Genomic DNA, 288358 nt, shown 5'->3' with positions numbered 1-288358 from the left:
GAGCTCACCCAACAGTTTAGTTAACCTGGATCGTGAGCACATACATGTAAACCCAGCTCCAAGCTCAACGGCAAGCCAGCCTTGCCTATACGGTGAGCTTCAGGCTACCGAGAGTTACTATTTCTAAAGGAAAGATGGGTGGCACCAGAGGAATAATGCCCAAAGTTGTCCCCTGGCCTCCGCGTGTACACTTGTACACACACAAACACGAACACACAATAAAACAGAAAGCCTACCTGGGAGGGGGAAAAACGCACAACTAATGTCACGCACGATACTGCTTTTTACCCATCCACCTGGTTAAATCACATGGTGGGACTGGCTGGGGTGCAGATAATCAGGCCTCCAATGAGGGTAAACCGAGGCTCACGCCGGAAGTGAAAACACGTGAGTCTTCTGGCCATGGATTTGGCCTCTGTGAGGAACATGGCGCTGCCCACCGGAATACAGGGCTCTCTCTGGAGAACTGCTGGTGGGCAGTGGACTGCCCAGCCACCCTGCCACACACAAAACGGTATGCAGCCATCAAAGCAGAGCCAGGGCGTTTCCTGGGCAGAAACATCATTTCTGAGAAAGGTGTGAACAGGCCGGAAAAGCAACAGGATAATACCATCTGCATTATTCAGTTCCTTCTATAAAACACCTGGGAGGACAAGCAAGGGATGACGTCATCGGTGCTTACAGGAAGCAGAGGAGGGCAAGGGGGAGGGGGAGATGGGGGGGGGCGACCGACACGCGGGACTGACCTTGGCCACTTTCTCATTCTCCTTAGCCACGGCCAGAATCACACCCAAAAAGTAAACCCTCTTTGGGGTGAAACAATGTCCTCAGCCAACCTGTCTCTGCAGGCCCCACTCCCAGGCCAGCTCTCCCACCTCTGTTAAAATAACATGACCACAGGCCTTTGTCCTGTGGACTGCATCTCAGGTCCCTCCTGTTTGTAGAGTGATTAAGGCCTCTAATTACAGGCTGAGGGGAGAGCCTATCTGTGGTGCCTGCATCGCACAGTCAACCAACCATGGACTAAAAACAAAACAAAACAAAAACCAAACCAGCACACGGAGTATGTGCGCTTTACTATTCCTGAGCCAATACAGTAGAATAACTATTTACCGAGTGTTACGTTCTTTTAGCATTTTTTTCTTTTGGATTTTTTTTTTTTAGGTTTATTTTCATTTACATGTATATATTCGAAGCAGTATATTTACCCCCAAAAGCCACAAAAAGGCCACTGGATCCAGGAGGCTGGACTTACAGATACTTGTGAGTCACCTAGTGCAGTTTCTGGGACCCGAACCTTGATCCTCTGCAAACAGGTGCGCCCCCTTAACCGCCGAGTCACCTCTCCAAACCCCTTCTTTGGGACTTTTCAGTCTTAAAGTTGGTCCTTTTGCCTCAATCTCCCAAGTGCTGGGATTATGGGCAAGGGTCACCACTCCTGGCTTTGACTGGGGTTCCAGAAGTAATTATTAGAGTGCTTTCTGAAACGATGGCCAGTACGTGGGGGGATCTGCAGTTCAACACAAATATCACGCCATTTTTTTGTAAGAGGCCAGAGCACCCATGAATTTTGATGTACACAGAGTCCGGTGGTTAAAGGGCGGTTTTACCATTTGGCAAGAGGACTCTGATTGTATCAGTCTCTCACTCTGCAGTCTCTTTGTGGTATTTTGTGCTATGGCTCATTCTCATTCAGGGACTTTGGGAGGTCAAGGGTGAGCCAGGCAGGGGAAGCTGGGTGCCCTTCCAGGCTGGCCTAAGGAGTGAGTCTGCAGGGAGGCAAAAAGTTAACCAGCAGGAGGTGGGAACCAAGGCCAGCCTCTTAGAGTGAGTGCAAGTTTGGGGGACAGGGAATAGGAAAGGCAGGGTGGAGACCAGCCCAGAGGCTGCACACGGTGTCCTGGGTGGACGGGTGAGGAGGAATGGAACACGCAAAAGGGGGCAGTCCAGTTTCTAGAGCCTTCACAGTGGGCAGGCAGCACCTGGCTAGACCTCTGGAGGACTAGGCAGAGTTCTGCAAAGCACTTAACCCTTAGCAAGAAGGGAGCTCAGATCCTCAAAATAAGCCTCCATCACCAGAATGTCAGGAGCCGCCCACTGCAGGGCCCGCCCACTTCAGGAACCGCCCACTCCAGGAGCCGCCCACTGCAAGAGGCGCCCAGTAACTCACTATAACACAAACACACATTACCAGAAGCCAAGGGCACCACTGACAAATGAAGAGTGCTAGGCTCCAGAACTTTCTACTGCTGTTTCAGCCTCACCCTCAATCTCTTTAAACATTTCTATGAAACTGTATCTTTTTTTTTTTTTTTTAAGATGTACTTAATTTTGTTTTATGTGTGGGTGTTTCGCCTGTATGCATGTATGTGCACCAAGTGCGAGCCTGGTGCCTACAGAGGCCAGAAGAGGGTACCGGGTCCCCTAGAACTGGAGTTACAGATGGTTGTAAGCCTCTGTGTGGGTACTGGGAATCAAGCGGCCAGTGCTCTTAACTTCTGAGCTGTCTCTCCAGCTCCGAAACAGTACCTTAACTTTTCTTCTAAAACTGACCCCCATATTTTTCTGTTTTCTGTACATCTGAGAAAGGATGGGAAGTGAAGAGCTGGGGAGAAAGGAGAGAGAGGGTCTGTCTGAATTTTTTTGGTTCTAATTCATCCCTTGTTACTCCAGGGATGTGACAGAGCCCGTCATCTTCTGCAGGATGCTGCTATGAAGTTTCTGAGGACTTGGGTCCCTGCAGAACCAAGCATGTAGAAATATAAATAAGTAAGAGAGAGAGAGAGAGAGAGAGAGAGAGAGAGAGAGAGAGAGAGAGAAAGAGAGAGAGAGAGAGAGAGTGTGTGTGTGTGTGTGTTTGTGTGTGTGTGTGTGTGTGTGTGTTGTGACTCAAAACAATGCCGCCTCAGGGCTGGGAAGGGTAGGGTGACTGCCTAGCATGCAAGAAACCCTGGTTCAGTTCCCAGAAACCCAGCAGGTCTGTAACTCCAATATTCAGTAGACAGAAGCAGCAGAGTCAAAACTTGAAGGTTACTCTCAGTTACATAGCTGGTTTGCGGCCAGCCCTGGACTATATGAGACCCTGTTTCAAGAGGAAAGAAAAAAAAAAAGCTTCAGGGCTGAAGAGAAAGATGAGCTGTTAAGACACCACTACTCTTGTGAGGGACCCCTGAATGCTGTCCCCAGCACACATGTGGCAGCTCACAACTCCCTACAGTTCCAGGGTTTTCCGTGTCCTCTGTGGACCTCTCAGCACTGTGCGTGCCTCTGACTTCTCCAAGGACGCAGCCACAGGGGGGCTGTTCTGAAGGTCCTCCTCACCAGGAAGGCTCCAAACAGCTTTGGAGTGATGACCAAAAGTCAATACAATGAGTGGATGGACTTTGTCACAGCCTGTTCCCTGTCCTCCCAGTAGGCACATCTGTAGACCATGACTAGGTTCCTGGATGTGGCCTGCTCTTTCCTGTGACACGCCTCCCGACACGTTATCTGTTAACACTCTTGCAGGGGAAAAGCTGTAGCGCTTCCTGGGAGTGACAGAAGCCAGACTGGCTATCTGCTCTTGTCACTGGGACCTTTAGTCTCCTAGGGTTATAAGATCTCCCTTAAAATTACTCTGCTGAGAACCCAATATCATGGCACACACGTGTAATCCTAGCAGGTCTGCGGCCAGCCTGAGCTACACACTGACTTAAGGCTGAGGCACGTATGTGCTTACATACATACACAAATACAAGATAAATACGCATTTTAAAAACGAAGCAGAACCCAGACAAGACATAGTGCAGTACATAACATGAGCAAAACGTCTCAGGGCATATCTGCACCGGTACAAACTGACCGTGGCCAAGGAGACCACGCCCACTTCTGCAGGCTTTGCGTGATTTCCTTTTTTCCTCCCCTTAATATTTTTGTATTTTGAAACGGACTTGCTATGTAAACCAGGCTGGCCTTGAACTTTAAGTGATTGATCCTCCTGCCTAGGATTACAGGTGTGCACCACCACACCCAGCTTGTTCTGAAATCTCTAGAACAAACAGCTTTCTAATATATTTTTTTTATTATTGTGGGGGTGGGGCAAGGAGTTGGTGTGAAGGTCTGAGGACCACTTTCTGGAATCAGGTCTCTACTCTGCTATATGTGGGTTTCAGAGACTGAACTCAGGCCACCAGGCTTGCACAGCAAGTGCCATTACCTGAGGAGCCACCTGGGCTGCCCGTGACCAGCAGCTTTTCCTGAGGCACTGTCCCGTCCAGGTGACTGGGAGGCCCGTTTGGAGTGTCTTGTAAGTGCTTAGTTATCAGCACCTCTTGGCTAGCCTGGTGGCGAACACCTTTAATCTCAGAACTCAGGAGGTCTGCCTGGAATTCACTAGATGCTCTTGAAAGAAAGAAGGGGGGAGGGGAAGAGCACCAGTCATTCAGAATTCTGGTCCCGGCTCTAGGTCTTTATCTAGTAATGGCCTTCCAGAGCCAGAGCTAGGGCTCAGTAGTGAGGGTCCAGCCACAATGTCCCTGAAGCCTGTGTCTAACAGCCCCCTAATATGTGAGAGGCTGGGGGAGCCTCCCATCTACCTCAATGGCCACAGGGAGCCAGCTGAGATGGCTTTGAGGATGGCAGACGCCTTTAGTTAAGACTTGGGATCTCTTATGCAGCATTCTCTTCAGGCCCGGTCCCACTTTCCAGGGCTGGCCCCCACCAAACCACCTCTGAGGACGCATGACTACCTCCTGGGCCCTAGTTGCGTCACAGGTTCTGTTTCTGCAACTGGACAGCACTATGCTCCTCTGTGGCAAGGCCCAGCTAGACTGGATTCCCAGCAGCAACATGGCAGCTCCCAATAGTCTGTATCTCTATTACCAGAGGATCTGATAGCATCTTCTGGCTTATGTGGGGACCAGGCATTCAAGTAGTATACAGACAAATACACAGGCAAAATAGCCACACACACAAAATAAAATTAAGTGATTTTTTTAAATTTAATTTTAATTTTTATGTGCCTTAGTATGAGAGTGTGGAGTTACAGACAGTTGTGAACTGCCATGTGGGTGCTGGGGATTGAACCTGGGTCTATTTGGAAGAGCAGACAGTGCTCTTAACCACTGAGCCATCTCTCCAGCCCCAATTAAGTGATTTTTAAAGCCATTTTCTTTAGGGCAAGCAGGATGGCCAACACCTACAATCACAGCCCTTGGGAGACTGAGGTAGGAGGATAATGAATTTAAATCTGACCTGGGATATTCAGGGATAACGTATCTCAACCAAATAGACGTAATTTGTAAAGACTTATTTGTTTATGTGTTTTTGTGTATGAGTGCTCTGTCTTCATACACACCAGAAGAAGCAATCAGATCCCATTGAAGATGGTTGTGAGCCACCAGGTCGTTGCTGGGAATCGAACTCAGGACCTCTAGAAGAGCAGTCAAGTGCTCTTAACCACTGAGCCATCTCTCCAGTCCCAGATGCAATTTTTAAAATTTGTTTACTTTAGCTGAGTGTAGTGGCACAAGCATTAATCGTAGCACTCTGGAGGCAGAGGGAGGTGGATCTCTGTGAGTTTGAGGCCAGCCTTGTCTACATAACAAGTTCTAAGCTACATAAAAGCTACATGAGATCCTGTTTTAAAAAATAATAATTTTTTAAAGAAAAAGAAAAGAGGAAGAAGGGTTGAGGAGATGTCTCAGTGGATAGAGACTTGCCATGTAAATGTCAGGCTCAGAGTTCAGATCCTGGACCCCATGTAAAAAGGCAGGCAGGCAAGGGCAAGTGCCTGTAATCCCAGCATTCCCAGTCAGAGTGGGGGCTGGGGAGTGGGGCAGCTGGCTAGCCAGACTAGCCAATGGGGAGCTCTAGGGTCAGCACAAGCCCCAGCCTCAACTGAGGAAGAAATCTGACATCAACATTGGATGTATACACTCACCCACATACATGTGCCGGTGTGCGCGCGCACACGTGCGCGCGCGCGCACACACACACACACACACACAGAGCAGGAATATACACATGCACACGCAGCACACATACATATACACTTGAAAAAAGAAAAGTAGCTAGGTTTAGTGATCTAGTCCTGTAATTCCAGCACTTAGGAGGCAGGGCCAGAGAGACCGGGAGTTCAAACTTAGCCAGACTTGGGGCTTTAGAGCAACCTGGGCTACGTGAGGCCAGCCATAGCAAAAACGGAAGGGGGAAAAAGTTTAAAATAACCTTTTTGTTGTTGTTTTTCAAGACAGGGTTTCCCTGAGTAGCTCTGGCTGTCCTAGACTGGCTTTGTAGACCAGGCTGGCCTCAAACTCACAACGATACGCCTGCTTCTGCCTCTCGAGTGCTGGGATTACAGGGGTGCCCTACCACGTCCGGCACTAAAATAAACTTTAAAGAGATGAGGCCCCAGGATTTCAGCCAAATAATGGTTTTCAAAGTCACCTCCAAACTGAACGCAGTCCCCAGCCCCTCCCTCCTTTTCAGCCACATATGGGTGGAACAAGCTGTGGGAAATACAGGCTCCAGACAGGCTGCCCTGGATAGAGAACCGGCTTTCTAGATTTAGGTATCAGATCAGCACACAAAAGGGCAAGGTCCTCAGAGAGATAAAGCGGCTTTTTAACCACCAACGTAATCCTCTAAAAAAATCAATTCTTCCAGAAAGAAAAAGAATCCTTCATTTCCACTGCTGTGCTCACTGCCCCACTGCCCTAGCCCTAGAAAGGAAACAGAAGGCTGAGGGCATGAATATGGAGATCAGAGAACAGTCCAGGAAGGAGCTGGTGTGCAAGCCTTAGAAAGTGGCTTGGATTGTAAACAAGAAGGAAAACCAGCTGAGAAGGCCGCCGGGGTCTGGTCTTTGAGGTCTTGGAAGAAGAAGCGAAAGCTCCCTTAGGAAAGCGTGTGCATGAAGGAGCAGGCCTGCCTAAACCCAGGAACGGTATGTCCAGGAGACCAAACACTGCTTAAAAACTCTTCAATTCAGAGCACCAGCCGCAGTCTGTACATACAATACAAAACCTGCATCACCTCCACTACTGTAAAGAAAATTAACCTGGAGAGGACACTGGCGGCCATACAAGGAGAATGAAAAGGGGCGTCTCCAACGCTTCAGAAAGAGGAAGAAGAGCAGACTAGACAAAAGGACAACCTCAGACCTCAGGCTATAGGCCTCTTTGAGGAAAGAAGAAATGGCATTTGCTGGGCGGGTGGGTGTCTGGCTGCCCCGACAAACTTCACCATACACCTTGAGGGGAAACCCAGAAGCTCTGGGTCAAATATCTCACAGAAATGTTTTCAAATTCCATCTTCTGAGTTTCAGTGGTTTCTGCAGGGTCATGTGTCCCACAAGGCAAAGATAAAGTTACCACAGGGTTCAAATACAGCACAACTACAAATTACACTGATTTGTGGAATGGAAAAACGATTCCACAGCGAGCCGGAGTGTGCCCTACAATCAGCGTGGACCACTTCCCTGGGGATCCCGGGCAGACAGCATTCCAGGCGCCCCCATGAATGACAGCTTTTCATAACAGCAGCGAAGGCAGCAATAAGCCTGACCAGGTATCAGATCCTGTGTGTCCTGATTACAGTGACCAAGGAAAAACAGGCTCAATGAAAAAGACAGGGCCACCCAACAAAGAAAGCGGGTACTCGCCTCACACCCTTCCTCAAACTATGTCTGATTTCGGCTCCCACATTTCCTGAAATCCTGCTGGGTTTTACTGTTTATTTGTAAATTACATTTATCTAGTTTGTGTGTAAGTGGACATGTGGAAATGTATGCTAGGGTGCAAGCAGGAGGTCAGAGGACACCTTAGGTATGGAAGTCATACATAAGTCTCTTCTTCCATTACATGGATCTTGGGGACTGAACTCAAATCGTAGGATTTAGCAGCAAGTGTCTTTACCCGCTGAGCCATTTCCACAGTCCTCAGGCTAGTTCTTAATATAAACATTTTAAACCAGGCAGTGGTGGTGCACACCTTTAATCCCAGCAGTGGCAAGTGGATCTCTGAGTTCAAGGCTAGCCTGGGCTACACAGGGCTACACAAGACAAATCCTGTCTCAAAAAAAAAAAAAAAAAAAAAAAATCCCCAAATATCAGCACATGGGGCTGGAGAGACTGGTTGCTCTTCCAGAGGTCCCAAGTTCAATTCCCAGCAACCACATTGTGGCTTACAACCATCTATAATATGATCTAATGCCCTCTTCTGGCCTGCAGGTGTGCACGCAGATAAAGAATTCATACATTTTTTTTTAATGAATAAATCTTTTTTTAAAAGATCAAATATCAGCACATGGTCCATAAATTTCATTGGAACCAAGGTAAATAAGACAAAGCTAAGTTTCCTGTTACTGTTGTTTTAGGTTTTGTTTTTATTTTTGCTAGTTGGGTTTCCCGAGGCAAGAGTCTCACTATGCAGCAGCCTAAACTGGCCACAAAACAATCCTCTGGCCCCAGCCTCCTAGGGGCTGGAACGAGGTGTGTGGCATCATGTCCAGGCCACACTGAACTCTTAGGTCGCTCAGAAGCTCCATGGGTCACAAATGGCTTAAGCACTCGGTCACTGTCTTCCTGAAGTCACCTAGGTATATGCCCTCTTTGCCCCAGAGGCAAGATGCACCCCGGGGGCGGGGGGGGGGGGGGGAACGACGACGAGACACAATACAACTCTTTGTAACTTGGGCACAGGGTTCTCCAGTGTGAACTCTGTAGATGGTATCAGTGATGATGTCAGAAGGCTGGACACACCTGCCAGGCCTGGACCCTGGGGAGTTAAGGCTCTGGGGTGGAGAGCTATTACCCATTATTAGCCTACTGAGACAGAGACAATGAAACTGCCAAGAATGCAGTGGGCATATTGGTGACTCTGAACAGGAAAGGACACTGCTGGTGCCTCAGAGGCACTGTCTCCCTCTGACTTGGTCCTGCCTGCCCTCCCCATTGGCAGGTGTCATAACAGGAGCAGTTACTCTAACCCTGCGGGTGGCACCTGGCTACACTGCTGCTGTGCTAGCCTGAGCACCTGAGCACTTCTCAAGTACAGAAAAAGCCAGCATGATGTCATACGCTTGTACTCCCAGCACTGGGGAGACTGGCTTCTCTATCTCCAGTACTCACTAGTTGGCCAGTGAGCCTGGCTAGTCTAAGTAGTTAGCTCCTGGCCCATGAGATCCTGTTTAATATGTATGAGGTGCTATGAGTCCAGATGTGGGTGGGTGGATATGAGTGCAGTGCCCACAGAGGCCAGAAGAGGGCATGAGATTCCCCCTCAGAGCTATAATGTCAGGCAGTTGTGACCTGCCTGACATGGATGGTGGAAATGAGCTTAGGTCCTTCTCTCTCCAGTCCCCATATACATACATTAGAAATAAGAGGAAAGAGCGCTTCTCTTGACTGTCATAGTTGTTAAAACCTTGGAGTACTGCTCCATCTCTAGGAGAAAGAAATTCACACAGAGGACCAGAAAGACTGAGCAGATTTGCTCCAGCCCCACCATGGGTCACCCTTGTAGAAATAAACATCCGTCTCAGGGTCTTCGGTCTTCGTATTTGAAGGCTCTTGGACCTGTTATACTTTCCTGTAGTTAATTTGTCTTTTGCCGAAGGCATTTTGGATGTGACTCTTAGGATGCTGAGACAGAGCCATACCTTTGTCTACAAACCTAAAATATGGCACACAATTCTCCAAAGGTCTGTAGCCAAGTAACAACTTCAATGGGCCTAGGGCTGTCACCACTGTCCAGACTGTTGATGAATGCTCAACAATAAAATGAAGTTATGAGGACCCCCGGAAAGCAGCACTTGACCTCAAACAGCAATTCCACAGCAGGTAAACACTATCAAGAAGTTCAGAGTCAGCCATGGTTGGCCAAACGGGTTGCAGAGACAGAAACGCAGAACAGTCTATTTACCTGTGGATATAGGCCACCTGGCTCCCTGGGCTATTTTCATGGCAGCAGAAAGCCAAAACAAACAGAATACAGATGGCTGGTGCCAAGACTCCAGGGCTTCCTCTTACAGGCCGCCCCCCCCCCCCATAGGAGCTTTGGGGGAAATTCGAAGGAGAATTTGCAGTTGAGGTAGAGGAGGGGTCCTGCCCATTCCCACAGTGGTGTGAGGCCATGCCCACATCAGCAGGGATGGCTGGATTAAATTAAGGCAGGAAAGCAGGAACTGCTTATCTTCTGAAAAATTAGCTTAGGCTGGAAATGCCGGACAGCCCCTGACTCCCAGTAGGTTCCCCATTCACTGTCTTTGATAGTGGATTTGTCTGCGCCTCTCCTGAGGCTTTGCTCAGATCTTCTGCTTAGGTGTACTGTGCTCAGGCCTCAGCCTCTTCTGTCTGGGTACACCCCTCCCCAACTGCCTTAGCTGGGATTCCAAACTAAGCCCTGAACTTTTCAACGGCATGCCTGCTTTTCACCCATAGAGTAAGCCACTCAGGGCCAGGAGCCATTCTTTCATCATTCACAGGATAAGGGGTAGTCCTTTCCCCTCCCAGGGCCAGACCATAAAGGTGACTGAAGGACAAAGGAAATGTATCTGCCAAAGACAGGGGACTAATTCTACCCAGTAGCTCAAGACACTGATGATAGATCTTAGAGCAATCACTGGGTCACTTAATTCAGTAAAACATCACAACGATATTTTTTTCAGGCAGGAATAAAACCATTCAGGAGTAATGCCTCTAGTATTAACAGGAAAACGGACAACGATCCTCTCACACAGTAGGTCTACAGTGCTTCTTAGCTGGCCTGGTACACATTCAGAAGGCAGAGGAAAGACTGGCTGAGAGCCAGGTGCAGTATGGGTGCTATTCTAGGCCAGGTAGAGCAAGTGACACACCCTCTGGATTCTGATGCAACCGATAACGCCAAACACTGGAGGAATTCCTGATACCACCCAGCACCCTCCTCTACCGCCTTTCTCTCTACATTAGTTCTATTTTAAAAGAGCCAATCTGAGAAGGCTGGAGCAGAGGGCAGAAGGACAGGCAAGCATCTACTGGTGAAAATGATTTGTCTTCAAAGGACTCCAATATGGAGTCCAGGAGTCCCTGAGCCAGCTCACCATGCCCGGGGGAGGACGATTTGATTTTTAAAAGGCTGGAGGAGCGGGCTCGGTGGCACAACCCTGTAGTCTCAACACTGTGGAAGCAGAAAGGCCAGGAGTTCAAGACCAGCCTCAGCTACATACAGAGTTGGGATGCCAGCCTAGACAACATAAGGCCCTGTCTCAAACAGCAAAAAGCTCACGGGATCTTAGAGCACCCTATGACTTTCACCAACTGTATTTCCCAATGACTACCGCTGAGTCCAACAGAAAATGACATCAGCTCCACTATCCGGAAGCACAAAACCCAACAAAATATTAGGGAATGTCCAAACGACATGATCAACGGAGCTCTGCCTTTCTAGAACACACCCATGCTCCCTTCACCTCTTCCTGAACGGGAAGCTGTGAGCACAACGCCGAAAGAAGATCAAGCGCACCGTCTGCACGCACACTGACCTAAACGCAAGAATTGGGCTGGGTAGGCAGGCAGGGCCACGTCCACCTTCGCCTGGGCTCCGAGCTCCGCGATCCTACAGGTCCTCTGCGCTCGGATACGCCCGCACCAGACTGGGAACCCGCGTGAAAACAACAAGGATAAGGACCAAAAAGCGGACGCATGGGCCGGGGGCAGCCAAAGAGCATCCGGAAACTTATCCTACTTTTTCATCTATTCACTTTTGGTTTCAGAGTCCACGAGCGATCATTCTCCAAATCTCAACTTAGAAACTAGCCGGGAGGTCTGAGCTGGCCGCGCGCACGGGCCGGGAAGGCTCCGGGGAGGCAGGGCAAGGCAGAGGGAGGCAGAGAAAACCGCCCCTTTTCCTATAAGCCCCAGGGGCATCGTCCGAGGATGTTCAAACGGGAGCCGGTAGCCCGGGCCTGCGGACCAAACATTACCGGAGCACGGCTGGAACCCCTGGCCCTCAATCCTGCCTGCCCAGAGCGCGCCACCCCAGGTCCCTCGACGTCACCATCTGCCGCCCGCGGAGAGCGCGGTGCCCCGGGGCTCTAGGCAGGTGCCAGAGCACATCCCCCGCCACCGATGCCCCCCCTCCAGTGCCCAGCGCCCCGCGTCTGGCGCTCCCCACGCAGCACCCAGCCGCGCGCACTCACCGTCGCCCGCGCCGCCAGTCTAGCCGGGAGGTCTGAGCTGGCCGCGCGCGCGGGCCGGGAAGGCTCCGGGGAGGCAGGGCAAGCCGGGGCGGGGATGTTTCGGGGGCGTGGCTTGGGAAAAGGGCCTGATGGGGCGGGGCCTTGAAGGGATGGAGCAACAACCTAGAGGCACGCCGGGTGCGGAGGAATCTGCGACCGGAGAGGGCTCCCGAGAGGCAGGGAGCGTGGAGGCGGTGCCGAGGGGGGTCGGGCGGGAGGCGGACTCTTCAAGCCGCGAGGCCTGGGAGAAGGCGGGGCGAGATTACTCTTTGTTTCTAAGAGCCCCGACCACACACTCCCAAAAGTCGTAGAGAGAACCCACAGAATATTTGAATGTCATGTGGCTGATGAAGGCCTAGTATTCAAATTCTATTAAAGAACTGTACAAGAGATAGAGGCATAAATATTCGAGGCCAGCCTGATCTACCACAGTGAGTTCAGGCAAGCTAAGACTTCATCGGAGACCTGTCTCAAGAAACCAAAAAGCAGCGTGGCTGCAGCTCAGCTGCTAGAGGGCTGGCAAAGCACGCAATGAGAACCTGAGTTTGTCCCGGGCCTCATACATGAATATAGTGTCATAGGCCTGCAACCCCAATGCTTTGGAAGTCTGAAACAGTTTCTCAAAAAAAGTTGAAACTAATCTGGGAGACACTGGAAGCTTGAAGGCACCTAGGATACACAGGGAGACCCAGTCTCAACAACCCATCCACCCCACCCCCACCCCTACCCCACCCCACCCCCGACACCTACACACACACACACACACACACACACACATACACACACACAAACACACACACAAACTCTTAAAACATATAGTCTCAGTGTTACGATTCTGCTTCCGGCCAGACTTGGTGGCGCAAGCCTTTCATCCCAGCACTCGGGAGGCAGAGGCTGGCGAATCGCTGTGAGTTCGAGGCCAGCCTGGTCTACAAAGCGAGTCCAGGAGAGCCAAGGCTACACAAAGAAACGCTGTCTCGAAAAAAAACAAAACAAAACAAAACAAAAATTAAAAATTAAAAAAAATCTGCTTCAGTCGGCCTACTTGTGATGCCACTGCTTACCTGCCACGGGGGCGTGGCCCAGGGCCCTATAAAAGGACAGACCGCCCTCTCTCTACCCTCTCCTTCTACCCCCTTTCTACCCTCTCTCTTCTTCTCACTTTTTCTGTCTCAGTCTCTGTCTCTCTGGGGTACCCTTTCCCCCTTTCTTTCTCCCCTCCCCGCCCCCATGCTCATTTAATAAACTCCTCTACAACATAGTATCTGCTGGCTGATACCTTATTATCTTACTGTCTTTATTAATCATAACACTGGATACATAGGGAGACCCTGCCTCAACACCTCCCCACACACACACACAAACTCTTACAACATATAATCTGTGTGTGTGTGTGTGAGAGAGAGAGAAAGAGAGAGAGAGAGAGAGAGAGAGAGAGAGAGAGAGAGAGAGAGAGAGAGACAGACAGACAGACAGACAGACAGACAGACAGACTCACTGTGTAGCCCAGCTGGCCTGGGACTCACAGAGATCCACCTGTTTCTCTCTGCTTAGCGCTGGGCTAACGTGTGTGTTGTGTGTTGCCACGCATGCCTGGCTTATATGTGTTAGCCTTGCTTCACTCTGAGGGAGGAAAGGATTTCTTTTGGGTCACATTTTCAGAGGGCTCCGATCCATCACCGTGGGAAAGATCGGCCAGGCTGTGGCTGACAAGCGATGCAGAGGCTCTTCACATGACAGTAGGCCAGGGCGGAGAGCGAGTGGTCAGAACCCAGGACAGGAATAACCTTGAGTGGACCACACCCAACGACAGGCTGACTTTTACCAGCTAGCCCTGCCTCCTATAAAGTCTGTAATCGCAGAGCTGGCATGGGAGAGGCAGAAGGATCCGTGGGGCTCACTGGCAGACAGCCTACAGAACCGGAGACTCGCCGGGCGTGGTGGCGCACGCCTTTAATCCCAGCACTCAGGAGGCAGAGGCAGGTGGATCCCTGTGAGTTCGAGGCCAGCCTGGTCTACAAAGCGAGTCCAGGACAGCCAAGGATACACACAGAGAAACCCTGTCTCAAAACACACACACACACACACACACACACACAAACCAGAACCGGAGACTCTATACCAAAAGTGGAGTGGAGTGCCTGGCAGAGGAGATTCCATAGTGTGGTCATGTAGGTGCTTTTTCCAAAAAACTGAAAACAAGTGTTCCAACTTGTAAGTCTGTACAAGATTGTTGAGGGCAGCACTATTCACTAAAGCCAAAGGGAGTGAAAACACAGATGGTCAACAGATCACTGGGTAGACAAAAACATGGCATATGCAGGCCAGAGAGAACTACACGGGTCTAGCAAAGGGAGTGCACGGACCTTGGAGACGTTATGAACAAAGGCTGACACAAACGACTATGGTCTCATTTGCATAAAGTGTGCCCAGAACAGGTAAATCCATGAACCAGGCAGGTCAGCGGTTGCTTGGGGCTGGAAAGCTCAGGGTGGGCAGGAAGAAACCACTGACACACCCTGACAGTGATGAGAATAAAATTCTTCTGGGAGTAGATAGAGGCAACAGGTGCACAACACTGAATACCTAGGTGCCACCAGTGTGCAGTTCAAACACGGTTAAAGTGTTGCATTTCATGAGATTTGAACTAACTTCCTATCTCTCTTTTTCCTTCTTCTCCAGGCAGGGTACTGGTACGCAGGCCAGGCTGACGTCTAACTCACAGCAATCCTACTGCTGTAGCCTCCCCAGAGCTGGGATCAGAGACATCTGCTACCACACCCGACTACATCTCAGTGTGTGTTGGTGAAGTGCACACATGTGTACTTGTTTGTATGTATGGGTGTGCGTGAAAGCAGGTGCACCTATATGTGTGTGTGCATGTAGAAGCCAGAGGTTGACTTAAGGTAGAGAACACTTGAGGAAGACACCTAATCTTTTGAGGCAGGGTCTCTCACTAGACCTGAAGCTCAGTGGCCAGTGAGTTGCAGGGACCCACCCGCCCCTGCCTCCCCCAGAACTGGGTTATCTAACACTGCATTTGGCTTTTGTGTAGGGCTGGGCATCCACACACAGGTTCTCGTGCTCAAAGAGCAGACACTTTACCCACTAGGCCATGTCTCAAAGCTCCAATTCTTTAAAAATCTAAATCAGGCAGGGTGTGGTGGCGCACATCTTTAATGCCAGCACTCGGGAGGCAGAGGCAGGGGGATCGCTGCGAGTACAAGGCCAGCCTGGTCTACAAAGTGAGTCTAGGGCAGCCAAGGCTACACAGAGAAACCATGACTTGAAAAACTAAAAACAAAAACAAAAATAAAACAAAACAAAAAACCTAAATCAGGTGTGTTGTATAGGCCTCACCGGGGTTTAGAAAAGCAGAGACCAAGGCAGTGGTAGGTTGGTGTGGGAAAGAGCTGACACCCCCACCCCTTTTAGAAATGAGCTGTATTAAGAGACGGGAACTCAAAATCCTGACAGCCGTGCTCAGGCCTTGATGCAGGAAAGCACTAGAAAGAAAGAGGCACTACATCTGTCAGTGATGACAACTGTAAAAGGAAGACAGCTTTCCTTTAGGACGACAAGACACTCAGGTCAGGCAGGAGGGGCAGTTTGACTTAGAATAGGCCCTGTAAACTGGGAACAGCAGTGCATGCCCTTAATCTCAGCACTTGGGAAGGCAGAGGCAAGCGGAGCGCTGTGAGTTCAAGGCCAGCCCGGTCTATAAAGTGAGTTTAAAACCACCAAGGCTACACAGAGAAATCTTATCTCAAAAAAACCAAACCAAGGGGCTGGAGATATGGCTCAGTGGACTAGAGCATTGTCTGTTCTTCCAGAGGTTATGAGTTCAAGTCCCAGCAACCACATAGTGGCTCACAACCATCTATACCAGGATCTGATGCCCTCTTCTGGCCTGCAGGTGTACATGCAGATAGAGCACTCACATACATAAAATAAATAAGTATTTTTTTAAAGGCCCACATAGGTTCATATACTTGAATGCTTAGTTACTTAGGGAATGGTATTATTTGAAAGGATTAAAAGGATTAGGAGGGCCTTCTTAAAGAAACTGTGTCACTGGGGGTGGGCTTTGAAGTTTCAAAAGCCCATACCAAGCCTAGAGTCAGTTTGTCTGTGTCTGTCTATCTATCTGTCTGTCTTTCTCTTCTCTCTCTCTCTCTCTCTCTCTCTCTCTCTCTCTCTCTCTCTCTCTCTCTCAATATGTAGCTCTCAGCTACTGCTCCAGCACCTGCCAGCTTGCCACCATGCTCCCTCCATGATGACAATGAAGTAAACCTCTGAAACTGTAAGCCAGCCCCAATTAAGGGCTTTCTTTCACAAGAGCCACCTTGGCCATGGTGTCTCTTCATAGTAATAAAACAATAGCTAAGACATCCCCTAAGCAAAACAAATATCCGACATATACTTCTTCTCAGGGGGTGGTGGGAAGATCCACACCACAAGATTTATTTCAACAGAACATAGGCCTTGTGATAAGAAGCATTGGAAACCAGATGCCAGGTAAAGCCATGAACAAGCATGTCTACACAGCACGTCTTTGTCAGGCCTGTGGAGTTCAGGGACATGGACTGGTTTCCTCAGACTATTTGACCTGGCTGCTCACAGTGACCAGTCTCTTAACAGAGCAGGCCCATGATCCAACATTGCACAGCAGGAGAGGCCAAAACACAGCATATACCAGCACCTCAGTCACATGGATGAGAAAGGAAAACATCTCTGGAACTGTAGGCTGGGGAGAGAAACTGGTGCTGGATAGGACGCAGAACAGTCACGGCTCTCCCTTTTTCTTTTAAATAAAAATTACATATATGCACATCTGGGAGGGTGATGTACACAGACACATCTGGAAAAAAGTTCTCAAACTTCCTCAAGGATGAAGGAGATTATAAATAGTCGTGTCTGTATAATATAATCAGAGAAATTTGTCTGTATTTTCTGATATGTTATGAGCAAATATAAATTGTCTTTCTAAAAATAGCAAAACCAGGGCTGAAGAGAAGGCTCAGTTGGCACTTGCTGCCAAGCCTGATGCTGTGAAGTCTGTCCCAGCACTCAGGTGGCAGGAGGATGTCTGTGACTGAGGTCTGTCCCAGCACTCAGGGGGCAGGAGGATGTCTGTGACTGAGGTCTGTCCCAGCACTCAGGGGGCAGAAGGATGTCTGTGACTGAGGTCTGTCCTAGCACTCAGGTGGCAGGAGGATGTCTGTGACTGAGGTCTGTCCTAGCACTCAGGGGCCAGGAGGATGTCTGTGACTGAGGTCAGTCCCAGCACTCAGGGGGCAGGAGGATGTCTGTGACTGAGGTCAGTCCCAGCACTCAGGGGGCAGGAGGATGTCTGTGACTGAGGTCAGTCCCAGCACTCAGGGGGCAGGAGGATGTCTGTGACTGAGGTCAGTCCCAGCACTCAGGGGGCAGGAGGATGTCTGTGACTGAGGTCTGTCCTAGCACTCAGGTGGCAGGAGGATGTCTGTGACTGAGGTCAGTCCCAGCACTCAGGGGGCAGGAGGATGTCTGTGACTGAGGTCTGTCCTAGCACTCAGGGGGCAGGAGGATGTCTGTGACTGAGGTCAGTCCCAGCACTCAGGGGCCAGGAGGATGTCTGTGACTGAGGTCAGTCCCAGCACTCAGGGGGCAGGAGGATGTCTGTGACTGAGGTCTGTCCTAGCACTCAGGGGCCAGGAGGATGTCTGTGACTGAGGTCAGTCCCAGCACTCAGGGGGCAGGAGGATGTCTGTGACTGAGGTCTGTCCTAGCACTCAGGGGCCAGGAGGATGTCTGTGACTGAGGTCAGTCCCAGCACTCAGGGGGCAGGAGGATGTCTGTGACTGAGGTCTGTCCCAGCACTCAGGGGGCAGGAGGATGTCTGTGACTGAGGTCAGCCTGGTCTATATAGTATTCCTCAGACTAGCTAAGTTGACACAGTAAGACTCTGTTTCAAAAAACAACAACAACAACAACTGCCACAAACAGGCCACACAGTGGATGTGTTCCACCCATGGGCACCGAAGCCTGGGAACTAATGTTTCCATAGCACCCTTCCTTCTTCAAACACCAGCCTCAAAAAAGGCAGAAAAAAACAAAACAAAACAAAAACAGAGAAAGGGATACAGCCTTACCCCAAGCCTGACAACCTGAGTTCATTTCCCACGACCCACACAGTTAAAGAAGAGAACCAGGTCCTGAAAGTGGCCCTCGACTTCCGTGTGTGTGTGTGTGTGTGTGTGTGTGTGTGTGTGTGTGTGTGTGTGTGTATGTGTCTGCAGGTGTGTGTGAGTGTGTGTGCATGAGTGTGTGTGTGTGTGCACATGTGGGTGTGAGTATGTGAGAGTGTGTGTCTGTGTGTGTGTAGCACATGCACAGGTATAAACTAGAGAGGAAAGAGAAAGAGAATGAGAACAAATAAAAATGATTTATAATATCCTGGGGGGCTGGAGAGGTGGCTCCCTTGTCAAAAGCACTCGTTGCTCTTCCAGAGAATCCAAGTTCAGTTCCCAGCACCCATGTCAGGCAGCTCCAGGGGATCCATTCCCTCTTCTGGCCTCCACAGGTTCCCACATGCATGTGGGCACACAAACATCTTCATAAATAAAAATAATAAATAATAAAAATTAAATAAAAAAAAACCCTGGCAAGGTGGTGCACACTTGTAACCCCAGCACCCGGAGACAGAAGGAAGAGAGGAAGACGTTCAGTTTCCACTACAAAGAACTGTGAGGCTATCCTGGGCTACATGAGTGCCTGCTCAAACCAAACAAAACAACAATAGGGCCACTGTGGTCAGAGAGCCTTAGTGCTTTCTTAATGTGGAAAAGACAACAAGATAGTCGTCCTGGAGACCTGGGAAGAGAAGGACACTTCAGGGACCCCCCTCAAGTAAAAAAAAAAATCTCTGATTTTTGTTAGTGTTCAGGGGTTGGTGGGAAACCTGCCTGACAAGAAGCCAGGCTCTGGATGGGACATTCAAGGGAGAGGGGCTGAGGGACCACAGCCCAGCATGGTGGGAGCAGACACTTCAGGGACACATGGCCCGATTTCTAGGAGAAAGCTTGCAGGTCGGCTATGAGCTAACATGTTGAAGCCCACTCTGTGCCGCTCTGAGGTGACAGATGTGTTTACTCTTATTCCTCCACCATAAATGGTGTTCGTCATAGGCAAAGAGGGCTGAGCTGGTTGGGGGAAAAAAAAAACAAAAACCAGAAGAGTCCCCAGGCTTTCAGGCCCAGACTCACACAGCATCAGCCAGACATTAGATCATTACCTTTTCTCTCCCTCCTTCCATCCCTCCCATCCTCCTTCCTTCTGTCTCTCCTCTCTCCCTCTCTGCCTCCTTCTGACCAATAGGTCAGACCAAGCCCCTGCAGCTACCCCCCCTCTCTCTGAGACACAGAGTTGATTTGATTAAAAAACAGAAACCCTGGACGCTGTGGCACTATAGCCATAAGTTTACGGTCCTACCTGCTGTCTCCCTCCCTGCCCCTTGGCAAGCAGACAAGGCTAGATCACACGGTATGGGCTTGCCAACTCCTCTGTAACAATGTGAGAGTCAGAACCCCTCTTCGTTCCCTGGACTGGAGGTGGGTGCCATCTCTCCTGGGGCTCCCCACTGAGGCTGTCTATTCGGGATGCTCTTCTTTAGACCTGGAACCCCCGCTCCTTCCAGGCTTCACACCCTAAATGCCTTCTGAAGGGTGGTCATGACAGTGACTTCCCGGAAACTGCGACTTTCTTCTAAGCAGAGGGGATCTGAGCATTCAGGGAAGCTAGGGAAGAGGAAGTGAGAGCTGAAGGTGACAGCCACAAGCCTTTGTCACTGGAAAGAGTCTCAACACCTGAAGCAGAGTGTCAAAGCCCAGAGCAACCTTCCTCCGGTTTCAGGGCTCTAGGTGTAGAACTGTACGCCCCAGGCTGGAGGCCCAGTGCCTCTACTAAGGAGCACGAGGAATTCCTGCGTTCAATGACCCATCTGGAGTTCTCGGGCCCTGGAGCAAGGCATAGGCTTCAAGCCTCTGGAGAGGTTGAGGAAGCCATCTATGGTTTCGTCAGAGAGCAGAAGGACCCTGTCTGCCCAGAGGCTGTGACCCCGCGCATCCAGCCCCTGCTCCTGTTGCAGACGGGGCTGAAACCAGGTGAGCTTGGGGCCAGAGGGAGGCAGTGACACCCATGGGTCCTGGCCTGGCCACAGAGGTTCTGGGTGTGTGCCCCTGTTTTTAATTTTTAAAAACAAACAAAGGAGAAGGAGAAGAAAAAGCCACATACCCAAATCATGGCACAGGACACAGTATGAGCCCCTAAACACAACAGGAAGAGAGCTGGGGGAGGGAGGGCAGGAAGGGAAGGAGATATAAGCACCTCTCCTTGCGACACCTTCATACAAATGATGACAGAAAAGAGGCCCAGAGCACACAGCAAGGAGGCCACTGGAGATCAGGCTTGAGCCAGGTGGGGTGGGCTGGTTCTTCGAGTTCCATCTCCATCTCTGTCTCTTCCTAGCTCTCCTCTGCTCCCCTCCTGCGTTATGTGTCTTGGGCCCTGGGCTCCATGTCAGAGGCTAGGGTGAGGGGAACCACAGATATCATTGTCCTAGTAGGCTTTCAACAGCTGTCATAAACACCATGACCAAAAGCAACTTGGGAGGAAAGGGTTTGTTACAGCTTACAGTCTGCCGTGAAGAGAAGCCAGGCCCGGAACTTCAGGCAGGAACCTGGAGGCAGGAACGGAAACAACAGCCCTGGAGCACCACTGCTTACCCTAGCTGGCTTTCCAGGCTTGCTCAAGCCCGCTCTCACATACAAGCCAGGACCACCTGCCCTGCAGGGAGAGCACTGCCTTCAGTGGGCTGGGCCCCCCAACATCAAACATCAATCAAGAAAATGCCCTCCCCACCCCCCCAGTCTTGCTCATAGGGCCAATCTGATGGAGGCATTTTCGACACTCTCTTTCCAGATGGCTCTCTCTTGTGTCAGGTTGACTGAAAACCAACATGATGTCCTATTGATCTAGAGAGTTTATATTCTGGTTTGAATTAGGGGGAGAAAGATCCCAAATCAACACCCAAGGCTGGCTGGGGTGAGGCTCAGCAGGGAAGCTTGTTTTTCACGTGTGAGGCTTGCACCCCTAGCAGAGCAAAACATAAACAAATGTGTACTGTGGGATTTGGGGGTCAGTAGCAGGCTCTTCCTGTTGCTTCCAGGAACCCTGGTGCAGCTGAATTTCAGTCTGCCCCCCCCCTCCCCGGGGAGCAAGCTTGAGAGGGGGTGGGGGCGGGGAAGCATGACTCACCGGAACCCTGTTTATTTCACAGTCACATGGTCTACCACGCACTGTTGTCTCAACAACCCTACAAGGGAAATAATTCTCCTTTACAGATTCAGCAGTTGGCTGGGTACAGTAGCACGCATGTAATCCCAGAGGCAGGCAGAGCGCTGTGATTTTGAGGCCAGCCTGGTCTACAAAAGCAAGTCCAGGGCAGCAAAGGGTACATAGAGAAACCCTGTCTCAAAATCAATCAACCAATCAAAACAAAACAAAAACAGATTAAGCAGTTGAAGCCCAAAGAAGTCAAGGGCCACACAACCACTACCTGCTAGCAGTGAGATTTAAACCCAGGCTGTCTGGCTCCACATCTGTACTTAGCCACCAGCTTGTGGAAGGAAGGCTTGTCTATCTGAGCTTTCTGGGTAGTCCAGACCTGAGGCTGCTGGGACATGTGACCTTAGGACCTTTCCCTGCAGTGTTATCTCACACATAGTTCCAAGCTACAGAATAGAACTAGCTAGCCCAGCTCCATTGCTTTATAGCTGGGGCCCAGAAAGGGGTTGGGGTGCTGTGCCCCATGGCCAGTGCACGAGTTGAGACCACACCTCAGCACACGTGGGTCTTCATGGGCCCACAGTCTCTCCAGGGTCTAGGACTGTTTTATTGGGGACACTCCCAAGTCAGGCTTACAGAGGGACATTCATTCCTGAGCTGTCTCTGGGGTGTACCTGGCTGGGCCAAGTCACCACTATGCCTCTTGGAATTTGATCCTAAATGTCAGTGTTTGTCCATTAACTCTGAGGCACCTGCAACAGGAGGCTCAAGGCCAGTTCCTCTTTCAGAGGCCAGGAGAAGCACAGATAGGGACAGGCAAGGGAAAGCTTGGGGTTGCCTCACCTCCTGGGGCAGGGCCAGGCTCCTGTGGCTTTAGGAAGTGTTCCTAAAAGTAACAGTAGGGGGCCAGGGAAGATGGCCTCCAACTGTCACTCAAGCCAGTCTCCCTGTAGGCCAGTTTCTCAGCTGTCCTGGAATCTCTCCAGAGCTATCAACTAGTGAGGAGACAGAGAGCCTTGGCAGCCCAGTGCCTGGCACTCCAAGGTCTCAGCCTTCTGTGGCTTTATCCTTGAAAACACCCACAGCAAAAGCCTGAGAGTACAAACATGTGCCACCACATCCAACTTGGGCTTACCGATGGACCTCGAGGCTTCACACAGATTTAGGCACTCAATCTACCAGCCAAGTACATCCTTGGCCCCAGAAACATCTTTTCTTATTAAATGTCTTTTATAATCTGGCCTCAAAAAGGAAAATGACCTCAGGCAAGGAAACCACCCACCTCCCCACTTCATGATTCAGTTTCTTCACTGTGGGAGAGCTACAGACCAGCAAGCATCCTGTTTCCTCTCAGCCCTCATCCCCCTAGACATAGTCACTGAACTCTAGCCACAGAGGCTCCTTGGACAAGGGCTGCTTACCACAGGACCTTTGCATCTCCTCCCTTCCTGCTTCTCGGCCTGCTGGCCCTGACACCTAGGCTGCTGGTTTGGGGAAGTTGTTTGGGCATCGCCTTCTCACCCAGACCCTACCGGAGAACCTTCCCCGAAGTTACAGACAAATTCTTGGCCTCCTGAGACCTCCGCCTTTTCTGTTGCTCTAACCCCCTAGTCATTGGCCACATTATAGTTCTTGTTCCGGTCTGCAGCTAACTGTAATCTGGAGGGACAGCCCTGGCTGCCTGGGGTCGCTGGTGTGTCCCAGTGACTGGCAACTGCCTGGCACATGCATGAGTGGGTGGAGAGCAGCCTGGGCAGGAATGTGAGGGGGGTTGGGGAAGTCTTACTTCTTCTTCAACTACTCTCGTTGTTTTCCTTCCCTCCTTCCTTCATTCGAGGCAAGGCCTTAGGTAGGCTAAGCTAGCCCAAAGCTCACTGTTGTTGTAAAGAAATAAAAACCCCAATCATTGATTTTACCACTAAAGACTCAGGAGCCAGAGCTGGGTGCGGCGGCGCACGCCTTTAATCCCATCACTCGGGAGGCAGAGGCAGGCGGCGCACGCCTTTAATCCCATCACTCGGGAGGCAGAGGCAGGCGGATCGCTGTGAGTTCGAGGCCAGCCTGGTTCTACAAAGGGAGTCCCAGCTAGCCAAGACTAACACAGAGAGACCCTGTCTCGGAAAAAAAAAAATAGGACTCAGGAGCCAGACGCTGGATGAAAACCTGCCAGCTCAGAGAGGCAGAGAAAGCACCCAGCTTTCTATTCAGCTCACGTCCCAAAGGAAAAGGCCCAAAAGGCTCACTAGCTCAGCCAGCAGCCCAGGAAGAAAAGGAAAAAAAAAAAAGATAAAAAACCCAAGGCTAAAGGCTTGCTAGTTCAAAGCTCAAAAAAGCCCAGAAAGCCCCTTCTTATCCACACTATCTTAACTACCCCTCAACTCAAAGCTACTCTCCAATCCCTGTCAACTGGTTTCTTGCTTGCCTCTTGACCTAGGGTTAACTTTATTAAATCCTGTGCACAGAAAGCTCTTGTATTAAAGGCGTGTGCTAGGGTTGGCTGAACCACACCATAATCACCTTTTACTATAAACAGACCGTTTCTTGTATTAAAGGTGTGTGCTAGGGCTGAACCATACCAAACAAGAAACAGGGTTTTATAGTTAACAATCTTGGGGCTCACAATGGGATCAAATATCCTGCAACCGCTCACTGTACAGCAGAGGGTGACTATGAGCCTCTGATTTTCTGCTTTCACCTCTCACAGCTAGGATTACAGGCATGTGCCATCACACTTGCCTTGTGTAATGCTGGGCACCAAAGCCAGGTTTTGTGCACACGGGATACACGTCTACACACTAAGTGATTTCTCTAACCCCCTTGCTTTTTACTGTTGCTTGTTTTTTTTTTTTTTTTTTTGGTTTTTCAGAAAGGTTTCTCTGTGTAGCCCTTGAGTGTCCTGGAACTCACTTTGTAGAGCAGGCTGTCCTCAGAGATCTGCCTGTCACTGCATCGCAAGCGCTGGAATTAAAGGCCTGCCATGGTTTGTGCTACCCTCACAGATCATGTTGATATCCACGATCCACGCCACAGTGAGGGACACGCTGGTGTCTACGGTCTCTTCCTGTGGTCCCTGTGGTCCTGCCTCAGGCTGTGGTGATGCCCGAGATCTGTGTGGATGGCTGTTGTCTGTGCTGCCACCTGAAGCCATGTTGATGTGTGTGGCCTATGCTGTAGCAGGAAACCATGTGGAAGTCTACGATCCATGCTGCCACTCTGTAAAGGACAAGGAAGCTTCCTTTGCAGTGGTGTTGATGACTGCAGAGTCACACTTGAGAAGGAAAGACGTAGAAGGCTGCTATGACAGTCCCTCACCACTACCACACACCCCCAGAAAAGAAACAGTCTAGACAGGAAGCCGCTGAAGAGAATTCTTTGAGACAGGGTTTCTCAATTACACTGAGCCTTGGCTGTCCTGGACTCTCTTTATAGAGCAGGCAAGCCTCAAACTCACAAATACACCTGCCTCTGTCTCCCGAGTGCTGGGATAACAGGCGTGCACCACCACACTCGGCTGAAGATAATTCTTTTTTTTTTCTTTTCCAGACAGGGTTTCTCTGTGTAGCCTTGGCTGTCCTAGATTCACTTTGTAGACCAGGCTGGCCTCGAACTCACAGTGATCTGCCTACCTCTGCCTCCCGAGTGCTGGGATTAAAGGCGTGTGCCACCACACCCAGCTGAAGAGAACTCTTAAAAATTGTGGTAGGTTGCCAGGCATGGTGGTGTACATCTGTAATGCCGTCACTCTGGGAGGCAGAGACAGCAGGATCTCTGTTTGAGGCCAGCCAGCTCTACAAAGAGGGTCCAGGACAGCCAGGGCTATACAGAGAGACCCTGTCTCAAAAAAAGAAGGAAAAAGTTGAGATAGGAATGCTGAAGGGTGGCTCTTCACAGTGGCCAGCTTGAGGAGGCGGGGCCAGGAGAGGACTCGGGTTTTATAAAGGAGCTGCCCACTGGAAGTTTGACCATGCTCCAGTGAGTGTATGGGCAACACATTTGGACTTGGTTTCTTCCTCCTCTTCCTTCTTCTCCTTCTTTTTTCGATTTGGTGGAGGTCACAAGGGTGGAGGAAGGACCTGAGAGGATTGGGAGGCAAATGTGATCGGGATGCATTATGTGAAATTTCCAAATAATTCAGATAATAGGGATGCATAGTGCTCCAAGCCATTTTGTTTAATGTGCTAGAGAAAAGGCCCAGAAGTTAAGAGCACTTGCTGATCTTGCAGAGGACCCAGGTTTGGTTCCCAGCACTCACGTGGTGGCTCACAACCAACTAACTCCAGTTCCAAAGGATGTGACGATGCCCTCCTCTGGCCTGCGTGAGCACTTGTGGTGCACAGACATACACACAAGCAAAGAGCCTAATAGCTACCAGGCAACGGTGGCACACGCCTTTACTCCCAGCACTCCGGGAGGCAGAGGCAGGCAGATTGCTGTGAGTTCGAGGCCAGCCTGGTCTACAAAGTGAGTCTAGGACAGCCAAGGCTACACAGAGAAACCCTGTCTCAAAAACAAAAAAACAAAACAACAACAACAACAATAATAATAATAGCTGCAAACACACAGCCAAGGGTTGGCCTTACATTAGCTTAGTCCTCACAGGAAAGTGTGAGGCAGGAGCCATCATTACTCCCTGTTTGAGGCCATCAACACTCAGTAAAGTGAGGCACTTGCTCACTGTTGCACAGTTAGTACAAAGTCAAGGCTAGAGCCCAGATAAGCTTTTCCCTGACCAGGTAAAAATATTGCTTATTGTGAGGAACAGGCTTTGAAGGCAAGAGGGTCCTAGGCAAAGTCGCCACTCATTTCCTCAGCCTCTGGACCCCTGCCAGTCCCGGTGAGGTGGTGAGCATTAGAGGCCACTTCTGCTCCCTGGTCGAAAGCCTCTGCCACCAAGGGTCACTTCCCCAATGCTGTCAAGTGACAAAAGAGGAAACAAGGAGAAGAAAAGAGAAATGAGCTAAGCCTGTGTCAGTCCAAAACTAGAGTAGGCGGTTCCCAGCACCACAGCAGAGTCCCGAGGCTGGCCTGGGAGTCAAGAGCTGAGGAAACCCAGCCGACTGGAGATGGGCCAGATCTTGACCTTCTGGTACTCATGTACGTGTGTGTGTGTGTGTGTGTGTGTGTGTGTGTGTGTGTGTGTGTGTATGTGTGTGTGTATGTGTGTGTGTGTATGTGTGTGTATGTGTGTGTATGTGTGTGTTTGTGTGTGTGTGTTGAAGACTTGAACTTCTGTACATAACTGAGGATGACTTTGAACTTCTGGCTCTATCTTCGTGCTTCCTTCTTCGGAATGCTGGGATAACGGGAATGTGCTACCATGCCTGATTTAAGTACTGGGGATTGAACCCAGGGCCTCACACATGCTAGGCAACCACTCTACCAACTGAGACACATCCCTAGTCCTGTGTGAGGTAGTGTTGCTATTTGTGAGTATGTGTGTGTGTGTTACAGTGCAAATATGGGGAAGTGTGTGGACAATTTGGGGAAAGAGAAGAAACAGAGATGAAGAATGGAGGGTACCCCCCTTGCCCCCCCCCCACACATCATGAGAAGCAATACTGGCTTGGAAGGAGGAAAGAGATTGCCCAGGCCATCATGGAAATTCTAGGGAAGCTGGCTGCCTGCCGAATCCCACATGCAAAAAAGGGAACAGCAAGAGCTGGGTGTGGTGGTGCACACCTTTAATCCCAACACTTGGGAGGCAGAGACACAGAGATGGCCATGAGTTCAAGGCCAGCCTGGTCTACAAAGTGAGTCTAGGACAGTCAAGGCAAACACAGAGAAACCTTGTCTCAAAAAACCAGAGGGGGAGGGGGGACAGTGAGCCATCCCTGAGAGTCAGCACCTAGGAGCTATCTCTGCAGGTCACACAGTGATGAGGCATGACATCACCAAGCCCTGGTGCAAAGCAGTGCCCTTCTTTGTAAACAGAAAGAAACAACAGTATTGGAGATGCCCAGATGAGCACTGGTGTCCTGAGTATCAACACTGCCTAAAATTGCTGCTTTAGTTACATGCAAACTGTGTGTATTGGGTTACAATGTAATATCTGCTTTAGTTACATGCAAAGCTGTGTGTACTGGGTTACAATGGAAAATCTGTTCTTCAGTGCATGGCTTGCAGCTTAAACAAACAAATTTAGTTTAGAAAAACTAAATAGAGAAAACACAAATAGCCCAGAGATGGCTCCCTGGGATGAAGGGGATACAGAGAATGCTGGATGGTTTTGTTGTAAAACAATGAGCATGTGTTCCCTTTGCAGAGAAGGAAAGCCTGTTTTTTAAGTAATTTCAGGACAAATGAACATCTTGGCCTCCATTGCTGGAAAGGACTGTGTTTTGACTGTGAGAAAGCACCCCAAGCCAGCACTTTTCTTCCACATCCTCTACAGGAAGTGCTCTGGGCAAATCCTTCATTTTCAAGAACAGACCAGGTTCTCCTGTAAATGCCACCAGAGTCCCAGCTGGCCTTCCCCACCATCTGGGATAATGAGGCAGAAGCATGGAAGGTTAGAAAAATCCACAGACCTCCCAGGACCAGGGCAACTGTTATCCACACAGCATTGCCCACAGATGTCACCAGTCGGTCACCTGTGGGCTGTTGACTTTGTTTTCTTTGCTTATTTTGCTTTTGGTTTGTTGTTTTTGTTTTTGAGACATGGTCTCATTTAGCCCAGGCTACCCTCACATTCCAAATGCAGCTGAGGATAACGTAGAACTCCTGATTCTCTGGCCTCCACGCCTGAGTGTGGGTATAACATACCACACCACACCTGGTTTATAATGTGACAGTAGGGATTCGACTGGGCTTTGTGCCTACCAGCTGAGCCCCAGTCCCAGTCCTACTTTTTGATGTTGTTGTTTGTTTGTTTGTTTTTCTAGACAGGGTTTCTCTGTGTAGTCTTGATTGTCCTGGACTCTCTTTGTAGACCAGGCTGGCCTCTAACTCACAATGATCTGCCTGCCTCTGCCTCCCAAGTGCTGAGATTAAAAGTGTGCGCCACCACACCTGGCTCCCAGTCCTACTTTTTTTTTAAGCTTTTTTTTTTTTTTAAGGGTCTCATTATGTTGCCCAAGCTGGCCTTGAACCTGAGATGATCCTGCCTCAACTTCCCAACTGCTGGGTTCACAAATGTGTACTAACACACACACTTTTCTTTCCTCCCTCCCTCTCTTCTTTCCTTTGTATATTTGGGGTGTTTTGATTTTTGTTTTGTTCAGGCAGGGCCTCCCTCTGCAACTCGGGCTGGTCTAACATTCCAATTGTAGCCTAGACTGGCCTGGAGCTCCTATCAATTCTCTGCCCAAGCTCCCAGGTCCCAGGACTTCAGTGTACACCATGCCTGACTTCCTGTTCTGCTTTTGGGACCCTTTCCTTAGGCAAATTCCCAGAAGTGTAATTGCTAAGAGGCCTTTGTTGTTTCCAGGGCCTGAAGTGCTCAGCCAGACTGCTGGGAAAGGGGCTGGGCCTTCGCCTTTCCAAGGGACTGCCACGCCCAGCAGCTGCCACATCTCTGTCATGGGATCCAGGACATCTGTTCTCTGTGTCAGGAGCCAGATTGGAGCAGGAAACTGGGACTTTCCCTTCCTCTCCAAGAACAGGCCTCAGGACATGAAGGGCTGCAGGGGGAGCCTCAGCAGGAGCTGGCCAAAGGCCCCTAGTGCAAGGAGGACCGTGTTCTCCTTCCCCTTGGATCCCGATCTCAGCCCTCCCCACCCAATGTGTGGGAAGATGAGTGTTTCCTCCTGTACTGACAGATCCGCAACTTCTGAGGAATGCCCATCAGTGTCACTGGCCACCCTGGTTTCCCTAATGACATGACCACAGCATGTGGTATGTGCCCTACAGTTGGGTGGAACTGGTCTGGTGTCTCTCTGCTCACAAAGATCTTAAAGACACCCTCCTCCTCCCAACCCCAGGCCAGAACTGCTTCCTGCTCCTAGGCAAGACCACCACTCATTTCCTGGAAGGCTGGGCAAGAGTGGACAGCCTTCAACTTCCTGTGTCCCAGCCTTAAGAGTATATAGACTTCTCTCCTGCCCCTGGGTCCTTACAGCTCAGTGGGCCAAGAAGGTGATGCAAAGGGTTAAAGGAGAAAGAGAGCTGAGAAAGGGAGGGAAGATGCAGCAGCCAGACAGGGAAGAGGAACCAAGGAGGCTCAGGACATGACAGAGAGGGGACTACAAGAGAGGACAGCCAAGCTCAGGCATCACTGAGCACCCCGTGGCAGGAAAGGAACAGTGACTTCACACACATCTCCCAGCCCACTGAGGGAGCTGTCCTTGTCCCCCAGGAAGCCACCAGCCGCTGACTCCCCCCTTAAGGATAAAGTACAAACAGCCGTAGACACTGTGTTCTCACTCTTTCCCTGGGCACCAGCTTTCCTGTGCATTGATCATGTGGGGTCTCCCTAGTTGGTAAGCTTGTGTTTTCTTGCTGTGGGTGTCACAGACACACATGGAGAGGGACAGTGCACGTGTGCTCTGCTCATTGTCCACCTCCCATACGTGTCTCCTCATGGCTTAGCCCATGTGGTTACAAACCCCAAGGACCTCTCTGCCACTGACAGATCCTGGTTTTGTTTATTTTTGAGACATGGTCTCACCATTAGCCCTCACTAGCCTGGAACTTTCTATGTAGACTAGGCAGGCTTTCTTTCTTTCTTTCTTTCTTTCTTTCTTTTTTTTTTTTTTTTTTTTTTTTTTTTTTCCTGGACAGTGTTTCTCTGTGAAACAGCCCTAGACTCACTTTGTAGACCAGGCTGGCCTCAAACTCACAGAGATCCACCTGCCTCTGCTCTATGAGTGCTGGGATTAAAGGCGTGAGCCATCAGGATTGGCTCCTTTATTAGTTTTTAACCACAATTTCCTCATTGCCCATTGGTTTTGCTGGTATCATTGTAAATTACCTCAAATTCCTGTCATGACAGGAAGCAGCCCGAGTAGAAATACACAAGCCATGCATGAGTTCCCTAACCTGGGCCTGGTTCACAGTCTGGGTGAGGTTCTTCCTTATTGTCAGGTGGCCTGTTGGTTACGGAATGTTCGTCCCTGGCCTTTAGCTGATAGTTGCCATGAATACACACCACGTGCTGCTTTGGTGACCCAAGATATTTCTGGGTGATGCCAAGGATCCTTTAGAAGCAAAAGCCTGGGCTTCTTATTGCAGCACCGGTGGGCCCTGAGCAGGGGACCTCCAGCTGAAGCCACGGCCAGTGTCACTACACAGTGGCCTCTCCAGGTTTCTCAGCCAAGAGCTCTTGCTGTCCTGCCTCTCACTGTAACCCCAGGGGCACAGAGCTAGGTCCTCGCTTCTTAACTGTCCTTCAGTCGAGTTGAGAGAGGCCAAGCAGAGAACACAAAAGAAGGAATAAAAAGTTGATTCAGGGGCCAGTAATCCCTAAATCTGTGTGGATGTGAGTGTGTGTGTGGATGTGGGTGGGGTGTATGTGTGTGCATGTGTGTGACAAGGTCTTACGTAGTCCAGGCTGGCCTTGAACTCCTAATCTTCCTGCCTCAATCTTCCAAGTGCTAGGAAGGCAAGCATGTGCTCACACCCAGTGAGAGTCAGGTTCACCTAGAGCATCCTAAGGCATTACTCACAGTAGCCTGATCAGCAAGCACCCAGGCATTCATCACCACAGAGAAACACCGCTGGTCCCTCTGCACCTGAGGTGAAGCACCGGTGGCTCTCATGTGGCATCTGAAACCCTAAAACATCACATACCCCGAAGAAAGAACAGACCCCGAAGGCTCAGAGCAGTGTGCCCACAAGCGACCACAGGGATCAAAGGGGCCAGCTAAAAGGATGGGGGGGGGGCTGTCTTTTGTGAAATGGAATGTTCTGGAAATGGACTGTGGGACTAGCTGTGCAATCCTCAGAATATGAAAAACCAGTGGGGGGGGGGTGGGCTGGAGGGATGACTCAGAGGTTAAGAGCACTGGCTGCTCTCTTCCAAAGGTCCTGAGTTCAATTCCCAGCAACCACACGGTGGCTCACAACCATCTATAATGAGATCTGGTGCCCTCATCTGATGTACATGCAGGCAAAAACACTGTGTATATATGATAAATAAATAAATCTTTAAAAAAAAAGAAAGAAAGAAAGAAAAACCACTGGCTGCCTACTTATTTTTGCAAAAGAAGCAGGACAGTTTTATTTGGAGCTAAGCAATAATACAGATTAAAGAAAGACCGACACCAGACTGTGTGAGTGATGGTACGAAGGGCTGGCTGACATTTTAAGTGAGTGGATTGAATCTCAGTAAATTTATAGATTTCTCTCTTTAAAAAAAAAAAAAAAAAAGACAGGGAGGCAGAAGATTCATTCCCTGGCTGAAGGACCACAGAGGAGTTGTTTCAGTTGAGCCTTGACTTCTCTGTCTGTAAATGGGCACAGAGTGGTTCTGAGATCTAAAAGACAGGGGTGAAGGTGGGGGGGTTCCTGCCAGAGCCAGCCTGAGGCTGGGGCTGGGATCTAGCTTTTGGGCGTGTCCTTTCTACCACACCCTTCTTTGCCAGAATTCTTCCAAGGCCGATTCTGTCCTGGAAAGGACACCTACAGCCCTCCCTGTGTGCAAGTCCCCAACCTGCCTGCCCTAAACCCGAGCGTGGCTTGCCAGTTCTGGCATTAAGACAACAAAATGTCCAGGCATTGTCAGGTGATGCCTGTAACTCCAACACCTAGAAGCCTGGCATAGAAGGATTGCTGTGAGTTTGAGGGCAGCCTGGGCTACAGAGTGAGCTCTAGGCCAGCCAGGGCTTCCCAGCAAGACCTTGTCTCTAACAAACTACCTAGCTGGCTAGACAAATAGACGAATGAATGCATGGATGAATGAATGATGGCGAGTGGCCCTGTGGCCATCAACATCTGGGTCCCTAACTGTATTCCCACTGCTACTGTTGGAATACCACTAACAACGGTCACTAATCCTGCACAGTAATCTGGGCTGGCAGGGCAGTGTGGTAGAGACCCACAAAGAGGCGAGTGTGCAAGAAGCTGTCCTCATACAATGGCCCTTCAGAAGCCAGTCCCTGGGGAAGACAGAGGATCTCAATCAACAAGGCTAAAGAAAGAAATGTCTGTCTCCTTTTGGGACCCACCCCCACAGGCACAGGGCCAAGAATGCAGCCAACATCTATTAAGTTTCTAAAATTATGCCTGGGCTGGGGGCGGGCACGGGTGAGGGTTAGAAAAGGATGTAGTGGCCGGGTGGGCAGGCAGGAAATTTGCAACCTGGCCTCTGCAGCGTCAGCCGAGTGCTGGCTATCGAGCAGGGAGCACCGCCTGCAGATGTCGTGTCAGCACGGAGAATCAAAAGCCCTTCTGTGCATGGCCACTGGGCGCTGAACTCTGTTCAGGCGTTGCCACTGTGCCTACTCAGGTCACTGGAGTTTTCCATAGAACGGCGGAGGGATGGAATAGTGTCCTTTGGCTGCTCCTTTTAAGGAATAGTTGAGAGAGAAAACTTAGTGCTAAAACCAGCGAGTGGAAGCAGGGGCACTGTCCTAGGTTGTATAGTGCACAGCAGCAGGGGGACACTTTTCTGAAACAGAGTCCCACTGTGTAAAACCTGCAAACCTGCTCCCAATGACCATAATGCCCCAGGTACCAGGTGCCCTATGTGGCCAAGTCCTCACTCTTTCACGGGTCGGTGAGAGTGTTCCTCAGTGGCCAACAGGCATGGGGAAGACAGAATAAAGCCCTCTGTTCCTCACTAAATCTAAGGTGGTGGCAGGAATTTCAGAGGAGTCCTCAGAATTCAGGACAGTCCAGTTCAGTTTGTCTGCAGGTGTCTGTGTGGGGGTGTGTGGGGGTGTGGGTGTGTGCACATGCATAGTGTGCATACAGAGCAAGGTGTTGCGCCATCAGGGCCATCTGAGCGTCATCACACTTGTTCTCATCTGTTCTGTCCCCTCCCTCACTGCCTATTTCACCTGTCCTCTCCATCCGAGTGCCTTTCTTCTCCCGTGAAATGCCCTGTCTACCCTCCAGCCACATGAGTCCCATCACCCTGCCTCCCCTTCCCTGAGAATCCTCCTCCTCTTTCTTCTTTCCCACTTCCCAGCCAGCAGGCACACGTGTGTAAATAGAGAGATACATGCACATATATAGATAGGCATATGTGCATACACACAGTAAACATTATACACACATTACATACAGATATCATGCACACCCATATATAGGTGGGCATACATACACACATATGGATAGGCATACATATATACATATATTTAGATATAGATATGTGCAAATATAGACAAAGACATACATGCACACACACATATAGACATATGTGCACCCATATAGATAGGCATATGTGCACCCATATAGATAGGCATATGTGCACCCATATAGATAGGCATATGTGCACCCATGTAGATAGGCATATGTGCACCCATATAGATAGGCATATGTGCACCCATGTAGATAGGCATATGTGCACCCATGTAGATAGGCATATGTGCACCCATATAGATAGGCATATGTGCACCCATATAGATAGGCATATGTGCACCCATATAGATAGACATATGTGCACCCATATAGATAGGCATGTGTGCACCATATAGATAGGCATATGTGCACCCATATAGATAGGCATATGTGCACCATATATAGGCATAGTGCACCCATAGTAGATAGGCATATGTGCACCCATGTAGATAGGCATATGTGCACCCATGTAGATAGGCATGTGTGCACCCATATAGATAGGCATATGTGCACCCATATAGATAGGCATATGTGCACCCATATAGATAGGCATATGTGCACCCATATAGATAGGCATATGTGCACCCATATAGATAGGCATATGTGCATCCATATAGATAGGCATGTGTGCACCCATATAGATAGGCATATGTGCACCCATATAGATAGGCATATGTGCACCCATATAGATAGGCATATGTGCACCCATATAGATAGGCATATGTGCACCCATATAGATAGGCATGTGTGCACCCATATAGATAGGCATATGTGCACCCATATAGATAGGCATGTGTGCACCCATATAGATAGGCATATGTGCACCATATAGATAGGCATATGTGCACCCATATAGATAGGCATATGTGCACTCATATAGATAGGCATATGTGCACCCATATAGATAGGCATATGTGCACCATATAGATAGGCATATGTGCACCCATATAGATAGGCATATGTGCACCCATATAGATAGGCATATGTGCACCCATGTAGATAGGCATATGTGCACCCATGTAGATAGGCATATGTGCACCCATATAGATAGGCATATGTGCACCCATGTAGATAGGCATATGTGCACCCATGTAGATAGGCATATGTGCACCCATGTAGATAGGCATATGTGCACCCATATAGATAGATAGGCATATGTGCACCCATATAGATAGGCATATGTGCACCCATATAGATAGGCATATGTGCACCCATATAGATAGGCATATGTGCACCCATATAGATAGGCATATGTGCACCCATATAGATAGGCATATGTGCACCCATATAGATAGGCATATGTGCACCCATATAGATAGGCATATGTGCACCATGTAGATAGGCATGTGTGCACCCATATAGATAGGCATATGTGCACCCATATAGATAGGCATATGTGCACCCATATAGATAGGCATATGTGCACCCATATAGATAGGCATGTGTGCACCCATATAGATAGGCATATGTGCACCCATATAGATAGGCATGTGTGCACCCATATAGATAGGCATATGTGCACCCATATAGATAGGCATGTGTGCACCCATATAGATAGGCATGTGTGCACCCATGTAGATAGGCATATGTGCACCCATATAGATAGGCATATGTGCACCCATGTAGATAGGCATATGTGCACCCATGTAGATAGGCATATGTGCACCCATATAGATAGGCATATGTGCACCCATATAGATAGGCATATGTGCACCCATATAGATAGGCATATGTGCACCCATATAGATAGGCATATGTGCACCCATATAGATAGGCATATGTGCACCTATATGTAGATAGATATATACTTGCATACATATATAGATACATACAAGCACACATACACAAATAGATATACTTGCACATATACATAACGTGCACATATAGACATATATGCACTTATAGATAAAGACATAGATGTACATATATAAACATACGTGCACACATATACAAATAGAGGCACACATATATACTTTTATGTTTGCGGCATTTGGCTGAGTCTGGCTTATTTCACTTAACATGATTTCCAACTCCGTCCATCCACTTGCACATACCATGATTTCATTTCTTTTCAAAGATGAATGAAATTGCCCTGTATGCATGTACCACATATACTTTGTCGATTCCTGTGTTGATGGGCATCTTGGCTGCTTATATTTCCTGTCAATAGTGGATAGAGTAGCCATAAACATTGATAAGAAAGCATCTTTGTAGTACAGTCATTCCAACCAGGAGTGGTACAGCAGACCATGAGGTTGTGTTTCCATCCCTCTGTGAGTGTGTGTGTGTGTGTGTGTGTGTGTGTGTGCACTTGCACACACTTGTGTGTTATGACAAGGTCTTGTTAGAGTAGCAATAAAGACCCATAACTGCAGCCAGGCACAGTATCACATACTTGTAATCCCAGCACTGTGAGTTCAAGGCCAGCCTGATCTACAAAGTGAGTCCAGGATAACCTAGGCTACACTGCTTCTGGTCAAGAGAATAGAATTTCTGGCTTGAGTGGAGAATTTCCAATAAGGCCATGCTAGTCACTGGGCTAAGGGACCACCCCTCAGCCAGGTGGGCTCACTCCTCACCTTAGCCATGATAAAAAGATAAGAGCTGGTTCTTCTTTGGGAAACCACCAAATGGCAGACAACACTGATGCAGTGGAAGAGTCTGGGGGACCTGGGGACCCAGACTTCCATAGAGGATTCAGCAGCTGTTTGTATGTGGCCACGGGGTTTGTGGAGGTAAAGCCAAAGGCAAGGAGTGGATCCCTGTCACCAAGCTGGGCCACCTGGTTAGGGACATGGAAATCAAATCCTTGGAGGAGATCTATCTGTCTTCCCTGCCCATTAAGAACTCCAAGACTATTGACTTTTTCCTGGGTGCATTCCTAAAGGATGAGGTTCTAAAGATCATGCCAGTGCAGAAGCAGACACAGCTGGCCAGCGGACCAGGTTCAAGGCTTTTGTCACAATTGGGAACACAGTGGTCACATTGGTCTTGGTGTTAAGTGCTCCAAGGAAGTGGACACTGCTATCCAAGGGGCCATCATCTTGGCCATGCTTTCCATTGTCCCTGTACAGAGAGGCTACTGGGGGAACAAGATTGGCAAGCCACACGCTGTTCCATGCAAAGTGACAGGCCTCTGTGGCTCTGTGTTGGTGCACCTCATCCTTGCCCTGAGAGGCACTTGTATCATCTCTGCTCCTGTGCTGCTGCTGGCCAGGATTGATGACTGCTACACATCAGCCAGGGGCTGCACTGTCACCCTGGGCAACTTTGCCAAGGCCACTTTTGATGCCATATCCAAGACCTACAGTTATTTGACCCCTGAAAAGAGACTGTTTACCAAGTCATCATCTTCTTCTTCTTCTCCTCCTTCTTTCTTTCTCTCTCTCTTTTAGGGGGGTGTTGAGGGTATTGAGACAGGGTTTTTCTGTGTAGCCTTGGTTGTCCTGGACTCACTTTGTAGACCAGGCTGGCCTCAAAGTCACAGAGATCTGCCTGCCTCTGCCTCTCAAGTGCTAGGATCAAAGGTGTGCGCCACCACGCCCGGCCTCACCAAGTCTCCTTATCAGGAATTCACTGACCATCTTGTAAAGCCCACATCAGGGTCTCCATTCAGAGAACTCAGGCTCCAGCCGTGGCTACCACATAAGGGTTTTTCTACAAGAAAAATTAAGTGAATTAAGTCTGAAAAAAAAAATAGATGGGTGCAATATCTATTACCTCATCTTTGAGATGAGGTAATTTCCTTTCCCAGAATCCCTGCCTCCTAGTAGCCTCGTACGCAGCTTAGCCACGCAGCTGTGTGAGTCAGCACGCTTTTCTAAGTTACTCAAGAAAGATTAACTTTCTGTCTCTCTGTCTTATCTCTAAGCATTCCTACACTTTGGGCTTCCTCCCTGTGACAGTTTTGTCAGTTTGACACAAGTTAGGGTCATCTGGGAAGAGGAACCTCAACTAAGCAAATGCCTCCATTAGATTGGATGTGGGTGGCACAGGTGGGCCTGGGTGCTGTAAGAAAGCAGACTGAGCAAGCCGTGGGGAGCAAGCCAGTGTTCCCCTGTAGTCTCTGCTCCTGCCCTGGTGCCCTGGGCTCCCTGTGACGGGGTGTGACCTGACCTGAGGGCTGCAAGAGGAAATAAACCTACTCCTTCCTTAAGTGGCTTTAGTCAGCTTCAATCGCAGCAGTAAAAAGCAAACTGGGAACATATAGTCTTTCTCGAAAGCTTCCCGCGCCCACCTGTCCCCCCACATACTTGTGTGCCGTGTGACTGCCCTCTGCCCTCTGTGTCAGTTTGACTCAAACAGGAAGGTTTTCCTGTCTCTCCCTGTTCTCCACCTTCCAGCAGCTGCTAAGGTTTGCAGCTTGCTTGCCGTGGAGGTTTTTCTCTGTACTCTCCAGCTTCCACTTGAGTCCACTCTTAAAGTCTCTTATTACTGACACTAAGAATCCCAAAGCCCCACTCCCCACCCCAGACTCTCTCAGCATCAGTCTTACTTATGTAGCCCAGGTTGGCCTGGAACCCACTATGTAGCCAAGCCTGGCTTTGAACTCATGGTCATTTTCTGTGTTGACCGGGCACCACATATGATACTCAGCTTGATCTGAATGTCAGGTAAACAATGATTAATTTCTAATGCCACATTTGCCTCAGTGTGACATACAATACACTTAGAAAGCCATTTTTTGCCCATCAGACATTTGGGCATAACTAGGGATGTTGAAATATACACACACACACACACATATACATATATATAATGAAATAGAGCTGGTATGAAGAGATATATTTGGGGGAAGGAAAGAGGAGAAAAGTTAGGGGTTCAGTAGGCCACGAAGGCAGAAAGAGAGACAGAGCGAGAGCAACCGAGAGAGCGAGCCAGGAGAGAGTGGGAGAGTGGGAGAAAGAGCCCAGTGACAGACGGAGTCCTTCATATCTGGTGTGCAGCTGAAGTTCTGTCTGGCACACACTTGGTGGTGGCAGGTGATGACATCAGAGGTTGCTATGCAATCTAGAAGCAGGCTAGTGGGAGTGCATAACATTACCAGGGGCTTGTGGTTTTGTTTGGTTGGTTAGTTGGTGTTTTTTTTGTTGTTGTTTTTTTTTCGGTTTTTCGAGACTGGGTTTCTCTGTGTAGCCTTGGCTGACGTAGACTTACTTTATAGGTCAGGCTGTCCTCGGACTCACATCGATCCACCTGCCTCTGCTGGGATTAAAGGTATGTGCCACCACAGTTGGCTTAGGGTCCTGTGTTTCTGTTAATTCCAGCACACACACCCCAGGGCCAGGCCGTTGAGAAGCCCATCATTGCCAGGAAAATGCCTGTAAAACTACAGCCAATTCAGAGCAAAGCCACTTCCCCACCTTTTGAGATGGCAACTCAAACATGCACAGACACACACAACTCACGCACACACATGCATGCACATGTACACACATTTGCACATGACTCATCTCAGGGGCTCTTTCATTTCCCTGGTAGGTGAGAAGTCACTGCCTGGCCTATCACAAAGGTTTTTGATGCCCAACACCGATAAGTTCACAGGAAGGCCAAGATAAGGATTGGGGCCTAAGGACACCACTGTTTTCCGAAGCCAATCTTTTGTAAGTCCAACGTAGGTCAGGCTTCCACCTTGGGGCTGCTTCTGAAAGTCAGGTCAAGTTTACATCCAAGATGGTGACACAGGCATTCTGGGGCTTCTGTGGGGATCCACTGGAGAGGGCAGGCTCCTCCCTATCTCTGGGACAGAGGAGGAAGGAAAGTTCTCAGGTAACACCAAGGCTGTTTCCATGGCAACAACTGCTGACTTAGGTAGTGACATCTGTGGTCATAAGACACTGCATACTTAAGGTGGCCAGTGAGCCCAGCCCAACACCCACAAGCTAGGGAAACTGGATGGGAATGACCCCCGCCCTGGCGCCCACGCCTCTGCAGAGCATCCACCTGCCCCAGCCCCTGCCCTGGCGCCCACGCCTCTACAGAGCATCCACCTGCCCCAGCCCCTGCCCTGGCGCCCACGCATCTGCAGAGCATCCACCTGCCCCAGCCCCTGCCCGGGCACCCAGGTCTCTGCAGAGCGTCCACCTGCCCCAGCCCCTGCCCTGCCGCCCAAGCCTCTACAGAGCATCCACCTGCCCCAGCCCCTGCCCTGGCGCCCACGCCTCTGCAGAGCGTCCACCTGCCCCAGCCTCTGCCCGGGTGCCCATGTTTCTGCAGAGCATCCACCTGCCCCAGCCCCTGCACAGGCTGGCTTTACTAGCAGCACTCCTCTGAGATCCCACATCTCGTAAGCTTGACCCTGGGAGGACAGAGGGACAGAAGGATATGTTTAGGGTGTGAGTCAGCTGCTCCAGGATTCCACTGGAGGCCAGGCTGGACCCAAGCCTTGCTGCTGCCTCTGACCTCCTAGTGGTTTCTGAGGCCTCTTGAGAAGCCTATCACCCCAGACTCCTGCTCTTTGGAGACACACTGGGGCACTTATTTTTTTTTAAAGATTTGTTTATGTATTATGTATACAGTGTTATGCCTGCATGTACGCCAGAGAGGGTATCAGATCTCATAGATGGTGGTGAGCCACCATGTGGTTGCTGGGAACTTTGGAAGAGCAGCTGGTGCTCCTAACCTCTGAGCCATCTCGCCAGCTACAGAAGCTGTCCCGTGTTGGGCAGTGGCAAAGCCTAGCGTACCCTCCTCACAGGAGATACCGTGACATGCCCACAGGAGCCAAGCCAGACACTGGCGCCCCTCCCTTTGGCTGTCAAACTATTAAAACAATGGTGCCCGCAAGAAACTGGAATTCCCCAGGAGGAAGGAAGGGCTGACATGGGTGCATCAGAGGAACTTGTCTCCCAGGAAGAGATTTTATATAGTTGTGACCATGCAGGGCCACCTTGAGGAGGGACAGTGGCCCAGACAATGGAAATGGGCGGGGCCATACCCTGGTGGAGGCTGCTCAGCCATGGATTTAAACCTAACGCTCAGGTCAGGATCCTGAAGGAACCCAAGGGTGAGAGGGGAGATGGGGGGAGGAGAGCGTGTTCTCACAGGATCTCTTTGTGCCTCTTGGAGGCCCAGGCTAGCATGTTAGGGCTGTCCAGGCCCAGGCTCTGACGTTGGGGACTCCAGTGTCTATACCAAGCCATCAAGTTCTTAAGCTGTTTGGGGTTTTTCAGTGCTAGGAATGGAACCCAGGGCCAGGCCAGGCAACAGCTCTGCTGGTGAGCAACAGCTGAGAAAGGAACAATCTAGCTGGACACTGGGTCATGAGCACCCTCTCCTAATGGTGGAGCTCCAGAAGCCCCTGGGGAACAGGTGGTCAGGGAAGGCTTCCTGGAGGGGGCCGCTCTTGAAGTCTCAACCTTAGTGAGGAGCAGAGGAGCAGCAAGGCTGTCGGCGTGGGAGAAAATGGTCTCTGAGGTAGACCCAGGTCACAGTCCCGGCAGTGCAGGCTATGAGACCCATGGCAGAATGGTGGCCCAAGAGCAGAAAGGGCTCGCTCCCCAGAAGCCAAGACCTGTGCACAGAGAGCTGGCCCTGCCCTGCCCATGTTGTCCCCTTCAGGCAAGCTCCTCACTGTCACCACACCGCTCAAAAGTGGATGGAAGGGATCCAATTGGACAGACTGATGACGAAGGCAAAGGTTCAAAAACCAGCCCAGAAGCTGGGGAGACATCTTAGAAGGTAGAGGCAACAGCCTCACCACCCATCAAGGACACAGCAGCTGCTTCCTGTACCGTCTGTGGGACGAGGCCGGCTGAACTCCCAGGCTCTCGTGGGCTGTGCACTGGTGTCATGCAGGTGAGGTGGGACACTCGGTCATCCCAGCACATGGAGGGCTGTGAGCTGTAGTCCTGCCTAGGCGGCAGAGTAAGACCCTGTCTCAAAAAACAAAGGCCAGGGCTGAGGGCGTGGCTTAGCAGTTGAATGCTCACGGCATAACCATGAAGCTTAGGTCTCAGTAACCACGGAACTGGGATTGGCCTCCTGCTCACGTGCAATCCAGGGCTGTGAGGGCAGGGATGACCACTGGGGTTTGCTGGTTACCAGCCTAGCTGGGGAGAAACAAAAGGTGAACTCCAGATTCGAGAATCAGGCAGAGACCCCGCCTCAAAGAAACAGGGTAGGGAAAGTGGTACACTCTCTGGCCTGCACACAGGCGCAGGCACATGCACCTGCACACACATGTGCATGCACCACACACATATACTACACAGACACACACCAAAAACAATAATTAAAAAAAAAAAAAGGTAGATGTGGTAGCACGTCCCTGTAATCCCAGTGCATTAGAGGAAGAGGCAAAAGGATCAAGAGTTCAAGGCCAGCCTGGGCTATGAGAAGCTCTTTCTCAAAACAAAACAAGTATAAGGAACAGAGGAAGTCCCAAGGACATGTGTGCTGCTGATGTCAGCATAGAATCATGGGAAAATGGCAAGGCCTTTTTTTGGGCCAAGTACAAATGTTAACGGTGTGTGCAGAAAATGGCCACCACAGCAGCACCCTACAGTGCTCCCCCGACAGCAAGTGCTCCTTCCATGTTTAGCTGTCTCCTTGATTCCACAGCGTCAGGCCTGCCTCCTTCCTCCATCCCCTGCTTTCCTTTGTGTTCGCCACTGCCGGTGTTTCTTTGTTATTCCTTTATGTCCTTGTGTCCCTGCAGCAGCACATGATGCTCTTCCAGAGGACTGTGCTGGGTGGCTCACAGCCACCTTGTAACTTCAGGTCCAGAGGACCTGGTGCCTCTAGCCCCAGCGAGCACCTGTACTCACGTGCACAGATACATGTGCATATATATGACTTAAGGTGATGAAAACAAATCTTTCAAACCGGGTGTGATGGTACAGGCCTGGGTTCCTGGCACTCAGGAGGCAGAGGCAGGTAGATTTCTGATCCTCCTGTCTACACCTGTTGAGTGCTAGGATTACAGGTGTGCACCACCACACCTGGCTCAGCTCCTGCCTTCCCATCACTCACTGGGGTTTCTTGGGACCCTAAACTTATGAATCAAATGTCCCAGATTCTGACAAGCCTTCTCAGGCTTTCCTGGGTGCCGGGGGTGGGGATGGGGGGTGGGACGGGCGGGGAACTGAAGAGCCAGTGGCTGTTCAGATGTAACCTATTTATTCTGGGTAGGAAGGTCAGTAAGCCCCTCTGATTTTTGTTTGTTTGGTTTTGGTTTTTCAAGACAGGGTCTCTCTGTGTAGCCTTGGCTGTCCTAGATTCACTTTGTAGGCCAGGCTGGCCTCAAACTCACAGTGATCCACCTGCCTCTGCCTCCCAAGTGCTGAGACTAAAGGCATGCACCACCACACCCCACTTTTTTGTTTTTTGAGACAGGGTTTCTCTGTGTAGCCTTGGCTGTTCTGGACTCACTTTTTAGACCAGGCTGGCCTCAAACTCACAGAGATTCACCTGCTTCTGCCTCTGCAGGTGTTGGGATTTTTTGGGTTTTGTTTTGTTTTAAGGTATGAACCAACTTAGAACACCAGTTTGTGAGGATACGGTTTTTTATTTTTTGTTTGTTTTGTTTGGTTTTTCGAGACAGGGTCTCTCTGTGTTAACCTTGGCTGTCCTGGACTCGCTTTGTCGACCAGGTTGGCCTCGAATTCACAGCGACCCATCTGTCTCTGCCTCCCGAATGCTGGGATTAATGGCATGCACCACCACACCCGGCCATAAAAATTGTTTTGAGCATTAGTTACACCCATGTTCTGTGGGACCCAGAGGACGGTATTCAAAAGGCTAAAATAGCCCACTATAATTTCACTTTGGACCAGCAACATTCTAACTCCCCACACTTGGTGCTATCCGCCTTAGAAGCTGTAACAAGGGAGGGACAGCTTGCTCCTCCGTTATGTCCAGCGCAGACATATTGTCTTTTTCCAAAGCTTCACTGTAGCCCATGCTCCCTATGACTAAGAGTTTATCCTTAAATCTGAAAGGGCTGAGCTCTCAGGAAGGCAGATCTGCTGCAGAGAGAAGCAGTTACCTACAGCCACGGAGGAAGACATTTCTGAACTATAGTATCTATTACCCACATTGTAAAGTGGATTCAAGCGACTGTAAGACTGTAGTGACTCGTGGTCTGATCCCTGTAAGCTCAAACTGAACCCTCCCCTCCTTTCCCCTCCCCACCTCTCCCCCCCTCCCCTCCTTCCTCTTCTCTCCCAAGGACAACAAGATAGGAGCATCTTTCAGGACTGGTTTGAAACCATCACTTTCCTGTGAGCTTTTCAGACCACCTAATCCAAATACAAGAAGCTGAGCCCAGGGGGGAGGGAGGAATGGGAGGATACAAGGGATACAAGGGATAAACATTGAGATGTAACAAGAATAAATTAATTAAAAAAATAAAAAATAAAAAATAAAAAATAAAAAAAAAAGAAGCTGAGCCCTGTACGTTGCCACACCCAGCACTCCTGTGCTCTGCACCTCCTCTCTGCTCTCTGCAGCGACAACCTCAGCCTCGGGCAGGCCATCCCCAGCAGCCCCAGGCAATCCACGGAGAGAACTTTTATTTCCCAGCCTCTCTAGCAAAAGGCTTACTAGTCCTCTGTGGGTCACGTGCCCCTATCCCTGCCCCAGTCTCTATGATGACAGGGACCAAATTCCTGATCACTTGCTAGCTTTGAGTTTGAAAGGGTCAGCCCCACTATAATACAAAGGGACACAGGTGGCCACCGGACCAGAAGGGACGCTGGACATTCCAAACTCATGGATGGCTAGCGCAGTGTGGTGTTGGAGAGTGGGTGAAGCCGCCCTAGCAGAAGGGCTTGGGGGGACGGCTGGACAGTACACACACCCAGGCCTTTCCATCACGTTCACACCAGTACACTTTTATCTACTTCCCACAGCTGCCCCCACATTCTTAAGGAAGGAAAGTGTGACAGATTGAGACACATGACCACAGTATTTGGCAACCCTTCCCATCAAGGCCAGTGTTGATTTCCTCACTCCTCACCTGGGCTAGTCTAGTGACCCACATGCAAACTCTACCGGAGAGAACCCATGCTTGTGGCAATGCGGATGAGGCTGAAGTAATCCTTGGCAACACACCCATCATCTGAGCACTCTGGAGGCTGAGGCAGGAGGAGTGATGTGATTTCAAAGCCAGTTTAAGCAGCAGGGTGAGACTGCCTCAGAAAACCAAAAGAGGGCTGGCTGTGGCTCCGTAGATAGAGAGCCTGTCAGGTGTGAGTACCACCATGGCACACTTGGCCGGGCATTACAATGGTGTGTCACAGCCTAACGTCATCCCAGATCTGCTGCTGGGGAACTGAGTCTGTAACAGAAGGCCCAAGCTCCCCCATGTGGGAGCTGAAGGGACTTCTCAGTGGTTGGGAGACAACACCAGCCTTCCCTTATCATTTACCCACCTGCCCATCCATCCATCTACCTATCCACCCACCCACCACTAATCAACCCACCCATCCCCCCACCTACCACCCATCCACCCACCCATCCACCCATCCATCCATCCATCCATCCATGTATCTACCCATCCATCCATTTATCCCTCCATCCATCCACTCATCCATCCATGCATCCACTCTTTCACACATTCATTCAAATAGCAGCTCCTGCTGCTGGCCAGGACAGAGAGCCCAGAACTGAGAGTCAGCCAAGCTGGATCTGACCTCAGCCACAACATACACACACACAGGTCGCCCAGACTCCAGGAGCCTCACTGAATGCCTGCGGTGGTCACAGGAGGCAGGAAATTGCAAGATCCACATTTGTTTTTTTCAGATAAAAGAACACAGGCACAGGGAGGTTGAGAAACAAACCCACCGTCTCACAGATTAACAAGGCATGGGTGGGGTTTGAACTCAAAAGCTGCCTGCAGCTGCCACGTTCCTAATCAAGTCCCCAGTGGTGTCCAAGACAAGGACAGTGGAGGAGAGTCCCAGAGTGTAGAGCTTGTCCCCACAAATGCTGTGAGCTGGTTCCTTGGTACATAGCAAAGAGGTGGATTTTCCGGTCTGACGAAATTAAGGTTTGAGCCCTTCTAGGCCTTGGCCACTTAGAAGCCACCCCCCCAATACCTCCCACTACCTCTTGCAGCCCACCTCTGTCCTCCTGGAAATGTGGGTGTCAGTGAGTCACTGACCTTAGCTGTGGGGTGTTCCTCCTTCCTGGCCCCACCCCACGTTCCCCAGGCACACTCAGCATGCAGCCACGGCTCGTCAATGGTGGCATGGCTTTCTGGATCCCCTAATCCAAGGGCCCAAGATCCAAATCCAGCTAGTGAGCCTGTATCCTGAGAGTCACCGGAACTCTCTGAGCAAGGGCAATCCTCTCCTAGGCCAGAGAGGGAAGCTGGGAGCACAGAGCACCCACTCGCCGAGCAGGTGAAGGCAGGCCTGTGGAGGAAGTACAGATCTTTCCACTGATGCCAGGGCCCCAGGATCTAGCCATGCCTGAAGCTAGCCCATCACCAACTCCCCATGACATTCTGTTCACAGATAAAATAATTTAATTCTGACTCTTCTTTGCAACATTTTGTTACTAGTCCTGAATAGCATACTCCAGTACACACACCCGCACACACACACACACACACACACACACACACACACACACACACACACACACACACACATGCACACAGGCATGCCGGTTCTTCACTGGACTGAAGCAAGCACAGCTGCTGAGAAGAGACCTAAAGGGAGGGGAAGAGGCTTCCCATTCTTCTGGGATGAATCATCAGATACGAATGGAGGCCTAGTTTCCCCAACCAGCATCCTGCCTGACAACCCTGACTCACATCAGCACCAGGCAGGCTGGGAGGGACTGTCCCAGGGCTCCACGCTCTGCCATACTCTGCCACACTCTGCCACGCTCTGCCACACTCTGCCACGCTCTGCCACACTCTGCCACACTCTGCCACGCTCTGCCATACTCTGCCACGCTCTGCCACGCTCTGCCACGCTCTGCCACACTCTCTCCCGGACTCAGCACCCAGCCTCTCTGGGTTATTTTTTCAGCTTCTCTGTTTGGTTTTACTTTGAGCCTCATGTAGTCAGGAGTGACCTTGAACTTCTCTGATCCTCCCGTCTCCACTTCTAATCACTGGAGTTGCGTGCATGCCCTGATGCCTGGTTTCTGTGGCACCGGGATGGAACCTGCTCCGAGGACTTTGTGTTTGCCGAGCACTTGCTCTACTGAGAACTACGTCTCCCACACAGCAGCGGATTCAAAGCTTCCAGAAAACACCTTGCATGTGGTTTTAGTTAAGTTTCCATTGCTCTAATGAAACACCAACGTGACCTAAAGCAAACTGGGAAGGAAACAGATTATCTGGGTTCCCCATCAGTGACTACTCCAGGACCACCAGCCCAGGGATGTGCTGCCCCAGTGGGCGAGGTCAATGGAGATCAACGATCAATGGAGAAGCTGCCCACAGCCTTGCCCACGGGCCCGCACGGTGGAGCCACAGCCTTGCCCACGGGCCAACACGGTGGAGGCGTGATCTCTGCTGAGGTTTCCTCTTTTCAGATGACTGCAGCTTGTATCAGGCTGACAAAATAGGAAACACAAACCTAGCCAACACACACACATGTCCAGGCTACATAGAGCCTAGAGGATGCCCATACCATACTGCATTACAAAGAAAGATGGACAGGGTTTCTACCAGAAGTTCTGGTACCAAAGAGAAGCAGGTGTTGGCTTTGCCCTTCCTACCAAGCACTGGACTCCCATCAAGACGCCAGCAACACCGGAATCAGCAGGAGTCGGATAAGAAGGGACAGTTTCCAGAGGCCTCCTCCAAAGACTTTTGAGAGACACAGGCTGGGCATATCAGATATGATGTCATTTTAGGCTGGGTCCCAGAGGCAGATTCTGAGTCAGGCACTGGGTACACAAGTGGCTTTTTGGAAGGTGAGGGAGCATGAGGGTGGGGACACAGTGACCTTCCCCTTCCCTCTGCCTGTTCACCTACTTCCAGACAGAACACTTGAAATTTGCTGGTCAAGAAGAGCCAAAGGGGGCTGGAGAGCTGGCTGAGAGGTTAAGAGCACTGAATGCTCTTCCAGAGGTCCTGAGTTCAATTCCCAGAAACCACATGGTGGCTCCCAACCATGTATAATGAGATCTGTTGCCCTCTTCTGGAGTACAGGCCTACATGCAGACAGATCACTGTGTACATAATAAATAAATAAATCTTTAGAAGAAGAAGAAGAAGAAGAAGAAGAAGAAGAAGAAGAAGAAGAAGAAGAAGAAGAAGAGCCACAGGCCAGGCATTGCGGCCCACACCAGTAATCCCAGCACTCACAGAGGCAGAGGCAGGTGGATCTCTGTGAGTTTGAGGCCAGTCTGGTCTACAGTATGAGTCCAGGACAGGCAGGGCTACACAGAGGAAACCTTGTCTCAGAAAAAAGAAAAAAAGGCCAGGTGTGGTGGTGGTGCACGCCTTTAATCCCAGCACTTAGGAGGCAGAGGCAGGTAGTTCACTGTGAGTTCAAGGTCAGCCTGGTCTACAAAGTGAGTCCAGAACAGACAAGGCTACACAGAGAAACCCTGTCTCAAAGAAACAAAAAAAGAAAAGAAAAAAAAAAAAGAAAGAAAGAAAGAAAAGAAAAAGAAAATGAGCCAAAGGAGGATGAGAAATTGGTGTCTATGCCAAGACTTTGGTGGACACAGAGGCAGGTTCTAACCCTGTCTTTTCTGGAGCTGAGGGCCAGGGAGTGGCTGGCTCAGGGTGAGGAACATGAGACAGATGCTTTTTAGCCCAGAGCCCAGGCAGGAAACACCATACATTTCAGATTTGACTGTCTGCAGGTGTCACAGGCCTGGGCCCTGGAAGAAATTCTAGCATCAACTAGTAGTTTGGGAGTGGGTGGGTAAGGTGCCTTCTTGGTCCATTCTGACATCCATAGAGCCTGACAGGCTTCCATCTAAGCTGAATCTTGGCTTTGCTTTGTGGGGCTATGAGACTCTAGAAGCAGAGGAGGTTGGCAACAGGCAGCTGTCATCCAGCCTCCATTTCTCTTCCTACCCACAACACAATGGGTGGCAAATACCCCAAGTGGCATAACGAGTCTGCAGGTCCAGGATGCAAAGGAGGGCACTGTCTAATGAGAAACTCACTAATTGGAGTGCTACTATGAGTTTGCTTCAAGCCACCCAGAGGCAGTGGGGCCTGATGGTGTACATTTGTAATCCCAGCACTTACAAAGTGAAGGTCATAGGGAACATCGGAGTCAACTCAAGACACCCCAGGACCAAGTTCTCAGCACAAAGGAGATTCATTTATCCCAGAGGGACAGAGAGTACGTATAAAGGCAAAGACAGGAGACAGAGGATGAGGGAGAAGGGGAAGGGAACGGGGGAGAGGGGAGAAAAGAGGCAAGGAAGAGAGGGAAGGACTATTTGTCCCAGAGAGATGGGAAACCCCATGTTAGGATGAGGTGTTGAATTTTAGTTGGGCACGTTAATTAAATGAGGTAAATGGGGCTTTTGATTGTTGGACTTTAGTACTTTGGTAGCTGGTCCTTGGTAGTCAGCCCCAGGAAGAGGAAGTGGCCAAAAAAGGGAATAGACCTTGGAGCTAGCTTCAGGAATGTAATCTGTAACAGTTTTTAGCAAGGCAGAGGGGATGAGGAAGAAGGACAAGGCCTGCCAGAGCCATGTTCACCATGCTCGGTCTGGCTAGAGTCCCTTCAAACATAGAAGGATCAGGAGTTCAAGGTTATCCCCAGCTACACTGGGAGTTCGGTGACAGCCTGGGCTACATGACAGTCTGTCTCAAAACAGTAACAACACCAACAGCACCAAAAGCACCAACAACACCAAAAGCACCAACAGCACCAACACACCAACAGCATCAACACACTAACAAACACCAACAACACAAAAACCACCAACACCAACAACACCAAAACTACCAACAGCACCAACACACCACCAGCATCAACACACTAACAACACCAACAGCACCCCTCCCCCAGTGATGCCCTAAGACCCAAGGCCATATTCTAGAGCAAGGAACTCCCTGCTCTTTAGGAAGATTTCTTGGTCCTCAACACAAACCATCTCGTACCCTGGCTTGTCAAATGTATCCCATTCTCCTGTACTCTGGGCCTTTGCACCTAGGTTCTCATAGCCTAGAATGCCTTCCCCTGCCTTCTCCTGTCTTCTCTTTTGGCCTCAGGCCTCCTCTGACCTGAGAAAGCCTTCCTGGGCCCCAGCATCTCTAGGTGGCCTCTTCCTACATGCCTTCTCCTCAGTGCATTCCTTTGTTTGTTTATCTGACCCCACCATACAACCTCACTGAAATACCATGCTCTTCCAGGAAGCCCGTGGACTGACTTGATGTGCTCAGATCTGGCACCTGCTAGATCTATTCCAGACCAAAGGAGCAACAGCTGGGCTCCTGGAGGCCGTTTATCTCTGAGCCCTGTTTGACAACATGCATACATGCTGGTTAGGTTTGGGTTTTGTTTTTGTTTTTGTTTTTGTTTTGTTTTGTTTTGTTTTTGTCAGCCTGACACAAGCTAGAGTCATTTGAGAAGAGGAAACCTCAGCAGAGAGCATGCCTCCACCCGGCTGGCCTGTAGGCAAGGCTGTGTGGGCATCTTCTCGATTGATCATTGATGTGGACATACCTAGGCCACTGGTGACAGTGCATGTGGGTGGGCCTATGCCACAGAGCAGGGATGGCGGTAGCCCTGGGTAAGTGGTCCTGAGTTGTATAAGAAAGCAAGCCATGCCCGGCGTGGTGGCGCATGTCTTTAATCCGCACACTCAGGAGGCAGAGGCTGGCGGATCGCTGTGAGTTCGAGGCCAGCCTGGTCTATAAAGTGAGTTCAGTACAGCCAAGGCTACACAGAGAAACCCTGTCTCAAAAAACCAAAAGAGAAAATAAGCCACGAAGAGCAAGACAATAAACAATGCAAATCTAAGGCCTCTGCTTCCGTTCTCACCTCCTGGTTCCTGCCTTGAATTCCTGCCCTGAATTCCTCAGTGATGGACTGTAATTTAGAAGTGTAAGATGAAATAAATCCTTTGCTCCCCAAGTTGCTTTAAGTCAGGCTGTTTATCACAGCAATAGAAACCCTAACTAAGACACTGTCCCTGTTTTACATTTGTGGAAACTGGGCTTTACCATGGTCAGGGCTCTAGCCCAGAGCACATGGGGGAATTAGAACTTGAACTGAGGGCTACGGAAAACAAATAGCCTGGCTGATGATTATAACTACCGTTAGGCAGCTCAGGCCAGCCAGGGAGGGCTACACAGTGAGGCCCTGTGTCATAAAGGAGGAGGGGGATGGGCAGCCACAGTGCTGCTGCAGTCATAAGGCTGCTGTGATAAATGACCAAATGTGGAATGGCTTAGAGTAACCAAAGTGTAGCAGGGTGTGGTATGCCAGCAATCCTAGCCCTCAGGATGCAGAGGCCGGGGGCTTACGGGTTCGAAGCCAGTGTGGGCTGCATAGTGAGACGTGTCTAAAAGGGGGCCCAATCCCTGGCTTGGTTACATCTGCAAAGCCTGTTTTCCCATTTTATTTTGTTCTGTTTCAACACCATCTCCTGCAGCTCAGATTTGGTGGTGAACTTCTGATGTCCTGCCACCACCTCCAAAGTACGCATCCATGTGCTGTCAGGGATCAAACCAAGTACTTAACACGTGCTAGGCACGCATTCAACCCACCAGACAAGACCCTGTTCAAACACAGTCTCATCTCCAGGGGCAGTGTAGGAGGGGAGTACACAGCAGGGCCAATGCACAGCAGGGTTGGGCAGTCAACGGGCTCTCCAGGTGGACTCCTTCACCAGGGAGACTGAGAGGCTGGAGAGAGCAGAGGCAGGATGCCCCACCTCAGCTACCACTGAAGGCAGACAGCTGTGCCTGACACCAAGCCCCAGTACCACTTGATGTGTGCCCTGCTGGCCTGGCAGCCCTGGGTGTGGGACCCTTGACTTGGTCTGAAGGAAACCCCACTAAGCCAGGCTCCAGGCCCAAGCTATGCAGGTCCATTGGGAGATCCTATGTTCATGACTACACAGGGCCCTAAGATTGAGCCAGAGCGTGGAGTTTTCCATGGGTCTCCTCCCCCTAGAAAGGACAAATGCCTGGAATTCCACAGGCCTGCCCACTCTAGGTCCCTAGTGACGAAAACAAAAGCCACCCTAAGGGCTGTTAGGAGGGCTGGGCTGCCAGGAACTACCCGGGTGGCCATTACACCATCCTTCTGCAGCCCCCAGACACACACACACACAAACACACACACACACACACACACACACACACACACACACACACACACACAGGAGCCATACTCAAGCCCCAACATTCCTGATCATACACATAGGCATGTAAACTCCTGGCCAATGCACACGTCACACAGGGATGTAAGTTGTGTCAGGTTCTCAGAGGCCTCAGGACACAGGGAACCCAGGGCCTCTGCACAGGAAGGCATCAGGTCAGTTCACATCCACACTCTGCAGCCTTAGGCTAGTTACTCAACCTCTCTGTGCCTCAGGTTCTTCATTCTGCAAGGCTTGGAAGGGGGCAGCAGGCCAGTGATACAAATACATGATCAAAAAGACCCCAAAAGGTGACTGTTATCATTACAAATAAGTAGAGTGAAACAACAGATCTGACATAGATTGATTTAGCGGAAAGGAAGAGGAAAGGAGTTAGGCCATGAGTGAGCCATGAGGGCAGACAGAGACAGAGACAGAGACAGAGACAGGGAGACAGTGAGAGAGAAAGAAGGGAAAGAGGGCACCCCTTAGAAAGAACGCAAGAGAGAGAGAGAGAGAGAGAGAGGTAAAAAAGAGTAAGAGAGAGACAGGGTGGCAGGCTGGCCTTTTTATATCTAGTGAACATCTGGCCACTGCAAGTGATGATATCAGAAGTTGTTAAGCAACCTAGAGGCAGGTTTGCAGGGCTGCCAGATGCTAACAGTGGAGGTAAAGAGTTTATTAAATACACTTTGGTGCTGCAGCAGCCATCAGTGGCCCCAGTAGAAGTCACCTGGCTGATACACAAGAAGGGCTGGGGTAGAGAGAAGGCTCAGAGGTTTAGAACACTGGCTGTTCTTCCAAAGGTCCTGAGTTCAAGTCCCAACAACCACATGATGGCTCATTAACATCTATAATGAGATTTGGTATCCTTTTCTGGCTTGCTGGCTCACGTGTAGGTAGAATACTGTATAATAAATAAATAAATAACTCTTTTAAAAAAAAATAACTCTTAAAAAAAAAAAACAAAAACAAAGTGCTGACATGAAGCATCCAGGCTTGTATGGGGCTGCTAGCAAAGCATCAGAGTTCAAGATCATCCTAGGCAGTTTCAGGGCCAGCATGAGCTATATGAGACCCCGTCTCAAAAAATAAACAAGACGGGCTTAGCCAAATGCTTGCCACACAGCACGAGGACCTGAGTTTAATCTCTAGAACTCATGTGAAAATCTGCAGTGGGGCAGCTTACACTTACTGGGCTGGGCAGACAGAGACAGGAGGGTCTCTGGGGCTTTTTGTCTAGGTAGTGGACTAAGCAAGCTCCAGGCCAGTGGCTATTTGTCTAAAACGTCTAAGGAGATGGCACCTGAAGAATGACCCCTCCCCCGAGGTTCTCCTCTGACTGCACACACACACACACACACACACACACACACACACACACACACACAGAGCACATATAAACAGATATATAGATACATACATGAAAATATATACATACACACTGGTACACAAATAGCTGGGCTCCACAGGTATAGCTTTAAGTCCTAACCGGTACTAGGCAAGCAGGTGGCTTCACCTCCCTCCAAGACATGTAGCAGGCAGGTCACCCAGACCACCTGACTCCACTGCCTGTCTATGAGCTGAGTTGGATTTCACTGGAGGCATCCCAATGAACAGGCAGAGAATGCATCCCACGCCCCCCACGCCCGTTTCCCCATCCCTTAACTCCCATCCCCTTACCCCTCGACAGCCGCCCCCCCCCCAGGTCTGTAGTTGCCTGCAAGCATCCTGCGGCCTTCCTGGGTTCATCCTACCCTTGCCTTGACCCCGGCAGGTCTCAGAGGCAGAGCAGTGGGCTTCCAACCTGATGGGTTGGCACCTTAGCCAGAATCTCTTTGTGTCTCATTGAGCAGAAGGCATGGGCAAATACACATCTGCCAGGGTAAAGTCTGGGCTAGTGCACCTTCAGGATACACCAGGGGCAACGTTGGTGGTGCCAGGCGGGAAACTGAGGCCCAAAGAGGCTACACAGGGAACAGGGCAGAACTGAGCTAGGTATTGAGCCAGCCACTGGCGTCCTTTTTCTTACTAAACAAGATTATTAAGATAAAATGCACAGTGTACCTTGCAAGGTAACCACTCCCAGGGTCGGTTTTGGACATTGTATCATCCCTCCTAAAACCCCAACGCTCACAAAAGCTGGTGTCTCCGTCCCTTCATTTTCCCCCAATCTCCCAATTCCTAGCAGCTTTGAAGCTGGCTGCTGCCTCTACGGATCCAACTTTCCTAAAGGTTTGCTCTTATTCCATTGATTGATTGATTGGCGTCCTTATTTAGTGTGTATGTGAGTGTGTGAGAGTGTGTGTGTGTGTATGTGTGTGTGCGTGAGTGAGTGTGTGTATGAGTGTGTGCGTGAGTGTGAGTGTGTGTACATGTGCGTGTGTATGAATGTAGAGCTCAGAGGACAACTTGTGGGGGTTGGTTCTCTCCTACCCTATGGTACCTGGGACTCAAACTCAGGTTGTCAGGCTTGGTAGCAGGCTCCTTACTCAGAGCCTGATGGATCCCAGGGAGTCCTTACAAGAGGAGTAAGAGGCTATGTACTGTCTCATTCTCAGCCGTCCTCCTCTTGGAGCAACGCAGTAGCCTGTGACAAGACTTCCTCTTTTTTTTTTTTTTTTTTGTTTGTTTGTTTGTTTTTGTTTTGTTTTGTTTTTCAAGACAGCGTTTCTCTATGTACCCTTGGCTGTCCTGTCCTGGACTCACTTTGTAGACCAGGCTGGCCTTGAACTCACAGCGATCTACCTGTCTCTGCCTCCCGAGTGCTAGAATTAAAGGCGTGTGCCACCACCACCCGGCTCTTTTCTTCTTTTTAAAAACACCTTTTTTACTGATTCTTTGTGAGTTTCACACCATGCGCCCCAATCCCACTCATCTCCCTGCCCTCTGCCCTTGCCACTCCCCCTTCCCCAAAAATAAAACAAGATAGAACCACAACAACAAAAAACTCTTGTTAAGGAAGCTGTAGTGCGTCACAGTGTGCCCCACAGTACATCCTTCTGTCTACACAGCTTTACTTGCAAACGTGCATTGCAATGAGTCACTGATCTGGCTCGAGGCCTCTGGCTTCTGCTACACTGTTAGTATTAGGTCCTCACTGGGACTCCTCTCAGATAGTCTGCTGTTGCCCTGTGTCATGGAGATCCTGCAGCTTTGGATCTGCAGGACCAGCCTCTTCACTCCCTCCAGCAGTTCATAGATGGGGGTAGATGTTGGGATGGGCCAACTCGAAGCCCTGGATGTGGGCTCGGGTGGTAGCTGAGTTGGTCAACCAGCCAGGAGTCCTGCACCCACACCACCAGGGTGAGCTCTCCAGCCCTGCCTGGGCTAGTGCACCGGAAGCCGCATCTGACAAAGGGCAAGCCCAGCTGATCTCACGCCCTCACCCTTGCCACTGAGGGTCAGGGCCAGCTCTCTGCGGCTCTTGAAGACCAACATAGTCCCAGGCAGCAGTCCAAACAAACAAACAAACAAAGTCCACATGGTCTTTGGTAGTAATATGGGCAGTGGACATCAACACAGACTTGTGGTACAGCATAGCCACAGACCCAGCGATGGCCCTCAGGGGCAACACAGACTGGGACTTCACCACGGCCTCAGGTGACAGTGCAAGCTACTCACATCAGGCTGTTCCTCACCACCCTCCTGTCTCCAGTTCCGCCTCTCTTCCCGGTGCCCAAAGGGTTCCACTTCTCTTTCTTTCCTGTCTCTCCACCACATACTTGCACATCACAGTGGCAGGCCACAAGCTGGGTGGGGCCTATGGGTGTCTTCAAATGTTTCTCCATCCCAAAGATTCCAAAGAATATAAAGCTCTGGCCAAAGCTAAACACAGCACAGTAAAACTGTGATTCAGCGTATGTGGGTCCTATGGGCAGCAGGGGATGAAGCTGGCTGAGGCTTGTCCTGTGAAAGGGTCAAGCAGAGAAGAGAGGGGATGTTGTGGCTTCTACTGGTGGGAAGGCTAAGCTGAGCTTTCTTCAGCCTTCGGGATGCCAGCTGAGGAAGACTTTGTCCCAAGGACCAATCACGCAGAAGGCCTCCTTTGCAGGGAAGACACTTTCTGGTCCGATCCTCCACCTTGAGGGAGCAGAGCCAGCACTTAGCTAAGATAAGGCACTGGGAATCTGCATCTCTTCCGGCTGGGAAAGGGGGCCTCGGACTTAAGAAAAAGCCAGATAACCAAGAGCGCTTAGTCAAAATAAAAACAGCAGAATTAAAGAGCTCAGTTTTAATGTTCTAATCAACAAAGACAGGGAGCTGGGGTGAAGGAGGGATGGAAGAGTGCACCCCCACCCCAAGATCCAAGGGTTTTAGGGCAAAGGTATGTAAACTGAGAGGTGTACCCAGAACACCTCCCAGAGCCTGCCTCCAGGGCAGCTTTGATATGTGTTTCTGCAAAGAGCCGGCTTTTGACACCTTTTGGCTTAAAGTCTTTGCTTTGAAATGTGTCTCTGAAAGGAACTAGCCTTTTGACATTTATTGATCTAGGGTCTTGTGGACTGTCACCAGCAAGGGGGAGGGGGTGACACACCTGCCTATATCCGGGCTCAGGGCTTATAGGACCTGGCTGTCTCACACGAATCTGCAAATGAAGGCCCACAAACAGAGTCATCCAGTCTCATGGTTGAACTGCCACCACAACCAACTAGAGGGATTAGTAGACATCAGGACATGTCACTTGTGGGTATTCCTTCTGCAGGACCTGCTCTTCTTCCTGGGCTAGGATGCAGCTCTGGGAGTGAGAGCAGCTCACACAACAGAGGAGGGCCTGGGCCCACTGGCACTTGCATTTGTTACTGACTCTGCTGGTGGGCAGTCTAACTCCCCATTTCTAAAGGAGCAGGAACAGAGGCTGCCTCCACGCCTCCAGTTCCTCCTCAACAGTGTACAAACCGCTTGGCCTCTCTCCACGGCAATTTCTCCATCACCTGTTTGCTCACTTCTTTCTCTCCATCACTCTCCCATCAACTTACTCACTTCCTGTCACACCTGGGGCCCTGCGGGGGTGGGGGAGGAACAACTTGGGCGAGTTCACAAAAAGTTCAGGGAGCCTCCTGTCTCTGCCTTCCCAGCGTTAGGATCACATATGTATGCTACTGCGCACGGCTTCTCCCACATGTAACCAGAAAGCTAAGCAGCACCCAGCTGCTTAGTTATCTTCTCCAGATCTGGGAAGTTTCGAAACTGAAAATCAGACCAGGGGAAACTGGTCACCCTCTTGCCTGTGAAGCAAAGCCCCCATACCTGCTGTTCTGTTCCACCTCCCCCAACATCTGGCACTCCAGATCTCTCTCTCTCTCTTTTTTTTTTTTTTTAAGATTTATTTATTATGTATACAATGCTCTATCTGCATGTACACCTGCAGGCCAGAAGAGGGCATCAGAGCACATTATAGATGGTTGTGAGCCACCACGTGGTTGCTGGGAATTGAACTCAGGACCTCTGGAAGAGCAGACAGTGCCCTTAACCACTGAGCCATCTCTCCAGGCCCACCCCAGATCTCTTAAGGACAGCTCCAGCCTCTGCCAGTCATCTAGAGGGCTGGGCGCCATCTTTAACCATTCCTCCCTCTGCCCACATTCTCCATGGCTAATGGTCCCCAGACACCAGCTCCAGCATCTCTGGCTTTCTCCATTAGTCAGCCGTGTGCACCTCCTGAGGATACGCCCCGCTTCCTATCTTTTCTTCCCAGAGAGGCGGCTGCAATTCCCAACAGCTCTTTACTGGGCCTTGAGGAGGTAGCTTGCTGAGACGTACTCTTCACAAGTTGGCCAGCCCATGTCTCAGTGCTTTAAGGGAACTTTCTTTTCCTTTTTCTTTATCTTTCTTTTTTGTTTGCTTGTTTGTTTTTATTTTTTGTTTTTTCGAGATACGGTTTCTCTGTGTAGCCTTGGCTGTCCTGGACTCCCTTTGTAGACCAGGCTGGCCTCAAACTCACAATGATCCAGCTGCCTCTGCCTCTGGCCTCTGCTGGGATTAAAGGCGTGCGCCAGCATGCCTGGCTGGGAACTCTCTTTATAGTCTTAGGTTCATAGTCCAGTTGGGACCATAGCAGAATTAGAACACGGCAGTGTCCCTGATTAGCACAGTCTTCCACAAACATTCACAACGCTGGGATATAGAAACTGTATCTCAAACAGTGCTGGCCCTGCTGGGGCCTCAGCTGGGGATGCTGGCTGGCCTTAGCAGCAGTGTCCCCCTCCCAGACCCTCTCCCTCCTTCTTCTCTTCCTCCACAATACAGATAGAAGTGTTCAAACTCCTCCCTTAGGTGCTGTGGTGGAATCTCTTTAACCCTGCAGCAGCCAGGTATGAGGAACTCTTCCATCTTCCTTGTCTGATATGACCCTTACTCCTCAGGGGTCCTGCACCACCTCCCGGAGGAAGGAATCCACGTGGAGAGGCCGGAAACATCTGAGCAGACAGGCTTGCTGCGTCCCTCAGGCAGGCTTTGGGCCTCTCATGCTTCTACCCTCTGCCATGCTTTGTGGAGTCCACACTTTGCTTAAGGTAGCCTGTCTTTGTGTGTGTGTGTGTGTTTGTGTCTGTGTGTTTGTGTTTGAGCGTGTGTGTGTGTGTGTGTGTGTGTGTGTGTGTGTGTGTGTGTGTCTGGGTGTATGTGTGTGTGGACCTGTGCATGCATGTGCATGTGCATGCGTGCATGTGTATACACCTCTGCAGTTACTTTCACCTGTGTGTGCAGAGGTTAACTTCAATGTCCTCTTCTCTATCTCCACCTTGTTGACTGAGGCAGTCTGTCTTCCTGAGACTGGGGGCTGAGCCCCTAAGATCAACCAGTCTCCCCTCCCAGCATAGAAACTACAGACATGTGCCACCTGCCAGGTTTTGTTTTTGTTTTTGTTTTTCGAGACAGGGTCTCTCTGTGTAGCCTTGGCTGTCCTGGACTCACTTTGTAGACCAGGCTGGCCTCGAACTCACAGCGATCCGCCTGCCTCTGCCTCCCAAGTGCTGGGATTAAAGGCGTGTACCACCACCACCTGGCACCTGCCAGGTTTTTATGCAATTGCCAGGCCTAACCCTTGATTAAACCCTAATCAAGGTCCACACTTGATTCAGAATGCCTCAGTCTTCACATAATCACATTTCTTGAATGAATTTTATGTTTTAAGTGTTTCTTTTTAATGTATTTATTTTGTGCAGGTGTATGTGTGAATACAGGTGCATGTATGCTACTATGCATATGTGGAGGTCAGAGGAAAACAACTTTTGGGAATTGCTTCCACATTGATGCTTATAAAGATTTATTTTCTTTTTTCTTTTCTGTTTTCTGTTTCTGTTTTTTGTTGTTGTTTCGGTTTGATTTTTTTTCTCAAGAAAGGGTTTCTCTGTGTAGCCTTGACTGGCCTGGACTCACTTTGTAGACCAGGCTGGCCTCGAACTCACAACAATCCACCTGCCTCTGCCTCCCGAGTGCTGGGATTAAAGGCATGTGCCTTATTTTCTTTTTAGTTTTGTGTGTGTGTGTGAGAGAGAGAGAGAGACAGACAGACAGACAGACACAGAGACACAGAGACACAGAGACACAGACAGAGAGAGTCTTTGCACATGTAAGTGCTGGTGCCTGCAGATTCCAGCCTTCCCTGTTTGCAGATGAGGCTTGGAGAGCCCAAGAGCTGAGCCCCTGGTCACGTGGCACTCCCTCCTCCCTGCTCAGCTGCTGAACCTACCAGGGCAGCAGGATGGTGGGTGTGCCCGTGTACCATCATTGTAGCCCTCAGACTCCAGAGACCTCCCGATTGTTGCTGCTCAGAGACGTCACTTAAAGAAACAAAGGGTGGGGGCTGGAGAGATGGTACTGTATGTTCTTCCAAAGGTACTGAGTTCAGTTCCCAGCAACTACATGGTGGCTCGTAGCCATCTGTGATGAGATCTGGTGCCCTCTTCTGGCGGGCAGGCACACATGCAGGCAGAACATTGTATACATAACAAAGAAATAAATTTATTATTATTATTATTATTATTATTATTATTATTATTATTATTATTATTATTATTATTATTATTATTATTATTTTGGTTTTTCAAGACAAGGTTTCTCTATATAGCCTTGGCTGTCCTGGACTCACTTTGTAGACCAGGCTGGCCTCGAATTTACAGCGATTCTCCTGCCTCTGCCTCCCGAGTGCTGGGATTAAAGGCGTGGGTTAGCATGCCCGGCCAAATAAATAAATCTTAAAAAAAGAAAAGAAAAGAAAGAAGGGTGGGGCTGCACCAACTGCTGTTTGGTAACGTGCTTACTGTTTCTAGTTAGGAGCTGAATTCAGTTCCCAGCACATCGTAAAAAGAGGGGTGATGTGGAGGTGGAGACAGGGCCACCCCTGGGGCTCTCCAGACAACCAGACGCTGTATCAGAAAACAAAGTGGAGAGAGACTGAAGATATCTACACATACACACATGCATGTACACACACAAACACAGAGGCGGGGGTGGGGGGGTGGGGGGAAACCTAAATTGCCAAAGGTCCAAGGTGGGCTTCAGGATGTCTTCGTCTGAGCTGGGTGTGGTGGCACACGCCGTTAATCATGGCATTTGGAGCCCAAGGCAGGTGGATCTTCGTGAACTTGAGGACAGCCTGGTCTACATAGTGAGTTCCAGGACAGCTAGAGCTACAACAGTGATAACCCTGTCTCAAAACAAACAAACAAACACGCAAATCTCAGCCTGGAAGGAAACCGATTTCCCCAGCAGGAGTGCCGATGGGAGAGGGAGGTCAAAGACGCTGAGACCCCTAGGGCGGCTCTTTCTCCTCTTCTGCTCTCTAGGACCACTGCTCCTCTTCTGTAAAATGGGGACGGGCTGATTTCAGCTGGTCTCCAGGCTCAGCTCCTGGCCAAGGCACCCAGGCCTTTCTTATTGCCTAAGACTGGGCGCCCCCTGCTGGCTAGGCTCTGCCTGGTGCTTTCTGGCTCCCCTGCAGGCCGTTTTGGGAAGGGCACCTTGGCTGGCTTGGGATTTAGAGGTGGGCTCTGGGCTGCTGCCAACTTGGGTTCCAATCTCAGTCCCTTCACTTATTAAGAAGGGGCCCCTAAAGCGCTGGGGAGCTGCCCAAAATCCAGCCCAATGCTTGTTATCTGTTATATGCATAACCTGTGGTTTAAAAAAAATGAATTCCTTTTTGTGTGCATGTGCTTACGTATATATGTGCTCTGTGCGTTCCTCATGTCTGAGCGGCTCAGGAGAAGGTGCCAGATCCCTGCACCTGGACTCACAGAGGGTTCTGAGCTTCCTTGTAGGCGTTGGGAACCGAACTCGGGTCCTCAAGAGCAGTAAGTACTCTTAACTGTTGAGTCATCTCTCCAGCCCCTTGTTTGTTGTTCATTCGTTTTGTTTTCTGAGACAAGGTCTCACTTTGTAGTCCTGGCTGCCCTGGAACTCAATATGTACACTAGGTTGGCCTTGAACTCACAGATTCTCTTTCTTCTGACTCCTGAGCGTTGGGAGTAAGGCATGTGTCACCAAACCTAGCTTTTGCCTGCCCCCTCCTCCGAGATAGGGTTTCTCTGTGTAGCCTTGGCTGTCTGGGAATTCACTCTGTAGACCAGGCTGGCCTAGAACTCACAGAGAACCTGCCTCCCAGAGTGCTGGGATTAAAGGTGTGTGCTACTTCCACCAGATTATTCTTCTTCTTCTTCTTCTTCTTCTTCTTCTTCTTCTTCTTCTTCTTCTTCTTCTTCTTCTTCTTCTTCTTCTTCTTCTCCTTCTCCTCCTCCTCCTCCTCCTCCTCCTCCTCCTCCTCCTCCTTCTTCTTCTTCTTCTTCTCCTCCTCCTTCTTCTTCTTTTTTAACGTGAGACAGCGTCTTTGTAGTCCAGGCTAGCTGTGAACTCTCAGCTATTATCTTCTCCTGGATTCCTGAGGGTTGGGATTACAGGCATGAGCCACCATGCCCAGCAAGCTGTTGTGTGCCCTGTGTCACCCCCACCTCCACTCCTGTCATGGGTATGCACATGTGCACGGCACTGCAAGTGTGGAGATCAGAGGACTACAGACAGCGTGGTTCTTTGCTCTAGTATGTGGGTCCCAGGGATCAAACTCAGGCCCTCAGCCTTGGCTGCAGGCGTCCTTACCTGCCGAGCCGTCTTGGGGTCCCCACCCCACCCTTTCTCTCTCTCTCTCTCTCTCTCTCTCTCTCTCTCTCTCTCTCTCTCTCGGATAGAGGTTAAAACCTCCAACGGGGCAGGTCTCCATCTCAAGTGCCCAACTCAGAGAACCTTCTCAAAAAAATCCCCTGTGATTCCCCAGTGCAGGGACAGAGAACCCCTCAGTCCTCACTCATGACAGGTCCCCCACCCTCCTCCCAGTACAGCCAGGGTTTCCAGATCCTAGCATTCTTGTTGTTGGTTGTTTGGGTTTTTTGAGACAGGGTTTCTTTGTGTAGCCTTGGCTGTTCTAGAACTCACTCGGTAGGTCAGGCTGGCTTTGAACTCACAGAGATCCACCTGCCTCTGCCTCTTGAGTGCTAGGATTAAAGGTGTGCGCCACAGCTGCCACCACCACCACGCAGCAATCCTAGCATTCTTTGCTTTCTGCTCCCAGAGGTCACTGAAGACGGTCCACAGAGAGTCTCCTCTTGGACAGAATGAGGCACATCACTGATCCCAGCAGGGAGCTGAGGCAGGAGGATTGTTAGTTGCAGGTTCTTGGCTCCTGATGGCATTACCTCAGTCTCTGCCTCTGTCTCCCTGGGCTTTTTGTTGACACCTCTATCCCTTCCGGTGTCTCTTTCCTCTTCTTTGGAGGTCACAGACACTGGTGGGAGCTTGATCCAGTATCTTCCATTTTTATTTGATCATGCCGGCAAGGCTCAAGTTCCAAATAAGGTCTTATCCTGGGTTGTTGAAGGTCCCTCCCTCAGTACTTCCTGACACTCACAGGATCCCTCCTAGGGAACACCTTCCAGAATGAGAAGAAAGAAGAGCTTCTCTGCCAGTCCAGAGTCCTCCTCCAGAGGGCGTTCAGCCACCCTGGATGTGCCCAGCTCCATGCCAGGCACAGCCTTGCCTGCACCTCCGCCCCCTACCCCCCCCCCCCCCCCCCCCCCCGGGAAACTGAGCACTCGGGTCGGCCTGCTCCCCAGTGATGGGATGGAGACTGCCAGGCTCACAGGGCTCTAGGTCCAATCTGTAGCTCACAGAGGAATAAACGAAGATTCAAAGAGGGACGGAGACTTCCTGAGGTCACATGGGTGACTTAGGACCTGCACTGGATCTCTTGAGCCGTTCAGTCAGTGTGCCCAGAGTTCTAAAGCCTTATCCAACCCTCTAACCTTGTGTACATTGTGCTCTTTACACAGACAGACAGACAGACAGACAGACAGACAGACACACACACACACACACACACACACACACACAGCCATTCACATTCAGATCCACACCCTAGCTACAGCACCACATCACTTAATCAACCTCCCTACCACTTAAGACTACCACTTAGGCTCAGGAGGAAAAGCAGGCAATCGCTCCGCTCTCCCACTGTGTTAATTTCCTGAAGCTGCCCTAAGGGATGGGATCGAATGCGGTTTGTACCATTCATAAACCCTTTTATAGCCCTAGAGACTTAGAATCCACAATGAATTTCTTGTAGCTGAAAGCCTCTGGGAGGCCTGTCCAGCTTCCTGAGGCTGCTGCCTCCCTTGGTTCATGGCCCCTTCAGTGGGCCTCATCTGTAACTCCTGCTACTGTCCTGGACTCACTTTGTAGACCAGGCTGGCCTCGAACTCACAGCGATCGGCCTGCCTCTGCCTCCGGAGCGCTGGCATTAAAGGCGTGTCACCACCTTTTTGACACACAGCGAACACTGGCAGGTAGGAGGATTCAGGCCACGGATGTTCTCAGGGGCCATTATTCATGTCCGATTTGATGCATTTTTTGATTTAAAAATTTAAAACAAGTTACTTATTGTTTTTGTGTGGACACATTAGTGAGTAACCCTGAGTGACCAATACTGTATTCATATCAAATAAGGAAAGACATAAAAGCCCCTCCCCTGGGGTCATTCAACCCAGAGTAAGTTCAGATAGCATTCTTTACTACATGGTCCCTGTGTCTTCCGTCCTCTCGTCTGTCTGTTGTAGGGTCTGAATTCCTGAAGGCTGCCATGCGAATGTGTCCTTGTGTGTCTGTGTGTCTGTCTGTCTGTTCCTAACAAAGGCCTTTGCTCTGTTCTTATGGCACAGCACAGAAAGCATCACTTGGGGACGGAGTGAGGGACATTTACAGAAATCTTAGCTTTACAGAAATTTTAGCAGGTTTACAAGGGATTAGCTCACTGGCTGCTGCCGACCCAGACAACAAATAGTATTACAAACATCGTTGCTTATCAGGCAATATCTGAATATTATGTCCAATGTTTATCTTGGGTATTCATTTTATAAGGTTACTTATAAGGTTACTTTCAACCTCTATTTTAACTCCTCATTATTTTTATGATCTTATTATTATAATTATTATTCTAATTATCTTATTCTTGGAACATGCACGCATTACTCTGGGTCCAGGCCTTGGAAGAACACATAATGTAAGATTACACTTTCATGTCTGGTGGTGGTGGTGCACGCCTTTAATCCCAGCACTTGGGAGGCAGAGGCAGGCAGGCGGATCACTGTGAGTTCCAGGACAACCTGGTCTACAAAGTAAGTCCAGGATGGCCAAGGCTACACAGAGAGAATCCCCTCCACCCCCAAAATATTACAGCTTCACATTAGTTTAGGTTATAAATGTTAGTTACATGGGAAATCCAAGGCAAACAATATTGGTTGTTACATTTTTCTCTTGAAGGCACGTTAAGCAAACAGTCTGAGCACACAGTAGCAGTCTTAAGTCTTAAGTGGCCTCACGGTGTATTAAAAACTCTGGCTGTGAGGTCCAGCAAAAGTCCCCATGACTTAAAATGTAAGAGATATTTTCATAATACTGTACTACCATAATATTTTTGCTCTTGTTTTTTGTTTGTTTGTTTTACTTTATTTTGAAACAGTCTCAAAATGTAGCTCTGTCTGTCCTGAAACTGACTATGTAGACCAGGATGGCCTCAAACTCACAGAGATCTGTCTGCCCCTGCCTCAAGAGCGCTGAGATTAAAAGCGTGTGCCACTACACCCAGCTTAACACCACTGCAAATTTTATTTTTGTGTATGAATGTTTTGCCTGTTATGTATGCCTGTGCACCATGTACTTGCAGTGCCTAAAGTGGCCAGAAGAGGGCATCAGAGCCTTTGGAACTGGCATTCCAATTGTTAGTCACCAGGCAGGGACTGGGATCTGGACCCACGTTTTCTACAAGAGACAAGTGCTCATAACAATTGAGCCTCTCTCCAGGCCCTTACTCATGTTTTACAGTACCAGGATGAAGTCCTGGACTTATGCATTCTAGGCAAGTGTTCTGTCATTGAGCTACCCCCCAGCCCTCGGAGAGCACGCGTCTCCTCCCACACATCCGTCACTTCCCTCTCTCATAGTAACTCTGCTCATCTATGCACCAGGACCTGATGACCACTGCTGCTCAGAAGGAAAGGGAAGGAAGGGAAGTCAAGCCAGTTCAGGGGAGCGCACTTTCCCCATGGCACCTCATAACCTGCCAAGCTCTGGCCTTCTTCACGGTAACACAATTAACAGGTCAATCTGTCTGGTCCTTAAATCAGGAGGTAGAGGCAGGAAATTCAAGGTCATCCTCAGTTATGAGTTTAATGCCAGCCTGGGATACCTGAGGTCCTGGCTCAAGAGAAAAAAAAAAAGGCCGTTTTTGGCTTTAAGGATATCCAAGGCCCCATGGGTTCTGGACCTCATGGCTGCAGTTGGGCCACCATCTACAGGTCCTGTTGGACCCAACTCGGGAAGGGGGTCGCTGTGAGAGATCACTCAAGGCACAACGCACTGGTGCAAAAGCAAAGGTTTACTGTTGACGCGCCAGGGTCCCTCAGCACTCGAGAGGCCAAGGACCCCCAGTGACTGTTACAGGCTAGTTTTAAAGGCTAAAACCACAAAGCAGGTGGGGTTGCTTATCAAGTTAGACCATATGGACATTAGGACACCTGGCGTTGGGAGACCTCTTGCGGGGACTTGGGTGTGGGTCCCTAGGGTGGTTACTGGAAACCGTATGGGACCTCTGATATTTGGGAACTCGCATGTAGCTATTCTGGGAACTAGAGTGGAACTCCTGAGGCTAGCAGTAATGAGAACTGGGAGAAAGCCTCTGGGTAGGCAGGGCACACAAGCGTCTTACATTTTATAATTTTACAGTTTCTCAGTTCCCAGAGCTGTGGTGATGGACAGGGCTCAGCTGGTCGAGGGAGGCTGTTTGGGGACAGATGGCTACGGGTGGTATGGGTGGCCTGGAACAGTAGCATTGCCAGGCACAGTGAGTATTGAGGCAAGCAGGAGGGACGTGAAGGCTGTCACTCATCAGGAGTGGCCAACAGAACCCACGTCAGAAGGTACAAAGTGGAGCTGGAAAGAAATCAAAGAAAGGTGACAAGAAGAGAGAACTACAAGGACTAAAGGAGCCGTTCACATCTGTATTGGATGCACAGCACATCAGTAAAGGAGCCATTCACATCTGTATTGGATGCACAGCACATCAGTAAAGGAGCCGTTCACATCTGTATTGGATGCACAGCACATCAGTAAAGGGGCAAACCCCGAATCTGTCAGGTGAGCGCTCTTCAAACGAGGACAGTGCACTAAAGGGGCTGAGTGCGAGGAGTTCGCTCAGGACCTCATTTTGGAAAGAAAATGTGAAAAACAAAGTGTTTACATTGGTGCAAGAGATGATGGACTTGAAGACGACACTGCGGATAACTGGGATGAGAGACAGCCTGAAGAGGTGGAAAAGGAAAGGCACCGTAAGGCAGAAAAGAAAACAAACAAACAAAAAAACCAAGAACTCAAACAGCGAGCAAACCATTCCTTGAAGCTATTAAAAATAGCGTAGTATGGCTGGTTTGGGTGTGTCCTGGAGGTGGGGACAATTGCATGTATTGTCATGAACTCCCTTCTGGATTTGTGCTGAAAAAAGGCAAAAAGGAAGAAGAGAAAGAAGATGAGATTTCATTAGCTCTAATTGAAGAGAGTAGCGTCCAATGTTACCAACATCACTCTAGAATCTTTTCTTGAGTGGAACACAAGGAAAGGAAAAGAAAAGACTCACAAACCTGAACAGGTTATGGAGCGGCAGAAAGCAGTTAGAAAGAGTTCTAATCAGGAACAGCACCCGGTGATCGGCATCACGAGGTCCTTGAATTGCGCCCTGAGCTGGTTGGTGGTGAGGAGGAAGCTGATGCTACCTGTTACATCCAGGGCACAGCAGTAATGAGGCTGATGATTGTATGCATGTAAATGACATAGATTTAAGCTTGTGCATCCCCAGAGATGACCAGGAGACAGGTATCACACAGCCAAGCAGTCTTGAAAGATTCAGCACGTGGCTTCAGATAAAGATGAAAACAGATGAAGTGATTCTGGAGGCTGGAAACAGCAAACGAAGTGATTTGGACAAGGGTAACGAAGTGGAGGGGCAGGAAAATAGACAAAAAAAAAAAACCAGGGCCAATGAATGCTGCTCCTGTGGATGAAGATCTGTTCACTAGGAGAAGATATCGATGAACTAAAAGATTTAAGCAAAGGGCTGGAGAGATGCTCAGAGGTGAAGAGCACTGGCTGCTCTTCCAGAGGTCCTGAGTTCAGTTCCTAGCAACCACATGGTGGCTCACAACCATCTACAATGAGATCTGGTGCCCTCTTCTATCATGTAAGCAGAACAGTGTGTGTGTGTGTGTGTGTGTGTGTGTGTGTGTGTGTGTGTGTCTATTATATAAATACTTCTTTAAAAGACTTAGGCATACTTAATTTAGGAGAATGACACCAAACAAGTCAAGTATGATCAACATGAGTTGAAACTGGCCACCTTCAGGCTGGGCATGGTGGCGCACGCCTGTAGTCCCAGCACTCGGGAGGCAGAGGCAGGCAGATCGCTGTGAGTTCAAGGCCAGCCTAGTCTACAGTTGGCTACGTTCTTTGTTTTCCCACCTAGAATCAATAGGATGTTTATTTCCCATGACAGCTCTGGAGCAATACTGTCCTCCACAGAACGAATACTCTCCCTACATCCTGTCCTGTCTCCTGACGTTGACTACATCTTACGTGGAAGTGTAACACCTTTTCCAGGTTTTGTGTTTCACTGGAGATGTGTGTATTTCCAGGAACTACTTAAAATATGTTTCGTTTGGTGCCATTTTGGGCTTTTTGTTAATTTGGTTGGTTGGTTTTTCAAGACAGGCTTTCTCTGTGTGGCCCTGGCTGTCCTGGAACTCACTCTGTAGACCCTGGGTGAGACTTCCTTCCCTCCCGGCATGGTTTTCTTTCCCTCTTTCTTGCATGCCAAAAATCCTGTACCAGGTGAAATTGTGCCGCTGGGCATCTGCCCTGGGCACTGGTAAACCATGTGATGACACCTTTGACCAGCTTGTGCCAACTCATTTCTAGTTCCCCTAGCCCTCTAGGACACCATTGAATTGGGCTTGTGACTGATGTATTTCTCTCTTTACCCACCTAGGGGAACACAGTGCCCAACTCAGACCTCCAAGCTTTTTGGAGACACGCGGCTTCTAAATTGTCTCATTAAACCACACAAGCGATCAGAGGAACATACAAAACTTTCCCACCTACTCCTGCCTATCTCAGAGGGTGGGATTCCTCCCCCTTTCCCTGGCTTGGGACTCCCCCCTCGGTAAGTACCCAACACCAGTTGATTGGTGATTCTTTCCTTCCGGTTGACATAAATGCTTCTTGCTGTTCTTGCCAACCTATATCAAACCCTTCATCTAGGACCTTCTCCCCTGGGTGAGCTCCTCTCTCTGCTAACACAGTTTCTCTTCCTCCCCTCTCACTCATCCTCGAAATCCTAGCACTAAGCAATCATGTCTGCTCGGGCCAGGCTTTGGTCTCTGGCCAGTGCTGCCGAGCTCCAGGAACAGACTGCACCGATTTCGTTGAGTTACACCTTTCTCTGGGGGACTCTCCAACGGGTCACTGACTCTATCTTCCCTTCAGGTCCCTTCTGGGATGCCTTCCAGAGAATTTCAAATCTCTATGCCCAAATTAAGGGCTTCCAAGCTTATGCACCTCTGCAACCAAACTTGGCCTTACTATCCACTAAATGACAGATCCAAAGATGCAAAAGAGAACTTTTAGTTAGCACCGGGACTATTGCTCCAAAGGTCCTGAGTTCAATTCCAGCAACCATAAGGTGGCTCACAACCATCTATAATGAGATCTGATGCCCTCTTCTGGCCTGCAGGTGTACTTCAGGCAGAGTACTGTATACATAATAAATAAATAAATAAATAGATAAATAAATAAATCTTTAGTTAGCACTGGGGATCAGGTAAATGGAATGGGGCTCCCTGTGGTCAAGCCTGTTCTCTCTTCGCTCTCCCAACAGTTTCAAATCTATACTTAAAGGGAATTCGCTATTTAACTCTGTCTTCCTACCATATGTATGTTCCAGTATCCTAGCAGACTTCCTCCTACACTCAAGATAGCACCAAAGCAGCTATGCACAGGTGCTCCAGTCCAGCCTCACAGACGGTGCCAGCTGGACCTGCATTGTCCCTCCTAGCCACAGATGTTCTCAGACACTGGGCAGCAAGTACAACAGCCTGCTCTTCCTGGCCTTGGTCAACATTTCAGCCTTTTGACCCCCTGTTGGCACATGTCAGCAGGAAGCAGCTAAAGGCTATTGATTTCTTCCTCCCTTATCCATTTATTATCAACAAAGGCTGGACTGGTGTGCTTCAGACCCGGGCCGAACAGCTCCAGATTTTCCCAGCATTTCTCGGTCCCTGTCTGCTGCAGGACATGGCTGGCATACCCCGCCCTCTACCTTGAATTTTCCAGGACGATGACTTTTCCTTCCCCTTTACCATATAATCCAGACATTTTGCTGCCCTTGCTCTTTTTTTTTTTTTTTCCTTTCTCTTTTTCACTCTCTTGCCCTGCTCCCTTACATGACAGCCAAGAGCTGCTTCCAGTGAACCTACATTATACTTTAACTTACCTTGCATGCAAACTAGTCCAATGGTTTTTTGTTTTTGTTTTTTTTAATTATAGAAAAAGGGAGGAATGCTAGCTCACAGGTTGATCTGCTAGCCTGCCAGCCTCTAAGCTGCCTAGCAACATCTGACATTATCACCTGACACTGGATGTGTGCCAGACTATAAAAGGACCAACCCACCACTGTGCTCTCTCTCTTGCACTCTCCCTAAGGGGCCCTCTTTCCTTTCCCTTTCTCTCTCTCTCTCCAACTGCCTCTCTATCCTCATGGCCCACTCATGCATTAATTCCTCTCCCCAAGCTTCTATAATAGATCTCTCCGTATCAGATCTGTTGAGCCTTATTCTATTTATTTTTTAATCCTAACAGTATGTCTTAGGAGAGGCGAGGAACCCAGAGCAGGGAGCTCCTGACTGCTTTATTGAGCACAGTTCTGAGCCTTGGAAAGGGTTAACTCGGTCTAGGAAAATGACTTAAGCCCTTTTGGTCTGTCTCCCTCACAAGTGTATGAAGAGGGCATATGTGTACACTGGTTTTATTGGTGAAAAATCTGAGTCACTGTATAACAACTAAGAAAATTGCCCAGAGTCCTGCAGCTGGTGGGTGGCTGAGCTGGGATCTTAATCTGGGCAGTGTGCCTATGGAGACGTCTAAGCTCCTTCTTCATTAGTGCAGAGCCTTCAGCAACAAGAGAGAAATGGAAAACCCAGGAAACCCAAGACTCACAGCCGGCCAGTGAGAGTGGGTTCAGAAATACAAATGGTGCCCCACCCTAGTTGACTACTGTCTGCACCAGGGAGTTCAAGCCAGCATTAGTGAGAACCCAGGCGCTTGGGATATGGCTCCTTATCTTGTGTAACTGCAGACAGAGACCCCACTCTATCCAGACTCCCTCCCAGTCCCACCTCGAGGCTCTGTTCTTCAAAGCAACCCCTCAAACAGCCATTGGAATGGCGCAGAGGTGGCCACCAAGCCTGATAACCTGTTGGAGCCCAGGGACCCACATGGTGAAAGGAGGGAACTAATTCCTGAAAGTTGTCCTCTGACCCCGACACACATACACGGACACTCACAAGTTGCTACTCCACTCACCCGGATAAAATTTTTAAAAATTAAAGACCATCTTTTGACAGTAGGGATTTTGACTTAGTTGCTGGCGACAGGCAGAGAGGCATGGGTGCCACTACTCAGAGAGGAATACTGAGGTTGCTAAGACTCCAAGCTGTTGGAGCTCATGCCTTTGACCTTGCCTGCTATCTGTGTCCTTGAGGCATTTTGCCTGCTTCTGCCTGGTGGCTCAGCCTCCTAGGGAGGGTGAGAGTGCTGGGGGTCCACACCGATGAGTCACCCACCTTTTGTGTGTGTCATCTTCAGCTGCAGCTGGGAAGAGCAGGGGCAGGATGAACTAGAAATAATAATAGTGTTTTTCCCAGTCAGAGAAGGGCGTCGGCTCTCTAGCACCGTGGTGCCTCCGCCTCTGCCTCCACCCTCACCCTCCAGAGCCTCTGATCTCTTCTACCTCCAGGACATTTCATCCCTGGAGCCTGCTCACCCCCACCCCCCACCCCCGTGCCAGGCCTTCGTGGGTGGGCACAATTCCATCCCTATTTCCTGTACCATCTCCCTTAGTCCACTTTCTACAAGAAATGCGGGTAGAGCCCAGACATGCCTTGAGCAAACAAGGCTTTTGACAAAATGGAGAGATGACTAATTTAGCTGGGGGTGAGACTATACAAGTCTACTTTCTGCCCAGGTGTAGCTTTCTTGCTGTCTTTGAAAGTAACCGATACAATGCCCGTCCCACACTCAAGATCAAAGCTGGGGAAACCTTGCTGGCTTCAGCTGGAGACCATTTAGGGGCAGTGAATCAATGACTATGCAAGAAGGCTGTGCACTCTCCGTGGGGACCAAAAGCAAAGAACTGAAGAGGTGGGACTCATTCTAGATGAAAAGGAATGCGAGAAACATACCATCCAAACACAAAATGGATTCTGTCTCTACACTTGAACTGGGCTTATTAAGGCAGATATGTCGTACATCCAGTAACTGCAGTACCCAGGAGGCTGAGGCAGGAGGATTGTGAGTTCTGGCCACACTGATAATTCAAGACCGGCTACACACAGTGAGGCCTTGTACCCCTGGCCCCTGAAAAAATTGTTTCACATTATCACAGTGAATAGACAGGGTCTAGAATTTGAACCAGTAGTGGCTTGCTGATGCCAGTGAAGCATGTGATAGGGGCTGGTGACAGGGCGGCTCAGTGGTAAACACACCTGCCAACAAGCCTGCCACACTGAGTCTGATCCCTGGAGCCCACATCGTAGAAGGAAAGAACTGGTTCCTGAAAAGTGTCCTCTGATCTCCTCAGGCAAGCTGTGCCACTCACATCCATCTCCATGCAGACACCCTCCCCCAAATAAGTTTAACTTTAAAAATAATGGAGTCAGGCATGGTAGCACATGCCTTTAATTCCAGCACTCCAGAGGCAGAGGCAGAGGCAGAGGCAGGTCTGTTTCTGTGAATTCAAGGCCAGCCTGGTCTACAGAGTGAGTCCAGGACAGCCAGAGCTATATACAGAGAAACTCTGCCTCTAAAAACAAACAACAACAAAAACCCAACAACAAACAAACAAAAACAAAAAACAACCCTAAAACCAAAACCAAAAACAAAACAAAAAACATGATGCACAGCTAGGCAGTGGTTACACACACCCTTAATCCCAGCACTCAGGAGGCAGAGGCAGGCAGATCTCTGAGTTCAAGGCCAGCCTGGTCTACAGACCAAGTTCCAGGACAGCCAGGGCTACACTGAGAAACCCTGTCTTGAAAAACAAAACAACAAAACCATGATGTGCCCTGCCTCTCACCCATCAAAACACTGTACATCCTGTTGACTTTTTTTGTCTGACTGTGTTGGGTTTGGGGTAGAAGCTGAGGAAAACTCACTTCAAAGAGGAGCGGGCAAGCTTTAAGTCTTGTGTGCCTTAGTTTAGGTAATCCATTATTGGCTAACAGACAAATAGGAAACATTTGAAGAAGCTGGAGAGGAGGCTAGCTCTGAAGCCTTGTCCCTGTCAGTAAAATAGAGGTTGTTCTCCTAACAACGGGGAGAAGAGGTTTCCGTGCTAACCCTGCTGGTTCAAGCCCTGCCTGGGACATTTCCTTGCCTGTGACGCCACTGCATGCCTCAGACTCCTCGCCTAGCAGATGAAGTCACAGTGTTGGTGTATGGTGAAGGAATCGACACAGAACATGGCCCAGCATGTTCCAGGCGTGCAGGGAGCTGCGGCTTGGCTTACTGCTGCTGAGGTAGTTATTTTTGAAGGTTGGGAGGAAGGATGTTGCATGGTTTGTTTCAACTTTCTGTTTATCTGAGCAGATCTGGATTGTAGTGTTTTGGGAGACAGGTGTAAGGATCTCTGGGCTGTTCCTGTATTGTTTTGCTATAAGGCCCTGAAAAATATAAACTTCAAATAACTTTTTTGGGAGTATGGGGATGGGTCATGTCTATGTAGCACAAGACTTGAACTCTAAGTCCCCTGCTTTAGCCTTCCGAGTGCCAGCATGCCTGTTTTGTTGCTGTTTGTGATAAAAAGCCTTACTATACAATAGGTGTCAACCCGACACAGCCTAGATCGTCGGAGACAAAAACCTGAAGACCGGCCTGCATGTGACTGGGCTGCATGCCTGTCTGCGCTGACTGATGTAGGAGGTCCAGCCCACTGTGGGCAGCCCCATTCCTAGGCTCTATAAGGAACCAAGTTGAGCAGGAGCCAAAGAGCCTTTTCTCAGTGGTTTCTTCTCAAGTTCCTCAGTGATGGACTGTGGCCTGCCAGTGTAGGCTGAAAGAAACGCTCCCCTCCCCTCAGTTGCTTGAGTGTTTCATCAGAGCAACAGAAAGGAAGTGAGGACACCATTGCAGGCTCACCCAACACTAATGACACTCAGCTCCTCATCCCACACGCTGGAATCACGGTTGTCTCACTGCACTCTACGCAGGGCATTTAATGGGCTTACTTAGACATGGGTCACATCCCTCACACTTCACCATTTGAAGTGTACAGCTGGGTGGGTTTTTTGTTTTTGTTTTTTTAACTACATCCATGGAATTGGTGACTGTAACTACAATGGAGTTTGGGACCATTATCCACACTCAGGACACGGTTAGAGAGGCCGCAGGGGGACATTCTGAACCTGCTTATGGCTTTGCTATGACAAAAATATCTGCCACGGGGGTTGTTGCCTTTCCACCGGTGTGGAGTGTGGGGTGTGGGGTGACAGGCAGCCTAGAGGTGTCACCAGCACCATAAGGCACCAGCTGGTCCAGCTTCTAGTCACTGGGTTTACTGCAGTCATGTGAAGTGTATCTTTAGACAGTGTCGCCCACAAGCCTCACTGTGGCTCTCTCAGATCAACGATAACCTGTCAGTTTACTGTCCTCCTTCCTCCTCCAGAGGGTGGTGAAGGCTGTTACCAGGTTCCTGAAGGGACACTTAGGGACAGCCCATGGAACGAAAGGCAGCAAAGGAAAAGACATGCGACTAGTTTTAGGATGTCAGGCAGAGCCACAAGGAGCTGAGCTGAAGCAGGCAGGAAAGGGACTCATGAGTTGCTACCCGTCTCCCCCACCCCCACCCCCACCCGCCATCCCCTCCAGTGCCCAGTCTTGTGAGCTATAACAAGTTCTGGCAGATTTTCAGGGTGCAATGACCTGGGCCCACTCTGCCTCCTAAGTCTGTGGTTTCAACTGACATGCTCTGGGCCCGATCCCTTGGTCTGTATAGCATGCTTGTAGAGCCTGGTGGGCTCTGAGAGTCTGATGACATACACCCCCACCTCCACGGAGCGGGTACCCAGTAGGTAGCAAGCTCGCTCATGGACCCTTTGGATTGCAAGTCCTCTGGGCTGTCCCCCATAGGGAAACTCCAGCTAAGAGAGCACCTGACCCTGAAAGGAAAGGCCCTTGGAGGGGGAAAGGTTGAGGCAAGGCAGTATGGGTCAGGGGATTCCTAGCTGTAGGGAGAAGAACACAGCTCCAAATCTGGAAAGCCTAGATGCCTCGCAGGCAGCATTCTCCAGGGCCCTTCTTACCCATGGGCCTGGCCTGCTGTGATTCCCCTCCCCCCAAGCACGTATCCCCTAAGCTTGACTTCCAAATTACTCCAACCCTTTGCACTGCTCAAAGCTGCCTTCTTGGCATCTGTCAGACCCGAGCTGTGTGAGCCTGGAGGCTCCCTCCCTGATCTTTCTATTGCAGTCTCCAGGCCTCTTTCTTCCTCTCAGAGATGACATCGTGTCTTTCCCCTTTTGGGATGGCGGCCATGATGGCTGGTATCTCTTCCTAGGACTCGGCATATGCCTTCTAGATGGCTAGGTGGAGATTTATTTGGGGCCAGGCTGTGTCTTGGCTAGTCTTATTTGGAGGGGGTCTCGCAAGGGCCCTGGGGGCTCTTGATGGTCCCTCAGGCACTGCAAGGCAGGACAGGTCACTGTCCAGGACAGAGCTTGATGTTTGCTGTGATGTATTCTTGTGTCCACACTCTGCTGTCTCCAGCTCTGGGTAAGCTGGTTCCCGCTTGGCACCTCTCGAGGTAGGAGACGTAGGATGGGTGAGTTCTCTGACAGCAGGAGGCTGGAGGTGAGAGTGCATAGCAGATAGCCAAGGGCCTACAGAAGGTGAGGGCTCACGCCCTGTCTCAGAAGCCTGGCTGCCCCAGTGCCTTCCGGAAGAACTCCCCAAAGGCCCGATAGTCCAGTCACATGAAGAAAGGGGCTACGTCTCCCCACACTTGGGCCTTCATGGGTGTGGTCAGGCCAGGCTGTTAAATCAGCAACTACTAAACACCAACGTGGACTTCACCGAAGCAAGTAAATAGAATCTCATCCTTCTGAGACTTCCATTTAATGGGGTCGTGTTTGTTCATTCCCCTGGTCTGGCTGCTGGCCCATAAGCACTCATATGCTTGGGATAAACATTTACAGAGAATCGACCACCCCTGGTTACCCAGACGGAACTCATGGGCTCTGGTTCCTCAGAGGCTCCAGAGTCTGGTGGAGAGCAAAGGGTAAAGTGAGGTCATGTTAGGGTTGGGAGACTGGAGAAGACAGGGTTAAGAGGAGAGCTGGCTGCGCTGGAGGGATAGGATTAGGACATCGGGACATCGGGGCATATAGCACTGTGGAGGCCAAACTCGGGGGGCTACAGTAGTTTGAGGAAGAACTGGAGATGGAGGGCTGAAACCGACTGGAACCGCTCACTCTGTTCCCTCAGGAGTCAGGCGAACGCCCAGGGCAGCCCTGGCAACTCTGAAATGAGCTCCAGGAGTTCCACTCTGCCCAGGTTTCAGCCCTGTCTTATTTTCCTGTGTGGTGTATGAACACGGTCATGTGTGTGCACACGCATGTGGAGGCCTGAAGGCTATCACTCTTGGTTTTTGAGACGGGATCTCTCACAGAGGCAGAACCTCAGGAGTTCAGCAAGACTAGCAGGCCAATGAGCCCCAGGGATCCTCCTGTCTCTGGCCCCATTTTTGGATGTTTACACAAGTGACACTTTACTGACTATCTCTTAGCCCTCCCCATCCTGCCATTCCTGTTCCAGGTGCCGCCCAAGCAGGGCTCTGAGCAATGGCCATGTCTGCCAGCGCCCCAAGCCCACGCTACACATGGAAAATGTACTGTGCTGAATCCGCATCTCGCAGGGCCCACCTAGGCAGGTGGCCTTAGGGACAGGCAGCTGCTAGAGATTTTCAGGGCCTCTCAGTGTGCAGAGGGCAGCAGCAGCAGCAGCAGCAAGTCCTGTTATAGCACTTCACACCTGTGGCCCGGTGATCTCACAGCAGGCACCTGGTTGTCCATCACCTGGGCAAACAAGCTGCCAGGGATGTAGCAGTGGCAGAGCACTGGGTCACAGAGGGAGCATCTGGCTGGAATACACCATCACAGGGATGTACCACCTCTCACCTCACAGGCGCCTAGGCCAGCAGGAAGGCTGTTCCTTCATTCCAGATACCACTTCTTTCTGCCTGAGATCAGATCCTGCCAGAATCCAAAACCCCAGGACCCTTGTACCCCTAAACAGTCTAGAGCCAGTGCTGGGACCTGCTGCTGCCTTACCCTTCAGTGTTTGAGTGAGGAGGCTCTTAGCCTTGCCTAGTTTGGCTCTTTTCCCAGTGATTTTCCTTAATTATTTAATTTCCTGTTATTTTATGATTCCACATATTTTCTTATACATATATATGTAACAGATTTATAATATGAAATATCATTAGTTCTAGCATATATTGGATATAAATTAAACATATTATGTTAATATATTTAAGTACATATTAATATTATACATTATAATACTGTATATTAGTTTATTTTATGACAAGGAGATCTCTCAGACCCAACCATTTGCTAGTATGAAAATCTGGAGCTTGCCGTTTCTTTGCAGTTAGTAGTTTTCAGCATCTACTTGTTCACAAATGCCGTCCGTATTCCTTAGTTGCTTTTTGGGGAGAGCACAGAGCTGTCATGAGGGTCAAACATGGATGCCTAACACCAGCTGCGGCTATTCTAGCTAAACATGGTGTGTCATTATCTGTTTCAAATGATCCATTGAATCTGAAACTCAAGGACCAAAGAGATGGCTGAGGGGCTTAGAGCCAGTTCCACTCATCTGGAACACCTGAGTCTGGTTCCCAGCATCCAGGCGGGCAGCTCACAATCACCTGTAACTTCAGTGCCAGGGAATCTGCTGCCCACTTCTGGCCTCCGTGGGCACCTCCACACAGGTGGTGCATGCATGCACACACATGTATACGCACGCACATACGCCCATGCCCACACACATAAAATAAAAATATTTTGTAAAATAGAAAATCTAGGGACATCAAGATGACCAGGGGAGTGTCAGGAGGGCACTTGCTGCCAAACATAGTGAGCTGACTTCTACCCCAGGGCCCCACATGGTGGAAAGAGAGAACCAACTCCTGTAGTTGTCCTCTGCCTTCCATACAAGGACAGTGGCATATGCTTGCATCCCCAACATGCAAACAAATGATAAATGTTTAAAATATATATATATGTTTTAAAGAGGAAAAACAGACCTGCAGATGGCTTGGTGAGTAAGGCCTGCCTCAGGCCTCTTGCCCCAGCACTGAGGTTCAGACCGGCACCACCATGTCTGGCTGTTGCGTGCATGCTGGGCATTCAAACTCAGGCTCTCGCGCTTGTGCAGCAGGCACCGGCTAGCCATCCCCCCAGTCTCTTGCTTTATTGCCTTTGGTGGTGGGACTAGATGCCCATTCTACCACCAAGCTACCCCCTGATATTCTGAATGAGAGGCTATGCTCTTTCTCGCGCTGTATTTGTTTTGTAAGGCTGCCAAAACAAAACACCACAGACTGATTGCCTTAATTAATAGAAAACTATTTTCTCCAGCTTTAGGTGCTGGAAGTCCAAAACTGAGGTGTGGGCAAGACACCATCTTAAGAGAGGGACTCTGCCTCTAAAAAGAAGGTGGAAAGCAATGTAAACAGACATTTGGTCTCAGCTGGGCTGTGGTGGTGTATACCTTTAATCCCAACACTCAAGGAGGCAGAGGCAGGCGCATCTCTGTGAGTTCCAGGCCATCCTGGTCTACAGAGTTCCAGTACAGCTAAGGCTACCCAGAGAAAACCTGTCTCAAAAAAAAAAAAAAAAAAGACACTGGGTCTCAACCTCTGGTCTTCACACACACACACACACACACACACACTCAAATAATTTTTGAAATTGTTTCCATGTCCTGACTTTGGATAGGTTAAATAAAATACATTATTAAAATAAATTTCACTTGCATTTTAATTTTATTATTAATGGGTGCACATGTGTATATATGATGTGTGTGTATGCAGGTACACATGTGCCATGGCATTAGTGGAGGTTAGAGGACAATTTTTAGGAGTTATCTTCTTCTACCTCAGGATTTGGGGGCCAGATCAGATTGGCAAGATTGCAAGAGAAGTGCTTGGATTCACTCAGCTGTCTTGCAGGTTCTTTTTTCTCTTTAGACATTTTTTTAGACATTTATTATTTGTTTGCATGTTGGGGAGGCAAGCACATACCATTCTCCCTATACGAAGGGCAGAAGACAACTTTCAGGAGTTGGTTCTCTCTTTCCACTGTTTGGGGCCCTGGGGTAGAAGTCAGTCACTATGTTTGGCAGCAAGTGCCTTTACCCTCTGGGCTAACACACCTGGCTTCTTTTCACTTTTTTTTTTTTTTAAGATTTATTTATTTGTTATTATGTATACAATGCTGTCTTCATGTACACCTGCAGGCCAGAAGAGGGCATCAGATCACATTATAGATGGCCATGGGCCACCATGTGGTTGCTGGGAATTGAACTCAGGACCTCAGGAAGAGCAGTTGGTGCGCTTAACCTCTGAGCCATCTCTCCAGCTCTTCTTTTCACTTTTAATGAGGATCTGAGAAATATAAGTTTTCATGGGAGGTGCCCATCATATTTCTAAATATGCCTCATTTATCAAATGCTTGGCACAAAATAGGAGCTCAGGCATTGGCTGACACCTATCAGTGGTGGTGCATGCCTTTAATCCCAGCACTTGGGGCAGAGGCAGGTGGATCTCTATGAGCTGGAGGCCAGCCTGGTCTACAGAGTGAGTTCCAGGATGGCTAGGGCTATGTAGAGAAACCCTGTCTTGAAAAAACTATATATATTTAGAGTTTATATACTATATATTATAAACTATATATATAATAAATGCATGAGCTGAGGACTGAGGATGTAGCTGAGTGCTGGAGTACTTCCCTAGTCTTTGCAGGACTGGGCGCTCCAACTCTAGCACCGAAATAAATAGAGAGCGAGGAGGGAGGAAGGGGAGATGGAGGGAGGAAGGGGAGATGGAGGGAGGAAGGGGAGATGGAAGGAGTGGGGGAGCCAGACAGCTGGCCTGGTGCAGGATGCCTGCAGTTTCAGCTCTAAGAGGCTGAGACAGGAGGATGGAGAGCTTGCGGCCATCTTAGGATCCTGTCACTCAAATAAATCAGTTCATTAGCTAATAAGGTATTTTTCCTAGTTGCTACCATTTAAAAGTTCAGTGGCTGTCATTGGGAAATGACTGCAGGACAAGAATACTATATTCTCTTTGATTTCAGTGTGAATTTGATCATATTCAATTCATCTCAAGCATTTTTTTTGAAACAAAGATCTGAACTGAAATGAAATGAAACACTGTAATGACTTAATATATTAGGACAAAGTGACAGCCCCACTCACAGACTTAAAAATCACCTGTCATAGGTATGAGCATCATGGCCGCCAAGTAGCCACCGTTGTATGTGTCAGCTTGAGGACAGAGTGTGCCAACAGCAGGGCGGACCCCCCTCCAAGCCCTGGGCATTGTTAGGGGGACAGTTCTGGTCTCTCAGTCCCCGAGCAAACTCCTTCCCCAGGATGAACAAGCTGCAAAGTGGTCCAGGGACAGCACTGTGTCTACAGCTTCGAATCTCCCCCTCCTGATCCTCCCGTTCACTTCAGGGGTGCGCCTTGCCCGAGTTAGTCCTGCCATATTATAAAACATGGGGAATTTCAAACCTACACACACCTACACGGGGGCCAGAAACCTCCATACACGGTCCACCCCCAACCCCAGATGATCACCAGTCTGCGGCGAGTCACTGTTTTACACACGCTATGCTAGTTATTTTAAGTAAGTCTCTCAGAACATTCTACTTCAAATGTAAATGTTTAAACAGATATCTCTAAAAAAAATTTAACTCTGTGTGTATGAGTGCTTGCCTGCATGTATGTATGTACACCCCATGCATGCCTAGTGCCCACACAGGCCATAAAAAGACACTAAGTCCTCTGCAACTGGAGCTACCATGTGGGTGCTGGGGACTCTACAAGTTCAGTGGGTGTTCTTCTGAACTGTGGAGCCACTTTTCCAGCCCCCCAAGGAGAGTCCAGCTGATGCTTCTAGCCTTCATGGACGCCATCTGCTTCTGTGTAGATGGACGCTGATGGGCTTCTCCTGTGTCTGCTTCCAAAGCACCTCCTGCACGGAACGCTGTGCCCTGCTGTCTGTCACACGGCTGTGGGAAGTATGCCTGGGCTTGCATACTGGACGAGTGCAGCAGCTGCTGCTGCTGTGGGGTGCCCTGGATCCATGTCTAAAATAGTGATGCGTGAAAATCTGCATTTTTATTTTCACAACTCTGACCCACTCGCTAAACCTCTTCCTTTGGTACATTAGCTGATAATAAAAGTCACTGGCTTGGTTAACTAAAAAAGAAGTGTGTGTGTGTGTGTGTGTGTGTGTGTGTGTGTGTGCATTAGCTAGTTTTATGTATGTCAACTTGATACAAACTACAGTCATTTGAGAGGAGACAACCTCAATAAAGAAAATGCTCCTGCCGGCTGTGGTGGCACTCGCCTTTAATCCCAGCACTCAGGAAGCAGAGGCAGGCAGATCACTGTGAGTTTGAGACCAGCCTGGTCTACCAAGCAAGTGTAGGACAGCCAAGGCTACAGAAGGAAACCTGTCTCAAAAAACAAAAACAAAAACAAAAACAAAAACAAAAGGAAAGAAAGAAAAAAAGAAAAAGGAAGAAAGAAAATGCTCCCAGCCAGACACAGTGGCACATGCATGTAGTCCCAGCTCTCAGGGAGGCAGAGGCAGTCAGATCTCTGTGAGTTTGAGGCCAGCCTGGTCTACAGAGCAACTCCAGGACACCCAAGGTTACACAGAGAAACCCTGTCTCAAGAAAAAGAAAAAGAAATGCTTCCATAAGATTGTGGCTGCAGGTAAGCCTTTAAGGTATTTACTCAATTAGTGATTGATGCGGAGGGTTCAGTCCATTGTGGGCGGTGCCATTCCTGGGCTGGTAGTTCTATAAGAAAGAAGGCTGAGCAAGCCACGGTGAGCAAGTCAATAAATAGCATCTTCCCATGGCCTCTGCATCAGCTCCTGCCCCAGGTTCTTGCTGTGACTTGCAGTGATATGGAAGTATAAGCTGAATAAATCCTTCCCTCCCCGAGCTGCTTTGGTCATGGTGTTTCATCACAGCAACAGTAACTCTGGCCAGGTGATAGTGCATGTCTTTAATGCCAGCACTCGGGAGGCAGAGGCAGGCTGATTTCTGAGTTTGAGACCAGCCTGGTCTACAGAGTGAGTTCCAGGACAGCCAAGGCTACATAGAGAAGCCCTGTCTTGAAAAACAAACAAACAAAAAGTAACCCTGAATAACTATGTATATATATATATGTACATATGTCTGCATACATATACACAGATGCCTATATATATATATACACACACATACACACACACACACACACACACACACATATACAAATACATTATCAGTGTCCAAATCAGGCCTGAACCTTGAAATTATTTCTTGACTCTTTTTAGCATATACTTTAGAATATTTTAGAAATTTCCCTTAAAGAAAAACTTCTCAGAGGCTAGGGAGATAGCTCCGTGGTTAAGGCAGTGCTGAGCAGGTGTGAGACAGGGGCTTGAGTGCCCAGGTGGGTGTGAACAGGAGGCAGAGATTGTAGGAGACCTTGCCTCAATACATAAAGTGGAGCACAATGGAGGAAGACACCTCAGGCCTCCATCTGCATCTGTGCGCACAGTAAGAGTACGTGCACACACTTCTGTCCACAAACAAGAACGTGCACGCACGCGCGCGTGCATGTGCGCGGCCTTCGCCTGTGTGGCTTGGTGCCTCACTTCTTAGGAACAGACTAAAGTGGAGATGATGGACCAGGTCATGAAAGGCCTCCTTGTGTTCTCTGGGGAATCACCTTCAGGGGAGCTTGCCACAAAGTCATCCAGACAGGGGAGCAGCCCTACAACAGATGCTCACAACAAAGAGCTGAGGCCCCAGCCCACAGTTCAGTGAGTGGGCCATCTTGGGAAATGTATCCATAGGTCACCAGAAGTATTGACAAGACACATGTCTATAATCAAAACACTCTGGGTGCAGAGGCAGGAGCATCAAACCTTCAAGGCCAGCCGTGGCAACATCAAACCATATCTTTAAAAAAAAAAAAAAAAAAAAAAAAGCCGAGTGGTGGTGGCGCACACCTTTACTCCCAGCACTTGGGAGGCAGAGGCAGGTGGATCACTGAAAGTTCGAGGCCAGCCTGGTCTACAAAGCTACTCCAGGACAGCCAAGGCTACACAAAGAAATCTTGTTTCAGGGGAAAAAAAAAAAAAAAAAAAAGCACAAGGGTATAAAACTCCTGTGACCAAGCCCAACATAGCTGCTCCAGATTCTGTGTACAGTGTGTGGAAAACTCTTAGTGAGCCAGGGCAGATATTTACATTTTGTAGATAAGGAAAGGCCAGCTCAGAGAAGGTTAAGTCAAAGTCCCAAGCCTCCACGGCTGGCAAATGGCAATGCCAGGCTCCTGTGCTGCTCCAAGACCTTTGTCAGGGTGTCCTGAGTGGTCCACCAGCTTTGGCTCCATCTGGCTTCACCAGATGGAAGGTCCAGACTTGGATCCAGAGAACAGGACACTGTGCTAGGCTCAGCTGCCGAGAAAAGCCCAGGGATGGGCCTGAGGAAAGCTCCCAACGGACCTCAAAGTAACCCCAGCCTGATACGATGGTGGCTGTAAACGGTGCACAACTGAGTGTTCCGTTAGCTTTTCCTGGGGAGCTATGAGCTTCTGTTCACTTGCCTCAGATAGAGCACAGAGTACACTAAAAGGCAATTCCATCCAGGCCTAGCTTGGGGAACCAGTGAGCTTACGTGGCTTACTGACAGAAGCATGGCTGAGGGGATTACTTACAGGAGCAGGTAATCATGGTCCCAAACCAGTGCCATCAACAGAGAAGTCGCAGGCCAGTATGGATGCTCGCTTTCCTGTGGCTGCCCTGCTGGGATCCTCATTCAGATAACCTCTGCTCTTTGATACACTGTAGTGCAGCGGTTCTTAACCCTCGGAAAGCTGCGACCCTTTAACAACACAGTTCTCCCACAACACAGTTAATAACGCTCTTTCCCTGCTACTTCATAACTGCAATGTTGCTACTGCTATGAATCCTAATGTAGATACCTGACATGCAGGATGCTCTTACAACGCCCCTGTAAAGGAATAGTTCAACAACCCCACAGCTGAGAACCTCTGCTCTAGTGCCTCAGATAGAGCCGGGGCAGAATTGCATCCTACTGTAAGGGGGGAGTAGGGCAGAGGGGCTGCCGTCTCAGATGAGGGTCTAAGGACCCTTTCCATCCCCTCCCTCTGTCAAAGGCCACAGCCCCCTCTGGAAGGCCTCTTGTGGGTAGTAACAATCCTTGTGATAAAGAAGCAATGCAGTTCAGCCTGGATGGCAGCAGCGCACCGCACCCAGGCACTCATGAGACCCATCTCCACCGTGATTGGACAGTTTCCCAAGGATGCGCTTCTCTTTTCTTCTCTTCCCTTCCCTCCTTCTTTCCTTTCTCTCCTCTCCTTTTCCTTTAGTCAGGGCCTTATTATGTAGTCTGGCCCAGAACTCTCAATCCTCCGGCCTCAAGTGTCCCGAGTGCCCCGGTGACAGGTGTGGACTAGGCAAAGGCTGCATTTCTTCTGCTCCCTTAGCGAGGAAAAAACGCGGGCTTAGTGCCCTTTGTGGAAAACACAAGAGAATACAGCCTGGGGCTGCAGTACGGACTGCAGAGACCTGACGGGCAAGCACAAACCCCTGGGTTTCACTCATGTTGAGCCTCACAGAAAGTGGGTCCTGTGGTGCACGCCTGTCATCACAGCACTTGAGCAGGGAGGAAAGTCACTTATACTTGTGTTTTAGCATTCGGTGGTTTCCCCTCCCCCCAAATAAGCCTATTTAAAAGGAATGAGTATGTTACTATCAAAACCTAAAAGGCAACATCTGGCTCATAAAGCAAAGGGAACTGAGATATAAATGGGTAGAAAACAACACATGGCAGCTCAGGAGTGTCAGGTGCCAGTGAAGGGCCAGCAAGCCTTTCCTCTGGCTGTAAGGGGCCAAAAGCAGCCATAGATAAAACAGTGAAGCCATTCAGCAACCAGTGAGGCCTCCACCCCTTGAAAGAGAAGGTAGACTCTGTGTTTTACCTAGCTCATTTGGTAGAATTCACCAGCAGTTCCCATTGCACCGTCCAGGAAATTCCCCTGTGGCCAACTAATCTTCCCTTTGTGTTTAGGCCTAAGGCCCTTCTGGGAAGCAGCTGACAGGCTCAGCCTGGTGGCTAAGCAGGAAGGCCCAGGTGCAGGGCTTCTCCTCTGAGGTTAGTTGAGGCCTCTCTACTCCTAGCCCCAGCAAGTCCCTTCTTGTCCTAGTGCCTCTGGCACTCTGAAGAAGTGGGCACAGGGTCAGACTGGCCCACAACAGGCCTATAATTACCTTTATTGTTAATGAAAATCTGAGAAACCCCCCAGCCAGGCCCATTGGGAAGACCCTGGGGCAGATGTCACCATGGAGGAAGAAGGGGCTCAGAGAGAGGAAGTGAGCTGCAGGAGGAGAGCAACACTTCCTGCCTGTTTGTGGGGGAGAGAAAGCTAGGGCATAGGTCAAGCGGTTAGGGTCCTGCAAGTGCAGGGCTCCCAGCTGGCCATGTGGGATCAACCATGGTAAGACACCTGCTGCCTCAGTCACCTTCAGGAGCTGGCTAAGCCTCTGACTGCCCAAAATGTGGTTCCCACAGGATCAACACCTCCTGGGAGCTCACAAGGAAAGCAGAATGTCAGCTGGGCGGGTAGGCAGTGGTGGCCTTTAGTTCCAACATTTGGGAGGCAGAGGTAGGTGGGTCTCTGTGAGTCTGAGACCAGCCTGGTCCTACAGAGTGAGTTCTAGGACAGTTGGAGCTCCATAGTGCGACCTTGTCTCAAAAAGCCAAAACCAAAACAAAACAAAACAGAATCTCAGGTTGAAACCAACTACTGAAAACTCTGCACTATGGCACTCTCTGCTGGGTGACTTTAAGGCACTGACCTGTAAGTGCCTCAGTTTCCTCATCTGTGGAATGGGGGCAGAGTCTGGGAATCTGCAGTGCTTAGTAAAGTAGTCAACTGTGGTAAATGTTACCTACCTGTTTCCCTTTAAAAAAAAAAAAAAAAAAGCAGAGTCTCATGTAGCCCAGGCTAGCCTCAAACTCAATGTGTAGCTGAGGATGACCCTGAGCTCCTGAATCTCCTGCCTCTACCTCCCAAGTGCTGGGGTTATGGGTATGGGCTGCTGCGTCCTCTTCGTGCAGTGCTGGGGTGAAACCCAAGCTTCCTGCATGCTAGGCAGGCGTTCTACTAGCCACTGTCCCTTTTAAACTGTCACGTGTATTACTGTTACCACCAGTGACGCATTCTGAGCAACTGTGGGCTACTGCCAGCCTTTCTCGCTTTCTCCAGCACTGGGACGCATGAGACCCACTACGAAGCTGAGGAAGCTGAGGCTCAGGATCCAAGCGAGGAGGTCTGAGTCTTCTCTAAACTCTCAGGCAGGACTTCTTCTCCTGTGCCCATTACTTGATGTGTTCCCAACTCTGCGAAACACGTCTTGCTGTTGTCCCTATTTTCTTTTTTTAAATATATTTTATTAATTTATTCATATTACATCTCAATTGTTATCCTATCCCTTGTATCCTCCCATTCCTCCCTCCCTCCCATTTTCCCCTTACTCCCCTCCCCTATGTCTGTGACTGAGGGGGACCTCCTCCCCCTGTAAATGCTCATAGGGTATCAAGTCTTTTCTTGGTAGCCTGCTATCCTTCCTCTGAGTGCCACCAGGCCTCCTCATCCAGGGGACGTGGTCAAATATGGGGCACCTGCCTCTTCCAAGCCTAGACCACTAATGAACTCTTGGCCACCTGAGGCCAAAACCACAGACACTGGACTGGCTTGGGGGAAGACTGTGTTTCCTTCCAGCCTGCGCTCCCAGCTGTGGTTCATGGGCAGGAGCTGTGAGGTCAGCGATGGAGAGATCTGTGAATGGGAGGTGTTGGAGCCATTCGGCTCTGGCCTGGAGGGCGGCTGGTCCAGAGCCCTGCTTCCTTTTGCCTCTCTATGCCCCATTCTTGCTCAAACCCAACTTAAACCTCAGCCTGGTCCTTCAGCAGAGCCTACTGTGTACTGACTGTTCTGTAGACTCATCGGCAAATGGTAAGCTCTTAGTTCAGAAACAGAGACCCAAAGCTAATGAGGTACCCTTGGAAAAACAATTTCCCGATGGGCAGGGGCATCCACTGAGTGGGCAAACAGAGGCCTCAAGAGCAAGACCATGAATGCTGACAGATGTGGAAGAATGTTTAAGATAAATGGCATTGGCCAAAGACAGGAGGTAGGAAACAGCTTGGTGCCTTGTATGGAGAGGAAAGCCCTCAGCAGAGCTTGGTGAAGTGATTGGGGGTTTCCACACCTCAGCTTTGTGTGCAGGATACCTTTTTTGAGTGTGGGAAATAAAGTTAGCTGTCCCTCGCCTCCCAGCTCCCAGGAGGATATCCCAGCCTGATCTGGCTGACCAACTTGTCCTTTCCTGTCTTCCGGAGTACCCTGGGCCTCAGAGGTCTCGGAGACTCCTGGGAGTTCCATGGAGTGTCCTGTCCTCTCGCTGGATTCTCTTCTTGGGAGCCGTCACTACACCAATTAGCACCTCTGTGGTTGGCTTCAAATCCTACCTCCACGAGTGCTCTTGGTAGTATTACAACCCTTTGGAGCGTTGGGTTCCTCATGTCAACAGGGATGATACTATTTATTTGGGGTTGTTTTAATGTGTTGAGCAGACTGAACTGAGTTATGGCACTTGGTGAAGGCTCAACTAAAAGGTTATGTTAAAATAACGCACCTGGAGTCCCCAATTCTGAGGACAGGGATCTTATTCCTCTGGACGCAACGTCGGTGCAGATGGGTGGGTGGATGGATGACGATGAAATTAACAACAACAAAAGAACAGCTAGCCTGGCTGTGGTGGCACACGCCTTTAATCCCGGCACTCGGGAGGCAGAGCCAGGTGGATCGCTGTGAGTTTGAGGCCATTCTGATCTACAGAGAGTGTCCACGATAGCCAAGGCTACAAAGAGAAACCCGGTCTCGTAAAAAACCAACCAACCAAACAAACAAACAAAACAAAACAAAAAAACCAAAACCCAAAACAAACAAAAAAACCAAAAAGAAAGAAAGAAAGAAAAGAAAAAAGAAAAGAAGAGCTAGGTCTCTTCCAAAGCAGAGCTATTCAACTCTGCCAGTGCCTGCAACCTCCGGGCGACATGCCGCACTCTTACCTGCTGGGCGCCTCAGTTTCCCCTCTGTCGTAGGGCTAGGACGACCCTCGCAGAAAGAAAACATAAAAAGAGGCTCAGGCCCAGTACCGCCAGCACCCAATAAGCGCGCAAGGAAGCCCGGCCGCCCACCCACCCTGGCCGGGCTTGCGGAGCCGCCTGCCGCGGAACACCTCCCCCTAGCTTACACTCCCCCCGCTCCCTCCCCACTGAGCGCTGCCGGGCCCCGAACGCACGTGACTGCACCCGTCCCACCCCGCCCCGCCCCGCCGTCCCAGCGCTATCTCCCGTTGGCCCCACCGGAGCGCCCCGCCCCCAGCCTGGGCGGAGCCGAAGCGCCCCGCCCGCCGTAGATCAGGCTTCGGCGTCTGGGCTGTGCTGGGCGGCCCGACCCGGCTGGCGCGCGGGCGGAGCCGGGGCGGCGGGGCTGCTGCTGGCTGATTGCGCCGGACTGCGGGCCGCGACATGGTGAGCAGGGCCCGGCCGGGCAGGCGGGTAGGGGGAAGGGACGCGCCGGATGGGCCGGGGTACGGTGCTAGCGGGTCGGCGCGGCGGAAGCCGGGCGCGGGCGGGGGCTCTTTGTCCTCCGCTGCACGATTGGGACAAAGGAGGCAGCAGGGGGCGGAGGCTACTGGGCGGGCGGGCGGGGGGGGGCTTCTGCCTCTCCGTGACCCTCGGTTCTGCGTCTAGCGCGGATCCTCCCGGCTGCCCCAAACACTCACTCCCAGTATTGACGGGGTTCCTGGCAGCGCCCCAGCGTGGTCAAGGTGGGATCGAGGGGAACGGGAGCCCAGGGAAAATCTGGAGCCCTTTTCATCGGTGGGGAAACTGAGGCTGAGCCGCAGCGTTTGCGGTTAGGTCGGGCTCGGCAGTAACTGCGAGGCGTGGGCTTGACTGGGTCTTTCTCCCCCACCCCTGCAACCCCCTTAAAATCCCAGGTCAGGCGGACTTGATTTGTCTCTTCAGCTGTCGTTTCCTCCGCAGCTGTCGCCCCCTGAACGGGCCCCTGCTTCCCTCGCCTCGCTTTGGTAGAGTGGGGGAGACGCGGCGTCGCCTGGCACGGCGCCTGCACGCCGCCCGCGCTCGGCACGCGGGAGCTGCTGGGGCGCTTGTCATCGGTGTCTAGTCCTCCGCCCAGGTCACCTGGACTGGCTCAGCCTCTAGGGGAGAGGAGACAGGTCAGGCATATGACGTTTAAGAATCAGGTTTGAAATCGGTTATTTAGGATCGAGGCTGCCTGGATTGGCTATTTGCACACCTACTTTTAAACTGTGACCTTGGGCAGTTGACTTAACTTCTCTAAACTACAGATAATTTGTCAAGTGGGAAGAGTAGTAACTCAACCCTAGGTTTGTTTAGAGGCAGAATTTTGGGAGAGCTACATGAGATTTTGAGCTCAAGAGTAGCACCAAGGAACTTTTCAGCATCTACTATTAATGTCACTACCAAAGTTGTATGGCCAAATGGGACCCGAAGAGTGCCTGGCACGTGATTTACACAGAAGGGGAAGGACTCCGGCCTGGACTATGAGATTGCAGCTCACCTTGGGGCAGTCCCCAAACTTCTCGGCCCTATTTTCCTCTCCTGGCATAAAAACTGGGAGTTGGGCAACATCTTGAGTTTAGTCTTCTAGAGGGTAGATGGAGGGTCAAGGGACAGTGGACACAGCCATGCTAGATGCCAGCTTTCCTTCTGAGTTGCCATTGATCCTTGATATAAGCTCTTGGGTGGCAGCCTCTGTGGTGGTAGCTTTGGGGTTTGGCAGAGCAGAGCCTGGGACAGGAAATAACTTCAGACCTTGGGGTGCTTGGCAGGTGGCTTTGCTGGAGCACAGGGCTTTGCTGGGTGTTCGCTGGTCCTGAAAGCAGTGCTGCGTTTCTGGCTCCCTTGGAGGGACCGGGAGGTGGAGGCTTCTGGTGGGGTGGCAGAGTGGTGCCCAGCTGGGTACAGTCACACTCGTGATGTACCCAGTTAAGTGAGGAGCAGGCAGCAGGATGTCCCCAGGGAAGAAGGCTATTTGTGACATTGGGTCCAGGCCAGGCTCTGTGCCTTGGGGTACAAGGCTAGTCAGAGAAAAAAGGGAGGTCATCAAGAACAGCCTGCTGTGGGGTATAGCAGTGGCTCAGCCTGCCCTGTTTCCCTCTGGCTTGAGCTTGAGTGGTGGTGTGAAGGGTTAGTTTGGGGACCCCATGAAGAGGTACAGGTAACAGAGACTCCTCACCAGGGAAGACCTGGAGGAGAGTGTGAATTTTGGAAGACATCTGCCAGAGGTCACCCTGTGTGTCATTTTGAGACCATCCCTCTGGGCCAGCAGAAACCAGGCCCAGAATTCTCAACCATTGCAGACTGGGCTATGGGGTGCCCAGGCCCATACTTAGCTGGAAGTTGTCACTGCTGTTGCTTCCAACACAGGACACATGGTATGGTGTGTGCTCTAGCTGACCGCATGCCTCAGTTCCCTCATCTGCAGAATAGGACGATGAGATAAGATTCTGGTGTGATAGCTAGGAGGTGGTCCTGGAACTTTCCTCAACGGGGTTGTGCTACACCCTGACCCATGGGCCTTGGTGGGTGAAATGGGGGTCAGTGGTGTGCAGAGGCTCGTACTAGCCAGGTCAGTGGTGTGCAGAGGCTCGTACTAGCCGGGTCAGTGGTGTGCAGAGGCTCGAACTAGCCAGATGCAGGGCATCCCCGTTTCCTCTGGGTTCTGCTTTTCTGCTGCTGTCTTCCTTGCCTCAAGCGTGAAGACTTAGCTCAGTGGTTTTCAATCTGTGGGTCACAGCCCCTTTGGGGGTCGTCAAACAACCCCTTCACAGGGGTCATCGAAGACCATTGGAAAACACAGATTGTTACATCATGATTCATAAGTGTAGCAAATTTACAGTTATGAGGTAGCAATGAAAATACTTTTATGACTGGGATCACCACAACATGAGAAACTGTATTAAAGGGTGGCAGCATTAGGAAGGTGGAGAACTGCTGAGTTAGCTCTTCTTACTAGGGTCAGACATGCTTGGCTCCTCTGCTCTGCCTTGCCCCTTCCCTGAACTGGGGTTATATGCTCTTTTCTCAAGGACTGCTGCTGGCAGGCATGCAGACAGTGCTTAGAAACCTGGGAGTAGTCTAGAGTTAGGAAGCTGGCTCAGGGCTTAGGGTCCTCGGATTGCTCCCCATGACGGCAAGCTCTCTTTTACCTTATCACCACATACCCCGGCTTGGAACACTCGGTCCGCCCTTATTGAGCACCTACTGTGTGTCACTGATGGGGCCGTAGGGCACTGCTGAGAACAGGACAGACTCTGGAGGCCACAGGTCAGGAAAAAACAGCCAGGGATACTCTCTAAGCTAGGAGAACTGCAGATAGCTGAGAGCCCTAGGGTGGGCTGGGGGTGGGTGCAGGCATTGGCCGGTGTAGGAACAGGTGCCACCTGGAGTCCCGAGCAGCTCAAGAGAGTCACCTCAGAGAATGTTCCCAGCACAGGACTAAGGACAGATCACGGCTTGCAAGGAGGATGTCGAGGCAGCCTCAGGAGCCCTCCCTTCTGAGGCCACTGTGTCTGGCCAGAAATCACTTCTCAGGAAACACTTGCTAAATGAAAAAAAGAAACAAGAAGCTCATTAGGGATAGGTGGAGGCCACAGGCTGGGCATAACCGGCTGGGTTGCAAGTCACTGTGCTCAGAGGTGAGAGGCATATACGTGGCTCTGTCCACCTCCAGGCCTTGGGTGGGCATGAGGGAGAGAGTTTGATGTCATCCCTGTTCTCCTGGGGTCCCTCTGGGCTGCAGCTGCCTGTGCCTCAAGTTTCCTCATGAGTCCCAGGACGGCTGTTTTCCTCAGATCATGGCACCACTGTTGGCTTTTCCGCTTCCTATCCCAGAACCACTCTGGACCCCAAACACAAACTTCCCTTTCCGAATTGCTGTTGCTTTGCCTTCCGGCCCACCGCAGGAGGAAGGGCAGGTGGAAGCAGAACCATGGGGCTCCTGTGTGGTCTGGCTGTGTGGGATTGGTGTGGGACCTGCTGTTGACAGGGTAGCTGTGGAGCTAGCAGAGCACTCCTGGGACATGCAGCTCCAGGGTGTGGGGGAAGGTCAGGGGCCAGGCTGCCAGGCAGCCAGGCCAGGGGAGGGAGCTTCCCTGGCCTTCTGGCTGGAGAGGCTTCCTTCCTGGAGCTGGTGTAACTAGGTCAGAGTGTCTTCCTCTACCTCCACGTGGGTGCCATTTGGGGCCAGGCTCTTCTGTGTTTACCGGGTTCTGTGTTTCAGGTGCATGCTGCCCCCAGTGAGACCTAGTGATCAAAGGTCAGGGAATGGAATTACCTGGAAAGAAGGAACTACGGGGTCAAAGGCCTGGGCCTAGGAGGATATGGGAAGGCACAAGGCTGGAGAGCAGTTAGCTGGAATGGGGGTACGCTGTCAGTCTCTATAAGCACTGGGGTACATCGTGTGTGCTCTGCTTGCAAGAGTGGACAGGGAGCCAGTTGAGAGGGACCCAGACGGCTCAGACTCTTGAGACCATGAAGGTTGAGAATCAAAGGATGCTGCCCCTCCATGCTCGGAGCGTCCCTTCAGCATCAGCGCAGGTGATGCGGGTGGTGCTCCTGGGCGTTGGCGCCTGGTTCCTGATACTCCAGGGCATTGATTTGGCTGCCTGTGACCTTCATGGCAGCCACATGGTTGAGTGAGAGTCTTTTGTTTTGTTTTTGTTGAGACAGGGTTTCTCTGTGTAGCCTTGGCTATCCTGGGCTCGCTGTGTAGACCAGGTTGGCCTCAAACTCACAGAGATCTGACTGCCTCTGTCTCTCTGAGTGCTGGGATTACAGGCGTGCACCACCATGGCAGGCTGTGAGAGTCATTTCTAATTAAGGGGGTTATTCAAGGATGCAACAGGTTTGATCATGTCTGGAGTGCGCATCATCCAGTGCTGTCTGCCTGGGTGACGTGAAAGGGAAGAATTTAGACATTCCAGTCTTCTTCAGTGTGGGTGTGCTTGGCCTGTGCAGTACCTGTGGCATCTTCCTTCCTCTGCCCACTCTGGTGTCCATTACTGGCTGGCGTTAGTGAGAAAGTGGAGGGCCTTGACACACTGGCCCAGCCTGCTGGCTTCAGCACCTGGAGGGTCACAGTAACACAGCCCTGGGCCTCTTGGGGCTGTGGCTGGCCAGGGTTTGGGGTACCACCTAGAGTAAGCCCTGGAGGTTTAAGAGGAAGACTGGGGTCCATATCCTCCATGCCTTGCGGGTATCACACAGCCTCCCTCCCCTTTGCCATCTGCAACCTTGGCTGCAGGTGAGGCATGGGGTTGTGACATGGAATTGTCTCAGGTCCCGTAGCTAGGAGCATCTCAGTGATCCATGTCCTGGCATCACTCCCTCAGCATGCCTGAGCCCAGCTGCCACTCACTTCCCGTCGCCACCCTAAAGGGTGATGTACCAGGTTCTCCCTCCTGCCTTTGGAGCCCTAACAGGGCTGTTCTTCCTGCCATGAATACTCTTCCTAGCCAGTGTGGCCTCCGTGCAGCTCACCTGCCCACCCAGTTAGCATCACAACACCTGGTCCCTTGTGATCATACCTGTTGACCTCTTGGTAACTTGGCTCCTGTATTGGATGGTAAGCTGTATACAGACAGGAGCTAGCTACCTGACCCCTTCTGCCTTCTCTGAAAAACTATGTTTTCCAGGACCAGCATTTTTTTTTCCTTTCAGTTTTTCAAGACAGGGGTTCTCTGTGTAGCCTTGACTGTTCTGGACTTGCTTTGTAGATCAGGCTGGGCTCTCGACTCAGAGCCAGGCGATCTGCCTGCCTCTGCCTCCCAAGTGCTAGGATTAAAGGCGTGCTACACCGCCCGGCAGACCTATCTTATTTTTGGCTTTTCTACTGTGCATCCACAGGCTTCCTGACTTCACAGACCAGCTGTGCCTCCGCGGGGCAAAGCTGTTTGCTGTTGTGTGTGACCTCTCCCCCAGGGCTCTAGAAGCTCAGACAGACTCTGGAGACCTTGAAGGCTGAACTCTGTGTTACCTGAACCCCGCCCCCCCCAGGAGTTGATGCTGTTTATCTGCTTTTGGATCCTCCCTCTCTAGCCCCCTAGACCACTGGTTGCTGGACACACACTCATGCCTGTGATCCTAAGGCTCAGAGGGCTAAGGCCAGAGAACCATGAGTTTGAGAGAGAAAGGGCTGCAGAGTGAGTCTCTGTCTCAAAGACACACAAAAAACAATGTATGCCTTCAATAGAAGAACTAGATTAGTGGCCAATCCTCTTGCAGTCTCTGCCTCAACTGCCATGGTGCCTGCTTCCCATCCTGTCATCAGAGGGACTGACTGTTTTGACAGCGGAAGGACCTGGGTGTCATAAGTAGGCTGGGTGAGCGTCTGGGCAGATACAGTGGAAAGCCAATTGCACAGTTGTCATGGGTTGAGGGCAAGACTGGTTGAGCTCCAGAACTTAACAGACCCCAGCAAGGGCCAACCGGGTGACTGAGTCCCCTGCAGAGCCCCTGCTATAGTCTCTCCTGGCTTTGTCTTTCAGGACTGTTCTGTGCAGCCCGAATTCCAGCCTCGTTGAGCCAGCCACACCAAGAGCTTTCCACCAAAGAAGCCCCTCCAAGCACTGACCATGTCTATTATGGACCACAGCCCCACTACGGGGGTGGTCACGGTCATTGTCATCCTCATCGCCATTGCTGCCCTGGGGGCCTTGATCCTGGGCTGCTGGTGCTACCTGCGACTGCAGCGCATCAGCCAGTCAGAGGACGAGGAGAGCATCGTGGGTGATGGTGAGACAAAGGAGCCCTTTCTACTGGTGCAGTACTCTGCCAAGGGGCCGTGCGTGGAAAGAAAGGCCAAGTTGATGACTGCCAATGGCCCAGAAGTGCATGGCTGAGCTGGGCTGCGAAGGCCACGGTTCTGTTTGCAGCCAGCCCAGAAGCACCGAGAGGGCAGAAGCAGACATGTTGCTATGTGAGAGGGATTGACACTTGCTGGCATGGTCTCCTCAGGCTTCGTCATCGCATGCACTGACTATGGGTCCACGCTGTTCTGGCCTGGCCTTCCCGCTCAGCCTCCCGGTGGGGCTGCCCATTGCAGGCAGTGGGCAGGCCTGACCTTGCTGGGGCTCAGGGCCCCTTAGCGCTTTCGTTACTTGAATGTTTTAGCTGAGCCTGTTTTTGATGGAGCTACTACTGTAATGTGTGAACTCACCAACCTGTGAACTGTAAATAGGCCCAGAAGCACGTGCTTAAGCCTTTTTGCTGATTTTTAAAAATACTACATAGATCCCGTGGGACTGGCTTGATGATGACTGTACTCATGATGAGCTAAGGCATGACCATGGAGGGTCTTTGACTGGTCAGGCCCCCACTGCCCTTGGCAGGGCGCACTAAGGTTTTTATCTGTGTGTATGGAGGGGAAGTGAGAGAGGCTCAGCAGCTGGAGTGCTTGGGTGATTTCTACTTGGCTAGTAATGGGTGGAAGGAAAACCACGCCCCTCCCTTTCTTTAGCTTTAGCTTTGTCAAATAGCAATGTGTGTGTAGATGCCGGAGTGACTGCAAGGAAGCTGCTGTTCTTGCTTGGAAGCCGGTGAAGGACAAGTCCTCGTGAGTCCTGAGGGTTGCCAGGCAGCTTAGCAGAGCAGTCTCTTGCCCTTTATTCTTGAGCATGCTCAGTACACTCCCTCAGCACAGGCTTTGCAGAAACTGCTCTGGTCCTCTGGAAACACCAGAGCCTGTGGTGGCTACTTGAAGTCTGAAGCCCAAGCAAGGTTTTGTTTTTGTATTTAATATTTTCTGCACTGGAGTGGGGGTGGGGGTAGGGGTAGGGGTGACTCTTTGTTTTTCTCCTCCCCACCTTTTCACAAGTGAGCTTCCTTTCCTCTCTGATGGGTGTTGGGTTTCACTTTGATCCTTAGGGCTTTGTAGGCAGAGCTCCCTGACCCAGCTCTAAAGGCACCATGTGCCACAGAAGTTATTTCTAGTATGCACATATGCATTTACAACAGAGCTACCAGGTGTTCAAGTTCAGGGCCTGGTTCTCACCCGTAAGGGAGCCTGCAGCATGTGTCTCTGGGATATTCCTTGTGTTCATGTCTGTAAGCTTGCTCATGTTACTCCACCAATATCAGAGCATTCTAAACCATTATGATTACACATGAGTGTGTTGGCATCCTCGGTGATAGACAGTGGCCAGCCCTGGCTTGGCCAGCACATTTGAGAGCAGCATGGGCAGGAAGCAGGCTAAGCTGGGGACAGCTCTAAAAAGCATGTGAAACTAATCCATTTTCTGCAACCCCAAGGGAGGAGCTGTACGGAACACTCTTTGGCAGTGTATGCCAATGCCTGGGCGGGGGGTGGGGATGTTAAGAAACAGGTTGAGGTGAGGAGGGACAGCTAATAAGGCCATTTGTGAAGGTAGGAATAAGACACCTCAGGAGGGATGCTGGGGTAAGAACCACTGGAGAAACACTCTTGGGCCCCAGACATGCCAAGGCTGGCTTGGATGTATGCTGGGTCTGGAAGCAGTGACTTCAGGTCTAGGAGGGAACAGAAGGTATGAAAGGATCTGCCCTGGAGTTGGCCGAGGCTGAGGGTTTGACATGTCCCAGTCCCATGTCCACCTTTCTACCTCTTCTCCTTGCAGCCAGCCAGCATCCTCACCCTGCTGACCCGTTAGCTCCCCCACCGATCCTGTCAGACACAGGCTGCAGCTTTTACTATGCCGATGAAGTCTCTTCTCAAGCAGACATCACCACATTCTTATCAGTTATACTTTGAGGAGCTTCCTGTCTCCTCCCCTGTTGCCAGGAATGTCTTTGAAGTGTGAATCGGCCCCTCCAGAGTGGGATGGATGAGTGGTGAGTTCAGGCACTGTGGGGCACTGGTGGGGTCTTAGGGAGGAAAAATGAAACACCTTTAGAACTCATGACCGATCACAGAATGGTCTTCCCTGTCCTCTATCACTGGCCACCTTTTCTCTTTAAGAAAAGCAGAGCCGTAGAGTCCAGTGGTTAATAAGTTAGAACTCTTCAGATTTTTTCTCAATAAAAACTATTGTGGTAGGTCTCTGATGAGTAAGAAGCTAGCCTTCCATCCTGGGAGAGGCAGAGACCCCACAGCTAAGCCACTGACTGACTTCCCTAGCTCCTCAAATAGACTGTGCTATTGTTGTGTCTGAAAACTACCAGTTTGTGCAATAAGTGGGAGGGATGCCATTCCTGATCAATAAATGCTGAATGACATTCAAGTTCATTTTCTAGACCACTGAGAAAAATCTTTATTTACAATAAATTTCAATAAAATTTGCATAAATATATCCCAATGTACAGTTTTCACCTCTGATTCCTTCATCTCATTTAAAAGTTAGTCTGTCCTGTTCTCATGTGTCCTCTCTGATGCCAGAGTGGAGCTGGTGGTGGCGGGTGGAGGGGTGTCATTAGGTACCTGGGCAGCACCCATGGGCTTAGAGTGGTTGGGGCGGGCCTTTTCCAGAGAGGCTGGTTCCTTAGCCTCACCCTGGCCCTCCAGTTCCTTCTCCATGGTAGCCACAAGGATCTTGAGCCATGTGTGCTCCGGGACGGGGGTTTCTGAGGCACTGGCCAGCTCTTGGAGCTCACGGGCCTTCTGCAAATACAGGGCCTGCAGTTTCTGGCTGTGGCGCCGGAGTAGCCTGTGCTGTTGCTCCAGGGCCCGTTGCCGGCGCAGTAGGCGGTGCCCATCCCTGCGGGCACTGAAGAGACGGCCCTCCACCTTCTCCTGTGTCCTGCGTAGGCTGCTCATCTCAGCTCTCAACTTCTGCATGGCATTCTCCATGTGAGAGATGTGTTCATGTGGCAGGACTGCCTCCCCCTGGACACATTCTTGGGTAGGAGGGCTGATGCCAAGGTTCTGGGGGGCAGAGGCAGGGTCTGAGTGATGCAGAATGAACCTCAGCAGATTCGGAAGGGTGATGGGGAGGTCTCCAGGGTATTTCACACTTAGGTCCTTTCTGGAGAGGAAGGGAAAGTCAAAAGTGAGGCTCTCAATAGGCACAATGCAGAGACAAATGGAATTTGATGTCACGCTGGCCACTCTGACCAAGAAAAGATGCTGGGTTCTTATTGAAAGGAAGGAAGTGCTGCCCAGGCAAGAGGTTTTCTGTGGAGTTGAGGTGCCCCCACAGACTTGCACTGTAGTTGGTAAGGCAATTTGACTAAAGCGTTTGTTCCTGAGAACAGAACCGTTTCTGTTCTCAACTTTCAGAAAGCCAAACACGCTCAGGCCTGAACACAAAGCCAGTGCACTGGAGAGGAGGAAGAATGTGGCCACTCTGTGTGAGCTACATGGGCTGGTGAACAGCTATTAAGAGTGCTCAGTAAACTGAAAAGCAAATAAACAAAACCAGTGACAGCACACACTTAATGTACATATCTATAGCACAAAGTGTTCTTGGGGATGTGCCCCAGGTAGGGAACACTTACAACAAACTTGGACAGGTGCTACTGGCAAATGTACCAACCTAGGGACTAAGATGAATTAAAGCTCTTCAACTCTTAAAGCAAAGAATTGAGGGCAGTGACTTAATGTCTTCGTTCCGTGCTCTAATTTAGAAAGGTCCTTTTCAGAACTTAGTTCTAAGTCTCTCTGACAGGTGCTGTGGATACACAGTCTAACCACCATCACTCCAAACACTAGTTTTCTACAGTTCTAAGGAACTGACACCCTCAGAAGTGAAGGAATGGAGCTGACAGGACTCCAAAGGCAGCATCCCGTGCTGCTCTGCTCCGTGCCGTATACTGCCAGATACATGACTTGAGCTCTGTAAAATGGAGATGAGAGCTGTTGTAAGGGTTAAATGAATTAAGTGGATGTTCAACATTAGCCTTTTCAAAATTGGATTTTGAACCAGGTAGAATATCGTACGTTTGTAATCCCTCAGGCAGGAAGATCACAAGTGTGAAGCAAGCCTAGGCTACGTTGTGAGACTGTCTCAACAAAGAAAAACAAAAAATTGCATGGCTCCTTAATGTACCAGCCAGCTGGGGGCTGGAGGGATGGCTCAGTGCAAAAGTGCTGACTGCTTTTTTCAGAGGACCCAGGTTCAATTCTCAAAACGCACATGGAGGCTCCCGTCTGTCTAATTATAGCCTTAGGGAATCTGATATCCTTTTCTGGCCCCTAAGGGAACAACACACATGCAGGCAAAATACCCATACACATAAAAATAATCTTTTTTTTTTTTTAATTAAAAAGCCTTGTGTGATGGCACACACCTTTAATCTCAGTACTAGGACGGCAGAGTCAGGTGGATCTATGAATCTGAGGCTAAGCCTGGTCTACATAGCAAGTTCCAAGCCAGCCAAGGCTACTTATCGAGAATCTGTCTGAAAAAGCAAAAATAAATAAAATTCAACAAAATTAAAAATGGAAAAAATGCAGTAATTAAACTGTATACACCCTTCTCCCCCACAAAGTTAGAAGCCAAACACCTAGAAATGACAATCGGTATTTTATTAATAGGCAACCCTTTTCCTGTCAAAAATCACAAGAGAATTAAGTCAGATATGTGAAACTGCACATGGTGACCCACACTGGTAACCCCAGCACTCCAGAGGCAAGAGGATAACCAGACATTTGAAGCTAGTGTGGACTATACTGTGAGAGCCTGCCTTATAACAAGAAGAGAGCAGAGTATGTACCACTTCATATAATGTTTGAGGAGGGTGAGGGGAAGCTCTTAGGTAGCTTTTTACAACTCTAAAAACTTGCCTGGCATGGTGGTGCACGCCTTTAATCCCAGCACTCCGGAGGCAGAGGCAGGTGGATCTCTGTGAGTTTGAGGACAGCCAGGTCTACAGAAGAAACCCTGCCTCAAAAACCAAAACCAAACAAACAACTCTAAAAACTGTCATGGGAAAGAAAACAAGGCTTACATGTCAGCCATATTTATAACTAATCTGGAAAGTGTTCTTTCCAATGCTAGTTTTTCCATGGGCCACTAAGCTTGATTCTTTGGATTGGATGGCCAGGCCTGCCTCTCTATCAAGCAGCAGTGGATCTGTCTTTTAGGACCAAATGGAGGTGCACCATTCCAGTGAAGAAGGGTGAGAGCCACCTCCGTATGCCCTAGAGACACGGAATGAAACTTGCTAACCAGAATGCTATTTTGATGGCTTGGGGCAATGCTGTGGTTCCCTAATGGTCATGCTAAAATGCTTTCATATCTTTTATTTACTTTGTTATGCTTTTCGTTTAGTTTTAGACAGAGGCTCACGCTATGTAATCCAGACTGGCCTGAACTCGTGACCCTTTTTATCTCTGTTCCCTTAGCTGGCTTAAGAGTGTGACATCATTCTTGGCTCCTTTCATATTCTTTTGTGTAAAGGTTTCTCGGTGTGGCCCTACCGGCTGGCCTCAGACTCAAAGATCTGCCTGCCTCTGCCTCCCAAGTACTGGGATTAGGCATGTGCCACCACTGCCTGGCAGCATTTACTTTTTTAAGGTCAAAATGTTGGGTCTTTTTTCATTGTTTTGTTTTTGTTTTTTCTTGTTATTTGCGTGTTTGTTTTCTGAGACAGGGTTTTTCTGTGTAGCCTTGGCTGTCTTGGAACTAGCTCTGTAGACTAGGCTAGCCTCGAACTCACAGAAATCCGACTGTCTCTGCCTCCTGAGTGCTGGATTAATGGCCAGGCCATGGGCAGGTTTTTTGGATTTTGCTTTTTTTTAGATGTTTAAAAAAGTAGCTAGCACCAGGCGTGGTGGCACCTGCCTGTAATCTTAGCACTCAGGAGGCAGAGGCAGGAGGATCCCTGTGAGTTTAAGGCCAACCTAATCTACAAAGTGAGTCTAGTCTAGGATAGCCAAGGCTACACTGAGAAACCCTTGTCTCAAAACACCCAAAAAACAGAGCTGGAGAGATGGCTCAGAGGTTAAGAGCACTATGTGCTCTTCCAAAGGTCCTGAGTTCAATTCCCAGAAACCACATTGTGTCTCACAACCATCTATAATGAGATCTGATGCCCTCTTTTGGAATGCAGGCGTATATACAGGCAAAGCATTGTACACTAAATAAATAAATAGAAAAATTTATTGAAAGAAAGAAAGAAAGAAAGAAAGAAAGAGCAAAAAACCCCAAAACAAAAAGTAGCTAGAGTTGAGCGGTGGTGCATGCCTTTAATTTCGGCACTCAGGGAAGCAAAGGCAGGTAGATCTCTGTGAGTTTGAGGTCAGGCTAGTCTACAAAGTGAGTCTAGAACAGCTAAGCCTACACAGAGGAAACCCTGTCTAGGGGGAAAAAGAAGGTAAGACATACAATATCTATAAACTGCTTTCAAATAAAGTAGCTCTTTTAATTTGAGAGTGTGCACCCCTCTATCATTAATCTCAGCACACAAAAGGCTAAGGTCACCCTGGGTTACATAGCAAGTTTAAGTTCCAAACCAGCTTGAAATGCAATGAGAGACTCTTCTCTCAAAAAAAAAAAAAAGAGAAAAAAAAAAAACAAAGAAAAGAAAAGAAAAAGTTGTCCTCTTGAAAGCTGTCCTCTTGAAAGCATGTGGTGAGGTCCCACTGCTAGTCAGAGCGCCTCAGAAGCAGTGATGTTCTTCCCGGGGGTAACACTGGAGTATCCTTGTAGAGCACGCACCAGCATCCCCCGGCCCTGAGTTAGGCTGAAGTATCTGCAGTTTGCAATGTCCACCAGAGCAGAGTAGATGGCTGGCTTAGAGGATGGGCTCTAAGATACCCCTGTGTATGGTGATGGTCTACACCAGCTCTCCCTCCTCCCTCTTCTGGTGAAGAGAGGTAAGACCAGAGAAGAAGGAGGCTAGGCAAGGCAGGCTCCACTATGGGCAGACAGTAGGCCTTCTCCCAAGGCTTTCTTCCTCTATGACTGCAGTGGGGCACAGTCGGTGTAGACAGTTAGCAGGGATGTAGACACCATGCAGCAGCATCTTCCAGTGTGCAGAGCCCTTACACCTCAGAAGCAGCCATTTCAACACCTTAGCACTCTTCCTCTGCACATCACCACAGATTTGCATTTTCCACAGTGCATGTACAACTCTATACTTTAACTAAAAATAGCAGGAGCAAGTGAGCCACAGAAATAGTCTCACTACATGTTATCCAACTGTGTTTTCATTTCCTCTCCTGTGAGCCTTTGTACTTGATAGTAGACACGAGCCAGTTTTAGCTCTTAGAGACTACCTGGTGGCCCCCACAGTCCTTACTCAGCTGATTGCTTCCTCCTGGGCCGGTGCATCTGTCACCTTCTGCCTCCTTTTTATTTATTTTTATACAGGTAATAGTCATATTACAATTTTCTTGTCCACCTTCTGGGTAAGCCAAATGCTCCCTGGACCAGCTAATGATGAGAGCTCTCCTCTTGTGCCTTTCATTTGTTTTTGGGAAATGGAAAAAAAAAAAAAAATCCCATTCCAAAGCAACAAAGGTTGATTCAGCAAGCTCTGTGTGTTTAACAGACGTGGACAGTCTTCTACTCTTCAGTATCAAGGGACACAGCAAAGGCTGCAGGGACCTGAAGAAGTCACTTTTTCTTTTCTTTTTTTCTGGACACAGGTTCTCACTTTACAACTCAAAGAGCTCTGTCTACCTCTGCCTCTGGAGCTGGAATTAAAGGTGTATGCCACCATTCCTGGCCTGCACTCATTTTATTATACAAGGCAGCTCCAGAGTGCTGGCCATGCAATGTTCGTCTTGTACACCTGTCCTGTGGGTGTCTCTCCTTCCCCTATACACATACGTTCGTTTGTCCAATTGCTGAAAGCTTTTGCCTGCAAAGGCACTTACCGTGCTGTAACTTTAATATTTTTTAAAGTATGTTTGGAATTCAAAAATTACATATCATTACGCTACACACCCAACTTGTGTCCCACACAGATGAAATTGCTGATGTTAGTGCCCATGATTTCTTGATTATATGGCAATTTAAACATGTCCTAGAAAGAAGAGGGCTCATCATGGCAGAGCCAGCAATGGAACAGACTGAGTCACACTCTGTTTTTAGTATGAGAGCTGACAAGCCCATGCTACCACAGGAAACATTCTAGCACACATTCCTTGAGATAAAGGGCAAAAACAGGCAATGAGTCAACAAAGTCCAAGGACGTCGTCTCCCAGAGAGGCCATATGAGCACAGCCGTGCTTGCTTGTAAAACGTCGGAAGTTAAACAACAGTGACTGCACACACAGGCCAGGCCTCCCTAAAGGATCCTGCACTTCCCATGTTTCCCACAGGGGATGTGAGTGAATCCCCATGTGGATGGACCTCTTCTACAGTCAGGGAAGTTGTGTGAGAAGGGAGTCAGCATCCAGCTTCTTTGGATGAGGGTGAAGAGTTCATTTCCTTTTTTTGTGGAAATGTTTGGGCCTACACTCACTGCCAAACCCAACACTCTTTGGTAATGTCCCATTCCTGTTTGCTGGAGCTTTCAGCACAGCTGAGTGACAGAAACCTCAGAGCGGCCTGCACACATGCAGAGAGAGCTCCCTGTGAATGGAGCAGTGGGCGGGGGACTGCCAGTATCCCCTTGGGTGAGAGAGACCTTCACCCCACACAACACTCGTACTTTCCCTCAAGTGTACCATCTTTTATAGGTTCACACAGGCATGAAAGCTATCTGGCTTCCAGGGCCACATGAATGCTTGTGTAATAAATGCCTATCAAAGAACAAACATTCCAGGGGTGGTAGTACACGCCTTTAATCCCAGCACTTGGGAAGCTGAGTTTGAGCCTGGTCTACACAGTGCGTTCTTGGACAGTCAGGGCTACATAGTGAGACCCTGTGTCAAAAAACAAAAACAAACAAAAACCCCCATCACAACACATGACATTCCAACACTAAAGCTCTTCTTCTCTCTGTCTCTAAAGGCTATTTAACAAGAGTTTAGAACATAATGAATGATTTACATCTTCATCTTCAGGCCTTAACAAGAGAATCTTACCTACACGATGAAAAGAAAAAAATCAGCTGGGGTTAAGAGCGCTACCTGCTCTTCCAAAGGTCCTGAGTTCAATTCCCAGCAACCACATGGTGGCTCACACCCATCTATAATGATGCTCTCTTCTGGCCTGCAGGTGTGCATGCAGGCAGAACACTGTATACATAATAATAAATAAATCTTAAAAAAAAAAAAAAAGAAAAATGAAAGAAAGAAAAAAATCAGTCTTACCTATTGCAGGGAAAAAACAAGACAGTAGGAAGACGGTCAACCATGAATTCCCAAGGAAGATCATTCTGAGACACATCAATCCTGGCAGAGGCAAAAGGAAAATGACTAGTAAGAACTAACTAGCCAAATAAGCCCCACACCTGAGGAACTTGGAATGTCTCTGTGGCCAGGTGGAACCAAACCCCTTACTACAGAACATGCCATGTCCACCCTGGGTAATAGAAGAACTTAAAACTAAACATAAATCCCTCAAGTTGCCTCACTGAAGGAGTACTTCATCTATGCACCAGGACCTGGCCGGGGATTTTAATCTGTGCTTAGTCATAGGAAAAGAAAGCCACTGAGCACAGCACACACAGCAGTCTCTTTGAAGAACATTATACTTTATAGGCATTAAGTCTGGATGAAGGCTAACATCAGTGTACTTCCTTCCCCCGCCCCCCCCCCCCCGCCCTCTCTTTGGTTTTTTTCAAGACAGGGTTTCTCTGTGTAGCCTTGGCTGTCCTGGACTCCCTTTGTAGACCAGGCTGGCCTTGAACTTACAGTGATCCACCTGCCTCTGCCTCCCAAGTGCTGGGATTAAAGGCGTGCACCATCATGCCTGGCCTCAGTGTACATTCTTAACAGAGTGTCAATTCTCCTCTACTCTTCTTCGGTTTGGTTTTTAGAAACAGTTTCTCTGTGTAGCCCTGGCTGTCCTGGAACTCATACTGTAGACCAGCTGGCCTTGAAGTCAGAGATCTGCCTGTCTCTGCCTCCTAAGTGCTAGGGTTAAAGGTGAGCACCACCACTGCTGGCTCTCTTCGTTTTTTAAAATTTGTATTTCCCATGCCATGTGACCCTGCTGCCGCAGCTGGTCTAATTCTCAATATTTATCCCAAGATTGTGTCAAACTCTCAGTAGCCACCTTGTCTCAGCACTTTTAATGCTAGGATTACTGGCAGGTGCCACCAAGGCTAGTAGATTAATTTATGAGTATAAAAAAATGACATCTATCAAATCATCCACCCTGTGGCCAATTCCTGTGGGATAAACTACAACTGCTCTGGTGGATAAACTCCCTCCAGCAACAGGCACGGAGCCGGGCAGGTGATGAGGATCCGCATGTGCTGGCCACACAGAGGGCTGATGGCATCCTCTAAGGAGGGAGATTCATGACCAGTGCACATGGAAGATGAAGATGCCTGGACCTGTTAATTCAGTGGTTTTTTTTTTCAAAACTGGTATGGGATGATCAGGCAGTATGAAGCAGTGTTGTGTATTTGCTCATGCTGGCCCATGGGCAAGGAGTGTGGCTGGGTTGGTAGGGTGCTAAGCATCATTTGTGGTGAAGCCCTTTTAAACCAGTCAGGGTGGTGCACACCTATGATTGGAGTCATCGGGAGACAAACACAAGAGGATCACAAGTTCAAGGTCATTGTTGGCTGCATAGTTATCTGGAGGCCCGCCTGGGATACAGGAGACCCTGTCACAAATACACACAGAGAAAACTCCACAATTGGCACAACCAAATGCATATTTTTTTCCCACATCTTTTAACAAAATGGCATGTCTGCCTCTTGGTAAAAGCCTGTCTAGAACACTAGTGTTCCTTTTAGCCAAGTGGTGCTGGCCACAGTATTTTATAGTTGGGTGTGTTTTCCCTCCAAATGTGTCCTTCAGTGAAGAGTCACCTATGAAGGGAAAACACTGTAAAATCCCACAAGAGCTGCACTGAACCCCAAGACTCCTTCTGGGATCCTTTCAGGTGTGGCTTACGTGCTGACCCAGGAGCAGTCACACAGCTCCTACTCTACTCTTGTACATTAGCTCAAGGAAGGTACTGATTTCTCGGGGGACAGAAATGTCCACTGCACCAACACACTGATACATGCCTTTACTGTTGCTATAAAGAATGCTGTAAGGATTAGCCCAGACATTTCTGGAATCTCTATTTTCCTAAGTCCCAAAGTAAAATTAACTGAATCAGAAATGTACAATTTTTTTGTGACTTCTTGCAAATGTTGCCAATTCCATTAGCTGTGTCTGACCATGCCAACTTTATTTTCTCAATACAAGATGCCAAACACAGGTAGATCTCTGTGAGTTCGAGGCCAGCCTGGTCTACAAAGTGAGTCCAGGACAGCTCAGGCTACACAGAGAAACCCTGGCTCAAAAAACAAAACAAACAAACAACAACAAAAAAAAAGGGGGGGGGGAGAAAACAACAGCTACAGCAGCTTTACTAGGTGTTCTGATGTTCAAGCCTATATGTATGTAACAATCTCTCTGCCCAGTCACTTCTCACATTTGGCTCTAGTAATTACTGAGAACACACGGCAGGCAGCAAGTGAAATATAAACATGCATGTGCTTATGACTACCTTTTAAAGCATGTTTTTATTACAGCCAGGGATACAGCTAAATGGTAGAGCACTTGGCTTGCGTGCATAAGGTCCTAGGTTTAATCCTGCTACTAACAAAAAAAGAAAACCGTTCACAACAAGTATGTTGTTTTCACTGCACACACTTCTAGTGGAATATGTTTATCTTCATCTTTTCATTGGAAAGCTTCTACCTCTACTGCTATCTTTTTCTCATGATCTGGTCTTTCACATTTAGTGGCAGGGATTGAAAAGATATATCTTAAAGCTAAACTGCTCGCCTCCTGATTTGAGGGGTTGGTGAAAGCATGAGAGCCTGAGTCAGATCCCAGAACACACATAAAAAGACACGTATGGTGGTGTACACTTGTAATCCCAGTGCTAGGAGACAGGGTCACAGTAGGACCCCAGGATCCAGTGGCCAGCCAGGCCAGCCAACTCTTGAGCCCTAGGTTCACTGAGAGGCTCTGATTAAAAAAAAAAAAAAAAAAGTGCCCCTCCCCAATCAGCTGTTAGCGAAGAAGGTCCCAGAGGCCCTCCAAATAGCACAGGCTATTGCTGTTGCTCTTGGTTGGCTAAACAGACTAGGCTATTGCAGACACAGCACATCTCGGCTGCAGGACAGAGGGAGCAAGCTGGAAAGGGAGGTTAAGAACCTTCCCTTCCAACTGGATTTCACAGGGTTTTTCTTTCCCAGAGAAAGAAAGTCATCAATGGTCTTACCCAGTGGTAGACCTTGATGCGACAATGCCGACCTCCAGATGAGATGTACCCACAGGCACAACAATGGCATGGCTATTTTCTGATTTGATTTGAGGCCTGCTCCATAGGAGAAAAATCATGCCTGGTACTGTAAAACTCACCAAAGACCACGCTCTGTTGGTCACAGGCCATGGTGGAGAACTCACTACTATTGTTTTTATTAAATGTTACAAATGCCTCTGAGTTTCTGTACTTATTCCCATAGGCAAATGCTGCGCTTGGCTTTATCAGAGGAGCTTCTTTCTGTAGCCAACAGTGGTGGATGAAGAAACTTAGGGAGAGATTGAAGAGCTGACGATTGGGAGGAAGGATTTGAAACATTATATTCTGAGCATGGCACGGCCACTGCATTCATGAACTCACAAACATTTAGTGAAGGATAGGGGAAGGGCTCATGGCCTATCCCTCCTGGGGACTCAATAGCTACAATGGATGCTGAGGGAGGGGAAGTAGTGATTCTCACTAGTGCAGCCATTGGCATGTCCTCTGGGCTCTAGTGTAGTGCTCCACATCCATGAGAATGTGTGTGACTCGGGCTAAACTCAGTTACAAAACAAAAACAATAGGACATGAAGTCAGGATGAGGACTTACAGGGAGGAAAGTGAAAAGGTGACGGGTAGGAGGGTGAAAAAGAGGCAGGCACTGAAGATAATCAGGATGCACCATATGTACACATATGAAACTGTAAGGAGCTGGGTATGCTGGCTCACACCTCCAATCCCAGCACCCAAGGCGGATCTGAGTTCAAGATCAGCATAAAAAAAAAATCAGCATGGTTTTACATAGCGCGTTCCAGTCCAGCCGGGCTACATAGTAGACCCTGTCTCAAAACAAAAGAAAGCAAGCACCTCCCATCTACCCACCACCATCACCAACTGTCAAGGAATAAATGTAATTAAACTGGTATTTGAAAACAGATGTAGTAGCTTACACCCGTTACCCTAGCCCTTGGTAGACCAAGGCAGAAAGACTGCCAGAAATTAAAGGCCAGCCTGGGCTACAGAGTAAGAGCCTGTCGGAAAACAAATAAAGGATTTAAAATGTGTTTATACAAAAATTCACATAAAGCACCCGTGGAATCACAAACCAGACACACAGCTATCAACAAATCCATCCTCTTGCTTTCACCAGTGAAGAGGAAAACAAGGGCAGGGGCTCCAGAGTCCCAGGGCTAGGCTGCAATCCTGGACATTCCCCTCCCCAGACCTCTAAGCAGCCAAACCTGGACCTGTTTTCCTAAGAAAGAACATCTTCATTATGGTTAAGGTCAAGGCTGCCCAGCATGGGCTGGCAGGCAGAGAAAATAGAGAGCAGCAGAGCCCATGACGTTACAGACAGGTGTCCTTACCTGGCCACAGTAAATGTGTCTTCTGGCAGGAGTCGAGCGAGCTGGATGAAGACGTGATTGAGCGATGGGCAAAAGCCGCACCACTGTGTGTAATAGAGCAGCAGAACGTCCTGTGGGAGGGAGACAGTGCTTACTCACACATGGTCTTGCTCCTCATTTCCTACTGTTCTTAGAATCCCAAAGGCACTGAGTCAACCTGGCTGGCTGTGCAGAAATCACGGTGAGATTTCTCATCTTTATTACATGTTTTCTTTATGATCTTTGGGCAATTAAAAAAGCACCATGCAATCCACTCCTGTTCCACATCTAATCTGTATATCAAAAGCAGACTGTTTTCCCCTAAGTAACCACAGCTATAGAAATTAAGAAGGGTGGATGGCTTGATTTTTACCCGGCTCTTGAGCCCCCAACCCTGTTTCTTGCAGTGATCAGGACTGACCTCAGGCCCACATGCTCAAGTAAGTACTCTACCATAAAGTCAGACCTCCAGTCCCATACCTGCTTCCGAAGGGTCACTTCCCAGAAGGTATCAGTTGTCACTTCAGTGATTAAATGCTGAGATGGAAACTGGGCAGAATCACTTCCAGTGAGATGCCTTTTCAAGGGACTGTAGAGAACACTGAAGTTTTTAATAAAAGATTCTAAAAGTAAAGAGAAAATAAGATCAGCTTTGCTCTAGGTACAAAGCAGAATAGCTTGCCTGCTTTAAACTTCACACTTTAAAATTTAAATGATTTCCCATGCTTATATTTTTATTGTTTTGTTTTGTTTTTTTTTAATTTTACTTTTGGGTTTTTGTTTTGTTTTGCTTTGTTTTGAGACAGTGTCTTACTTTGTAACTCTGGCTGACCTGGAACTGGTTGTAGACCAGGCTGGCTTTGACCTGAGATCCACTTGCCTCTGTCTCTTGAGTAGCAGGATCAAAGGCTGTGTCTCCTGCTTACATTTTTGTTTTTTGTTTTAATTACCTCAATTAAGCAAAACCTGACACAAAGGCCCAGGGTGCCATCAGGCTTACTTTGGTAGTAGTAAAGGGACTGCCACAGACACACACCGTGAGAACGCACACACCACACCTTTTGCAAGAGAGCAGCTCTTTAAGCATCACTACAAATGCAGTGGCAGAAAAATGTCATTAGTTATACTCATTAATTAAACTAATGCTCATTAATCTGAGGCCAAGGAGCTTTTTGTTTCCTTTATTAAAGTTCAAGTTTCCTTTCTTAGAAAAGCTAACAAAAACAAACAATTATACATAGTAGAAAAAGTATATAAATAAACCCGTAAGTAATAAAAATCCTAACGTAAGCCAACAATCTCACCCTGCCCCCCAATGCCACAACTCAGGGTCCTCTGCTTCGGTGTGTGAACTCCACTTCTGTCCTCCCACTCCCTCCAATGGGGGTATTAGAAGACAGTGACTCTGCAGAAGCAGGAGGCAGTGAAGAGTGAACACTAAAGAAACGTCCTGATCACAGCTGAACGAAATCCCAATCTGAATGATTCTGAAGCCACCCTAGGGACAGCTGACTTAGGAGTTCACACTAAGAAAATGGTTTGTTTGAAAGTACTCCCGAATCTGCTACACACTATAGAACAGAGAAAATAGCTGGGCTGGGCCAGAGTTCATACAGAAGATGAAACCTCAAAATTCAAAGCAATGTTATGATCTTCTCTGAGCTGAGTATTCCTCACAGAATCCAGAGAACCCAGTCACCACTTGCTTTAAAACTTACATGTTCACCTGGGTGTGGTGACACACACCTTTACTTTCAGTGCTTGGGAGGCAGAGGTAGGTAGATCTGAGTTTGAGGCCAGCCTTGGTCTACATAGTCAGTTCTAGGATAGCCAGAGCTATATAGACAGACCCTGTCTCAAAGGAGGAAAAAAAAAACTGCAACAAAAGACATGGCTGGGGGCTGTGGAGAGGTAGCACATTGGTGAAGAACACTGGCTACTGTTCCAGAGGACCTGGGTTCAATTTTCCACAATTGCCTGTAATTCCAGTTCCAGGAGATCCAATGCTCTCTTTTGGCCTTTCTGGGTACGAGACATACATGCAGACAAAATACCATACACATAAAGAAATAATTACAATAAAAATTTAAACCATGAGCCAGGAGGTGGTGGAGCATTCCTTTAATCCTAGCACTTGGATCTCTGTGAATTCAAAGCTAGCCTGGGCCACAGAGCAAGCTCCAGGACAGCCAGGGCTACACAGAGAAACCCTGTCTCGAAAAACATACAAATACCAAAAAATTGAAACACGTTTGAGGAGATGGTTTAGCAGTTAAGAGCACTGACTGCTTTTCCAGAGAACCCAAGTTTGATTCCTAACACCCACGTGGTGGCTCAGAACCTCCTGTAACTTTAGTTCCAGGGGATGTGAAATCCTCTTATGGCTTCTGCAGGCACTGACACATGTGGTATACAGACATACATGCAGCAAAACACTGATGCACATAAAATAAAAATAGATATCAAAACAAAATAAAATACACACTTGTTTCAGTTTAAGAAAGCCAAATACACAAATAAATTGGGAGTAACTACTCCATAAAGTGACTACTCACTGGTTTACTTTGAGTATCAAAGAGCTCTTGTGATTATGGTATATAATTTGACACAGAAAAACCAACATTTCCTGAGTCCTTTCAGGAAGGTGGCTGATGCTTCAGCTGGACTGACAGGAGGACAGCCAGCCAGGACTAGTGCTTAGGAGTTGTGCTTGCCCTGCTTTCATCACCTCCACACTGGGAACCAAGTTCCGTTCCCCTCCATCCGGCAAGCGTTGGCTTTCCCTGCATCTCTAGTGATGCTGAACTAACAGGCTTTTGAATTCTTACTTTTTTGTGTTGTGTGTCAGGGACCACAGCAAAGTCCTGGGAACAGGACAGCATGAGTCCATTTGCTGCTGCCAAGCCCCAGGAGCCAACTCTGGGGTACTTTCCCACAGTAAAGCCCTAGGTCAGCTCAAGTGCTTTTTACTGGTTTGCAGCCTGTTTTCAACACTGTGCACTGCGGTGTAGGCACTGGGGTCAAGGCAGAGTTCCTCAACATGTTATAAAACTTCAGCACAACAAAGGGGGCCTGGTGGCCCTGAGACTCACACATCAGCCCCGTAAAACTAGAATGAGCAAGACAATCTAAACCTGCTTCTCTCTGCTTCCACTCCTTTCCGCTATTACTGGCCATGTTCGTCAGGCCCGGCACGTCTCACCAGTCTTTCTGGCATGGGAGCCAGGTTCCTTGTGATTAGTACTTGCTCAGCTTTGGAAATGTGACAGAAATTACCAGTTTTGGACTCTTAGCCCCCACAGGTTAGCTGACAGACTCAACCACAATTTGACAAATGGACACTTGTGCTCTACTTCCTGGACAAAGTAGCTTCTTTTCAAACTGACCAACAGATAAAGATAACTTAGGATCAGTTGTCTGAAGACTTAAAAGTGAACTATGAAACTGGTGTCACCCATGATCAAGAAGGAATGAGACAATCAAAGCAAGTTACACTCTTAAGCAAAGCTTGTGCTCAGGGAGGTAGAACCCTTAAAATACCTAGAGTGAACTTCATGAGGGCTTGTTTGGGGTCCAAAATATAGTGCGACTCTTCTTTCACATCAACAATTGTGGCAAACTCCTTCACGGGAGCAGAGCTCGGGGCACCCAGTCTCTCTGCATATAACCAAAACAGATTGGAATCCAAAAGGTACATGTTGAGGGTCTTGTTGGTTCTGCAGCTCAGGCCTGTGAAGGCTGTGCTAGTGAGGCCCACTTCAGCAAAGTGGGACCTGTTCTCCTCAATGTGAGGAACGGAGCTCGGGGCAGTGGCCTCACAGCTCTCCTCTAAGGAAGAGAATGTGATGGCTGGGGTTGTGAAGACACCCTGTTCAGAGCCACTGAAGCTTGCCATGCCCCGCGATATAGTCCTGCAACATGCAGTGTAGTAGCTAAAAGGGCTGTAGGAGGTTAAAAAATTGCTGCACTCTATGCTGCCCGACACAACGTGATAAAAGGTCTGCTCCTTGAGGTAGAAAGAATCCAGAGCGGCAGCCATCTCGAAGAAGCTGCACTGTGGCACGCTCACTGAGCTTGGCTTCGTGCCACCCACTGTCTGGTTGACACACAGCTCACAGACATTGTGGGTCCTGGAGAGGGCTGGCCCCTGTGGCAGCACCACTGTGTTACAACAGGGGGATGCTGCCATCAGCCGAGCATCAGGCAGTGGGGCGAGCAGCTCTGGTGCCAGCGACTGGAACACAGGAGCCTCCACCTGCCGCAGGTGCTGAAGGAGGCGCTCCACCACCTGGTCCCCATGACAGTTATTGTACTCCAAGGCCACTTCGGTGATCTGAAAAACAGGGGGCAGGGTTGGTAAGAGGCACAAGGATTATGGATGTGGAAAATGGCAGCTGGGCTGCCTGAGTGGCATCCCTGAGCCACAGGCAGGAGCCCAGACCAAGACTGCCTCAATGGAGAAGTCCTCACAGCAAACTCCTGACCAGAGGCCTGCGCTGTATTTTACAACATGCCCCTCTATCAGCAAGCAACGACCCACTGCTCTGAGTCAGAAGGTCTAGAGATGCCTGCCCACCACAGCAGGTAAGTCCAACAGGTAAAATTGTTCAGCTCAGGAAGGTGTCCAGGCAGAACCAAACTGAACTCCCTTGCCTCCCAGGTGAGTATACCTGCTCCACACCTTGAATATTCCCCTTTGCTGTCAGTTTTATCCTCCTTCAGTAAGTCTGAACACTCAAAGATTTATTTATTTGTTACATATACAGTGTTTGCTGTGTGTATGCCTGCAGGCCAGAAGAGGGCACCAGATCTCATTATAGATGGTTGCGAGCCATCATGTGATTGCTAGGAATTGAACTCAGAACTTCTGGAAGAGCAGACAGTGCTCTTAACCTCTGAGCTATCTCTCCAGTACAAGTCTGAACACTTAAATTTACAGCATATATCCTCTCAAATATATCCATATCTCCCAAGAGTTCACCAAGAGCCTGTTCCCTACCGTCCACACCCATCTTTCCTTTCTAGAGCACCTCTCCCCTCCCTGTACTGCTGCGGCTGTTGGCTCGGCATCAAGCTAGAAACCAGCTCATCCTCTATTTCTGCTTAGACTCCTCAGGCCCCACCCTTACTTCCACACTGATGTTTCTTTTTAAAGTACAGCTCTGAGCACAATTGGCCAAGTGATATCTGGTGGCTTTCTATTACCTGTGGGATAAATTCAGTCATGCTCATTTGCATCCGCATTTGCCTCTCCAGGCTCATCCCACCCATTTAGACCAGACTAGGCTCTCTTGTAGTGCTGCACACCTTACTGGGGCCTGGCCTCAGGTAATGGCAGCCCCGCTCTGAATGGTAAGTGAACTGGCTTCTGCAGTTCTGGTCCCTGAAACCCCTACCACAGCCTCGAGAGCTTCTGCTGGAACATCCCTTTTCTTTACAGGTTTACGGCTGCTCATAAGCAGGACAGAGTTTGAGCACATGTGAATACATGGCATTTCAGAGAAATGAACACAACATCCTTTCTTGAAAAGAATAGCCACTGTACTCTCAAGTTTAAGGTCTACATGAGACTGTCTCAAACAAAAAAGTGTGTACGTATATATGAACTATTTAATGAATACATTTACAACTTAGACAATTTCTATAACAATATTTATAGAATATTAATTCAAAATGCATCTATAGACTAGTTCTTGGAATAAAAAGTCACTTTACATGTAACCTAGTGTTTTAAATTACCCCTCACCCATAAAAACATCATCATCTTTTTTGGACAACATTCTTGACAGCACATTTTGTGAACAAGACAAGCCTTGACAACCCACAAAGAGCCCTGACACCATCTATCCTTCCTGGAATAGTTTATACTTAGTGAGACAATAGTAGATAACTCTTCCCCAGGCCCCTACACACCCCTTAAAACTTTATGATCCACTGCTGTATTTTTTTAAATATTCCACAAATGTGAATATTCATTACAGGAAGAGAACACTATTTCTAGATCATTTTCTTCCTTTGTCTCTTTCTAGTATCTCACACTGCAGTCATGTGAAGAGCACTTTTAATGGAAGGAGGACTGCATGGCAGGCAGCTCTTGAGGGGTGAGGACTCTTCCACGTTACAAACCTCTTACAGAACAGTTAATTTTTAAAAAAGATTATTTTATTTGTTGTATATCAGTGCTTTATCTGACGAAGAAGGCATCAGATCACATTATAGATGGTTGTGAGCCACCATGTGGTTGCTGGGAATTGAACTCAGGACCTCTGGAAGAGCAGGTGGTGCTCTTAACCACTGAGCCATCTCTCCAGCCCCAGAACAGTTAATTTTGAAAACAAAATTCATGCTACAACCTGTTAATGTGTTCAATATATGTCACATTTCACTGTTCGGAGTAGAAAACAAGTCAAATGGACTCTGGATGCTGGGACAAACCTTTCCTTAGATTAGCATGCTGCATAATATGTTGCATGATATGTCAAGAATGCTCCAGTGTCCCTGGCGTCAAGATCTGTGTATTCTTTGTGTGTACATATGCTGGTGTGGAGTGTGCATGCAGGTAGCACCTGTGTAAGGGCAGCTGCCCACTCCTACTATGCCCTCAACAATCTTCTGCCCAGACCTAGACCCACAAGGGCAATGGAAAACAAAGCTGCCCTGAATTCACTCTTACCCAAGCTCCTCCTCCTAAGCCTCTCCTGCCCTTTTCTGCCAGGCTCCTCCTTTCTGGGATGTCACTTCCCTCTTCTGCTACTTCTTGACCCTGGCCTGCCTGGAGCCCGACTGTCATTTGCCTGAGTTATAAGCAGATTTTCGATTCCCAACAGGACCAGCTTCTGAGACCAGATGCCCACAAGCTACCAGTACTCAATGAACACTGGCCAGACTGACCTGATCCACAGAGGAGGAGGAAAGTGCTGGGCAATGTTGCTTATCTCATGAGGGGACATACCAGTCATATGTGGAGGGAGATTGACAGACTCCACCTAACTCAGAGCACCCTAGGAGCACAGGGGACAGAGTCACAGGTGAAACTGATTTAAAAAAAAAAAAAAAAAAGCCTGTTGGTAGACACTAGAAACAGAAAATTTGTGCAGTGGTTCATCTGAGAATGAAAGGCTGAAAACAAGGCCCACCTTTGGTGCCAAATCCAGCACCAGCCTTCTGGAGTGAGGGTCTATACTCCTGCCAACACTACCCCACCACTCTGCATGCCCAAGTCAAGGAAGACAGCGTCCCAAAAGTTAAAGTAAAAAGCCACAGCCACAGTTACCAGTAAGGCTAGACCCTGCAAAGACCTGATTTCTCTTAATCTAGATGGCCCAGAGACCAGGGCATGGAAAAGAGACTCCTGGATCATAAAGCATTCACGTGTGCATGTTCTAAAGAAATGAAGCCCAGGGGACAGAACAGAAGGACTTCATTTCTTTCTCTTTTCTCCCCTTAAAGCCAGGCTGTGCATCAGTTAGAAGGCTTCAGTGGGGATAACAACCTGAGCCAAATGCTGGAGAACAGCATAGGGAGTCTGTCTGGTGAGAAGTTCTTTCCCAGCCTCCAGAGCAGTGCCAAGGGGCCCAGGCCCAGGCACTGTCTGCTGGCCTGCTCTCTGTACAGTGACTGTCAGATTCTGGTTTGGGCCAATTAAGGGATCCTTGAGGGGAAAAAAACCCTAGTAAATCCAATTTAGCAGCCCCAGGCTCTCTGCTGATTGTTATTGTTCCTCTAAATGCCTCCAAATGATCTATGTACAAAATAAACTCACGCCTAGAGAGAACAGACATCCCAGAAAGCAGAGGAGAGAGGGAAGACTCCTGGCAGCATCTGTCTCTGGAAACCTATCTCTCTGTAGAACAAGAAAAGTTTAGAGAAAAAGGGACATGGCATCACTGCAGCTGCACCTGGCCAGGCCCCACGACAGTAGCATTCCTATGCGTTCAGCTTGCCTGTCTTCCCAACACGCCCTAAACAGGAAGGTCAGTGCAATCATCTGAGAAAGAGGGCTGTTTGCTAGGTCTCTGGGGAAGATATTTCATTTCCCTTTCCCCCTATTCAGCCCAGACCAGAGCAACAAATAAAGATGGTCAGAGAAGCTGGGGAATCCCTGTCCCAGGCAAAGAACCCTGAGCCACACTACTATTCCTGCCGGCCACTTTGACGATGGATTAGAGGAAGGAGACCTATGACAGGAGCCAGGGCCACTAGGACTCCTACCTCATCTAGGAGAGGATGCTTCTCAGCTAAAGGGTCAAAAGGTATGAACAGGAAGAGTGCTGGTCCTTTCTTCAGCTCATTGTTCAACAGTAGACTCTTGCCTCCATGGGGCTGCAGCCATCGGAAGAGGGTCTCCTGGTTTTCTGAGGCCCACTTAAAGATGTTCTCAGCTGTGAAGTTCATGACTTCCCTGGGGAAGACCTGCCAAAGACAAACGTAAGAAAATAAAACAGAGGTGACTATGACAAGGCAAAGCCAAAGTACCAGCACCATACTCCAGAGGCCAGGTCAAGCTGCACTGTGAGGGAGGAAAAGGCACCCAGAGGCCATGACTGCTGCCAACACTCAGACTTTGTGACTTCCACAAAGCCACAAGTAGGGAGAAAGCAGGAGGTGGTGACTTTCATCTCACCAGGTTGACCTTTTGTCTCCCGAGGTAGACTCACCTATCCAAAGATACTCTCCCAGCCTTCAGGTGGCTGTAATGACCCCTGATCACCCTGTCTAAGGAGAGTTACAGAGTACCACATGGTGCCTATCTAGGTCTATCACCTGTGGTTACAGGAGGTTACATCTTTACCTTGGCTTGTCAAATACTGCCGAGAACCCAAAGTGGAGCTTTTATTAGGCAGAGGCTACAGGCTTTTGCTCAGGTCAGCCCAGTAACGGGACAAATTCTTGGCACAGAGCAGGGACTCAGCAGATACTTGAGTAAATCAGTGAGTGACCTGGCTTACACAAGGCCCTATATCACACTGTGTGTAGCAGGAAGGAAAGAGACACTTGGCATTTTTGTTTTGTTCTGTTTTTTGAAAGCCCAATGACATAAACCACAAGCTTCAAACAATTCCCAGAGTGCTTTGGAAGGTTTCACAAAGTGAAGCATGATAACCCCAGAACGGAGCTCTACATGACCGCACAGTGAGCATGCTCACGGCTGCTGTTTTTTAAGACATTGCTATTCCACTAACACTTCATTCGATAAAAGGCATCTGCTGATAAACAACTGAAAGCACCCAACTGAGGCAGCAAGCCTGGACAGTTTCAAAGTTACTTCACAGTTCTCCTTTTCTCTATTTACTCTTCAGTGCTCTGTGCTATAAATACATGTAGGCTAAAAAATGGTGTAAGGAAATGAGAGCTAGCAAAGCAGATGAAGTGAAAAGCTAGACAGGCACAGGAGAGCGGGCAGGCAGTGGAGAGGCAGTCAGCAGAAATGCTCAGTGTAGGACAGTAGAGGGGTAAAACACATCATTAAACAATTCTATTTGGAAAACACAAAAATACATTTAATGTAGAAATATATATATGTGTGTGTGTGTGTGTGTGTGTGAAATACACAACATCTGAGCTATGAGAGTTAGGCAGATGCTAAAATGACTAGCAAGCAAGGGGCACTCCTTGGTGAGTGCTCAACAGTGCTTGGAAAGACCCATGACCCTGAGCTAAGGGCGGAAATCTTCACTGGACCCGAAAGCCAGTGATCCTGTCAACAATGGAAACACCTCAGAGGACCAGTGAGAAGGCTCAGTGGGGAAAGGCACTCGCCACCAAGTCTGATGACCTGAGTTCCATTCCTAGGACATATATGGTAGGAGAGAATTAACTCCTGCAAATTGCCCTTGGACGTGTGTGTGTCACAAAATTAATTAATAAATGTAATTAAAAATAAAATACTTCAGAAAAATAAGCTGTCAGCAATGGCTGGGAAAGTAGCAAGGCACAGTGTAGCTCAGTGCTAAGAAGTAGGTAAGTGGCAGCAGTTCCAACGAAAAAAGCACATGAAATGAGGGAGCACGGGAACTAGGATATCTGAGGTGGGAAGCTCTGAGGCGTGGCGCTGTGCTATGACAAGAACGGCAACACTCCAGTGTGAGCGCAGGAGGAAACCCCCTCACATTCCTGCTCTCCATACAAGAACAAATCAACAGCAGTGCCCAGCGGATGCCAATCTCAGAGAACATGGGCCTAGAGTGAGGAATCACCAACTGAGTAACCACAGTTCATTCAACAGGGCAACTAGCAAAGCTGTACCAAAATCTAAGACTCTAAGCAAACAAGGTCTAGACAGTACAGTCAAGAGGCCCCTAATGCACAGGTTCTCAACCAGGGCAGGGCTCCAGAGTGGGCTTATAGGAAGTCTCAATTTGCACATAAAATCACATTATCTTTCCCAAGGAGAGGTCCATACATTTCATCCAGTTCTCAATGGAGTCTGTGACCTACATAATGTTAAGAACCACTGCACTAATACAAATGTGATTTTGAAATACTTACAAGTGATGTGTTGAAATGTCTATGTAAATACACACTTCCAGAGTGTACTAAGGATACCAGTTTCGCAAGATGTTTATTTGTGATAACCCCAAATCGTACTGTTCCTAGGTAATCTGAAACAGAAAATTTTCCTTTATTAAAAGAGCAGGCCTAGGCCTTAAAACAACCACAAACCCACTGAAGCAGTCCTAATACACCTGTCCCCTAGGGTAAGACTGTTGCTGACCTGGCCTGTCCCAGGAAAGAGCAGGGCGGAAATTGGGCTGAGGAGACTGCACATCCACAGGCCGCAGTCTGACCTATCTGCCTTGCCACCCTGTTCCCCTTATTCAAACAAGACTACCCCTGGACCAAGGCACAAGCTGGTGTCTGTGGACATGGCCAGCTCCTTCTCATTACTCATCTTGCTCTCATCTTCCCTGACTACCTGCCTAATTCAAGCACACAGGGGAGGAAAGCTTTGGGGAGATGTTGGGACTCGATCTTATTTTCATGGTACATATAAGTACCTATAATGTCTTACTCGTTTATTTACATTTTCCTTCATCAGTTTCCTCTTCGGCATTTACGCTCTTGTTTACTGCTGGTGCCTTGGTTGGATGAGAATGACTGTGAACGTCTGGTCATCTAGCCTCCGCCTGTACCACCACAAGCAGCTGACAGGGCCAACCCCAGGCTTTATGCATGCTAGGCAAGCAGCGGAGTGGCACTGCATGCCACTAAATATAGGTGAGATGAATGAATCTAGCATATACAAAGAACTCACACAAATTGACAATTAAAAAATGATTAAAATGGGCACACCACAGAAAGTGAATGGACCTGGCTAATCATTACATGGAAAAATACCCAGCCTCACTCTGAGGAAAGCAGAACAAGACCACTTCTGACCTTCAAACTGCTGGAAATTTAAGGCTTGGAAAATATAGAGTATCAATGGCCAGCAGAGCAAATTTGAGAGTTGACAAGAGAAGTTTGTGGACTGCTGACAACAAAGAAGGGACAGCACTAGCAATGTCATATGTGTACTAGAAGTCACATTCACGGACATGTGCTAGCAGATGCTGTACAGATGTGAGAAATGATAAGGCAAAGCTACCAAAAGCACAGAAACCACCAAGACAGGAGAACTTCTGTTGAAAGAAACAAAACAAAAAGCCTCACACTTGGAAAACAGTATTCTTTTCTTATGGGCACAGGACTAGAAATAAATCAAGAATCTGAAAGGGGTCTGAAGACTGTGGCAAAAAGAATGCTTGAACCCAGGAGGAGCTTACAAACAAGCTGGGCAGACAAAGCAAAAAGAATCTGAAAGGAGTAAAGCTGGTTTAGTGTTGGAGCACAAAGAGGGTCATATCCTCACATGTGATGCTTCATCATTATAAATAAATGGATGGATGTGTGGATGGATGGATGGATGTGTGGATGGATGTTAGTTTGTTGTGTGTGCATCTACCACAGCATGAGTGTAGGGGTTAAAGGATAATCTCTGGTGTAGGTTCTGGGGACAGAACTAAGGGAGTCAGGCTCAGTAGCAAGTGCCCATACCTGCTTAGTCCTCCTTATTTTCCAAGGAACATGAAATACTGTAGTGTTTGAACAATTATAAAATAAAGTATTCAATGTTAAAGGGGGATGGGTAAGACAGTGTAGGAAAGACGATGTCCTTCCCCACCTTCCCCTATCCTTATTGTAGATGTTAGATAAGATCAGTTAAATTTCAAATGCTACCAACTTATCAAATAGCCACGTATACAAATGTGAAGGAGTCCAACACATAAAGTGTCACCTTCAAAGCCTGGTGCACACTCTGAATTCCAGCACCTGAAGGCAGCCAGATCTTTGAGCGTGAGGTCAACCTGGTCTACAGAGTGAGTTCCAGGTCAGCTTGAGCTGTTACATAATGAGATCCTGTTTTCCAAAAAAAAAAAAAAAAGTTTTCTTCAATTACAAGTCCCACCTTCCAGCATTGCCAGCCTTTTTTGTTGTTGTTATTCTTCAAGACAGAGTTTCTCTGTGCAGCCCAGGCTGTCCTACAATTCTCTCTGTAGACCAGGCTGGCCTTGAACTCAGAAATCCACCGGCCTCTGCCTCCTGAGTGCTGGGATTAAAGACATACGCCACCGCTGCTGACCAGAGCAGTTGACTAGAAGAGTGGAAACGCCTTTCTATCATGGTAAACAATCTTAAACACAGGCCTGACAAGTTTAAGTGGCATAAAATAAACCAGAAAGTAAAAAGAGTAGTTTGTGAGGATGCCTGCATATCCCTGAGCAGGGCTGTGTGCATTTGATTCAGAGCCACAGTCATATTTCACATAATCCAAAAACTAAACCAAGGGAAATGGAGGGAACCTACTGTAGAATGCCATCACCAGCAGATAAACCTAACTGCAAATCATTAACAGCACAGTGAGGGGGTGGAGGAGAATGAACCAACCTCAGCTGTAAAACTAAGGACAGAGAGAACTGGGCTAAGTCCATAATTCTCATTAAAAAGGTTTCCCACAAGGCTATAAACTGGCAATCCTGAAACTACTAATACATCTTTTTACGCAAGTTTATTGCCAAGCACGGGAACCAAGATTCTTACTAATGGGGTAAGAAATTGCACTGCAGGAGGGGACAGCTAAGGTGAGTCCTGCTGTGTCCTCCTGGAATCAGAGAGAATTGTATAAGGTAGCATTTATTTATACACATGTATGTGATGTAAAAATGATTACATTCATATACGTGGGTATAAACACAGGCTTCCTGGTTCTATCTGCTGAGGATGCCCCAATACCACCATAGAGTATACCCAGCACTCAGACCTTCACCCCAAGTGTCAATCTCCCCTGAAAGGCACCAAGCTTGTACAGAAGAAGTTGATGAGAGGGGAAAGGGGGAGAGATGTGTGTGTTACAGTCCTATGGGTGGACCTTTCACGTGCTAGCAAACACTCTATCACTGAGCCATTCGCCAAGTCCTTTTTAAAAAAAATTAAATGGTACAACACATTAAGGTCAGATGCTGAAGGTATCAGGGACAAAAAGGCAGCACCTAAGGTAAAGCTAAACTGCCACAGCTTAAGTGACACTGTGTACCGGAAAAGGCTGAACCCTGGGGAATAGCTGTGACCAAGAACAGGAAACTAGCCGGTGAGGACACTGGTTTGGGAGTCTGCTGCAACAGCAGAATAAAACATCACAGCCTGACCCAGGGGCTGCATGGGGCTGTTCAAAAGCCAGTTTAACTTATGGACAGGCTGCCCACACCAAGCAGGGCCTAACAACTCCAACATACTGCAATTCTAAAACTTTACTTCTCACACATAAGAAGTTTATAAAAATTAAACTTCTTTTGAACATGGTAGGCATTTTCCAGGAAAAAGTACCTCAAGTTTGCATTCTCATGGGAATAATTAGTACTCGGTTCAACATAGGAAGCTTATGGTCTAAGAAAAATGTGAGTGCACCCTGTTAAAGCAGGCACCAGCATGTTCTACAACAGTCCTCTCTGTCACTTACAAAATGCATTCTTTTGTTCTAGAAGTAATGAGATGTTTGTGCGGTCTGGTGGGCATTGAATGGTCAGCCATCTTGCTTTGACTCCCCAGTCTCACCTTCTGCCCATTTGTCAGAAGGTTGGGGCTCTTTGCCACTAACAGACTAGCCGACTCCAATCCCCATGTACCTACCCTACCTAGGGACAGCTTTAGTCATGCTTCCTGTTCTGTGCACACTGTCACCACTACCATGGAGCTCCCATAGGGTACAAGGAGATGAAGGAGGTGAAATTCCCCGTGGTTTCCATTCAGGTCAATCTGGCTCTCAGGCTCGCATCAAGGATTTTGTTAGGGGACTTTCTGAATGTTGTCATCTCAATCTGTTTTCCTTACTACTATTTGCCTTAAATTCAGCATTAAATATTAGAACTTCAGTTTATATTAGGGAGAGCACACATCTTCTGAGCTATGAACCACATCAGTAAGACAAAATGTTACCTTTCAAATGCTAAAGGGAAGGAAGAGTAATAGCTACTTTCATTAGAAAACAGAATAGAAGACCAGACGTGGGGGCTCAGGCCTGTAGTCCCAGCACTCAGGAGGCAGATGCAAGAGGATCTCTGTGAGTCTGAGGCTAGCCTGGTCTAAAGAGTGAGTTTTAGGACAACGAGGGCTACACAGAGAAACCCTGACTTGAAAAACCAAAAAAAGAAAAAAGAAAAGAAAAGAAAAAACAAAACAAAACAAAAAGACACATTGCAAACATGTTTGTTTCCTTTGTGTAAAGAATTGCTGGCATTTATATGTTCCCCTAGAAATGTAGCTTTGACACTTGTATATTCTCATGATCCTTCACATAAAGCTAAAGCAACCGTGTAGGAAAAAATTATGGCATTTGGCCCCAGATACATAGACACTGCTAAAGTAAATGCTGAGCATTTTCTCTTGTGAGCTGGATAAAAGGGAAAGTGCAGTGCAGTTTTAGATACATTATCTTAGAACAACATGAATTACAGAGCTAAATAGGCGCTGTCATGTATCTTCATGACAGAAAAATATACACAGCCACAGTCTGGCACAGTGTTAAATATCCAAACACTCCCTTTAACTCCCTCCTTTGCACCTTCTGAGAAAGAAGGCTTTTCGGTCGGCTTAGGAGCCCTCCTCACCTATCTCAGGCTGTATTATGTGCTTATCAGGCCAGCCATGTGAGGGCTTCTTTCCCTCAAGACAACCCTTTAAATATGTTGAAAACCATTCTTACCTCATAGGCCTATGATTTCTGTAGAAGGATCATGACATTTTAGAGCTGAAGTGTTCTTTTAAGGCTACTAAGATTATGTTCCTTTAAGATAAAAAAAAAAAGAAAGAAAGAAAGAAAAGAAAAGAAAATACATGCAAGCAACTGAGCCTGTATGCTACTAAATTTTCTTTTTTCTTTTCTTTTTTTTTCTTTTTAAAGACAAGATCTCAGGCTGGAGAGATGGCTCAGTGGCTAAGAACACTGGCTGCACATCCAGAGGTCCTGAGTTCAATTCCCAGCAACCATATAGTGGCTCACAACCATCTGTAATGAGATCTGTAATGCCCTCTCCTGGCCTGCAGGAAGCCATGCAGGCAGAACACTGTATACATATATACTAAATAAACAAATCTTAAAAAAAAAAAAAAAAAAAAAAAAGACAAGGTCTCACTTTGTAATCTAGGCTGGTCTCAATTCATAGGAAACCTCCTGCCTCTGCCTCCCAAAGGACAGGATTATAATCATGAGCCACCATGGCCAACTTTTATTTATTTGTTTGTCCTTTGGCTTTTCAAGACAGAATTTCTCTGTGTACCCCTGGTTGTTCTGAAACTTGGTCTGTATACCAAGCTAGTCTCAAACTCAAGAGAGATCTGCCTGTTTCTGCCTCTGCCTCCTGAGTGCTGGGTTAAATGCATATACCAACACCACCTGGCAATTTTCTTTAAGCAAAAAAAGAATAAAGACTTGACACCGAGTGGCTCTAAGAATAAGTGTCTGAGTAAGGATAAGGGCTGTTCTCCTTTAGGTCCTGGAACCATACAGGGTGCAGGCCCAGAGTTAAATATTTAACACTTGGAGATGACCAAGCAACATTACTGAGAACCCCTAAGACCGACACTTAAGAATGAAAAGGAGGCTGAGCACAGTGGTGCACACCATAACCCAGCACTTGGGACGCAGAGGCAGGTGGATCGTTGCGACTTCGAGGCCAGCCGTTTACAAAGTGAGGCCAGCCGTTTACAAAGTGAGGCCAGGACAGTCAAGGCTACACAGAGAAAACCTGTCTTGAAAAATGAAAGAAAAAAAGAAAGGGAGGGAGGGAAGGAGGGAGGAAAGGAGAGGGAGGAAGAGAGGAAAAAAGGAATCCAAAGGAGGGCTAGTGAGATGGCTCACAGGTTAAGAGTAGTGGCTGCTCTTCCAGAGGTCCTGAGTTGAGTTCCCAGCAACCACATGGTGGCTCACAACCATCTATAAAGGGATCTGATGCCTTCTTTTGGCCCACAGGTATACATTCTGGCAGAGGACACCTACATTTAAAAAATACATAAATAAATTGTTTTTAAAAAAGAAACAAAAGGAAGCATTCAATGACGGAGAAAGAAGCGTTATGATCCTATGAACTGACGTCAAGCCAATTCTTAATATAAGTCCAATCCTAAACCAGCCAAAGGCATGGAGATCTACATATATCTCCACAAGAACTAGAGAAGTAGCGTATCATACTTTACCAAGTAGTAATACCTTAGAAAGCCACAGAAATGGCCACCTTGCAGAGCATAGGTGGTGTGTGTCTGTAATCTGTACTTGGGAAGCAGAGGCCCACAACTGACAACTAGAGGCCAGCCTGGTCTACAAAGGAAGTTCTAGGCCAACATGAGATAACATTGTAAAACCATCTAATGAACCAACCAGTCAATAGCAGCACAAAGTAGAAATCTACACTAAGAACAAACACTAGGACAGACCCATAAACAGGACAGACTATGGTCTGAGGTAAAGCAGGCCCTGCCATGACAGAAAAGTGCAGTCTCCTGTAAATGGCACACTAAGCCACTATGAGGGGAAATGTCAACTATGCTCCACATTTAGGCCAAAGCAAAGCCAAGTAGTGGAAAGTGCTAAATAAATAACTGTTGAATTAAAAAAATATATACTAGGATTTTCAGAAAAAAATAAATCAAGAAAAAGGACCATTTGGTGTGTTTGTTTAAGATAAGATCTTGCAATGCAGCCTAAGCTGACCTTGAATTTAAGATCTTTCTTTCTGCCTCTGCCTCCCAAGTGCTGGTATTGTAGGTATGCAATGCCAAATCTGGATCAGAACCTAAGATTCAACTACAGGAAAAGTCCAACATTGGTATATAAAATTAATGTTAGTTGGGCTAGAGAGATGCCTCGACAGTTAAGAGCACGTATTATTTATTACTTGTCCAGAGGACTCGCTGTAGGTGGCTCACAACCTGTAACAACCTGTAACTCCAGCTCCATGAGCTCCAGCTCCCTCTTCTGGCCTCTGTTGGCACCTGTGCATACATGGCACACATATGTACATATACAAACATAGACAAAAAACATCACCTAAATAGCACTAATGCTAGCACTATTTCTTAGCAGTAAAGAGGCTAGAAAAAAAAATGGGCAGAAATACAACAAGGGGTCCTTGTTGGTATCTGCTAGCTGGAAAATTACATCAGCTGACACAGAGGCAGCAAAGCTGACTGAGCACAGGAAAATAACACATGCAACCAAGCAAAAGAACAAAGTTCAAACAGTAAAGAGGGATAGCGGAGCACACTGCAGGGCTAAGACAGTAAACCAATTTGCCCTAATTTCCTTTAACCTAATGTGTAAAGACATCGAACAATAGCCATTTGGCAGTGGTAAGGCTGACCTTGCAATTGCACCCTCATACCTCTGCAGGCAACTGTGAGCTTAGCAGAGCCCCAGCAACCCAGAACTCAGCATCCTATTTCTAAGAATTTTACTTTCTGACATGGGGTCTCTCTGTGTAGTCTTGGCTGTCCTGAAGCTTGATACGCAGTGTGCTGGCCTCAAGCTCAGAGATCCTGCTGCCTCTGCCTCCAGATGCTGTGATTAAAGCTGTGTGCCACCAAGCCTAACCTCCAAAACAATGTTTAAAAGTCAGTAAGATGGGTTTAGCAAGAGTAAGGCCCGACTTTTGAGTCCTAGGATCTCCTAGCCTGCCCTCCCCAAAAAGCTATCAAGGCAGTGAGAAGACACATGCATTTAACCGGAGCATTTGCTCCCTACACAATAGTCTAAGCACTTCATTCAGCTCTATATGCGAATGCTGAGTGGGTCAAATGTTTCCCAGGCCTCAATCTGCACGCATAGTCTAAACAAGAGAGTGGCCTACAATTAACAGTTGAAACTGGTCCATTAAAAAAGTATACACACATTTCTCTTATGTGCACCTGTTATCAACCATAAGGAAAACAACTGTCTCTCAGAGTCAGAGAGAGGAAAGGGCGAAACCCAGTGCTCAAGGCAGGACTCTTCTTAGGTAATCCTTCAGGATAGACATATTAAGGGGAAAAAAAGTAATTCCAAATGAGTCTTTTTCTTAAGAAAATGGTTCATTAAGCTTAAGTGGGAACTTAGTCACAAAAAAGTGGGGTGAACTAGTATGAATTAGCATGACTCTCAGCTCCCACACACTTGAATTTGCAGCAGGATTCCCCACCCACCCCCACCCACCCCAGGCAAGGTTTCTCCGTGTAGCCTTGGCTGTCCTGGACTTGCTTTGTAGGACAGGCTGGCCTCGAATTCACAGAAATCCATCTGCCTCTGCCTTCCTGAGTGCTGGGATTAAAGGTATGTGCCACCTCGAACACACCTGACATGCAGCAAGATTTTAAGACCTAGCTAGAATCACAGCACTGTGTAGGGACATAGAAAACATAAGTCAGACCATGTCTATCATCAGAGAAATCTTCCTGCAAACACTGGTCATCACCCAGCACATTCATATGTATTTCTGAGGTGTCTGCATTTGTGTTGTTTGCTTTTGTGGTACTGAGAATAAAACCCAGGGTCCCTGCACACAGTAGAGGGGAGGCTCTACCAAACTGCACTGCTGTGTTTCTGTTTTATCTTTTTTGTACTGGAAAGTGGGTCCTGCTATGTTTTCCAGGACTGGCCTCAAACGATCCTCCTCCCCCAGTTTCCTGAGCAGCTAGGACGGTAAGTGCTACCAGTATGATTAATTAGAGTAACTTTTAGCCTTCTGTCTCTCTTGAGCACTCCCACGTTATTCATCCCTGTTTTACCCTCATCTAGCTTGAAGAAAGGGAGGGAGAGAAGGAAGGCTGCCATCTTGTATCTGGAAAGGCTTTTCCATCTGAAAAACTCCAAATGAAAAAGCAGTTTAAGATGAATGACTCGTTTCTCACTAACTCGGTATAGCAGACTATAATATAAACAATCAAAAAACAAAAACAAGATGACAACAACAACACAACCTTTCGAGATCCTGAGAGAGGCCCATTCAGCTCAGGAATGTAAATGCTGCTTTCATTTTAGGGATCACTGTGTTCCCTCTCATATATAATTTTATTTATGGTCTTCCACGAAGAGCTTTGAATGTGTGCTTTTTAAATTTATTTAAGTTGTATTTTGTTTTTAAAATTCAAACCTGGAGCCAGACCTCATGGTACAGCCCTGCAATCTCATTGGCAGGCTGAGGCAGGAGAATTGCAAGTTCAAAGCCAGCCTGGGCAACTTAGTGAGACCTTGTTTCAAAATAACAGTGTAGAGAGGGCTGGGGATGTAGCTGAGTGAAAGAGTGTTTACGACAGTTGGCCCAGTCCCCAGTACAGGGAAAATGAAGTGTTAGGTTCATTAAGCCTTAGTCACTTGAAGCTGTGCGCTCAATCTTTCAGGCGGACAGAGACACACTCCCCCAGGACCTCCCAGACAAGACAATGTGAGCAGAGTCAGTTCTCTGTGCATAAAACCCCAAGACAATGTGCACAATAAAATGGTTAGTGATATAATTGTTTGATATAATAATGATACGCTGATGTAAGTCTTTAAACCTGAAGTAATCTAACATCCAGTAAAAACCAGATGGTTAATCTACTGGAGTAACATGGTGTGCCATTAATGTGATCACCCACTTGGCAAAACCCCGCTGCACGTCAGCCACTGGAGAAAACAAATGCTCCCTACTCCCAGAAACCTGAGTCTGGGTAAGAAGACATTAAGCAAATTGTAATTACATGTATTAATGCACCCGTGCATTGTGTTAAGTCCTAGAAACAACAAGGAACTCGTTGTAGGTTGGGGGAGGGGCTTACTGGTGGCTGATTTTAAGAGTGTTATTTGAGCTGGCCCCTGAAGGATGAATAAGAGTCGGAGAGAAGAAGGCTCGAGGCACTTCTGTCTTCTTGATAGGACTAACATTTGCAAAAGTACCCTGGGAGGAGGAGGAAGGCAGAGACTGAAAACAGCTTAGTGCACACTGTCTAGTCTGGGTGTGGGTAAAGCACCACCATGGGAACACAAGAATGACAAGGGCGCAGATGAATGTATCCAACAGAACTGACAGACTCAACCATGACCTTAAGAGAACACAAAACAATATGGAAAGTGGGAGAGGATATGGAATTAGTACACACAATGTGGACCTGCATAGAGAGAAGCTGACAGCAAGCTTGTGGCATACCTGTGACCTTTGGAAACCACCCTGTGAAGGAAGCGGGTCCTGCTAAGTTATATGGAATAGCATAGCCAACTAGTAGATTAGGTAAGCACTGAGTCAAATCAAAACCTGTCACTTCCCATTAGAAGATGACAACAATACAAATTAAATTTAAAACACAAAACAGTTTGTCATCAAACTTTATTTTTATAATAATATACCATGTATACTATGTAAATATGTAAAATAATATATTTGATTATTTTATTTATTTATTTTTAAGCAGTGTCTCCCTATGGCCTGGAACCCACAGAGATCCACCTGCCTCTGCCTCCCAAGTGCTAGGATTAGAGGCAAGTGCCACCACCTATATTTGGAACAGTACAATGCTTTCTTAATAGAAATTAAATGAGACATTTATTAAAAAGACATTGAAAAAAGGAACCAAAAAAAATTAGAAAATATAATCATAAAGATACTATATGCCAAAACATGTCAAAATTAGTACATCTCTAGTTAAGGCACCAATGTCTTAATGCAAATGAGCTTTACCTTTCTTTAAAGAATGCAATGCAGAGGTGAAGAAGGTCAAGTAACCAGGAGGCTGGGGTGAGCCACTGAACTCAAAGAAGCCGATTACTCCAGGCTGCAGGAACAAGAGCACAATTAGGTGACGGGGCATTGTCAGCTGTATGATTAAGAGCTGCTACCTTAAGTATATGAAAACATGATGCCAGGCATGCTGGTGAGTATATTAGTGCATTGCATTTTCTAACCCTGACCACCTGAGGAAGGCTGGGGGCTATGGTGCACTTCCTCTCCATTTGGCCAGCTCCTGCAGTGAGGGAAGGAGCGCAGCATCCTTCCCAGGCAGCAAAGCTGACACTACTGCCCCCTAAGCAGACCCTTCCACCTCTGCTGCAGCAGAGCCCTGGCACCAAACCTCACCATGTTCAGATCCTCATTCCTTGTGGTTGAGTGTGGGTCAACTATATCAGTAACAGCACTGTACCTTTCTTGGTTTTCTCTTTAAATCAATTCCTCTCCAAATTTACCTTCCCCTTTTGGTAGAAAACATTATATCTGACTGGCTTCATCTGTAACCAGGTCCCTTCTTTTTTTTGCATCCAATACCAGCATACGGCAAGGCCTCTCTCTGGTCTGGTTCCCTACAGAGACCCAACTCCAGCCTTCCTTCTCTACCATCCTCAAACTCAAGGCCGTTTGCTTAGCCTACTCCTCTAAGCTTAGCACAGAATGGCCCTTCAATATGCCAAGCCAGTTAGCTGTTTCCCAGCATACATCTGCTTTGCTTGCTCTCTTTGATGGTGGCATGGCACCCTTGCCTGGCTTTGTTCTGTGGCAATCACACCTGTCTAAAGAGCCTAGCAGTTGTGAGACCCTTGAGGAAAGAATGACGGGGCTAGAGTCAGAAGTCTTAAGCTCTCGCCTAAGCTCCAGGAGCTGAGCCGTGGTCCTGGTGTGACCTTCATGTAAGTGGTGGTTTCATGCTGGCAGCAGGGCCAATACTTCACATAGTAGCAGTAAAGGCAAAGCCTGCAACCCTAAGGCACTAGTCTGATATAGACAAGCTCTTTTTAGTCCTAACATCCTCAGCACCATGCTTTTAGTAGGTAACTGGAGAGAGAGATCCTTGGAACAAAACTGGATTCAAATATTTAAAACTAGCGTTAACCAGTCATGGTGGCTCAAGCCTGTAATTCCAGCCTTCACAAAACCGAAACAGTAGGCCAGCCTGTTCTATATAGTGAGTTCTGGGGCCAGCCAGGGTTACACAGTGAGACCTTGTCACAATAAGTAAAAATAAATTTAAAAAGCAAAGAAATGGTCCAGCATGGTGGGTACTTGGCAGGTAAGAACAGGAGGATAAAGAGTTCCAAGCTATGAGCTGGGCGTGGTGGCGCACGCCTTTAATCCCAGCACTTGGGAGGCAGAGGCAGGCGGATCGCTGTGAGTTCGAGGCCAGCCTGGTCTACAAAGCGAGTCCAGGACAGCCAAGGCTACACAGAGAAACCCTGTCTCGGAAAAAAAAAAAAAACAAAAAACCAAAAAACCAAAAAACCCCAAGAGTTCCAAGTTATTACATATGAGTTTGAGGCCAACCTGGGCTGCAGGAAATCCTGTTTCAGACAACAAAAAAGCACCCCCCCCCTGCAAAAAAAATAAGTATATGGCACAAAAGAGGACATTTCTGGCCGGGCGTGGTGGCGCATGCCTTTAATCCCAGCACTCGGGAGGCAGAGGCAGGCGGATCGCTGTGAGTTCGAAGCCAGCCTGGTCTACAAAGTGAGTCCAGGATGGCCAAGGCTACACGGAGAAACCCTGTCTCGAAAAACCAAAAAAAAAAAAAAAAGAGGACATTTCTGAACTATACTGAATTCTTCTTTTCAATCTAAACTATCTGGTTAACTCTTTAGATTCAATTAACCCAACTAGTCTTCAGTCTTAAAAAACAAAACAAAAAACTGAGGTGAAATGTTTAATCCTAACATCTAGAAAAAACTGGCAGTCAGTTTCTCAAACTAAAGAAATAAAAAAGCTGTTTTTTCATTCATTTGCAGTGCTGGGGATGGAACCCAAGACATCCGACGTGGCTAAAGACACACTCTTCTATGCAACCTCAGCCCCAGCACAAATGCAAACACTAGAAACTAAATGCCTTTTGTCCGGCTCCATATGCGAGCCAGCCCACAATGGACTCACAACACAGCACATTTGCCATCTTAAGGTTTCTAGACATTCCATAACAGAATAAGCTTTCCTACCAACAACAAAAGACAAAAACTTCAGGAATTCTAGGAACTGTTAATATTGCACAAAAATAGAAACTAATATGACACATTTAAACTTCTTTCTGATCACTCTCCTAAACTGAAGCCAATAGAGTGATATAGTTCTAAATATTAATAAATAAATGCTTCATGTGAGTTTTGTTTCTCTTTCCACATCATATTAACTTAGGTAGGTTCATGGAAAGGAACATGTATACTATAATCCATAGATATGTATTTATCCATTCCATGCATGCATGCAGTTGCAGGTACAAAATAAAAGTGAACAAACACGTACACAAATGAATACAAATTCTGATTCTTCAAGGAAAATCCAAATTAAATCCTTTTTTCCCCTTCAACTGTAATTAATTATATTTGTTTGTGAGTGTTGGCATGTGCCATGGAAATGTTTGGGTCAGAAGACAGTAGTTAGGAGTCAGTTCTCTCCTTTGCTATGTAGGTGCTGGAGATCAAATTCAGGTTGTTAGGCTTGGGAACAAGTGCCTTTACCCACTGAACAGTCTTTACTGCCTTCCATGTTATTCAGTCTTTGAAAATGAAAAGCACCTGGACCATTTGCGGTGCCCTTTGAGAGCATTTAAGTATAAAGTTTACTCTCACTGTGGCAATTTTTAGTTTTTTGCCAGTGGTGGGGACTGAAACCCAGGGCTTTTATGTGTGCTAGGCTAATCCTCTAACTCTCAGCCCTACTGCTACCACATATAGAGTGTGGATGAAGAAGCTGTTGTCTTCAGAGGAACTGGCATTGAAACTGTCAAGTAGACTCTGAGCAAGTAAATTCACCAAAAAGCACAATGCAGAACAGAGAAAAATCATTTTCGTTCTTCATTGTCAAAGGTATGAAGAACAGAAGCTTCTTCATACTGATTGTACAAGATGATTAAAAGTTGTACAAACTGTAAAATACTATCTTTTAAAAAATATTTAATTTTAATTTATGTGCGTTGGTGTGCGAGTGTCAAATTTTGGAGTTACAGACAGTTGTGAGCTGCCATGTGGGTGCTGGGAATTGAACCTGGGTCCTTTGGAAGAGCAGGCAGTGCTCTTAACCACTGAGCCATCTCTCCAGCCCCAAAATACTATCTTTTTAAAACACAACCGGTGGGACTGGAGAGACAGCTCAGCAGTTAAGAGCATATATATGAAGCTGCTAACCTGCACTTCCTGTCTACTCAGATAATTAATTTTATTCCTTCTCAAGTCTCTGATGGGGTTGAAGGCCAGACAATTTAGTTTTACAATTAAGCTTAGTTGTTTAGGAGTTAAGATGTTTTTAGGTCTAGATAGATGTTTTAAGTTGTTAAAGATGAGATATCAATGGATATTGATTTACGTCCAGAATTTTAGAAGCACCAAGATAGGAAAATTTTTGTTTTGTTTTGTTTTTTGATTTTTCGAGAAAGTGTTTCTCTGTGTAGTCTTGGCTGTCCTAGACTCACTTTGTAGACCAGGCTGGCCTTGAACTCACAGCGAGTCGCCTGCCTCTGCCTCCCAAGTGCTGGGATTAAAGGTGTGTGCCACCATGCCTGGCGTGACACATACCTTTAATCTCAGCACTTGGGAGGCAGAGGCAGGTGGATCTGTTTGAGTTCAAGGCCAGCCTGTACTACAAAGTGAGTTCAGGACAGCTAAGGCTACACAGAGACACCCTGTCTTTAAAAAGAAAAAGAAAAAAGCTCTGAGTAAAAACAATGGTATATCTCCACACAGACTTTACTAGACCCGAGCCTCTATGTGCTCAGCTGCAAACACATCTATGAGCTTGCAGCAGACAACTCTAACCTTGTATTTAATGCCCTCACAGATCCCCTCTGGAGAGGGTAGATGAAAGACCTGGGCCAACCTGGCACTGGGCAGCAGACACTAGGCTTAGATTCTGTCATCTCTTATTTCCAGAGGCTTAACCAGCTCTCCAGGAAACAAGCCAACTGCCTGTTTCTTTCTTTTTTGGTGTTTTGTTTTGTAAGAAAGGGTTTCTCTGTGTAGCATTGGCTGTTCTAAAACTCGCTCTGTAGACTAGCCTGGCCTCAAATCACAGAGATCTGCCTCCTGAGTGTGGGATTAAAGGTGTGTGCCACCACCACCTGACTACTGCTTATTTCTTATTCAGCCAACAACTGGCAGTGTCATTTGGAGACACAACAGGGGCAGAACAGCCCTGAAACCTCATCTCCCACTGTCATTTTTCCTTGGCCCAAATGTGGTTCAGCATTTCCACTCAGTCCCTCCAGATGCCCAGATGCCACAGATGCCACACGACACCACCAAACACCAAGCCAAAAAGGATGATGCAGTAGGTCCTGTAGAATTCCAGCCTGGCTGCAAGTGAAGGAGAGGAAGATCTCCAAAAGTTGAAGTGTTACAGCTCTTTTGCTTTGCAGGATATTGTAGCAGCGGGGTGGGGCCAGCTCAGCAGCCAGTGCCAGGTCAGGCAACAGCGGGAATTTGGGCTCCAAGAGGCTGGGCAGCACAGCAGCAGGAGCCTGACTAGGCAGGTGGGTCCCAGGGCCAAGGACTAATGCTTGGGGGCGGGGAGCTCCCCAAAAGGGTTATAGCTCAGTGAATTCAGCCACTCTCAAACAATCTTTGGTGAAATGGCTTGTGCTGCTTTATTTGAGGTGGACAGGGACTATATAAACCTTGGTCAGTGGCAAGAGTATTTGGGGGTGAATGTAGTAATCCACTAGCTGAGACTAGGATGCTCTATTTGCATGGGAGGAATTCCAGGTGCTGGGCTATGTAACTGACTACCTGCGACCACCTGCTCCAAGGCAGCATGGAAAACAGGGAGGAAGCTGTCCCACTCCGGTCTGTCTCATGATGAGATTTTAAATCTCAAGTTTGAGATTTTTTTAGGGTCTGAACACGCTCCACTTCACCATCCCATGCCAGTTCCTCTGGTGGCACGGTCTGCAAGCTCCACAGTTGGGGGCTCTGTATTTTCCAGTTTCCTCAGGTCTTGTCTGGTCAGATCACACAAGCTTCATTTTGTTTCGGTTCCTGTTCGAATATCTTTTCCTAGTGAAGACTTCCTGTCTTCTAAAATAGCTGTCCCCAGATCACTGCTCTCACTTCATGGCACTTATGATCTGAACTTGCCTCATTCCCTAGGGCTGTCCTGACAAATTACTACAAATAATTGGCTCAGTCCCACAGCAATCATTCTCCCTTCTCTCTGGAGAACTGGGTCTTGGGGTGTGCGGGGTGGGGGTAGGGTGAGTTATCTTTCTTGCTTCTTCCATTTCACAAAGGTCCAGGCCTGCCCTGCTTTGAGGCTGCAGTACTCCAGTGCTGGCCCCAGCCTTAACAGTCCTCCTCTAAGCCAGCTGTTCCAACAACACACCAGTCACTGGATTTAGGATTTCATCCCAAATTCTGAGTGATTTATTCATAAAACCTTTGATAAATTACATCTGCAAAATTTCTCTCTCTCCTTCCCTCCCTTCCTGCCCACACCTTCCCAGGCAGGGTCTCTCCAAGTAGCCTTGGCTGTCCTGAAACTTGCTATAAAAGAGCCACTGCCTCTATCTCCCAAGTGCTGGGATTAAAGGTGCACGCCACCACGCCTGGCTGCAAAGACCCCACTGTTAAATAAGGATGTATTCTAAAGTTCACACAGACATGTAGAGCAGGACACTAATCAGACTAGTACTTCCTGTTTGTTTTCTGAAGCTTGCTTCCTGTTGAGGAAACAGGCACTATTTGCAGATGGCACACACCCTCTAGTGGCCTTATGAACAATTATCTTACTGCACTTTTTTTTGTTTTGTTTTTTGAGACAAGGTTTCCCTGTGCAGTCTTGGCTGTCCTGGACTCCCTTTGTGGACCAGGCTGGCCTTGAACTAAGAGATCCTCTTGCCTCTGCCTCCCTGAGCTGGGATTACAAGTGTGTGTCACTGTGCCCAGCTCTTGCTGTGCTTTTAAAAAAAAAAATCCTGTTCCCTACTTTCTTTTTTAGACTACATGTATGTATGTGATCCACTGATCCTTTTAACCTCTGCGACATCTCTCCAGCTACCTTACAGTGCTTTTACTCACTGGCACTTGAACCATTTCTGCCTTGATGTTAATTCACTTTAAAACTACCTTATTTATAGTGGTATAAAACTATGAACTGACAAAAATCCTACTTAACACTCAGACAGATTTGTGGCTAAAAACAATATATTAGGGGCTGGGCATTCATGTTTTTCTGCAAAATCTCAGGTTTTCTCTCAACTAAAACACACACTCCTGAAGATGCCTAGGCCTTTTTTTCATCCTGCTTAATTTTAAAACAACTTAGTTTGTCAAACTGTTAAGAATAAAGACATATGCTAAATAATTCACCTTAGGTAAATTACAGTAATCCACAAAAAGGCTTAGAAAGTATTTTGTAACAAATACAAGGTAAAAGTTCTAAATAATAAAACTGCTGGCATTTTGTAGGTATCTTGTAAGGTAAAATCAGATGATTTTGGCCATGAGATTTAAAGATAAAGCACTTGATATGAAAGCCACCAATACTGGAGAGATGATCCTTAAAAACAAACTTTCATCATCATCAGTCCTAGTCCTTCTTCAATCTACTTCAAGGCCACAGAGATAACTATGACCCACATTCTCTTTGACTATGTTGTCCATAGTAATAAACTACATCCTCCTGCGTATAAGCAAACAGGCAGGAAGAACCGTCTGAGAATAAAGTAGGAGTAACTGCAGGAAGCACAATCTACCATGCTTGTAGGACATGACTTAAAGCGCTCGTCTTTCTCTGTTGTGTCCCTGGGAAAGCTCACTGCAGTTTCTGCCAATGCTCATGAGGCTTAAGCTTGGATTATACTAGTGCTTATCTAGGAAGAAAATCGTAGATCTTACCACCTTAATCTTGTGATTATCAAATACAGACCATTCTCCATTCTGCAGAATAAGTACTGACAACAAAGTAACCAGAAATAGCAACCTACTGTTGTAAAATGCACTGAGAGCTATGCTCTTGTCTTTTATTGTTATTTCTTTGAGCCTTTCATAAAAAAACAAATAAAATTATAGCCAAATTCTGTCATGAAAGCGTTTTGAGAGATGGGGTTTCTTTGTTACACAGAGCCCTGGATGGCCTCAAACTCACAGAGATCCTCTTACCTCTGAAAGGAGTTTTTAAGTGACATAAAGAAACTATTGCCAGTGATGGTGGCACATGCCTTTAATCCCAGCACTGGGGAGGCAGAGGCAGGAGGATTTCTGTGATTTTGAGGCCAGCCTGGTCTATATAGTAAGCTCCAGGACAGCCAGGACTACACAGAGAAACTCCATCTCAAAAAAACAAACTAAAGAACAAACATTAAATAACTGAAGTTTTAAATTAACAAACAGATACTAAATTTTCAGTTCAGGGCCCTCAAACATTACTTTGGGGAATGAAAGAGGATAATAAAGACCTCGAGGAATTGGAGGACTCAGGCTACAGTTCAGACCTCACCCAGGTAGTCAAGTCCTCTGTATACCTTGATTTCCTTTTGTTGCTGTTTTGAAACAGGCTCTCTCTTCATAATCCTGGCTGTCCTAGAACTCACGATGCAGACTAGGCTGGCCTCGAGCTCAGAGATCTGCCTGACTCTGTCTCCTGAGTGCTGGGATCCAAGGCATGCACCACCATGCCTGGCTTACCCTGGTTTCTTGGTTTGTACAGAGGATCTATTTTACAAATATACCTATAGTAGTCATAAGCCAATCAACAAAATCTGCCAGTATGACATATCTTTTAAGTATTACAAACATAAATAATTATCTCAACAGGGACTGGAGAAAGGGTTCATGAATTAAGAGCATGACTGCTTTTCCAGAGAAACCAGGTTTGATTTACAACATGGTAGCTCACAAAAATCTGTAATTCCAGCCCCAGCCTCTTTTGGCCTGTACAAGTATTGCCTACACACAGTACACAGACATACATGCAGGAAAAAGACTCATATACATAAAAAAAGAAGTGTAACAAAGGTCACAAACACATAAAAGCCATTTAGGCCATGTTTAAGACATTAGAAATCTTTAAAATTCAAGTCCCATCTGGGTAACACTCATTTGAAACAAACGTTTTAAAGGAGACCAAGTTATTCTATATCACTCTATTACATAAGCTCTCTCCTAAGAGGAACGGCATCAGCACACTGGTGAGCTTGACAGGAGCTCCATGTCAATACTTGGAGCACGATCTTTCAAAGTATCACTGAAATGCAACTACAAAGGCTGCAAGAGTCAGACACCAGGAATTTGCACACCTTTCTCTTTCCTACAAATACACACTGATGCAATAAATAAAAAAAAACTTGTAACTTACATCTCTGAGTTAGCTTTCAAAGACAATGCCTTCAAACTACTTTCTTGTGTGATCCTAGTTATAGGAGGTGTTGAGGGAGGAATCATTTAAGGCCAGGAGTTCCGAGCCAGTCTGGGCAACATAGACCACCATCTCAAAAACATGCAGACAAAATAAAACTTCCTTGACCAGAAATGTGTGCACCATCTGACGAACTCATTGCAACCTTTAAACACCACTGAGGGCATCAGTATCAGAGGGATTACATAGCCAAATAATTACATTTAGAGAAAAATAGAGCTTAGGTATTAGACTTGATAAAGCCAGCTGAGTCCTTCGCCTGCGTCATCTGCCCTGTAAGAAATTATGCAGGCTGAAAGAACCACAGGACAAAGCATTTGTTCTACAAAACTCTCATCCTCAGACATCCATATGTGCACACTTCAAGCTTTTGCCTTCAAACACACTAGTGTGTGATAAACACACACACATACACACACACACCAATAAACTTTGTTGTTTGGTTTTTTGAGACAGGGTCACACTGTGCAGCCCTGGCTAGCTTGGAACTCAATAGATTAACCAGGTAAGGCTTGAACTCAAAAAAATTCACCTGCCTGTACCTCTCAACTGCTGGGAATAAGCCCATGGCCACCAGTGTCCAGCTTTAATCATAACTCTTTCTTTCTTTTTGTTTTTCAAGGCAAGGTTTCTCTGTGTAGCTTTGGCTGTCCTGGACTTGCTTTGGAGACCAGGCTGGCCTTGAACTCACAGCGATCCACCTGCTTCTGCCTCCCGAGTGCTGGGATTAAAGGCCTGAGACACCAGGCCTGGACATAATACATTTTAAGAGAAAAAAATAATGCAGCAGAGTGCTGGAGATGTAACTTAGTTGGCAGAGTGCTTGCCTAAGGTCCAGAAGCCTTGGGCCAGTGCCCAGGCCAACACGTGTCAGGTGTGCTGATGCATGCCTATAAGCCCAGCGTCAGGGAGGTAGAAGCAATGAAGACCATAAATTCAAGGTCACCTTTGGTTACATAGAAAGTTTGAAGCCATCCTGGGGTAGAGTCAAACCCTGGCTTAAAATAAACAACAGAACCCAAATGAACAAAACCTTCCTCTAGGAGAGATGAAGACATGTCAGAGCTGCCTTCCACGCCCTTGTTGGGTGCAGAAGTGATCTGTCTTTGCCACATACGTACTGGAAGTTTCATAGAAGCTTGACGCTGTGTTGTTATGTTGTAGTTCATCTCTCATTTCTCTTCCTTTCCCTTTTAGAGGATCATGAGTAAAATTCTCAATAAGAAAAAATTGGGCAAAGTACTCTATAAATTTCCCAATAGGGCAAAATTGAAGGATGGCATATCACTTCTTAATAATGTTAATTTAAAAACATTTTCTTGTGAATAAGGAATTCCAGCATTATCAGTATGACATTTAAAGTCTTTACAGCAACCTCATGTCCAGAATTCTCCCCATAATATTTTTATTGATAAAATTTGTAAACAAAAACAAACAACAACAACAAAGAAAAACACTGATAAACTTTCCATTGATTGGGACAACATCCCAAAGATTTTTTTTCTTAATTTGTATTTGTTTATCTGTTTTTTGAGACAGTCTCACTGTGTAGATCACCCTGCCTCTGCCCTTTTGAGTACTGACCCACACCCCACTCTCATCCTAGACATTTGTCTTATCTAGATTATTTCTGTTTATAACTGAGAAAATAAAGGCTTAGCGAGAGTAAAGCATCAGACCAAGGCCACAAGGTTAGAGAGTAGCAGAGGTACTCTTTGATTCAAGCCTGACATCAGGTTTTTCAGTATTTTGGAGAACCAGCTCAGGTGACTCAGGTGCTACCTGCTGAGGCAGAAGAGTGCTGCGCGCCTGAGGCCAGCTTGGGCTGCTTGGCAGTTACTAGGACAGCAGGACTAACTACTAACCCTACTACCCAGACTACTTCAAAACCAAAACAAGAACACTGCCCCATCTCAAGTCCCAAAACAACTTGGGAGGTGAGGAAAAGGAACTGGCAGCTCAAGATCAGGCTGGGATATAGGACATCCTGTCTCAAAAAAGAGAATCTAGGCACTGGAGAGAAGATGGCTCAGCAGGGCTCAGAAGTTAAGAGCACTTGCTACTCTTGCAAAAGATCAGGGACTGGTCTCAGCACATCTGGCTCTAGTCCCAGAGAATCCAATGTGCTCTTCTGGCCTCCAAAGGTACTCACAAACAAGTAACACACACACAGACTCACACAAACACACACAACGAAAATATATTTCTAAAAACTATTTTAACCTGCATTGGGTGATGCACTTTTAATTCCAGTGCTCTGGAGGCAAAGGCCGATAGGTATCTGTGAGTTCCAGACCAGCCTGGTGGACATTGTGCGTTCCAGGTTAGCCAGGGCTATGCAGAAAGACCCTGTCTCAAAAGAAAAGAAAATAGGGCCAGGCATAGTGGTGCATGCCTTTAATCCCAGCATTCGGGAGGCAGAGGCAGGTGGATCTTTATGAGTTCAAGGACAACCTGGTCTACAAAGGGAGTCCAGGACAGCCAAGGCTACACAGAGAAACCCTGTCTCCAAAAAATAAAAAAAAAAAAAAAAAAAAAAAAAAGAAGAAAGAAAAGAATTAAAAATTATTTAAATAGACGGAAGTGGTGATCCGTGCCTGTAATTCCAGCACTCAAGGAGACCTGGTCTATAGAGTGAGTTCCAGGATAGCCAAGGCTACACAGAGAAACCCTGTCTCGAAAAACCAAAAAAAAAAAAAAAAAAAAAAAAAAAAAAAAAGTTATATAAATCAAAGGTTTAGGGTTTTTGGATTTTGTGTTTCTGTTTTTAAGATATGTATGCTTTGGTGGCTTAAAGTCACTATATAGAGCAGGTTGGACTCAAACTCAGAGATCTGCTTGCCTCTGTCTCACAAGTGCTAGGATTGAAAGTGTGCACCACCATGCCAAGTCCAAGGTTATTTTTCTTTTTGTTTGTTTGTATGTTTATTTTTTGAGACAGGGTGTCACTGTATAGTTCTAGCTCACCTGGAACCCACTTTGTAGACTAGTCTGGGCTCGAACTCAGAGATCTGTGAGTTGCCTCTGCTTCTGCCTCCTGAATACAACCCAAGGTTCTTATAACAATAATTTAAGAGGCACTGAAGCTGGCAATGGGGCCACAGAAAAAAAACTATGCTAGTAAATAAAAATATTTTCTGTTAAAAAAGACTTTGACTACAGAGTTCTAGGACAGCCAGGGCTACACAGAGAAACCCTTACCTAGAAAAAACAAAAGCCAAAAAATTGGTTAATAAAACAGAAAGGAATATATTTGCTGTTTTTTTTTAATTAGTAAAGATTTATTTTAGGGGCTAGAGAGGTATAGCTCAGTGTTGTTGGAACCTGCTGTTAAGGTCAAAGTCTGGCAATACTGGAAAAATGAGCTCGGTGCTAAAATGATGGACTCCCTTCCTCAATTGGGTTGCCACCTCTTTGCCTGGTCTGGGGAAAGCCCAGATCTTCTAAAGGAGTCTCACAGCCCTCAGGGAAATTACAGGCCCAACCCTTTCCCGATTAGAAACCTGTTCAGTGTGTACCTGGGGATTCCTGGAAATTACACCCTCCCCATGCTAATGAGATGTCTTGGTACCTTAGCTTCCAACCAATGACCTTTTCCCATACTTCTAACCATACCTGGAGTTCTTCCCCGCCCCCATAGGATAATTAAGTACTTCATTCCCCTTCTTATAATAGGACTGTGCTGCCGCATGTAAATGAAGTACCCTGGCACCCCTAGCCCCAGCAAATCAAACACATTCACCCCGAAAACCCTCCCACTGCCCAAGGTTTATAATGTTATAATGATTCATGAAATAAATCCTCACTCTCTCACTCCATTCCTCCACCATGACTGTCTGAGGCTAGGAAAAGAAGGGCCCCCTCCTCCCTGAAGCTGCTGGACCCTGGTGCTTGGCTGCTGGCCAAGCTGCCACAGCTTCTTCAGTTACCAATGAAGCCCACACAGCCACTGACCACAATGGAGCAGCCACAGGACCTGCATTCCAGCTGTGAGCCGACCAAGCACAGGCTTCTGCCTGCACCCTCTGCTCTTATAGCCTCGGCTTAACCAAAAGGTTGTAACACTTTAGTATCACAACTGTCTTTGGAACTCCCATTTCTGCTGCCATCTGGTACAGGCAATCTCATCAAAAAGAGCTAGTGGAAAAACTCAGTGAGATAGGGAGTCTTGCACAGAGACCTGGCTTTGTGTGCTCTAGCCATTCATGAAGGACGTATAGAATCTGGGATCCCGAGGTTCCATCCGTTCCTGCCTGGAAGCTGGCTCCGACGGCTTGGACCGTCCAGTGAGAGAAGCATGTACTTAGCAGCAGGAAATACAGAACAACCATGGTTAAGAACACTGGGTCCCAGCACCATATGGCAGATAACAACTATCTATGATTCCAGTCTCAGGGTATCCAACAGCATTTTTGGTCTCCTGTGGGCACTAGGTACATACACATACACAAGCAGACAAAACACTCATACACACAAAAATAAACCTTTTTTTTTTTTTAGACAGGGTTTCTCTGTGTAGCCTTGGTTGTCCTGGACTCACTTTGTAGACCAGGCTGGCCTCGAACTCACAGCGATCCTCCTGCCTCTGCCTCCCGAGGCACAAGTGCTCTTAACCACTGAGCCATATCTCTAGCCCCATATTTGCAGTTTTATTGTTTGTTATAGATTTTTTTTCTTTTAGTTTGTTGTTGTTTTCTTTTCTTGATACAGGGTTTCTCTGTGCAGCCCTGACTGTTCAGGACCAGGCTGCCCTGGAACTCAGAGAGATCTGCCTGCCTCCACCTACAAAAGTGCTTGGATTAAAGGCATGAGCCACCACGTCCAGCTGTTTGTTTGTTTTGTTTTTTAATTTTTATTTATGTATTATTATGTATACAGTATTCCTGCCTGCATGTCCACCTGCAGGCCAGAAGAGGGCATCACATCACATTACAGATGGTTGTGAGCCACCATGTGGTTGCTGGAAATTGAACTCAGGACCTTTGGAAGAGCAGGTGGTGCTCTTAATCACTGAGCCATCTCTCCAGCCCCGTTTGTTTGTTTTTTAAAGCTAAACTAAAACTTAAAAGAATACCCGGTTGCCTCATTGTACAATATTATAGGGTCAAAAAGTATTCTTAGAAATGAGTAGCTGCATAGCAACTTTGAGTTATTTCCATATTCTAGTCAACTGTGTTTAACATGCCAAACAAAACAGGAACAAGAATCCCCAAGTACTCTAGTCTCTTAGTGCTCACCTGGCCAGCTGCCCACACAGTCAGCATCTCAAGGAGCACTCAGCTGGGCTTCTCTATGGTGTGATTTTTTTCATTATTTTGTCATTGTGGGATGGGGGGTATGAGCGTGTGAGTACAGCTGCCTGAGGAGACCAAAAGCATGGAATCCCCTGGACCTGAAGCTGGGTCAGGTTCAAGCCACCTGATGTGGGTGTGGGGATGAAACTTGGGTCTTTGAAAGGACAGTACATGCTCTAAACCCCTAAGCCAGCTCTCCAGCACCAATGTGATTTTTTAAATTGCTAAAATCCAGGATGCTTTTTTAAAAGTATGAAAATGTAATAATGAAACCTACTATCTTGTACAATTAATTACAAGTCTTATATACCAAAACAAAACAAAATAAACTAAAAAACAAAACAAAACAAAACAAAAAAAACACCCCACTTAATACAAACAATCTAGTCCACACTTTAAAAGGCCTCTGGAACAGGAGATAAGAAAGGTAAGTACCTCGTAGCTGGAGAGAAAATCTAGCAATTCTGATTGAGATGGGATGTAGAGAAGTGGTTTCATCACCCGGCGAACAAACCTCTCAATGTAAACAGCACGCATGGGGCCTTTGTATTCGATTGGTCCAAAACTAGTACCGAAAAGAGTAGTAATAATAATAAATTAATTAATTAAAAACAATACATCATGCATTAAACCTGTAATGTGTAACAAAAGATAGCAACACCACACTATGAAAAGATCTTTACTGTTTTAGCAGCTGGTCCAGAGGGAAGCAACCTGCTTTGCTCAGGAGGTGAACCGAGGATCAGTGTTTTAGGTGGGGAAGATACAAGCACAACTATGCGATCAATCTTAGTCCACTGTAAATTAAATTCATTCTATTCTCCAAAAGAAAAATTAGCTCCCATACTATTTCTACTAAAAAAAAAAAAAAGGGGGCCTTAGAAACTAACCACATAATAAAGAATTCTAGGATCTTTACTATAACATTGAAACTGTGAAATAAGAAACATTGGGCAGTTGATCTTTTGCCTACTAAAAATTATTAATATTCCCAAAGGCATTTACACAAAGGATCACAAAGCAAACCTGACATCTGTTAAAAGTATTACTACAACAGGAACAAAATGGCAAAGTTGAAGTCTTGTCCCTTATGGCTATGCTCTGGAATGCACAGGACTCTGATCCAGCTATCAAACAGAGTGACACCACCATTTAGAGATCCTCATGACCTACTCCGATTTTCACCTGGCTGCCTCAATATCCTCCCAGACTCATCGAAAGTCTCTCTAGTCTCTCTCAATGGCCTACAATATACACAAATGTTACTGATTGATAGGAGGCAGGGGTATGTGAAACTTAGCAATTCTGTAACCATTCTTTTCTCTACAGACACTGACATTAAGGTTACTGTTAACAGCAGGAATACAGAGCTCAGGAAAGAATTACTACACACCATGGTGTAACATAGTTATAAAAGCATGAGATAGCCAGGCATGGTGGCCTACATCTTTAATCTCAGCACTTGGGAGGCAGAGGCAGGTGGATCGCTGTGAGTTCAAGGCCAGCCTGGTCTACAAAGCAAGTCCAGGACAGCCAAGGCTACACAGAGAAACCCTGTCTCGAAAACCCAAAAAACAAAAAACAAAACAAAAAACCCCCAAAAAACATGAGAAATTCTTCAGTGTGCACTATAGAATATGACACCAAAAGAATAGAAGCATGGAAAAAAGTAAGCACAACATTCTACAAGCATAGCTGGCAGATAGGGGTAAGAACTCCACTAACTCAAGAGTCTGGGCATGGGGGCGCACACTGGAGCACACCTTTAATTCCAGCACTTGGGAAGCATAGGCAGGTAGGATAGTTTGAGGTCAGCCTGATCAACACAGTGAGTTCCAGGCCAACCAGGGTTACATAGAAAAAAATTTAATTAGAAAAAATTTTAATTACTACCATCATCACCAAACCTACTAATTGCCAACAAACTTTAATTTAAAGGGGAAAAAAAAATAAGGCCAGATTTGATAGTGCACACCTTTAATCCCTCAGGAATTGGAAGAATCAAGGTGATCCTTAGATATAGTTATATCTGTATCTATATCAAATTTGAGGCCAGCCTGGGCTACATTAGAACCTGTCTCAAACAAACATACTATGAATGAATGAATAAATGAATGAGAAATAAAAAATCAGGAAAGCATCTGATAACATATTTTGTCCAGCAAAAAGGCCAATCCACTCAGAAATCTCATCTATTCAAGGCCTCAGGCTTTGGTGAGTCTTCCTAGTAAACCATCAGTGTGGGATGAGCTGGTCTAGAGCACTAACAGGGTATGAGAACCCATTTCCACGTTCCAAACTCTATTTCATCAACTTTGGGGTGAACTGTTCCACAAAGCAGAAAGCCATCAGTTTAAGTAGCTACAAGATAAAGCATTACAGCAAATGAGAGCAACAGCAGCAACAAAGGACAACAGCAGTGTCTGCTGAGCTGTGAGACCCAGCTGGCATGCTTGTGAGCGCTGGAAGCAGGAAAAGCTTGTGATTGCCAGGAGTGCCCAGGAGCATTCAGCTGATGGAACCAATCATGTGTGTACACACATGTTTAAAACTGAGACCTACAGACTCAGAACATGGAAAGATATCTTTGGGGAGTTTCTGTGCTTCAGCACTGTTGTACCAACTGGATACTAAGTGACAAAATGAACAAAAAGGCATCTGAACTGACTTAGCCAAGTAAAGCAGCAGGCTAAGATGAAGGGTGGGCATGTCAAAGCCCTTATACAGAAAACAGAGTCCTGGGGCAGGTATCATATAGTGGCTGTGGTAGTTTAAAAGAAAACAGCCCCCATGGGCCAATAGGGAATGGCACTGTTAGGAGGCGTGGCTTTGTTGGAGGAGGTGAGTGACTAGGGTGTGGGCTTTGAAGTCTCAGAAGCTCAGGCCAGTTCTCTTCCTGCACACCGCCATGCCTCCCATCACGACAATGGACTAAAGCTCTGAAACTGTGAGCCAGCCCCAGTAAAATGTTTTCCTTTATAAGAGCTGCTGTGTTCATAATATAGAAACCAAACCCTCAGACAGTAGCTCAGGCTAGCTTCAGACTCACAGCAATTCCCCTGCTTCAGCCTTCATAGTTCTGAGTTTAAAGGCACGCAGCAAAACAGCTGGCTTGGAATGTTTGATTCTAAAGTCTACAGAAGCTGAGGACACAAAAGGCAGATATGTATTCCCATGCATCTCAAGATGACCTTCATTGCAATGCAAGGGAATGCTCATTTTAATGTCACATCTCTGGCAGCCTGCAAGATTTTAACCTCCCTACTGGGCATCTGTGTCCTTTTTCCAAAGCCAAAGAGTAACACAGGGTCTTAATAGGGTAAGTGCACCACCCCCTTCAGCATAGTCCTTTCTTTCTGCTGACCTCTACAAAAAAACAAAAACCGCCGGGCATGGTGGCACAGGCCTTTAATTCCTTTAATCCCAGCACTTGGGAGGCAGAGGCAGGTGGATCAATATGAGTTCAAGGACAGCTTGGTCTACAAAGTGAGTCCAGGACAGCCAAGAATACACAGAGAAACCCTATTGCAAAAACAAAACAAACAAACAAAAAAAAACCCCAAACAAACAAAAAACAAAACCAAGGCTGTAGAGATGGCTCAGAGGTTAAGAGCACTTCCAAAGGTCCTGAGTTCAATTACCAGCAACCACATGGTGGCTCACAACCATCTATAATGTACTGTGAAGCTTTCTTCTGGACTGCAGGTGTACACGCAGGCAGAGCACTGTTTACATAATAAATAAATAAGTAAATAAATCTTTAAAAAAAAAAAAAACCATTAAGCCTGAGATGGTCTGTAGGTGTGCACTTTATATTTAAAATCCATGCACTTGAGCCTTCAAAGCAGAGGAAGAACCCACAAGACAAGAAGCAGAGTGGGTGATGTGAAACCAATTTAAACAGCTTCCACAAGCATTTCATATACAGTGGAAAATCTGAGGGTAGAAAAGGTTGTCTAGCTAAAGAATATCAACTGCTCAGGAAAGCACTATGGGTCACACAACAGTTTATGTTAGAGGTGTAGAACGGGGAAGGAAAGGGCTAGAGACTCTGTAACTAACAGTTTGCTGATGACTGCTGTGAATCCCTACGAACGAGACCCAGGAGGAGGATGAGAAAGGCAAAGGAAACCCTAAAACTAAAGCTCTCACTCATGTGACCTTTCATAGACTGTGAGCTGTATGAAGCCTAAAATGAATGAGGCCTAACTGCCATCTGCTGCCCTAGGAGGCTGAGGCTGGAAGATCATCAGTTCAAGGCTAGCCTGCGATATAGAATAAGATGATCTCAAAAATTAAAATAAATAACTGGATTTGGTGGCACATCCAGCAAACGGGAGAAAGAAGCAGGCCAAGCTGTAAGTCTAAGGCCAGGCTGGTCTACAGATAGAGTTCCAGGACAGCCAGGGCTAGTGAGACCCTGTCTCTAAATAAATAAATAAATAAATAGCCCAAAGTCAGATTTTTCAAACATCACTTAACATTCACAGTAGGGTCTCAGCACATCTACAAAACCAAACATTAATATCTATGTAGCAAAAGTGGATATTGTAAAGCCGAATGTGGTTGGCAGATGTATATTTTTTCCAGCACTTCTGAAAGGTTAAGGCAACACCACTAAGTTGTAAGCCAGCCTGGGTTGTATAGTGTGACCATAGGGCCAGCCTAAGCTACAGATGAGACGCTTATCCAACAAAGCAAGGTATGGTGGCATATGCCTTTAACCTCAGCGCTAGGGAGGCAGAGGCAGGCCTCTGAGTTCCAGGCAACCCTAGCCTACATGGTGAGTTCCAAGCCAGTCAGAACTACATAGTGAGATTCTGTCACTACCCCACAAGTAAACCAACAAATAAATAGTGAGGTCCAGTCCATACCTCACAAATGGATGGATGGATGGATGGATGGATGAATGGATGGATGAACGAAATGAATAAATGAGTGAGTGAGTGAGCGGGCTGGAGAGATGGTTTAACGGTTAAGAACACTGTCTACTCTTACAGAGGCTCTGGATATGATTCCCAACACTAACATGGCAGCTCAGAAATACTGCAACTACAGTTCCAAGAGATCAGATGTTTTCCTTTTGATCTCCTTGAGCTCCTGTATGCATATACATGTATTAAGCATGTGCACAGATAGACAGACAGACAGACAGACAGACAGACAGACAGACACACACACACACACTCTAAATTTTGGGCCTAAAAGAGATGGCTCTGCAGTTAAGAGGATGTAATGGAGCCAGGCATGATGGTGCACACCTTTAATCCCAGCACTCGGGAGGCAGAGGCAGGCAGATCTCTGTGAGTTCAAGGCCAGCTTGGTCTACAAATCGAGTCCAGGACAGCCAAGGCTGTTACACAAAGAAGCCCTGTCTTGAAAAAACAGAACAAAAGAGGGTGTGACCACTCTTGTAAAGGACCAGAGTTTGTTTCCCAGCACCCATCTGGTAGCTCAACAACCATCTATCACTCCAGCTTCAGGGGTTCTGACTCTCTCTTCTAGTGAACACCTGCACTCACACCAACACACACACACACACACACACACACACACACATACCCCTAAAAATAAAAATTAAAACACCACAAGAAAAACAAGATAGTTTAAAATAAAAACCATAGGTAGCTTGTCATTTTCAGTAAAATGAATGCAACTGAAAAAAAAAAAAAAAAACCAAAAACAAACAAAAACAAAAAACCATGAAATATGAAGGTTCCATCCTCTGTCACCTCAGAACTATAGACATAAAATTATGACCACTAGTAATTTTCTTCCTAAAGAAAGAAATGGTACTACATCCACTCCTCCTAGGATCTCACCCATTTTAGGAAATCATTTTACTACTGAATTAATATTCCCAGGTATTTGGATAGCTGATTGAGACTAAGTTGTCCAGGCTAGCCTCAAATAACTCTCCTGCCTCAGCCTCCCAAGTAGCTTATATTATAGGCATGTGCACCACGCCTGGTAAAAGTTATCACCTCAAGCATGCTACCATACCAGGTTAACGGGCTGAGGGACAGGGTGTACTTCTGCATTGCATTACAGTTTTCAGTAGCTAAAATGTACAGTCATACAATGGAGTGACTCATACTTTTAAAAACAATGCTGTAACACACACTGGTGCTCGCAAGAGTAAGAAAGAACACTTTAAGAAATAACATTACCTCCTAATCCCATCTCTAGTTTGCTACTAGAGGGCAGACATACACATTGCCAGAAAAGAACAGTCACAGCACCCTGGCTGCACATGGCTAAGGTAGCCATCAGTCCCTTTACATTTCTTTATGTTCACCTCTGCCTATCTGTACTGTCCTCAATTCTCCACACTGACTAATAATTCTGCATGGAGAAGAAAGGCTCACTGAGAAACTGATGACATAGTGGGACTGGAAACACCATTGCCAGTCCTTACCTCCGATGATACAGATGTATTACAGGAAAATAGAAGAAATGCTTCTGTTTTCTGCATTTTCCCTGATTCCACCAACAGTTTATTGCCACAAACAACACCTGCAGAGGCAAAGAAGGTTTCACATGACTATGAATAGCAACTCAACAGTTACCAAAACTTACCAACTGTACAAACGGAACTCGTTCCCCTCTGTTGGAACAGAAAGTACTAAGAGAAACAAAAAAACAGCCCTGTTTTAAGCTTTCTAAGGTGACATTCACCACTAAAGTAAAAGATAGACCCAAGTTGTAGTTCACACTTGTAAATCATGGGAATAAGGGGCAGGGGTGGGGTGGGGTGTGAGGGTGAGGGAGTTGAAGTAGGTGGACCGCCATGAGTTACATACAGGCTAGCCTCGTCTACAGAATGAGAGCGTACCTCAAAAAATAAAAAAACAAGGAATGGAGAGATGACTCAGAAGAGCACTGGCTCTTCCAGAGGACATGGATTTGATTCCCAGCACCCGCATGGTGGCTCACAACTATGATTCTAGTAGATCCACTTCCCAGTGATCCAGTGCTCTCTCTCCTAGGGCACCAGGCATATACACAGGTAAAACAGCCATATACATAGAAAGTAATCATAAATCCTTTCTTTTTTTAATGAAAAATAACTGGGTGTGCTTTTAATTCCAGTATTTGTGAGGCAGAAGGAGGCAGATCATTGAGTATGAAACAAGCCAGGTATACATAGCAAGTTCCAACCAGCCAGGGCTACAGTGAGATTCTGTCTCACACATAAATACATACACTTCATAGAAAGACAGACCCTTCTCCATAGTTTAGCTATGACTCTGAGTTTGTCACAAGAGGAAAATTACTTGTTTTTAATGTTAAAATGAATGAGTAATACTTTGAAGGGATTTGATTTTAATTTAATTTTAGTATTGATTGATTGATTGAGGCAGGATCTTACCTGGCTGTCCTGGAGCTTACTATGGAGACTGAGCTGGTCTTGAACTCTTCCTGCCTCAGCCTCCAGAGTGCTAGGATTAAAGGCATATACCGCCATGCCCAGCTGAAGGGAATATTTTAGGTGGGAGCTAGGGATGTTGTTCAGTGTTGGGGTGCTTGCCTAACATTTGAAAGACCTTGGGTTGAGACAGACAGACAGACAGACAGACAGACAGACAGACACACACACACACACACACACCCCACAGCATGCTTATAGAGGTCAGAGGATAACTGTCCTTCCATTGTGTGGGTCCTGGGGATTGAACTCAGGTGCTTAGGCTTGGTGGGAAATGCCTTTACCCCACACTATGACTATTTTAAAAAATAAAAAAGATAATTTTTAGGCCATGTTCTTGAAGGTAGTACTAAACAGTGAAACAAACCATGGTTAAATATAGATTTACAAGTAGATGTTTAAGTATTTAGGGAAAAGTGTCCTTATCTGCACTTTACTTTGAAATATACTGAAACTAAGACAGATTAATAAAAGGACAGAACAGTGTCTCCACACTGGCACACGGGCACCTTGAAGGATCAGGACTGTCTGGTCTGTGAATAAGAGAGCCTAGAACTGGCTGCAGGATACAGCAGTGTCTTCCAGCTCTCCTGCCCCTGCCCACATGACACCATTATCCCCTCTCAAGAGTCACAACCAAATGTCTCCACTGACCTGAGCTCAGCAGCAGAACTGCGTCGAGGAGAACCTCCTGACTACAGAGGGCTGCATCATATAACAAAACAGTCAAGACAGCGTTCACAGACTTCATTGTTGTGTAAGGCAGGTGACACTTTTGTATGTGTCAAGTTTTTCATGAGCTATTCAGGGTCAGTGAGATGATTCAGTGGGCAAAAGTGTTCCCCAAGCCGAAGGATCTGAGTCCCATACCTGTATGCCACAATAGGAATGAACAAACTCCCAAACGCTGTCCTCTGGCCTCTGTGTGTGCTATAGCACATATTTACACACCATAAACACAAAATGTTGGGTCAGGTGTGACGGTGCAAGACTTTTAATCCCAGCAGAGCCAGAGGCTTGAATTCAAAGTCAACCTGGTCTACAGAACGAGTTCCAGGACAGCCAGGGCTACAGAGAAACCCTGTCTTGGGGGGGGGGGGGGGGGAGGAAGGTGGTAGAGATCTGAAGAGATAACACTGCGCACGCTTTTAATCCCAGCACTTGGGAGGCAGAGACGGGGGACAGCTGTGAGTTCAAGGCCAACCTGGTCTACAAAGTGAGTCCAGGCCAGGCCAGGCTACACAGAGAAACCCTGTCTCAAAAAAAAAAAAAAAAAAAGAATATATATATATATGTATGTATATATATATGTATATATATATATATATATATATATATATATATATATATATAGAGAGAGAGAGAGAGAGAGAGAGAGAGAGAGAGATATGACACTGCAGTTAACTGTTCTTCCAGAGGACCTGCTTTGGTTTCTGGAACCCATATGGCAGCTTACAACCACTCTCAACTTCCATTCCAGGAGATCTAATGCCCTATGGCTTTTGTGAGCACTGAGCACTCATGTGGTGCAGGGAAAACATGCATGCACATAAAATAAAAATAAATTTTTTAAAAAACTTAAGAAGTTATGAAGAAAGCAATATGAAGTCACCAAATGCAAAGACACCTTCAATTACTTTTTATCTTCAAGTATAGCACACATGCTCAAACATAGTGTAGACTCTTCAGAGTTTTTAGGGTCCTTTTTTCTTTATTTTAATTTATGTCTGTGTAAGTGTATGTTAATGTGAGGTGCATTTTCCTGGAGGTCAATATAAGCAGTTTGTGACCTGCTGATGTGGGTCTTGGGAACCAAACTCAGGTCCTCTGGAAGAACAACAAGCTCCCATAACCACCGTAGTCAGTGGTTATCTCTCTGGCCCCTTAGAGTCCATTTCTAAGTGAGAAAAAGCAACAATCTTTACCCATGGTTAAAGTCTCATTTTCCTTACTTAAAAATAGGGCACAATCTACCATCTTGCTAATTTGACTAAGCAATATGGCTCAAATGATTTCTGCCTGTTTCTAAAAATAAATTCACTCTTTTCCCTACCATGCACAGAGAACTGTAAGTTTTCAATTTAGAAGGAACTGAAAAGGACAGGTTGGGTCACTGTGGGACTTCAGCAGACTGCAAAGCCTTCACAAGCCAAGGCTATAAACACCAGCTTGGAGAGCTGTTGTGAAGATGAGCACGGTCCTTAGCACACAGGAGTACTGTTGTTACCACTCAGGATACACTGCTTAAACTAGCCACAAACTAACACTACGTTACCCTACATGGGAGACAGTTTGTTCTCCAGATTCAGAGATCTGGAAAGTAATTGGGAAAGTGGTGCTTTCTTTCGTGCTTTTATATATATATATACTTGCCTAGGGCTCCCTTAGAATTTGCGTCCTTCCTGAAAAGTTGATATATGATATGATATAATTTTCAATTTTCAGATCATCAGGCTTGACACAAATGCCTTTACTCATTAAGCCAGCTTGTCAGCTGTATATCCATATATGTGGGTGTATATATGTGTGTATGTATACACATAATTCACACACACAGTCTTTCTTTTGAGACAGGGTATCAAAAGGCATGTAGAAGAGGTAGCCACTGAACTCCAGACCCTCCTGTCACTACCTCCGAGTGCTGAGGTTCCTTTCTGGAAATATGAGCAGCGTAAGGAATGTACCTGGTATACTTACAGGTATAAAATAGTTAAAAAGACTATGTGGTACTAGACAGGACACCTAACCACAATTTGTAGTATTTCTTGTTTCTAGGAAAAACAACTAGAGTTCTGAATGAATTCTGCAGCTCAGGGCTCAACATTCACGCTAGCTCAAATCACGATTCTACAACACCATGGGCCCCTGGGAATCTGTGGAGTGCTTTTTGCTTGCTACAATGGTTAAGCAGAGCTACTATGCATGGAGAGCAATGTTCTGAGAGGTCCTGCAATGCTCAATACTGCTCTGCATAGGCCAGAGTCACCCTGTCATGCCACAGTAGTTAGAAATGCCTGCCTAGTACTGATGCTGGAAGAAGTCTAGTTTGTTACCATCCAAAGCCAGAATCTAAGTCCATGTTACGTGTGAATCCAAGGTATGGCCGCTTCGTTCGTGGAATTTCTCAGGACTAAGACTACTGTGTAAACTGAGGTAGAAATCGATCTAGTTTGGGACTTTCCCAGGAACTGCTTCCTATTGTGGACAGCCAGTTGTAATATCCCTGTGGGATCTGAGCCATCAACTTATCACTTCCACATCTGTCACTGTAGCCCCTGCTGTCCTAGAATTCACTCCGTAGACCATGCTGGCCTGCATCAGCCTCGAGTGCAGGGACTCAAAGTGTACTACATCACCACACCTAGCAACCTTTAGTCTTTTTATTCACAAATTTCTCCTGTATAAATATTAACATAGTTGGCTACAAAGCAGAGGAGAGAACTGACTTCTGCAAGTCGTCCTCTAACCTCCATATCTGCACCGTGGCCTGTGTGCCGCTTACAACACATAATAAGCACATCAGCTGGTCATGAGAGAGCTGGGATTCCTGGGCTCTACCACCAGCAGGGCAGTGACACAGAGCCTGGTACTGTGGGTGAGCTTCTTCCCACTCTTGCCACTTGACCATCCTGACAGGGCCCTTCCTGCTTCTTCATAGGCTTTGCGCCTGACATGGTCCTGAACACCTGAACACCTGGACATCACGGCCAATCTGGCACAATTTCTCTGAGGGGCCGTCCTCCCTGAGACACAAATTTGAAAGTCACTGCTTAGGTGGAAAGTGCACATTACCTGATCTGAAAGGCGGCTGGCTGCCTGCTCAATCTCTGCCCTGGCAGCGATGGACTGGCCACACCATGGGGCATAGAAGAAGAGCAACACCACCTCGGAATCCCGGCGAACATGCTCAGCATAGTCCAGCTGTCCCTGGAAGAGGTCAAGGACCGGAGACCTCGAGGAGAAAAAGCTGACAGGCGGCTTTGCTGGTATTATCACATCTTTTGCTCGACTAAAAAAGAATAAACACAAACAAAATTTCTCGGCTTACTTTCCTCTTCCATTACAGGTTTGTAAGGGGAGAGAGAAGCCTTTGTTAAGGCCTCTTCTGAGTAAGAAAATAAGAACTCACAAGTCACTGTGCTGAAACAAAAAGTAATACACTGTGCTAAGGTAATACCAGGCTAAGGCAATACAGATGTTGGGTATGGTCCTTGCAGCTGTGCAGTGAAATGGCATGATCCATGGTCTCACCGCCCACAACCCAGAATTCCAGCATCACCTCCTTGCAGCCTGACTCTCCACAAAAGCCACTGCTCTCTATGCATTGCTACTACCTCCTCCAAAGCTCACAAGTATGAGGAAACCCTATAGACCAACCATGAGTGCAGTGCCTATAATAGACACTTATAGTAGACCCAACTTTTAGAAAATATAATTTATTAAGAGGGATTGACCTATATCTATCCAGAGCATTCAGGGAAAAGCACCAATAACACAGACTTCTCCATATGGTAATAAAAATGAAGAATAAAGCAAGAGCCTTAACTGGAATGGTCTCCCACAGTTAGAGAGGCCACAACTGTCCCATCAGGTACAAATGAAAACAAGTAGCAAGAATACTCAACAGCATCAATAACTACAATTTTAAAAGATTAAGCCACTTAACTAAGAAGTAACTGCCAGTACAAAATAAACCTCACTTATGCATCACCTAAAAAAGATACTTTTTAAAACATGAAACCATAGAAGCCAGCACTCAGGAAGCACTAGCCTGAGCCACGTAAGGATACCTCAAAAAACTGAACACATAAATGTCAGTTAAAAGCACAATGGCTGGCATGACACCTCATGTGAATATTCGTACAATTAGATACTACTAAAGACTGAGAAAAACATACAGGATAAGGGCCAGCAAGATGGCTCAGCAGGAAAGGCACTTCCCATCCAGGCTAAAGACTTGGGTTCATTTCAGAGACTTATACGGTAAGAGAAAACCAACTTGTGGCAAGTTGTTCTCTGGCAACCATACATTCCCCAGATAAATAAAAGATGTCCAAGTAGGGGTTGGAGAGATGGCTTAGTGGTGAAGAGCACTTGCTGTTCTTGCAAAGGACCCAGGTTCACTTCCCAGTACCCACATGCTGGCTTACAACCATTTGTGACAATAGTTCCAGGGAACCCAATGCCCATTTCTGGCCTCAATACCATGCACACACAGTGCACTTTATACATATGGGCAAAACACTCATACACATAAAATATAAATAAATCTTTTTAAAACAGCAAGCAAGAACCTACTAATACATATTATAAGTTGAATGAATCTCAAAATAATTATGCTAGATATTAGGGGCCATAATGAAACACCAAAACAGGAAGAAAAAAAAAAAAAGACGTCAAAGGAACAAACTTACTTATTGAAACATTTCCCTGTTGTGGTCTGCCTGTGGAAGACACTTTCCTAACCTGAAAAGTGCAATCCCTTACACAACTATTCAGAAAACTGCCTGAACAACTGCTCTTGTGATTCAGACACAGGCAGAGGCTGCTGCCAAGGACCTTTCTTCCTAGAGGAGGAAGATGACAAAGAAACATGTATATAAACAATTAGCAATAAAAGCTACACAAAAGACCATTGTTGTGGGAGAACTCAGTACAGAGATATAATACTGGACATGGCAGTTTCTGATGAGGTGGTAATCACCTCTGAAGACGAAGTCTAAATGACAAGCACACAACCACGCAGAGGGGTGGAGAGGGTCCTGTGGAGAAAAGCGCTGTCTTCTGAAGAGATTCTAAAGGTTGCTCATTGGTGGAATTATTTTCCCACCATTGAAATGCATGCTAAGCTGGGCATGATGGCACACACTAATGATCCAGCACTCATTCAGCTAAAGCAGGACAGGAAGCTCCAGGCTAGCCTGGGTTAAAGTGAGAATCTGTCTCACATACAAAGCTCAGCAGTTACGTGTGGATACTGGTCCTGAAGGACTCATGTTGGTTTCCTAGCATCCATGTTGGGTGGCTCAGACCCTCCTGAGACTCAGGTTCCAGGGTGTTCTATGGCACTTGCACTCATGTGCACACATCCACACAGATGCACACATATACACATACTCATAATCCAGTGGGTTTAAAAAAAAAAAAAAAAAACGGATGTGGTTATATATATCTGTAATCCTAGCACCTGAGGGGTGAAGGCAGCAGAGTCAGGAGTCTTAAAGCACCCTGGACTACATGAAACCCAGTCTCAAAAGCAGATAAATAGAAAAATTGCATGCTTAGTAGAAAATAATGCAATCTGGGATAAGTATAGGTGATACCAACTTATAAACCGAACAAAAAATAAGCAGCTAGGAAGGAGGAACATGGCCCTCTGCTTTATCACAGACCCTTTTCACGTATGTCTCAATTTTTGCTTGACATTTTTCAAAAATTGTATGTAAGTCAGAGAGTTCCTACAGCTCTTAAGCTTATGTAGCAAAGAAAATAAGAAAGAAAAACAAAAAACAAGAGTTGGCTATGAATAATAAAGGCCTGGGTTTTTCTAACTAAAAAAAAAAAAAAAAAAGCATTTTACTGCGGTTGCACACAACCACTGTGCATGAGTGCAGGCATTCGCATGGAAGCCGGAGACAACTTTGTGAATCTGTTCTCTCCTTCCACTGTGAGCTCTAGAATCAAACTCACACTGTCAGGCTTACACAGTAAGTGCTCTGCCCACTAAATCAGACTGCTAGCTTGTAAATTCAATTTTTTAAAAAAAGATTGATTTATTTATTATGTATACAGTGCTCTGCCTGTCTGTACCTCTGCAGGCCAGAAGAGGGCATCAGATCACATTATAGATGGTTGTGAGCCACCATGTGGTTGCTGGGAATTGAACTCAGGACCTCTGGAGGAGCACTCAGTGCTCTTAACCTCTGAGCCATCTCTCCAGCCCCTGTAAATTCAATTCTTACGAAATTTATACCTTGAAATCTCCCTTCTAAAATGACACACATACAGCCTTACCCCTTATTCAATCAAACACACAGACAGACAGACACACAGACACACACACGCGCACATATGGACCTTTCTGTAAGACAGGGTATGAGGAAAACAAGCAGAAGAAATGCATGCAGACTCAATCTCTATAAGTAGAAGTGGATGAATATTAGATGCCCAAAAATCCACCTTCTTATATACCATCTACTCTGAATTCAGCTAAGCAAGAAACACTGATAGGGTCATTTATTTCAGACCTGGCCTATGAATAAATTAAATCTGGTGGGGGGGGGGGGGAGAAAGGACCTGATTTGTTGTTCCTTAAGCCTCTGTCCTCATTAAAGATTTTAAAAGAAGGAAAGGGGAACAAAAATGTCAGGGTCAGTTGTACCTCAGTATCTTGATACCAGTCTACCAGAAACTCTTTAAAAATTCATCTGCGTTTATTAAAAAGGCTGTCAAATTGCTGGCATAGAAAGTTGCCTAAGTAGGTGACCCTGCAGGCTCATTCTCCTGGCCAAAAGCAGGCAAGCTAGACTGAGACTCTCGGCTCTTCCGGACATCTCAAAGGTCATTCCTATCTACTAAGTCAGATCAAACCCTGAGGACTGTGCTCACAGCTGGACAAACTAAAGGAGATCAATTCCTTGAGGTGGGAGGAAGACTGTTTTCTTAATTTGAATCCAAGTGCCAAATTGCAATATTCCACCTGGTAAAATACTTTCTGTATTTTCCTTGTAAAGACAATAAAAGTCTGGTTGCCCAAGATTAAAAAATTCAAACTCCAGGCCAGGCATGGTGGCACACGCCTTCAGTACCTTTAATTCCGGCAGCACACAACATCTGGCACATGGCAAACACTAAGAAAAGTAAGTCTCTTTCTGCTGAAACCCCAGTCTTTTGACCCATCTTGACCACAGGGGCCTCATATTGTGTTCGCTACACTCAATAAGTACCTGATACATCTCCCTCTGGACAGAAGTGCCAAAAGCATATGTTAGGTGACTATAGATTTTATAAACTGAAATCTCAAATGATACACTGATATCTGCGTCTAGAATTATAATTGGAATAAAAATTTTGTATCTATGCAATTTCCTGAAGAGGCACATTAGCTTCCATTCTTCCTACACTGAACTCCAGCATATCCAGGCCTTTCCCAAGTTTCAACAAAAAATAAAAATAAAAAAATAAATGGCCAAGCTTGCCCAGACTCCAGGTCTTTGCACTTAACTGTTCTGTAGCGGCCACTCTTACCCCAGATCTCCCAACATTGCCCTGTTCCTTTCCGTGTGTAAGCTTCTAAATGTCACTTTCTTATGAAAAAAGGCCTTTCTGTTTGACCTACCCTATTCCTTCTATTCCCTGCCTAGCACTATTTCAATGAGAACTCGAGGGAACCGGGACTTTTGTCTTCAGCGTTAAACAGTGCCTAGTACAAAATGCACTCTGTCATTAGAGCAAATGCATATCTGGATTCCCAAAACTGACTAAGACTCCTACATGGCCTGTGAATCACTACAGTGTAGTCATTAAGGGAAATGGAATTGACGAAAACGGTATTATAGCCTGGGTGAGAGCTGACATGTGCACCCCGAGAGACCCCAACAGGTGAGAAGCAGCACAGACACACGGCCAAACGCCCTCGGTGCATAATTGCTAAGGGGCAGCACCCTGAAAGCTCTCCATGCGGTGCAAGGTCAGTGGGGGCCCGGCAGGAGGGAGAGCCAAGCCTGTAGCCATAGACAAGGTCAGGCTCGACTTCCCCGCGGGAGACGTACGACCCCCCGAGCCTGGAGGCCCGGGGCTGACCCCGCGCAGCCCGGCAGGCAGAGCTCCGGCCGCGGAGCCCGAGTCCCGGCAGCCTCACCTGCAGGTGAACTTGAGGGCGAAGAGCAGGGCGCAGCCGAGCGCCACGGCCCCGCACAGCAGCTCCGGCCGCTGGCGCGCCATAAGCGAGGCGTCGCGCAACCCGCGGCGGATCCGGCCCTCCGAGGACGCCGCCGCCCCGGCCGGGCTGAGGGAGCCGGAGCCCTTGGGGCCGCCGCCTCCACCCTCGTCCTCGGCGTCGTCGCTGTTGCTGTTCCCGCCGCCGCCGCCGCGGCCTCCGCATTCCGACATTACATGCTCCCCGTGGCCGGCTTTATACCGCCGCCGCCGCCTCCTCGGGCCCGGGGACCCGGCCCCGCACGTCGCTCCCGGACCTAGCAGCCAGCGGCGCCCGCTAACCCGAACTCTCCACGTCAGCGACACTTCAGCGACGCCCCGCCCACCGCCCCGGAGTCTGCGCGAATGCCGGCTCCCCTCGGAAACCACGCCCCTCTGGGCCACGCCCCCCGAGCCTGTAGAGTCTGCGTAGGTGCTCGCAGCACTCGCGGCCGCGTCATCCTTTCCCAGGTCCCGCCCACTGGTACAGTCTGCGCTGGCTTGCCCAAACCCAAGCTCGACCCCGCCCCTCATCCGCGGACTGCGCAGGCGCTGCATCGCCGTACCCGGAAGCTAGTTGGTGCAGCGTTTTATCGCGTCTTTCCGTTGGTAGCTCTTTCAGTGTACTCTCGGGGCGCTGTTGGTTCCTTACTCGATGGACTTCGGTATCATGACTGTCGCTAGTACGCTCATCTACAGATCCTGCAGAGCATAGATACAGTTTGATAGGAAAGTGTAAGCAAAATAAACCGTGTCCTCGCCAAGTAGTTTTTGTTGGTGGTATTTATCCCAGCCACAAGTGCAGATAAATGGTAAATTACAGTCAAGAAAAGAGCCGTGGGGGGCGGGAAAGATGGCTCAGAGGTTAAGGGCACCGACTGCTCTTCCAGAGGTCCTGAGTTCAATTCCCAGCAACCACATGGTGCCTCACAACCACCTATAATGTGATCTGATGCCCTCGTCTAGCCTGCAGGTGTACATGCAGGCAGAGCACTGTATACATAATAATAAATGTTTTTTTAAAAAAGAACCCAGACATCAGCAAAAGAATGCATATTGTAGGATTCTATTTCGGTGAATCCACAGAAACAGCAAATTCGTGATTACAGCTTGGGATGCAAAGGGAGTCAGGAGATCTGAGAAGTGATGGGTAAAAGGGTGGGTTTTTTTGTTTTTAGGTAAGTAGAATATTATAAAACTAGACATGGTGTCTGGCTCACACCTAGTATCCCAGCAGAGACCGGGGGGGCTGGAGAGATGGCTCAGAGGTTAAGAGCACTGACTGCTCTTCCAGAGGTCATGAGTTCAATTCCCACAACTATCTCTGATGTGATCTGATTTCCTCTTCTGGTCTGCAGGTGTATGTACATGCAGGCAGAGCATTGCATACATAATAAATAAAACTTTTAAAAATGCAGAGGCCAGCCTACAGAGTGAATTATCTTCACCCCCCCCCCCAAAGTTAGGCTTATATATGTTTATATGAATTGTGTATAAGTGATTTATTTTCTAAACCAGGTCTGGTGGCACACACCTGTGACCCCAACTACACAGAGTTCAAGGCTATGGTAGGCAATTTAGCAAGGCCCTATTTCAAAATTAAAAAGGTCTTAGTTGGGACTGGAGACATGGCTCAGTGGTTCAGAATGTGTACCGCTCTTTCAGAAAACCCAGGTTTGGTTCCCAACAGAGGGTGTTCACAACTACCTGTAACTGCAGCTCCCGGTCACCAGATCCCCACCAAGGTACTAATGGGTACACACCCACAGACACATACATAAAAATAAAATCTTTTTGTAAGGATAGTCGGGAGGGGAAAGTAGCCTAAATGTTTATTTAAAAGCCACACCATGGCAGGCTGGAAAGATGCCTCAGTGATTAAGGGCACTGGCTGTTCTTTTAGAGGATCAGAGTTCAATTCCCAGCACCTACATGACAATCACAGAAGTCTACAGCTCCAGTCCCAGAGGCTCTGACCTCCATGGACGCCAGCTGTGTATGAGGTACGCGTAACTGCAGGCAAACACTACATGTAAACCCTTTCCCGAACTGTCATTAGGGGACTGGAGGTGGCTCTCATCTCACCCACACACCTTCTCTGTCTAGTAGGATGGGGGTGGTCTCCCCACGCATGATCAACCTCAAATGTCCTAATAAGGAGATCCAGGCTGTGGCTGCAAACCAGAGCATGAAACGGGCTGATTTAGGCAGAAAAGGAATTTTCCGCAAAGATGCAGGTGGGACACAAAAAATGAAGAGTTTAAGGGGGGAAGTCAGTTGTATGAGACCCTAAACTTTGTTTCCTAGATTCTTAAGTTTAAGATAATGAACTTTTTCTCTTTGACCCTGTGATGCCGAGGTTGTGCTACAAAGCTCTGTCCCCAGGCTCCAGTTCTTTCGCCTTTAAGGACGTCTCACTGTATCTTATTCTCTCTGGAAAAAGAATAGATAAGATAGAGGCAAACAAAAGTGGCCGGTAAGAGTGGCTCAGGCTTGTTATCCGTGGCAAAAGCAGGTAACAAGAAAGGACTGGGGCCGTAGTCAGTGCAGAATGCTTGCTTAATATACAAGGCCGGAGGTTCACCTCCCAGTGCTGGAGGGAAACTTCTAGGTCTCTGAGGACTCCTATGTAGGGGAAACCAGTTTCTCCTGCTGCCTCCAAAGGCTTTTGCTCACCTGAACCACCTGCAGCTTGCCCAGACCGGTCTCCGGGTTTCTAAGCATCCAACCTCCTCAGATTCATTCTGAGGAAGTAATTCTGACTGGGCAACTAAAGGATTGCTTCTCATAGCCTAGATCCTGTCCTTAAAGTTCCTCGCGCACCCCCTACCCCGCTGGCAGCATGCTGCCTACCCTAGCCCACCACCAGCCCCTGCTAGTTCCCCCCCTCCCTAGCTGGCCCCTGCCTCTGACAGCTACGAGGGCTGCAGAGAGACAAGCTCAGCCCTTTTTCTGTCTCATCTTACACAGCCCTCAGTAATCTCTGCCAACAAGCCAAGGGCCTGTGAAAGGTGCTAGATACAGTGCCTCTGAGGAGCCCACAGCTCCTAATTCCAGAAGAGGCTGACCTCTTCCTTCTCAGCTAATCTGATTTCCTTCAGTGAGATGTGTAAGAGCCCCGAAGGATGTCAATTAACATGCCTCTTAGTCTAAATCCAGAGGCAACTGAGTAGCGAGAAAAGCCATTTCCTTTGTGCCTTCAGTTGCAGTTTATCATTCACTGTCCAAATGTTTATAAAAAAAAAAACAATTTATTGGGCAAGTTGGTGGTGGGGTACACCTTTAATCCTAGCACTTGGGAATCAGAGGCAGAAGGAATGCTGAGTTCCAGGCCAGCCTGGTCTACAAAGCAAGTTCCAGGACAGCCAGGGCTACACTGAGAAACCCTGTCTCAGAAAACCAAAAAACATACAAACAACAACAACAACAACAACAACAACAAAACCCCACAAAATCCCCAAGATGGCTAAAGAGGTAAAAGCACTTGTTGCATAGGCCCAGCAGCTTAGTCAACAGAACCCTGTGAAGGTGTTAGGAGAGACCTAATGGCAGAGGTGTCAGCCTACACTGTGTACCCACATACATCATGTACACACATACACAATAATAAATTAGAAGAGAAAAGAAAACCCACCGGGTGTGGTGGCGCACGCCTTTAATCCCAGCACTCGGGAGGCAGAGGCAGACGGATCGCTGTGAGTTCGAGGCCAGCCTTGTCTACAAAGCAAGTTCAGGATAGCCAAGGCTACACAAAAAAAGAAAGAAAGAAAGAAAGAAAAAAAGAAAAAAGAAAACCCAGCTTACTTGTAAAGCCAGCTTGGGGGTGCAAGCTTATAACTAACTCTAGTATTTGAGAGGTGGAGAAGGGAGAATTAGGAGTTTAAAGCTGGACTAGACTGAACTATTTAAGATCCTGTCTCAAGCCAAAACAAAAAAGACACTTTGGGCTCAGCCTAGCAATAGAGGCCTATAATCAGTTACTTAGGAGGCAACAGTGGAAGGGTCACATGTTCAACCACCACAGAATAAAATGTAAAAACAGATTGGTGTGTAGTTCAAAGGTATACTGCCCACTTAGCATGTCCAAGGTGCTGGCGTCAAAATCAAAAAGAACCTGTAAAACCTGGTTCCAAATATTCTTTATGGAGAAAGGACCACACAAAACTATGAAAATCGTCTCTCTATAAAATCTTTTATTACAGGCAATATTGGTCCATACACTACACAATACCAACAGTACAAGTTTAATCTTTCAAAATCATCATTTAAACAGCAAAAGACCAAGAAATAAAATTTATGTCAATTGATTATTTTCAAAATATTTTTGATATACATGATCATCAGTTCCCTTATCACAGTGAAACATACAAATACAGAAAATACCCCATTTAACGGATACTATTGTTAAATGGTTATTTGGCTTAAAAATCTGAGTTAAGAAAATCCTTTTTAGCAACCTACATAGAGATAAGTAGCAAACGTTATTATATTAAATAAACTCATTCCACTAAAACACATAAAGAATTCCGTCCATCATGTATCCGACCCAGTGTATACTCACTCTCTCACGTCACTGTTCTTATCTCAGAGAGCCATCCTAGGAACCTTATCCTCCTCCCCACACACCTCATCCAAAGTCTGTTCTTCATCTGACGCCAGTGGCTCCGCAAGAGCTTGGCCAGGCCTGTCAACAGCCATTTCCTATCTACTGTGGGTTGCTGCTCAGGAGGAACGATAGATGCCAATCAAGCAGAAACTCTGCGGCTCCTCTGCTACGTGCCTTTCAACACTTCTAAGTTTTCTGGTCAGTGCTCTGATTGGGTTACATAAAAGCCAGCGAATTACTTTAAATCATTAAACAAAAAACTATATTTTCCAAAGTCATTATCATTTGGGGCAATTAAGTGATCTTTTCGTGCTTTCTTGAGTTTCATCTGTAGGGCCTTTCTTCTTTCTTCCCATTCATCAAGTTCAGCATTTCCATGTGCAAATTTACAGCTGCTTCCTTCTGTGCAGGCGCCATTCATATACCTGTTAGGAGGAGGCAGCATGGTTGGAAAAAGTGTCAGGATTCTTGAAAGCCCTGTGGCCGACCTGCACACATCTTCTGCAGTCACAAGTTGTTTCCCTCTGTTTTGCACAGGGTCTCCTGCCTACTAAGCACATGTTCCTTCTGACCACTGAGCTGCATCCAGACCCAATTAGGAAGCTTAAGCCTGGAAAATCAATCTTTTACAGGCACAATATGCCCAATAGGGAAACTAGTACTATAAACTATTTAAAAGCATTCATCAGAAAGTGCCAACTAGGCCTGGGGCACAGTGCTTGCTCAGCATGTGGACCCCAGAGGAGGATCGCTGGGTACCCTCCTCTTATCGTCTCGCGGAACCTAAGCTAGGCTGGTGGAGAGGAAGCTCCAGCAATCGCCCCCCATCCTTCCTACATGCAAACATGTCTGCCATTTTACATGGGTTCTGGAGGTTTGAACTCAAGTCCTCCTGCCTGTGCACTGTTATTGCAGGATGTCTGATTGCACTGTGAACCCTGAGATTCTGTTGTTTCTAGTTGTAGTGTGGTTCAGACCCAGCACACACCTTTAATCTAAGAGCCTTCTGGCTGAATATTATAAACAGAGTTAAATCAACCAACCATAGGTCAAGAGGCAGAACAAGCAACCAGTTGACAGGGAGTGAGTATAGGGGAAAGACAGAGTAGGAGGAAGTGAGGGGCATGGATAGAAGGGACGTGCACTTTCAGGTTCTCTGACAAGTGTTGGAGGATGGTCCAGTGTATTTTGATGCTAATTACTGCTTGCTGTCTCTGTGTCACAACTTTTTACCAATAAAAGGCAGGGCAAATGAGATAGGTGTGGCTAAGGTTCTGGGGGCGGGGGTAGGGGGGGGGGGGGGAGAACACCTTGGGAAGAGGAAGAAGAGAGACTAGAGGAGAAGAGGAAGGAGGCCGTCGTGGGTTAGATGGAGGAGAAGCACATGGCTGGCATGGATGGAGAATCTGACCCAGATGAACATTAGCAAGTATTTGGGATTATGGATGAGAGGTAGGTTGATAGAAGTTATTAGAAGCAGATGGCATGGGATTGAGGCAGGGATCCCATACCTACCCCACTATGGGAAGTACTTTAGAGGACTGATGTCTGCCCTGCCCCAGGTGAACTAAGGTTGTTTAAAAATATAATGGGTGTCTGTGTCTTGATTGATTGCTAGCAGGTTTTACCAAAGTAATAATAATAGGCCTAATAATAAACATTATTAGGAAATACTGGTAATTTAACAATAGAGAAGAGATTTTTTCGGGAAGTGGCTAAGTACGAAGGTCAGCTGGGTCATTTCTCTGCCCCTCCGAGATAGCAGGCTTTCACCCCACCATCTGGCTCCCAAGTCTTTATTAATCGATGATTGAGATTTTGCTAAAAACAACAGTAAGTAGTGCTCATACTTGCTAACCCATCTTCCCAGCCTCAGGGTAGGGGGGTTAGGTGTTAAAAGAAAAAGATTTTAACAATCTTATGATTTTTAAATTCATCAAATGGGTGGTAGTGGGCACACACCTTTAATCCCAGCACTTGGGAAACAGAGGCAGAAGGATCTTTGTAAGTTCGAGGCCAGCCTGGTCTACAGAATGAGTTCCAGGACAGCCAAGGCTACAGAGAAACCCTGTCTCAGAAAACAAAACAAAACTTCATGAAACAACATTTTTTGTTTTGTTTTTTTCTTGTAATACTGGGCCTTGTGAGCTGTGTCCCCAAGCCAAAGGCTCTTAGAAATTAAATGTAAACAGTAATTTTGTTTGCTCTTTTGAGCATTTACTGTTCTCTAAGGTAAGTGGTGGGAAAGGCCAGTTCCTGAGGAAAAGTAACCATAGCCTAGCTAGCATCACAGCAGCCAGCTACTGAGACCTCGGAGTGAGATCCTCCTGAGTGCTGGGACTAAAGATGTGCACTACCACACGGCTAATACTTGTTTTTAGTTTACGTGTGTGTGAGTATACCTGAGTATGTATGTGTACCATGTGCACGCGAGTGCCTACAGAGACCAGAAAAGCCCTGGAACTGAAGTCGCAGGTGATTGTAAGCCACTTGCGGTGTGTGGTGAGAAGCAGATCTGGGTCCCCTGCAAGAGCAGCAGGTGCTCATGACTGCCGAGCCATCCCTCCAACACAATGCAACATTCTAAATTTAGATTTAAAATATAACTTAAAGGCCACCTCTAATTTAATGACCGTTTATTGTGAGGAAAGATTGTGACAAACGACCTGAGAATCCACAGACGGGAAGAGTGAGTTTGGATAGGCATGCCTGCGTATCCTTCCAGGGCCTACCTGGGCACGGCACCATCATGAAACGGTACCACTCCCATCCTACGCTGTCTGCAGACACAATGAGCACAGAAGCACGTGAGCTCAGCTGTTTCCCAGGGAGCCTGCAGGCGCCTACGTACCTCTCACAAATGCTGAAGTAGCCGGTGGGGAAGCGGTGCTGCCAGCAGTACTGGTCGTCCTCAGTGTGGAAGACCTTCTCCTTGTGTTTGTCGGAGGAGATATGGCCTTGCCACTGCTTCTCACTGTTACAGTTCTTCCCACACATCCAGCAGTGGAAGTCCACCTACAGGGTACAGGAACATGGGCTGCCTGAGAGCCTCACCTCCCACTGCTGCCTGAGCTCAGGCCAGGCTCCACTGTGGGGAAGTGACAGGGGGACATATAACCCAAAACCAGAGGTAGTATCAGCACAGGGCCAACTACAGGATGGGAACATAAGCCAACACAGGAAACTGAGGCGTGGGCGGCAGAGAAGCTGCTGTGCAAAGGCAGCAAGTATTCTGGGCAGAGTCAATACCCTGAGAAAAAGCAGGAGCTGCACACGGCCGGAGTAGGCCAGCTCTAGACGGACCAGCAGCAGCTCCCACACACAAGTGAGCCCAATCACCAGATTCCCACCAGGCACCCAGAAGGTAAAGATGCATGCTAGGCAAGGACTCTACCCACCGGGCTACATCCCAACCAACCTTCTTTATGTTTTTGAAAGTAAGACTTCAAGCAAGAATGTCTCAGCACAAGGAGACTTAAGCTAATGGCAAAAAAGCACAGAGGAAAGAAGAAAACAGAGACAGACTGCAGGTGGGAAAGGAAAAGGCTGCATGGGCCGCCCTGAAGCGCAAGTGAGTGATCAATGGTACTTACAGTAATTTCAGCATAATCTGTGGGCATGTGGATCTGTTTCCCATTGTCTTTGTTAGAGTGACTGGCTACATCATCACTTTTTTCACTTTTTTGATTCTTTAGCCAGAGTTCATAAAATTGCTCTATATCATGAACTGAAGAAAAAGGAATTGTGTTCAGCAACTATCACAAGATGCCATTCAAATACATACACGAACATGTGTATTTCCTATCAGTAGCTATATTTTCTGCTTTTTTTTTTTTTTTTTTTTAAATTTATTATGTATACAATGTTCAGCCTGCACGTACACCTGCAGGCCAGAAGAGGGCACCAGATCTCATTATAGATGGTTGTGACCTACCATGTGGTTGCTGGGAATTGAACTCAGGACCTCTGGATAAAACAGTCAGTGCTCTTAACCTCTGAGCAATCTCTCTAGCCCCAGTAGGTATATTTGCAAAATGGATGTGACACATGTTTAATCCCAGCACTCGGGAGGCAGAGGCAGGCAAAAAAAAATCTCTGATTTTGAGGCCAGCCTGGTCTAGAGAGAGAGTTCTAGGACAGCCAGGGATACACAGAGAAACCCTGTCTCAAAATACCAAAACAAAACATTTTGTTGTAAAACTATTTAGATTCAAAAATGAAATACTGTCTGAAGCGCCTCTCAAACTCCCATCTACCTACTTAATGGATCACAACTGAAGTGATCTTGTTTAAAGCCGCAGAGGACCTGAGCTATCCTGGACAGCTTTTAGGGAGGATGCCTATTCCATGCAGGGTGTGGAACTGCTGATTCGCACCCAAATGTGGCCGCACCAAACCCAAGCTGTGCAAGCTGCTCGCTGTGCTCATGGAAAGCTAGACTTCACAGAGATCACGGACAGAGAACATGAACTTACTTCTGTTGTCCTTCATGTAAGTCCACACTTCTCGTTCCTCATGACTATGAGCAAATGAACAATTGCCAACAAACTGACATTTTTTTCCATTAGCAATATGGTTGCACAGCTGTGTAAAGAAAAAAATATATATATAATACACACACACATATATATATGCACACATGTACACACACATGCACACACACATATACAACTAAAGACAGGGCACTGCTTAGTATAACTAATTTTTACAGTAGAGCAAAGTCTTATTATCCACACTAATGCGTAGCAGTACAAATTTTAAGATTAATTCTATTCAAATGGGCCATAAGCCCAAAATACATGATAATGATAGCAAACATTTTACTTCAGAACATTTCCCAAAGAAAGCGAAGCAGAGAATTAAGGAGTGAAGATTTTCTACAAAATCACACACTGGGGATCTACCTCAACTCTGCAGTGAACATCTGATGCCCTCCCTGTCAGGTGGCCACTTAACTGCCCTCTTCCCATTAACTCAGCATGCTCCAGAGGCCACTAGATACAGTGCCAGGAAGCTTCCAGGCTCACAGTGGCAATGACCCTATACTGAGAGCTACCTTAGACACAAGTCATTAGATACAGTGTATCTGAAGACTCCTACTAGTAGCACTAACTAGGTCAGGGGGTTAGCAGGCTTTCAAACAGCACTCCTCTGCTTATGTGGAACTTAATTAACACTGGAGATAGGGAAGCACTAGGAAAATAAACCAGAAAAAACTTCGATCTCCAAGAAAGCTCACTCTGGGCTAGAGAGGTGGCCCAGAAGTTAAGAACACTGTCTGCTCTTCAAAAGGTCCTGAGTTCAATTCCCAGCAACCATATGGCGGCTCACAACTATCTATAATGAGATCTGGTGCCCTCTTCTGGCCTGCTGGCTCACATGTAGGCCGGACACTGTATAAATAATAAATAAATCTTAAAAAAAAAGAAAGAAAGAAAGAAAGAAAGCTAGCTCACTCCTGGCCAGCTGTGATGCTAGCTGGGATATGTTTGCTTTTCCCCAAGAACTGGTCTTTTCCCCACTTACCTTACAGAACAGTAAATGCTCAACACCTGCTTTTGCAAAACTTTCAACACTACATTTTTTTCTGGGATGAAAATTGTAACCCACATGAAAACCTACATGAGGTCAGCAGTCTATTTAAGAAGTCACCTTCATCACTGACTTGGGTACATTATTTTTGTTTGTTTTCTTTTGTTTGAGACAGGATCTTTTTTATGTGGCCCTGGCTGGTATGGAATTTGCTTGCTATGTACACCAGGCTAGCCTTAAACTTGTGGTGCCTCTCTTGCCTCTGCCGTCTGAGTGCTGGAGTCACAGGTGTGAGCTGCCACTCCTGCCTTATCCAGTCTTTCAAAGATAAGGAACAGGGCTCCTCACATTCAAGAGTAAAGGAAAATCAACAGTCCTGGGCAGCTGCCTCAGGAACTACAACAAGAACCATTTATTTGTTTTGGCAGCACTGGGGATTGAACTCAGAGCCTCCCACATGCTAGACAAGTACTCTACCACTGAGCTACAAGCCAGCCCAGTAGCCCTGTTCTAGCCAAGCCTGTAATACAAATACACCCTCATCCTTTAAGGCCCAAGATTATCAATCTCCCCTTTCCATACAAAACCCATCTAGTTCCAGTTTAGATAAAATAGATCACTGCCTTGCAAAGATTGGCCTGTGACTTGCACCAAGCTTTCAAAAGCTACAAGGCACACAGGTGATGCAAAATTCATCACCTGCTTCCTCCATTTTCCCCAGTTATTCAGAGGGCAGCTCACTACAAGAGGACCACATGCCTTGCTTTTCCGGTGAGGCAATCTGTCACGTCTCCCAACTGGGGGCAGAATGTGCACTGTTTGTCAATATTCCACCTGTCTCTGTCAGATCACACACTGTGACACTTCTGGACTTTGCCCACACGCTGTCTTATGAAAAGCAAAGTTCACAAGCAAGTGTCCTGTCTGGTTATTGCTACTGCCATGGCCACTTAAGGCCCTCCCAAAACAAGAGGTGTCTCTGCACGAGTGAAGTGCTCTCCTTATACAAAGCTGGTCTGGGGTTCTCCTCCCAAGAGATTTGGATAACATGAGTGTGCATCGTTGGCACTGACATTTTCTTCTGGATTACCTTAAGAAGTCTTAGATCTTTGAGTATCTTTATTTTATTTTGCAAGGGAGGGGGTGGTTTCAAGACAGGGTTTCTCAGTGTAGCCCTGGCTGTCCTGGAATGAGCTACGTAGGCTACACTGGCCTTGAACTCACAAAGATCCACCTGCCTCTGCTCCTGATGCTGGGATTAAAGGCACATGCACTACTGCCTAGCATCTTTGAGAGTCTTTTAAGCTTGTATCCCTTGTAGTGAAACAACCAAGGTACAATAAGAAAAATGAAAGAGAGAATTCACCTAGCATTCCTGACAATACAGAGAAGGTCCTGGGCTTCACCTCCAACTGAGACAAAATAAAAGGAAATCCTCATTCCCTCCCAAAAATAAATCCTTTGAAAATTAATTAAATTATGCCTATAAGTTTTTCTCAACTCTGGTAATTTCTTTACCCTAAGTAATCTATGAAGTACAAATCAATATGAAAACTGTTAGAGGCACACACATACACCAAAAGGCAAGGAAAAAAAACCAAACAACTTCAATTTCATTACAACTAATGAGCAGTAGCTAAAGGGCTTTGGCTTCACTCTGAATTAGCAGTACTTCCTAATAATTGGAAATGCCTAATTTAAAAAAGTGGCTTAAAAATTACGTATGTACATCAAACTGTAAAGGCATTTGTTTCTTTGTGGGGAGAGGACGGATGTTCATCCACTTCTTACGTTCAAAAGACATCGCTCTCATCGCACGACGTTCTTTGGTCCACCTAAAAAAGATGGAGTTCAGAAAAAACAACACTTGCGCAAAAACAAAACATACAAGGAGAGGCACAGCATGTGCACCCAAAGGACCAGAGATTTCTTCTTCTCAGCCCTTCTAAGAGATGCCTTACAAGTCTCTTTCTCTTGACATTCATCGGCATTCACTACAAATTCTAAGCAAAGAACGTGATCAAAGTGAAGAAAATACTACCTCTGAAATACCAACTACTATCTCCTTAGAAGGTTCCTCCCTTTCACTCTGTTACCACATCTAACCACCGACTTTTCAAAGGCCTGGTCTCCTTTCTCACACGCATGACCGTGCCCTATGGAGCACAGTGACTGACGGGCATCCACACATACTTACGAGTGCTGTGCTTTGGCACTGCAGTATTTTCTGTTCTTGTCTGGTTCAATGACTTGGCCATTTCTCAGACACTGAGCACATACAAACTTTATCTCCATGTTAAGTAATCCAGGCATTATTCGATTGCCAAGTACCTTAAACAACGAAACATCAATTATAATAGAAACCACTTTTCTAAAAACAGTACACTAGCACTGAGGAGGCAGAGGTAGGTGATCTATCTCTGTAAGTTCGAGGCCATCCTGGTCTACAGAGCAAGTTCCAGGACAGCCAGGGCTACACAGAGAAATCTTGTATCAAAAAACCAAACAAAAAACCAAAAAACAAACTAGTATACTAAATCAACATGCATTTTGTACCACTATGGCTTGGCTGTCTGACTATATGCCTTGACAAATGCATATATATTGGGCTGGGCGTGGTGGTGCACACCTTTAATCCCAGCACTTGGGAGGCAGAGGCAGGCGGTAGCCATGAGTTCAAGGCCAGCCTGGTCTACAAGGCAAGTCCAGGACATCCAGGGCTATCACACAGAGAAGCCCTGTCACAAACAAACAAAAAAACATATATATATATACATACATATATATGCTGATGACTAATCTAAACTCTTTGGAATATGCAAAGGAATCTAATAAAAACCAATTGTAGATGCCAACCTCAACTGGCAAAAGCTAGTTTTGGAAATGAGTGCCTTTTGAGTGCATCAAGGAGAACGACGTATAAACAAGCTAAACAAGGAGGGCGCAAAACTCCAAAACATGACCCCTCCCTTATCCAAGAACTGCCAAAGCCCAAGACCCAGGAAACAGAAAACCAGTGTTCTGCATCAATGGCAGATACTTCAGGCTGCCTTTTGCTTTTTTATGGCAATCAACCAAAGTGTAAATATTTTTCAAAGAAGAGTTATCAACTGAACAAGCATGAAGTAACAGACTGCAAGAATAAACCTGAGTCTATGGTCAGCCCAGCACCAGCCAGGTGACGCCACAAAGGCACAGCTCACAGCACACGCAGGCGATACCTGTGCTCCAGGCATGCTTGCTTCCAAACTTCTCCAATATTGTTTAGATTCTTGAGCAATAGCATCATGGGAGATACCTAGGAAATGTACATGTTTCTCTTAAAGACACATCACAGCAACCCCCCCATCTGGTCTCAGACGAGTAGAGCCCTTAACTCCCCGGTTCTCAGGTAGCCTGATCCAGCACAATGTTGCATCACATATTTCAACATAAAGCACCGTTCCCTATGCCTTCTGAGGAATCCTTTCCACACTTAAAATCCACGCTACATGTACAGATTTGTATCAATGATGAACTGCATGTGATCACATCCAAGGGGCAACGCTTACAAAAACAAATATTACAGGAGCCGAGCAAGGTGGCCCAGTCCCATAGTCTGAGCTACTCAGGAGGCTGAGGCTGCAGGACTCCAAGTCATGTCAGCCTGACGAATTAGTGATGACCTATCTGACATAGGAAGTAAAAAGCACAGGAGGGAACGCTCGGGGCAGAGAGCTTGCCTAGACTGCCCGGCCCTAAGTTCAGTCCCACTAGCAGACTTGGTGGAACTGCACTCTTCCGTTTCTCACTACGTGTAGTTTACTGTGCAGTGTGCATGCAAGTGGCGATTAGAGGACAAGGTGCAGGGTCAGGCCTCTCCTGTCACATGGAGTCCAGGGTTCCAACTCAGGTCATCAGGCTTGGCAACAAGCGCCTTTACCCATGAGCCACCTCGCCAGCTGGCTGAGAAAGGTGGCTCTCCTTACTGCTGTTCTCTCACCCCCTGACTTCTCTACAGAGACAGCAGCAAGCCAACCAGACTCACCTCTTTCATTTTGCATTATCCAGACTTTCAACTCAATCAGACTATGGGCGTAGAAGCACTCATCTTCCCTTAGGCAGCCATAACGGACCTCATGTCGACATAAATCGAGCTGACACTGACTATGAAAAGAACGTATTTTGGAATATTTTACAGTAGTCTCTCTCAAAATGTGGACAAGGCACCTAAGACAAAAACAAAGTAACATTTTAGTATTGCTCTGCCAACTTTGAAAAACTTTGCACACACACACTCTAGTCTGAAAAGCCATTTTATTAAAATTAGTATCAGAAAAAATTATACACACAACTGTTAATGGTATTATAGTTTAAACAACAAAAAAATCTAAATGCATGTTGTAAGAAGCTATAAGTTAATATACTTTTCTGTATTAAGTAATAGGTCTAGTAATTCAAGTAATTCAGAACTTAATTCTCAGACAAATAAAATGCTTTTAAACATTTTTTCTATTTCATTTGTTCAGTCTAAGTGGAGATCAAAGTGTCTGTATACATGCTCTATGGTGTGTGTGTGTGTGTGTGTACATGCTCTGCTTTGTGTATGTGTGTACATGCTCTATGATTTGTGTGTACATGCTCTATAGGGTGTGTATGTGTGTGTACATACTCTACATTGTGTGTGTATGTGTACATGCTCTATGTTATGTATGTGTGCGTATACTTTCTCCGTGGCATGTGCATATGCACTATGGTGTGTGTGTGTGTGTGTGTGTGTGTGTGTGTGTGTGTGTGTGTGTGTACAGGCTCTATGAGGAGTGTGTGTGTGTGTGTGTGTGTGTGTGTGTGTGTGTGTGTGTACATGCTCTATGAGGAGTGTGTGTGTGTGTGTGTATGTGTGTGTGTGTGTGTGTGTGTACATGCTCTATGAGGAGTGTGTGTGTGTGTGTGTGTGTATGTGTGTGTATGTGTGTGTGTGTGTGTGTGTGTGTACATGCTCTATGAGGAGTGTGTGTGTGTGTGTGTGTGTGTGTGTGTGTGTGTGTGTACATGCTCTATGAGGAGTGTGTGTGTGTGTGTGTGTGTGTGTGTGTATGTGTGTGTGTGTACACATGCTTGATGGTGCCATTTGGAGGACAAAGGCCAACTTGGAATTTCTTCTATTTTTTTTTTTTTACTATGTTATGTATGTGTGCGTATACTTTCTCCATGGCATGTGTATATGCACTATGGTGTGTGTGTGTGTGTGTGTGTGTGTGTGTGTGTGTGTGTGTGTACATGCTCTATGGTACGCGCACACATGCTCTATGGTGTATGTGTGTATATGTGTACATGCTCTGTGGTGTGTGTGTGTGTCTGTACATGCTCTATGAGGAGTGTGTGTGTGTGTGTGTATGTGTGTGTGTGTGTGTGTGTGTGTGTGTACACATGCTTGATGGTGCCATTTGGAGGACAAAGGCCAACTTGGAATTTCTTCTATTTTTTTTTTTTTACTATGTGGGTCCTGGAGATCAAACTCAGGCCATCACATTTGGTAGAAAGTAAATCTATGATGCTAAATCATCTCACTGATTCATTGCTTTGCTGTTTGTTTGTTTTCCCAGACAAGGACAGGGTATCCCTGGCTCTCCTGTAGACTAGGCTGGCCCAAACCTGAAAATCTGCCTGCCTTGCAACGGCTGGGATTAAAGAGATGTGCCACCGCTGCCCAGCTCACTGTTTTGTTTTTTGAGCCTGGTTTCTCATTATGTAACACTGGCTGTCCTAGCCTGCTACATAAGTCGGGCTAGACTCAAAGACTTGTGAGCCTCTAGCTTCTGCCTCTGAGTGCTGAGGTTAAGGCATGTGTTGTAACACCCAGCTAAAAGAGATTTTAAAAGTTATAACTTCTCAAACAGCAGAAGGGCAGGAGGGATGCCTTGTACTGACTTTTCTTTTCTTTGTTGTGGCAGTGTGGTCTGACTGAGCCCGAGCTGCTATGATGCTCCCAGCTCTACCTGCCTTGGCCTCCTCTGCTGTGCTAACCTGGGCACCTCTCTATCTTGGCCAGTACTGCCTATACTGGATCTAAGAACATCTATTGTCTGTCACTATAAAAACTGGAAATCACATGCCGGGCATGGTGGCGCATACCTTTAATCCAGTACTCGGGAGACAGAGGCAGGTGGATCTCTGTGAGTTCTAGGCCAGCATGGTCTACTAAGCTAGTCCAGAACACGCAGGACTACGAGAGAAACCCTGTCTCGAAAGATAAAAAATAAAATAAAATTTTAAAAAAGTAAAAATTAGAAATCACCAACGTACTTATTGTCCTCAAATTCATGCTTTGTAACCGGGTGAGAACAAGCAGTGGAATTATCTTTATTTCTTTTACTTATCATTCTAGGTTTATGATCAAAACATTTCTGAAATAGAAAAGAGGATTATCACACAAATCAACACAAGTCTCAGTTTTGTGCCCAAAATACTGCCTTAGTTTAGTATCTTTACACAGCTGTGCTAGCTGATGCTCCTCCGGAAACCCGACTTCTACCCACTCTGGTCTGGCTGTTCCAAGACATGATCTCCACAGCCCACACTGGCTTTGAACTTAGAGTGATCCTCCCCCTCAAGCCCCAGAGCACGGCGACTACAGCGAGGGCCAGCAGCCCCGCATTCCGATAGTCTTTCATGCAGTAGTAGTGGCTGCTGGTCACTGAGTGACTTTACAGTATGGCAGGGTCTGTTGGGCACTTTATACAATGAGGCTTACAAGTCAGAAAATGTTCTAGGGTTTTGTTTTCTTGAAAGGGCCTCACTATGCAGCCCCAGCTGGCCTGAAACTCACTCTGCAGACAATACTGGCTTAAACCTCATGGAGATCTACCTGCCTTTGCCTCCCAAGGGCGTTGGTTTATAAAAGTGCATGCCACCATAGCTAGATGCACTTTCGTTTGGTTTTCCTTGAGACAGTAGTCTCAGTACGTAGCTTTGCCTGGCCTAGAGCTTACTATGTAGACCAGGCTCGCCTGGAACTCATAGAGATCTGCTTCTGCTTCCCAAGTGCTGTTAAAGACATGTACCACAGCAGGCAGCCACAGCGCTAAGCCCAGTGCATGCCAGGCAAGTGCTCTCCAAAGTTACACTCCCCACCACTGTCACCACATTTTACAGCACAAAATGAGTCATAGGAAATCACCTCACAAAGGAATGTAAACTCTCCAAGATGCTCTTGGAGAAGTTTGACCACAGTAAGGCTGATCTTTCCATTGCCACCAAAAAATGCCTCTCGACTGAATGCCCCTTTTCTTTCCAGGGTCCACACATCTATCTCTTCTTGGCAATAAGCAAATGTACAGTGGCCAGAATATCGACATTCATCATCGGCAGCAACATCTGGAAAGGCAAGACACAGAGATGCCTGTTTTCCCGGGCCAAGGAATGGTGAGCACAGTTACAGCAGCATCTGAACATGACTGATAATTCAGGTAATTCAAGCAAGGACAGGCATCCCTCTGCAGGATGGGGTAGGACTCAGTCCTCCAGATGCAACGGTTTTGACAGCAATGGGAAGAAGATACTTCAATACTTGCCTGTGCTCCATCAAAGTTAAAACCATTTTATGGGCAAAGTGGGACATGAGAGAGAAATGGGGATAAATGTGACCAAAGCATGTGTTACATATGTATGAAAATGTCATTTTGAACAATGAATACTCTCATTAAAAAAAAAACAAAAAGGCTCAGTAGTCAAGAGCACTGGCTTCTTTTCCAGAGAATTCAGGTTCCATTTATAGCGTGTAGTTCCAAGGGTACAGTACACTTCTGGACTCTGCAGGTCCTGAATTTATGTGGTGCACAGACATATATGCAAGGAAAACACTCATATATAAAATAAATAAATAAAAATGAAGACAACAAAAATAATAAAATCATCTGAGTGGTTTTCTTTTCTTTTCTCACTTTTCTTTAGTGGCTTTCAAAGCTCACTCCAGATGAAGTTTCAGACCACAAGGAGAATCCAAGTGCTCTCAGAAGCACACTCAGAGCTTCAGCTGGTGGTGTGAGTCTATGCAGATGAAACTGAGTTCACTATTTAAAACCCAATCTAGGCCTTGTCTCCACAAACTATAAGATAGTTACAAGATGTTTAAAACAAACAAACAACAAAAATAAAAGATATGAACTGACTCAATTCAAGGTACTGGTTTTCTCTTAGTGTAACCATTTTTTTGTTTTGGTTTGGTTTTTTGTTTGTTTTTTGAGACAGGGTTTCTCTGTGTAGCCTTGGCTGTCCTGGACTTGCTTTGTAGACCAGGCTGGCCTTGAACTCACAGAGATCCGCCTGCCTCTGCCCTCCGAGTGCTGGGATTACAGGCGTGCGTCACACATCCTGCTCATGTAACCATTTTTAATAACAGGAAAGATTGGAACAAATGCAGCCAATAGATACAGAGGCCAAGGTCTGGTGGTTGGCAGAGTGACTTCCCGAAAGGTGATTAGTTATACAACATACATTAATTAAGTGATTACAATAAATACCTTTACATATATAATATGGTCCTTCATAATTTGTTTTTGTTGGTCTTGGTCGTATTTTTTTCCATGATTTATCTTCAACATTTTTTATCCTACCAATTAAAATATCTTTCTTACACTTGTGATCTAGATTAGCATGGTAAGTGAAATCCATTAACTTAGGGCCTGAAAAAGACATAAAGAAGATTGTCTGAGCAGCAAAGCACCTTTCAGTTTTACACCAGCAGCTGATAAGCAGTCATGAGCGAGTAGGCACTGACTACTACTGCCCCACATCTCATCAGGAGCAAATAGGCTGGCTTGAGTAGATGTGTGTTCCGTCAGGGAGCATGAAGCGCTAGTCAGCAGCAGCCCTGCCCCAGTGCCTCACTAGGGAAACAGTCTGAACGGAATTCTAACCGCTCGTCAAAGGAAAAACAGGCAAAACTTCGAGTTGCTTTTGGACCGGACACTGCCCGCTTCTTTAGCTGCCTCTTTTCTAACATTTCTTTCACAGCAGAGAGCCGCCAGAGCCAGGCTGTCTCCACCTGGCCACAAGCTCCTCACAGCTCGCACCTGCTGCCCACCAGTATTGATGCTGACCTGACTTTACGAAGCAGACCTGGCAAGCTTGCCTCAGCTCATGGGTTCCTTCCAGGGGATGCCTAGGAGTCCCTGATGAAACTGGTTTTGCAATCACACTTCCAAAAAAGTTTCCAAAGGTATTTCTAGGCTGACTTGGAAGTCCCAGGAAATTTTCAGAGGTGAACAAACTACCTGGTCCATTCATCTGCAAAAAGAGTAAGAAAACAAAAACAAAACAAAACAAAACAGAAACAAGCAGCAAATATTGTACTATCTATCACTAAAGAAAGAACTGAGTTCCTGTGGAGGATAAAACAAGCTGGCACCATCCCATTCCAGGGCGCTTCTCTACGGCAGACTGTTCTTTGGACTCTGGGCCCCTTAGTGATCCTCTAAGGGCTGTTCCTAGCACACACCTCTTCTCCTTCCACAGGACACACATCTTTCCCACTCTGCTCTTATGTCTCTTTGGTCAGTTAGGCTGCACTGACGCTTGCACTATCTGTGTGGTGATTAATTTGCTCCAACAGATCCACACTCAAACATTTATACTGGATGTTCTGGATGACTCTTAGGATACTAATCCCCACAGCACACAGAAAACTCAAGGAGACCATCATTTTCAGTCACATAATTCAGTTACTTAAGTACAGGCCTATGTTCAATTTAAGCGACGTATTCACAAAAGAGGAAGTGACACTTACAAGTAAAAGGGAGGAATTACTGTTGTTAAGCGTTGTTCCCTCTCTAGCAGTTGAGGTGGACAGATCTAAAATAATAAAAAGACTTCAACAGACCTTTTCACTCTAATCATGGAATCAGCACACAAGGGCGTTGCAGCTGCCTGGCTATGGCTTCGCACAGCTCTCCCATCCCAATCCTACAAGCTTTCTTACTAGCCACTGACAAAAGAGGGCTGAGGGTCTTCCTTCTAGAAGCCAAGAGCATAAATAAACCTTAGCCATTACTGGAGAAATTATCTATAGCAGGGCCTGAGTAGGACTAAAAGAAGTCTAAGGAAGTCATGTCCGTATTCCAACAACCGAGAAAGGCAGCTCCTCTCTGACAGTAACATGGGCAGCCCATCTTATTAGTCCACCGCTCCGTTACTCCCCTCTGCCATCTGCATCCATCCTTTCCAGTCTCCTCACTGTGAAATCTCTCAAACAGTAATTTAGAGTTTACCCTTTAACTGTATAACAGTGGCTTCAAAAACTATGAAGGCTTTCTCACTATTTACAGTCTGTGGTAAGGGTCCAGGGGACAGCTCAGCAGTAGAGCCCCTGATGTAGTATGGGTAGCACCCCAGAAAAACAAAAGCAAACTAACAACAAAAAAAGCCCCAAACAAGGTATGCAACCTAGTACTGGCCAGACCAAGACCTCATTCAGTTCTCCATGATAAAGTGACGGCACAGGTTACTGAGCCAGGTCTAAATGCTATCACAGAAACCCAGACATGAAGCTAGTTTTAATGGTTTGCCAGCTCACATGCTTTAAGATGGGATAGACTTTTACTGCAGAATACACTTCAAGTCATTTACCCCGAAACAATGAGCACCAGCATAGCCACTCATACGACCAGAAGCCACCCCCATGCCTACCCAGATATCCTTGCTTCTTACTCTCAGAACAGCATAGTTAAGACAAGCCAAGTTAAACCTGCAGGCTCCCTCTCTATAGTTTAGCCACAATAAAAACAATTCAACAAACTACCACCTAAATGTGCTTTACAAAATTGCAACACGCATTTTCATTTTTAGAAAACTGATTGTGGTTTCTATAATTTAATTTAAGAGAAAGTCTTACCTCGTTTGGATTCAGTCACTGAAAATGAATTTAAAGAAGAATAAAAGTCTTCTAAGGATGAAGTCAGAGGTGGATACAACTCTGCAAAGGAAGGTTGAGGCGCATACCTCGAACCAATGGGCGAGGTTCGAAGCAGAGATGGTGTCCTGAAGGGCAAGCTAGGAGGCACTCTGGCTGTGGAGAGGGCTCCTCTGACCAGAGTGGAGGACTGAAGAAAAGAAATGGCAGCGAGCGTCAGGACCCTCTCTCATCGGCTTAGCTTCCTGCTTTCACTACCAGCACATCAAAACAGCCGCCACCCACCCCACCACCGCACCTCCAAATTAAGGGACTGAGCTGCGCAGGAGTGCTTGCATCCAAATGAAGGCCCGCTACAACAATCGTAACAGTAGTGCCCTCTGCACATCCTTCTCTCTGTCCACCCCGCCACGCCCACCCCACAGTGACCAACCGAATCCTCTAAACTCCAGTGCACAACTAAGATTAGACTGAGTCTTGGTAGACTCCCACCCTCACCCCCAGACAGGGTTTCTCTGTGTAATAGCCTTGGCTGTCCTGGACTCTCTTTGTAGACCAGGCTGGCCTCGAACTCACAGAGATCTGCCTGCCTCTGCCTCCCAAGTGCTGGGATTAAAGGCGTGTGCCACCACTGCTCGGCTGGTAGACTTTTTTAATGACAGGGTCTCATGTAGATCGAGTTGGTCTCAAACTTATTACGTTACCATAGATGACCTTGAACTTCTGATCCTCCTGTCTCTACCTCCCAAGTGGTAGGATTACAGGTGTGTGCCACCAGGCAGTACTGAGGATGTAACCCAGGCCTTCATGTATGCTAGCAAATCATGAACTATGTTCTTATCCCTGAACTCACACACATTTATTTATTTTTAAACTTGTTTAAAAGGGAAAATGGGGGCAGCAAGATGACTCCAAGGTCAATCTCAACATTTTAAGTTTGATCCTCATATGGTGGAAGAGAAGGCCTGACTCCTGCAAGCTCTCCTCTCACTTCCTCACTCACCCACACACATACACATGTGCACAAATAAGTATGTGTTAAAAGTGAAAAGTCATATGTGTGGTCCATGCACGTGTGTGCAGGCGTGCCTATTCACGTGGGTGTGTGTGAAGGCCAGTGCCTGGTCTCAGGGCGTCATCCACGATTTCTTTACTTTATCTGAGACAGGCTGTCTTCACTGAACCAGGAGCTTATTGATGCAGCTCAACTGGCTGGCTAATAAGGCACTGGGGAGCACTGGTCTCTGCATCCCCTAGTTTTGAGGCTACAGGCAGGTAGCACACAGATCTACCATTCATGTGTGTGTCAGGGATCCCAACTCAAGTCCTTGTACTTGCACAGCAAGCAGTTTACCCGCTGAGTAAACTTAAGACTTAAAAAATGAAAAAGATAGGCCAGGTGCGGTGGCGCCTGCCCTTAATCCCAGCACTCAGGAGGCAGAGGCAATGGATCTGTGAGTTCAAGGACAGCGTGATCTACAAAGTGAGTCCAGGACAGCCAAGGCTACACAGAGAAACTCTGTCTCAAAAAGAGAGAGAGAGAGAGAGAGAGAGAGAGAGAGAGAGAGAGAGAGAGAGAGAGAGAGAGAGAAAGGAAAGAAAAGAAAAGAAAAGAAAATTTTTAAGAGGGAGGGAGGGAAACTAAACTGAGTTCTGCTTCCAGCACCCATAGCAGGGTGGCTTACAACTAACTGCCTGTAACTCCACTCTACAGGGACTGCTAACCTCTTCTGGCCTCTTCAGTGTTTTCTTAAAGAGAAACTAAAGAGTGAAACTCACCATAACAGCATCATTTGTTTCCGGGGTAGAATCAAGGAGATCATCTAGTTCATCCCCCAGGACAATGTCTCCATCATCTACAAAAGCGTCTGGCATGGCAAAGGGCATCTTCCCTCCGTTTGCAAAGACGGTGGAGGGCAGAGGGCTCTCATCCACTTGCAGTTGCAAAACAGAAGTCACAGCAGGCATTACAGGAGCCGAGGCCAGCTCACTCCCAATGTCATGAGGAAAACTAGATGTAGGAAGGGAGACAACCGGAAATGCTTCTTGCCTTGGGGTTAACAAATCTGTAACATAATAGAAATTTATTCACTCTAAGACACGATATTTACAAAACACAAGTGTTTGCCATTGGCCAATAGCAGAGGACATGAGAGCTGGGTGAAGCATGAATGTGGTCACAGTCTCACGTCCATCACAGCAATCTCATTTGACAACACTGCATAGTATACACAGTCTATCATCAGCAAGCTGCCAGGCGTAGTTCAGAGAGCTAAGATCTCGAGTAAAAACGTACCTGGTTCAATATCTTCCACAGAACAGTTCAGAGCCTGGAAATTAAACCAACAGTGAGTCATGTTTTCAGGTTGCAAAGCTGTAAAGCAGCCTGTAAAACTCATCCTACAAGGGCGACGCAATGGGGGAGGGAGCTACTACTGGGAGGTAAGTGAATAAATAAACTTTTTTAAAAGAATGCTGCAGATTTGCAAAGACATTTGACTAAGATACAAGAAATCAAAGGAACACTCAAGCCAGCAGAAACACCATGCATTATCTCCTATTTTATTTTGTGTGCTTTTTTCAAGACAGGGTCTCAAGGCTGGCTTGGAACTCACTATGTAGACCAGGCTGGCCTCAAACTCAGAGATCCACTGCCTCTGCCTCCTGAGTGCTGGGATTAAAAGGCATGTGCTGCCATGCCCTGCTTTTTTTTTCTTTAAGACAGGGTTCTCATGTAGTCCAGGCTGGCTTCAAACTCAGGAGGAAGCCGAGAATGGCCTTGATCTTCTGGTCCTCCTGCTTCCGTATCTGGGATGACATAGGCATTTCTACTGTCTTTTGAAGACAGATCCTACTGTGTTGTCCCGGCTCACTCCACACTCCTGGGATCACAGGAGCATGCAGCCACACTGGGGAACACTGTGTGCTCCTAACAGACAGGCATATCTCAAAGGACACTTAGAAGGGAATATGGCTAATGGAGTCACTGTCCACCAGCCCTTCACAATGGCTAGTTCCCTCCCCCAAACCACAAGGCCTATGTAGAGAGTTCCAGGCCAGTGAGGACTACACAGCAAAACCCTGTCCCAATGGTTTTTTTAAACTTTAAATAAAGTCTTGTGGTTTGGGTTAGCCTTGAACTCACAGAGATCCTCCTGTGTCTCTCTGCCTTCTGAGACCTGAGGCTAATGGCATCTCCAGTCATTCCAGACAAAGTTTTGGTTTTTCTTTCTTTACGTTTTAAAAATTAGATCTGTTCATTTTGTGTTATCTGGCTGGCCTCTGTATGTATACACACCACGTGTGTGTTTGGTGCCCTGGAAGGTCACAAGATAGCATCAGATCCTCTGCAGCTGGAGTTGCTGGTGATTATGAACCACCATAGGTGCTGGGAATTGAACCTGGGTCCTCTGCAAGAGCAACAGTGCTCTTAACTGCAGAACCATCTCTGTTGTTGTTGTTGTTGTTAATTGCTTTTATTAAACCCCAACGTCTCTCAAAACTACTGCGTATCTGTCTGTTCGCATCCTGTCACATGCTCTGGTGGCCTGCAGGAAATGCTAGCTAAGACTAAAGTACAATACTTCAATTGTTTTGTTCTCTAAAGTGACAGGAAGCCATGGCCAATTTCATGCTTGAGGCATCAAAGTGACACACACTAAAAATACAAAAAGCACAGCTGCTAAAACTTCCATCCCTCCTTTTCTCAGAAACTTGATTCTTGTACAGATAATAACCCTACCTTGGTGGCTCCATCCCCAGGAACTGGTTTCAGTGAGAGCTGAAATAAAATGAAAAAACAATTTCAAAATAGAACTGACTCAAGATTATAAATCAAAATGAACAATTCTGAGAGAGAATTTTTGCTCACCTCAGCTCTAACATATGCTTTCCTTATTTTAAATCCCAACTTCTTAGCTAATTCTTGAGTTAGTTTTATTACATGTGCATCCTAGAAAAAGCCAACATTCATGAATACATATGCAGTGAAACACGCAAACAGGGCCATGCCATTTCCCACCTAGGCACTTGCTTTATTAGCTATTACATTCAACTGAAGCAGCTGAAGGTGGCATGAAAATCTGACTCTCTAACATGCCATTTCTCCACATGAGAGCAATAAAACACTTAGGATGCAAACAAATGAACTACAGTACCAATTCCGTACCTGAGGCACTGCTAAGGAGCACTTTGCGACAGCATCATAGGCCTCTCTGTAGCGTCCTAAGTCACTGAGAGCCTTAGACTTCCGGTACAATGCCTTGCAGTTATTGGCATTAACACTGAGGACAGCGTTACAGTCTTCTAAAACTTTATCAGGGAAACCCTGGTGGCAAAGGTCAAAAGAGAAAGCGAGAATCACAAAATGTCTCACTCCAATGCCTGTCTCATACATGACAACAAATGTTATAGCCCCATTCTCTGACCCTCAACTTCAACTCAAAGTTAACAATGATATATTTCAATCGATTGATCCTGTTGGGGCATTCCATGTACATGAGCATGGTGGCGCACGTCTTTAATCCCAGCGCGTGGGAGGCAGAGGCAGGCAGATATCTGAGTTCCAGGCCAGCCTGGTCTACAAAGAGAGTTCCAGAGAAACCCTTTCTCAAAAACCCAAAAAACCAAACCAAACCAAACCTTCTTGTTGATAAACAAACAACAACAACAAAATATTGTAGACTTATCTTGGCACCCAGAAACCCTTCAAGAGCATAGAAGCTATAACAGCTATTCTTTGTAAAATAAATAAATAAATAAATGAATAAAATAAAAATAGAAAAAGAAGGAATTGCCCATATTCTCACTACAAACAAATGACTCTTACCCTGGTTTGAACAATTTACAGTGTACACCCACATCACTGGTACATCATATGGTACACCATAATCTCCGGTGCTGATATGATAACTTTAAAAGGAAAATATCATGTAACTTCCATAGAGCACCCATGAGTGCACATGGACAGAGCTAGGGGGCAGGGGTGCGGCTCACTGGTAGATGTCCTACTGTCATGCTGACAGAGCTAGGGGGCAGGAGTGAGGCTCACTGGTAGATGTCCTACTGTCATGCTGACAGAGCTAGGGGGCAGGGGTGAGGCTCACTGGTAGACGCCCTACTGTCATGCTGACAGAGCTAGGGGGCAGGGGTGTGGCTCACTGGTAGACGCCCTACTGTCATGCTGACAGAGCTAGAGGGCAGGGGTGCGGCTCACTGGTAGATGTCCTACTGTCATGCTGACAGAGCTAGAGGGCAGGGGTGCGGCTCACTGGTAGATGTCCTACTGTCATGCTGACAGAGCTGGGGGCAGGGGTGAGGCTCACTGGTAGATGTCCTACTGTCATGCTGACAGAGCTAGAGGGCAGGGGTGCGGCTCACTGGTAGATGTCCTACTGTCATGCTGACAGAGCTGGGGGCAGGGGTGCGGCTCACTGGTAGATGTCCTACTGTCATGCTGACAGAGCTAGAGGGCAGGGGTGCGGCTCACTGGTAGATGCCCTACTGTCATGCTGACAGAGCTAGGGGGCAGGGGTGCGGCTCACTGGTAGATGTCCTACTGTCATGCTGACAGAGCTAGGGGGCAGGGGTGCGGCTCACTGGTAGATGTCCTACTGTCATGCTGACAGAGCTAGAGGGCAGGGGTGTGGCTCACTGGTAGATGTCCTACTGTCATGCTGACAGAGCTAGGGGGCAGGGGTGCGGCTCACTGGTAGATGTCCTACTGTCATGCTGACAGAGCTAGAGGGCAGGGGTGCGGCTCACTGGTAGATGTCCTACTGTCATGCTGACAGAGCTAGGGGGCAGGGGTGAGGCTCACTGGTAGACGCCCTACTGTCATGCTGACAGAGCTAGGGGGCAGGGGTGCGGCTCACTGGTAGATGTCCTACTGTCATGCTGACAGAGCTAGGGGGCAGGGGTGTGGCTCACTGGTAGACGCCCTACTGTCATGCTGACAGAGCTAGGGGGCAGGGGTGTGGCTCACTGGTAGACGCCCTACTGTCATGCTGACAGAGCTAGGGGGCAGGGGTGAGGCTCACTGGTAGACGCCCTACTGTCATGCTGACAGAGCTAGGGGGCAGGGGTGCGGCTCACTGGTAGATGTCCTACTGTCATGCTGACAGAGCTAGGGGGCAGGGGTGAGGCTCACTGGTAGACGCCCTACTGTCATGCTGACAGAGCTAGGGGGCAGGGGTGTGGCTCACTGGTAGATGTCCTACTGTCATGCTGACAGAGCTAGGGGGCAGGGGTGAGGCTCACTGGTAGACGCCCTACTGTCATGCTGACAGAGCTAGGGGGCAGGAGTGCGGCTCACTGGTAGATGTCCTACTGTCATGCTGACAGAGCTAGGGGGCAGGGGTGTGGCTCACTGGTAGATGTCCTACTGTCATGCTGACAGAGCTAGGGGGCAGGGGTGTGGCTCACTGGTAGACGCCCTACTGTCATGCTGACAGAGCTAGGGGGCAGGGGTGTGGCTCACTGGTAGACGCCCTACTGTCATGCTGACAGAGCTAGGGGGCAGGGGTGTGGCTCACTGGTAGACGTCCTACTGTCATGCTGACAGAGCTAGGGGGCAGGGGTGCGGCTCACTGGTAGATGTCCTACTGTCATGCTGACAGAGCTAGGGGGCAGGGGTGAGGCTCACTGGTAGACGCCCTACTGTCATGCTGACAGAGCTAGGGGGCAGGGGTGCGGCTCACTGGTAGACGTCCTACTGTCATGCTGACAGAGCTGGGGGCAGGGGTGAGGCTCACTGGTAGACGCCCTACTGTCATGCTGACAGAGCTAGGGGGCAGGGGTGCGGCTCACTGGTAGATGTCCTACTGTCATGCTGACAGAGCTAGGGGGCAGGGGTGCGGCTCACTGGTAGATGTCCTACTGTCATGCTGACAGAGCTAGGGGGCAGGGGTGTGGCTCACTGGTAGACGCCCTACTGTCATGCTGACAGAGCTAGGGGGCAGGGGTGTGGCTCACTGGTAGACGCCCTACTGTCATGCTGACAGAGCTAGGGGGCAGGGGTGTGGCTCACTGGTAGATGTCCTACTGTCATGCTGACAGAGCTAGGGGGCAGGGGTGCGGCTCACTGGTAGATGTCCTACTGTCATGCTGACAGAGCTAGGGGGCAGGGGTGAGGCTCACTGGTAGACGCCCTACTGTCATGCTGACAGAGCTAGGGGGCAGGGGTGCGGCTCACTGGTAGATGTCCTACTGTCATGCTGACAGAGCTGGGGGCAGGGGTGAGGCTCACTGGTAGACGCCCTACTGTCATGCTGACAGAGCTAGGGGGCAGGGGTGCGGCTCACTGGTAGATGTCCTACTGTCATGCTGACAGAGCTAGGGGGCAGGGGTGTGGCTCACTGGTAGATGTCCTACTGTCATGCTGACAGAGCTGGGGGCAGGGGTGAGGCTCACTGGTAGACGCCCTACTGTCATGCTGACAGAGCTAGAGGGCAGGGGTGCGGCTCACTGGTAGATGTCCTACTGTCATGCTGACAGAGCTAGGGGGCAGGGGTGCGGCTCACTGGTAGATGTCCTACTGTCATGCTGACAGAGCTGGGGGCAGGGGTGAGGCTCACTGGTAGATGTCCTACTGTCATGCTGACAGAGCTAGGGGGCAGGGGTGCGGCTCACTGGTAGATGTCCTACTGTCATGCTGACAGAGCTAGGGGGCAGGGGTGCGGCTCACTGGTAGATGTCCTACTGTCATGCTGACAGAGCTAGGGGGCAGGGGTGCGGCTCACTGGTAGATGTCCTACTGTCATGCTGACAGAGCTAGGGGGCAGGGGTGCGGCTCACTGGTAGATGTCCTACTGTCACGATAGGGCCTTAAAGCACAAGGCCCTCAGGTCTACACCTAGTCCAAGGCAAAAAATCAGGAAAATGACTTTTGATTAATGCACTACATCACTGAAGAAAACTCTATAGAGTTATTTTTAAAACTCATAACTCACCATATTAGAGTAGCAGGCAATACGATTTATATGAAGTTTTTCAATGATTTCTTTAGGAATTACAATTTCTTCAGACTTTGCATAATTAGCTATACTCAAAGCTTCCGAGTACTGACTTAGAGAGCTACTCCAATTACATTCCCGATAAATATCATTTCCTTCATTAAAAAGATTTCTCACGAGCGCATGCAAATATACCTAAAAAGAGAAAATTGTCTCTTGAAGCCAGAACAAGGTAAGACAGAAGTAAATATCATGTTTATGCCTAAAACTGCAGACAGCACTGCTGGACAGGAGGGCAGAACTGCTGTGAGAAAGCCTGCTACTGCTACCCTGCTAACAAGTTCATCTTGCCTCCTTCGGCAAGGGAAAACGCCCTTTCCTTAATGAAAAAAATCAGGCCAAAGTACTTTGTATGTGAATGTCTCTGGTTCTGTGCAGATAACGAACACTTGGTTCAAGTCGTTGGTCAAGACAGTACATTTAACATTAATGGCTTCAAATCTGCTGCCATCCTCCTGCCTCTGCTCCCCACTTGCTGAGAGTTCAAGCAGGAGCTACCACATCCAGCCTGGGACTAGTATTTCTAATATGGCAATAGTAATAAATGTTTTCAGCATGCTGTTGTGCAGCGCTAGGGAGCATGTGCACACAGGTGTGTACACACGTGCCCTTTAGTATCTGCATGTCTTAGCTAGTAAGGTTGAACCTTTCCATGTGTTTGTGGCTTATTTATATTTCTTCTTTAAAGAAACATTACATTTCTTGTGGGGGGCTGGGAGGAGTGGTTGTATGTGGGCCACTGTACATGTGTGGAGGTCAGATCTCTCCTTCCACGATGAGGAAGCCATGAAGGAAGGCTTGGGGCCTGGCACCTTCGCATGCTCAGTCATCTCTCTGGCTCTGTATTTCTTCTTTAATAAGCTATTTGTTTAGATCATTTCCTGACTCAGGAAAAGGAGATGAGGCTAAGTAACTTGCTTACTGAGTGATTAGTCCCACTTTATGATAAGTACAAAAATGGCTTGCTACTTTAAAAGACCTTTTCTATCACAAGATCAGATAGCCTTTCTGGCCTAATAACCATGTGTTTGAACTGACTGGATTATTGAGGAACAAGTCAGATACCGATGCCACATGTGGCTTGTGACATGCCACTTAATCTCTGTGGGCCCCCATTCCACATGTGGAAAAACATAAGGGTTCTTCGCGGTATTTCAGCTCACTTTATGAGTATCCTTACTAGAGAGAGAGGAGGAAGAATATGGCCACTTGGAAACACACACCCTCAGAGATTCAAAGCCACAGTGCTCTAGCTGAAAGCCCAAACGAGTGGCCACTGTCTCCCTGTGTCTGGCCAGTTCATCCCTAGGTCTTCCCTCCCGCTATCTAGCCAATCCTCTTTCACTGCTGTCAGGACTTATCAAAAATAAAAAGATGACACCCACATTCTCTTGAATTTCACCTCACTTGTTTTTGATACAATGTTAGTTAATTGGGAAAGGACTCAAAATGCATGCTAACTCAAACTATAAAACACAGGATTGAAAGTACAGGACAACTGTCCAAACATGTCCCAAAAGGCTGTCCTACACAGAAGAGGTTGGCAAGATTTTTCTGTAAATGCCAAAAAGTAAATATTTAAAGCACTGTGGAACGTTTAAGTTCTGTTGTGTGTCACAAAAGCAACACAGAGAATCCACATTTGTAAAGAGGGCAGCTGGCCAGGTGTGACACACAAGGCCAGAGTTTGACAGATCCTGCTACAGATTACATTTCCGAGCCCCTGTGACCATCGCAGCCCTTCCCAAGGTATTACCGCATACTGCTCCTGGGTCCCTGGATATGACAGCGGAGACCTGAGAAGAAGAAACAAATCCACTGTAATTACCATGTTCTACTAAAAGATCCTATGTTGAGACAGTAGCCATGACGGGCATGGAACTTGCTGAGATAAACCTGCCTCCACCTCTCAAGTGCTGGGATTGCAAGATCATGCTCCACCAGAGGGGCGTGACAGCGCAGAGGCAGGTGGACCTTTGAGGCCAGCCTGGCCTACAAAGCAAGTCCAGGACAGCCAAGACTACACAGAGAAACCCTGTCTCAAGGAAAAAAAAAAAAAAAAGACTGCCCCACCATGGCAGGCTGGCTGCCTATCAGTATGATTCAGCCAGAAGTTATCTTAAAGTGTTTTTTAGGAGAAACGGCTCAGTGGTTAAGAGTACTCACTGTTCTTATAAAAGACCCTGATTTGGTTCCCAACTGCCACATGGCAGCTCAAAGATCTAGCACTCTCTTTTTGCTTCTGAGGGCACCATGCACACATATAATATACATATATATAAGGAGAAAAAACACTTATCCATATAAAAATAAATCTTAAAAAAAAAAAGAAAGCTGGCCAGGCATAGTGGTACACACCTCTAATCCCAGCACTCGGGAGGCAGATGCAGGTGGACCTGTGAGTTTGAAGTCAGCCTGGTCTACAGAGCCTGAAACTTTTGATCCTCCTGCCACTACCTCCTACGAGCTGAGACTTCAGGCACTGGCCACCATGGCAGGGATGTTTCCTTAAGTCAAACACTTCTTTTGAATCGACTCCTTTTAAAAATAGTACAGAACTAGTGAAACTTCCTGATCTGATTCACTGTAGGTCAGCGTTTCCTCCCCAGAGGGAACAAAGAGCCCCTTCTACCTGGACATGTCCCCAGGGAAAAAGCTGTCCGTCACTAGTGCTGTTCCTAACAGTAATGTCTAACAGCAAAAGCCCTCTGTGCTGCAGATGTTTAATTCACCAGCATGCTTCTTATGGGAACACATCCCAATCCTTTAACTTAGGGGAAGAGGCTGCAACGTCAGGGCTTTAGCCCTAAAAACCAGAGAGGGAAAAAAAAAAAAAAAAGAATATCCAAGGGGTTGCAGAGATGGCTCAGAGGTTAAGAACACTGGCTACTCTTCCAAAGATCCTGAGTTCAATTTCCAGCAACCATTCAGTGGCTCACACCATCTATAATGAGATCTGGTGCCCCCTTCTGGCCTGCAGGTGTACATGCAGGTGAAACACTGTATACTTAAATAAATATAATAAAGAATATCCAAAAGGATAAGGAAAACAAACGGCAGCGTGGAAATGTGTCATTTCCAACCCAGCCTGAATACTGTGAAATTTCTCTTAGCCTTGCTAGGTATGGCGGCTAACGCCTAGAGGCTGAGGCAGGAGGACTGCTAGTAGTATAAGGCTTTCTTGGGCTACAGTGTGAGATTCTATCTCAAAACAGAACAACACAAGCCTGGGGGGGGGGGGGGGACAAGAGTTTTCTGACTTTCCACATGTGTGGACTCCGTGCTACAGGGTGACTGCTGGACAAGCACACGGGCCGTGAGGTGTCAAGCTCTTACTGGATGAACTGTAGACCTTCCTTAATGTTGTGCTGCCTTTTTCTTCTCTCCTTGGACACACTGGACATGTTACCCCGCACATCCACTTGCTAAATGACCAATCTGCAAAGAAACAAGACACAAAATTACTGCAGCTGCCAGCAATTCTTGATTCCCAATAAAACAGGCCTGACTCTAGGCCCTTCACTTAGGCCAGAACACGCCCACCTCCAAAGGTCCTGGACACCGAGGAGCCCATTAGGCCTTTCTTTGGGGTCCCTGTGGTCTTGTGTGCACAGCACACTGTAAATCACACTGTACATGACCCTGCCAATCCCATATGCTCCTCCTACACGGTCTCATATAAAGACGTCTCCCTTCCTCACACAGGTCTTGTTTCTTCCCTGTCACCCACATACATGACTCCACAAGAACAATCTAGGCCTTGTTTAGCTTCTGGAAGATCCCCAGAAATGTAAACTTTGCATCCGCCTGCCTTGGAGGGACCTGACTTCCTAGTACGCAGAGCCAGGGCTCCTGAGCTAGCGCTTACTGACAATCCAGACAGCTCTAAACACAGTGACGTCATGCTCCTGAGACAACCCTGAGAGGGGACCTGAGCTTGAGGATGGGCTTCTGGAGGCTAGTGAGGCGGCTCAGCGGGTGAGAGAACGGGTTGACCTTCCAGGATGTGGACGCAAATCCCAAGCCCACACTGGCAGCTCACCACCATCTTGACTCAAGTTCCAGGTGGTCTGGTGCCTTTTCCTAGCCCTTCTCAGCCACCTTATGCCTGAGGTACACAGACACATGCAGAAAAAACACCCACACATAAAAATTTAAAATATGGATTCCCTGCGCATGCCTTTAATCCCAGCACTCAGGAGGCAGAGGCAGGCGATCTCTGTGAGTTCGAGGCCAGCCTGGCCTAATCTAGTCCAGGACAGCCAAGGCTACACAGAAAAACCCTGTCTCAAAAAACCAAAAAGAATTTAAAAATTAAAAAGGGGATGCCCTGATCCCCAAGCTAGATTCTTTCTTTCTTTTTTTTTTTTTTTTTTTTTTTTATGTATATGAGTGCTCTATCTACATTTATACCTGCATGCCAGAAGAGGGGATTAGAGGGTATAGATGGCTGTGAGCCACCATGTGGTTGCTGGGAATTGAACTCAGGACCTCTAGAATAGCAGACAGTGTTCTTAACCTCTGAGCCATCTCTCCAGCCCTCCCAAGCCAGATTCTAAGTGTCAGTGTCTGATGGCTGCTCACGCGTAGGGTGTCGTCTACACTGCTGGAGGTTAGCAGTCTCTCTAGCCACCATTTATGGCAATCACATAGATCCCTAGCTACCAGAAACCATCCCTGGGGGGACAGCAGGACAAGGGGCCTCCAATCACCCTCCGCTAAGAACTGATAGCTTAACACAACACTCATGTGTTTAGACCTGAGACCTGATACTTCCAACAGGCAGCCAGAATGTTCTAGTTTCACTATTGATTTCACTAAGGACCACCACTGTCATTTTAAGATACATAGGACTGGAGGCTGACTGGCATGTATCTTTTTGGTCTTTCCAACACTGTCAATCGTAAATATCTGTGTTACTGCAAAGGTGGTACTCAAAAAAGATCTACCACTTGCTTTCAAATATTTCCCCAACTAAGTAGGGCCTGGTGGCAAATATGCACAGAGCAAGTACCAGGACAACCAAGGCAGGCACAGCCTGTTTCAAATAAAATAAAATAAGCTGGGCACAGTGGCTCACATGTGTGGTCCCAGCACTCAGGGAGGCAGAGGCAGGTGGATGGCTGTGAGTTCGAGGTTAGCCTGGTCTACAAAGCGAGTCCAGGACAGCCAAGGCTACACGGAGAAACCTTGTCTCAAAAACTAAAATAAAATAATAAAAATCGGGCTGAAGAGATGGCTCAACATTTAAGAGCATTGTCTGCTCTTCCAGAGGAACTGAGTTCTATTCCCAACAACCATATGATAGCTCACAACCATCTATACTAAGATCTGATGCTCTCTTCTGGCATGCAGGTGTACATGCAGATAGAATGCTCATATACATAAAATAAATAAAATGTTTTAAAAATAAAAATAAAATATTCCCCCAACTCATAAGAGGGGATCGGGATGAACAGGCAGAACATTGATACCCATGGGTGGTAAGTTCAAGAATTTATTCTCATGTCTTTGAAATTTTCCAGAAGGTGTTTTAAAAATCCATGATCCTGGGGACTGGAAAGACGGCTTAGTAGTTAAAAGCACTTCCAAAACCCCAGGCTCAAGTCCCAACACCCACATGGTTGCTCACAACTGTCTCTAATTCCAGTGCCAGGAGATCCAACACCCTCACATAGACATACATGCAATACACATAAAATAAAAATAAATTTAACAAAAAAAAATTTTTTTAAAGAAAAAGAAAGAACACTTGCTGCACTGCCTCTGAGGCTTTTCAGGGACCATATAGCTTTTCTCTCTTTCATTTGAATGGGGCCAATTCCCTTATTGTTTTATATGTGTGGAGAATGTGGAACGGAGTGCCAGAGGCTGGATCCAAGAGCTCACACAGGCCAAATATGTAGTCTACCAGACTACACCACAAGCCCTATCAGGACTGTTTGTGAGTCAGAACCTTTCAGGCTCAACGGGATCTCCTCCCTAGGATGCATGAGGTCCTGGGCGGGAGGGGTGTAAGAAGGAGAGAGGACTTAAGTGGTGGAGCTAACCACAGAGATGGCTCTGTGGTTAAAGCTTAAGAGTGAGTGCACACCGCTCCTGCAGAGGACCTGAGGTCAGTTCCCCACACCCATAGCCAATGCTCACAGCCACTTGGAGCTCCGGCTGCAGAGGATCCAATGCTCTCTTCTGGCCTCTGAGGCACTTGAACACAAGTGGCGTATACACATACAGACACACAAATAAAAATAAAATCTTTAGCCAGGTGTGATGGCACATGCCTTTAATCCCAGCACTTGGGAGGCAAAGCCAGGTGGATCACTGTGAGTTTGAGGCCAGTCTGGTCTGCAGAGCTAGTTCCAGAACAGCCAAGGCTACACAGAGTAACCCTGTCTTGAAAAACCAAATAAATAAATAATATTAGATAGATGGATAGCTTTAAAACAGAGAGGAGAGGGGGAAAGGGTTAATTTTACTTGGAAAATAATCCCACCTCCATTTTTAAGGAAAGTAAAGTATTTTGGTTTATCACCTTATTTTTGGTTTGTGGTTTTATTATGTATTTATCTACAGTGTGGGGGAATAAACCCCAAAGTCCCTGAATTGGCCATCACTGTGACATCTGGCTGCCCATCACAGCCAGCTCACCCACCTTACTCTTTGACCCTGTGAAAGTCTGGCCTCAACTTTTTTGGCGGGGAGAGGGGTAATAACTTACTTTTATCTTATGTGCACTGGTGTTTTGCCTGCATGTATGTCTGTGTGAGGGTGTCAGATCTTGGAGTTACAGACAGTTGTGAGCTACCATGTGGGTGCTGGGAATTGAACCTGGGTCCTTTAGAAGAATAGTGCTCTCAACTGGGGAGGCATCTTTCCAGCCCCCACCCCACCCTACCCTACTCTTTTTGTTTGTTTGTTTGTTTTGTTTTTTGAGACAGGGTCTCTCTGTGTAACCTTGGCTGTCCTGGACTCACTTTGCAGACCAAGCTGGCCTTGAACTCACAGCAATCCACCTGTCTCTGCCTCCCAAGTGTTGGGATTAAAGGTATGGGCCACCATGGCCAGTTGAGAATTTTTTTTTCTTTACAGAGAGAACACTAATACAATCCCCCACTGACACAAAGTATGCAGTTGTGCTGCCTGAATTTGGGGAACTCTCGGGAGTGAACACAAGCCAAGTGCAACAATGAACCTCACCTGGGAAAAGCACCTTCTAGATCATGGAATCTCCCCTGCCCAGTACGTACAATTCTTTAAAGAAAACCCAACGTTACTTCTCTCACCCAGAGCAAACGCTAAGCTATCTGGTTCTGTCACTGATGACACTTCTTCCTCACCTTCCCTCATGGCCCCTCCTAGGACATGTGACCTCACTTGCCACTGTATCTTCACAGCCTGAAGCTCTGTCTTCACCTGTCCTCCCTTTGGGGGAGCACCTGAGCTTAATCTGGACTCTTTCAGACCACTCCACCCTCTTCCCTAGAGCACCTCTAGCAATGTCCAGATGTTAATGACACCCGCTAGGCCCCCTGACTACTGACCACACCATCCATCCGAGAGCTGCAGGTGGCTGTCTGCCTCTGACAGTTCCATTTGGGTGTCACACAGATGTCTTAAATTGTTTAAGGCACTATGTTAGTAAAAAGAAATGTCTCCTTCCCAATAACACTGTCATATCTGCCCACCCCATTTGCCTTCCCCAGAGGCAACCAACCAATCACTGCTTCCAGTCTCTTGTGTGTCCTGCCAAAGATACCTTACAGAAAACTCTATCTAAAGCAGGCCTGGTGGCACACACCTGTAAGTCTAATATTCAGGAGGAAGCAGAAAGGCCATCTTTAGCTACACAGTGCATTCAGGTTAGCTTGGGCTACATGAGACCCTGTTGATAAGAATACAAAACCAAACCAAACATCAACAACAAAACTTCCTTGTCTCAACTTAGATGCTAGTTCCCAACTAGAACCTCATAGACAAAACAGCACAGAAGAACAGATGGCAGAGAGTGTTAATGAAAAGCCAGCACCCTATGAATGGGCAAGCCTTACACCCATGGCTTCTTCTTGCTTGTAATGTGTTTGTCAATAGAGAGGGAAGGGTAAATAAAAGGTTCATGGGACTCTACATACTCCATTTGTGATTTCCTGTGAATCTATAATTCATCTTCTCTCTCTCTGCACCCACCGCTCCCCCCACCGACCCCAAGACAGGGTTTCTTTGTGCAGCCACACACTATAATTATCTCTTAAAGTAAAAGCCATTTTCTGCATGGGTTCTTTGTTCAAAGGCTATTAGCATGCTCTCCACTTGGCCTTTTGCACTAAGCACCAAATCTCAGAGCATTGAGTATCTATCCACACATACCATACACAATGCTCCACAATGTACCACAACTTACCGAAAGCCCTGGTGTGCACATCCTGCTGTTAACAACCTTGCAAGCTTACTGGGCACACAGGGCATCACAGAACATGTCAGCATCTCTCACTTCCACAGAAGAGCTGGCCTCAAACCCACAGCGATCCACCTGTCTCTGCCTCCCGAGTGCTGGGATTAAAGGCATGCGCCACCATGCCTGGCTAGGAACTCTTATACTGAGACAGAATGCCTAAGATACATGTTAAGATACCCTCAGGAGGTCTCCTGATTTTATGTTAATTTTTTTCTTTGTCCTCGGAATTCCTACACTGAGCATTATATTTCTCAGTAGCTGAGTTTGCCGATGTTTTCCTTCGTGTCATCTGGAGTTTGACAGTCATGAATCTGTGTCATCTGTGCACAGAAGCCAGGCTAATCTTGATGTTCTTCCATTTTAGGGTATGTGCTTTTGAAGCAAGTACTAGAGTTGGGTGTACTCAGAAATATATTCATTCTAAAATTGCAAAGTACTTTTTAAATGTTTTCTTCTAGTATTTATTACCAGGTCCAGGAATTGCACCTGTAATGCCAGTGCTGGAAAGGCAGACAGGATGATCCCTGAGGCTTGCAGCCTAGTCAGTCTAGCCTAGTCAAAAAAGGTGAGGGGGCTGGAGAGATGGCTCAGCAGTTAAGAGCACTGACTTCTCCTCCTGAGGAGCCAGTTCGATTCCCAGCAACCACATGGCAGCTCACAACTATCTGTAACCCCAAGATCTGACACCCTCACACAGATACACATGCAGGCAAAACACCAATGCATATAAAGTAAAAATAATGATTTTTAAAGATGTAAAGAGTAGTTGAGGGGCTGGAGAGATGGCTCAGAGGCTAAGAGCACTGGCTGCTCTTCCAAAGGTCCTGAGTTCAATTCCCAGCAACCACATGGTGGCTCACAGTCATCTATAATGAGATCTGGTGCCCTCTTCTGGTGTGCAGGGGTACATGTGAACACAACATTATATGCATAATAAATAAATAAATCTTTAAAAAAAAAAAAAAAAAAGAGTAGTTGAGGACAACTGATATCAATTGTGACCTCTACAATCATTAAATAAAATATGACATACCATTTTACTGTAATCATTTAGTAAAAATTTCATCTATTCCACAGTGACACGGTAAAGGTCATCTTTTTATTTTTGTTTTAAGATTTATTTATTTATTATATATACAGTGTTCTATCTACATGTACGCCTGCAGATCTGAAGAGTGCACCAGATCTCATTGCAGATGGTTGTGAACCACCATGTGGTTGCTGGGAATTGAACTCAGGACCTCTAGAAGTACAGCCAAGGTTCTTAACTGCTGAGCCATCTCTCCAGTCCAAAGGTCATCTTTTTCATTAACAAAATTCTAGGGTTGCTGATACTTTTATTGATGACCCTAATTGTAAACTCTTTTTTTAAAAAGTGCGTGTGTGTGAGTGTTTTGCCTGCATCCATCTACATGTACTATGTGCATACCTGGTGCCCCTGGGGGTCAGAAGAGGTAATCAGATCCTGTGGAACTGAAGTTACAGACCAAACGTGGGTCTTCTGCAAGAGTATCAAGGGCTCTTAACTCCTGAGCAAATTAACTAATTGGCACCACTAAAGTTTTCTTTTCAAACCTAGCCAGTTCCTCCATCCAAAAACTCAGTGTAGACTGTTCTTTCATTCACAATCCCACATCCTACCAACTCTCAAGCCCACCAATGACAGCATCAGAACATGAGAACACGCACAGGGCCTCAGAGGCTAAGAGCACTGGCTGCTCTTCCAGAAGTCCTGAGTTCAATTCCCAGTAGCCACATGGTGGCTCACAGCCATCTATAATGATATCTGGTGCCCTCTTCTGGCCTGCAGTTATACTGCAAGCAGAGCACTGTATACACAACAATAAACAAATAAATCTTTAAAAATAAATGGGGGGGGGGGGGAGAGGAAACAGAGAGACGGGCTTGGTGGCGCACACCTTTAATCCCAGCACTTCGGAGGCAGAGGCAGGTGGGTCATTGTGAGTTCGAAGCCAGCCTGGTTTACAAAGTGAGTCCAGGCCAGCCAGAGCTACACAGAGAAACCCTGTGTCGAAAAACCAAAAAGAGAAAAAGAAAGAAAGATATAGAAAGCCACCAAGAGCCTAAAACCATAAGGGCCACCCCTCAGGAGTATGACATGCACTTCTCCTTGATTAAGAAGAAATTGAGGAAGGGCTGTTAGTAGTACACTCCCAATCAGGAGACTCAGATAAGTAGGAATTAGTTTCATTAACTCTAACAAGCTAAACTCTCTGATCCCTTTCAGAGACCAGCTGTCTTAAATTTTGTTAGTTGGCCGGAAGTTATATGCGGAGGGGAAAAACAGCCCTGAATCCCGCATTCTTATCCCCTGTTCAGTCAGTGTCTGTTAGGTGAAAGGCACTGTTCTTCAGTCTAGTTAGTACAAGCCCAGTTTGGTAAAATTCACGACCTTTCACCTTTCACAGCATGTGGAGACACCGGCTCCCATGAGCAGATCCCAAGAAAGGTGGGAGGTTACAATAACACACCGAGACAGAAGCAGCGGCTGACACCCTCTGCAGCCACACCATTGTAGCAAGTCATCTGATCTCAGTGCCGTGAGGGTACACAAATTAGGGACCCTGGACACAGGACTGGCCCCAGACCACAGAGCTAGGAAGTGGCAGAGCTAGATTTCAAAGCCAGCTTGACTCCTGCGCTGCTCACTATTCTGCATCAAGCATCCCAGGCTCCTGGAGGACCAGCACCTCCCTCAGGCGGCCTGGTGCGGCCTGGGGCCAGGAACAGGTGGACACCTGATGGTCACTCAAGAGGAACGGAATAAGCATGCTATGTGCACCTGTGCCACACAGATACACTCAAGGGGACTCAGGCTGAGGGGCCAGAAGATCTCCCAAGAAAACCACTCCATGGGCTATGCTTGGCTAGAATATATTAGATGCAAATACTCAGGTGAAACAGTCTTCTTTCTCTTTTTGGTTTTTTTGAGACCGGATTTCTCTGTGTAGCCCTGGCTGTCCTGGAGCTCACTCTGTAAACCAGGATAGGATGGTCTCCAACTAACAGAGTCACCTGCTGGCCTCTGCCTCCCAGGGCTGAGATTAAAGGTGTGCACCACTACCGCCCAGCTGAGGCAACCTTCTCTATGGACACATGGACCACCAGGTGGCTCTGCTGGGACTGGCAAAGCATCCTGGATGTGGATATCATCAAGATGCAAGATGTGCCTGTATGAAATTGCCAAAATATTTAAAAGGGATAGTTTTTAAAGAGTACAAGAAAAAGTGGTCCAGTATTATTGCATTTTTGCTTTAAAAACTATCCCAGGGCTGGAGAGATGGCTCAGCAGTTAAGAGCACTGACTGTTCTTCCAGAGGTCCTGAGTTCAATACCCAGCAACCACATGGTGGCTCACAACCATCTATAATTTGATCTGATCGCCTCTTTTGGCCTGCAGGGGTACAAGCAGGCAGAGCACTGTATACATAATACATAATAAATAAATCTTTAAAAAAAATCTGTCCCAAGATTATTTGTGTGTGATACGTATGTGAGCCTGTGTGCCACAGCACACACATAAAAGTCAGGTAACTTTATGGTGTCAGTTTTCTCCCCTCACCTTTATGTGGGTTCTGGGGACTGAATTCAAGTCTTCAGGCTTGCACAGCAGGCACCTTTACTCACTGACCCATCTCACTGCTGCCCAAGCATCTCTAGTTTCAAGTAAAATTTTTAATTCTAATTCTTTCCTCAGACTTAAGCCTTCCTATGAAGCAGATTTAAAACAAAACCAAGCAAGATAATGGCGGTGCACAGCTTTGATCCCAGCACTCGGGAGGTAGAGGCAGGCAGCTCTCTTGTGAGTTTGAGGCCAGCCTGATCTACAGAATGAGTTCCAGGACAGCCAGGGCTACATAAGAAATCCTGTCTCAAAAACCAAACCAAACCAAAACCAAAACCAAGTGGTTCAAGTATCGTTAAGGTGAACCTCCTCTTGCAGCCATGTACACTAGCTGAACCGCTTACCCAGCCCTAGGCAAGAGGGCAAAAGGCCACACCCTGCCTGCTGCAATCCAGGTAGACAAGCCCTGATAAGCAGCTTCTCCCTTTCCCGAAAAGGTGTCTCTTTCCTGAGACAGCTTCTCTCTTCCTGAGACAGTGTCTCCCTTCCTGAGACAGTGTCTCCCTTCCTGAGACAATGCCCTTTCCTAAACATTGGAGGAGGCTAGACCAAACAGCACCAGAAAGGTGACTCCTCACTTGGGTGAAGCTCTTCCTTCCCCACCAGGAACTGCTCACTTTGAGACAGCCAAGAGATTCCAGGCTCTGTGAGGGGAGCAGCCTTCAGCCCCACATGGCAGCTCACAGGAAACCCTGGGATTATTCAACAGAAAAAAAAAATCATTGAGACAATTTGCCTGAGTCACCAACAGTCTTCCTTGGATCTCCAGGAGGCCTTCCAGCTCAAGACATTTCTTGCCTTCTCACCAAACATGTCTGAGCAACACCACAACACCCCCACCCCAGCTCCAAATTCATACCCTGTTTTACTCATGGAAGAGAACCTTCTGCCTCTCACCATTCCACGGCTCATAAAGTTTTATAATGTTATGAAATTAACTAGACAACACATTGCTAAGCTTGTAGAATTAAAAAGCAAATTTGCAAATTTCTTGTTAGGGCAAAACCTGGCAAGGTTAAGTAACCTCATTTTTTATTTTTTATTTTTTATTTTTTAATATCAGTGTAATCGCTTGGAAAGCATTGAGAGGGTGACAAGAAAGCTCAGCAGGTTAAGTCATTAGTGCCAAGCCTGATGTCCAGATCACATAGTGGACTTTTTTTTTTTTTTTTGGTTTTTGAGACAGGGTTTCTCTGTGTCAGCGTTGGCTGTCCTGGACGGACTCACTTTGTAAACCAGGCTGGCCTTGAACTCACAGCAATCCGCCTGCCTCTACCTCCCGAGTGCTGGGATTAAAGGCATGTGCCACCACCACCCGGCTTTAGTGGACAATATTAAAAAAAAAAAAAAAAATGTGTGTATTCGAATAGTTTTGTTGTTTGTGAGATGGAACTCTTTGCTGCCCAGGCTGGTCTGGAACTCTTGGGCTCAAAGGTCCCCTCCCACTTCACTATGACAAGTGACTCAGACTACAGGTGCTGGCTACAGCACCAAGACGACCCTCCACAGTATACGCATTTCACTTGAAGATCACGGAGAAAAATGTGGGTTTGCTGAGACAAAATACACAAAGGCATTAGCTGGAAACACATTCCAAAGCATTCGTGACAATAGAGTAGGAGCATATTTTTTATTTCTATCTTTCTTAACTAGCAATTCAAACTATTTTCACAGTTGACTGTCTATCAACCAATTTCTTCACTTACAAATGGATTTAACACGCCCAAATCAGTTTCAAAAAATCAGCCAATATTAACAATTGCAGGCTTGATGACTGACAACGAACACAAGGGTTAGGTCTGAATATAACCCCCAACCAAAAGTCACAAGAACACAGAGCAAGGGAAAAGGTGGCCCAGATCATCAGGAGGCCTCTAAATCAATCCGCTCTTTGCACAACAGCCTTCTCCAAATGTTGACAATATTCAAACTCAACAGCTCTGATTCTCAACTGAAGTGCAGCTTGCTGGTCTAACGGAGAAGAAAGGGGACAGAGAAAACTATCCGTGCACTCGATTTAGTTCACGGATGAAGAAAGCCCACCCCCCCCCCCTCTCCACAGAGCAGTTCAACTGAGGGTGAAAAGCTTCCATTCCTTAAGGACCTCCAGGAAGGGAAGCCACTTCCAGAGAAGCAGGAAAAAGAACAGATGGCAGGGGTTCCCAGCCCCTCCCCCATTCAGACACTTCAGTTGAGCGCTGTCCAATCGAAATGCGATGCCAACCGTAAGTGCCATTTTAAATTACCAAGTGGCCATACTAAAAAAGTAAAAAAGAAACAGGCCAGCTTGTTTTTATTCTAACGTGGCCACAACAGGTATCACCTAAGGTAACTATGTAACACACTGCTTGCTAAACACATGCTGATTTAAGTCTAAGAGCTTACCAAGGAGATCTTTTTCGTTCTTTTTTGTTTTCTTCCAAACTAAATCATTTAAATCAGACTTTAAAACTGAAACCAGAGCCGGGCGGTGGTGGCGCACGTCTTTAATTCTCAGCATTCGGCAGGCGGATCTCTGAGCTCGAGTCCAGCCTGGTCTACGGAGTGAGTTCCTGGAGAGGCAGGGCTACACAGAAACACTCTATCTCGAAAAACAAAAGCAAAAATCAAAAATCAACATTGAAACCAGAAGTGTCAAGTCTTGCCACATTCGAGTGCTCCACGCCCCACATGACCAGTGGCCACCTTAGTGGACAGACAGAGCAGGTCTAGAGTCACCAGAACCCCTCGGTCTTAAATCCCTAACACTGCGACCCTCCTGGATCCCTTAACATCTGGGGACCCGAAAACGCCCAACTCCGGAATAAATTACCCAATCAGAGCGCAGGCACCACCCCTTGGGCCCAGCCAGGACCTTCCAGCATGACCACACCCCTGCGCTGACCACCCCTTAACCGGAAATTCCCGCTAATGGGAACTGACAGGTCTCCATTCTTATAAGGGTGGGGAAAGAAAAACTGAGAACCCCCGTACAGCCTCCGAACCCGCGCTGAACACCGGAAACAAGTCGCCACCCATACGCGGAAAAAAAAAAAAACAAACAAACCCGCAGGGGCGAACCCGACACCGGCAAGAGCGCACTCGGCAGGCTTCGTGCGCGCCCCCAAACCGAGACACGTATTAACACGGCTGCCTCCCGCCGAACCACCCAGCACCCGGGAATAACGAAATGCTAAACCCCCAAAGGCGAGTGCGCGGATGTCGGCCAGGCTATCCGGGTGGCAGGGGCAGCCGCGCGTGCCCGGCTTGCACGACCCCTGAGGATCCCGTGCATCCGGCTTCCGGGGTCCGCGCCCCTCCCCCCGCCCGGAGTCCGTTAACGGCCGCGCGTGAGCACGAGGCGGCGGCGCGCGCGAGACTAGGAGAGCGCGCCTGTCCCCGCGATGCCCGCGCGCCCTTCCCTCACCTGCGGGTCGGCACCCGGGACGCGGACGGCGCGGGGTTCCGAGGCGACGGCGGGATCTGCGTTCAGCCGTTTCAGCTCTCAGTCTCGCAACTTCCCAGAGCGACCCGCGGCGGCTAGTGACGCCCGGGGCGGCGCCCTCTGGCGGCCGGAGGCCTGGCGCGCCGCCCCGCAAATGCCACCATTGGCTGCGCAGCCAGCGTCAAGGCCAGGATGGAGGCGCCACGTCGGGGCCTCGAGGCTGCGGAAGCGACAGGCGGAAGCCCGGACTGCTACACGGAAGGGGGTGAGGGGCCGCAAGCCAAGTGTCCGCGGCCTCCCCTCCGCCGCTTGGGGACCAGAGTACGATTGGGAAGCAAGCGACTTAGATTCATCCAGGCACCAAGGTGTCACTTTCCCTGGAATCTGTCCCCCGCAGTAACTTATCTCTGAAAACAGCTATACGGCCGCGTCCTTTGAAATGGATGGCAGTCATAGGGACCCGCGTGGAATAGGGAGGTGACCTAAACTCATTCCGGCGCCGGGCCTGTTCTCACCAATTCCCTATCCCGTGAGTTCTGCTCTACACACAATAACTGTTTTTATCATCTTGAAAAGATGCACTGGTTTTACGAATGGTAGGCGCGGATCTCGGAGCCAACGCTGCCTCCATAGTGAGTCTGGTTCTCCCTGGCCCTCAGGTCTCACTCAACTTAGATGTCGCTGCATTCACCTGTGTTTGAGTACTAGGTGTACACTAGCCCAGACACAGCATTGTGTAAGGCTGAGAACGCGACAGGAAATGCAGAAGGGGAGTGTGGACCCACAAGCCTCAAAGACCAAAAGCAAACAAAATTCAGGAGTGTGGGAGTGCTGCTTTAAAGGGAAAGAATCTAGGAAGATTTTGGAGAAGTGACATCCATTCAGAATAATAGGGTGCTCCCAGACTGGAGTCGGGGTGGGGCACTGGTAGGATGCAGAGTGCTCCTAGGCAGGAAGGAAAGCAAGAATCCTGAGGTTCAGTAGCTTGAGGGACAGGGAAGACCAAAAGAGTGTGTGTGTGTGTGTGTGTTTGTCTGTCTGGAGAGAGAGAGAGAGAGAGAGGGAGAGAGAGAGAGAGAGAAGGAACAAGGGAATAAGCAGAAAAGTTAAAGGGGCTGAGGCTGTAGCTTAGTTGGCCTAGCATACACAAAGCCTTGAGTTTGATGTCTAGCACCAAATAAGCCGGGTGTGGTGGCACACCCTTGCAATAGCAGCATGGGGAGAGGATCTAGGTCTTCTTTGGTTATGAAGCAGGAGATAATCCATCCACAGGACCATGGAGACAGAGGAAAGAACCTAACACTAGAAAACCCTGACATGTATACTGACCCCAAGCGCTACCATAAAGCCCAGGAAGTCGGCAGTACTGCTCGGTATAAAAAGAAACTTGGTGAGATGGTATGGATTTCCTGTGGTTACTGTAACAAAAAACTACATTTCTATTACCTTCAAAACAAAGTAAATGTAGAGTTCTAGAGGACCAGAGTCTGCAGTAGGTGTCTCACTGGGCTGAAGTCAGGGCACTGAGGGGCTTGTTTCTCTTGGCAACTCGAGTCAAGAGCCCCTGCCCCTTTTTACCTCCTAGAGGCCACTTGTGCCCTTGGGCCTTTGCCCTTCCTCCATCTCCAGCCAGCATTTAACCTCCTGTAGCCCCTTTGTCTCATCACCACACCTCCTCTGGTTATCCTGCTTTCTGCTTTTCCTCACGAGAGCTCTGCTGATTGCATTTGAGCCAGGTGGGACAATCCACGGTGGTCCTGGCTCACACTTTGAGCTTCCCGGTGAGTTTAAACAGTGAGGTAGCAATAGTCACAGGTTACTGGGGATAGAGAATCCATATATTTGGGAACCCATCATACGTATTACAGGGAGCAAAGGAAAAGGAAAGCTGTCCATGAATGGACCTTCTCTAGCCTACTATGTGATTGAAGAGTCTGTGCCGTCTTTGCCTTCTATAATAGGAGGAAAAGTTTCCTGTTTCTTTCCTGGGTGCTGCACCAGATAGGTACATTTCCTGAGGAACTGCTTTATGTCCCTGCCTTCCAAGTGCTTGCATTAAAAGTGCACCACCATACCAGCCCCTATTCTGTTTTCTATCCTCTAGTACCTTCCACAGGCCTGGGACACATACTGTCATATCACATGACCTCTATGAGTTTCAGGCCAGCCTGGTCTATGTAGAGAGTGCTAGTCAGGGCAACAGAGTAAGGCCCTCTCTCAAAACAACATAATCTGCCCACATGCAGACTGACTGAACATCAGTTTATACCTGTAACTAAGTGCAAGCTAGCCATTTGTCAATACATAAGAAAAAATCTGAGCTGGCCATGGTGGTGCACGCCTGTAATCCCAGCACTCTGGGAGGCAGAAGCAGGCAGGTAGCTGTGAGTTCGAGGCCAGCCTGGTTTACAAAGTGAGTCCAGGACAGTCAAGACTACACAGAGAAACTGTCTTGAAAAACCAAAAGAAGAAAGAAAAGGAAGAGGAGGAGGAGGAAGAAAAGAAGAGACCAAGTCTGTTGTTTAACAAAATACCAATAAAAACCCAGGAGCCAGATGCTGGGGTGAAAACCTGCTAACTCTGAGAGGCAGAAAAAGCACCCTGCTGACCTTCCAAAAATCCCCTTCTCCACAATGTCTTAAATACCCTTCAACTCAATGTCCCTCCTGTGTGTTTTTTACATTCACTACCTGTTAACTGATTGCTTGCTCAGCCTCTTTCTTGACCTATGAATTATTTTATTTAGCTCATGTTTACAGAATGCTCTTGGATTAAAGGTGTGTGCTAGGGCTGAGCCATAGCACAACCAGAAACATGTTTTTTCCAGTCCACAATCTCTGGGTTCACAATATGATCACATATCCTTATGAGAGTAGATTTACTCAAAGGATGGGGGAGAGAATATTTAGGAATCAATTGGACAGATTTTATATTTTACTTATCAGAATTTTACCCAGTAATTAATATGTCCCCACACTGATGATGGAGTAGAAAGCCTTGCACGCTGAACAGCTCTATGCCACTGAGCTATATCCATAGGCTTTTTCTCTGTAAATGATTGTATTCCCTCAAATGAGGGGATCAGAGGAGAGCCATCCCAAAACATTTCTAGCTCTTTCTGAACTCTGTCAGTATGTTCTAAAACTCCTCTCCACGCTAGTCAGCTTGGCTTCTCTTGGCTTCTGACTGAATTGCTTTGCCTAGCTTCAGATTAATTTTGGCAATATGGTTTTGGTTTCGTTTGTTTTGTTTTTTGAGACAGGGTTTCTCTGTGTAGTCTTGGCTGTCCTGGACTGGCTTTATAGACCACACTGGCCTCGAACTCAGAGTGATCCGCCTGCCTCTGCCTCCCAAGAGCTGGGATTAAAAGCGTGCGCCACCACACCTGGCTCTTGGCAATAATAGTTTTTAATCTTCCTTCTCACTTTCTGGCTTGCTCTGTCTTCACCTGTGTCTAGCTTGTCCTCTCTGCAACCTCTTTCTTTTTCTTTCTCTCTCTCTCCCTCCCTCTCTAATGTTAAGTATCATGAGAGTTCGATGTATCTTGTCTGATTCATTCTGTCAAATCTTTCTCTGATTCTCTCCCACTTAGACATCACTTTCTTTTTTTTTTTTTTTTTTTTTTTTTTTTTTGGTTTTTCGAGACAGGGTTTCTCTGTGTAGCCTTGGCCATCCTGGACTCACTTTGTAGACCAGGCTGGCCTTGAACTCACAGCGATCCGCCTGCCTCTGCCTCCCGAGTGCTGGGATTAAAGGCGTGCGCCACCACGCCCAGCTTTAGACATCACTTTCAAACATGGTTGCTTCCTTTTAGAAACTAATTCTACCTTCATTTTTTGAGATTAAAGGTGTGTACTAAGGGCATGTCTGTATCCCAGGCAGATCATACTGTGATCCAGAGCATGTCTGTATTCCAGGCACTTTGGATCACATAGACCTAAATGTCTTCAGATGTGATGTTGCTGGATAAAAATTCCTCTACATTTTTCGCTTAATTTTTTAAAGATTTATTATCTATACAGTATTCTGCCTGCATACTAGAAGAGAGCACTGGATCTCACTGTAGATAGTTGTGAGCCAACATATGGTTGCTAGGAATTGAACTCAGGACCTTTGGGAGAACAGCTAGCTCTCTCTTAACCTCTAAGCCATCTCTCCAGCCCTGAAACCCTGTCTCTTAAATATAAAAAAGCCAGCCAGGCGCAGTTGGTGTATGCCTGTAATCCCAGGACTCAAGAGGTGAGGCAAGCAAATCACTGTGAATTCGAGGCCAGCTTGGTCTACAAAGTGAGTCCAAGACAACCAGAAAGGCCTATAAGAGAAACCCTGTGTGGAAACCAATAAATAAATAAATACATAGTAGCTTGGTGGAGGTGCACGCCTTTATTCCAGCACTTGAGAGGAAGAGGCAGGCAACGATCCGTTGAGTTTGAGGCCAGCCTGGTCAGTGTAAAGCCTCTGCTAATGTTAGCATTTTCTTTTACATAGGACAGTCCGTTGAGCTGCTGCTTTATACTGTGCAGTCCGGGTTAGGGCTTTCTTCAGTCTCTGTAGGACAACTGAAAAATACTGTGTTTCACGGACTCCTCACTTCCCGCCATGAGAGCCCAGGGCCTAAGCACAAGAAGGAGGCACAGCCCTGCTGCCTCCCACTGAGCGGCAGTTTCTCTTGAATATCTCACTGCTTCCAGATATTTGTTGGCTTATTTAAAAGCTACACATCATATCAGGTAAGAAAAGCTCTTTCCCCCCATAAACCTAGCTTGCTTAGTGCCAGCCGAAGGTGCTTTTGAAGACACTGCGGAGCTTCACAGCTTTGTAAACATACACATAGAAAGTTACAATTTACATTTTGGGGGAAGGATTCTTGTCCATTTCCCTGGATTGTTTTTTTTCTTCTTCTTTTTGGTTTTTTTGTTTGTTTGTTTGTTTTTGTTTTTCGAGACAGGGTTTCTCTGTGTAGCCTTGGCCATCCTGGACTCACTTTGTAGACCAGGCTGGCCTCGAACTCACAGCGATCTGCCTGCCTCTGCCTCCTGAGCACTGGGATTAAAGGCGTGTGCCACCGCGCCTGGCTTCTTTTTGGTTTTTCAAGACAAGGTTTCTCTGTGTAGCCTTGGCTGTCCTTCGAACTCAGAGATCCACCTGCCTCTGCCTCCCGGGATTGTTTTTCTTAAGATACTAAGAGTCTTGAATTCTGAGGGCTGAAGAGATGGCTCAGTGACTAAGAACACTTATTCTTGTAGAGGACCCAGGTTCCATTCCCACCATCCACATGGCTGTTTACAACTTCCCATAACTCCAATTCCAGGGAATATGATGCCCCGCCCCGCCTTTAAAGTTTTTCCAGATAGGGTTTTTCTGTGTATCCTTGGCTGTCCTGGACTCACTTTGTAGACCAGGCTGGCCTCGAACTCACAGTGATCCACCTCTGCCTCCGGAGTGCTAAGGGCATATGCCTCCATGCCCAGCCAGCCAAGGTTACATAAAGAAACCCTGTCTCAGAAACCAAAACAAACAAAAACAAAACAAAGAAACAACAACAACAAAAAAATCTACACCACTATGCCCAGACTAAAATACTTTTTTGTTTTCTTTTTTGGTGTTTTCAGACAGCGTCTCTCTGTGGAGCCTTAGCTGTCCTGGGCTTCTCTGGTTGTGGAGTCCACTTAGATCCAGCATAACTCAAATGCCAGGCCAATGCAGATGACAAAAATTTATTGTAATCAATTAGAGCCACTCAGGAGCTGAACTGGGACACTGAAAGGACATTGTATAGCATATTTAAAGGATGAAACTATCAAGTAAGGGGGAGCATGGTGGGCTATAGCACTGTCCAATCATATTTTGAAATAAAGGGCTGAGCAAGGGCGTTCCCATCAGTTAGTCTAGGAGTAGGTTCCTGGGCCTGAGAACATGAACTTGTATGACATGGCCAACAAGCTGGCGTTGTCCTTGAAATGGCTAGGTTCAGACAAATGTCTCCTTACAACAGAAGCTGTTCTGCTATTGGAAGTCCTCAGGTCAGCATCCTCTAGGGCCTGAGAGCTTGAACTTAGTTTCTCCCCCCCCCCTTTTTTTTCCCCCGAGACAGGGTTTCTCTGTGTATCCTTGGCCATCCTGGACTCACTTTGTAGACCAGGCTGACCTCGAACTCACAGCGATCCGCCTGCCTCTGCCTCCCGAATGCTGGGATTAAAGGTGTGTGCCACCACGCCCGGCTAGTTTTCTCCCTATTATTAAATGGTAGTTTTTAGAGTAAGTTTTGCCTGCCCATATATGAATCATATGCATGCCTGCCGCCCTTGGAGGTCAGAAGAGGGGAGCTGAACTCACTAAGACTGGAGTTACAGGGGGTTATGAGCCAGGCGGGTACTAAGAATTGAACCTGTCTTCTGAAAGAGCAAATGCTACGAGCCACCGCACCACCACTCCAGCCCTTGAAAGACACTCTTAGAGGCTCTTGTAGACCATCCCTTTGAAGGACACACTCACCAAATAAACCTTGGCCCCAAGCTCACTATAAACCCTGAAACTGATAGGAATTCTGGGCCTTCTGGCTACAACCTCCCAAGTTCTTGGTTACAAAGCATACCCCAGCCACCTTGCTCTACATAAACTTAAGCAGTTTCTGAACAGTACTTTTTCCCCATCAGGAAAATAACCACAGCATAACAACCTCTGCAAATGGATGTCATAGCAGCCTCCTAAGGGAGGAGGCGGCTGAGGAGCTGCGGGTTCGTTGCCTGTCAACTGCTGCTCGTAGTGCACGCTGGTCCCCTTCATGGGAGTGTTAGCTCTGAATTTTCACCTGTGCCTCCTCCCACCATGTCTTTCTGTTGGAATATGTATTATAATTGCAGGCCTTATTATTGTCTTCAGTTATTTGCCAGTTGTGCCTATCAACAAGAACTTGACACACCAGAGGCAAGGAGGGCAGACAAGAGCTCCTTATGTGACTCCTACACTTTTGTATTGACCAGCACCATACTGTAAATTCATACTGATATCCCAGGTCCCTGAACTTTTAAATTGGAACATTAAGAAGTACAATTAAAAATTATTTTAAAGGCTGGGCATGGTGCCTAAATTATAGGCCAATGTCACTGTGCTGCCAAATACTTAAATGCTACTTAGAAAATGGGATTAAAAGGCTGCATCACAGCTGAGCAGTGATAGCACACCTGTAATCCCAGCACTTGCAAGGAAGATCTCTGAGTTTGAGGCCTGCCTGGTCTACAGAGCAAGTTCCAGAAGAGCCAGGGCTGCACAGAGAATCCACCATCAAACAAACAAACAAACTGCTGTATCACTCCCTGGGAAATCGCACCATGTAGAGATTCTGGAAACATGCCTTATTCAGTCTGCAGATGCATCAGACTGTAACCAGTTACTGGGCTGGACAGGAAGCCCAGCTATGCAGCTCTTGCCTACCCTGTACAATGCTCTGGGTTCCTTCCCAATTGCTGCAACTCCATCCCAATAAAACCAAATTTCATGTACCACCTCAATATACTTGCATCAACTTTACCAAACAGTTCAATTTCCCATACCCATTTTTTCATTGCTATATATATGCCTTACAGGATGACATATATGGATAAAAACAGGAAGGCTTGAGATACACACTTTCGAACCAGAGTTCATTTGGTACCCTTTTCAGTGCATCCATATTCTTTTGACCATGTCTTACTACGTAACAAAGCTGGCACCCTGCCTTAGATCGATCTGCAAGGCTAAAGGCATGTAGTATGATTAACAGGCTTTGGCGTATGTGCTAGCTCATCACCAAAACCCAACCAGAAGCCATCTGAGGTACACAGGGAAAGAAACCTCTCTGCTCCATCACAGATTTGATTTTTCAATTCTTCTTTTACGTTTACGTGTTTTGCCTGCATGAGTACACATCTGTACTGCTGGGGATTGAGCCTGGGTCTTCTTAAGAGTAGGATTATCTGAGCCATCTCTCAAGCCCTGCAGTTGACTCCTGATACCCCCCCCCCCAAAAAAAACCCCAGGGTTTCTCTGTGTGTAGCCTTGCCTGTCTTGGACTCCCTTTCTAGATCAGATCGGACATTGAACTCAGAGATGTGCCTGGCGCTGCCTCCTGAGTGCTGGGATCGCGGGCGCGCGTCATCAACGCCGGCCATCCAGTGAAGATTCTTTATCCCTTCATTGGCCACTTAGGGAATATTAGTTTAGCAGCACCACTGACTACACCATGCAGATAGAAAGCTGCTGCTATGTCTTCAAATTACTCATGTGAGACGTAAAACACCAACAGTCAGTACATTTATCCAGAAGGTTTCAAACTTTAATTAAAAAAACACTGAACACAGAGAATCAGTTATCAACGAATATACTGAACAATTAAAAATAGCTTTTTTCTTTTTGGCCTAGCTTTTACAAATATTAATTCAGTCACCCATAGAAACTTTACAAAAAAACATTTAAGTTTAGGATTCATTATTGAAAAGGTGATAAGCTGGGCACGGTGGCACATGACTTTAATCCCAGCATTTGAGAGGCAGAGGCAGGCAGATCTCTGTGAGTTCAAGGCCAGCCTTGTTTATAAAGGGTCCAAGACAGCCAGGGCTACAGAGAAACTGTCTTGAAAAACCAAATCAAAAAAGGGAGCTGTGATGGACTCATGACCAGAGTGCTTTTTGCTGTGTGAGATGTTTTTCTGTTTTTGTGTAACAGCTCTGGGTACTGAGGACAGGACACTACATATGCTGGAAAAGTGCTATACCACCGAGCCCAGGACTGCCGTGCTATAAATACAGCCACTTGCTTCATCCCAAACATCCCTCAAATCCCCAACTCTCTGGCCTTGGCTTCTTGGGTGCTAGACATGCAGGTATGTACGTATTTTGGGCAAGATTGCAGAGATAAAATCTCACCACAACCACCTCTGTAGAGGACCAGGCTGACCTCAAACTCACACATATCTTTGTCCCAGTTTCATTTTTTTTAAAGATTTGTACAGTATTCTGCCTGCATGTGCACCTCCAGGCCACATGCAGAAGAGGACACCAGATCTCATTATAGAATGTTATGAGCCACCATGTGGTTCCTGAGAACTGTACTCAATGTTTGGGAGAACAGCCAGCGCTCTTAACTTATGCATAATCTCTCCAGCATGCCTCCCCAACCCCTAGTTTTTCCCATCATACCCTGCCTATTGACTCTTGAAAAGCTTAGGTTAACTCTGTTGTCCTCCAGGCCAAAGCAGTAATCTTAATGGGCCCCCTAGGGGTTTTGGTCTTTTGGTATGTTATAAGCTTTCTTTACAGATTTCCTGGGAGCAAAGAGCTTGGCCTCTGGCTTTCTGAGTTCCTTCACATCTCTTTTTTGCTTCTTCCCTGAGGTCCCAACTCCTGAAGCTTCTGGTGTCTCTGCGGCTGGCAGGGCTTTCCTTTTCTTGCCCTGAAGCATATTTAGATCAGATCTCTTTTTTGTAGATTTTTTCCCTGTGATATTTTCTTGCATCTTGAAAAAAAAAAAAAAAAAAAGAAAGAAAGAAAATTAAGTCTAGAGCAACAAAGATCAAGACCTCACTATCATACTCAAGAAGCCACTGCTGTGCTTACCACCCTGTGTATGTGCCCGCAACTAGGTGGAATGACGAGGAGCCTTTCTATCACCAGATGTTTGTTTTGTCTTTTTCTTTATGAAGAGGGTCTTACCTGGCTGGAACTCATTATGTAATCCAAGCTGGATTAGGGACTGATAATGCTCCTGCTTCGGCCTGGGAGTACAGGCACTTAGTCTTTTATACCAGTATGCTGTTTTGTGCTGACATCTTGGTGCACTGAGAGGCCATATGGATTGACCTCCTTTTTGTTGTTGTTTCCCCCCCCCCCACACACACACAGGGTTTCTCTGTGTAGCCTTGGCTGTCCTGGATCCGCTTTGTAGACCAGGCTGGCCTCGAACTCACAGCGATCCACCTGCCTCTGCCTACCGAGTGCTGGGATTAAAGGTGTGCGCCACCACACCCGGCTTGGATTGACCTCTTTATGTGTCCTCTAGTGACACCAACACATGAGGTACACTTCTACAAGATGCCCTACCATACAGTGACACAAACCTTTCCCATTATTCAAGATGCTGAAGTATCTGCCTTCCTAGTACCTGGAGTTAACTTATTTTTCTCAAGATGGTTCTTTGTGTGGTCTGAAGTCATTCTAGATCAGCCTGCCTCTGACTCCTTCTGAGTGCCACCACGCCTCGCGCCTCCCACCACTTAGAACTTTTTGCCTGACACACAGCAGCTACTGATATCAATAAAAATACCTTCACATCTTCTTTATCTAGAGTTTCTCCTATCGGTACCAGTTGTGGAATTGTTTCTTCACACTCTTCTGTCACTTTTGGTTGTGTGTTTACATTGCTGATCTTTTTCTTCCCAGATTTTGGGCCCTTCACTGGAGGACTGTTGGCTTTACACACTAAGTCATCTTGAGTTGAAGGAGATGGAGCCTTCTTGGACTTTTTCCTTAAAGTTTTTATTTTCTTCTTCAACTTTTCTTTTTCATGCTTTCTTTTTATCTTTAGTTCCTACCAAAATACCAGATGAAATTTTAGAGGGGAGAAAAAAAGCCACCGATACAGACAGCACAGATTTAGAAACTGCAGTTGCATAGATAAGCTCCCTAAAACATCCTTGACCCACGAAAACAGAATACTCTATTTCCAAATACTTAAACCTCAGTCTCATTTGGAGGCTGAGAGGTACTTCAATCTGCAGCTCATGCTGGTTGGCCATGAACGTAACCCTCTCCTACTTATCTGCTACAATTACTGACATGCTCCAGCACACCTGGCTTTCTACTTTGAATTTTATCCAGACATGTGGTAAAGCACGTCTACCACACCCAAAGCCCTGCATGAGTTCAACAGTTTAATACCCACCATCAAAACGCATACTGCAACTGAGAGGAAGCAGAGGACTTGGCCAGTAAGCTCAGTGGGTCCCACTATTGAACCACCGTTCTGGTGTGGTGTCTATGTGCACACCACAGGTCTACTTAGGGTATTCTTCAGGAGCTACCACCTCCTTTACAGGACAAGGTCTTTTGTTGGAACCTTGGGCTTGATGATCAGGCTACACTAGGCTGACTCGTCAGAGCCCCAGGGATCCATCTTTCTCCACCTCCCCAGAACTGGATCACACTCAGATACCATGTCTGGAGAGTGAGCATTTTTACCAACTGAGCCCAGACTTGAACCTCCAGTCTTCTAGGTAGTTGTGGATTCAGAGTACTTCCATAGTTCCTGCTTCACAGGTAAAATGTCAACTATTCCTATACCTTTAAATATTCCTTTATAGACCCTAAACTGAGAAATTGGATTGATTGCTTTAATGGATGTGGAAAAACCCACCCTAAATTTAGGCAGTACATCCTTAGCAGCAGGCCAGACAATAGAGCATGAAAGAGGAAGAAAGGTTACTGGACTGCCTTTGGCTCTTTCCCTCTTGCCGCTGATTTACCTAGTTGTAGTGACATTTGAGAGAATCTTGGTTTTTTTTTGTTTTTTTTTTAATACACAAATATTAAGGATGCTCCTTAATTTTAATCCCAGGTATGGAGTATGGGACTACTTGAGACTGTCCACAGCAGCTGATTATAACTTATTTGCTTTGTGCTCTAACAGAGGCGTGATTTTGCCAACTATAAATAGTTTCTGCTATTGTTTGATGTCTGGAATTCTCCAAATATCCCTCAGGCCTTACTCACCAAGTTGAGAGTACTGAAGCACACAGGCTAGTGGACAAACAGCTACTGGGTTTTTAGCCTTTCCAGTGTGATAACTTGTTACACTGAGATAAAATGTTAGTTGGTTATGGCTAGAAACATCCAGTGTAGCATCAAAACGCTTTCTCTTTGTATTGTTAGACTGAGCTTAAAGAGTTTTAAAGAATTAAAGACAGCTAGATGAGAAGCCAGGCATGGTAGTGGTACACAATGTTAATTCTAGCATCCTGGAGACAGGCAAGTAGATCTCTGTGAATTCAAGGCCATCATGACTATTCAGTGAGAGACCCTGTCTTAAAAAAACAAAACAAGAGGCTGGAGAGATGGCTCAGAAGTTAAGGGCATTGACTGCTCCTCCAGAGGTCCTGCTCTTCCAGAGATCTTGAGTTCAATTCCCAGCAACCACATGATGGCTCACAACCATCTATAATGTGATCTGATGCCTTCTTCTGGCCTGCAGGTGTATATGCAGACAGAGCACTGTGTTCGTAATAATAAATAAATCTTAAAAACAAAACAAAAACAAAGCTGGGGGTGGTGACACACCTCTAATCCCACCAATCCAGAGGCATAGGCAGGTGGATCTCTCTGAGTTTAAGGCCAGCCTGGTCCACAAAATGGGTCTAGGACAGCCAAGACAATACAGAGAAACCCTGTCTCAAAAAACCAATGAAACAAAACATAAAACCCCAAAAACCAACCAAACAAAACAAACAAAAAATAAAAGTAAAAAATGTAAAGGACTGATAAATTTTTTAGCCAAGGGGTGGTGATGGAAATTTAATTCCACCACTGGGGGGGGGGGTAGAAACAGGTAGACCTCTGGAAGAAAAAGCGGCACTCTTAACCACTGAGCCATGGCTCCAGCCACCAGCATCTACAATCTTAATTGTGGGTGGGTGGTGCATAGATGGGACCCCTGGAGCTGTTGGCCAGCTGGTCAAACCAATCAGTGACCTCCATCAAAAGATCTTGTCTTGGGATGGAGAGATGGCTCAGAGGTTAAGAGCACTGGCTGTTCTTCCAGAAGTCCCGAGTTCAATTCCCAACAATCATCTATAATGTGATCTGGTGCTCTCTTCTGGCCTGCAGGTGTACATGCAGGCAGAACACTGTGTAAATAATTAATAAATAAATAAATATATAAAAAGATCTTGTCCTAAAACTAAGGTGGAGGCTGGACATTATGGTGCATGCCTTTACTCCCAGCACCTGGAAGGCAGAGGCAGGCAGACCTTTGAGTCCAATGCTAGCCTGATCTACAAAACAAGTTCCAGGACAGCCAGGGATACACACAGAGAAACCCTGTCTCTTAAAAAACAAAACAAAATCTCCCCCACCCTGCCCACAAATTAAGATGGAGAGCAACCAGGGAAGACGTTCAATGTTGATCAGCACACAAAATTAAGATGTGTCTTGTTGGGCCTGGAGAAATGGCTCAGTGGTGAAGAGCACCGGCTGCTTTCAGAGGACCCAGGTTCAACTCCCAGCACCAACTCCAAGAGATCTGACACCATAGACATAAATGCAGGCAAAACACAAGGGCACATTTATAAACCTCAACTTTCCTCCTCAGAATGAACTCACTAAGCACAAGCCTGACACTGAGCTATACCTTTAGCTTTGTATGTATTTAACACAGTCTTATTATAAAGCTCAAGTTAGTTCTGAATTTGTTGCAATCTCTATTGGCTACATATTAATTATTAAGCCCACCCAACAGGAACATTTATACTAACTTTTCTCTTCATACTACGGAAGGATATGGTGTTTTCATCCTGAGATGAGACAAACGAGGAAAAGATGGGCAGAGAAACCGACTTCTCAGTTTTCAGGAACAAGAGTTTCACACTCGGCCATTTCTGAAACAAAGAAATGATGTCACCTACACAGTGCTTCTTTTAAATGGAAAACAGACTCAAAAACTTGCTATACTGTACCTCTGGCAATTTTACTGAAAGCATTTCTGAGACAGTCAGGATGTTTTCAACGATGTGCTGAGTCTTCATTCCAGTGTGACCAATACGCACAGTACTAGGAGGTAATAAATAGATGTAACAAAAAAGGCTTTTTTTGTTTTGTTTTGTGTCCCATCCACCCACAGACAAGGGCTATGTGTAGCCCTGGGTCTCCTGGATTCTTTGTAGACCAGGCTGGCCTTAACTCAGAGATCCACTTGCCTCTGCCTCCCAAGTGCTGAGGTTACAGGTGTGCATCACCTCAGGCCAGAGGCTGCTGTTGTATTAACTGTTCAGTGTTGACACGGATCAATAGAACTCTAATTTATTAATCTATCTACGGTAAAACATTACACTATACAATCCTACCATAGTTCCAAGCCCAAACTTTTCAATTTCCTTTGGTTTGCCTTGTTGGCTCAGTTTCTCCTCTGATGGGATTAAGTGAACCAAAATATTTGTTTTCTCCAACCTTCCTTGTGACTCTCTTATATCATTTACAACCAAAGAAGAAGTAGGAGGCCTGGTCCAGTGACAACTCTCCTTAGTTATTTATCTGAACCAATCAAGGGGCTTTCCTCTTGTAGGCAGGATGCAACAGGAGCCTATTTATATCACCTATTCTCCTAAGCCTGGAGGCACACAGTGACACTATCTTTGACCATGTGAGGTTGGAAAGCAGTCATTATATACATACATACATACATACATACATACATATACATGCATACACATACATACACACATACATACATGCATATACATACACACATACACACATACACATACATACATATACATACATACATACATATATACATACATACACACACACACATACATACATACATACACATACACACACATACATACATATACATACATACATACATATACATACATGCATACATACACATACATACACATACATATATACATATATATACTTTTTTTTTTTTTTTTTTTTTTTTTTACTTCGAGATGAGGTTTCCCTGTGTAGCCTTGACTGTCCTGGGCTTGCTTTGTAGACCAGGCTGGCCTCAAACTCAGAGATCCACCTGCCTCTGCCTCTCTGGCACTGGGATTAAAGGTGTGCCCACTGACATCCTTACATTTTCTTAAAGCTGGGCATGGTAGCACACATGCCTTAAATCCCAACATTCAGGGTAGAGGCCAGATTTCCAGGCCAGCCAAAATTATACACTGATTCTCTATGTGAAAACAGAAACTATTACATTCTTTAAAAGACCTTTAAAATCTATTTTGAGCACGGGTCTCAATATATAGCCCTAGCTGATCTGGAACTCTATGTAGACAAAGTTTGCCTCCAACTCAGATACGTCTGTCTTGCCTTCCCAATGCTAGGGTTAAAGAATGTGTGGCCATGCCTGGCTTAAACGTGTGTGTGTGTGTGTGTGTATGTGCGCTCCAGACCACCCTGGTCTACAAAGTGAGTCCAGTACAGCCAAATCCTGTCTCTAAAATAAAAAACAAACAAACAAAAAAAAGATCTTGAGTTCAATTCCCAGCAACCACATGTAGCTCACAACCATCTATGAGATCTGTTGCCTTCTTCTAGCACACAGGCATCCAAGCAGGCAGAGCACTGTTCCAAAATACATAAATAATAAAACTTTAAAAACAAAAGCTTTTGGGGCTGGAAAGATGGCTCAGAGGTTAAGAGCACTGGCTACTCTTCCAGAGGTCCTGAGTTCAATTCCCAGCAACCACATGGTGGCTCATGACCATCTATAATGAGATCTGGTGCCCTCCTCTGGCCTGCAGGTATACACTGTGTACATAATAAATAAATCTTTTATTTAAAAAAAAGCCTTCTTAGGGTTTTAATAGAAGGACCTGGTTTCATTAATACAATCCTTTAAGATTAAAAAAAAAAAAAAAAACATTCCATCATGAAGACATGTAAATTTTACAAAAGCACACATATTCCTCTTGTTACCTGCAAGAACCATGTTTGGAGATATTTAAGACGGTCCCTGTGACACAGCGATCAATCTCTTTGGACAGGTTCTTGGCCAAAAGGTTTACAGGTACTGGAACTCTGAAAGCACACAGGCATCAGAAGAAGGCACACACAGAAAAACCCATACCATTGACACCCAGTCACTATAAATAAACTCACTTCTTCCTCTGATAGAAATGCCTTCCTATGTGTGAGGGCAAATGCCGTCTAATTCTTTCATCAGTAATGAAGATGTCAAAGCTACCCAGGAGACGGAGCTTGGCTTCATAGGCTTTGTATTCTGTTTTTAAAGTTTTAAAAGGAATAATCTGGAAAACAGAAACAAGAGCAAAACCATAAAATATTAAGAACCTAAATAAAACAAGGCTGGTAGTGTTGGCACACACCTTTAATCCCAGCACTCCGGAGGTAGAGGCAGGTGGAACACTGTGTGTTTGAGGCCAGCCAGGTCTACAAAGCGAGTACAGGACAACCAAGGCTACACAGGGAAACCCTGTCTCAAAAAACAAACAACAACAAAAACAAAAAGAGCAACATAGTATGTAGGCTAGGAGGCACCAAAGTAGATGAAAACAGCATCTCAGGTTGGAGGATAACTTTGAGGCTAGGCCAGGCAATTGAGCAAGATTCTATGTCAAGACAAAGTAAATTATGCTGGAGAGATAGCTTAGTGCTTACAAGCACTTGGCTGCTCTTACAGAGGACATGGGTGTACCTTCTTCCAGCTCCAAGGAATCCAAGATACTCTACTGGCCTCCACAGGTACTTGTACGCACAAAGTGCACAGACACATGCAGACAAAACACCCAGGCACATTTAAAAAAAAAACAACTGTCTTCGGGGTAGCAGTGGGGAATCAGCACCCGGTGTGATGGTGCACACCTTTAATCCCAGCATGAAGGAGGATCCCAACCTAGTCTACGTTGCAAGTTTGGGGTAGAGCATTAGCCTACCAAGTGTAAGGCTTTGGATTCAATTCCCAGTACCAGGAGAAATAAAAAGAACCAGAGAGCACAAAAATATACAAATAATCACAAAACAGAGTCAGAGGTGGACACTCAATGCTCTACAAGTACAGAGAGTGGGACTTACACAAACAGTAAGCTTTTAAATAATCTGTGATGGGACTACAGATGGCTCACTGGTTCAGCACTGACTGCTCTTACAGGACTCAAGTTCACTTCCAACACCTATGGAAATAACTTTCCTACAACTCCAGCTGCAGGGAATCCCAAGCCCCCTTTAGCCTCCTTAGGCACTACACTCAAGACAATTCAAAGTAAGATTTAAAATCTGACCTGTATTTAACTTTTCAGTCACAAATCAGAATAGCATCTTCAGGACAAGCAAAATGGAATACAGCTAACCATAAGCCATCAACAATTAGATTAAAAGCAGAAAAATGGGCCAGAGAGATGGCTTAGCAGTTAAGAGCACTTGCTAGTCTTTTGAAGGACCTGGGTTTCATTTCCCAGCACACACAGGCAGCTCACAGGCCCCTGTGATTCATGCTCCAGGAGGTTTGACACCTTCTTCTGGCCTGAGAACACCTGCATGCACATGGTGCATATGGCTAACATTAGGAATACACACACACATACCCAATAAAGAAATAAATTAAAATTAAAGAGAAAAACAGACTTAAAAGACCGAAAAGAACAAAACAAAAACCAGTAGTATATCATATTTCATTTCAATTAGGTCTTTGAAAGGACTTCAGAGTATTACCATGACTCCTACCTGAGAAACAGTGTTAATGCCATGCTTTTTCAAAAGCTTTTTATAGAAACCTTCTGTCTGCTCAGGTGATTCACAATCATCTTTGGTAAACAAACAGACTTCTGATGAATCTGATAGAATACTATGAGGCAAAGACCTGGAAAACATGACAAAAACCAAGAAGCAAAGCATTATTCCATAAAATATGTTTATTACCCACAACATATACATATCCGATTATTTATTTTGGGGGGATATCCCATGGCACATATGTAAGATCAGAGGGCAGCCTTTGAAAACTGGCTCCTTACACCATGTGGACCAAAGTCATTAGGACGGTGGCAAGTTGCTATCTCAAAACAAAAGAAAAAGAAGCCGGAGAGAGCGAGCTTAGTGCTTAAAAGCACTGGCTGCTCTCATGGAGGGCCCGGGTTTGATTTTCAGCACACACAGTGACACAACCATCTGTACCTCCTTCCAGCTCCAGGAACTATCCTGTCAGCCCCATTTAGCTACACTCATTTTTTTTTCCACTTGAGGTCTGGTGATGTGTACTTACAACTCTAGTTGTACCAGGCTAGCCCAGAAAAACAAACACACAGCGAAGACAGGTGAGAGAGGAGCAGAGAGAAAAAAAGAACCTCCCACAAGTGACAAAAATCACCAAGGTGAGAAATTGAACACAGATGAGTGTGAAGGATGCCAATAGAGGGCTGGGAATGTGGCTCACTGCTAGAAGAGTTACCTCACACAATCAAGACACAGGTTCCATTCTCCAAGCAGATAGCTTAGTGTGTTCACTATAAAAATCACAACGGATCTGTGTACATCCCTGAATGTACATGAAGAGGAAGCTGGTGATAAGCTCTGGTTATCTTAGGAGAAAATGAAGGCATGAGGATCTGTGGGGCTCAGTGGTCAACTAGTCCATTTGATGAGCTTGATGAGCTCCAAGGATGTGTGACCTGCCTAAAAAAGAATATTGTGTTCCCAAGGAAGACACCCAAGGACGTCCTGTCCTTCACACTCACGTGCTCATATACCTGTGTGCACACATCTGAAAGGGGGAGCACATAAAGACACATGATTTAAAGTAATGTGGGAGCTAGAGTGGTCAGTGTACTTCAAAGCAAGCTGTTAAGTATGGTATCATCAGATTTAGGGCTGAAGCATGGGGAAAGAAGGGGGCACCTTAGGGGTAGAGAGAAAAACACAGAGAGTTAAGAGACAAAGAGTGGTGGCGCACGCCTTTAATCCCAGCAGTCGGGAGGCAGAGGCAGACGGATCGCTGTGAGTTCAAGGCCAGCCTGGTCTACAAAGCGAGTCCAGGACAGCCAAGGCTACACAGAGAAACCCCGTCTCAAAAAAACGCAAAGAGACGAAGAGTAAGAGAGCACTGGGTGGTGGCAGGTGATAACATCAGAGATTGCTAAGCAACCTGGGCAGGCTGCTTCTATGCCAACATTCCTCTCTTTTAAAAAAGGAGGACACATTGGATTGTCTTTCATGCAAGGTAAGTTAAAGTATATACATGTAGGTTCACTGGAAGCAGCTCTTGGCTGCCATGTAAGAGGGAAGAGAGAAAGAGAAGCAACAGCAACAAAAATGTCCGGATTATATGGTTAAGGGGAAGGAAAAGCTCTGCCCTGGAAAGTTCAGGGTGAAGACAACGATTCCCTGCACCCACCTGTCAGCTCACAATGAGTTTGTAACTCCAGTGCCAGGGAATTCAATGGCCTCTTCTGGACTTTCACAGGCATATGGTACCCAGACATATATATAGGCAAAACAATGGCACACATAAAAAAGAGATTCTACAAAGTAATTTGGGGGCTGTAGAAGTGGCTCAGTCGTCAGGAGAACTGGCTGCTCTTCCAGAGGACCTAAGTTTGGTTCCCAGCACAGAGAAGCTTACAACCCTATTTAACTCAGTTCCAGGGAATCCAATCCTCTTCTGACCCCCACTGGCTTCTGCACACACAGTACACTCACCTGTGCGTGCATACACAGAAACATTCTTTAAAAAGTCATTTGGGAATCACAAGTGTCTTTCCTCTCTAAACCTCCCACTGCTGCAGGCATGGTGGTGCATGCCTTTAATCCCAGTGCCAGGGAAGCAGAGGCAGGTGGATTACTGTGAGTTCAAGGACAGCCTGGTCTACAAAGAGTCCAGGACAGGCTTTCCTATACAGGGAAACTGCGTCTCAAAAAGAAGGGGGAAAAAGAAAAGAAAAGGAACCCCTCCCCTTGCCCTTATTTTGGGAGAAAATCAGCTATCCTCCTCCATACTTTGTTAAACAGAGCTGGCTGTTATACAATGTCACAATAGTTTGAGTTCATGAGTTTCACAATGACTGTAAATTAATATAAGAAGCTCTCAAATCTTGCACAGAAACAACTTAAACTAATATGATTATGTTCTTTCTTAGTTCTTAGTCTACCAATTCTACAGCAGAGGAATCTGACCCAGGATCGCTAACAAGAATACACAGTACATGAGCCAGATATAGTGGTGCAAGCCTTTAATCCCAGCACTCAGGAGGCAGAGGTAGAGGCAGATGGATTGTTGAGTTTGAGACCAGCTTGGTCTACAGTGAGTCCAGAACAGCCAAGGCTATACAGAGAAACCGTCTTGGAAACCAAATAATCAAAACCAAACAAACAGAATACACAATTTATACAGGCAGGCCAGGTGAACCAGGGGTAAAGACACATGCTTGATGCCAAGCCTTACAACCAGAGTTCCAATTCCAGGACCAACATGGTAGGAGAAAAATGATACTTATTCTCCGTCTCCCACATGTGTGCACCTAACTCCCCCTTCTCTACCCACCCATAGAGAGAGGGGTGGGATGGGGAGGAGAGTGAGTGTGAGTCCAGGATTGAGCACACTCTGCGGTTAGAAAGCATCTGCTGCTGGGCATGGTGGTGCATGCCTTTAATCTCAGCACTTGGGAGGCAAAGGCAGGCAGACTGCTGTGAGTTCGAGGCCAGCCTGTTCTACCAAGTGAGTCCAGAACAGCCAAGACTACACAGAGAAACCCTGTCTCAAAAGCAAAGCAAAGCAAAACAAAACAAAACACACCAAAAAGAAAGAAAGAAAGAAAAAGCATTTGCTGCTTTCCCAAAAGATCTATTTCAGTTCCCTGTCTGTACCCACCCACACTGGACTGCTCACAACTTCATCTCTGCAGTTCCAGGTGATCTGACATGCTCTTTTGTCTTCTGCAAGCGGTGGACACTTGTGCTACACAGTCATACACTCAGACACGATCTAAGTGAGTACCTTCAAGAGGTAGATTGGGACCAGGCAAGCCTTAGTAACAGACCAGCCCCCAAAACAAAACACCTCGAACAGATAAATTAGAACTTACACTCTGACCCGAAGCTCTTTCTCTGGAATTTTCCATAATATCACCATTAAAAATAAATTCTCGTTCTCATTCAAAAGCAATTCATTATTTTTTTTTCTGGACTTGGAGTGCGCGAACAGAACTTCCACAGCCTTTCTGATCTGCAGAAACACAGAAATGAGTTACTTTTCTCAATGTAGGTTAACTGCTCCCCTATACACATGTTTGTTTCCTTTGCTCGTCTTTCTCTTTATTCCTCACCATATTAGAACCCTACAATTTGTACCCAGTGCAATTTTAAGAATCCATTAAAAGCCCGGCGTGGTGGCGCACGCCTTTAATCCCAGCACTCTGGGAGGCAGAGGCAGGCGGATTGCTGTGAGTTTGAGGTCAGCCTGGTCTACACTGCGAGTCCAGGACAGCCAAGGCTACACAGAGAAACCCTGTCTAGAAAAACCAAAACAGAAAAGAATCCATTAAAGACACCCAAGTACCTGCTTCCTGTTTACAGATGTTCTTTCTACTTATGAGACAGGGCTATACGGAAGCTTCTCCTGATCTCGGCGAGAGCAATCAGGAAAGGAGCGGGACTGGGCGCGCATCATGCGCCGGGCCCTGCGCGTAACGCTTAGGACACGTGCACGAACAAATGCCCCGCAGTCCTGCAGAGCGGAGCGCAGAAGCCCGTTTAAACAGGAGGTAAACAAGCCATAAGCCTGAGGGAAGCGAACCCGTTCGGGGGCGTTTCCAGCGACCTCCTTCGAGCTCCCGGACCCCCACGCCGTCGCGGACCCATTCTGGATTTCCATGCCTCTCGCGCCCCACTCCGCGCCCCCCGCGGGCCCTAACCATCCTGCTTCCGAATCGCTATCCCCAAAAGACACTCGCCTGCTCTTTGTCCAGCTGTTCCAGAGCGGTCGGGGCTGTTTGCCCCGCGGTGGTGGTCACCTTGGCGGCTGAGGGAGGGGGAGACGCGGTAGGGGAATCCTCCATGTCTCCTCGTGTTAGCGTAGGAAAGCTTGCGCAAGCGCAGGCCGAGGACCGGAACCGGAAAGCAGAGGGTAGGACCTCAGCGGCCTCGTGCGTCATTTCCGGGAAGGCGCGGAAGTCGATGCCGGGGTTTTTTTTTTTGGAGTGGTTGGTGATGAGTAAGTATTTAGGCTGCGGCCAGATTCATATCTGAGACGGACCTCTCCTTGCGTCCCCACTCTTTCTAAGCTGCCCGGCCTCGCAAAGCCTCTTGGTCTTCCATGGAAGACAGTGTAAGAATGGCCTGAAGGGAGAGACTGAAGCCCTGTCCTCAACACCATGTTGTCCGCTGAAGAGTCAGTCTCTCAGGAGCGTCTACGTAAGAGCCTGGACTGGACTACCTGTGATTTGTAAAGGTGGGATAACGCGTAGAGGAACACGCCAGAACATCTTCCTCCTCCTCCTCCTTCTCCTCCCCCCCCGCCCCCTTCTGCAGAGGTCACCACCCCCTAAAGTTGTTGCTAAACATACGCATTGTACAGACCCATACCCTGGCAATGCCTCACACACTGTCTTTGAGGTTGTTTTCGGTCAGTACAGGGAGCTCTGAATGGTACCATTAATTTTTTATTTTGGTTCTTTTGGTAGTTCTGGAACTCTCTGGTAGACTAGGCTGTCCTCGAAGATCCTCCTGCCTCAGCCTCCTGAGTGCTAGGATTAAAAGCATTCCCCAAACCAGGCATGGTGGCGCACGACAGAGAAACTGTGTCTCAAAAAACCAAACAAAGAAAAGCATTTGTCAATGCACCTCGATTAATTTTTTTTTTTTTTAGTCACGATCTTGCTGTATAGCCCAGGTTGATCTGAAACTTGATGTGAGCCCCCTCGGAGTCGCAGAAGCTGTGATTACAAGAGTGAGCGAGTTCCTCTCCCACCTTGTAGTGGCACGGCTACCTGTAATTTATTTAGGAACTTTTAGGTAGCTATTAAGGATGGTGACAGTCTTTGCAGCCAACCATGTGAATTTTCTGAGATTGAAGAAATGGGACTTGAAAGAAAGAAAAATGATGGATGTTAAGCCTGGCATGGTGCTTGTAATCTTAGTGCTTAGGAGCCGGAGGCAGAAGGAATGCAGCAAATTCTAGGCCAGTCTGGGCTACAGAGCAATACTCTTTCTCGGTGTTATTTCTGAAATTATGATTGCTATATGAGTTTTCTCTTTATAACTCCCTCTTTTATTTATTTGTAAGGCAGCCCTAGAGAGAAGGAAGCCAGACGCTATGTTGTGAGGCCACTTTGACAACCATCTAATTACCACATGCATGAGGCTGGAAGTAGAGCCTTCCTTGCAGATACATGAAAGACTCCAAGTCAGAACCATCCTGTGCTGTTTCCAGTTTTCTCACAAAAACTGAATATGCCTTTGTTAATATCAGGTTAACAAATTGGGGTGATTTGTTCTCTATCAATAGGTATTTGACAGAAATTTATAGTCCTCATAGTTTTTTTTTTTTTTTTTTTTTTTTTTTTTTTGGTTTTTCGAGACAGGGTTTCTCTGTGTAGCCTTGGCCATCCTGGACTCACTTTGTAGACCAGGCTGGCCTCGAACTCACAGCGATCCGCCTGCCTCTGCCTCCCGAGTGCTGGGATTAAAGGCGTGGGCCACCACGCCCGGCAGTCCTCATAGTTTTAAACCTACTTACATATTCTCAATTATGTAACTTTGACTTTTTGAACCTCACATCCACCAAGTCTTACTGTAAACTCGGCATCATCCCCTCCGCCTGCTTCTCTTGTTGTCTTTCCCTTCTCAGTAATGGGTGCTGCTAAGACAAATATGAGAATTAAAATTTTTTAACTCTTTTCTCTTCATCCTTAAATTTGATGAATAATAGTTTGCTGTGTGGGTTTGGTGGTTCACGCCCCTAATACAAGCTCTTGGAATTAAAGAATTAGGAATTTCAAGACCAGTCAAGCCAGGCGTGGTAGCACACGCCTTTAATCCCAACACTCCAGAGGCAGAGGCAGGTGGATAGCTGTGAGTTTGAGGCCAGCCTGGTCTACAACGTGAGTATAGGACAGCCAAGGCTACACAAAGAAACCGTGTCTGGAAAAACAAAAAACAAACAAACAAAAAAAAGACGAGTCTAAGCTACATGAAACCCTGCCTCAAAACAAAACCTTGGACATACATGGAAACCTAGATTATTGCCAAATTCCTGAGCCAGAATTACTGGACAAATGGGTGGCACTAATTATTAATAGAATTTGAAAATGAAGAAAAAGGAAAAGATACAGAGGCTGTTGGAATGGATTCTTCTGGCTGGTGGGATGACTCGGCAGGTACAGATACCTGCCATCAAACCTGGCAGCCTGAGTTTGATTTAATGAACCTACATGGAAGGGGAAATGAGACCTGCAATCTGCAAGTTGCTCTCTGATTGCCACATGTGAACTCTGGCACATGAGCCATAGCCAAGTGTGCCCACAGGAATGCACACATGTAAGAAAATGCAATGAAGCTGGGCATGGTGGTGCACGCCTTTAATCCCAGCACTCGGGAGGCAGAGGCAGGCGGATCGCTGTGAGTTCCAGGCCAGCCTGGTCTACAAAGTGAGTCCAGGATGGCCAAGGCTACACAGAGAAACCCTGTCTCGAAAAACCAAAAAAAAAAAAAAGAAAGAAAATGCAATGAAAGATCATTTACAAGTTTTCCCCCCCTATTTCAAGTTCCAGTGCTATATCTAAGTAGTTCTGGGGTGTGGAGAAAGATTTTTCTGAGAAAAGAAGAAAACTTAGACATCATCTTCATAGGGATAATTACAGTTGTGAAAATAGATGAGATTGCAAGTAATACAGAGCAGAAAACAACAAAGAGCCATAAAGAAATCCTTAATTGTGGATTAGAAACAAAGAGCAAAGAAACAGAAATGGTTGAAAACATCCAGTTGTGTTGATGGCGTACATACACTTTTAATCCCAGCACTTGGGAGGCAACACAGGTAGATCTCTGAGTTTGAGGCCAGCCTGGTCTACAGAGTGAGTTCCAGGACAGCCAAGTCTACATAGAGAAAATGGGGGCGGGGCACAGACCAGCACAAGACTGTGCCATGCTCCAAATGTGAGGCAGTGTCTGAGGAGGCTGATAGTGGGTGTTATGCTGGTTGGTGTGGTGGGTTTAATGAGAATGGCCTCCATAGATCTGAATGTTTGGTCGCCAGGCAATGGCCCTGTTTGAAAGGACTGGAAGACATGGCTCAAGCCAGACCCAGGGTTTCCCTTCCTGCTGCCTCTGGGTCTGGTTGTGAACTCTTAGCTGCTTCTCCTCCGTGTCTGCCTGCATGCCGCCATGCTGCCTGCCATGGGGATGATGGACTGAACCTCCGAAATTGTATGTAAGCCATCCTCAATTAAAATGTTTTCCTAAAAAAATAAAATAAAATGTTTTCCATTATTATAAGAGTTGTCCTGGTCGTGGTGTCTCTTCACAGCAATGGAACACTGACTAAGATGGTGTCATAGTTTCAACTTGATGCAAGCTAGATTGGGGACGAGGAACTCTCAGCTGAGAAAATACCTACCTCCAATTGAATTGGCTTTTGGGGAACATTTTTTCTTGATTAATGATGTGGATGGACTCAGCCCATTGTGGCTGGTGCCACCCTTGGGCAGGTGGGTCTGGGTTGTATAAAAAGACAGGAGGAACAAGGCAATGAGCAGTCCATAAGCTCTGCTCCCATTCCTGCCTCCAGGGTCCTGACTTGAGTTCTTACCCTGATTTACCTCAGTGACAGTATAACCTGAGAGTTGTAATCTGAAATTAAACCCTCACCCCATCCTCCTTTGTTTGTTTGTTTTCTTATTGTTGTTTTGTTCTGTTTTTTGAGACAGGCTTTCTCCTTGTAGCCTTGGCTGTCCTAAAACTCACTCTGTAGACCAGGCTGGCCTCAAAGACAGAGACCCCTCTGCCTCTGCTTCCCAGGTGCTGGGATTAAAGACATGTATTATCTTTGCCTGGCAAGCTCTCCCCCCCATTCTTTTTGGGCAGTGTTTTATCACAGCAGTAAAAAATAAGGACAGAGCTGGGTATAGTGGTGCACGCCTTTAATCCCAGCTCTTCGGAGGCAGAGGCAAGAGGAACACTGTGAGTTCAAGGCCAGCCTGGTGTACAAAGCGAGTCCAGGACAGCCAAAGCTAACACACAGAGACCCTGTCTCGAAAAACCAAAAAGAGAAAAAAAATATAGATCTCTTTCTCAGTTGCTTCTTCACCTTATTTTTTGAGACAAAGTCTCTTAACCTTAAGTTTGCGCTTGCATCTAGACCTACTAGCCAGCAAGGCCCTGGTAACCATCTGTCTCAGTCTTGCAGCTCTGGAGTCCAGACTCCAAACACAAGCGCAGCAAGCATTATGCCCACTGAGTCCTGTACCTAGTATTTGTTGAATTACTTAGAAGCACTTCCCCCACCCCACCCCAAAAAATTCTGTCTGTCTATCTATCTGAGACAGAGTCTCTTTTTTATAATCTTGGCTGTCTTAGAACTCACTATGTAGACCAGGTTGAACTTGAACTCACACAGATATTTCTGCCTTTTTCTCCTGAGTGCTGGGATTAAAAGCATTTACCACCATGTTCAAAATAAACCTTTTCTTCCTTTTTGTTTGTTTGGTTTTTGGTTTTGTTGTTTTGGTTTTTTTTTTTTTTTTCCCCCGAGACAGGGTTTCTCTGTGTAGCCTTGGCTGTCCTGGTCTCGCATTGTAGACCAGGCTAGCCTCCAGTTCACAGGGATCCACTTGCCTCTGTCCACTGAGGGGGATTAGAGGCGTGGGCCACCACCGCCTGGCTCTTTCTTTTTTTTTTTTAAACATTTATTTTTATGTATACAGTACTCTGCCTGCATGGACACCTGCACACCAGAAGAAGACATCATAGCTGGGCATGGTGGCGCGTGCCTTTAATCCCAGCACTTGGGAGGCAGAAGCAGGAGGATTGTTGTGAGTTTGAGGCCAGCCTGGTCTACAAAGTGAGTCCAGAATAGTCAAGGCTACAAAGAGAAACCCTGTCTCAAAAAAAAAAAAAAAAAAAAAAAAGACATCAGATTATATTATTGATGGTTGTGAGCCAGCATATGGTTGCTGGGAATTGAACTCAGGACCTCTGGAAGAGCAGCCAGTGCTCTTAACCTCTGAGCCATCTCTCCAGCCCTAAAACGAACCTTTTCAAGGTAGTGACCTCATCTTTAAATCAATAGGGCTGGATTTGCACCTGCTTTGCACTCTGACTACTTCAGACAAAATAAGATGAGCAAAGTTCCTTTCTTAGTCAAGGTTACTGTTGCTGTAATGAAGTACCATGGTCAAAGCTACTTAGAGAGCAAAGGGTTTATTTTGCTTTTGCTTCTGTCAGGACAGGAACTAAAACAGGGTAGAAACCTGGAGGCAGATGTTGGTGCAGAGGCCATGGAAGGGTGAGTAAAAAAACCTTAATGAAATGTTGGACTCTGTTCCAGCCCCTGAAGAGGAGGAGAATGTGCCCCCACCTTACAGTGCACATTCAGCTAGTTGAGGGCCTGACTGCATCTGAAGGGGACTCTACACCCCCAGTCCCTAAAGTGTATCCTGAGTTTTCCTTACCCCTACCTGACTGGCTCTCACCTCTGCACACTCAGAGTGGATGGGATTGTGCTGCACCCTGGCTGTGTCTCATAGAGGCACCCCTTAGTGAGCCCCAAACCCTGCTGAAGGAAGGGGTAGAGTCCCAGACCTTTTGTATGTCCGTTTCAGCCAGTGATCTATATAACTGAACGACCCAGAATTCTTTCTTTTCTGAGAAACCTCAGGTTCTCCCCAGTCTGTTAGAAACTGTTTTCTTTATCTATCGGCCTACCTTGGCTGATTGTAAGCAGCTTTTAGGATTCGTTTTTACTGCTGAGGAAAGGAACTGGATCATAACTGAGGTCATAAAGGCTGCAGTGGGCCCAGGAGCCACAAGGTTTGATAGAGAAATGAGCTGAGTGAATATTGCCCTCAACCTTATCAAACTGGAATCCCACACTGATGAAGGTAGTAGGGCTCTTGAAACCTGTCACCAGGCCCTGCTGACCTGAATGAGAGCAGCAGAATGCCATTTAACCTTCCAAAGGTATCTGAAGAAATTTGGGGAACTCAGGCATCTGCTGGGTTCCTGGAGCACCTCCAAGAGGCTTACTGGGTACTTACTCCATTGACCCAGATGTCCCAGAAATCCAGTGGCCTGTTAACACTGCTTTCGTTACCCAACTGCAATTGGCCCAGATATTTACAGAAAGTTACAAAAGTTAGAAGGGGTTGAAGGAATGAATAGGTCATGGCTGTTAGAGAAAGCTCAGAGGGCTCCCCCCCCCCTGCCCATTTTCTTTTTTGTTTGTTTATTTTTGGTCATGACAAGGTTTCTCTGGGTAGCCTTGGCTGTCCTGGCTTCAAACTGACAGAAATCCACCTACCTCTGCCTCCCTGAGTGCCGGGATTATAGACACGCACCACTGTGCCCTGCTGCTTAGAGGACTTAACAACAGAGATCCAAATGAGAAGAAAGATATAAGGCTGGCCAGGACAATGAGAGCCAACTTTAAAGAAGGGCCTGGAGGAAGCCAGAAGTGCCCCAGAAAACCCAATCAGTGCTGAGCCAGGGTAAAGGGCCAGTGCGCCTATTGTAAGAGAAAAGGGGAAAACAAATGCCTAAATATTCATAGACAAGGAAAAAGAGAGTTGATCTTCAATCTAACTGGGTCAGATTGATGGGGCCAGGGCATCATACCAATGAGCCCCCAGGTCACAGGAAAATAGAAGAAAACACTCTGGTTCTTGGTAAATAACAGGTACAGCCTGTTCAGTGCTGACCTGACCCCCGGGCCCCATCACAAAGGAGAACCACCGTCCAAGGGGCCACAGAAACCAGCATCTACTCCTGGACCACCAACTGAGAAGTGAATTTTGAACAAGGTACTGTGACTCATTCTTTTCTTGTTATTCCATATTGTCCATACTCCCTGATTAGTAGGGACTCATTAAGAAAATTTGCCACCAGGGCTGGAAAGATGGCTGTTTTTCCAAAGGTCCTGAGTTCAACTCCCAGCTACCACATTGTGGCTTATAACCATCTATATGAGATCTGCTGCCCTCTTCTGGTGGGCAGGCACACATGCAGACAGAATTTTTAAAAAGAAAGAAAAAGAAAAAGACAACAAAACAAAACTTATCACCATCACCATGTTAAAGGCATTCTGAGGCCGGGCATGGTGGCGCACGCCTTTAATCCCAGCACTCCGGAGGCAGAGGCAGGCGGATCGCTGTGAGTTCGAGGCCAGCCTGGTCTACAAAGTGAGTCTAGGATGGCCAAGGCTACACAGAGAAACCCTGTCTGGGGCTGGAGAGATGGCTCAGAGGTTAAGAGCATGGACTGCTCTTCTAGAGGTCCTGAGTTCAATTCCCAGCAACCACATGGTGGCTCACAACCATCTATAATGTGATCTTATGCCCTCTTCTGGCATGCAGGCGTATATGCAAGCAGAGCACTGTATACATAATGAATCTTTAAAACAAATAAAGAAAACATATCAACTGCTTTAAAGATGCAGGAACTTTGGTGCCCTGCCACTCACCATGGAACTTTCCATTATTCCCTGTTATTATGCCAGGCACCAAAGACTTAAGAGAAGTAAATAAAAGAATAGAAACTATTCACCTGACTTATACTTTTCTCAGTCTATTAGATCCAGGAAAAATAGTAAATACTGCCGGGCGTGGTGGTGCACGCCTTTAATCCCAGTACTCAGGAGGCAGAGGCAGGCGGATCGCTGTGAGTTCGAGGCCAGCCTGGTCTACAAAGCAAGTCCAGGGCAGCCAAGGCTACACAGAGAAACCCTGTCTCGGAAAAAAAAAAAAAAAAAAAAAAGTAAATACTGTTTTAGACCTGAAAGAAGCCTTTTTCTCTTTGCCTCCAATGACTGTGAGCCAACTTATAAACTTATATTTGCTTTTGAATGGATAGATCCCGAATCAGGGGTCAAAGACCAATTGAACTGGACTCAAGTACTACAGAGGGTTAAGAACTCTCTCAGAATTGGGCTGTGGTGGCACATGCCTGTAACCCCAGCACTCGGGAGGCAGAGGCAGGCGGATCGCTGTGAGTTCAAGGCTGGCCTGGTCTACAATGAGAGTCTAGGACAGTCAAGGCTACACAGAGAAACCCTGTCTCGAGAAAAAAAAAAAAAAAAAAAGAACTCTCCCAAAAGAACTTCTGCTTGATGAGCCTTACTGTGGACCTGCTTGAATACCACAAAGGGCACCTGACCATCACCCCCTTGCAGTATGTGGATGATCTCATTGCTGCATGCATCCTGAAAGAATACCAACACGCTAACAAGGAATGGCTTGAAATGCTTCAGCAGCTGAGCTACTGATTGTCAAATAGGCCCAGTTATGCTCCAATAAGGAAACTTATCTGGAATATTGCTTGCAGTACCCTGTCCTCAAGCAGGATTTAAGCTACCTTGAATATTTCTGAGCCACAAGATAAAAGGCAGGTGAGAGAATTCCTGGGTGTAGACTATGGATACCTAACTGCAGAAATAGCAAAGTCATTGTACCATGGCTTAGGAGGAAATGGCCCTTTGAGCTGGAAGGACGAGGAGAAAGAGGCCTCTTAAAAGCTCAAGGAAGCTTTGATGTTAGCTCTAGTGCTCAGGCTACCTCACATTGTTAAACCTTTCTACTTGATTGTGTATAAATGGAATTGAGTGGTGAAGGGTGTATTGACTCAAACTTTGGAGATGATGGAAAAGCCTGCAGTTTATTTGTGTAAACATCTAGGCCTGGTTGCAGCAGGATGGCCAGCTTGCACCCAGGTCACTGCTGCCACCACGTTATTCAGGAAACTGATAAACTGGCCATGGGGCAGAAGTTGATTGTCACTACCCCTCACTCAATTGAAGTGCTCTTTTCAGGAGCCTCTGAGCACTCGTATCAGACTCTTTTTTAGATGCACCCTGGATCAGATTCTCACCTTCTGCAGTGTTAAGCCCAGAATCCCTTCTTTCTGACCCTGAAGAACAGCCAGTCCATGACTGTGCCTACGTTATTGACTATTTACAGGATGGATGACTAGACCTGTAAGACTAGCCTCTCGGAAATGTAGATGCAATCCTCTTCACCAATGAAAGCAGGTATATGCAGGATGGGATGAGATGTGTAGGAGGGGCTGTGGTGACACTCACTGAGAGATCTGGGCCCAATCTCTGCTTCAAGGGCCATCAGTCCCAGAGGTAGAACTGATAGCCTTTGTCATGGACTAACATGAGGAAGTAGCCACACTGTCAGTAGCATCCATACTGATAGCTGGTATGCCTTTGCTATTGGACATGTCCGTGGTGCCTTGTACCAGAGGCAGGGCCTGCTAAACCCAGAAGGAAAGGAGATCAAAACCAAAGACAAGAAAGATCTCTGCTCTCCTAGTACAGATGCCTTGGGAATGTCAGCCCTAATATTCAAGACCAGAACTTTAAAATGCTAATAAATCAAGGTATATAGCACCAAAGGACACCACCCGGCAACTTGAAAAAAACAGTAGTTTCCCGAGAAGAAATGGTTTTACAGAACCATTAAGGACTAGATTGGTTACTCCTGAAGGAAGGACATTATTTGTGCTGCCTTAGGTGAAAAGCATTTTGGTGCCAATAACTCAGGAGTTATGGGAAACGCGAGGTGTGGTTCAGAAAAAACTTAGAAACAAGGGCAAACGACCGGTCTGCTGTCCTTCATCCCCAAGGCTTACCACCCGTTTAATGGCCACAGCTGGGCCTATTCTCTTCCTACTCCTTGGCATCACAATTGGCCCAGCATTTTAAATTGGTTACTGACCTACACGTAAATAGAATCAACTCTGCTAAACTATGAGCCCTACAGGCTCATATCAGTCTATGCTTCAGCACGAATTAATGATTTGATTCATACAATCAAGAGCAAGTGGGGAATGTGACGGCTAAGGAAACTCCATTTTGTACCAGGCACCAGTTTTAGTAGGCTTTGTCCTCTGACTAAAGTCCTGAAAGATAAGCTCCTGACACCCTGCCCCCTCCCCAGAATGGTGTGACTTAAGAATTAGCTGCGGACTCGGGCTTTTGTATGCAGGGAATGAGGCAATTTCTCACATAGCTGCATAATCCCCATATTAAGTAATTGTGGGGTTTGCCTTTAAAAGCCCTTGTGTTGTACGCCTTTGATTTGGATTTAAGGCTGTCATCCTACTAGGACTTTTAATAAATTTATCTAATTAGAATAGGGATTGAGTCTGTGGTCCTTTCCTGGTAGTCTCAGACTTCATAACAACCCAGCATGAACTCTTAGCTCTTAATCCTTGTGTGGCAACAATTTTACATTTTTGTCTTTCTGTAGTAAAATTCTTTAAAGTGGTTTCAGTTTTGCCCCCCAGCCCCCTGCACAGTCTTGGTTCTATTTTTGTTTGGGGGTTGTAGTTGTTAAGAGAGGCTGGAGAGATGGTTTACAGATTAATAGCACTGAGCCAGGCGTGGTGGCACACACCTTTAATCCCAGCACTCAGAGGCAGGCGGAGCGCTGGCTGCTCTTCCAAAGGTTCTGAGTTTAATTCCCAGCAACCACATGAAGGCTCACAACATCTACAATGAGATCTGGTGCCCTCTTCTGGTGTGCAGAGGTTACATGGAGGCAGAACACTGTATATATAATAAATAAAATAAATCTTTAGAAGGAAAAAAAAATACCGGGCATAGTGGTGCATGCCTTTAATCCCAGCATTTAGGAGGCAGGGGCAGGCAGATCTCTGTGAGTTTGAAGACAGCCTGGTCTACAAAGTGAGTCCAGGACAGCCATGGCTACACAGAGAAACCCTGTCTTGAAAAACCAAAGAAGAAAAGAAAAATCCCATCACTTGGGAAGCTGAGCTAGACAAATGTCTGTTGAGTTCAAGGCCAGCCAGATCTCCTTACCAAGTTCCATTCCAACTAGGGATACAAAAACCCTGTCCCCAAAACAAAAACAAACAAAAAATGTAATTGTGGTGAAGTATCACATTCTTTAGAATTTTCTATTTGTGTGTGTGTGTGTGTGTGTGTGTGTGTGTGTGTGTGTGTGTGGTGTCTGAGGAGGCCAGAGGTGTCGTCCCCTGGCGTTGGAGCCAGAGGCAGTTTTGAGTAGTCGGACTTGGTGTAAATAAGCTCCAGTCCTCTGAAGTCAGTGCTTTGTTTTCAATCTCTCTAGCCCATATTTAGAACTTTAGGAGCCCTGCTTTACCAGTCTTGCTTAAAATTTTTATTTAAGCTAAAACTGGCTTAACACCAGACATATTAACCAAAATTCTGACCTTTCACATGAGGACAGCTGAATTAGGAACTCACTGTTTCATGGATGAGCTGTGTGCACGAGCCAGGCTGTGGTGCTACCTATCTGTAATCCCAGAGGCTAGCTTGTTCTGCATACTCAGATCCTGCCACAGCTTTCCCTCACCAAAGATGAGTGTTCAAAGAAACGTAACTGCTGTCATCCAGTTAGTCACAGTTTACACTAGATTTGCTAAATTACTCACCCTTGTCGCCCACCGACCCCCCCAAAAAGGCACGTGCCATTTGGTCTCTTGATCTTTATTAAAAATCCTGAATTTTTAGAGATTCATAGCTTGGACAGAATAATCATTAATATTTCTCCCATTCTATTGTTCACATAAAACCACACACTGTGATGTTACTTATTAACAAGGATCTCTATAACCCTAGAGGGCTGTCTCTGTTCTGTAAGGTCGCCATGTGACGATACAAAAGCCTCACACACCAACCAAAACACATTTCTAGATTCTGTTAGGTCCATCCAACAAATCTGTTAGATATTTCCAATACCTGATACAAAAATATTATAGAGAAAGTAGCACAGAGTACAGCAAGGTGATTATAAACAGACACAAGCACATCAAAAGGGAAGATGACGATTTTATTGTTACAAAACAAAAATTTTAAACTTCAGTCATTTGAGTAATTGCAAGAGCAGACTAAGGGCTTAATCTTCCCACAGGCACCAAGTCAGGCACAGTAGGTAGCTACAAATCATAAAAGGATTTCTTTCCTATCGAGAACACTCATCCATGCTTTGGGATTAGGTTACACACCCATCAAACCTAGCCAGTTTTCACTAATCCTGTTTTCTTTTAAAATGGGCTCTAGGTATTAACCAGTTCAGTAAAAATTAGTTCCTAAACCCTGGCCTGAGAGATCCACATTTCTTTTAAAACTAAAGAAACTAGAAGTGTGTATGTTTCTGAGATCCCAACATGTCCCTTAAAATGCAGACTTGCAGACTCAGACCTCAGTTTCACCTAACTCATGGAGAAATGGAAGCGAGGACCATCCCCTGAAGAGGCCAGAGCAGTGTCCAGCTCCAGCACCAACTCTTCCCCGGGCAGCAGGAAAAGAGGTAGCAAGGACTCAGGCTGACGTCTCCAGCACTAAGCCAAGGTGCCTAGCAGAGGGAGCCTCAGGAAGCACAAAATGCCATTCACCTGTGCAGTCCATAAACCTGAGGTTTCCAGGCTAAGATTTAAAGGGCACAGTGGCATGAGTGACAAGGCAGGAAAAAAAGCAATACTGTTTTGGGGTTGCTTAAGAAATCCTTGTTTTCTGCCTAATCAGACTTAGTGCCTATTTCTTTTTCCCTTGCACCAGAAAACAAGTTTTAAATCTCTACACACCCCTGCCCAGTACCTCCATGCCCTCATAATAATGCTCAGTAAACAACTTGGCTAGCATATTACTGTTTCAAGGAAGCATAGGATTAGAGGTATGTGAGAAGTATATTTATTGAAGGGAAGACTCATTAAGTTCTAGGATTCCAAAACCATCAAGTATCAAATCTACCCTATCTGAATTCTGGTAATAAATTGGTTCAAATGCAATTGACTAAATTACTACTGGAAAATAACACTTTCTATTCCACATACTATGAAATCTAATTTAACCAACTGCTAAATTTAAACCTATTAAGTCATGAGTTGTGCATATGTAATTATACTTATTTACCAAGTTGCTGCTGTGGCAAGATCTCTAAAGAAACAAGATCATGAATAATTAATTAGATGCCATCTTTCACAATTACTGAAAAATTAGCTGGAAGAAATAAGTATTTGGAGATAATCCCCCAAATCCAGTTGACTGCTACCTACCTACTTTACATACAGGTCTGTAAGAGGGTTAGTTGGACAGTTTATTCTATAAGGTAGGCCAACAATGACTATAACATCTAGTTATAACAGTTAAGAGCTATAGTACTGTAACCGGAATTCTCACAAGTGGTTTGAGGATTGGAAGTTGCCTAACATTGAAAGCTACAGCGTTGTCCCTTGACTACCTAAATCTCTACCCAAAGCAATGAAGTGATCGTTCATGAAGCAGCAGTCAGTGAGCAGGTCCGTGCCAGTGAGCAAAGGTGCTAGAGTGCTGTCATGTGCAAGCAGTCATCCAAGAATCCAAGAATTACTAGTATTCCTGGAGATCGCCAAGAGAGTTTAGCTTACTTTTTTCCAGACGTTGATCATGGATTCTTAAATTGTAAAACTGCATCTGGTTGCAAGTATAAGCCAAATATTTGTTAAACCAAATAACTTTCAAAGTCCCATACTGTAAAAGTGGTTTTCAGAAATAGCAGACAATCATGAATTTTTTAGAGAACAACTTGTACTTCAGTTTACAAAGACTTTACATGTAATTACCATGTATTTCAAGATTTTTGATAATTAAAAACAAGGAGAAAAATGTGTTTAATCATTTACAAACAGTTTTACTTTGTCATTGAATTTCAGGCAATATACACTCAGTCAAACTTCTTGTGGTTTGGTTTCATATAGACTTCACCCCCATGGGATAGCAAATTATGTATAAACAAAAAACAGCTATATTTCCTCTTCCACAGCAAGAAAAAGATGAGTTACGATGTGTATTCACTTAGAGGATTAAATAAATTACCATAAAAGCTGTATGATCATCATTAATATAAAATGGGGCAAAGCAAATCATGATGCTAACATGCTTGCTATGAAAACATAGATCCTTAATATCCAGAATGTGTAGTTTGCATTGTCAACCACATGAAAAGTTACACTTGCAGAAGGCAGAACGACAGCAGAAAACTGTATTGCTCTTTAAAAATCCAACATCTGCACACATTCCAAGTTTACTTCAGACATTTATCTCCTTATTGAAATGACAATCTGATATATAGCCAGTATTTTAAAATGCATCGAGTCTAAATGGAGATACTTTTTTCAAGCTTCCAAGCCCTAAAATGTATGGTGTTGATGAATGCTATGAATGTGATGTAATTCCAATGAAAACTCTTCAGAAATTACCTTTGTCCTTATATTATCTTGTAGAGGTAGGCCTTTCACAAGTGCTGGCCAAGTCATTTCCCGTAAGAATCTTGGCAATATGCACATAACATTCTTAACAGTGTTTTAATACAGCTATAATTTGTTCTTAAAAATGTTTCATTTCAAAAGGGAAACCTTTGGAAACAATTTTAGTGATTCAAAGGTTCTAAAGATTCATTAACTCAAGCATTTGCTAGTATTTTTCCTTATTAGCATGAAAATATAAAAAACTATTTTGTTCTCATTAGAGCTCCCATATGTCACAGAAAAATAAAAGCCCCAATATTTGCAGACATCATAAAACTTAAATCTCATGCAATTTAGCAGTCATTTGTGTGGTTCAAACAAGCTGTAGGGCACTACCTTAGCCCTGTCCATAAGACACCAACTGATTCGTCTCTATAACTGTTTTCATTGGTAAGAAAACACTTTCATGTTTTTGTGACTGGAAATACAGTTGGCTAGGCTTCTCTTTTCTGCAGAGTAAGATTACAGGAATGGGCCATAGTGTTAAACATATAACTAGAACATATCTTAGGAATTACAATGTAAAAGAGGCCAAATCTCAAAAATGAAAGCACACATGCACCATGAAGGTGGCCTATGAAAAACCTCAACACTGTAGTAGAAAGTCATCCTTGACCTAAAACCACCACACCACAACGCTGTACTGTGGTCCATCCAAATCATGGTTAGCAAATTCTAGCTTATATTTAAGAAAACTCCAATAATTGAGATAAAGCCTATTCTGTGCTTGATTTTAGTGTAAGCAGCTTTGTGATGACTTGTGTTCGTTTAGTCATGGGTTGAGAACTGGCATGAAGCAGCGAGGCTCTTCCACTCTTTAAAGTTCCTGACGAAGTGAGTAACCCGTGGAACTGGCACATGGAACTGATAGGGTTTCATACTAGACGCATGCAGCTCTTAGAAAAACCAAAGGGCGTTCGCCAGTCTCAACATGCTTTTACTGTGAACTCCATTAATATAACTAGCTAATAGAATTGTCTGTAGGGGTATAGTTTCATTAAGCTTTACTTATAAAGATGACAGTAATGCTGTTTTTAACTACCAAACAACTTACTGTGATTAAGAAATCATATTAAAATATAAATTGGCAGACAGTAACCAATAGACCTAGTTAGTAAAGCCATGTCACGTTGTTAAAGGTGTTTATGTATGCATCAACCATCAAAATAAGGGATCAAACAAATTCTTTCCTTTAATACAAACTTGAGCAGTGTTTGTAAATGCCCCATTTAAAGTGAGTGGGTAGGGGGAGTTTAGAAAAATCCAAGTAATAAAATGTATTCAATTACTTGGCAGTTAAAAAGCTAATGCAACAATGTTACATTGAGATAAAAAACAGTATTCAAAAGCAATTCAAATACCGAAAGGGTTTCAAATTGAATATTTTATTAACATGGTAGTTGTCTTTTTAACATGTGCACACACACTCGCACACTCAGAATGATCTGCCTGGGGGAAAAAAGACTAACTATGCCTAAGGGGAAAAATGAAAAACAAAAAAATTCTTGTAGGTTTTCATTATTGTAGGCAATTATGTCCACATCACTTACAAAGCTATTGCCAAATCTGTCCAAGGAAGCAAAGTTTGAAAGGGGCAAAATCTTGGGGAAAATTCAACAGTGGCATAGCAGAGCTCTCAATATGAGAAAGCTGACATAATGTGGACTTTTGCTGTGAATTTTCTTTGCAAAATATGGGGTTTGTCAATGGGCAGAAAATAAGAGAAGGCGGTGTGAAGTAGGCTTTTGCAGTCAATTTTCCTCACAGTATTGTGCAGGGTCATCAAGAAAATGCTTAGTCTTTCTCTGGAACCAGTTTCAGAACTTTTCCAATTGCAATGGTCTTGCCTAGAAATGAAATTTAGGGAAAAAAATGCCTTTCAGTGAGTCTTACTGGGAAGTGGCATAAACATACAATAGAACACACTCAGATAAAAATTAGTGAATTACAGTACATTCAGCAACATGGCTATACTTCAAAAATCTGCTACATAAAAAAAAAGGGCCACATACATGTGTATAGCTACCAAAAAACTAAACCTGCCCTTAAGCAATTAAAAAGACAGATAATATAATTCAGTAAAACTGTTCTTCCAGGAGCATGCCTGGAAGGACTAAAGGGGATATCAGTACAAACCCACAGGACTCATGAAAAAACCTAGAAGCTAAGCAATCTTCCTACTTCCTTAATACCTACCTGCTGCATTTTATCAGGGTCTAATGACTAACTACAATTATTTAGAACCGGACATAGTGCAAAGGCCGCTAATTCTAGCACTTGGGATCTTGAACTCAAGGTTAGCTGGGTATTACATAGAAAAGATGCCTCAAAACAACCAACCAACCAACCAGCAACAAAACAAACCAAAAAAACAAAGAAATCAAAACAACAGTTTTATATTCTCTACCCTGGAAACCACCATGTTAAGTGGTTATCCGTGTTTCTGCTTAACCACAAAGCTTTATGTAGTTTTCTAGTTGCCAGACATTGGAATTGACACTTGTAATCCCCGCTCGCAAGGGGCCAAGGCAGCAGAACTGCAATGAGTTGGAGGCCAGCCTGGGCTCCACTATGAGACCCTGTCTCAAACAGCAGCACTCTGTGTTGGGGATAGGAGTCTCAAGACTTGCAAAGTATAGGCAGGAAGACCAGAAGCTTAGGATCATCAGACAGTCTGGACTACATGAGACCTCAGTGGCGCACACCTTTAATCCCAACACTCGGGAGGCAGAGGCAGGCAGATTGCTTTGAGTTCAAGGGCAGCCTGGTCTACAAAGTGACTCCAGGACAACCAATGCTACACAGTCTCGAAAAGCACAAAAAAACAAAAACAGAGCACTGACTGTCTTCTAAAGTTTCTGAGCTCAATTCCCAGCATCCACATGATGGCTCACACCCATCTATGATGCAAATTGGTGTACACACCTGTGGGCGGAATACTGTATAAATAAAAAATAAATCTTTAAGCAAAACAAAACAAAACAACACTGGATGGTGGCGGCGCACGCCTTTAATCCCAGCACTCGGGAGGCAGCGGCAGGCGGATCGCTGTGAGTTTGACGCCAGCCTGGTCTACAAAGGGAGTCCAGGACAGCCAAGGCTACACAGAGAAACCCTGTCTTAAAAAACAAAACAAAACAAAAAATTTTTTTTAAAAAATCATCTAAGTTAGAAACATTAGCCTACAAAGGAAGGTTCCATAACAATCATTTCGCTTTCATACCAAGGAATTCTTGGATTGATAGAAGAAAGTCAGGCTATTCTGCATCAATCAAAGTTAGACAGAAATAGATGCTCCCAAGCATGTGAAGGACATATTTATGAAAAAAAAAAAAAAAAAAAAATCAAGTCATATATCCCTTGTACTCTTCATATTTACTATAGAAATCTTCATGATAGACATCTTAAAATTAGTCTGCATGAAGCATTATTGCCAGTGTAAGGTAATTCTATTTGTTTAATATATTCAAGAACAGAACATAAACCTGGACTTACTTTGAACCTGCTGTAATATAGACAGTACTTAGATAATGTTAATTACTAAACACTGAACAACCCTTACCCTCATCTCTTAAGGTAAAACGCCCCATCTGAGGGAAGTCTTTAAAGGTCTCCAGACAGATGGTTCCTGCTGTCCTTAAACGAGCAATGCATACTTGATCTTGTTTCACAAAACGGGGTCGAGTCTTACTTTTTTCTCCTGATTTTTTGTCTACCAAGCAGATTAAGGCCTTAGGTAAGAAAGAGGGTAAGAAAAAAAAAAAAAAAATTAAAACATTAAATATAACTAAAATTCTTAAGAATATAGATAAATGTAACCTAGGCATGGTATTGAATACCTGTAATCCTAACATGATGAGTTCCAAGCCAGCCTAGTAGTGAGATCCTATCTCAAAACAAGGACAACCTCTGACCTCTACATATGCACCAGGACACACCCTCCTCCAGCAAAAACAAACAACAAAACAAACCAGCCATCCCAAACCCCAACTCACTGTTATTTCCACTTCCTCGATACAGGTGTGAATGTGCAGCACCGCATTGTACCCCGGGCAGATGATGGACTTGTGCTCTATAATCACTATCTGTCAAATTAGAACAGAACCAAACCCACAGTTATCCCAAGAAATAACTGAAATCACTTTTCTGTTAATGTGCTATACCTGGTTATTTGTTGATAGGCTAGCTCAAGCTGCCCAACCTCAGCTCAACTGTTAAACATTCCACTGTACAACAACTATCAAGTGCCTGGTTGATCTCAGTTCAACAGGCTTCTTCCTGCGAAGCCTTCACTTAGATACTACCCACAGAACTAAGGTAGTCATGCCCTAGTTGTGATCTTCCCATAGCCTATCCAACTGTCAATACTCAAGGCCCAGTTAGCAAACAAGTGAATGGGATTATAACAAAAACAAACACCCAAAAACCTTTAGTCATACTTTTTGGGGGTAAGGGTTAAGATTTATTTGATTTTATGTATATAAGTATCCTGCCTGCATATTTGTCTGTGCACCACCTGCCAGCTTGGTGCCTGAGGGGGCCAGGAGAGGGGCCGAATCCCACGGAATTGGACTACAGGCAGCTGTAACCCATAGGTCCTTGGAACTGAACCCAGGTCTTCTGTGAGAGCAGCAAGAACTCTCATCCACTAAGCCGCCGTCCCAGCTCCAGTTTAACAGTACTCAAAGAGTTCTGCTAATGGTACCTGTCATTGGCTGTTACTCTCTCAAGACGAGCAGGTTAAATGTAAGTGTGACCCGAGTCTAAAAACACACTAGCTCTGGCTGTGCAGGCAACTATGCTTTCGTCAAATCAAGGAAACTTTAAACATTTATTTACAAGTGAGTATTACTCTAACTTTTACAAACAACCAAAAATAAAATTCCGTTTAGAAGAAAATACAACCTAGTAAATTCTTCTAGCACCTTGAAACCGTGAGGTATTGTGGCTGTAGTGTACACGAGTTTCTCTGATACTGGCTATGGGAAGTCACAAATACTCAGGACATTCTAGCTACCGAGGCTTAATCAACCACAAAGATGAACGCAGCCACTTATTTACCTGGGCATCAAATGTGCGTCCAGAATGACAAAGATTATTAAGATCACAAAGGATGAATCCTGGAAGAATCTCCTCCTCTTCAATTCCTTTCAGTCTGATTTTGAGGTTTTCACCTGGAGCTACGGCGTCTGTTTCTACATCATCAGAAAGTATTCCAAGAACTTCCACGTTGTGCTTAAAAGGAAATAAAGTTGGAGGTTTTGTGACACATGGACTGCATTATAGGACATAGAACAACCTTGATGTTCATTTGCTAAGAAGCTACAAATTCACAAGTCAAAATAAAGATTGAGGAAACGGTGATGAATCCCAGTGACTTGTGCATGTCAGACAAGCTACCACTTGCTACAAAGTGGCAGCCGTCACATTTGCTATATTTAAATATCATATTCTAACAACTTTTTTTGGTTTTTCAAGACAAGGATTCTCTGTGTAGCCTTGGCTGGCCTGGAACCCGATCTGTAGACCAGGCTGGCCTTCCCTCCAGTCCCTTTGACTTGCTCTTAGAAAGTTACTTTTACTTATGTGTGCTTGTCTGGGTGTAGAAGCCAGGCTGCAAGGTCTGTGGAGGCCAGAGAGGGCGCAGGATCCCCGGAGCTGGGATTAGGCCATTGATAAGGGAGAAGCAAGTACTCCCTAAGTGCCAAGTCACCTCTCCAGACCCTCCCGGTCAGTACCCTTTCTCCAGGTATTTTATAACAACCACAGAAACTAAGACAAATATCAATCTAATAATTGTTTTTTTACCTCTTTAGATGCAAATTTCAGAGCTCAAAAATTATCTCCCCAAAGCAGGTCAATGTTGAAATAAGTGTGTGTTTTTGAAAGTTATTTTAACAACTGAACTTTAAAAGCACATTGTTCAGGCTAGAGAGATGGCACAGCCTTTAGGAGCATTTGCTGCTCTCCAAAGGACCCATGTTCAATTCCCAGCACCCAACTGGTGGCTCACAACCATTTATAACTCCAGTTCCAGGAATACCCAGATGCTCTCTTCTGGCTGCTGTGGGCACCAGGTGTACATAATGCACAAATGTAGCCTAAGTACTCATATGTACAAATTAACAATGAGCAAATCTTCTTTTAAAAAAAAAAAAACATTGTTTAATGAGTCCAGGATTTCCTTGGAGGAAAGGAGCTAGAGTCATGTGCTGCAATGGTCAACATCATGTTGTTAATGTACTAAATGTCACTTGTTCTTTTGTTTCACCATAGGCCACAGTGCTGCATGAGAAGGATGTGGGGAGTGATATGGGCATTGCAACCACAGGATTACATGTTTTATTTCTTTAAAAGCAAGAGCTTAGCAAAAGGTATTTACCTAGGAAGCACTAAGAACATCAATTTCTGTCTTGGAATAGTTTTTGTAGGACTCCAAAGTAGAAATCATCAAACTACTTTTAAGCCCACTAACATGAATTTTTGTTTGTAAATGTATCTGGGGGGGGGGGGGGGGGGGTGGGGGTGGGGGTGGTGTGTGTGTGTGTGTGTGTGTGTGTGTGTGTGTGTGTATGTGTGTAGAAGTCATAGGACAACTCTGTGGGGTAGTTTCTCTCCTTTCACCTATATATGTGGGTTACAGGTATCAAGGGTCAAGCCTTTAATCTATAGAGCCACCCCGCCAGCCCTTTACTATGCTCTTTCTTTTTTTGATTTCCAGACAGGGTTTCTCTGTGGAGTCACTCTGTAGACCAGGCTGGCCTCAAACTCAGAGACCAGCTTGCCTCTGCCTTCGGAGTACTAGGATTAAAGTGTGTGCCACCACACCTGACTTAAAATCACTCCCCACCCCAAGACAGGGTTTCTCTGTGTAGCCTTGGCTGTCCTCACTTTGTAGACCAGGCTGGCCTCGAGCTCAGCAATCTGCCTGCCTCTGCCTCTCAAGTGCTGGGATTGAAGGCCTACGCCACCATACCTGGCTTTTGACTTAATTTTTTTAATAAGTTACCTACGCTGACCTCAGATACCTATTATGAATGACCTTGAACTCCAAATTTTTCTGCCTCTATCTCCCAAGTGCTGAGATTACAGATATGCACTGCCATATACAGCTTTAAAATGTTTGATTGTAAATACATTTAAAATTTGTTTTTTTGTAGACCAGGCTGGCCTCGAACTCATAGAGATTCGCCTGCCTCTGCCTCCTCAGTGCTGGGATTAAAGGCGTGTGCCACCACTGCCCGGCCCTACAAAGCAAGTCCAGGACAGCCAAGGCTACATAGAGAGACCCTGTCTCAAAAAACCAAAACAAACAAACAAACAAAAAAACCAAAACAAAACAAATGAGTACAAATGCCCACAGAGTCCAGAAAACATCATAGATCTTCTAGAAGTGGAGTTAGGGACAGTTGTAAGCCACTTAAAGTGCTGGAACCAAACTCGGGTACTCCTCAAGAGTAGTAAGCACTCCACCACTGAGCCACTCCTGAGCCCCTAATATTTACTATCTTTAAGCATAAAGATTGGTAGGAGTATGTTCATAAATGAAACCAAACTTCAAAACTAGACTCTCATGTTGCCATGTGAACGTAGACACACTCAATGAACAACAGTTCCTTATCTCTAAGCACTTTCACCATTATTTCTAGGTATCTCACATAAAATCATACAGTTATCTGAGGGGCAGGGGATATAACCAGTAGCAGAATGCTGCTTAGCATGCACAAGGCCCTGAGTTTTAGTTCCAGTACCACAAAAATAAAACACAAACCATTATTTGACTTTGTGTAATTGGCCTTCAACTGTATAACATCATGTTAAGTAAGCTCTTTTGTGTTGGAGAATGTTATAGTTTCCCTTTTTAAAGGGCTAGTGAGAATATATATGTGTGTGTGTGTGTGTGTGTGTGTGTATATAAATAATTTATTTTTATTTTCCCTTTTTCTTTTCTTTTCTTTTTGGTTTTTCAAGACAGGTTTTCTCTGTGTGTAGCCCTGGCTGTCCTGGAACTCAAGACTAGGCTGACCTTGAACTCAGAAATCCACCTACCTCTGTCTACCAAATCCTGGAATTAGAGGAATGTGCTACTACTGCCCAGCCTCCATTTGTCCTTAAATTTAACACTGAGTATTAATAAAATAATCATTACTTATAAAGCCTAAGTTTGTTTTAGCAGAAATTCCTAAGTTTCTGAAAAGTTTAGAATCTGCGAATATTTTCTTTTTTTCTCTTCCCGCACCCCCCTCCCCTGGCCAAGACAGGGTTTCTCTTTGTAGCTTTGGCTGTCCTGGACTCACTTTATAGACAAGGCTGGTCTCGAACTCCCAGTGATCCGCCTGCCTGTGCCTCCCGAGTTGTTGGGATTAAAGGCGTGCGCCTGGCTGTGAATATTTTCAAGAGAGAATCTAAGTAAGAGAACACATACTAAACTCTTACCTTGTTTGGCATCATTACAAGCTGCTGGCCTTTACAAATAGATCCAGATTCCAGCTTTCCCAGAACCACAGTCCCCATGTCCTATTCAAATTTAGAAAAAAAATTTTTTTAAACTTTACAATTTTTATTACGAATTATAGCAGGTGAATAACCCAAAGCGATATTCTATGGGATTTATTAATCAAAGAAAAATCTTTAGCTTAATAAGCAATAGAATGTTTACAAGTATTCTTAAACACAGGGGAAGTAACAAATACTTCATAGTAATTTTGGGCCTGATTACATTTATATTAAATAACAAAGAATGCCTAAGGTTCAAAAAAAGTTTCATGCAGAGAACAGCACAGAAATAAATAAATTAATGCACGCGCGCGCACGCATGTGTGTGTGTATTCTGTGTAACCTTGGCTCTCCTTGAACTCACTCTGCAGAACAGGCTGCCTTTGCCTCCTGAGTGCTAGGATTAAAGGCATGCCACCTTGCCTGGCTAGGAATTGTTACTCTCAAAGTTTAAAGACTGAGCTGAGGGCTTAGGATATATCTCAGTGGCAGACAGTTTGTCTGTTGTGCACCACAAAGCCCAAGCCGAGGGACAAGCCCCTGTACTGTAAAACTACCTTAAAAAAAAAAAAGAAACTGAGCCGGGCGTGGTTTCTCTGTGTAGCCTTGGCTGTCCTGGACTCACTTTGTAGACCAGGCTGGCCTCGAACTCACAGCGATCCTCCTGCCTCTGCCTCCTGAGTGCTGGGATTAAAGGCGTGCGCCACCACGCCCGGCTAGTAAATCTTTTTGTAATGTAACAAAACACAATGATTTCACCTCCCCTGAAATACAGTAGTTAACTTTAATTTTGAGGTACCTTGTACTTATCGACAATTGGCAGCCTGATTGGTCCATCAACTGATCTATTGAAGTTTGGCAAATTATCCAGATATGGAATAAATGGTAAGCCACTGAGAACAGAACAATATCCATTAAAGAAAGTTAATATAATCATTTTTAAAAACCTAAGAAGTTACATTATGTAATTTAAATTAAAAAAAATCATATAACATTTTATTTTTCCCATGGACATTTTTCACTTAATACATTCCCATTTCATGAAACTTACACTCCAGAAAACTAAAATAAAACAAACCATCTTACTTTTAACCTAGGCTACATAGTAAGATTCTTGTCTCAAAACAGAAAACTACAAGCACACACAAAGCCCATCTGGGTATCTATTAACTGACTTATGTGTTGGTGTGTGAGCGTGTGTGTATGGAGCAGAAGTCAGCGCTCTCCTCCAATGGTCTGAGCCCTGAAGGACTAAAGCCATCAGGCCTGGCAGCAAGCACCTTGACCCACTGAACCATGCTGGCTCAGTTTCCCCAGAAATGCATGGTAATTAGAAAAAGTGTTTTGCAACAGCCTGCCTTATAATAGTAAGTGTATAAGGATGGGGACACAGGGTCTTTGCTGTGTCTTGTAGACTGCCTAAACCTCAAATCTCCGGCATCAGCTCTCAAGTGCTGGGACTGTAGGCATGTACCAAATGCCCAACTCTATTACCCAGTTTTATGGCGTGAAATTTAAAATCAGGATTCTGTAACACTGTTTCTCCTTTACTATGACTGTGAGGCAGCACTGTCTAGCAAGGCTGTCTGTTTTGCAGTAACGAGAGAGAGAGAGAGAGAGAGAGAGAGAGAGAGAGAGAGAGAGAGAGAGAACACATTTTGACCAGTTTTAAAGTTCTACAGTAAAATGTACTTAATAAATAAATTAAAAATAAATAAATAAAACAATTTGTTAAAAAGCAATTAAATACAAAACATTAAAAAAAATCAAATAGTCCATAAAATACTCTTGTGTTTGTCATTAAAAAAAAAAAAGAGAGAAGTTCTACAGTAAGCAAGCCTGTACAGTCTTAAGATAAACTGAACAGAAGAGGAGGGACGGGGAAGAAAAAGTTCTCAACATTTATGGCCATTTAATTAATAAAGAGGGTGATAATACAACACAGAAATTATACCAAATAGTTGCATATCCATATAACAAAGCAAAATGAACTTAGCTAGGTAAAAACCATATACCTTACACAAAAAGTGAACTGAAAACTAAATATAAAAAGAAAAAAATATTTTCTTTCAATATCTAAATTTGTGCTTTATTTATTATTCATTTATTTATGGCTTGTTGAAACAGAGTTCCTCGGCATGTCCCTGACTGTCCTCGAACTCAGAGATCCACCTGTCTCTGCCTTCCAAGTGCTGGTTGCGTTTTTTGTTTGTGTGTGTGTGTGTGTGTGTGTGTGTGTGTGTGTGTGTGTGTGTGTGTGTGTGTGCGCGCGTGCGTTTAAAATTTTTGTAAGTTTTTTTCAAGATAGGATCTCTCTGTGTAGCCTTGGCTGTCCTGGACTCACTTTGTAGAGCAGGCTGGTCTTGAACTTACAAAGATTGGGCTGCCTCTGCTTCCCTGAGTGCTGGGATTAAGGGCTTGGGCTATCATGCCCAGCTATGTTTATATTTTTATTTTATGTGTATTAAATGTTTTGTCTGTATATACGTATGTGCATAACGTGGATGTCTTCTATCTCAGGAGGTGAGAAAAAGGAGTCAGATCCCTCTCTAGAACTGAAATTGCAGATGGCTGTGAGCTGCCATGTGAGTGCTGGGAACCAACTTCCAGGTCCTCTGCAAGAACAACAAGTGTTCTTAGCCAATGAGCCATCTCTCCAGTCCTGAAAATCTAAAATCTTAACACTTAATTACTCTAGAAACTAGACTGGCTTCATCCTCTTCTGCAGGGCTATATCGTTGTGCCCTTGACCAGCCAGTGCTTTCATTCACTCATGCACTGAGTATGTACATGCCCTGGTGCCCTGGTATGCATGTGGAGCTCAGAGGGTAACTTGCAGAAATTTGTTTTCTCTTTCTACTATGAGGGTTTCAGGGAGTAAACTTAGGTCACCAGGCTTGGCAGCAGGCACCAACCACAATATGCTATGTATTAAAGAATAAAAACAAAGGGCTGGAGAGACGGCTCAGAGGTTAAGAGCACTTGTTGCTCTTCCAAAGGTCCTGAGTTCAATTCCCAGCAACCACATGGTGGCTCACAACCATCTATAATGAGATCTGGTGCCCTCTTCTGGCATGCAGGTGTTAAATAAATAAACTAATAAAACAAAAAACAAAACAAAGAACAAAAAACCACAACAGACACACACACACACACTGACTCACATTTGTAATTCCAGGGCTAAGAGAAGATGAGAGGGAGGCAGAGATGGGAGTCACATGATTAATCATGGGCCAGCTGAGGCCTGCCTGTCTAAGCAAGGAAAGTCAGAGAGAAACAACCTCTCCCAGCTGTCTTCTGACCTCCACCTAGACACTGTAGCACATGTGCACCTACACTTCCGCACGAACTAGGAGCAGAAGGATGGGCTCAGTGATACAGAACACGCTAAAGGCTCTGGATTCCACCCAACACAAACAAATAGGAATGAAAGAAAGGGAAGGAAAGAAGGAACATAATATAGAGTGGAAAAAAAAGACTTGCTAATTGTCATTTATATAGTAAGGACTTATACATTAAAAAACTTTTTTGGCGTCTGGAGAGATGGCTCAGAGTTTAAGAGCATTGTCTGCTCTTCCAAAGGTCCTGAGTTCAATTTCCTAACAATCACACGGTGGCTCACAACCATCTATAATGAGATCTGATGCCCTCTCCTGGTGGGCAGGCACACATGCAGGCAGAACAGTGTATACATAATAAATAAATAAATCTTTTTTTAAAAAAGCTTTTTGGTTCTTTGGTGTGTCTGAGTAAGTAGGACTGGGAAATGAATGGGGTGGTGGGCAGGGCTTCACACTTGTAAGGCATCAATCTACTGACTTGAGTTATAGGCCAAGGGGGAAAATGCCTGCTGTGCAGGTAGTGCATGCACTATAATCCCAGGGCTGGGGAGCAGACAGGCTGATCCCAGGGCTCTTTAGTCAGTCACTCCAGCCAAATCAGTTAGTTTCAGGTTCAGTTAACAACTGTCTCAAAAGATTAAGATGGAGGCTGGGCGTGGTGGCGCATGCCTTTAATCCTAGAGCTCAGGAGGCAGAGGCAGGCAGTTTTAGGTCAGCCTGGTCTTCAACGTGGTTCCAGGACAGCAAGGACAACAAGAGAAACCCTCTTAGAAAACAAAAAACAAAACAAGATTAAGATGGAAGTAATAGAAGAAATCGTGTGGTGTCAACTGATAACCAGGACATACATGAAAAGGGCAGGCACACCTTCACATTACACACCTAAGCATACAGCACATACACCAAAACAACAACAACAACAACAACAACAACAGACCACATGGTTTTTAAAAGGCAATGGTCCTAATATTTTTAAAACCAAGACTACAGCCAAAATCTCTTCCAATTACTACTAAGATATGCCAATCCTCCCTTTAAAGAAAGTAAGAAAGGTTACTCACATGTACCAAGGACAGAAATCTGATTGCTCTTTGAGATTTGCTCCCGTCAGTCCTGAGCAGGGCATAAAATGAATGTCCTTTTTGGGATTGAAGCCAACTTTTTTCAAAAATGGTACTAGTTTCTCTTTACATTCTTCATATCTATGAATATTTAGAAATAGCTCAATTATGCCAACTAAATGAACTCTAGTTTCACCAATAAACAAATTAAAGGTCAAAAAAACTGGAAGAAACACTGCAAACGATAATAAAACCATCCATGACTTCACTGGCTTGTCTGTAAAAACCAGCTTACCTCTCATTGCTCCAGTTCACTGTGGGATCATCCATCTTATTTATAAGCACAATTAAGTGTTTGACACCTGCTGTCTTTGCCAACATCGCGTGTTCTCTTGTCTGTCCTCCTTTTTCAAATCCAGTTTCAAACTCTCCTTTCCTGGCTGAGATGACCTATTCCAAGAAATCAAGTAATTTATTCTTAGACATTCAGTAGTCTCTCTGCCCTCCTGCTTTCCGGCCTATCAGGCCCCACCCCAACCCCGTCACCACCAAATCTAGAAGCAAAGTGTCTATACTTCTTTAAGAAGGTATTCCAAGGAACTGGGAGCAAATGTGGTACAATGGACAGGTCCAATCACACAGTGTCTGAATGGCTTAAGGATGTGAGGGTTTCAAGTCCTTTGCTGGTGGCCCACACCTCTAATCCCAGCACAGGAGGCAGAGGCCAGGTGGCTCTCTGTGAACTGGAGGCCAGCCTGGTCTACAAAGCCAGTCAAGGACAGCCAGGGCTATTATACACACAAACCCTGTCTCAAAAACCAAAAATGGAAAATTAAAAAAAAACAAACAAAAAAACAAGAGCAAGTTCTAGGACAGGCCAATGAAACCCTGTCTTGGAGTAAACAAAAACAGCAAAAACAAAAACCAACCAACCAAACAAACCCAAAAGATTTGAGATTGAGAGGTGGCTCATTAGTGGAGCTGTTCCCATGTGCTGTGCCAAGCATCAAAACAAACATTTCACATACTTTCTTTTCATGGTAAGGATGTGATAAGGCAGGTGTTTAGCAATTTCAGGGTCCCAGGACCAATCTTTACTGTGTGTGTGTGTGTGTGTGTGTGTGTGTGTGTGTGTGTGTGTGTGTGTGCGCGCGCACGCGCGCCAGCTAAAGCCAGAAGCATCAGACAGATATCCTTGGATCTTGACTTACAGGCAATTTTGAGCCACCAGCCAAGGATGCTAAGAATCAAACTCAAGTCCTCTGCAAAAGCAGTATGTACTGTTAACCACTAAACCACCTCTCCAGCCCCTACTGGGTTTAATCTCTAATACTATAAACAAAACAAAACAAAAATTCTAAGAGCATATGCTCAGCCACCACGACTTTAATCCCAGCACTTGGGAGGCAGAGGCAGGTGGATCTCTGTGAGCTGGAGGCCAGCCTAGTCTACAAAGCTAGTCAAGGACAGCCAGGGCTATTATAGAGAAACCCTGTCTCAAAAACCAAAACCAACCAAACACCCTCCCCCCCACCCCCACAACTTTTAAAGAGTGAATTAGAATGTTAAAGTTAGGATTGTGGAGCACACCTTAAATTAGAGGCAAGCAGATCTCTGACCAGGCCTGCCAGAGTTTCATGGAGAGACCCTGTTTCACAAATCAGTGATAGAGAACTTGCATAGCAATACACAAAGGTCATGGGTTCACGCCTTTCCAGAGGAAAAGAAAGATACAGCCTTGGCTATTAGTAAACATGCACAGAATAAAAATGTCTTTCTTACCAGTACGGCCAAGTCAGCTTGAGAGGCACCACCAATCATATTTGGGACAAAGCTCTTATGGCCAGGAGCATCGAGAATTGTAAAATGCTTCTTTTCTGTTTCAAAATAGGCACGGCCCACTTCTACTGTTTTACCCTTGTCTCGTTCTTCCTGATTTGTGTCTAAGGCCCAAGATAAGTACCTGGAAAAATTTTTAAAAGAATACATGATTATCTTTACAGATTAAAAAAAAAAAACTTTATTTTCTATGAGTGCTTTATCTGCTAAAGAGGGCATCAGATCACATTATAGATGGTTGTGAGCCACCATGTGGTTGCTGGGAATTGAACTCAGGGCCTCTGGAAGAGCAGGCGGTGCTCTTAGCCACTGAGCCATCTCTCCAAGCCCCATGATTATCTTTAAAAGACTAGTCTACCATTAAACATGTTATTAAACGTGACATCTAGTTTCAAATCCACTATTCATCTGTGTCATAAAGACTAGTAAAATAAAAACAAGAGAATTCAATATGCATTGTTATGATTCAAACAGAACATTTGCATATTCAACTAGTTTATAAGCAAACATTATTCATAAAGTAAAATGACACACGGGGAAAAGACTGCGCATGTCCTGGGTGTGGTGTCTTACACCTATAAGTCCAGGATCAGGGAGACTGAGGCAGGAGAACGCTGAATGCTTAGAGACAATGCTGGACTACACATCAAAACCCTGTAAGGAAGGCCACAGAGAAAAGGAGAAACAAAGATGAGTGACAGTATGCCTATTGTGGTTTCAGTGAAATGTCTGCCTTAGTCTCGGGCATGGGATATTCAGCCCACAGTTGGTAGTGCTGTCTGGGGAGGCTTGGAAGGTGGACACTGTTGGAAGAGGTGTGTCACTGAAGGCTGGCTTAAAACTTAAAGCTTTACATTTCTAGGTGGCTCTTGGCTTGCTATTCCAGCCACAGTGACTGCTTGTGGCCCTGCGGCCCAGCCATGATGGATCTGTATCCCTCTGGAACTCTCAGTCCAAATATCTCTTCCGTCTAGAAGTTGTTTCTGGTTATGATGTTTAATCACAGCAATAGAAAAAGCAACTACTACAAGTAACCCCAATGTCACAGAGTGAAAGAGTCAAGCCCTTATTTTACTTTTCTAACTATATGGCAGATATAGGATATAGTCATTGTAAAAAGCAAGGATATTAAAGCCAGGAAGAAGCGGGCACAGTAGCGCACACCTGTAAGCCGAGCACTTGGGACGCCAGATCCCTGTGAGTTTGAGACTAGCCTGGCCTATGAAGTGAGTCCAGGTCAGCCAATGCTACACAGAGAAGCCCTGTCTAGAAAAACAGAAGAACCAAGCAAACAAAAAAGCCAGGCAGAGTGGTAGTTCATACCTGAAAGTATGAAAGTGGGAGCCATTTATAGACTACCTATGAATGAATTTGAAGCCAACTTGGGATACAGAGTGAGACTTCATCTCAAAAAAGCGTATTTCTTCCCATAGAGCCACCACTCACATCATGGTGGAACACTGGCTAGCTGCTAAAAATTACTGATATTACATAACTGTATATGAATTATATAATTCTATATAAATTATTTCCATACATTCATAGTAAGAGCCTGTTATAAGAGTCTAATACTCATTAAGACTTTTTCCAGGGCTGGAGAGATGGCTCAGAAGTTAAGAACACTAGCTGCTCTCCCAAACATCCCGAGCCTACAGGTGTACCTGCACACTGAACACGGTATGAGTAACAGATCTAAGGCAGGGGGAGACTTCTTCCATTTGCTAGTCGATATGGCACACCCCTTCAATCCCAGCAACTGGGAAACGGGGAGGTGGATCTCTAAATTCAAGGCTAGCCTGCTCTATATAGTGAGTTCCAGGCCAACCAGCGCTAAAGATTATTGCTATTCTTGTCTCAATACCAACAAGAATCAAATAGAAAAATGAGGTCCTTCCTGAAAAGGAACATCAGAGTCGCAGAGAGGTAAGGGCTATGAACCTCTCCCCTCAGGAGCTAGGGACTGAACACAAGCTTTTCACTCAGCCAGGCAATTACCCTACTACTCACCTATACTAGGTATGTAAAGTTTAAATATCATAGTAAGCATGGTTACAAAGCACGCACACAAACACCTTTTCTCTTGCCATTGAAAGGTAATGACTTTAGCAGGTCATTGGAAAGGCAATGCCACTGAAAGGAAATAACTATTTCTTCTTTTTCCTTCTAGTACTTATTTACATTAAGACAAATATCCTACATACAATTATATTTCTTTTCACTCCAAATACCACTATACCATTAAGTTCTATTCCTACTTATTATGATTTTTTTTTTTTTTTGAGACAGAGTTTCTCTGTGTAGCCTTGGCTGTCCTGACCCACTTTGTAGATCAGGCTGGCCTTGAACTCAGTGATCCATCTGCCTCTGCCTCACAAATGCTGGGATGAAAGGTATGTGCCTCCACCGCCTAACAATATAACCATCATCTTTTAATAGTTACACAATTACTCAACTAAGTAGATGACATAGTGTTTAGTGAGTCCCAAATTTTCTTTATATAAATTAATAAATCACACAAAGCAAGTTGTTATGTATGATGCAAGGGGGAAAAAGCCTTTGCCTTATTATACAGGATTTTACACAGCAAAAATTTGTTTTAAATAATTTTACTGAGATAGGGCCTCACTATATTGCCCAGGTTGGCCTCAAATTCCTGCCTTAAGCATCCAGAGTATTGGGACCATAGGAATATAAGACTGGGCCTGGAAGCCGGGCATGGTGGCACACACCTTTAATCCCAGCACTCGGGAGGCAGGGGCAAGCGGATCTCTGTGAGTTCAAGGCCAGCCTGGTCTACAAAGTGAGTCCTGGACAGCCAAGGCTACACAGAGAAACCCTGTCTCAAAAAACCAAAAAGAAAAACAAAACAAAACAAAACAAACAAACAAACAACAACAACAACAAGAAGAAGACTGGGCCTGGCTGAAAAACATATATTTGAACAGAATACAAAAACATTAAAGGTACCACCAGGTTTCCTTGAAAGTCGCTCATAGTATCATAAAAGTTTACTATACCAAGTTTCTCTGTTTTTTTCTTTAGCTTCTCGTTCATATTTCTCAAGTGTCCTTTTGTCGACCATTCCAGTCAAATACCTGAAAAAGAGCACATACTTAGTAACTTAGCAAAGCAGGGAACACGTTAAAGCACTAGAAGGGAATCTGAACTACAGAAAAGAAGCTATTAAAACCAGAATTTCATTTATCCATGTGTGTGCACCAGCATGGTGTACATGGGGAGGGCAGAGGACAATAGCAGCAGTCAGTCTTCCTCTTCTACTGCATGTGTCCAAGGGCTGCTCAGAGCTGCTCCACTTGCCCACTAAGCCATCTCACTAGCCAAAAATCTAGCTTAAATATAAAAAGGACATACATCTACACACATATAAGAATATACATATATATGACAGATAGAAAACATTATTGATATCACAATACTCATAGGACATGAAATATATTATGACTTCTGTGGTTTTTGTTGTTGTTTTTTGAGACAGGGTTTCTCTGTGTAGATCAGGCTGGCCTTGAACTCAAGAGATCTGCCTGCCTCTGGCTCCTAAGTGCTTAAAGACATGTGCTGCCACCGCGCAGGGTATGTTATTCTTAAAGAATGTCGGAAGCCAGGCGTGGTGGCGCACGCCTTTAGGCCCAGCACTCAAGAGTCAGACACGGGTGGACTGATGTGAATTCGAGGCAAGCCTGGTCTACGAAACAAGTCCAGGGCAGCCAAGGCTACACAGAGAAACTCTGTCTTGAAAAACAAAACAACAACATTAAAAACAAAACAAAACAAAAAAAAACCAAAAAAAAACCCAAAAGTGTATTTGGGGCTGGAGAGATGGCTCAGAGGTTAAGAGCATTGTCTGTTCTTCCAAAGGTCCTGAGTTCAATTCCCAGCAACCACATGGTGGCTCACAACCATCTATAAGTAGATCTGACTCCCTCTTCTGGCATGCTGGCACACACTCGGGCAGAACAGTGCATGAATAATAAATAAATGTTAAGGGCAGGGAGTGGTGGTACACACTTTTAATTCCAGAACTTGGGATGCAGAGGCAGGTGGATCTCTATGAGTGTGAGACCAGCCTCATTTACAGTGAATGCCAGAGCTATATAGAGAAACCCTGTCTCAAAACAACAACAAAACAAAACAAAGCAAACAAAAAACAAAACAACAAAACAAAAACAGGAAAACACCTAGTCCAAATTCTTTAAATTACTAAGGTCAGGGGCTAGAGAGATGACTCAGCAGTTAGAAAGTTCTGCTGTTGTTCTTCAGGAAGACCCCGGTTCAGTTTCCAGGACTCTGACCAGGCAGCTCACAGCCACCTGTAACCCCAACTCCAGGAGAGCCAGCATTCCTCCTGGTCTCCCATACACATACATTTTAGAAAAGGGAGGTGGGACTGGAGAGATGGTTCAGCAGTTCAGAGCACTTACTGCTTTTGTAGAGGACCCAGGTTTGGTTCCCAGTACCCACATGGAAGCCTGTAACTACAATTCCAAGAGATCCAACATCCTTTTCTAGCCTGCTCAGGTACAGGTGCACACACACAAGCTGGCACGCATACACAGAAACCCAATAATTTTCTTTTTTAAAAAATGGAAAAAGCAGATGAACTTCTATTAAGATCTGTTGTTTAATATTATAAATGATCTTCAAACTTGCCAGGTATGGTGGCACCCCACAGGCAGACAAGCAAACCAACCAACCAGAACTAATAACCAACAGTTGAAGCTTTTGACCCTGAAGTGTGTGTTTGCTTGCTTTAAACAGTGCTGAGGACTGAATCCAAGACTTTATGCATGCCTGATGAGTTAGTACTTTTGACACTTGCATTCCCAGCACTAGTTTTTCAGTTTTGACTACCACACTATGTAGTTGTGTATGATTTTCACATTAGGTTCAAAGGATTATAGGAACCTTGTATTGTTCCTGCAATCTTTCTGCAACACCAATACACACGTACCCACATGCATGTGAACATGTAAGACTAAAAATTTGTAAAATAGCTTTAGTCAATATAAGACTATATTGTCTGACTAACTCACTAGCCTGCTAAATCTTTTCAATCTAAATCAGAGCTCCCATAACTCTCATTCCAAATATTACCCACATAATTACCTACAATATGTTCTTCACAATCTGAATAGAAAAAAAAGAAAGAAAGAAAAAGAAAAGAAGCCGTAAAAGCAGGGCATGGTGGCACACACCTTTAATCCCAGCACTTGGGAGGCAGAGGCAGGAGGATCGCTGTGAGTTTGAGGGCAGCCTGGTCTACAAAGTAAGTCCAGGACAGCCAAGGCTGCACAGAGAAACCCTGTCTCGAAAAACCAAAAAAAAAAAGAAAGAAAGAAAAAGAAACCATAAAAAAGCCACCACAAGTATAGCCCACCAACAAAAAAACATACTGTCTAAAATAGACACAATAACACTTGCACCCACAGAACCTTGTTAGCTAACTAAAGTCTGGGAGGCAGGCACAGTGGTACATGCCTGTAATCCCAGCACTCAGGGAGGCAAAGGCAGGCAGAGCAGATCTCTGTGAGTTCGAGGCCAACTTGGTCTACAAAGGGAGTCCAGGACAGCCAGGGCTATTACACAGAGAAATCCTGTCTCAAAAAACCAAAACTAAAGCAAACCAAAACAAAAAGGCGCCTGGATTACCACTTAAAACTACTCAACCAAGCAATACAACAGCATATCGGTTCTCTGATGACTGAGTTTGAACAAATACGTCTAAATTCCTAAAAGTAATTAGAATTTTAGGACCTCTTAATTAATTACAAAGATGTATCAAATTGGGAAGGTAGCCCAGTGGGAAGGGTTTACTCCACAAATCTTTACAATTCTAGTTCAGATCTCTAGACCTCAGACACCGTAGCACCATGTCTGTAATCCTAGTCCATTTATAGGGAGACAGGAAGCTAGTGTGGGGAGTGGGAGGTGGCAGCCAGCCCAATACACAGCAACAAACAAGAGACCATATCTCAAACAAGAAACCGTATCTCAAATAAGGTGGAAGGCGAAGACTGAGGACTCCTTCATCCTCCATATATACACCATGGCATGTACATATACACACATACATCTCACACACACACACACACACACACACACACACACAGATTTTTTTAAAATTTGTCAAGAACCAGCCAGGTGTAGTGGCACACAAACCTTAATCCCAGTACTCTCAGGAGGCAGAGGCAGGTGGATCTCTGTGAGTTCAAGGCTAGCCTGGTCTACAAAGCAAGTCCAGGACAGCCAAGGCTGCACAGAGAAAAACAAACCAAAGAGGCAATACTAAAATGCATTACTAGAGGTCTGTCGGTGTCTTTTCAAGTAGGTGGCTTGTACAAAATGGTAAAAAATCAGGGCTGGGGTAATGGCTCAGTGGTTATAGCACTTGTCACACACATGGAACTTTGGATCCCCAGAACCCATGTAAATCAGCTGGAGAGGCAGCTTAGGTTTGTCTGACTCTAGTCCAGCCTCAGAGACAAAGACAGAACCCTGGAGTAAGATGACTAGAGGGATTAGCCAAATCAGAGAGCTCTGCGTTGAGACTCTGCTCAATGAATATGCTAACACCAATCTTGGATCTCTTCATTATGCAAACACTATGTGTAGACTAACATATATACATGTGAACATGTATACACACACACACACCTCTCCCCCTCTTCAATTAAAAATAAAAAATCTTGGAATGATGGCCAGACTACTTGCCTTTGATTAAATCTACATAAATTTCAGGAGCAAAGAACAGCTTATTCATGACTCAGAATCAAACTTTTGGTTTTACAGAGCTCTTGTTTAGTACCAGGATCCTGCATTAGGAAACCCAATCCAACCCAACCAACCACAGTGCTTGCTGCTCTTGCAGAGGAACCGGGTTCACTTCCAGGCACCCACATGGCAGTTCATAACCATCTTTAATTACTTCAAGGTGGCATAACACCCCCCCCACCCCTCAACTCCCCCTCCCTCACCCAAGAATAGGTTTCTCTGTGCAGCCCTGGCTGTTCTAGAACCTGTCTGTAGTCCAGGCTGGCCTGAAACTCAGAGATCTACCTAACTCTGCCTCCCAAATGCTCGCATTAAAGGTGTGCACCACTACTGCCCTGCTGACAAGGATACAAGGCATGCACACAGTGCACATATGTATAGGAAAACACTCGTACACATAAAATAAAAATAAAAAACAAACAAAACCCCCCAGAAAGCTAGCTTTCATTACTCAAAAAACAAACAAACAATAAAAACAAAACAAAACAACAAAAAACCAAACCAAGCAAACAAACCTACCTTAAACAAATTCAGAACACTAATATTAACTTATTGCTTATTCTTGGGCAAAAATCAATCCACACAAAGCCCACTTAATATTACAGTGCTGAACGCCTCATTTACAGACAAAAAAGGGCATGTAAACACACACACACACACACACACACACACACACACACACACACACACACACACACTGAAGAGATGGCTTGGCGGTTAAAAGCACCGGCTTTTAAAGGTCCTTTTCTAAAGGACCCAGGTTCAATTCCTAGCACTCACATGGAAGCTCACAACTGTCTGTTCCAGTTCCAGGGGATCTGACACAAACATACATGCAGGCAAAACAGCAATGCACATAAAATAAATATAAATTTAAAAAAGAAAAGAAATACATTTAAAAAAAAGAGGGAATGGGGCTGAGCGGTGGTGGCCCACACCTTTAAGCACTTGGAGGCAGAGGCAGGCAGATCGTTCAAGGCCAGGCTGGTTTACAAAGCAGGTTCAGGCTAGCCAAGGCTACACAGAGAAACCCTGTCTCAAAAAACCAAAAAGGAGGAATGGGAAGATCACTTTGTCACCAAGAGCTCTTGTTCTGCAAGCATGAGCAGCAAGTTCAAAGCCCTAGTAGTATCCACATAAAAAGTTGGGCATGGAGATGGGTGTGGTAGTACATAGCCCTGCCTCAAAACAAACAAACAAACAAACAAGGCATGGCTTCCTGTGGCTATAACTTCAGCACTGGGTGGGGTGGTGGGATGGGACAGACAGGCAGATTCCAAAAGCTATGTGGCTACAGCCAGTCAACTCAAACCAGAAAGCCTCTAATTCAGTAAGAGAATCATCCCAATGCAATAAAGCAGACAGCAACAGGAAGGCATGTGATTTCCTGGTACAGCATTTGTATGTACGGGCACATAAACACATGTAAACACCAACATGCATAAACATGCACACTATATTGTGTTCTCCCCCCCCCCCTAGACAGGGTTTCTCTTATGTATAGCCCTGGTTGTTTTGTTTCTTAAAAACAAATTTCAGAAACACAGTGTTCCATGAGTCTGACACTGATTAAGAACTAACAATGACACTACAAAAAAAAAAAAAAAAAAAAAAAAAAATTATTTAATACCTGCCTTTCCTAGAGATGATTTATTATTATTAACATTTCTACCTTAATGTGGTAACCTATTTTTATCTCAATTGTGGCAACAGGAATGCTTACAATGTCTGAAATTTACCTAATCAAACTAACTCTACCATTAGAGAAAAGAGAGACTTACATTATTTGCCCTCCTATGGTCGACTTGCCCGCATCTAAAAGGAACAGCAAAAATATTGGAACATAAGTTAAAAACAACCAATACATAAAACTGTAGTGATTTTGTTTTGTTTTGTTTTGTTTTTTGAGACAAGGTTTCTCTGTGTATCCCTGGCTGTCCTGGAACTCACTAAGATCCCCCTGCCTCTGAGTGCTGGGATTAAAGGCCTGTGCCACCACTGCCTAGTGATTTTATTTTTTAAATCATGTACAACCAAGGCTTGCAAAATCAACTGAACTGTAACAGAATTTAGAGATTAAGTCCTAGGGACTTTCTCCCACATGCAATGAATCAGACTAAGAAGCCCTATAGGGCAATGGTAACTGAGACATACTTTCCTGGTAAGGAAGAATTTGTTTGTTTGTTTGAGATAGGGTTTCTCTGTGTAGCCTTGGCTGTTCTAGACTCTTTGTAGACCAGGCTGCCCTTGAACTCACAGCGATCCCTCTGCCTCCTGATTGCTGGGACTAAAGGCGTGTGACACCATACCCAGCTTTGAAAGACTATAAGAGATCATTTTTTAAAAAAGATTGTTGTAGGGGCTGGAGAGATGGCTCAGAGGTTAAGAGCACTGACTGCTCTTCCAGAGGTCCTGAGTTCAATTCCCAGCAACCACATGGTGGCTCACAACCATCTATAATGTGCTCTGGTGCCCTCTTCTGGCCTGCAGGTGTACATACAGGCAGAGCACTGTAGGCACAATAGTAAATAAATAAATGTTAAAATCAAAACAAAACCCAGGGGCTGGAGAGGTGGCTCAGCAGTTAAGAGCACTGTTTGTTCTTCCAAAGGCCCCGAGTTCAATTCCCAGCAACCACATGGTGGCTCACAACTATCTATAATGAGATCTGGTGCCCTCTTCTGGCAGGCAGAATACTGTACAAATAATAAATGAATAAATCTTAAAAAAAAAAAAAAAAAAAGGTTTTTGTGGACCTTCACCTAGCAGCACAGTGCCAGAGAATACACATTCCCCAGATAGCCATAGAAGACTGTAGCTAAAGGCCGAGGTTGGCTTTGAACTCAACTCTCCTGCCTTGGCCTCCTGAGTGCCAGGATCACAGGCCTATGTCAGGCCATGTGAGCAGATGTCCTCTCACTTTAGGACACAGAGCAAGCATTCCTTCACAGATTTCAGAGTTGGTTTTCTGTAAAGGGCGTGATATATTAAAAGGGGGTAAGTCAAGCATGCAAGGCGCATCCACAACACTACAGCTCAGGAGGGTGAAGCAGGAAGAGCCCGTGCAAGGTCAGCCTGGACTACTACAGAGTGAGTCCCTGTCTCCAGGTAGAATTCAGGATTTTCTTCTCTGACAATTTGACGATAAGTCAGAAAACATAAAATGAGGTCTTGTTTGTTTGGCTAAATCAGATACTTGGCAAGCACCCAGAAGTTACTCTACAAATTCCATACAAAATTAAGCTGAATAATAATAGTGTTAACAGGCAGGCGGTGGTGGCGCACGCCTTTAATCCCAGCACTCGGGAGGCAGAGGCAGGCGGATCACTGTGAGTTCAAGGCCAGCCTGGTCTACAAAGCTAGTCCAGGACAGCCAAGGCTATGCAGAGAAACCCTGTCTTGAAAAATAAAAAAAATAATAAAAAATAATAGTGTTAACAAAGCCAGGACAGCCAAAGCTACACAGAGAAATCCTGTCTTGAAAAAAAAAAAAAAAAACCCAAAAAAAACACAATAAATGAATAAATTAATTAATTAATAACAATGTTAACTCCATTAAAAGGAACATATCAAATAAAGACAACACAAAAAGTATACACGCTTCTTGGATACTAATTAAGAGATATTACAGTATGGCAAGCCACGACCAATGGGCTACAGACGAAATAAGAATCCATTCTATACATACCGAAGTTTATTTTCTTCCTCTATGCCATTACAAAACAGTTCATCTGCCCAAACTTCAAAAACAAAGAACTGGCAAAAAAATTTTGTCAGCTGAATCAAGTTTAAAAAATAAAAACGCAGACCAGGCATGGTGGCACACACCTTTAATCTCAGCACTGGGGAGGCAGAGGCAGGTGGATCGCTGTGACTTCAAGGTTAGCCTGGTCTACAAAAAGCGAGTCCAGGACAGTTAGGACAGTTACACAGAGAAACCCTGTCTTGAAAAACATTTAAAAAAAAAAAAAAAAAAAGCTAGGCACATGGCTTTAATTCCAGCACTTGGGAGGCAGAGGTAGGCAGAATTTGAGGCCAGCATGGTCTACAGACCACGGGCTATACTGAGAAAACTTCTTCTTGCAAAACAACAACAACAACAAAGGCACTTTACATGTGGCCTGCAGTGAGCTCTCAGTGCTGACTGTGTATGCAGAGCATTATCGACGCTCAGTATTCTGACTCAGTTTTACTCTACACTTTGATGTTTCCAGAAAACTCTGGTCACTGCTTAGGAGTTCCATGAGGACAACTTACCAACATGCCCGATGAATACAACATTTACATGTTCTTTCTTAGGAGCACCTGGTGGTGCCACCACCGACTTGGGTTTTGGTATTTCTTCTTCCTCTTCCATCATCTCTTGGGTGCTCTCCTCTGCTGGCCTTCCATCTCCCGAGGAGCCACCTCCCGGCTCTGCTTCACTTATTTCTTCTTTGTGTTCCCATGATTCTTCTGGGGACATTTCTGTCTCTCCATTTTCTACTGAAGAAAGATATTTTAATTCAATATCTGGAAAAGGACCTGCCTGCCTTTTAACCACACAGGCTTTAAAGTAGCAAGTACAAGTCACTTAAGCCCCTCTCCTGACACCCATGACACACGAAGAGATGGGTAGGTTTTCAAGCTGGCCTTGGTGCCGACAGCAGAGCCTTAACCCAGAACTGATACCATTAACACACAGCTATCCTAGCATGGTGTCATTTCCTAAGAGTAGACTACATGTAAACAAGCAAGCCACCCCTCCCAACACCAGCTATGTCCTGACAGATGGGGGGGAAAGGTTAGTATAAAAATCAGAATAAGGAGTGTGAAAAAAACTTAAGAGGTAAATTTTCTATATAAATAACAACTCTTTGGCATCAACATCAATAGCCACCTTGGAAATAGGAAGCTTTTAAGAGTAATAAAAGTTTTTTTGTTTGTTTGTTTTGTTTTTCAACACATGGTTTCTCTGGGCAACAAGAGTCCTGGCTGTCGTGAACTAACTCTGTAGACCAGGCTGGCCCAGAACCCAGAGATCCAAGTGCCTCTGCCTCCCGAACATTGTTGTCAAAGATGTGTGCCACCATGCCTGGCATGAAGGTGTTTTCTAAAGGATGGACATTTTTGATGAAATGTTAGAGCTAGAAATAATGGGGCATGCCTGTAATCCCAGCATTCTCAAAGTACAGGCGATAGGTTCAAATAGTTCAAGGCCATCTTGCCAAGTTTGGCAGCCTAGGCTACAAAGACCCAGTCTCAAGAAACAACAACAAAAAAGAAGCTGGGCATGGTAGTGCACATTTTTAATCCCAGCAATTTGTGAGTCCCAGCAACCCTGTCTACAGAAGGAGATGCAGAAAAGCCAGGGCTGTTAGACAGAGAAACTTTCATTTAAAAAGCAAGCCGCCCCAAGCAACAAGGACAACCTTTAAATTAGCTAGCAACCCTCTACTCAATTCCATTTGCAGTCACTAATTTGTCAAGGCTGTGTTAATGCTCAATTTGTTATACTTTTAAATTCTAATAGCAAAAAAGTCAGCGTGGCTTAAGCAGACACTTCAGTCATCAGAACATTTACATTTGTACCTTAAATCTGGAGAGTGAAAGAGTTTCACATTACTCTATTAGTATGGTCAGAAATTCTTACCAACAGGTTCCGAAAGTTCCATGCTAACAGCTGAATTTGAGCCTAGAGAAGAAAATTAAAATACAATAAATACTCATAAAACAGTGTCTAATTTTATACACAGATAACATAATTGTCTTGGTTAGACATTAAAATAATTACCTTCACACAATAACGGCTGTTCTTGAGAGGACTCCACAGGCGCTGGTTAAGAAAAGTAAGTGCTATTAGAGACTGAGCTATGTCTTATGTTCTTATCTTCTAACATAATAAAAGCAGCCATTCAATGACACCACAAACCGCAGCAATCAGAACAATGGTAACTAAATGGGTTTCAAATCAGAAGTCTGTTTAGAACACTTTAAAAAAACTACCAATTAAGCCGGGCGTGGTGGCGCACGCCTATAATCCCAGCACTCGGCAGGCAGAAGCAGGTGGATCTCTGTGAGTTCGAGGCCAGCCTGGTCTACAAAGCGGGTCCAGGACAGCCAAAGCTACACAGAGAAACCTTGTCTCGAAAAAACTAAAACCTACCAATTGCAGACGACTTAAAATCTGAGAACCAGCAAGATGGTTCAGCAAGTAAAGATCTCTCCACATACGGTGTGATGGTGCACGCCTTTAATCTCAGCACTGGGGAGGCAAAGGCAGATGGTTTGGCTACTTACACAGAGAAACCCTGTCTCTAAAAACAAAAATAAAATAAAATAGCTTGCTACAGAAACCTGACAAGCTGAGTTCAATGCTTGAGCCCGTATAATTGTGGAAGAAGCCGGGCACTCAAAAAAGGTAGAAGAACCAATTCCACAAAGTAGTCTCTGGCCTCTGCACCTGTGCCATAGCATATTCACACCTGCACTTACACACAACTACTAATTTAAAAACTCCACAGGAAACAGGCAACTTCAATTACTGGAAATATTAAAAACATTTTTCCAAATCTTTCCTCCGCAGATATAAATATAGCACAAAGCCCAGAATAAAGCAAATGAACTGGATTGTACTTATCTAACACATCTTTTGTTGTTGTTTTTGGTTTTTTGAGACAGGGTTTCTCTGTGTAGCCTTGGCTGTCCTGGACTCACTCTGTAGACCAGGCTGGCCTTGAACTCAGAACGATCCGCCTGCCTCTGCCTCCTGAGTGCTGGGATTAAAGGCATGCGCCACCACACCAGGCTCAAAATTATTATTTTTTTAAAAGTAATTCTGATAAAGCCAGTTTTGTCCTGTTCTAGAACTCTTAAGATCAAGCGACAATTCAGTTTGCAGTTGTCAAATGGCAGATCTGCTTATACCATCTCTATAGAGCTGTAGAGAAATATATTCTGCTACTCAAATATGTGAGCTTGGTTTCTTTATTCCTGAAAGCACCAATGACACTGCTGAAGATTTTTTAAGATGCAAAAACACAACAAAGAATTTGAAGTCATCTGACATACAATAGTGAATTTGTAGCTTAGAAATGTTATCTTTTGTTTTGTTTTTGTTCTTTTGTTTTTCAAGCCAAGAGTTTCTCTGTGTAGCCTTGGCTGTCCTAGAACTCTTCTGTAGACCAGGCTGGCTGCGAACTCACAGCGATCCACCTGCCTCTGCCTCCCAAGTGCTGGTATTAAAAGGCATGAGCTACCACTTCCCAGTTAGAAATGTCATCTTTTAAAGCCTTTGCACAGAATGTAGTAACACCTAAAAGAATCATGGCTGTGGTGGCACGCGCTTGTAATCACAGAATTTGGAGAACTGGTGAGTTCCAGCCTGGTTATATGAGACTGTGCTTGGGAAAAACAAACAAGCACCTGTTTTCAGTACCATCAAGTGTGGAGGCAAACAATTCCTGTCTCTGATAATGGGCAGTAACTTTATTATCATCACCACTACTCCAACTGCTGTTGTCTGTCTACACTAGACAGCAAATCCAAGACCTAGCGCTCGCTACATCTTCGGTGTATGAGTGTTCTGCCTGCACGCATGTATGTGCACTGAAGGGGCTCTGGCCAGAGCATGGTGAGCATGGCCCTGGCAGGCCTTGTCCTTCTCCCCAATTCCTTCCCTCTGTCTGATTACATTCCTAGGTCCATTCCCTTATTTGGTCACTTCCTCTTTGTGGGGCTGACTACCAAGTCCAGCAATCAAAATCCCCTTTGGCTCACCTAATTAACATGCCCAACTAAAATTCAACACTGCATCCTAACATGGTCTCCCTTTTTTCCTTTATAACCCACCATCTTCCTATGGGCCATGTCTGTCTCTTCTCTATCCAGAGACAGTCCTGTGTTCCTTCCCTCTCTTCCTTACACCTTTTCTCCCTGTCCCTTGTTCCCTTCCCCTTCTGCCTCTTGCTCTGTCTCCTGTCCCTCTGTCCCTTAACCCTACCATCTGTCCCTCTGGCACAAATAAACCTTTGTGCTGACAACTTGGTCCTGGGGTATCTTGAGCCGACTCCAAGGTTCCCTACATGTATGACTGTTGGAGCCCCTGAAACTGGGGTTACAGATGGTTGTGAGCCACCAAGTGGCTGCTGGGAATCAAACCTGGGTGCTCCGTAGGAGCAACAAGTGTTCTTAACCACTGAGTCTCTTATCTTTCTGAGACAAGGTCCCTCACTGAACCTGGGGCGCATTGATTAAACTAGACTGGCTAAGCTGGCAAGCCCAGTTTCTACCATTCCAGAGGTTGGAATTATAAACATGTCACTATACTGGGCTTTTTATGTGTGTACTTAGGTTATCTTAGGTCCTCACACCTGAGCAGCCGAGTACTTTTCAGACTGAGCCACATCCCCAGCCCAGGAGATCACTTCAATCTGGGACACACTGTTGTAGTTACTAGAACATACAAGAATAAAGCCCGGAGAATCATCCCATCTTTCTAATAAATCCATATGTTTCCAGACACACAGGGTGGGTGGGTGGGCGGGCTAGGAGCAGCTTCGTGCGTCATTCTCGGGAACACTGTCTTTCATTGGCTTGGAGCTGTCCTGTGAGCCAAGACTCTTCCCTGCCAACAACGCGTCCCCAGGGCTGGGATTACAAGCACACTTCCACCATGCCTGGCATTTTTATGTGGTTTCTGGGGATTGAACTTGGGGTTTGTTCTTTACAAGGCACTTTACTGACTGAGCTATTTCCCAGACAGAATTATTTCATTTGAAAATACTTTGAAAAAAAAACAAGAAAAGAAAAAAGAAAGTACTTCGTAAAGGTGTGTTTCTGAAAATGGAGTTAGTACTAGAAAATTTGAAGCCATAACCTCATTGCATAGGATGATCTCTGACTTCATCCATTATTACATCTGAACCACGGAGGATTTAAGAAAGCAAGCCCTAGTGTCATGTAACCACTGAGCCAACAGATGGACTCCAAATCTAGACAAACTGTTAAGGCCACGCTTATCAGTGGCCAGTAGAATGTATCTGTCAAATACATTATGAGTAATACCAGAGGAGACTGAATGATGAAGGATTTAGTGTGTATTTGTGACAGCTGGATATAAATGTTTGGTTTAAAAAACATTTTCTGTCCCAGCACTTGGGAGGCAGAGGAAGGTGGATCACTGTGAGTTCAAGGCCAGCCTGGTCTATAAAGTGAGTCCAGGACAGCCAAGGCTACACAGAGAGACCCTGTCTTGAAAAACCATAAACAAAAAAACATTTTCTGGTTCATTCCAAAAGCATTGCCTCACAAGTTTTGCCAGCCCTGTCATTAGGCTTTTGTGATCAAAGGTCTGAATGCTTCATGGAAAATTGTGGGACGCTACAGTCAACTAACTTTTGAGTCCTTTAATCTCATCACTGCATGCATTAGGAGGTGCGTATTAAGCACTTCATTAAATTCTGACACTTGATGCCCTCTGTAAACTTCATGATCTTAAATGTAGGGTAGTTTGAAAAATAAAACCAGCCGGGCGTGGTGGTGCATGCCTTTAATCCCAGCACTTGGGAGACAGAGGCAGGCGGACCACTGTGAGTTCGAGGTCAGCCTGGTCTACACTGCGAGTCCAGGACAGCCAAGGCTACACAGAGAAACCCTGTCTCGAAAAAACAAAACAAAACAAAAAAAACTAAAAACAAAAAAAAACCCAAAAAAAACCCCAAAAAAAAAACAAAAACAAAAAAGAAGAAAACCATGGAGGTGGTCTCAGAAAAGCTTTCTTCTAGTCTTAGCTATATATTTTAAGTGTAAACAGAGTGTTAGGACCTAGGTAGTCAAGTGCAAGTACACTTAGATTTTGAAATACTCAGTTACAGTTAGGGACATCACAAGTGTTACTCTACTAGTCATCTTAGTGGTTTTCCTGTCTCAACAAATTTCGTTCATTTAACATGCAATATGCTTAGGTTACTGTTAATAGGATTTTTCAGCAGGGCTATTTGAAAAAGGCAAAATGGTGCTTGTGTAATTTAGAAAAGGAGTACAGTCAATCCTGGTGTGCCTGTGTATTAGGTAGCAAATATTGTATCTATGTCATAGGACTTTTTCAAAGTTTAAAATAATATACAACAACATGTAAAGACTGTACAAACCAGTAGTGCCTGCTTATAATCCACACATGGAAGCAGAGGCTAAGAGGATCACTGTGAGCTCCAGGCCAGCCTGGTCTAATTAACCTCAGGCTGGTCAGGGCTACTTAAGGAGACTCTGCCTTTAAAAAATTACTTTGGCTGGGCAGTGGTGGCACAGACTTGTTATCCCTGCACTCGAGAGGCAGAGGCAGGTGAGTTGGAGGTCAGCCTGGTCTACAAAGGGAGTCCAGGACTGTCAAGGCTACACAGAGAAACCCTGTCTCGAAAAAAAACCTAAAAAAAAAAAAAAAGGGGGGGGGGGTGCTACAGAGATGGTTCAGTGCTTAAGAGCACGCACTGTCCTTTCGAAGGTTCTGAGTTCAATTCCCAGCACCCACATGGCAGCTCACAACTGTCTGATGTGTAGACGTAATGTAGACAAAGTATCCATATAATTAAATAAATCTTTAAAAAAAATAAAAAATTACTTGGTAATTGTGATCTTCAGTTGCACATTACTACCTGGCTTTCTCTGGTGAGAAGGTAATTTTTCCTTACCCTTAAACTTTTCTTTAAAATGGAAAAGGCCAGGTGTGGCAGTACACACCTGTAATCCTTAGCCACTCCAGAGGCAGGGGCATTAGGACTGATGTGTAAAGACACTTGCCACGAAAGCCTGACCTGAGTTTGGTCACTGGGGGTGTAGTTTAGTGGTAGAGGAACTGTATCCCAAATTAAAGTGATTCTCCTAGGGCTGGGCCATGCTCACTGAAAAGCACTTGCTCAGGTGAGGACCTGAGAGGGATCAACCTCAAGGCCACACAGAAAAACCCCCATGTGGTGGCACATGCTCGTAATCCCACCATGGGAATTGGCAGAGAATGGGTTTGCTGGCTTAGCCCGTCTAGTCAAATCAGTGGTGAAAAACTCATAAAGGAAAACACATGTTTAAAAACAAAAACCCAGGAGACCAATTGAGGAAGACACTCGACCTCGGGCCTCCACACATATGCACACACCTTTAATCCCAGCACTCGGGAGGCAGAGGCAGGCAAAACGCTGTGAGTTCAAGGCCAGCCTGGTCTACAAAGCAAGTCTAAGACAGCCAAGGCTACACACAGAGAGACCTGTCTGGAAAAACCAAAAAAGATGGAAAAAAAGAAAAAGAAAAGAAAGAAAGAAAAGACAAAACAAAACAAAAAATGGGCTGGAGAGATGGCTCAGAGGTTAAGAGCACTGACTGTTCTTCCAGAGGTCCTGAGTTCAATTCCCAACAACCACATGGTGGCTCACAACTACCTATAAAGTGATCTGATGCCCTCTTCTGACATGCAGGTAGAAAACTGTATACATCCATACATATAAATAAATAAATATTTAAAAATTAAAAAAGAAAGAAAATATCTTGCCAAAAAATATTGTTGCTGGGTATGGTGTTCCATACCTTTGATCCTAATGCTCCTTAAGCAGAGGTAGATGGATCTTTACGAATTCAAGACTACATAGCAAATTCCAGATCAACCAAGGCTACATAACAAGGCCCAACAGTTACAGGCAGGCAGTGGTGGCGGCCTTTAATCCCAGCACTTGGGAGGAAGAGGCAGGCTGGTATACAGAGAATTTCCGGGACAGCCAGGGCTACACAGAGAAACCCTGTCTCAAACAAACAAAAATCCTGAAGGTTACACATATTGTGTGATTCCATTAACTGGAACTATTCAAAACTGGTAAATCTATAGACCAGAAAAGCAGGAATAACAAGTAGTACTTACTACTTAAGGAATACAGATTTCCTTTCCAGGTAGGGAAAATTATTTACAACTTGACAGTGGGGCTACTTGTATACCACCCCAAAAACAGCAGCCAAAAGGGCTGAGGTGTGAGTGGCTCAGTGGTAATGCATTGCACACAAGAGGCTCTGCATCAAACTAAGCACACGCATACAAATAAAAGCTCAGTTCAGACATTTAATGAATTCGCTGTTTACATTTGTACTTTAAATAGCGCAACAGTGGCAGGCGTGGCGGCACATGTCTTTAATCCTAGCACCCTGGAGGCAGAGGCAGGAGGATCTCTGTGAGTTCGAGGCCAGCCTGGTACACAATAGCTTTTGGTGTAAAACTTAATTTCCCCCCTAGTTTTTCAAGACAGGGCTTCCCTGTGTTCTGGAACTCTCTCTGTAGACTAGGTATCCTTGAATTCAGAGGTCTGCCTGCCTCTGCCTCCTAAGTGCTGGGATTAAAGGCGTGCACCACCACTGCCTAGCCAGAACATTTAATTTATTGCAACTACAGCGGTATTTCCTTTCTTTTCAGGTTTCTTCCGCAGTCTCTCCCCTCTACCGCCCGCCCCCTGCCCGAGATAGGGCCTTGAACTTACAGAAATCTATCTGCCTGTATGTATGTATTAACTGATTGATTTTGTGTGTGAGACAGGGAGAGACAGATGACACAAGCAGATGCCATGCAGGTCAGAGAACAATGTTTTAAGAGTTAGTTCTTGCCTCACATGTTACTGAAGGCAGGGTCTTCTTGATCTGTTGCACTATGTACTCTAAGCTAGCCTGGCTCATAAGCTTGCAGGTGATTTTCCTATTTTTTGCTTCTCATTCTGCCATAGGAATGCAGGGATTACAGAAACAGCACCACGTGGGTTCTGGGGATCAAATCAGGTTGTTGGGCTCATGTAGTAAGTCCTTTGTTTTGACCTACTGCACTGAGTTCTGTCTCCTTTGGCCCCCTCCTCCTCCTTTTTTTTTTTTTTTTTTTTTTTTTTGGATTTTTTGGGACAGGGTTTCTCTGTGTATCCTTGGCTGTCCAGGCTAGCCTTGAACTCACAGAGATCTGCCTGCTTCTACCTCCCTGAGTGCCGCTCCACTTCTTTTTCTTTCAAGACAGGGTCTCACCTTGTAGTTCAGACTGACCTTGAGCTTATAGTATAGCCCAAGCTAGCTGTGCACAGGCGGCCCTCCTCCTGGTCTTAGGCGTGTGCCTCCAGACCTAGCTGTGCACAGGCGGCCCTCCTCCTGGTCTTAGGCCCAACTTCACTTAGGTTCACACTGATTCTCTGCACTCGTCTTACCCTACATCATAGTTACTGAATTTTTTTTAAAGACTGAGTACAGTAAAAACCACTTTGAACGTGCCAGCGTTCTTAACCAAGGTTTACAGATGTGCCTTACTCAAGGAGTTTTGAAGTATAGCTTAAATAAAGACCTAAATATCTCTAGCACTCAAACTATCTCACCAAAATTACATGTTGAGATAGCTTTCTCCTACAGGCAATACTAGAAAACAACAGAACAATGTCTGCTGAACACATAAAAATGTCTTAATTCCCAAATATTCTAAACATGACTAGGCAGCTAGATGGTGAAGCGAGCCTCTAGAATTTATAGTGACTTCAAAGCCAGCAAGGGCTACCATAGTAAGACCCTGTAAACACACCAAAGCACTGTGGTGAACACCTGAAATCCCAGGTACTTGGGATTCAGAAGTAGAGCCCAAGAAACCAAGGCTAGCCTGGGCACCAGGTAAGACTCAAAAAGTGGTAGGGAGGAAGAGGAGTGGGAGTGTAAAGGTACAAAGGCGAGAAAACAGTCCAAAGCCATCTACACTAACATTTTTTCTTTCTATTTTTTTGTTTTTTTTTTTTTTTGTTTTTCGAGACAGGGTTTCTCTGTGTAGCCTTGGCCATCATGGACTCGCTTTGTAGACCAGGCTGGCCTCGAACTCACAGCGATCCGTCTGCCTCTGCCTCCCGAGTGCTGGGATTAAAGGCGTGCGCCACCACGCCCGGCTTATTTTTTCTTTTCTTTTTTTCTTTTCTTTTTTTTTTTTTTTGGTTTTTCGAGACAGGGTTTCTCTGTGTAGCCTTGGCCATCTTGGACTCACTTTGTAGACCAGGCTGGCCTCGAACTCACAGCGATCCGCCTGCCTCTGCCTCCCGAGTGCTGGGCTTAAAGGTGTGCGCCACCACGCCCGGCTTACACTAACATTTTCTTGACTGCAGGAAGAGGCAATTATGTTACTTGAAACTAGAGCACTGCCTGGCACGATTCTGCTCTTCTGAAACAGAAGATGGAGATAATGACGAAATCCACAGGCCTGGTTTTGAAAAAGAGATTGGTGTTAATTTAGATACAAGGACTTTTCCTTGTGATTAGGAGTTGCTATCGTTAAAATAAGCTTTGAAGCCAGAGCCTATCTTTCCATTTATTCATAGGCATAATCTTACCAATATATCGCCATTTCTCCTCCCGCCCTTTGGTTTTTCCAGACAGGGTTTCTCTTGTAGTCCTGGACTCACTTGTAGACCAGGGTGGCCTCAATCTCACAAGAGATCTGCCTGCCTCTGCATCCTGAATGCTGCGATTACAGGTGTGTGCCACCACCCAGCTTGGGCTTCAATTATTTTATCCAAAACTAAGGCAGTCTTTCTGCTGAACTCTAACATTCAAAGAATCTATTTATTATATCATTAAAGCAATGCCATCAACCTGATATGACAAACTCCACTACATTTTACGTACTTCTAAAAAGGCCATGCTTAAGATTTATGTCTCATCTACTTCAAAAACAGCTAAAAAGTATATTAAAATACATGCCAAAGCCATTCAGATAGCATAAACAAGATACAAAAATAGAAAATATTTTCCTACCACCAAAATCAACCACCCAAAGATGGGCACAGGTTCCTCAGTAATATGCACTTTTGCTTTTTTTTCCTTTAAGTGAAATGAGAATCATCTAGTTAGAACCTGTCTGAGCACTAGGCATAACCACTCCTAAGCTACAGTAATGGAAGATGCTTAGGGGATTCTTACTGTTTCTTTCCCGTTGGAAGAATTACAATGTGAAACAGTAGCAAGTTCCCTTTAGAACAAAGCTCTTTATGAATAAAACTATATCTACTATCAAATTACTTTGTTAAAATCTACTGAAAACAAGGACAAAACTTTTTGGTACCCAAACCAAACATACTGATGTTTGCTTAAGAAGGAATCAAGCAGTAAGAAAGGTAATGTTCTACTTTGCCAAACTCCTGGGAAAGCTGACAGTAACCCAGCTCTTGGGAGGCTGAGGCAAGGAGAGGTGAATTCCAGTCCAGCCTGGGAAATTAGATCCTGCCTCAAAAAGAAACCAAGGCATCAATGAAGAACACCTGACAGGAAACAGACATCTGTAATTTTATCATTAAAAGGACAAAGTTGAAACCATTTATTAAGGGATCCTGAATTTTTTGTTGTTTTGGGTTTTTTGTTTTGTTTTCTTTTGTTTTTAGGTTTTTCAAGACAGGGTTTCTCTGTGTAGTCCTGGCTGTCCTGGACTGCTTTGTAGACCAGGCTGGCCTCGAACTCAGAGATACACCTGCCTCTGCCTCTGCAGTGCTATGATTAAAGGCATGTGCCACCATGCTTGAGGATCTCTTGCGTCTCTAACACATCTGGAGTCTTCCACTACAGTAAACTTACTTGGCTTCTTTCTAGACTCTTTCAAAGACCATAACTCATTATCTTGATATTCCTCCAGACCCACCTCTGAGGGCCTTGCACAGCACCCTGCATCCGTTAGACAGGCATAGGCTTGTTTACTGCTAGAGTGGAACAAAAAATTCCACTTCAAAAAATTCCATTCTATGTTAACTCACCCCAAAAGTTTATTAAGTCTTTTTCATTCCTCTCTCTTCAACCAGAAAGATAATTCGACTTTGAACACCTTTAAGATATTTCTTCTCTGACAAACAAAAGCAAGTAAATCAAGGCTTGTATTTTTCTCTACAGTATTTCCCTAACTTACCTTGAGAAACTTTGAATATTGTTTCCTTATGGTGCCAAGGATATAAACCTAACTCAGGGTCTTTTGATTACTAGGCAAGCACTCTACCACTGAGCTATTGCTCTGTGTGTGTGTGTGTGTGTGTGGTACAGCTTGTGTGTGAGGGTCACAGGACAGCTCTGTGGGGCTGGCTCTGTGTGGGATCTAGGAGTCAAACTCAGGGCACCAGGCTGGCGTGGCGAGGTCTTTTACCTGCTAAGCCACTGCCTGCTCTGTCCACATAGTACAACTTCAAAAACGTAAAACACGAGGGACACAGCAATGCTTAAACTACATACTAACATCACTAACTAAAACACCCTTCAAAAGCTTGTTTCCAGTTTAAACAGCTGCTCAACCTAATACTGGGTAGTGCTCCCTAACCTTCGTGTTCAGCTGTCTTGAAAGCATGAACCGAGAACCAGACTCTAACGCTCATCACTGTGCCACTCTGGAAACAATGCTCAACTCCGACTTCTTCCTACTGCCTGTCCTCTAGCTAGTGTTTCAATCAGGCCTGTGAACATCTTTATTGCTGCAGATGTTTAAATTGTAAAACAAAACCCAAATAAAAAACATACGTTGGGCAGCTGGGCAGATATAATGATGGCTCAGTATATCAGAGAGCTTGCTGTATGGTGCACGCCTTTAATCTCAGCACTCGGGAGGCAGAGGCAGACGGATCACTGTGAGTTTGAGGCCAGCCCGGTCTACAAAGTGAGGCCAGGACAGCCAAGGCTACACAGAGAAACCCTGTCTCAAAAAACCAAAAAGAGAGAGAGAGAGAGAAAAGAAAGCTTACTGTATAAGACCTCAGTTCAAGCTGGCTCATGGAGAGGCACACCTTTAATCCCAGCACTTAGAAGGCAGTCAAGTGGATCTCTGCGAGTTCGAGGACCACCTGGTATACAGAGTACAGTTCCATGACAACAAAACAAAGACCTGAGTTCAAATGCCTAGCACTCACTTTAAAAAGCACTGATACTATGGGCACAGGTGCACGTAACCCCTGTGCTGGGGAACCAGAGGTGGCAGCATCACTGGAGTTTACTGACAGCCTAGCTCCAGGCTCATTAAAGATCCTATCTTTTTTGTTTTGTTTTGGTTTGTTTTTTCTTTTCTTTTTTTTTTTTTTTTTAAGACATTTATTTATTATGTATACAATGTTCTGACTGCATGTGTGCCGCTGGCCAGAAGAGGGCACCAGATCTCATTGTAGATGCTTATGAGCTACTATGTGGTTGCTGGGATTTGAACTCAGGACCTCTGGAAGAGCAGACAGTGCTCTTAACCTCTAAGCCATCTCTCCAGCCCGTTGGTTTGTTTTTTTGAAACAGGGTTTCTCTGTGTAGCCTTGGCTGTCCTGTCCAGGTTAATAACAAAGGAGACAGGCCACATACCTTATGGACCATCCTTACCATACAAACTATATGGGATCCCCTTGGTGAATTACAGGCTAGGTGTTCCTACCATTTGTTTTCTCTGCTTTTCCCAAGCAAGATTCACTGATTGCAGCATTTTATGGACCCAAAGTTCCCATACTCATTGTCCCTAGATAGCTCTAGACCTCTACGTAGGCAATATTCAGACATCACACACGGAATCCTTATATTATTATTTCTTCTTCTTCTTCTTCTTCTTCTTCTTCTTCTTCTTCTTCTTCTTCTTCTTCTTCTTCTTCTTCCCTCTCTCTTTTGTTCATTTGTTTGTTTGTTGTTGTTGTTAGTTTGAGACAGAGTTTCTCTGTGTAGATTTGGCTGTCCTGGACTTTGTAGAGCAGCCTGGCCTCAAACTCCTATCAATCCACCTGACTCTCCCACCCTGAGTGCTGGGAATAAAGGCTTGTGCCACCACACTCAGCTGTTTCTTCTCAATAGATACAGGTTATTCTAGCCCATGCTGACCTCAGTTTCTCTAGTGTTCCATTCACAGAACAGTCAAAAAAATTTTAAGCAGGCAGTGATGGTGTTCACCTTTAATTCCGGCACTCAGGAGGCAGGAGTCAGATCTCTTGTGAGTTTGAGGCCAGCATGATCTACAGAGTTGTAGAACAGCCAGAGCTACATTGTGAGCTTGTCCCGAAAAAATAAAAATTAGAACAAATAATCATTTTGTAGAAACAATTCGTACAGTAAGACCAAAATAGATTTCTGATTTAAAAAGAAAATACACACATACTATATAATTTAGGAACTTTCTGATAAACATTTTCCTACACTTAGTAAAACCACAAATTAGCAAGTAACAGATAGGGGGAAAAAAACCCTACTGTATAAAAAGTAATGCCTGCCGGGTGTGGTGGTGCAAGCCTTTAACCCCAGCACTTGGGAGGCTGAGGCAGGTGGATCGCTGTGAGTTCGAGGCCAGCCTGGTCTACAAAGTGAGTCCAGGACAGACAAGGCTACACAGAGACCCTGTCTCAAAGAATAATAAGAAGAAGGAAAAAAACAAAGTAATGCCTACTCATTCACAATGAGCATTCCAAGCCGCAGCATTATGGATAGCTAACCCTTTAAAATTTGGTCAATGCTGTAAATGCAGTTTACTCAGTCTACTCCATGCTGGGAGTTCCAGAGGAAGGGAGGGGGGCCAAGAAGGAAAAATGTCTGGACAAATGGAAGCTGTAAAGGCAGAAGCAGGTACTTTCAGCAATTTGTAAGGAAGCTAAAAATAGCTGGATGTAAGCAGAGAATTAAAAGTTAAAAGTTTCCTTGTTTGAAAGGAAAAATCCCAACCACATACAAATAAAAGAAATGCCAGTCAATAAAACAGTCAAATCCCCAGGCCTGGGAGAGGGCAGGTAAGCATGTCAAATCCCTCGCGCACAGCAAAGCCCCAAAGTTCACTGCCCCATCCACCCCAAAAACAGTCCAGTACAAACCTTGCTTCCGTATGCTCCTCACAAAACATTCTCCTAAACACTTTCTCACCTCTGGAGATCAAAGCGAAGCAAGCGTCCCAAGAAACTAAATTCTGAGAGAACTTTGACTTATTCATTGGATTTTGCCAGATAGTCCTGGTAGCCTAAAGATCTGGCTGCCTGGGCTACCAAGACATGCACCACCACACCTGGGAGAGGGAGGTTGGGTAATAATGCCATTCTCCCAGCGTCCTCCTGCCTTAGCCTCCAGAGTTCAGGGACTACAGGCACTACCCAGAGTACCACCACACCAGGCTAAAGTCCAGAACTAAACCACAGAAATTAACAATATGTTCTCCCATGAAATGAGCTCAAACTATCTGGCTCACCAATGCCCGCCGCCCCGCCTTCCCTTTTCTTTTTCTCTTTTAGACAATAGCATATTTACTCAAATAAGCACCAGCATGAAGGCAATACTTAAGTTCACTTAATAGACATTGCTACAAAACCAGAACCAGAAAGCAGGCTAATAACTACACTGCCGGCTTGTAAAAAGATGTGTAACGACTGAAATTTGAACCAGCACAAAGTGTCCAGTAGCTACTGCATGTGACAACTAATAAGTTATCAGAAATAGTCAAGTGTCTCAAGTAACAGACTAAACTACCAGTGTGTACTAAACGAACACAAACTAGGCTTTTATAGCACGCAGCCGTATAAGGTGTACACTTTTAAAAGTCCAAACATGCCACTCAGAAGAAAAATCTTAAGTCCCGCTTAAAAACTGCATACAAGTCCATGAGGTTTCCTACCACATGTTACCAATAAGTGATCTTCTTGACATTTTTGAACTTTTTAAGTATTCAAAATGTTATGGGTGAAAAAGGTCTTTGTATTGACAGCCAACAGTTTCTGGCGGATCACAAGCCTGCAATGCATCTTGGGATTCCTTCAGGTCGGGTCGGTGCCACAGATATTTAAAACGCAATTACAGTTCCAATAGTAGAAACTGCAGCAGGAGCAGCTCTCTGGGCCAGGAGAAGAGACAAGCCTTGTCCCCCAACTCCTAGGCTCTCACGAGGTCCAGCTGCCGGACTTCAGGTCCCATCGGTCCCCACTTCTGGGCCTCGTGGCACAGACTGGCCGAGGGCCGGCACGGTCCCATACGGTTCCTCTGTTTGGGGGTGAACCGCGGCCTTCGGGGAGGGGCAAGCCCCGCCGGGTCTCCTGGTCTCTGCTCCTCCCGCCCCGGCGCCCCAAACCGGGCAGCGCTGGGACTGGAGGCGCCCCACCCAGGCCAGCCGGCGCCGCTGTCAGCGCCCCACGTGCCAGCCCGGCCGGCCGGCCGCGCGTCCTCTCTACCCACCCAACCGCGGACCTCCGGCCCTAGCCCGCCGCCCGTGCCGTGGGGATGCCCAGCCCGGCAATTTACCCGAAGGGCCTCCCGCGCCGCTGCCCGCTCCGTGGTCGCCGCCGGCCGCGCCAGCTGGGGATGGCGGCGGCTGGGCCGGGCCCCGCAGGAAGGACGGCACGAATTCCGCGGCGTGGACGTTGGGGACGAAGGGCTTGGCGTTGACGTTGAGTTGCCGGCTGAAGGCCGCGCTGAGGTTCTCACGCTGCGCCTCGGCCACCGAAGCCATGGAGCCGCCGCCGCAAGGCCCCGGCCCGGGGGCCTCCATATCCGTCTGGTCCCAGCAGTCAGGCGCGGAGTCGCTGCTGCTGCTGCTGCTCCCGCCGCCGCCGCCGCCGCCTCCGCCGCCGCTGCTGGGATCCATGATCGGGGGGGCCGTGTGTGTGGTGAAGAGAGGGCGGGAAATGGAGGCGGGGGCGGCCGATCGGGGAGGAGCAGGCCGCGCTGACCCAAGGAAGACGGCAAGACAGAGGGGCTGGCGGCCAACGACTCACTCCTCCGCGTCTTGGGCGGCAGCTATAGTCCAGACTGGGCACCTCTTGACCGAAGCGACAGCGGCTCAACCCTCCTCGTGTGTGCGAAAGGATCTCCTCCCACCCAACCCCAACTACCGCCGCCGGCCTCACCGCCAACCCCACGCTTGGCGTGGATTGACCCCTCGTTACCACCCGTACCTTCGCCTCGGTAGTTCCCAGCTATGTCCGCCCGCGTTTCCGCCTACGAAGCTCAGCCGACAGCTAAACTACAAGTTCCGACGGCACCCGCGCAGACCCGCTGCGGTTTTCTCGGGGGCCGACGGGAGTCGGAGTTCAGCGAGCAAGCGTCACCGGAAGCAGCTGGAGCTCCCGGCAGGCAGCGCGAGAAGGCAGAGGTCTGGTGGCCCATCTGTCGCAGGGTGGGGGCAGGGGCAGGGCGGTGGGTTGGGCTTTTCAGCACGCGGCCTGGATCCACCCAGCCCAGAAGGACACGCACCGCAGGCCCCAAGCTAGGGCAATTTTTTTTTTCTCCTCCCTTTTCAGGTCCTTTACTGCTTCAGTGTGCACCTTGCTCCCTTTCTCTCCACCCGCAGCCAGAGTTTGTCGCACATTTCAAAGCTGGCAGGAAGCGTCTTTCCTTTTTTTGTAGTCATTTGTGGAAGAAGTAATAAAACCATAAAGGCCTGGTCTAGGGAAGTCCAACCCAAGGGATTTTTAACTGGAAACTTTCAATGAGTCATGTTATGTTTGAGTAGTCATTAAAAGCCCTCACCAAACTTTTTCTCGTCCTTTTCTCCTTCCTGCCGGGAGATTTACAAATTAATCAGGATTGCCATATTTCTTAGTGTACCCAGTGATACTTAATAGGGCTGTTTTGGTGTTTCCAGTTCCTATCCGCCATTAAGTGAGGTGGTTTCCTTTTGAATGGCCGATTCTGTCGGCTGTTCTCACAGCACGCTGATAATGACTGCGTCTCACCTGTATGTTGCATTTTAGTACATCTTGGAAGAGTGACAAGCAAGAAGAAATACAGTTCACCTTTAGTTCCCACTGCAAGCAGTAGGAAAACCTGTTCTAAATACCTATAAAATTCTCCTGTAGTTCACCGGTGGAGACCAAGACAGAGAATTTAACTTCTTATGAAAGGAGCCGAAACAGAATGCAACTACTTGGAAGTTAGGGAATAAAAAAAAAAAGTTTGAACAACTTGAGTTTATTTTTTAAAAATCTAGATCTAAGAGATCTAAATTGGGATGCTGACTTTAAACATTTGTATTGTAAACTGGGCTTGGTGGCGCATGCCTTTAATCCCAGCACTCGGGAGGCAGAGGCAGGCGGATCGCTGTGAGTTCCAGGCCAGCCTGGTCTACAAAGCAAGTCCAGGACAGCCAAGGCTATACAGAGAGACCCTGTCTCAAAACACCAAAAAAAAATAAATAAATAAATAAAGAAAAACAACAACAAAACCAAAATCATTTGTATTGTAAAGAAGTTAAGTGAGAATTTGGCCTAAGGAGAGAGGTGGGGGGCGCAGTTGGTTTGAGATAGTGTCACTGTGTAACCTGGGCTGTCCTGCACTCACTTTGTTAGACCAGGCTGGCCTCAAACTCAAAGAGATCCACCGGCCTCCACATCCCCGACTGCTGTTAGTTTTTAAAACAAGGCCTCAAAGTAGCTTTTTTCCCTCTCTCTCTCTCTCCCCCCCCCCCCCTTTTATGACTGGTTAGTTGGCGGTTTTGTTTGTTAATTAAGCAGGGACAGTTTAAGCCCTGAACTCTGATCCTTTCACAGTATTTCACTTTCCAAATACTGGAATTGTTTGCACATGATCACACACACACACACACACACACACACACACACACACACACACACATACACACACCACCATCACCACCACCACCACCACCACCATACCCAGCTTTAGTGTTCTGTAATGACTTTTTTTCCCTTGTGTTTTAAGATTAAGTCTTCTTTTTTTTTTTTTTTTTTTTTTTTTTTGGTTTTTCGAGACAGGGTTTCTCTGTGTAGCCTTGGCCATCCTGGACTCACTTTGTAGACCAGGCTGGCCTCGAACTCACAGCGATGCGCCTGCCTCTGCCTCCCGAGTGCTGGGCTTAAAGGCGTGCGCCACCACGCCCGGCTAAGACTAGGTCTTCTTATGTGGCCCAGGCTGACTTAGATTCCGGATCTTCTGGTCTGAGCTACTGGAACCTATAGAGCACTACCATTTTCATCTATGTCTCTAATAAATCCATTTCTCACTCAAAATTCCCAGCCGGGCATTCCCAGCCAGACATAGTGGCACACAGCTGTAGTCCCAGCACGCTAGGAGGCAGAGGCTGGGGGATATCTGTGCATTTGAGGCCAGCCTGGTCTCTAAAACAAATCCAGGACAGCCAGGCTACACAGAAAAAACTCTTATCTCAAAAAACAAAACAAATTTTAAAACCCTCAAGCTGGGCACCGTGGCGCATGCCTTTAGTCCCAGCACTTGGGAGGCAGAGGCAGGCGGATCACTGTGAGTTTGAGGCCAGCCTGGTCTACAAAGTGAGTCTAGCACAGCCAAGGCTACACAGAGAAACCCTGTTTCAAAAATCCAAATAAATAAATAAAAATAAAAACCCTCAAAAAGCAAGCAAACAAACAAAAGATTTGCATTCCCCAGCCCACTCCAGAGAAAATGTCAACATCTGCTTGCCGCTGACTGGAGTAGCTCCCCACATCTTCCAGCCGTGCTATCAGTGTACAGAGCCAACACTAGGACTCAAAGTGATCCCATTCTGAAAAATGTTAGCTCTTCACAGCTAGCTGGATTAACTGTGTGTTCGTGGTGCCATTTCTAGGGACGGTGTCAGAAATTGCTAAAAGTGTTGTTTGGAAAAGCTGATAAGCCCAGTATGTTGGTTCAGTCCAAGGAGGGCTGAGGCAGGAGGACCCCTATGAATTCAAGATTAGCTACTATTTAATCTGGAATACGTGTCTGCACACCCAGTGTCGGGATTGTAGACATATGCCACAATTCTGACTTCCCTTTAGTGTTCAAAACCATTGACTCCAGCAGGCAAATGAGAAATTCTTGCTGACAACCACCACTGTGCTAAAAGCGAACAAGGCGAGGACAGATCTGTTGTCTTTATTCCCACCACCGAGGGTAAAGCTAGGCAAGAAAAATGCACTTAGAGTAAAATCATCCCACTGTCCTTATAAGCAGGTACTAATTTACTTTATTCCTATGGATGTGTGCCACAACATACGTATGGAGGTCAGAGTCCAAATTTTGGAGTTATCCTCACCTTTCATGTTGCTGAATAAGGGTCTTGTGTGTGTGTGTGTGTGTGTGTGTTATTTGTTTGTTTGTTTGTTTTGTTTTGTTTTTGTTTTTTCCAGACAGGGTTTCTCTGTGTAGGCTTGGCTGTGCTAGACTCACTTTGTAGATCAGGCTGGCCTCGAACTCACAGCGATCCACTTGCCTCTGCCTCCTGAGTGCTGGGATTAAAAGCGTGCGCCACCACGCCCAGCTGGATAAGGGTCTGTCTTGTTCCTTCCATGCTTTGTACTCCAGGCTAGCTGCCTGGAAAGCCTCTGTGCCATTCTTCTATGCTGCCTGTTGTCTTGATGTAGGAATGCTGGGATTGCAGATTCATGTCATCATGTCCAGGTTTGGTTTGTTGTTGTTGCTGGGCTTTTGTTTGTTTTTTGTTTTGTTTCATTTTGGTTTATTTTTTTGAGACAGGGTTTCTTTGGCTGTCCTGGAGTCACTTTGTAGACCAGATTGGCCTGCAACTCAGCAATCCACCTGCTTCTACCTCCCAAATGCTGGGACTAAAAGTGTGCACCACCACACCCAGCTTTTGTTGCTGTTTTTAATGTGTGTCTGAGTGCTTATGAGTCTGTGCATGCCCAGTGCCCACAGAGGCCAGAGGAGGGCATTGGATCCCCTGAAACTGGAGTTACAGATGTTGTGAGCATTGAACTGCAGGCCTCTAGTAGAGCAGCCATTGCTCTTAACCACTGAGCTGTCTCTCCAGCCCCATATCCAGCTTTTTTCATCTGGTATGGTGGTTTGAATAGAAATGCCCCCATAGGGGCTGGGCATGGTGGCGCACACCTTTGATCCCAGCACTTGGAGGCAGAAGCAGGTGGATCTCAGTGAGTTCCAGGCCAACCTGGTCTACAAAGCAAGTCCAGGACAGCAAAGGCTACACAGACAAGCCCTGTCTTGAAAAACTTAAAAGAAAAAAAAAAGAAAAGAAAAAGAAAAAGAAAGAAATGCCCACATAGGATGGTGTATTTGAACGATTGGTCATTAGAGAGTGACGATCACTTCACAGTGATTAGGAGGTGTGGCCTTGTTGTAGAAAGTCTGCCTCTGGGTATGTATGGCCTGGGAGGTTTCAAAAGCACAAGCCATATCCAGTGGTATACTCTGCCTGTCACCTTTGCATCTAGATGTAGGCATAAGGTAATTGTATAATTCAAATGCCAGATTCTGCATGTCCCATATCTGGCTGTAATTCTTGTTCTTAGTATCTTCCTTCTCAATGTTATGAAAACGCTGCTCCCCAAATGTCCTCTAATATGCCAAAAAAAAAAAAAAAAAAAAAAAAAAAAGCAGCTTACAGCCAGTCACTGAGCAGGGAAGAGAATAAGGCTGGACTTCCTGCCAGCCAGGGGAAGAGGAGTTAGAGGAAGAAGTAAGGAATTCAGCCACAGCAGAGGTACAGGAGATATCAGGAGAGAGGAGCTGGAGCAGGAAGTTACAAAAGTATCTCTGGGATGAACACTGTGAGGAAACCAAATTAGCTTAGGTGGTCAAGAATAGAGTAATAACTGCTCAGTTTTGTGTTGTGAAGCTTGCTTAACAAGAAGTATAAGCATCTCAACTATTTGAGTGATAGCTGGATTAAGAGAAACAAATAGAGTTTTATAAAAATAACTGTAACAAC

General features: G+C 46.3%; 6 protein-coding genes, 1 non-coding gene and 1 pseudogene across 11 annotated transcripts in view; 2 read left to right on the top strand and 6 right to left on the bottom strand.

The window, feature by feature from the left end:
* The window catches only part of Litaf (lipopolysaccharide induced TNF factor), a 37398-nt gene extending 25145 nt beyond the window's left edge, over positions 1-12253 (bottom strand). The window contains exon 1 of the mRNA XM_051167346.1: positions 12160-12253. The gene's annotated coding sequence lies outside the window, so the exon portion shown is untranslated. The remainder of the gene's footprint in view (positions 1-12159) is intronic.
* A 54030-nt stretch (positions 12254-66283) lies between these two features.
* On the top strand, positions 66284-81239 carry LOC127208598 (zinc finger CCCH domain-containing protein 15-like; annotated as a pseudogene).
* A 7398-nt stretch (positions 81240-88637) lies between these two features.
* Snn (stannin) lies at positions 88638-96779 on the top strand. The gene is made up of 2 exons (XM_051167347.1): positions 88638-88772; positions 94838-96779. Exon 2 carries the CDS (start codon positions 94925-94927, stop codon positions 95189-95191), a length of 267 nt encoding a protein of 88 aa, XP_051023304.1. The 5' UTR covers positions 88638-88772; positions 94838-94924; the 3' UTR covers positions 95192-96779.
* A 706-nt stretch (positions 96780-97485) lies between these two features.
* On the bottom strand, positions 97486-160783 carry Txndc11 (thioredoxin domain containing 11). Its single transcript, XM_051167348.1, has 12 exons — positions 160399-160783; positions 155331-155547; positions 150528-150625; positions 144545-144674; positions 130176-130269; positions 119449-119561; positions 117172-117372; positions 112501-113293; positions 109441-109583; positions 108943-109052; positions 104470-104550; positions 97486-98287 (listed from the first exon to the last, which is right to left on the bottom strand). Exons 1-12 carry the CDS (start codon positions 160647-160649, stop codon positions 97663-97665), a joined length of 2856 nt encoding a protein of 951 aa, XP_051023305.1. The 5' UTR covers positions 160650-160783; the 3' UTR covers positions 97486-97662.
* Positions 160784-165033: 4250 nt separating this feature from the next.
* Positions 165034-205098, bottom strand: Zc3h7a (zinc finger CCCH-type containing 7A). Of its 4 annotated transcripts, none has more exons than XM_051167335.1 (23): positions 204997-205098; positions 192829-192930; positions 191249-191288; positions 189430-189627; positions 185649-185807; positions 185352-185432; positions 185223-185261; positions 183777-183810; positions 183260-183546; positions 181463-181670; positions 180359-180423; positions 179673-179859; positions 179094-179255; positions 177752-177948; positions 176878-176978; positions 174620-174801; positions 173814-173890; positions 172790-172923; positions 172322-172427; positions 169536-169644; positions 168654-168787; positions 167912-168075; positions 165035-165485 (listed from the first exon to the last, which is right to left on the bottom strand). In XM_051167335.1, exons 2-23 carry the CDS (start codon positions 192894-192896, stop codon positions 165296-165298), a joined length of 2922 nt encoding a protein of 973 aa, XP_051023292.1. In that variant the 5' UTR covers positions 192897-192930; positions 204997-205098; the 3' UTR covers positions 165035-165295. The 4 variants fall into 4 exon arrangements, with proteins under 4 accessions (XP_051023294.1, XP_051023295.1, XP_051023292.1 ...); XM_051167336.1 differs by lacking the exon at positions 204997-205098 and adding an exon at positions 203775-203935; XM_051167337.1 differs by lacking the exon at positions 185352-185432 and having other exon boundaries at positions 165034-165485.
* LOC127208899 (U1 spliceosomal RNA) lies at positions 196578-196739 on the bottom strand. Its single transcript, XR_007833159.1, has one exon. It is a non-coding gene; the product is annotated as a U1 spliceosomal RNA (small nuclear RNA).
* Positions 205099-214266: 9168 nt separating the features above from the next.
* Rsl1d1 (ribosomal L1 domain containing 1) lies at positions 214267-226826 on the bottom strand. The gene is made up of 9 exons (XM_051167351.1): positions 226679-226826; positions 225812-225951; positions 222459-222594; positions 220878-221026; positions 220695-220796; positions 218717-218810; positions 218516-218638; positions 215314-215577; positions 214267-214506 (listed from the first exon to the last, which is right to left on the bottom strand). Exons 1-9 carry the CDS (start codon positions 226781-226783, stop codon positions 214267-214269), a joined length of 1353 nt encoding a protein of 450 aa, XP_051023308.1. The 5' UTR covers positions 226784-226826.
* Positions 226827-242065: 15239 nt separating this feature from the next.
* Positions 242066-283602, bottom strand: Gspt1 (G1 to S phase transition 1). 2 transcript variants are annotated; one of them, XM_051167350.1, is made up of 15 exons: positions 282955-283602; positions 268511-268552; positions 268370-268411; positions 266995-267219; positions 264519-264552; positions 258966-259043; positions 255892-256072; positions 254405-254559; positions 254110-254250; positions 250507-250600; positions 249648-249728; positions 246273-246446; positions 245207-245296; positions 244774-244942; positions 242066-243058 (listed from the first exon to the last, which is right to left on the bottom strand). In XM_051167350.1, the coding sequence occupies exons 1-15, from the start codon at positions 283295-283297 to the stop codon at positions 243006-243008; spliced, it is 1902 nt and encodes a 633-aa protein (XP_051023307.1). In that variant the 5' UTR covers positions 283298-283602; the 3' UTR covers positions 242066-243005. The 2 variants fall into 2 exon arrangements, with proteins under 2 accessions (XP_051023307.1, XP_051023306.1); XM_051167349.1 differs by having other exon boundaries at positions 266995-267222; positions 282955-283601.
* Between the last annotated feature and the right edge of the window lie 4756 nt (positions 283603-288358).

This window comes from Acomys russatus, chromosome 25, assembly GCF_903995435.1.
Source record: "Acomys russatus chromosome 25, mAcoRus1.1, whole genome shotgun sequence".
In the NCBI taxonomy this organism is placed as follows: Eukaryota; Metazoa; Chordata; class Mammalia; order Rodentia; family Muridae; genus Acomys; species Acomys russatus.
This window is presented reverse-complemented; position numbering and strand designations above follow the sequence as displayed.

What these genes read in the sequence shown, in the direction of transcription:
- Txndc11 (XM_051167348.1), bottom strand. Translation starts at nt 160,649, where the DNA reads ATGTCGGAATGCGGAGGCCGCGGCGGCGGCGGCGGGAACAGCAACAGC. An exon ending in ATTTTCTCTCCAGCTACGAG is followed by an intron (nt 130,270 to 144,544) that starts GTACTTACCTTT and finishes TTGTTCCTGCAG; the next exon opens with CCTGGAGTAATCGGCTTCTT. An exon ending in AAGTGACCCTTCGGAAGCAG is followed by an intron (nt 109,053 to 109,440) that starts GTATGGGACTGG and finishes TCCCTCCCACAG; the next exon opens with GACGTTCTGCTGCTCTATTA.
- Rsl1d1 (XM_051167351.1), bottom strand. Translation starts at nt 226,783, where the DNA reads ATGGAGGATTCCCCTACCGCGTCTCCCCCTCCCTCAGCCGCCAAGGTG. An exon ending in AAAGAGCTTCGGGTCAGAGT is followed by an intron (nt 222,595 to 225,811) that starts GTAAGTTCTAAT and finishes CATGTTTTCCAG; the next exon opens with GTCTTTGCCTCATAGTATTC. An exon ending in TAGATAAAGAAGATGTGAAG is followed by an intron (nt 214,507 to 215,313) that starts GTATTTTTATTG and finishes TTTTTTTTCAAG; the next exon opens with ATGCAAGAAAATATCACAGG.
- Zc3h7a (XM_051167335.1), bottom strand. Translation starts at nt 192,896, where the DNA reads ATGTCCAGTGTGTCCAAGGAGAGAAGAAAAAGGCAGCACAACATTAAG. An exon ending in AAGCATATGTTAGAGCTGAG is followed by an intron (nt 185,262 to 185,351) that starts GTGAGCAAAAAT and finishes ATTTTATTTCAG; the next exon opens with CTCTCACTGAAACCAGTTCC. An exon ending in CAAGCATGCCTGGAGCACAG is followed by an intron (nt 172,924 to 173,813) that starts GTATCGCCTGCG and finishes TCGTTGTTTAAG; the next exon opens with GTACTTGGCAATCGAATAAT.
- Snn (XM_051167347.1), top strand. Translation starts at nt 94,925, where the DNA reads ATGTCTATTATGGACCACAGCCCCACTACGGGGGTGGTCACGGTCATT.
- Gspt1 (XM_051167349.1), bottom strand. Translation starts at nt 283,297, where the DNA reads ATGGATCCCAGCAGCGGCGGCGGAGGCGGCGGCGGCGGCGGCGGGAGC. An exon ending in TGTATTCATCGGGCATGTTG is followed by an intron (nt 264,553 to 266,994) that starts GTAAGTTGTCCT and finishes TGTTCCTTTTAG; the next exon opens with ATGCGGGCAAGTCGACCATA. An exon ending in GTGAACTGGAGCAATGAGAG is followed by an intron (nt 254,251 to 254,404) that starts GTAAGCTGGTTT and finishes AAATATTCATAG; the next exon opens with ATATGAAGAATGTAAAGAGA.